The sequence below is a fragment of the Ambystoma mexicanum genome, chromosome 11 (assembly GCF_040938575.1).
Source record: "Ambystoma mexicanum isolate Mex_15411 chromosome 11, UKY_AmexF1_1, whole genome shotgun sequence".
NCBI lineage: Eukaryota > Metazoa > Chordata > Amphibia > Caudata > Ambystomatidae > Ambystoma > Ambystoma mexicanum.
Window position 1 is genome coordinate 563,069,418 of NC_090934.1, and position 288,358 is coordinate 563,357,775.

General features: G+C 45.8%; 1 protein-coding gene across 1 annotated transcript; it reads left to right on the forward strand.

Moving 5' to 3' along the window:
* The first annotated feature begins 5,476 nt into the window (after positions 1 to 5,476).
* LOC138504744 (guanylyl cyclase-activating protein 2-like) lies at positions 5,477 to 167,244 on the forward strand. The gene is made up of 4 exons (XM_069625264.1): positions 5,477 to 5,857; positions 8,193 to 8,342; positions 63,109 to 63,217; positions 166,944 to 167,244. Exons 1-4 carry the CDS (start codon positions 5,663 to 5,665, stop codon positions 167,069 to 167,071), a joined length of 582 nt encoding a protein of 193 aa, XP_069481365.1. The 5' UTR covers positions 5,477 to 5,662; the 3' UTR covers positions 167,072 to 167,244.
* The last annotated feature ends 121,114 nt before the right edge of the window (positions 167,245 to 288,358 follow it).

Genomic DNA, 288,358 nt, shown 5'->3' on the forward strand with positions numbered 1-288,358 from the left:
TGGAAAGTTTACAGGATTAGACAAACAGAGAGGCGCCGGGCCTTCATGAGGGTCCTGGACCTGTAGTCCTCCCAGTGCTTCTGGATGTGTTTCAAGTCACGGGTTGCCACCCCCTCCGCGTTGATGGCAAACACAATGTCTGACCAGGTCCTCTTCCGTCCTTCCTTGTCGGCGCACGGTCATCTGAAGAGGGCATCATAATGCCCCAGGACTTGCTCCACCAGGATGCCAACTTCTGTGGCTGAGAACGAAAGGCCCTTAGCGCATAAGCGCATAAGTGACATGGCACGCGTAGGCGTTGCTATGCGCAGGGGTTGAAGGTCCATGTAGGACGCCATTTTCTTGTACGTGCTTTTTGTGGAGAGCGAGCATGTGATTCTTGTACTTCTTATGGGTTGACATGCGATTACTTCACAATGGTTGCAATGCGTACTCCTTGGTTACTGCGGCAGAGCTCACTTCTTGTTTTGGCACAGGTGTTGCCAACGCGCACACGCGCGTGTTTTTTCTGTTCATTTTCCAGGCAGACGGTGAGTCGCTCACCTATTTTTCCACTGTGCTTGCCCCTGTGTGTCGCGTACCTATTCAGAGGTCATTGTAGCCTGCGTGTACCACGCGTATGCATTTTTTGTGTTTATGGGTGCCACAGCGTACTGTGGGTCCTTCATTCCATGCACGTGGGTTACTGAGGGGTCACGTGCACGTTTGCTTTTGTTTTTTGGGTTGCCTGAGCATTGCGTGACCCATCATTTTTCCCCAGGGGTTGCATACAGCCTTGCAGGAGCACAGGGGTACCTATTCCATCTAGTACCCTGCCCCCTTCACCCCAATTGCCCAATTGCCCAGGACAATTGTTTTCTGCACCTCCCATTCGCACAAGTACATCAGTGCCATGGTTGGGAGGCGACCAAGTGGTAAGGGAGGCAAAGGTGGCCGACCTACAAGACGTGTCTGCGGTAGGGGACGTGGCCAGGATGAGCAGGGTGGCCAAGGTGGCAGAGGTGGGCAATGTGGGCAGGGTATCCCAAGAGGGAAGTGTGTCAAGGACCATTCAGGGACACCTATGCCCCCCCAGAAGGTCAGGGAGATGCAACTGACACCATCTCAGCTCAGGCCCTGCCCCCCCTCTGAGTCACCCAGCCGGGACAGTGTTGGTCCCGGCCCCTCCCACCAAGGCAGTTGTGCCGCTTGGTCCTGGCAACAGCACCCAGCATCCAATGCCTGCAGTGAGACCTTTGGTCATCGTGCCATTGCCTGCTTCCAGTGGCCAGTCCACCTGTGCTTCAGCCCCTACAGACCGGTGCGGCTTAAGCCACTCTGGGTCCGCACCACCTCACATGAGGAAGAAGCGTGCTCTTGCGGAACAGGCTAGGGACCCCAGACACGGCTCGCCCCTCCCGCACGTCAAGGAAGCAGAGTTTCAATAATGTGGAACTAGACGCACTTGTGGGCTACGTGTCGGAACATGGCCGCGAGATGCTGGTGACGGCAGAGTGCAAGACTACGACTGCTCAGCATAGGGCCCACTTGCATTGTATCACGGACCACATTACTTCCTTGGGATTTGTGAAGCGCATAGCTGATGATTGCTCAAAGCGTTGGAATGACCTCAAACGCCGAGCAAAAAACAAGCTGGTTTCTAATTACGCCTCTACTCTGGTGACTGGCAGTGGGTCACCACCAGAGGAGGATGAACTCACAGAACATTAGGCAATCGCTGGTGGGTTCATCGCAGAGGATCAGATTCAATGCGTGGGAATCCTACCAGATCTTGAGACAATGTCCGGTGAGTGCCCATGCGTGTGTGTCCAGACCATGTGTATGTTGCTTGGGTGATGTGTTCTGATTGAGTGCCAGGTCAGGCTGTGTAGTCATAACTGCCATGTATGACCCAGGTAGTGCCTCCAAGTCATCCCCCGCCCTTGGGTTTGGGGTTCACTGTATCCCTACTGACCACTGCAAACACTTTACACATGATGACTGCACTTGCCCTTAAACTGCCATCATGCCACGACATTCTTATTACAGTTTTGTATCTTTATTCTACCTGATTGATGGAATCATTTGCATGAATAACGCAGATTTGTGTGCCTTTCTGCCTGAAAATCACCATACTTCAGACAAGGATTTTCGCCTAGAAAGGCGCACAAATGTGCGCTTTTCACACAAATGATTCCATCAATCAGGCTGATTGACTGCTGCGCACCTACACATGTACTGCACCCGCTCACTTCTGAGCCCTGTTTGAACATTCAACATGACGATTGACTTGTGTCATGTCCAAGTGACCTACCATTGATGTATCCATGTGCCTCCCATCACTGTATTTGAACTCACTGGCGTTGTTGCAGCGTGTGACACGTGTGTGTTTTGTCCCACTCTTTTGCATGCTCTGTCTGATGTTATGCGTTTTGCATGGATGGGGGACAGTAGTGATTAACTCCCATCCGGGTGTCCATGTCAGTTCTGCCATGGCTATGCTGCGTGCCATCTGTGTGCTGGCATGTGTCATGTTTGTGGATGGTCCATGCTACTCACAGGCTTATGTGTGATGCAGGTGCTATGTACCATGAAGCACATGAGTTGCTTTTCCAATTTGGAGTCATCAGTGTCTGCTTTCAGGGTGCCCTTCCACTTCATTGCCATTGCATGCATGGGTAAGTTTGTGTCATGTGTGACATGTCTGATTAATGTATTAGATGTGTACATTGTGATGCCTATGTGTGTCGGCTATGCTGATCATGCGTGCCTTCATGACTTCTCTTTTCATTTTGTGCAGGTGATGAGGCACTAGATGTTGTGGGCTCGCAAGGGTGGCACCTTGTGACAGTAACTTACACAGAGGCATTGGGCTTCCATCAGTTGTGTGGCCGGCCTGCAGTCCAAACTGTGTATACACCCCTAGTGGGTATTAGTGATGATTTCTCCATTGCATGGTTGATTTGTATATTGTATTCAATATTGCTCATTATGCATATTTACATGTAGCATCTTCATGTCTTACCTTGCCTGTCTCCATTGCAGATGCAGTTCATGTTGTATGCAGTACCCTGCCACATTTACCTACCAGCAACACACTGAAGATGGGAGTGCTCGATGTGCTGGCTTTGTCAGGTTGTCACACTTGGACTATTGTGAAAGGTCACTGTCAGACGTTGCCACTGTTGGGTCCTGTATTCATGTTTTGTCATGCTGGTAAGTATATGTTCATGTGTGCAGTTTGTTTTTCATATGTGAGAGGGAATTGTCTGTGGCCTGTTTCCATTAGTGACGGTGCACTTTGTGACAGTTGTGTCATGTGTTGTGCATTCATTTGGTTGCTTTCACATTGCATGCCATGGTGTCTCGGGCGGGTGACATGGGGTTTGGGAGGGATTGGGTGACATACCAGTATTTGTGTGTGCTGTTTTGCAAGGGGCTAGTCCTTTATGCAACATGATTGTGTGCCTTTTACTGAGAGCATTGGCTCTGTTTAAGTAGCTAGGGATGCACACAATGTAGCACTTCCAGGGAAACAATCTCAGGGTAGTATGGTTGTGACAGTTGACTGTACCTTTGTCATCATCGATTGTGACCTGGTATGTACCAGGCCTGTGTGCACTCCGCAGGGGTGGGATTTTAGGTGAAAAATGTTGCCACAAGCTGGGTACGGGCTGCCCCGCCACGTGGCCATACCCCTTCCATGCACAGCGGGCGTGCATGTGGTTGGGGATGTGGGGGCACCACCATGTCCACCGGCACACCGCGCCGGGTTGCAACGTTGTGCAGGACACATGCTGCCACAATGATCCTGCACACTACTTGGGGTGCATATGGCAGCTGGACGCCAGAGCAGTCAAGGGAGCGGAAACGTGACTTCAGCACTCCGAATGTGCGCTCCACTATGCCCCGGGTTGCAATATGGGCTGCGTTGTATCTTACCTCGGGTGGTGTGGTGGGGTTCCGTATTGGCGTCATCATGTAGGTGCTCAGAGGGTAAGCACTGTCCCCTGGGGAGGTGATAATGGTTGTCATTAGTTGGGTTTTGCCATTTCTCTGTGTGTGACATGCATGCATGTGCACAAGCATTTGTACTCACCAATGAGCCATGTGTCGCCATGCCTCCCAGCTTCCAGGTCCCGGTTTAGGGGTGACATTCTGAATATGAAACTATCATGGGTGGACCCCGGATAGTTGGCATATACAGAGGTGATGATTGCCTTGGCATCACATGCAACCTGCACTTTTTTCTGGAATGCCAGTGCTTGCAGTTGCGATAGATGTACTCAGTGGCCCTAGGAGGATGTAGAGCCACATGGGTACAGTCAATGGCACCCAGCACTTTGGGGAAGTGTGCCACCCCGTAGAAGTCCTGGACCATGGACTGCCTTTCTGCAGGTGTTCTGCGCATGTATATGTGCCTGCGGACTGAGGGGCGTGCAGTCATGATCGCCAACACCTGGTGTAGGCAGCGTGACTGCGTGGGCTGTGAGACATCCCCCACTATGGCACTTGTCCGCTGAAATGACCCAGTGGCCAAGAAATGCAGTACAATGAGCACCTTTTCCAAGGGGCTCAGTGCTTGGGAGCACAGGGTGGGTGATGTGAGGTCATCCTCCCACTCAGCGACCAGGTCTAGGATGATATGGGGTGGAATCCTGTACCTGCTAGACCTGGTCATCGGTATCCCAAAAAGGATGGCCCTGGGTAAAAAAATGCAGGGCCTGGCTATCCTCCTCCTCCTGCGGTGTCCCACGACCACGTCCCACGACCACTGCTGAGAGGAACTGTACATTCATCGTAGCGGTATGAGCTTGTATAGTGTTTGCACGCACTTTTATGCTGCGCGGGGGCGCTTATGCCAGCTTACGCCTGGCGTACGTGTTTCCAGATTAGTGCGTCTTTTGTGGCGCCCAGGTTTTCCCTGTTCGATTCCATGAATATGTGTTGATAGGGCGCGTGTGGGCATTGTGAGGATTTGCCAGCGGTACTTCCCCCGTAACGCCCAGATTTTTATGTGTTGTTCCCCATTCCGCGTGTTCCACCCTCTTTTTAGGTGTGTGCGCTGGCCTGTGTGTGCCTTCACTGGCCGTCTCGCGCACAGCCTTCGGGATGTCTCAATGACGTGTGCGCCGCATGCGGATTCAGCGCATATCGCAGATAAGCCACGCGCAGCGCCTTCCACGCAACGACAATCGGTTGTTGCGTGGCTTTCACATGCGTGCGGCGTGATTTTCACGCTTGCGCCCCCGTTTTCAGCATACATTCATTCCATGAATTACAATGATAGACCCTTTGTTGTCCTGAATGGACAGTGTTTTTTTTTACCTGTGGCCATCTTCAAAATTGTGGCATCAAGGAAGAGGCGATAAGAGTTCTTAATTCGAAATAAAAGCATTGGTAATTAGTAGAGTGAAGCTGACAGACAGAAGGATTATCTAAGGGATAAGGTGGAAGACACTGCTCATTTGCGCTGTTACTTGGTGTGTCACGCGTTCAAACACGCTTTGGTAATCGTGCTTCGCCCACGCTGTTCCAGCGCAAGAGCGAGCTGTTCGTCAGGCTTTCCTCAGAAAGGACCTCTCAATACCGGCCACCCAGAGCTACAAGATTAACTCCATATAGACTCCAACCTACAAAGGCGCAGCCACAAACAAAAGACAGGACTAAGTCTTGCCAAGAAATGGGCCAATACCTGGCAACAGCCGCCGAAGAGATAGACGTGGCCGATTTGCAGGAGCTGTATAAGCAGTTTGTGGTGGAGTGCCCCAGCGGAGCTCTACATTTACACGAATTTAAGCACTTCTTTGGGGTATCTGAAAACAATGAGGCCTCCTTCTACGTGGACAGCATGTTTAGGGCATTTGACAAAAATGGGGTAAGACAATAAATTAGATTTGCGCCACTCACTGAGGAGAAAACCTGTTCTAGTGGATCAAGGGTGATTATTTTGTTGGAAAAATACTATGGTACTAAATTAAGCATATCTGGAATTGGATATTACATCTGTAAACATATCAGGTTTAAGACTGTCAGCATGATCAAACTGCTTTCAGTTTCAAGGCATGCGCTCCTGCAAACATTGCTCGCACACGTCCACCATAGTAAGAAGTTTGCTGGTAAAAACCTACTTTGGCATGCATTCTCCGGGTGAAGTTCCTCTCAGAAATTGTCATTAAATATGTTTAACTGCACTTTTTCCGATCCGCCTAATTGTTTCCTTAGTTTGCATGGTGGAGTAGGGCAGCGCCGGGGCGAGTACATGTCCTACTCTGCCATACACGTGTGGGTGCATTAACACCAGCATGGATTTTCATGCTGGTGTTAATGCAATGGATTCCTATGGAATACGACTGAAATGACCACCTGGTAAAAGGCATGTGTATTCCCTAAGAATCCATGTAGATGCTGATCCCATAGCATCATTTGCAGGTGGGGTGATGGAAAAGCGAAAATGAGATTGTGCCTATGTTCTGTTCCTCACTTTTCCACTGCTTAGTGGACATTTCCAATACTTAGGAACATTTCACAGAGGGGACCTTTTGCACAAAAATGCAAGTGGAGGCCGTCCACTCGATGCAAATAAGGTGGTCAACGAACACAACCACCTCTAACATCACAAGCGTAAAAGAATGCGTTGGTGCTGAAATACACTGCAGGAGGAGGAGTGGGGAGGGGGTGGGGGGTAGGCAGGTTTCCATTTTGATAACGTTTTGGTAGGCAGTGAATGCCGGCATGGTGAAGTATGTATTTATATGTGTTTTTTGTACATGTCTCAAATGTTATTATGGATAAATGTCCACTTTTTAAAAATGTTCTTTATCAAATCAAATTAATGGAATTAATGTTCATTCAGTGTTCGCATAATTGAGTTCTGAGATGTAGGTAGTTTGTAGTCCAATGGGGTGGTAGGCCAAATTGCTGAGTATGCGTAACTAACTGATTAATACACGAAGAACTGTGTGTTGTTATGACAGTGGTTATTTTATGCAGTATAATAGTACATTAACATAACTTATCACAATATAACATTTCGCAGTGATGGGCCCTTAAAGGACCTGTGATTGTGAAATGCTAGGAAAAGAAAAAAATAATTTCTATCACTGTTTGAGGGGTAGAAATGCAAGTGAGACATTAGCAGTTCATTATAGGTCAGGATTGCCCATCCCCGCCTGCACCTGTTTTAAACAGGCTCAGGGGAACGGGTTTGATTTCGGTGCATTTCAAAGCGCCTCCTATTCATGAATTCGGGATTTGCCTTGGAATGTGCAGAAACACCTCCTTTGAGGACTGGTGTTGCGCAATAGTTCACAGGGGTGGGGTGAGGGCACCATAGATACGCACATTCTGATGCCCATTGAGAATAGAGATCACAAGTGTTTCGGGCGGAAATGAAGAGGATGCGCGGGGGCATCAGAATCTGGCCCATGCCTTCACTGCATTTTTGCACAAGGTCAAAATTTGCTGAAGTGCAAATACCATTCCATTTTAGCCCTAGGGTACACTTTGCCTTGGAGCAAAAATGCATTGAAGAATGTTTTTTTTTCCAATTTTTGATTCAGTGCTAATGCTGTGCAAATGTGCACACTTTAATGAAGGAAACACATTTAAACCAGTGATACGATTTCAAATTGTAATGTATGACCACTATGTAATTCCCATGAAATATATATTACTGGGAACCCGTTTACTGACTCAGTGGGTTGGGAATTGTGGAGATCCGAGTTCTGCTCCCAACTTCTCTACTCGACCAAAGTCCAAGGCAAACTGCATTCTCCTTCGGTGCCTCAGTTCCTTAACTGTAAACTTGTGAGTGCTTGTATTGCAAACATGCTCACCCATGACTCCTATTTTAACCGCCATAAGAGAACTGGTTATTTAGATTAAGAAGGGGATTGTTTGCCAATGTTTCAATATGCCTATTGACTAAACTATAATCAATTGACCTACCGAGAATTCCTACGCAGGACACAGCACCATGCCCGTTCATGGCAAACCCTACCCTAATATTCTCAGTTTTGGAAAGGTTGGTGTGTCTGCCATTTGATGGCACACCCTATACTTTGAACCCACGTTTTTTATTTGATTAAGTGTATTCCCCTCCCCTCTAGCCATATTCTGTTCCCAGCATCCAGGTTTTTCTGACAGTCCCTAAAGATGTACATGAGTTCTTGCCTGTTAGCAATCTCGAGTAATGTCACCTGTCTTTGCAGGATGCCACAATCGACTTTCTGGAATACGTTGCAGCGTTAAACCTCGTCTTGAGAGGGAAACTGGAACACAAGCTGAAATGGTCCTTCAAGGTCTTCGACAAAGATGGGAATGGCTGTGTAGATAAGAGTGAACTACGGGAAATTATACAGGTACTTTCAGGAAGAGATGTTCATTTGTAAATTTTTACACACAAAATCGAATATTCAGCCTAGCAGTGACTATGCATTTTCTGATACAGCTATTCATTGAACTAAATGCAAGATATTGCCATCTAATTGTCGGTTTATGGCTTAGAAAGTCAGTTGCATAAGAGCTTGACCCTTTCAGCGTTCCACAACACTCTTGTGTTTCAGTTGGGGTGTGAATGAGGTGTCTGTGAACTGCCCTGCAGATCGTGACATTTGGTTCAGCTTGTAGAGGTGGGTGTGATAGGTATTTCTGGTGTCTGTGTCATGTGTATTACATGTGAAATATTTGTGAAAGTTAATTTGAGTCTAACTTGGAGTTTATTGGATGTCGAAAGATGTATATTGCTAGGATATTTATGCCTTGTGGAGAGTATGTTGCATGTTGACTGACATATATGCTTTCGTTACATGTGCATGCTGGAGTGCGTTCCACGTTGAAGGTGGAATGGTTCAACTTGTACAAATTAGGCTGATGTAGTGCATTTCGAATGTCTTTATGAACTCACATGTACGCGTACCTTGTGGAATGGGTCTGATGTTGTGTCACATAAGCCTCTGGTATGTGTGTGTAGCATGTTGCATGTTCACATAACCTGGATATGTGTGCATTTACGAGTCTTTGGAATGTAGAGTGTGGTATATTCAGATCTATGTGAAAATCCGACGCGGAATACAGCGATGTTGAAAACTTTGCATTACTAAATAATTGAATCCCGCATTCCCCCCCACCCACGAGCCCCACTCCCTACTTACCTTTGCTTGGCCCAACTTACCTTCTCTCCCATACGATCCTCCTCTCGCTTGTCCCCTGCAACATATGTCCCCAACCCCTAAAGTGCGTTGGGACTTCAGTCGCAGGGTCCTTTTCTTTTTCAACATTATTAATCCCTGTTGCTGCACTCCTTCTCTTGGAAGCGGGGAACAACCCCGCAGCCCCCGATCCCATGATCATGAACAAAGGGATAGGGGGGCACTCCCACAACCCTTGCTCGGTATCATGGGATTCAAGATTTGTGTTCTTGCTGAATGCGCACAAATCGTGCATTCGGCTTTTTTTGGGGGTTATTTTTGGCCAAAGCAGTATATTCAGATTGTAGAGTTTACCTAATGGGTACTCTGGGTGTGTACGCCATGTGCGACGTGTGTGAATGGATGTTGTGTGTGATTTGTGAAACTGTTGGATGTTGTGTCACTAGTGTGCCTGTTTCCCTTAGTCTGCCATTCCCACAACAAACTGAAACATTGTGCAGTCTACTCGCTCCCCAGGTCTGCCTTTGCTATCACAGTATGCTTTCATTATATATTTTAATCTCTCTATAGTTAAGGTTACAGCACACCTTATATAGGAAAATTAAAACATGTTTTCATCTCTAACCTTAGTTCTCATTCATGAAAATTCACCAGATTTGGCATACAACTGATCTGGTCTAATCCAAACCCCCATGATGCCACATCTGACAATGTTTCGTTAAAGCTTTCATGCACAAAATGATTGCTGGTTAAAACATTTTGTTTGCATTATGATTTCCACAGTGGCTAAAAAGATCAGTCTTTCAATTACTATATCTGGAAATTGTTGGCTTCAATTTCCAAAAATGTTGGCGCACACTTATGTGAAATTGTGCATGCTGATAAACATTTGAGAGAAAGAAGTGCATTGCACTTCAAACACCAGAGACTGCAAGTGACAATTTGAACACCTGCACGAAGACAGAGCCCAAAGGAGACAGGGCCAGTCTAAGGACCATAGTCTTGAGAGGAAGGTTAAGTTGCTGGTTTTCTTCCCCATTAACCCAGTCATTCACAGTCCATTAATTGTTGTCATAATAAAGAACCCTGGAAGTTGTAATCTGTCTATTGATTCCTAGACTTTTGACATATGGTGTCAGGAGTGGGGTCAACATAGCACCAACCAAGGATTCCACAATGCCTCACCTCCTTCAACACTGAAGGTAGTAATGATCTCAAACAAAGCCACTTAACATGACATATACAGTTGGTATGAAGCCATTGATCTCACTGGAGAGAGTATTTGGCTCTCGATGAGTAATACAATCCAACTTCTGACAGTGGGGTCACATGCATGTATTGATCCGAAGTTTAGCTTGTCCGTCAATAATGAGGTTGAAGTTGACACTGTGTTTGTTCACCAGCACTCTAGTGGGGAGGTATTAGACTTGCCAGTAAATCATTTCTCGACTGCAGGGAGTGTCAAACTGAATCAGCCAGGGGGCTGAACCTTTGAATATATGGAAATCAAAAGAATACTAACACAGACACAGGTGGGTGCATATTTAAAGCATTTAGTGCATCTGATTAGTACACGTAAGGCAAGTGAAACAGGATGAAACCACTTAAGAGGGTTCCGAGTGAATTTTGCTCAAGAGAGTTAAAAAAAAATAAGTGATTTAAAAGGATGCATTTTACAACATAAATTTCGGGAGATATTGCAAAAAAGTCATTTAATTTGAAATATTTTGCATGGAAACACATCAATATCCCCTACACGGCTCCCAATAACATTTACATATCGGGGCATGGAGGCGCTGCTCCTCTCATGACCCGGGGTCTCCATGGAAATGAAAGAGAGGCTCTGATTGGAGCATCAGTTCCATTTCCATGGCAGCCATGTTGGGTGAGTTCTTGTTTGAACATGGTTGCTGCAACCGTTTTTTCAAATGATTAAATTGCTATTGACACCCCAGCATTAAAAACCGGGGTGTCAATAACACCTACTCATCAGACTGTACCGCGTAGTAGCGTCCCAGGGACCCTTGTTAAAAGCCCTCAATATGCTCTGCCCTATTAACCCAGTCCCTGGGCCATTATGACATGGTACAGCCCACGGAGCTGGTGATTATTGCTTAATTGCAGATTTTATCTATGTTTCAGATATCTAACATGTATCACGAAGGGCTTACAGCGTGGCTGCAGAAATAAATACGATTGACTTTTGTACAACAGAAAGTAGGTGTCACTGTTTATCTTGCTTTAATACCCCATACTTGTAGTACGCTGTTTTTCTTCCAGTCTGAAGTCACGGCAGGCGATGAGCCTTTACTTTCCTCTCCGCTGATAGAGCACATTGATCTTTGATATGCACTGTCCACCTTGAGGACCTGATGAAGTGGTTTTAGGAGGGTTATGTTTGAAATTCCTGTTCTACCTCATTCCAAGTAGATATAGAGAGGTCGTTAGCAAGTAGTAATTCTTGAGTACCTTGAATGACAGTTTGAATGAAAGCACGATTCTCTTGTTCTGGTACTTATTTTCCAAGACTCCACAAAATGTTGAGTATCAACAAGGTTTGTTAATGCTATCCAGATCTTAGGCATCCATTGGATGGATTCAGGTTAGTTTTATCTTTCATGGACTCAAGAAACAGATTAAAGTCACCAAATACAATCGTTTGAAACACTGCTGATGTTTAGCCTCAGAGCAATCATTATTTCTGGTTTAAACCTGTATAATGGGCACAGAGGATAGTCTGCTAAATACATTTTTTCAGAGAGTTAATAACCTTCAATCAGAGACATATGTATGATATATGAATTTTTGGATTAAGCATTTTAGCTGTAACAAGTGGGGTTCTAAATAAAATAGTAGCTTCAACTCATTAGATAGGATTTATGTTGGCAAGATTCGTGTTTCAAATAGGGGAGGGGGGTGAGGGGCTTCTTCAGTATTCTGCAGTTTTCAGTAGTTTTACATTGCCCAAAAAGATTTACATTCCAGCTTAAATGTTTACATGTCCCAAAATCAATAAGTTAAGAGTCATGTCTGTTTGTAGAGAGCATTACAATAATTGTACAGCACATTGTTCCCCAATATTGTTACGTTCTTAATTGTTCTTTAAATTCTCCATCTTTTCAAAAATGTGTTAAACCAATATCATTAGTGATGCAAACATGTTTAAGCTAGTCAGTGACTTGCATCATATATAGTTTATCCATATTGTATTCCTCTACGCCATCCCCTCCAACGAATCCAACTGCTGAGTTATGCCAGCTGTTCTCCCACCTCCTGACAATAGTTAATGGAAGAACTTCTTTCCTTCATACCTTCTATTTCACCTACAATGCTCAATTGCAGTGTGTCTGCATTGTTCTGCATGATTAATGACTGAGCAGGTAGTTCACCGTCCATCGTATCATATTCAAAATTGTCAACACAATCCTGTACTCTCTTACTTGTTTGCAATATGTTTCGATATTTTTGCAATATCCGTTATTTGGCTAGTTGGATCAGAAGTTGAGCTGCTTCCTAGTTTGAAATCCAGGAGTGGGCTTTAGCATTACTGATAACCTTAATGCAAGCAGTACCCTGTAGAGACACCTAACATCACAGGGTCTCAAATTTACTAAAGAATTATTGAAGTGTTTCTATCTTTAGTAATGATATACATGTTTTTTTGTTTAGACACATTGCTTTCATAATTTGCTCTTTTAGTACAGATTTTCCAATACAGGCAAAAATGCTATGGATTATTCAGCATTGAGTATTTTCTGAAAAGAGACTCTTTCTACCAGTTAGAACTCCTGAACAAGATTACAGTTTCCTGCTCCAGGAATTATATTGTTGATTAATTTAACCACTGCTCCCTTGGGTCTTTACCTTCTGAGTTTTTGGATATTTCCAATAGCTTTAATTTTAGTGTCCATCATCAGTTTTTCAAGAAAGTAGGTCTTTTGTCACAGATATTTGAGTGTTCATGAATTCTTATTTAGTGTTTGTGCTCACTTACATTATGTGATAAAGTGAAACCAACTGAACATTCAAGACACTTGGATTGCAGTTAATCCCCTTTAATTTCATCCACACAGAACAATTTAGGGTTTGATGAATACCTAGCAGACTAGAGTTTTGTAGCTGTAGCTAAAGGTGGACTATGTTCAACCATTCAGGATAGATAACTTATTTGGTGTAGTGACCTATCGAAATGGGGTCTTAGACTTCAGGCCTCATTACAAGTACACCGCGTACTAGAGGTTTTGTCGGTGAGGTGGAGGAAAAACCTCCATCAAAGGGCTTAAAGTAATTTGGCAAAATCGCCAGAATTACTGTTGCCAGGAATTACCGCCAGCTGTAATTCCACCGAAATCCCTATGGGGTCCTATGGACTAACACCACCATACTAGCATTTGTCATCCGGCGGTAATTCCGCCCGACCAAATGGTTGTAATGGTAAATCTATTTGGCATTATATCCACCAGATTTACCACCGGAAATATTGCCAAACCTGTAATGAGGCCCTAAGTCTGAACTTCCCCATTCTAAGGTGCACAGTCCAAGGGATATAGTATCCTACAATCTTCTTGACTTTTCATTTCATGGGATATGGTACACTGCATGCTTTTCCTTGGATTTGAAAAACTGCTTGCCCCATATAGTGTCACAGGCTAGCCATGGGTTGCCTTCCAAAGCTCCAAGGTATAGGTTCTGCATGCACTTACCAACAAGCACCTCTTTCTGTCACCTTGCTGTCAAGAATGTCCCGCCCCTTTCCTGGGAATTGCCATTGAGGTCACCAGCAAGTATATCTTCTACCATGTCAGTGTTGTTGTCAGGCTGACGTTATTGTTACCCACCAGCCAAATGTTGCCCTCTTAGGTTAGTGCCCTCAATAGGTGATTTCTCATTCTGCTTACGTGCTCCTGCCAGAGGATGAGATATAGAGGTCAGTAGGCTAGAGCTGATTTTTCAGAATGTAACACTATGTTTCACTGGGGAATGTGAAGACGCGTATGGATCCCTCACTGAAACCCTGCCTAAGGTCTCCTCCTAGGTGTCCAGAGAAAGCTAGTCTTTTCCTGATCCTGACCTTCGAGGTGGTGTGCTGCGGGAGGATCATCTGGGAGGAGACATGGCCTAGGGTGGTGAGGAGATCCTGTGGAGTGAGAAAGAGTATTTGTCCTCTGAAAGGAAATGCCTTTCTGGGTTGCCGAAACAGGTAATGGCACATTGTCATTATAATGTCACTAACCACCATATGAGATCTGTAATCCAAGTTACAAGTCGTGTTAAAGCTGAGCAAGCCTTATTAACATATCTTATTTCAGGATATTTCAGAATAAACACCTTCCTTAGTCCTAAAGGTATAATGTAAACGGATCTAGAGAAAATGCCTTATCAAATATATTCCCCTGTAACAACTTATTTTGACAATCCCTCTTTTAATGAGTTTAAGGGAAGTAGGGATGTCATTAAAATTAACTCAATTGTTGAAAGAAACACCTTTGTTGAAGGAGGCTGCAAGTCTCAGAAGCCCAGAAGTACTGGGACAAGGAAGAGGGCATGCTGCAGCAGTAGTCAGGCAATGAAGCCTAAAAGCCCACACCTAAAGGAACCTGGGAGGCAAAAGGCCCCCTCAGATGCAGGCAATTAGAAAGAGTGGAAGGAGCTGGAACTGTGACTGGAATGCGAGCTGTAGCAGTACTAGCAGAAGGAAGAGGTCAAGAGGCTGGCAAACAAAGCAGAAGTGGGAGAACAAGAGGGATGCCAGAATGTGGAGACTGCAGATTTCACGTGTTTGTTCTGAAAGGGTTGTGTTCCCACAAATTCCGAAGTGCAGAGGCTACACAGCAGAAGACATGCAGGAGAGCTGTCCTTCCCCAGGTGAGCCTGATTGCCGTGGTTGCAGCGCAGAGGACGCACTGGAGACCGAGGCATAGAGCAGTGGGTCTCAGGAGCAAGAGGCGCTCCATAAACGTGTGACTAGACCAGAGACACCTTTACGGAGGAAGGGTGTGGGTCCCTAACAAGCCAGAAGCCGTAGAAGTTGTGGCAGAAGTCGAGAAAGCAGTGCGACCTGCAGAGCAAGTGTCAAAAAAGCCAGTGAGTGAAGCACAGCATTCTAACACCTTGTGCAAGCATTGCTGGCAACAGTATCGAGTTCCCTGTTAACTCATGTAAGATTTAAAGCAAATAAAAGTTGGTCATTGAAGCTGAAATACCGAACAATCGAAATGTATCTCTCGCATATAATGGTAAAGTCATTTTACTCGCATCGAAAGCTAACGCTTCTTAGATCCATTGTTCCATCTTCAAAAGACTGTTACCACATCAAGGAGAGGTTGCCTGTCACTAACTATGAAGAGTGAATGCTGCGAAGATCATTACCAAATACCTAACCTTGACAATACAAATGTTCAAACCTTTAACTTGCGGAAACTGCATCAAGGAGTGGTCGTGTGCGCCTAATTGTGATTCCCAAAGGAGGACTGACCTCTATCCTCCACTTTGTATGGGAATACAATTTAATACAAATCTTTAAACCTTGAAAACTACATCAAAGAGTGGTTGTATGAGCCTAATTGTGATTCCTAAGAGTCATTTCTATTGAAGAAGAGAACCAGCATTATCCAAACCAAGACTCTCCCCATATTAACAGTGAAACCTGCCTTTCTCAGAGTTAAGAAGCAATCTAACTGTATTGTGAAGCTTATAAGAGTTCACTGGCCTAAGATACAAGTGTACAAGCATTCCCTGAAGCTAAGAGAGTGGCACCAAGGATTCTGGGTAATTACTTGGGCTGATAACTGGCAGAAAGGTGTAGATACATTTGCAAAACAGAAAGGTGATGGCTGTAAGGTTTTGAATGAATCATAACCAGATACATTTGCGGAAGGGAAACTGGCTGCGTGTAAGACTATTATGAAGCTTACACAACCTGTAGTTCCAGAGATTGTGGAAGACAGAGAGACGTGAGCCTTCAAGGCAAACCCAGGTTGTTATTGCGACAGACAGACAAGAGGGGCAAAAAGGCTGCCCCTTTTGAAGAGAGTTTTTCAGAGGAAGAGTACAATGCCTACTTGAAGTTGTTGAAGAAAATGTAAAGTGTATCTTATCGAAACCTGTCTAGAAGTACAAATCACTGAAGCTGTGGTAGTAGATCAAAGTACTGAAGCTGTGGTGGTATATCTGTTTGTCAGTGGATGCAACATTTTAGTAGTTATTGTAGTAGTCTAAACAAAGTGGAGTACTATGAGACATGACTGTTCTCATAGTAAATGAAGTAGGAGTGAAGTTGTTGTAATGGAAGCTACAGCACTGAGAAGTCATCCTGACAAATATACCATTGTGAATTCTAAAACTGTAACCAAGAGAATCCTAACTGTTAACCAAGAGCTGTGTATCACTGACAGTTGTGGATGATGCATTTCTCTTGAACTGTGGCAAGTCATCTTGAAGAGGGGATAAAGCATTGTGGCTGGGATTACCATTGGTGCTATTTGGTGGAAGTGGAAAGTGGCTATTTTACCAAGGAGAAGAGATTTGCTATCATTGGTACTTTGGTTAATAAACCTTTATATGGACGTTGAAACATCAAGAACTGATATAAGACATGTTGTTCTTTGGTTGACACTAAAGGAATTGACCTTGAATCCCGGGGAAGGGAAATCACCTAGGACATTAGAAGGTTATTCAAAGACTGTGAATGGTGCTCATGATATGTTGTATTGCCATATATTTTCTTTGTGTATTTGTTGCTTAGTGTTAGGGGCAGGTATCCTGTGTTAGAGTTGTTTCCCTTAGCTTTGGTTAGGCAGGGAAATCTGCAGCAGAGATGGGAGGATGAGGCATTTTGATTATATTTTCTTTAATAATAAAATGGTATATGTTGATAAATCATCAAACGGTTGTCTGCCTTGCATTACTGACCCCTCACAGGAAGCAGTTGCCTCACAGTGCTTTATATGGGACTCATGTATATAGGAGGACACATAGGGGAGGACCTGTTGTAGGTTAATATAGGAGCTCCACTTTAGTTTTAGAGTTTCCCCTAGTTCCCCATGGCATCTGTCCAACCCAACTCCTAATTAGTACTAAATAGAGATCTGTTGGACTATACTAGTAAACTAGATATAATGTGTATCATTGTCTCAAAATCCCCTCACTGACCTCCCAATTAAGCAAGATGGGTTTTCCGGGTCTCCGGGTTTGTGGCATCCGGGTAGGCAGGCTTTTTAGAAGATTATTGTTGGAAAGGCTCATTGCTTTGTAAGGAGTACCCCCTTCCCCACGGACTGGCCACTGGTACTAAAATATCTGCATGCTCACCAATTTGAGGCCAATGGTTGACTGATAATAAGTTTGTATCTCTTAAAAATCATTTTTCTGGCGGCAATCACATCTGAAAACAGATTGGTCAAAAGAGGGACCCTGTGTCACAACCACTAGGTGGTCGCTATGGCACTGATGGTGGAAGCAACGCTAGCCATCACATTTTTTCACATTTCTCTTAGTGCCGGTCTAGTTGTTGCATCCAAGATGGTGCCACGCACAATTTATATTCATTCTGCAGCAGAGGATCGCTGCGTTGCAATCCGCTCTTTTGGTAAGACGCTGTTTTCCCTTTTTGGCGCTTAGCCTCTCTTCCTTGCCTTCTTTCCTTCTGCCTCCCTTTTTGGTCGTTTCCTCTTACCTTCTGGTTCCGTTCATCCTGCTCTGCTCTACTTACCTCCACCCGGCTCCCCCCTGTTACTTCCACTGGAATTCTCACAGCGTATTTCAACTGTAGTTTTTTTTTAGTTTTAGCCTCTGGGTTTTTTACCTGTTCGGAGGATGCTCCTCCAGTCCGCCAGGGTGTTGTTTCTGAGTTCCTCCAGCAATCACTCTGGCGGCTGGAGAGGAACGTCCTTACCTCTTCAACGAAAAACTGTGAGAATGCATGAAGAAAAAGTAGAAGACTACTGCTAAGACTTCCTGTGAAAAGACCGAACAAGGGTCATCAGGTGAGGAGGAAGGGTTATCAGCTAACAGTCAAGCATTTGAGAGCTTGCAATGCCAAAAGACATTGTACATGGGGCAGTTACAAGAACTCGTGACTGTAGTACAGTCTCTGTCTGCCGAATTACAAATCCTTAAAGCGGAAAAAGCCAATCTTAGACAGATATTTGCTACAAGAGACGCAGTGTTGATGTAACCCCTACCGGCGATTCTACCTGTGCAAAATTTTATGGTACACCTTAAAATCTCAAGGAATTCCTAGATGCATGCACTATGCATTTGCTATTTCATGAAACCACATTAACGACTGACAAGGCCAAGACTGGCTTTATGGTTTCGAACATGTCTGGGGGCGCATTGGCTTTGGCTACCCCTTTGGTGATCAATGCAAGTCCGATGGTCGCGTTTTATCCTGCCTTCATGCAGTTTTACGACTACTTTCAAAAGACAAGAATTTACATACAACGCATATGAATCGTGGTTGCATAACAAATAAGGCAACCAAGATGTTCTCACATATGTTTCGAGATTCAAGAAGTTGGCCTCTGAAGCTGGATGGCCAGAAACTGCTCCTTTCACCATATTTAACAGGGGACTCTCAGATGAGGTTAAGGATGAACTGGCCCGCATTCCCCGGCCACAGTCTTTGGCTGACTTAATATCTCTGGTTCTGCAGATAGAATTCCATCTACAGGAAAGACGCAAAGCGAGGAAGAGACAGAGAGGGGGTCCTTCTATCCCAAGACCACTGACCCACCAGATGCCCAAAGACATCCCGGTAGCTGAAGAACCGATGCAAGTGGGATCAGCCAGAGGCCCACTAACCACAACAGAAAGGCAACAAAGGAGAGACATGGACTTGTGTATGTATTGTGGATCCCATGGACATCTGCTTTGGGATTGCCCATAATTTCCACCTAGGAAGCCAGGAAACTTCAAACCCTGGTCATAGAAGGGATGCTTGACCAGGGTGGTACTAAAGCATCCTGACTGATAGACGCACAAGATCCAGAAGAGACAGAAGATCCGTTGATTGTTCTGAAGGTACAACTACAGGATGAGTCCAGTTTCACCATTGAGACATTGGCTCTGATTGACTGTGGAGCCTCAGGAGTGTTCATGGATATTCAATGGGCAGAGAAACATCATTTCAAGTTGGAAGACAGATCCATAAACCAGCCAGTGGAAGGTGTAGATGGCCGGCCTTTAAGTTCCGGCCCAATAACCAAGAGCACAAGAGAAATCCAGATGCACATAGTTAATCACACAGAAGGAATTGTTTTTGATATCATTCAGGCAGCCCATTTGGTTGCGCTGACATAATCCTAAAATAAATTGGAAAGAAAACCTGGTGACGCCTTCTTCGGGTTTCTGTAAGGACCACTGTTATACTGATAACACTCCCTCCTTCGCCAGGGTGGCACAGACCAAGGGTCCTTCAGAACCAATTTCTACTATCTAGGAAGTGTCACTGGTTCCTACCAGTTACTATGAATATATACAAGTCTTCCAAGAAACCCTACCCAAAGAACTGCCCCCTTATCGACCGGAAGACTTCTCTATTGATATTCTTCTGAATGCAATTATCCCATTCAGACTAATGTACTCTCTCTCTATCCCTGAAAAGAAAGCTTTGCGGCAGTATCTTGATGATAACCTCACCAACCGTCTTATAAGGCAATCCAGGTCTTCAGCAGGTGCTTCGTTGTTTTTCATTCCTAAAAATGACAGCAGCAAATTAAGACCATGTAATGACTATCTAGGTCTAAACAGAGTGACTATAAAAGATCAGTACCCCATGCCCTTGATAAAAGACATCTTGGAAGCTGTCCAGGGAGCTATGCTATTCGCTAAACATGATCTAAGAGGGGCTTAACATCTGCTCCGAGTAAAACAAGGTGACCAGTGGAAGACAGCATTCCATACTCCCTTTGGGCTGTTCGAGTACAAGAAATGCCCTTCGGGTTAGTAAATGCTCCTGCCATATTTCAACTTTTTGTGGATCGTTTGTTCTCCGACGTCTTGTTCTGACATGTGATCATATATCTAGACGATATTCTTGTCTATTCACGCAGTCTGAAGGAACATCAAATCCACCTCTCCGGAGTGTTGCAACGGCTCCAGAGGAACCAGTTGTTGGCTAAACCGGAGAAATGCCTTTTCGAGGTATGTTCGGTGCCCTATCTAAGGTTTATACTGTCCCAGCAAGGTATACAAATGAATTCTCGCAAGGTGCACGCTATTACCTCTTGGCCTACTCCCAAATCGGTCAAAGGCATACAAAGGTTTCTGGGAATGGCCAATTTCTACCACAGATTTATTCCTGATCTTTCTAAATAGGTTCTCCCCATTTTATACCAACTAAAGAAGGCAGTCCCCTTTCTCTGGTCGTAGAACACAAAAGAAGCCTTTCAGACACTAAAAGACAGGTATATTTCTCCACCAGTCCTCACACAACTTGTTCAGACCAGCCCATTCATTGTAGAGACCGACGCCTCACATGGAGCTATCGGTGCAGTACTGAAACAGGAAGGAGACGATCAAGAAGAACATCCAGTAGCTATCTACTTTAACCGCAAGTGAACATAAATATTCAGTTATTGAGAGAAGAGCTATTGGCTATCCGTGTGGCTTGCATAGAGTGGCGACATCTTCATCTTGGTACAGCTTATTCTTTTGAAGTTCGCACAGACCATAAGAACCTCCAAGTCCAGCAACAGCTTGAATGCAGCAATAGCAGACAGGCCTGATGGGCCTATTGTTTCTCCTGATATGACTTTCACGTTACCTATCTACCAGGAAGTCAGGATATTGTAGCTGATGCCCTGTCCCACCATACCATGGCTGGTGAAGAAGACCATCCAGAGAAAAAGGAAAAGATCCTTCAAAACAAGCGAATCATCCAGATTATCCAACCTTGTCTTGACCAGGTCAAGTCTAGGTACGATATATCTTTTCTCTAGAGACTGCTTGGTAGTTCCTTCGACTGAATTGCAAAGAAAGATCTTAGCTCTGGGCCATGATATTCCCCCTGCAGGTCATCGGGGAGTAACGTCTACCTTGGAACTCCTTTCTCGCTCTTTCTGGTGGCCCATGATGAAGACTGATATTCAATCCTATTGTTTGTTCTGTCCAAATTGTGCCAAGAACAAGTACAGTTTCCAAAAACCAGTGGGAAGACTCACTTAGTCACCCATTCCCATCAGCCCATGGACCCATCTCTCTACCAATTTTATAGTGGACTTACCTCCTTCGAAGGACCATACAGCCATCATGCTCACAGTAGACTCGTTTACCAAAATGGTACATTTTTCTCCCTTACCTGGTGTCGCCTCTGCAGATATGTCTATGGTCTTTCTTCGCAACCTCTTTAGGTTTCATGGCTTGCCTCTCCCCGTAATCACAGATAGGGGTTCACAATACACCTCTCATTTCTTGGCAACCCTATGTAAAATACTGGGCATAGAAAGATAATTGTCATCTGGATACCACCCGCAGACCAATGGGCAAACAAGTGGGTCAATCTCACAATGGAACAATATTCACAATGTTACATTACACGCACACATGACAACTGGTCAGACATGCTAGCTTTGGCTGAATTCGCATACAGCAATTCTTTGCATACAGCCACAAAGATTAGTCCTTTTTTTGTTCGTGTGGGGTCCATCCACGAGCGCTACTTACTTCAGTACTCCCATTAACCAATTTACCCTCCCTTAATGTATTGTTGAATCAAATATCTGACAACCACCAGACTGCCAGAACATGTCTCATTACGGCCAAGGAGAGATACAAATGCTATGCTGATAAATTACGAGGAGAAAACCCTGAGTGGAAGATCAGGGATAAGGTCTGGCTATCTACTAAGTACTTGCCACGCTGGATTCGTCCATCCAGGTTATCTCCCCATTATCAGGGGCCTTTCGTCATCTCTTCCCAGATAAATCATGTAGCCTACATATTACAGCTGCCCAAAGCTTGGAGGTGCATACATCCAGTCTTTCCCTCCTCCCTTCTTAAGTCTTATCATCCAGATCCCTACAATCGATTTCAACCAAAAGGCTCTACCCTGCGACCCGAAGAAGAAACTACACTGGAAGAGTATGAATTGGCTTGCTTGTGTGATTCCAGATATTACAGAGGGAATCTACAGTATCTTGTACACTGGAAAGGATACACCTCCCAGAAATGCACTTGGAAACCAGACTCACACATTCATGCTCCAATTCTTCTTCGTCGATTCCATAGAAGCAACCTGTGGAAACCAGGGCCGAAACGGAGGAGAGGGGGTAATACTGTCACAACCAATCAGTGGTCACTATGGCACTGATGGCGGAAGCAACGCTAGCCGTCACATTCTTTTTACGTTTCTCTAAGTGCCGGTCTAGTTGTTGCATCCAAGATGGTGCAGCGCACCATTCATATTCATTCCGCGGCAGAGGATCATTGCGTTGCAACCCTCTTGGACTTGCTCTTTGGGTAAGATGCTGTTTTCCCTTTTTGGCGCTTAGCCTCTCTTCCTTGCCTTCTGCCTCACTTTTGGGTCATTTCCTCTTACCTTCGGGTTTCGTTCATCCTGATCTGCTCTACTTGCCACCTCCATCTGGCTCCCCTGTGACTTCCTCTGGAGATCTCACAGCGTATTTCAAATACAGGTTTTATTTTAGCCTCTGGGCTTTTTCCCTGTTCGGAGAGTGCTCCTCCAGTCCGCTAGGGTGTTGTTTATGAGTCCTCCAACAATAATTCTGGTGGCTGGAGAGAAACGTCCTTACCTCTTCAATGAAAACGGCGAGAACGCAGAAAGAAAAAGAAGAAGACTACTCCTAAGACTTTCTGTGAAAAGACTGACCAAGGGTCATCAGCTGAGGAGGAAGGGTTATCGGCTAACAGTCAAGCATTTGAGACACTGCTCTGTAAGACATCATTCCTCATTATTCACCCAAGACCCTAGTCCTTTACTGTGACCCCTTGTTTCTTTTTAATGTAATCGCAAAATCCCACCCATCACAGGAAATTGCTCCACTTGTGGCAATGATGGCAATGTGAATTGTTATTGTATCTGCATGAGATTTGCAATAATATGTTTGGGGTTGGATGAACGTGTATAGGTACTACGGAAATATTCTACAAATAATAAAGGAACACTCAATTAACTAGTTTTAAGGATTGGAAAAACTTAAAATGTGTTTATACAGAAGCTCCCTGCACCTCAGGGTGATGAGAACATTTACTGTAAAGGCCATTAACCTATTTGTATACGTCTATGTTCCTCCAGGGAAGCTCTAATTTAGAAACCAAAGTGTAGAGGGGATGGTTAGCAGAAAGTCCACACAAACAAAGGCAGGCCTTAATATTATTCATTGTAATTCATTATCATCATTAATTACAACCTAGGTGGCTCTCCAACCGTACTCGCTATGCCCTCCTGAGGTGACTAAACCCTAGGTTGCGCTGGTGTGCACTTATGTAGGGTTAGGAAACCAGAAAAAGAGGCTTGTCCTAACTTATTTGTAGCTCCAGATAAGATTGATCAATTATAATGTTTAAAAACACTTCAATAGGCCCTATGTACTGGGCACCAGAGCGATGGAGGTCATACAGGACAGTATTCATGATTTTCTAATTATCCTGTTTAGCAACCTCACATCGAGTTAAAAGCAGCGGGGAAGGGTGGTTGGTAACTAAAACAAGGCTCAATATTTGAAGAGGTACGTGCACATCATGTTGCCCACCAGTAGAGTGGTCATCTTATAATGGGATATCTTAACCTGCACCCGGCGAGCTGACAAGACAACAACAAGTTAGGCAAGTTTGGACTACTCGAAGAGGCAGAGATGCCCCAAGGGAGCCGAGGATCACTCTGGTTTGGATACTGCGCATTGGATGCAGCAACCAGTCTCAACCCAACACTCGTGTGTGGTGCCTACTACAGCACTAAGGCCCTGTTATACTTGATTACACCACTGAAACCGGTTGGCCATATTTTCTAAATAAGTCCCTAAACATATAGACAAATGTCTGGGAGCCCCTCTACTGAGAATGAAAACAGCCAAATAGCCTGTTCTATGGGTAGGTTCCGACTGAGGAGGGTCTACGACCATGTTTTAGTTCACTGTACCTTTCACAGAGGAGAAATACCCATTTGTATATTAGTCTGGTCCCACCCACCTAGGTAGGCCAGCACCGAAATGCTAGGCAATTCTCCTCTGAACAAGACTACTCCCAGCTAAGTTATCTTCAGAATGCTTTGTCTATCCCATAGCACTTCAGGTTCACACTAGTATCTGATACGTTGTATAACTCTCTACCTTCCCAGCTGATACATTGTATAACTCTCTTCCTTCCAAGCCTGATGTTGGAACACACTTCTTAGACCTTGGAATGACATCTATTTCCACGATGTCAGCTTCTCAGCTCTGGTTTCTTAGTTGATCCCAATTCTGTCAAGTCTCCTTAAAACGTTCTTTTATAGCACCAGACTCTTAGGTCTGTTAATGAATTTTGATTTCTCCCAGGTCTCTCCAAAACCTGAGTTCTCTTATCATCCTCTTATGTGTTTCAACAACCTTTGATTATCTCAGGATTCTTTTACACCGATGCTTTACTGGACAGTTCCCTCCTAGGAATAATCCTGGTTCAGCCTTCTACGGGATCTCTGGTCACCACAAATTCCTTAGGATTGTCAAAACCTCTTGCTCTTTTAGTACAGAAATCCTCTTAGGTCTCTCCATGATCTGTGATACTCTCGGACTTCTCTTAGGTCTCTCCACAACCTTTATTTATCTCAGATTTGTCGTAAGTCTCTCTGTTAGACCATATATGGAATAAAGGCACCATAACCATATACTAAATGACACGCCAGTTGTGAGGTTCATTTCCCAAACAAGTCTGGTTTTATTCAAAGTATCTCGATCGGCCGATCGGGTCTCAACACCTCACGACGTGTGCTCACAAACACTGTGAGAGGAGAGAGAGCGAGCTGTCGATAAAGCAGATATATACATAATACAACATCATTGAACATCATTATTCGGATCACCCATATACATGACATGCAAGCTAGGGTTCAGTAATTGACAGTTAGGCACATAACTTCATTCATTCTAAACATTTGGTATTTCTAGCCGAGGTTTGCAGAGACAGCTTGCTGTTTTGGGGAACGCGGGGCATTGGCACAAGGAAGGATATCATGTTCTAGCAGGGAGACATTCGAACAATGTTATCTGGTTGCTGCGCTTATGAGCTAAGGGTCAGACAGTTCTGAAGGAAAGAAATACCATCCAATTCTCAGTTAACTGCCTTCTACGACAGCGTTTGTAAGACAAGCTGGCACCTGGGCCTCTGATTAGCCGCAGCTCTTATACAGCTTCAAGGCTTCACTGAATAATAAAACAATGTATTTCTGCAGGGTTTCACATTCCTGTCTAAATGGAATTCAGAGTTGATTCAGGGATTCAGAGTTCAAGCTATGGCCACGCACCATGTGTGAGTCTGAAGCACAGAATATAGTTTGCAAAGCATTACAAGGAAAAAAGAAAGGAAATGGCAGACAATTACAAAATGGATCCCACTGGCCAGATTTAGGATTCGTGGTTTGCAGTGTTCATTGCATGATGCAATTTGCTTATGGCCAGCATACATAACGTGACATTCGGGCTGTGCAATTACATTACAGTTTAACAAACCCTCATTTTGGCCTTAAGCCATTACATCATCCTTTCATTGCATCTTCATCAGACCAAGTGTCACTTTCTGAACTACCCAAGTCACTATCATAATCAGTATCATAAACACTAATTGCCATGAATCCTTTCATTACTGCATTCTCTTGCTCAATATTTATTATAGGTTTATTAGGTTTTTGTATTTTGGCACTTAATATCTGTATGCATTCATGTGTAATTATGGAACAGATGGCTGGCAGACATTGTATACAACAACAACAAAGTATGAGGATACTAAGTATCACAATTAGAATAGAGACTACCTTCCATTCCCAGGATTGCAACAGTTCCCAGAACCATGTTCTCAAATTTAAATGTCAGCCACCCGGGGGAACATGGATTTCAGAGCTAAGAACATGTAACCTTTTAATTGCTTCAAATATCGTGGGGGCAGAGTCATTTACGAAAACACAGCATGCTGATCCCACCAATTTGCATACACCGCCATGATCAGCCAAAATAATGTCAAGGACCATTCTATTTTGAAGTGCAACTAGTCTGATTGCTTTCTGTTCTAGTGTCATGTTATACAATATATCAGTGGTTTCATTAATCGTTTTCTCCAACACCCTGGACAACCTTCTAATGTTCCATGAATTTATGGCTTGCCCCCAGAAAGGTATAAAGGATTTGGCTATGTCACCAAAAATCTGTAAGGTAGCATCATCTCTTCAAGGTCGAGATCTAGATATTTTAGATATTTCAGAAGTAGTGGCAAGGAATACACCAGGTAAAAGTATCCCTAGAAAACAGGTATCTTCCCATTCTGTAGGTAACCATGGATAGGCTTGATCCCCACATACAAAATAAACAGGACCTCCTACATATAGTGGTTTATCTTCATGTTCAAGTACAGCAGTATTCATGCATTTGGTAAATGTACCCATCGGATGAGAATCTTTCTTACGCAAACAAAATGGGACAGAATGTGGACTGTGATTAATAGTGTAAGAAGGAGGCATTGCGTCCTTATTACCTACAGGAGCCATCTTAAAAGTTATCAGTGACAGGTATGATCTAGAGAGTCTATCATTGGGGCTAGATGAGACAATGTTCATTTTACTCTTATCTGTAAACACAGAACATCCTAATGGTGTCAGTACTAATCTTTCAAATTCATTTATATTGGTTCCATCAAAGTTTCCGGTGGCACTATCATTCCATCTTCCAAAGAAGAGGCCTCGTAGTGCAGCATAGCAAGCAGTACTCAGGGGCAACCCATCCCTCTTTCTCCATGCTGGGGTAAATGGGGACATACCCAGCAGTTAGATTTATTCAGTATTGCATGGGTCATATTCATAATCAATAAAAGAGTATTGTTATCATAGCCTTTTCGATGCTTAACATCTCGTGCAGGAAGAGTGTAAGAAAGCACATTCGCAGGGATCGTAGTGGGAACAGTAACAGTTGGCAACAGAGTATTCATTTGATATATTTGTTCTAAGTACCAGGTCATTGGAATCAGAGTGAGTAAGATACAAAGGAGTACGATGAATAGCAGGATTTTCACAGACAAAGTCTTTCTCGGAGATGGCTTGATGTCCATATATGCAGTCATAGTTTTATCCGCCTTATCAGTACAAGAGGCAATAGGAGGAGAGGCAGACATTTCTCAGAGAAAGTGATTAGAAACAAATGTTTCTCAGCGTCTGAAGAGAAAGGCCTTGCTGTTAAGCTTTTTTGTTCAATATCTCAGCGAAGTGGCAACACACGTATTAGTCAGTGAAGTTCAGGATGCAAACAGATGCAAACAGGTTCAATTATGCCTGCTTAAGATGATAGCAAGCTGGTGTTTACCACAGAAGCTCCATAATGCAGGAGCAAGTATCAACATCAGATTTCCATAGTGTCGGTACCTTTGCCCCCGCTTGTCCACACAAGGTTGCAAAGCCCTTCACTTTTCAAAGACAGCACTGGGAAACCGCGTGTCAGAGATTCATCCAGTACCGTTGTACAGCTCATGCGCTCCTTTTCCCTAGGCCTCCGTTTCTGGCCCCAATCCGTGGTGGGTCAGAAACAAAGGCTGTTGCAATCACTTTAGATGACGTAGATTGTACCTCGTAGCACCGGGTACAGCGTGATCGATGAAGAGTGCACTGTCGTTGTTTACAGCAGATGCTGAAATAGTGCCAACTGGCGAAGCACAAAACGGTGATGATGAAACAGCAGACGAACAGGGTTGATGTGACACTGATATCTCAGATTTTCTTGCAGTCTCCCCAGGCCCCTTCTTGGGCTCAGGAAGTAGTTTCAGCTGAGTTTCAGTGATGTCTTTATGATCAATTAAAGCTGGCTCACTCTGGAAGTCGGAATCATCAGTTTCTTTTTCATGAGGCAAAGGATGCTGGATTTGTTTTGTGTGTTTTGCATGTATTCAATGTTTGCGAATGCTCACTCGGACGGCAGTCTGCGTGGCCAGGAGAATGTGCTAAGGCCCCTTCCAACGTGGTACAAGCGAAGATTTTCTCTCAAAATTATTGACTAGGCACCAGTCACCAGGCTGCAGCCGGTGACCTGGACCCGTATATCTGGCAGGAAGAGCCTCTTGCACCTGCTGATGAATCAAACGCAAGTTTTGAGTCAACTGTTTACAATAATCAATCAGTAATGGGTATTCAATACTCCTAACATTTTTTGGGTGGGGCACATTCCATACATTGGCAGGTCTCCCCATCACGATCTTGTATGGGGAGAGACCTGTCCTCGATTGCACAACTGTGCGCATTGACAGTAGGGCTATAGGTAGAGCGTCTGGCCATTTCACGTTAATCTGGGCACAGACCTTTGCCAGTTTATTTTTCAAAATTCCGTTTTGGTGTTCTACAAGACCGGCACACATAGGATGTCCAGCTGAATGGAATTGCTTATCAATTTGGAGACCTGCACAAATTTGTAGCATTACAGCAGCTATAAAGTGCAGTCCATTATCGGACCATATAACACATGGCAAACCGAACCTGGGAAAGTATTCCTTTAACATGGATTTTGCCGTGGACATGGCTGAACAGTCTTTGAGGGGATAGACCTCTATCCATTTACTGAATGCACAGACCACTACAAGTACATACTTATAGTTCTGACATCGTTCCATTTCAATGAAGTCAAAGTGAATTACTTCGAACGGCATTGAAGGAGGACCAAAACTTCCTATTGGTGTGGTCGTTCCCTTCCCAATGTTATGTTGTAAACAAGTCATGCAATTTTGAACCAATCTCCTGGCAATTTTTGTAATATTATCATTATACCATACAGCATCAAGCTGTTGAAAAATTTTCTTTGCACAAAAATGTGTTGGACCGTGGCCCAAAGTAACCATTGCCATAACATATGCATTTGGCAACATGCATCTACAGTTTTCTTTGTCCACCCAACAACCCTCAGGATCTAATTCTGCTGGACCCTTGGACCATTGTTTTATCTCCTTGGGAGTGGCCTCTGCTTGTATTTCTTTTACAGTTCCAATTCCAACCTCTATCATACAGGACACTCTTTTTGTTGACTCGACATACATTTTTGTGTGTAAATCAGTGGCAGTTTGTTTTGCAATCCTGTCCGCAAATGTGTTTCCTTTTCCTACGTCACATATTATTTTCTTATGGGCTTTACATTTTATTATCGCTAATTGCTTAGGAAGCACAAGTGCTGACAACAGTCTTACTATTAAAATGCCATGTTGAATTTTGGTTCCATGGGATATCAGAGACCCCCATAATCGGCTAAAGTTGTGGACCACCCCAAAGGCGTACTGACTGTTAGTATATATGTTTACGCTGAGGTTTTCAGAAATTTCACATGCTCTGGATAAGGCTATTATTTCTGAAGCTTGTGCTGAGTTATGTGGAATTCGTTTACTTTGTAAATGATTCTCAATGTGGTAATGGCGTAGGCAGCAGTTGATGTGTCATTTGGTAATTTAAAGCAGGAGCCATCACAAAACAATTCTCCATCTGGATCTTTCAAAGGTGTATCTGTTAGATCAATTCTTCCTTTTGTTTCTTACTCATTTACTATTAAGCAATCATGTAGCAATCTCTCCTCATTTTTCCCTTCACTTGGGAAAGGCAATAATTCAGACGGATTCAAAGAGCAACATCTCTTAATTTGGATATGCGGTGCAAATGGATTCAGTTCATATCTTGTTAATCGGGCAGAAATGAGATGTTGCGTCTGTGTTCTTTTTATTAGAACATCTACTGAATGGGGTACCATCACAGTTAAAGAGTGACCTAAAACCATCCCCTCGGTTTGTTTTACTGATACGGCAGCAGCAGCAACAGCTCACAAACAGCGTGGGAAAGCACATGCAACTGGATCCAACGTGGAAGAAAAATAACTGCACGGTCGATTCTTCCCCCGCCCCCCCCGTGTTCCTAAGTGAAAACAGCCATAGCACATCCATTCCTTTCATGTACGAACAACATAAAACACTTCTCATAATTTGGCGTGCCCAAAACTGGAGCTGAGCATAGTGCAGCTCTGAGCAGGTCAAAAGCTTCTTGACATTCCATGTTCCATGGCAAAGGTAAGGTAACATCCTTCCCTGTCAATGCCACCATGGATTTTACAATCTTTGCAAAATTCGGAATCCACTGTCTACAATATGAAGCCATGCTGGTTAAAGCTTGGGCTTCCTTTTGCATACTTGGACTAGGCATACCAGAGCTGCTTTCTATTCGTTCTGGTGTCAATCTCCTTCCCTCCTTCGATAGGAGGTAGCCCAAATAGGCCACCTCCTCTCGACAATACTGGAATTTCTTCAATGAAGCTTTATGTCCATGTGCCGCCAAATGTGTCAATAACAAGACCATTCCCTCCTTGCAAATATCCTCTGAGTCTGCTGCTATGAGCAGATCATTCATGCATTGCAATAAAATGCAACCTGATGGTAATGCAACCATATCTAGCTGTTCTTTCAATGCTCTACTGTAAATGCTTGGGCTTTCAGTGTAACCTTGTGGAATCCATGTAAACGTGAATGAGCGTCCTCCTAACGTGAACGTAAACAAGTATCTACTGTCAACATTTACAGGAATACTAAAAACGCATTTTTCAAGTCAATCACATTAAAATGTGATGCAGAGGCTGGAATCATGGTCAAAATTGTGGTGACATCGGAAACTAGCGGGAATTGTGGAGCAACAATTTTATTTCTCGCGCGTAAATCAATTATAAAACGGTACAGGATTTCATTACCTCCTTTCTTGTAAACAGGAAGAATCGGGCTATTGCAAACACTTCCCGATATTTCTTCAATCACATTTCTATTAATCAAATCAGATACAATGCTCTTCAGGGTTTGCTCACCTTCGGTCGAGATTTTGTATTGCGGAATACATAGTAATGTAATTCCTTCTTTCAAAACAACTTTTATTGGTTCAATTTTCAGAATGCCTACATCGTTATCATTTACTGCCCATATGCTAGACGGTACTTTACTAAATTCAGTTGGCAAAGGTAAAGACATGAATTGCGATACGGGAGTCTGTTGTGGCGAAATCGTCAAGTACACTCCATCAGGGGAACAATAAATTACTGCATTCACTTTCTTCAACAGATTCAATCCTAACAAATTCCCGCTGCAATTCGTCGTCAAAAAGGAATGGACAAGATTCATTGAATGGACCTAGTGTGATGGGCACTGGCTGTGAAACTGGATTCATTACTGGTGTACCTGAGAACCCCATTGAAACATTGCTATGCCCTGACAGTGGTATATCTGGAACCCGCTGGTGATCATTGAACATTTCTGTTCACCTGTGTCCACTAGAAAAGTATGCTCCCTATTCCCAACTTTCATTTCTACGTAGGGCCCTTTCTGATTAACGGGAATAGGCACTGGTTCCAAACCCTGCTTCAGGCTGTCCTAGGGGAATAGTACATCGTCAGATGGAGATAAAGTCTCCAGAATAGTATGCATTGGAGGGATTATCAAAAACATTTGCACAATTTACTGAATTCTGTTGCTGGTTCTGATTAACCTGATATCTTGAAATTATGCATTGAATTGACTTCGGTTAGGACCCCCTACTCCTGGGCAACCTCTAAACAGTCTTCTTGAAATGGTTCCATTTGATTGCCGTAAATGTGGGCATTGTGCTTGCCAATGGCCTTCTTGTCTGCAATAGGCACATTGACTTATTCCTAACGGACCCCCATGTAAATTGGATGCTATTGCAAATTGGACTCTTGAAGGAGCATTCCCACCCCCTCTATTTCCTCTGGCTACCTGTTGTATCAACACTCTAGTTCTTAAGTCTCCCTTCTTCCTTACTTCCTTATCTTTTTCTGAATTCACTCGGTTTTCATAATATTGAGCCATGTGTAATACTTCAGATTGTGACTTAGCTTGCCATGCACTTTCAGATGTCAATATTAATGTTTGGATCTCCAGTAGCAATCCGTGCACAAATTCATCAACAAACAATCTCTTCCCGGGTTCAGTACTTAAATCCTGACTACTAAAGTCTGCAAATACTTCCTCAAATTGGTTAAAAAATTCTGTCGCAGCTTCCGATTTACCTTGTAAGCAAGCAGTTAATTTATCCCAAACAATTCTTTTTTCGGGCACTAAAGTTTTCAATTTTGATTCTATACGCGAGGGCAGAGTGGAGGCTTCTCTCCAGCCTTTCTCTCACTATCAATTCTAATTAAATTCTCCCATGATTCGCCCAACATCAGCGCATCATTTATACTTCTGATTTGTTTCCATATATCAGAGGAAGAATCACAGGGAACAATAAATCAATATCACTCAATGTAAAAAGAGATGAATTCAAAACAGATTCAATTTCCTTATAGAAACCAGCAGGATTTTTCCTCATATCAGGGACTCTCTGTTTTATAGTATTCACTTCTTGTCTGGAAAAGGGGACATGTACACATTGTGCAATATAATGGCCTTCTATCGTACGCGTTGGAGCCTGTCCTGCGGCAGGTATCTCAACCTTTGGGACAAACGTGGGAGGCACCTCTCTCATGGGTAACTGCAAAGTAGGGGGCTCTGAATCTGAACGTCTTTTGAGTAACAAAGCTAAATCAAGGGACAAAGCAGCAGTTTCTGTCTCACTTAAAAATGCTCTTTTATAAATCATCATCAAATCTTCAGGGCAACAAATTTTCTTTTTCATGCACTCGTCCTGTAAATATTCCACCATAACCTGTAATACTTTTCTCTGCATTTTCGGCGAATATTGACTAAACGTATCATGCACCCGTATCGGAGAAATTGTAGCATCCGTAATTCATCTAAGCGCATCTCGTGTGCAAATATGCATCTCCTCACTAACAGGTTTCACCGGCGGAAGAAATAGTTTCTGAACATATGACATATGCGGTTCACACGTATTCATGATATCTTTATGCAATCGATCAAGTTCTCGTTTAAACACAAATATACGTTCCACATGCTCACGTATTTTTGTTGCACTCGTGAATGGGAAAGGAAAATCAAATCATGCAGCTCTTGTGGTACAACTCGATCAGTTAAATCACTCCATACTTTAACAAGATATTCATCCATATATTCTAATACCTGCTGTTCACCATTACCTCTATGATCACATATGGAGCTTTGTACTGCCACTTCATTGCCATCATCAATATATGTCTCAGCCCACAGTTTCAGTTCTTCTTTTCGCTCTTTGCTAATCTTACTACGAGTCTGTCTAATACTTCCTTTTTCGTGGCCTACTGATGCAGAACTGCTAGCTAAAGCGTATAACTCATTCTTTGATGGAGGCGGAGGAAATGATGTCATTGGTGCAGATGGGACGGTTACTGGAGGTGCAGATGCAAGCGTGGGAATAGCGGCAGGAGGGATACATAGGGAGGCGGTGCAACTGGGTCAGTACCTGGATGTTCATTTCTTCGATCATTCAATGTCTTATTTATCAATTCATCTGATGTATGCAAATCATGTGAAGGGTATATTTTCTGTATATCTAATTGGAAGGCCCTATCCATGCTTCGAATGGCTTCTGTCTGCTTCTGTTGATCATGCACTAGCACTTTCTCTACATTTGACATGTGCCTACGTGCGTGTTTCTCTCTACTTTTCAAGCGTTGATTCGCTTCCTTCCTCCAGTCCCTAAAAGCGTCAAACGCTGCGAGTCTGGCCTTCTTTCGCAGCAATACTGATTCTTAATGCTCAATTCGCGCTAGCCTGAAGCTCCCATTATTCGGCCACTGAAGGTCTGATACACGTCTGGTCTGCCTATGCCAAACCGCATTAAATACAATGGCCCCAATACCATACTTAATGTACATTTCATACGCCGGCGACCCTTCGGGTGGCGTGACCTGGCCAGTTTCCAGAGATTGTCTACCACAGTGGAATAATCTCACTAGACAGGAAGACAATGTCCCAGGCATGGTTAAATCTTACCTCTCTTACCTGGGTGTTTGTACTTGCAAGTGCAACACTCAACCAATATCAGGACATTTAAGAATCAGATCGGGGTACGACTCACCTGATCAATCAATTTGTCTCTCAGGACACAATTCGCCCGTATACTGGCGCAAACAAGAATCGTCTCAACCAGCATGTCTGGCTTAATCTGTCTCGATTCCAGGGCCCTCGCGTTGATGCTCTCTGGCCACTGCTTGTCGATCAGCGATCGGCTGTGTACAGACCTGCGGAGGAGTCTCTAATCACTTCTGCAGGGGCGCCCCTAATACCTTCCGATCCCGGTCCGACAGCTTCGTCCTCAACTCGTCTGCCTTCAACGTATGCGATGGAGCATCACTGGAGGATCCCTATTCGGATGCCATATTTGTTAGACCATATATGGAATAAAGGCACCATAACCATGTAAATGACACGCCAGTCGTGAGGTTCGTTTCCCAAACAAGTCTGGTTTTATTCAGAGTATCTCGATTGGCCGATCGGGTCGCAACACCTCGCGACGTGTGCTCACAAACACTGTGAGAGGAGAGAGAGCGAGCCGTCGATAAAGCAGATATATATATATACACATATATATATATATATATATATATATATATATATATATATATCCAAATATATCCAAATATATATATCCAAAGTCCAAATGCTGATGATTTCCGGGTTAAGCAAAAAGTATTAACAGCAGTGTCTCAGGTTCGCTTAATCAAGATCAAATATTGCAAGTTTTCCTTAGCCCCAATAATAATTTACTATAAGCAAAAGTTTGTCCCTGTTATAACCTATGGAACAGAGGCTTCTCTGGACAAATCATATTATCATTGGACAGTAATTGATGGCTGCTATTGGAAACGAGTTTTAAGCCTACCATTGTCTCAGCCTATATGCATAGTGAGACATGAATTGGGCTTGTTGTCTTTATACGCCATCCACAAGTGGAAAAGTTGCTCATTTTACAGGAAATGTCTAATGGCGATCGATAAATCTGGTCTAATTAACATCATTGCAAAGTATCTTTTATCCTCAATGGATGTATTCCCTCTGACGTGGAGAACAAAAGCACAGGAAATCGTCAGTGAAATAGGGATATCAATATCATTACTATTAGAGAACCCAAACAAAGCCAAGATGCGTTTATGGGAGCATGATTGGATGAAAACAAGAACTGCGTGCAAACAATACCGCACATTTATCGATACTCCCTTTAACATAAAACGTTATGGCACAATTGAAAAATATCTGATGATTTTCCCTAATTCACGATTGCGAGATGATTTTCTGCGATACCGTTTGAATATTTGGCCAACGCATGAAATATTATACAAACGTAAATTAATATCTGTCAATGAGCTGCCATGTAGGTTCTGTAAATCTGCAGTAGAAATGTTGAAACATCTTTGTTCGGATTGTCCGTCACTACTCATGCAGAGAATTGTATACTTTAAACCCCTACTACAGGATCATGTCATAACGACTAGTGGTAGACTGTGGGAGCTGTTGTTTCATTCTAACAGACAGTCAATTAGATATGCCATTTTGAACTTCCTTTATAGTTTGAAACTCCTGATTAAGAGACCAAACCAAAGTAAATTGTGAATAGGCATATCTCTGTATGAACCAAGGGCAGCTGATTATTCTATTCATAATTGCGATCATGAACGAAGAATTCTAATTTGAATTGAATTTTGACCTTATTGTTTAGGAATCATTATTATTGTTTTGAAATTGTTATGTTCTTTATATCTTTTTTTTGTTTTGTAGTTATCAACTATTTGGATATGTTATGTTAATGATTTTTTTTCTTTCTTCTCTTGATAATGGTATAATTTTAAAATTTTATAGATGTTGAAAGAATTTTAAAATTATTTATAATTGTATTTGTTGAAAAATCAGGTTTGCTTGATTAAAACAACTTAAGAATAATAAAATATATATATATATATATATATATATACATATACATAATACAACATCATTGAACAGCATTATTCTGTGTATATGGACCACCCATATACATGACGTCCAAGCTAGGGTTCAGTAATTGACAGGCACGTAACTTCATTCAGTCTAAACATTCAGTATTTCTAGCTGCGGTTTGCAGAGACAGCTTACTGTTTTGGGGAACGTGGGGCATTGGCACAAGGAAGGATATCATGTTCTTGCAGGGAGACATTCCAACAATGTTATCTGGTTGCTGCGCTCATGGGCTAAGGGTCAGACAGTTCTGAAGCAAAGAAATACCATCTTTCATGAAAGAGCACCGCTAGTTGCATATAATTCTCAGTTAACTGCCTTCTATGACAGCGTTTGCCAGACAAGCTGGCACCTAGGCCTCTGATTAGCCGCAGCTCTTGTACAACTACAAGGCTTTACCGAATAATAAAACAATGTATTTCTGCAGGGTTTCACATTCCTGTCTAAACGGGATTCAGAGTTGATTCAGGGATTCGGAGTTCAAGCTATGGCCTCACACCATGTGTGAGTCTGAAGCACAGAATATAGTTTGCAAAGCGTTACAAAGAAAAAAGAAAGGAAATGCCGGACAATTACAAAATGGATCCCACTGGCCACATTTAGGCTTCGTGGTTTGCAGTGTTCATTGCATGATGCAATTTGCTTACGGCCAACATACATAACGTGACATTCGGACTGTGCAATTACATTACAGTTTAACATCTCCATGAGCTGCCATTCTCTCAAGCTTCTCTTAAGCCTCTACATGACCTCTGATTCTCTTAGACATCTCTTAGAGTTCTCCACAACTTCACACAGGCTTCTCTTAGGTCTCAACACAACCCTCTTGACAGTAATGGGTATTCCCCCTGGTGGTGCTCCTGCCTCTAAAGTACAACCTGCACTTCGGCATGCACAATGAAGTGCGCAGTGATCCAGTGGCTCTGCATGCCTTGGACTGATACAATGTTGCATTTACTGCTTAGCACACTTCACTGGACTTCAGAACAGCAAATCCGAAGAAGCATGTACATTCTAAATATGTATTGCTGAATCCTGAATGTCTGGAGTCTATTTATATTGGATTCCTGTACTTTGGATGGGGATTGCGACAACTCAGTCATCCCCACACAATGGTTGTGTACTATTTACAATTGTAGTATTGGTGAGGTTTATGAACCATCTCATATTGGGTAAAAGGGGGAGAAGGATGGAACTTCAGGTGCCTGGACCACGGTATCTGACTTGTAGATATCATGTAGGCAGTGCACACATTGGGAGACACCAAACACACAAGGACATTCTGGGCACTGAGACCACAGAAAGTTTGGAACTCTATGGCGCTCGCATACATATTAACTGCACACTTTCATACGGAATTAAGCATTTAACATACAAATCCATTGATGATTTAAACATGACAAATAGAGATGGAGGATAGGATGTGAAAAACAGACAAGAGACATACATGAAGAGCTAGAAGTGGAGCACAAAGAAAAACCAAATTGTCAAAGAAAGTAAGAAAATAACAGAAAAGGGAATGAAAGGCAACAGGAAGCAAGAGAGGAGCAAACAAATAGGGCACAAGTAATGGCACCAATTGACTTTCTTTCGCACCCATGTACCCCCATTAATGCCATGGCAACAGTGGTCCCAAAGCTTTATTTTTCCTATGCAAGCATCAGGGTGAGAGAAACGAATGACAAATGCAAATGGCAATAGAGGGACATACTATATTCCAAACACTACCTATATATGAGGAAGCAAATGGCTCAGATATAGTTAGTCCTTATGAAAAGACATTAAAAAGATGTATTAAAAGAAAAAGGTTTGAGATCAAAAGGGAATTAATTAAGGCAGAGAGGGCATTACTATGAAAGAAAACAAGGTGCAAACAAGCCTATAAGCGACTGCTTCACAACATTAAGAGAACTTTAAAAACAATGCCAATTTAGAAAACCTTGGGCACAAAGCTGGGAGACTTGGTAGTGGTGATATTGATATTGGTTGTTTATTTGTATAGCGCCTATGCACAATGTGCTTCAAAGCGCTTCAAGGAGGGAGGGAACATGGGAAAATACAGTTACATTCTTACATGTCCTTGAAACAAATCAGAATGTGAAAAATAACTATCAAATCATAACAGATAGTGCAAGTGCAAGGAACAAAGAAAAAGGGAGAGGAGAGGGAAGGAAAAAAAGGAGAACAATACAAGCAGTAACATTACTATGCCTGACGACAATTGTTGCAGTGCAAGAGTGACAAGAGGAGGGGGAGAACGGGAGGGGTGGGATGGGAGAAGACAAGAGGAGAGGAACAAAACAATTGACTATCTTAAAGAGTCAGAGACTGACCAAGATAGTGCTGGGGAGGGAGTGGGAAGAGAAGCCAAGGATGAGAGGGGGGGACAGACAAGGTTTTATCAGAGGTCATTGGACACTGATAAGAGTAAGTGCTAAAATAAAAGAAAGGTGAAAGAGGAGAAAGATGGGGAAAGGCGTGATGGCTGTAGGAGGCAAGCGGCCACGGTTTAATATGCCAGACAGCAATTGGGGTAGTGCCTAACTCACAAGGACAGGAGAGGGAGAGGAAGGAGGGGGAGGGGAAGAGGCAGTGAAAGACAGGCGACTACAGATTACTATGCCTGATGGCAATTGGGGTAGTGCCTAACTTACACAGGACAGGGGAGGGAGAGGAAGGAGGGGAGGGGAAGAGGTTGCAAAAGACAGGCGACTACGATTACTATGCCTGACGGCAATTGGGGTAGTGCCGGAGATTTACAGAAAGGAGGGCAAGGAGGAGAAGGAGAGGAGGAGAGTTTGGGGGAGGAGGAGAGGGGAGAGGGGTAAGGATGCAAAGGCAGGAAAGAGGGATGAGGGGGAAGGGGAACCTCATGGAGGGCAAGGGGAGGGTGGGAGGTGGACTTTGAGAGAAAGTGGGGGCAAGGGGTGAAGAGGGGACTATGAAGAAGGGAAGGGTGGATAGGAGGGCACTCTGAGGGATTCAGTTTTGGGTTGGTAAACAGAGGGACTGGGGGCAAGAGGGGGTACATAGACAGATTCCGGGGCAAGAGGGGGTAAACCGACACATGTAGACACTGGTGGGGGCAGGGGAGACATGGGGACACTGGCGGGGGCAGGGGAGACATGTAGACATTGGCGGGGGGCAGGGGATACATGGGAACACTGGGGGGCCAGGGGAGACATGGGGACACTAGGGGGGCAGGGGAGACATGTAGACACTGTCGGGGACAGGGGGGTGAGAGACAACACTCAAGGACCCAAGAAGGTGTAGCTAGTGGCGTACTGTGGTGGACAGGGGTAGACAGGGCCTCGGGATCGGGCCTTTGGAGGAGGGCCGGCCAAGCCTGCTGGCCTCCTGATTGGCCAACATAAAGGAGGCAAAGGCCAATCCTGGGCCCCATGCACACACCAGCCCTAGTACTCCAGTGCACACAATAAGGGCACAGCCATCTTAGAATAGCGAAAATTGCAGGATCTAATTAGCACACACAAAGGGAAACGAAACAGAGTGTTGGCAGGCTCCAAGGTGCAAAAAGTTAAAAGATGCAGACCATCAAGTCTATTTCCCGAATAATGGACCTTGATTCCATTGCTTTCCCATAATGTGCGCAGCGCACATCTGCCCAAGGGGGGCATGCCTTCTAGGAATGGTGATGCATCTAGTGCACTGCGAGAGCATCAGGTGAAAGAGGTAGAGAAGCAGTAACAGCCGCTCTGGCGGCCATAGCAGGAAAGAAGAAAGCAGAGGGGAGTGCCAATGTGCAAAGATGCAAGAAGAAAATCACTTCAATGCAAGAACCCTACAGTAAAAGAAGTGCTGACTATAGAAGAAAGCATGCTGCATTGACAGAAGGAACAAAGACATACAACAGAGAGAGCAACAATCAAAGTGACTGAAATCAAATGGAGGACTACAGAATGAGATGAGAGAAGTATGAACAATCAAGATGTCGAAAGAAACACATACAAAGACGCAGAAGAATGATTCAGAAGGGAATGCTTCCCGCATGGAACGCACTCGCAGGGGGCGAAGAAGCTATTCATGCCCTGCAATAGGAAATAGGTGCGTCAAGTGCAAGAGAACTGGGCATTAATCGAGAGCGGGTCATAGCACAACAGTGAACCAAACAGAAGCAAGCAACAGAGAGTGGAATGTCTCAAAAAGAGAAAAAGAATAGAATAAAACACACCCGAGCCAGCGCTGAGTGTACACACTCACAAAAAAGCTAAGGGGAAGAGGAAACCATACTGCAAAGTCATGGTCAATGGTACGTTTTCACTCATCATCATTGATTTCTCACATCATTGCGCTCTTTTCTTCACACAAAAACAGTGCTATGATACTGCCGGGACAGAAATACAACACATGAAGTTGCAACAACTTGCTATGTTAGAACTAAGAGAGCTGGTTAAGGTACACTTAAAAAATGAAAACATTCGAACTTAATTTCATGGTCCATGGACAACATTACTAATGATGCAGTCTGTGGATCAGGGTTCCATTGATGTCAGAGGGCTGTGGCCGAATGGAGAATTAGGGAGACTAAAATCAACCCAAGGGAGCGTGGAAGTAAATAAGCATGGCTCAAAGTATAAATAAAACAAATATTCAGTTGAAAGACAACAGAATTAGCTACAAGTTATAGGTTACTGGAAAAGGAGATTTATTACTGGGAAGGCTACACCCAACAAAACTTGACATCAAATTGAAACCAAATCCTGGTCACATCTCTGGAATAATTGATAGAATTGTTTGATAACCAATTGAAGGAATTAATGATTGAAACTGTCATAGAATGGCTAGACCTAGTGGTACTAATAAGAAGGAAATGTACCAGTATGTTAAGAATGGGAAGAGGCTTAAGCGCACCAAACCAGGAAGTAGTATGTGGCAATACTCCCCTGCCCAAGATATTAGAAGGTACTCCCCTGCCCAAGATATTAGAAGTGAGGTTATTTTTGAAAGGAATAAGGGTATTTTCGAAACTGGATATCGCAATTGCACACAACCAGACAAAGCTGCACCCCTTATCAACGCACTGGCAGCGTTTGTGACACCATTCACAGTGTATCTGTCCCAGAATGCCATTCGGACTGTGTTCCACAGTCTCGGTGTCCAAAATGATTATCACTCAGACATTGCAAGGCATAGAGAAAGTAAAGTACCTTCAAGATGATATACTGATCCATGAAGCCACTGTGGAAGAACACCAGGTGATACTAAATGAAGTTATATTATAAGAAACACTGGATTGCACCTAAAAAGAGAAACATTTTGATAAAAGGAAATGAGAGTTTCTGGGGTATACATCTCTGCTGAAGGAATAGAACGCAAGGAAAGCTCAATGCAGGGAATTGAGCAAACTCCGGAACCCCAAGAATAAAGACCAGTAATGTTCCTATATGGGATTAGTGTAATAATATGCCAGATTTGAGGTTTTGATGAAAACAGAGTGCTTAAGAAAATTCCTGAGAAAGGGGGAGACATAAGATTGGCCTGAACAATACAAAGAAGCATTCACGTAAACCAAGAAAGAAATTGCAGAAGCTCCTAACCTCAAGACTTACAACACAGCCTGTGACACCATAATAGCCATAGATGCCAGCAATATTTGAAGTAGAAAAAAATATAGACACAGTTCCATTTGCCTTAAACGCATTAAAAGAAACAGAGCAGCATTACTTGAATGCCTGCATGCATGTGGGCCGTAAACAACTTCAGGATGTACTTGTTGGGAAGAAAATATAGACGGGGTGACCACAAGCCCTTAGTAAACATGCTGGGACCGAGAAACACCAGAAATCAAACGCTCAACTAGCGAGAATAGCATGAAAAAGTACTTCTTCAATACAGAGCATGTCAGGATGGGAAAATCAACAAACTGATTGTTTATCCACAGTGCCATTAGAGATGGAGAAACCTCAAGCCAATTTAAAGGAAGATTGCATGGTGGCAACAGTAACGGATATGGGCAAAGATATAGAGCAAGTAGTCAACTTAGAAGAATGCTAATGTTATGGGGTCTTACACCGCGCACTGTTGCCCCTTTTGTGGTCTCTTGGCACTCTGGCAGATCTGCAATGGAAGGAGGTTTGTTGGGGGTGGGTTGTTAGTGAGGTTGAGAGGGAGAGAAGAAAGAGAGCTTTAATGTGTTGTTTGCAGCTTCAGTTATGAGAAACCGGTCAACCGCTCTCATGTGGTGTTAAGGTATGATTGTGTCCTGTTTGGTTTCATGTTGGTTGTTTTGAAGTGCATGTGGTTTGGTGGTGTGGTAGAGGTATGGCTGTGTTCACTTCAGAGTTTGCGGGTGAGTATGCATAATGATGAGTTTTTTAGTAAAGTTAGTTAGACGCAACACATTTCCTACATCAGCATCCAGTTATGTGCAAGGGTGCACCCATTCACAAGACTTACATTGTGCCAGGACACCCCTAATATTGTGCTCTCTAATTGGGCGCGTCACCAAGCCCCACCTCAATCCTGCCATGCACGGGCCGTCCATGCAACAGACTAGGTTCGTGCTTCCCTCACTGCATAATCCCACTAAGCCTACAAAAAAGTCCTCCCCCACCAGACCAGACCCACTCAACGTATACCCATCATGGCTGAGATCACTAAGCCGAATAAAAAAACAGTGCACCGCCCCCTCCCCTCAAAGGTGCACTCATCAACGCATGATCACTGGTTGCACATGACCTCGACATCTAAAACTTAATCACCTCCAATTGCCTTGACTTCCTCGCCATCACTGAAACCTGGCTGCACCAGGCAGCTGGCCCAACCTTATCTCTGGCTCTCCCACAGGGTTTCACCATCATCAGGTCAGATAGAGAATCAGGCCAAGGTGGAGGTCTTGCCTTCATAGCCAAAACTCATCTTGGCCTCAGAGAAGTATCACCTGTTCTCTTCCAATCAGCAGAACTTTTGTCAGTTAAAGTTCCTATCTCAGCATCCCACACGCTCCTTCTCCACCTAATCTACCGTCCCCCGGGCCCTATCTCCTCCTTCGATGAAGATATCACAGATCTGCTTACACACGACACTAAACCAGGGTCCCAAATCATCTTGCTCGGGGACTTCAACCTAGGACTTAATGACCCACATGACTCCAAAACCACCTTGCTTGAAAACGGCATCTCTCAAATGGGCTTTAAACACTGCATCTCAGGCCGACTCACAACACAGGGAGAACGCTGGATTGGCTGGCAGATCTTCACTGCTCAACCTCCATCCTCCAGAATGAACCCATTGCTTGGTCAGACCATCACTGTATCTCCTTCGCCATTCAACAGACTGGGCCCACCACCCCTAGCCCTACTATCGCCCCTGCAATGCTAGCTAGAAACAACTGCAACATCACTTTACAAAACCTACGACCACTAATCCACGCTATCCTTGACCCACCCAACTACAAGGACTTAGACTCTATCAATTTGGTGGACCTTTATAATGTCACCCTAAAATCCACCATAAACGATGTTGCACCTATCAAACTACAAAAAGCTAAACCAGTAGCTCATCTCAATAAATGGTTCACTGCAGAATTGAAAACCCTCTGTAACACCAAGAAAGCTGCGGAAACTTTGTGGAGGAAATCTCCCACCCTTCTTAATAAGACCAACTTCACCTCGGCTGTCGCCGCTTACAAGCTGGCCATCCTTAACACAAAAAAAGAGACCTATAATAGCAGAGTACTAAACGCCAAATCCTGTACTAAGGAACTCTTCAAGATCCTGGGGGAACTAGAGTCCCCTGCTCCACCAACAGAAGCTTGTGCCAATGATGCAGCATGGTGTGCCATTATTCAGAAGACCCTCTCCGATAAAATCTCCATGCTTCAAGCCAAAATAGAGAGAAAAAAATCTATTCTACTTAACAATTCTAACACAAACACCCCGTTGGACATCCAAACTCCCACCGGCACCCCTTTTTCCTTCTCCCTTGTCACTCCAAAGGAAGTGGAAAACCTTATCCGCCGCTTAAAACCATCTAGGTGTCAGGGTGATATTTGCCCAGCACCAGTGATCGAGGAAGGGGCGAAAGACCTAGCCCCTTTCATTGCCTCTGTGATTAATGCTTCCTTCAACTCCGGCTTAGTCCCCAATAGCCTTAAGGAAGCTTGGGTCATGCCCCTTCTGAAAAAACCTACTCTTGATCCAAACATCCCAACCAATTATAGGCCTATCACTACCGTCCTGTTCCTCCTAAAAATACGGGACAGAGTGGCCTGTATACAAATCCAAAAACACTTGGAGGATAACAACCTTCTCGGCCTCCGTCAATCTCGCTTCAGACCGAGACACGGCACAGAAACGGCCTTGGACTTGAACATCCAAATGGATGAGTCCAAAGATACAGGCAAGCTGGCTATACTCCTGCTGCTAGATCTGTCTGCAGCATTTGACCTTGTTGATCACAAGATCCTAACGGAACACCTAACTACAGCTGCTGTCTTCTCCCCAAAAGCATCAAATTGGAGCCAATCCTTCTTATCAAACTGAACCACTAGAGTCTTCGCACCCTCAGCCTCAGCGGAGCCAGTCCCCATCACGTGTGGAGTACCCCAGGGTTCCTGCGTCCCCCCAACGCTTTATAACATATTCACTAAGCTTCTCTTTGACCCTCTTGATGATTTGGGTGTCGCCTATATAAACTATGCCAATGAAACACAGGTTCTCATTACGCTCACTGGTTGCTATGAGAATGAATCTCACTTGATAAATGAAATCTACCAGGAAATACAGGCCTGGATGGCTTCCCACAGTGTGTGTCTCAATGACGACAAGACAGAACTCTTGATTATTGGGACTCAAGCCCGCCTAAACAAACTTGACCCCTGCTACTCGTCTTTCAACATCGACGGCAACATCATTAAAGTAGCCAAAGAGGTGAAGACCTTGGGAGTCTATCTGGACTCCACTCTATCACTCAAGAGACAAGTGAGTGCCACTGCCTCCACATCTGCTCACACCAATAAGCTCATCAATGCATGCAAATCCTACTTGTCTCCAAACAGTTTCATCACGCTAGCCAGGGCACTAGTCCTAAATAAGCTGGATTACTGCAACTTTCTATTCCTAGGTTCTTCTGAACGCAACCGTAATAGACTGCAGGTCCTTCAGAATAACTTGTTGAGGGCAGCACTAAATATTCCCAGATCTCACCACATATCAAGCATCAGACAGGACACCCACTGGCTCCCGATTCGCGACAGGATCCAGCTGCGCATGCTTGTTATCACGCACAAATGTCTCGCTAACACTGCACCAAAATACCTCTCAGACAAATTCTCCAGAAATCAACCAGCCAGACCTACCAGATCCTTCTATTCACACTGCCTTAGCACCCCAAGGTTCAACCTCAAAACTGCTGGAAGAGCTAGCTTCCCAGTTCAAGCTGCCAAATACTGGAACTCGCTCCCCCTCGCGATCAGAACCAAACAATCTTTCTGGCCTTTCAAAACTAAAGTAAAAAACTGGCTTACAAACAAGGCTCTTTAACTGCCCCTTGCCACTGGCCTGCGTCGCTACTAACTCCCAGCACTTACCTGTACTCACATGTATGTCACCCATATTCACATGTATGCCGCTCAATTTGTAACTCCGAGTCTGCCTTTTCCCTGTACTCTACCAGTATTTAATTTCTGATTGTCTATGTAACCATGTACGCTGCCTAATCTGTAACTCTGAGGCGGCTAGCACTTGTAGTCCTCCTTTATGTCATCCCTGATTGCCTTTGTAACCCTGTATCAAGCCTATGCACCCAGTTACCCGAGGGTTAGGTGCGCTTTACAATTAAATAAACTAAACTAAACTAAACTAAGACCGCCAAAGCCAAGTAAGGCCTGCCTACACCAATACCTGGTTTGCCAAAATCAAGATATGGCCAGCCCCTACGATAATTAGACATCTGTGTTCTTTATGCCCTGTATAGAGAGTAGTACTATGATCCTAGCATGCATTGTTGACAAGCCCCTGGATATGGTATTACATAGTGTACCGGCGCACCCTACTTCAGTGTATGTATGATATAGGGTGTTGCGAATACGTGGGAGGAACATCCAGTTGAAAGAACATTACCACGGGTAAGTAACTTGTTCTTCGAATGGATTGTGTCCTCCCATGTAGTCCTTATCTTTGATAGATTCCCAAAGTAGTTTGTGTTAGGAAGTCGGTGCCAAGAATGTACCTATGTGTTTATATTATGAAGGACAGCTTTGCCAAATGTTGCTTCCTCTCCTGATAAAGAGTCTACATAGTAAAATGTACTGAACATATGAAGGGACGACCAGGTTGCCACTCTGCAAATGTCCCGCACTGTCACACCTCTTTCCAGAGCCGAGGAAGCAGCCACCCCTCTAGTGGAATGCTCCCTCAAACCTTCAGGGGAATCTTTGGCTGCCAATGAGTAGCATTCTGATAAGCACATGACAATCAATCCAGAGATTGTTTTGTGACCACCAAGCCTAATCCTTGACCAGCGTAACCAATGAAGAGCTGGTCATCTTGACAAACACTTGCCGTTCATGTAATGTAGTAGCTTAATACCCTTTTCAGGTCCAGACAATGCAGTCTCTCCTCCTTCTTTGATGGGTGAGGAGGTGGATAAAAGGTTGGTACCACAATACGTTGTGCCGGGTGAAACTCTGACACAATATTTCGTGAGGAAAGATGACTGAACTCTTAGAACCATGCTGTCCTTGGAAAAGGATGTGAAAGATGGTTTGGAAGACAGGGTTTGCAGCTCACTTACCCTACGAGCAGATGTGATAGCTACCAAAAAGGCTGTTTTCATGGTGAGCATCGTTAAAGGACACGAATGCAAGGGCTCAAATGGAGCTCCCGTAAGACATCTTAGTACTAGATTTAAAAAGACATCTTAGTACTAGATTTAAATCCCATGATGGTACGATGAAGGGTGTAGGCGGGAACAAATTTGTTAGGCCCTTAAGAAATTGTACCACAATCAGCACCTTGAAGTACAATCCCTCATCCGGAGATCTCTTGAAGATTGATAATGCCGCTAAGTAGCCCTTCACCGTGGCCAATTGTAACCCAGAATGGGTTAAGTGTAGCAAGAAAGACAAAACATGGGGGCGTTTACATGTGAAAGGATCAAGTTTCTTTTCCCTGCACCAGCTACAGCACTTATTCCAGCAGCATTGGTACAAGGATTGAGTTGCTACTTTCCTAGCTGAAAGCAATACCTCCATTATGTCATCCAGAAGGTCCCAATCCTTATATCTCACCCTTTTAGACACCAGGCGTGAAGATTGAAAGTCCTAATCTCTGGGTGAAGAATTCGACCTCCTCCTTGCGAGAGAAGGTCCACTCTTTGGGGAAGACGAATTGGAGGGCAGATGGCCATTTCCAGAAAGTCCAGGTACCACGTTCTCCTGGCCCAATCGGGAGCAATGAGGATCATGGATTCCCAAACATCCTCAACCTCCTGATCACGTGAGGAATGACAGGGACTGCTGGAAACACATACAGAAGTGGAAACTCCCAGTTCACTACAAACACGTCCCTTAGAGCTCCTCTTTGTGGAAATTCCCTGGAGCAGAACAGCTCACACTTCCGGTTGACACTGGTCACAAACAGATCCACTTGAGGGGTTCCCCAAAGGGAAAAGATCTCCAGAAGGACTTCCTGAGCCAACTCCCACTCATGAGAGAATGTGCTCTGCCTGCTCAGAGCGTCCGCTGCTGTGTTCTTTTCTCTGGCTAGATGAACTTCCTGAAGAGTGATTCCTTCTCTCTCTGCCCAGAACCAGAGCTGGATTGCCTCTCTGCAGAGGGGCAGTGACCCTACACTCCCTATCTTGTTGAGGTAGTGCATGGCCACTGTGTTGTCTGTCATTATCAGGACACTCTTCCCCCGTATTGAGGGCAGGAAGGCCATCAGCGCTAGTCTAATTGCCCTCAGCTCTAACAGGCTGATATGGAGTCTGGACTCTGACTGAGACCAGTGTCCGCTTATTGAAAGGTCTTTCATGTGAGGGTGGCGTCTGTCACAACTGTCATCTCCGGCCATGGTTGGCAAAAAGGTTCTCCTCTCATCACATCCTTTCGGCTGAGCCACCAAAGGAGATCCTGGGCGACCTCTGTCGGGACCTGGAGAAGGTCCGTCATTCTGCCGGAGAATTGAGACCACTGGGATCTGAGAGCCCAATGAAAGGGATCTCATTCTCAGACGGGCTTCTGGTACCAGAAAAATGCAGGATGCCAACCTTAGGAAGTCGTAGGCCGGAAGACGTTGGGCACTCTGGAATGTTTGGACCATCTGCAAGAGATGATGATCCCTTAACTTGGGTGGCAAAGCTTTTCCCGGGGCTGAATCCAGGACTGCTCCAATAAATTGAAGCTTCTGTGAAGGTGTCAAGTGGGACTTCTTGAAGTTCAGGGAGAAACCCAGCTCATGGAGGAAGTGGCAGGTGCGACTGAGATGGCTCTGAGACTGTTCCGGAGAAACAACCCTGATCAACCAGTAGTCCAGGTATGGGTAGATGTGAATCCCCTCCCTCCTTAGGCTTGCCACCACTGCCATAAGCCTGTTGAAAACCATCTGGGCTGATGTGAGCCTGAATGAAAGAACCCGAAACTGTGAATGAGAACGGCCAACTGCGAACCTCAGGTACTTTCTGTGCTTCTGATGGATAGGCACTGGGCTTTAAGTGGATAAGAAATCGAGGGGGGCCCTCATTTGAGGGTGTGACTTGCAGGATGGCCGTGGCCTGAAAGTTACGCAAACAAATATATCAATATATGTAAGCATGTATATATTTGTGTGCGTACCTTATTACGGTTTGTTTACTATGCAAGCCAGCGTTTATTAACATAGAAATATGTTACATATTTATATGTTTATAGAAGATGGCTTGCAAAGTACACAAACCATAGTAAGGTATGCACATAAATATATAAATGCTTACATTTTTCACATAAGTTTTTATAAGCAGTTTTAATCAAAATACAGAAAACCAACAGGCCCCCCCCAACCCCACCCCCCCTCAACCCCTCCCCACCTAACCCTCCCCCAACCAGCAGTATCCAATGCAAATTAGATCAACTTCACAGGTCCGAATAATGGCTGTTCCACACCATTCCCTCACAAGTCTGATTCGTCTTGCGGAGCAATTATGCCAAGGAGCTCCATAGCCTTGGGACACCAAACCCGGCAGGCCCTGCTGTTAGATAGGACAGTAAATTGGACTAGTCCGAAACAAACCTCAAATGGTATCCCTGGATGGAGTAAGTAAGCCATTCCAAGGCGACCAGCGACCAGAGTTGAACCATCCATTCGTGTTCCTGTGGTGGGTCTTTAGATTTCCATTTCCGAGCCAATACCAGGGCCGCCGCCATCATCATCATCACGTAGAGCTTGCAATCTGCCTTCACCGTGAGGGTTGCTAAGACCCCGTTTAAGCCCATCAAATCCAACCCTCTGTTTTGGCCCACCCTGACTCCTAAGACCTGGGTAACCGCCCTTTGAACCTGGACATAGAAATTGTCAATTTTTGGACATTCCCACCAAATATGGGCCCAGGTGCCCTCTGCCCCGCACTCCCTCCAGCACATCTTAGACACATCGGGAAATATTTTATTTAACCTGACTGGGGTCAGGTGCCATTGGAACATCAATTTCAGCCACATTTCCGAATTTGAATTGACCTTGTAAGTTTGGGAATCTGCGACCAGAGATTTGCCCAAGCCGGCTCTGTGATCACCATTCCAGTGTCGCCCTCCCACATCTTCACATAACTTCTAGATGACAGGACTTCTCCTAACTTGATGTGTTTGTAGATCGAAGCCACAATCCCTTTATCCCCCGAGTTCGTGTCTAGGTATTTTTCAAACAGAGTGAGAGGGCGGAACCTGGCGAGTTTAATCGACGGGTGAGATAACCAGTGTCTCAGCTGGAGGTAGGAAAGCCTCTGCCTCTCCCCTATGCCAAAGTCGGTCTTGCACTGCTCAAAGCATTTAACCTCATCGCCGACCAACATATCTCTCACCATTCTACACCCCCCTTGATGCCAGATACTGAAGGCCGATTCACAAGCATATGCTGGTGTAAACTGCGGATTGCCATGCAAGGGAGTATAGAAGGGAGGGGAAGGAAGTGATGTGCGCTCGTTTTATTGCTTGGTCCCAAGCCTGTCCAGTGGTCGTGGTTATAACACTACACTACATTTGAATAGGCCTATCAGGTTTCGGCAACCACAGTATTCCCTCAAGGTTCCCTCCAGCCACAGCCCTATCCATCGGCCTCCACACCTTCTCCCTGTCATCCCTCTGCCAATCCCTAATGACGCGGAGCTGCGCCGCCAAGTAATAAGCCCTGAAGTCCAGCTCGCCCATGCCACCCCTTGTTGGGAGAGCACACATTAGCGAAGCAGCAAGCCTCGGTCTTTTATGGGACCAGATGAACTCCTGGGTCAATTTCTGGAGTGCTTTAAAGAAGGATGTTGGAACCGGAACTGGAAGAACCGAAAAACAATAGATCAAACTGGGTAGAATGGCCATTTTTAATACATTAACCCGACCCAGCCAGGATATAGTCAGGGGACCCCAGTCAACCAACTTTGACTTGAGCTTCCGAAGGAAAATGCTTACATTTCTATATTTGTTTGTGTGCCTTACTATGGCGTGTGTACCATAGTAAGGTATGCACACAAATATATAGCATTTATATATTTGTGTGCGTACCTTATGGTTTGCGAACTTTTCAAGCCATCTATTTTAAACATAGAAATATTTCTGTGTTTATAAAAGATGGCTTGAAAAGCCCACAATTCAATCCATCTTTTATAAAGCTTTGACGACGGACAAAGTCTGAGGCGTCTTTGTCCATCAGCAAAGCTTTATAAAAGATGGCTTGAATTGTGTACTTTTCAAGCCATCTTTTATAAACATACAAATAAGGCATGGAGTCCCAGGCACTATAGAATGGCGCAGGAACCGCTTTCACAAATAGCCCTTTGTGTATCCTGATCAGAAAGCAACAATCAGGGGTTGGGTGGGTGGGAGTGGGGTGGAAAGAGGAGAGTGAAGGGAGTGGGAGGGAAAGAAGGCAATAGGCCCCAGAGAAGGGAAAAAGAAAATTAAAGTCCAAAGATGGGCGATTGAGGGCGGGGGGACACTTACCGCACTTCAAGTGCCTCGGGCATTACAGAATGACGCAAGGACCCGCTTTCACTGACCTGAGGCTGCACACGAGCGGCTTGGGCTTGATGCACAGAGCACTGTGTGTACCCTGGTTGGAAAGCACCAATTAGGGGCTCAATGGGCAGGAGTGGGGTGGGACAAGGACAGTGAAAGGACTGGGAGGTAAAGAAGGCAATGGGACAACAGAGAATGTGAAAGAAAGAAATGAAAGGCCAAAGATGGGAGATGGAGGGCGGGGTGGGGGGACACTTACTGCACTGCAAGTGCCATCAGGCACTATAGAATTTCACTGACCTGAGGCTGCACACAAGCAGCTTGGGCTCGATGCACAGAGCACTGTGTGTATCTTTGTTGGAAAGCACCAATCAGGGGCTGGATGGGCAGGAGTGGGGCGGGAAGAGGACAGGGGAGAGAATGGGAGGGAAAGAAGGCAACAGGACCCGGAGAAGGTGAAAGAAAGAAATTAAAGGTCAAAGATGGGAGATGGAGGGTGGGGGGGGCACTTACTGCACTCCAGGTGTCCCGGGCACTATAGAATGGCACAGGACACACTTTCTGAGACCCGAGGCTGCACGCGAACGGCTTGGGCTGGATCCACCGAGCCCTGTGTGTATCCTGGTTGGATCGCACCAATCAGGGGCTGGATAGATGGGAGAGGGGCGGGAAGAGGACAGGGGAGGGAGTGGAAGGGAAAGAAAGCAATGGAACCCTGGAATAGGGGAAAGAAAGAAAGAAATTAAAGGCCAAAGGTGGGAGATCTGGGGGCAGGGGGCACTTCCTGCACTTCAAGTTTCTTGGGCACTATAGAATGGTGCAGGACCTGCTTTCACAGACCTGAGGCAGCACACGAGCAACTTGGTCTCAATGCACAGATCCCTGTGTGTATCCTGGTTGGAAAGTACCAATTAAGGGCTATATGGGAGGGAGTGGGGCAGGAAAAGAACAGGGGAGGGAGTAGGAGGGAAAGAAGGCAACGGGACACTGGAAAAGGGAAAAGAAAGAAATTAAAGGCCAGTTATGGGGACAGGGTGGACACTTACCACACTCCATGTGCCTGGGCACTATAGAATGGTAGAGGACCAACTTTCAAGGACCTGATGCTGCACACAAGTGGCTTGTGCTCGATGCACAGAGCCCTGTGTGTATTATGGTTGGAAAGCACCATTCAGGGGCTGTATGGGTAGGAAGAGGAAAGGAGGGGGAGTGGGAGGGAAAGAAGGCAATAATACCCCATGAAAGGTAGGCCATACTTGTACTCCTTAAATACATTGGGGTACCCCCGATCACACTAAAACCAGAGTAAATGCACCACTCTAAGGAATTCAGGCCATCGGTCTATCTTGCAAGAGATAACAAACTTAAATCTTTACAAAGATGAGGATTGGGGGAATGGCAGAGGACTCTGTCATTCCGACCAGCATTCTGTCTTCCTTGGCTGGCTCCTGCAGACTAAATGGCAACTAGGCGCCTTTAAATACTCTTCAACTTGGTCACTGGATTCCGGCAGAGCTCATCCAAAACTGTTCTTCTTGCCATACAAGTGATGCTGTAGTCTCCAGTGTTGCATGGCCAGGTTTACATTTAGACCAACCTACTTTAACATACTGCTGCCTCTGCAGGAATACATGGTAGCTCTTACTTAGCATAATTTGTTATGTTATAAACATTCTTCCATAAACACATCTTCCCGCCATTCTCTCAACACTTCATTCAATAAAATTATATTTTATCTGGTCCAGTCATTTCTACAAAAAAAACCTGTTTTCACATAATGTTGCATTGTGTGCATGAACATGTACATTCTCCTATTCATAGTCTGCATGGGCTTTTGATGGACAGGAACAGCTGCCCAGCCACTGTGTGCTCTGCCAGCCTGCCTGTAGTCTACCTTTAGCACAGGCTGCATTTACTGTGTGCTTTTAGCAAAGATGACTACCGTTTAACAGTTTTACAAATATATTCAGCTAAATAATTATTTGTGCCTTATATTTAAATCCTACCTATCTTTATTTAGTGACCCTCCTCCCCCCTAGACCCTTGTAGTGCTTAGAAAACAGTTAACAGAAGTCTTGCCTAATTCTAAATCACTTGGGAAAGTTGGGGATGAAGTAAAAGCAATAGGCTCCTTCCCAACTTTCCACCCTTTCATTACTTCTACAGTAACAAACTCATCCCTACCCGACATATCTATAACCCCAGACATATTAGTATGAGTTTCGCTGTTTATTGTATGGCAAGTTGTTTTAGATCCCCCAATTGATACCATCATCTTTGCACTATTAGGGACTATAGGAACACATCATCGGAGACCCCTTTGGCACATGCAGAAGAGAACCAAGAAGAACACGATCACAGGAACCACTATTTTTACTGCTGTCTCCAGCCTTGACAAGACACCATCAAAGGCAAGCGATAGCCTTCTTTCTTCATTTGAACACCTAGATTGGGCACCGTCTTGATGACGTGGGATAGTGACCCATTCTGAGCATCCTCCGGGGGTAGAAAAGTGCAGCAGCTGCTTGTACCCCAGGAGCCAAAAAAGATAAAAAGAAAGTCTCTGCTGGGCTAAAAAGCTGATACTCGTTAGGTTTCCTCTGAGCAGTGCGTAAGAGTCTTTTGAGACAGTTTGATCTCTTCTTTCTTCCCCGCCGTTGAAATTGTTCTTATTCTGGCAGCATACCAAATTCTTGTGTGATCTGCAAGCTTCTTTCTGGTTTTTTAGGTGCTAGAGTGGCTGTTGGCACCTTGACAGGCCTTTCTTCTCCCTTCAGCTGTTCTTCAGGATTACCAGTAGCACTAAGTGCAGGGTGGCCAGTGAAGACTGGCACCTGCAAGATGGCAGGAGGTGTAGGTAGGCTTGTTGGCCATAAACCCAGTAGTACTCCATCACCGATGCCATACCTTTCATCATATCAGGGATCACAAGAGTGTGGTTGCACTGTGTGTTTGTGCCACCAGGAACTGTTCCTTTATTGAGTCTATGGCTCTATGTACTCGCATGCGCTTCTTCATTTTGCAATCCGTGTCAGCCTTGTGATGTGTTGGGACCATATTTGCGCACACATTATATCTATTTGGGATATTGCTTCTCCACTGTACTCGATCAGCCGATCTGCCAGGCACATCACTGTGGTGCCCTGCCATTTGTTATTGTCATTTGATTAACCTCCCAAGGAGAAATATGGTCCTTGTATACACTGGCAGTATTTTGTGTTGCCATTGTATAATGCTGGGTCTAGATCAATGCTCCTCAACTGCACACTATGTGCCTGGAACGTGCCCTTTATCCCCTATAGTGCAAGATGTCCTGGGCATTATGCCTCTGTAATTGGGAATGGATGTGGAACTAAAACCTTAGGAGCCCCTGATGTGTGCGGGATAAGTGCACACACGTAACAACTTTCATTGACTATATTCCTTCCTGTAATGCGCATATCAGAGTACCAACTATTTAATGTTTCTAAACGCTAGATGTCAGAAATAGTGTCAAACCCCAACCGCTTATATAAATCATATGTCCTTCATACGTCTAAGAAAACTTGTAGGGGTGACCGGCAAAAAGTGAAACATTTTGTGATTGCGTTCTTGTTTCATACATATATTTATACTAGCATTATTTTCCAGGTGTCCACCCCCCACCCCCCCTTTATATGGCCACCCATATAACAAACATGTTGCCGAGAATTTCACACTGTGACTGCGCCACATCTATTGTCGAACTGATTTGAACCACTGAAAAAATGTACTGACTACAATTCCATGTCACATGTCTCTCGTAGGAGTCCCTTTTAATTTTGACATGTGTTTCGGCTCATTCTGAGCCTTTCTCAAAACAGGGCATATATTTTGATCATAAATCACTGTTATTGCCACAATGTAATTACAATTCACGAAATAGGACCGAGATATAGGGAGGGGAGGATTGTTGTGTGAAAAAGTAAAGAAAGAAACGAAAGAAGAAGAAAAAAAACAAAATATCGAGTTAATTGCACGTTCAATCTCACATGCCAATCACATCACAAATATGTAACTAAGGTAAGGTAAGGTAACTTACACCAGGACCAAGAAGGGGGCCAATAAGCTTCTTTGGGCAACTACCTACTGTACATTATTTTAAACAATATACCTATGTATATATTTGTGCAATTAACTTGAGATTTTGTTTTTTTTCTTCTTTTTTCATTTCTTTCTTTAATTTTTCACCCAACAATCCTACCCTCACCCCTCCCTATATCTCTGTCCTATTTTGTGAATTGTAATTACATTGTGGCAATAACAGTGATTTATGATCAAAATATATGCCCTGTTTTGAGAAAGGCTCGGAATGAGCCGAAACACGTGTGTAAATCAAAAGGGCCTCCTATGGGAGACATGTGTCATGGAATTGTAGTCAGTACATTATTTCAGTGGTTCAAATCAGTTCGACAATAGATGTGGCGCAGTCACAGTGTGAAATTCTCAGCAACTTGTCTAAAGCCTCGGAGGAGGGGTAGTGGTTCGTCCAAAAAACACTTTTCACACAGACGCGACACAATCATTGATGATATTACCAGAGGCGCAAGGCCAGAGATGTTGACCTCGACTTTATCTACCCAACCATAGTTTCATATAACAAACATACCTTCATCCACCCCAACAACCATGAACAGTGTCATACAAAACATCATAGTACTAAAAAGAGGCACTACATAATTTCTAAAACGAATGTAATGTATTTTAACTTTATCCCTACATAACAGAGAGGTCGGTCAGCCATCTTTACTTATTCCTGGAGCGGAGAAAAAAGGTTATCAAGAAAGAGAGAGAAAGAGAAAAAGAAAGAGAGAGAGAAAGAGAGAAGGAGAAAAAGAGAGAGAGAAGGAGAGAAAGAGAGAGAAGGAGAGAAAGAGAACAAAAGAGAGGGAGAGAGAGAGGGAGAGATAGAGGGAAAGAGAGAGAGCAAGGGAAAGAAAAAGGGAAAGAGAGGGAGAGAGAGAGAGGGAGAGAGAGAGAGAGGGAAAGAGAGGGAAAGAGAGGAAGAGAGAGAGGGAAAGAGAGAGGGAGAGAGAAGGAGAGGCAAAGAGAGGGACAGAAAGGGAAAGAGGGAAGACCCTTTTTCCACCAGGGCCGACCAGGTCCTGGACCTTCCAAATAAATTGACAAAAGAAAAAAACAAAATACAATGAAAAAAGAAAGAAAAAAGAAAAAGCAGACGTGTGCCAGTGCACACCGCCCTGGCATGGATCATCAAAAATGTCTCTTCTTTGGCTATGCCCTTACTAAACTTTGTCTTGTCTCAGGTGCTCTTAGGACATCCAAGAGATGCACCCAATATCTAACTCCTTCATACAGATGGCTAGGGGAGTACTGAACACCACCTCATTTGGACCTTTAAACCTGGGGCTGATCAGTTCCCCAGATAATAATGGTCCAGTTGTAATATGGGTAAGGATGTGTATGGACCTGTGGTCTTGCTTTCTACAGGGGTGGTCACTATTCCCCCCCCTTTACCGCACGCCACTACCACCCCTGTGTGCTACCGTCCAGTCCCCAGGTCAATTATTTATGACCCATCAACATATAATATGTCTCCTTCCATCAATGGATGATCCGTTCATCAGAGTTGGAAAATAAATGAAACTCCTGTATATTTGATTTGATTTGAGGATATATAATCCGGAGTTGCTAAAACAGGGACCGTGAAAATAGCTTAAGTCCTCAAATTGTGTAGTCATTTTGCCAGTCTATTAAAATGTACTTTTAAGTCCTCTGTCCTTCCCTGAAAATGTTGTAATAGTGGCCTTGTGTAGACTGCGTAGTCTAGAATCCATGCCCTACAATAATTACATAAGCCCAAAAAACTTCTACATTTCCTTCACAGTACTGAGCTTAGGGGTGGTGCGTATTGCCGCCGCCCTATCTGATAATATTTTTCCCTATTACAAAAATGAGTTGTCCCAAGTATAGTCCCTCCTGTTGGCAATATTTTAGCTTCTTTGTATCTGCCTTGTGCCCTTTGGTGAGCAAGCAATTACAATAATGCAACAGAATCCCTCCTGTACTGATGTTTATTTTCACTACATCCCAACCGATCATCCACATACTGGATGATTTGTGCTAAGCACCTTACTTTAATGTAATCTGTTCAGGGATTACCTCTCTCAGTAACCCATACTCATGTGGATTACCAGTTCATAATTATGCTGGCACATATCGCATGCCCTCCTCAAAAAATGCAAACATCTGTGTCACCACTGCCACCAGGGGGCACTGTACCTCCCTATACTGCACCATGATATCATAGGCGATGCAGAATTCCAAAATAATCTCCCCATTTTGTTCACTGTCCTCAAATAACTCTTCATCAGTCATTTTCTTTAAATACACTGTCGGGTCTATACATAATATTGTGCGCCACTCGCACCAAACATGGTCTGTTCCAATTAGGACTGCTCTTTTTCTGACACTACTAGTCCTTGTAAATCTAATGACAATATTGTCCCTGTCACCATCTGGGGTGGGACCATGGATCAGAAAATATAATCTGTAGGTACTTGCCAACACTTTGTCACAATTTGAGGCACTGCATTTACTAATACCTTAATACCATAACAAAAAATATATCTGGGACCACAGGAACCCCATGTACTACTGACTCACTTGCTATTGCATTGATTATTACCATTGCTTGAGTTACACACACCCATGGAGTGGAACACACTACCCCTTGATCTGTGAATAATACAGTTATATTTATTGTACTGAGCAGAACCCTACCCAACAAGTTCACAGGGGAACTCTCTGAATATAACAAGGGGGCACGTACTTTTATACCCAGCTCCTCAGTTAATGGAACTGTAGAAATACCCCCAGAGAATCCCTGCAAGTAAAGAGTTTTACCTGATAATGGAAAGTTCCCCTCCATGATGCATGATTTGGTTTCACCTGAATCTACCATAAATATAAATTGCCTGTTTCCTATTTCCTCCTCCGCCAAGGGCTTCTCTTCAGGGTGTGCGGTTATTAGTAGGACTTGACATGCAAGTGCTTTCTGTGGGCTGTCCTAATCAGAATATTTATTTGTCCTGGGGAATGAAAAAAGGGCAGCCCCTGTCATTGTAACTCCTTGGAATGGGGTGTCTGTTCCCCCTGCCATTCTGTTAAACTGTGTTCCCTCACCCTGCTGTAGTTCTTGCCCACGTTGCCCTTGCCTGTCAGTCCCATAAGAGAACTGATTTTGATCCCCTCACCAAATTGCTGTTCTCTCCTTCCTTGAGGCCCTTGGAATCCCTGGCCTGGAGGTGATGGCCCATATTTAAATCTCACCCCAGGCATGTTCGTACATTCCCTTGAGAAATGCCCCCATTTCTCGCAACACCAGCAGTGTGATGTTCCCAATCCTCCTCCCTGAGGCCCTATCCTCCCAAAGCCTCCTGCTCATTCTCCTCAAAATCCTTTTCCCCTTGGTGCTCCTTCATACTGCCATTGTGGGTTAGGGTACTTCCCCCCACCCCATTGTGTCCCTGTCCTCCTTCACCCAATAGTGCCGTAGTTGTGGCATCTCCAATTTGTTGAGTATCTCCTGTCCTTTCCCCCTGAGCCGGTGCTTTCACTGGTGCTTGAACGACAACCTTATAGTTTCTTTTCCACTAGTTTTGCCTCGTCAATTTGCCGCTTCTGGGCTGTCTCCCTGTCCCGCTCCTTGATTCCCTTACAATTGTGGACTTTTATACTTTGTATCTGCCCACCCTTTGGCTTCAATTCTCACAATTGTATCTAGTGCCTTCTGGACCTCTTCTGGTAGTCCCCTCTTTACAATAAAATAGAAAAATGGTACTGTCTCAACTCGGCACATTTCCTGTAACTTAAGAATAAACCTATCTGGGTCCTCATCATCACCCATTGTGCACTGCATTAAAGAATGTAAGTCAGGGGTATCTGGGTATATCCTTCATAGGGCAGTCCATACCCTTGCCCGTACCTCATCAAAGGCTTCTCCATATGTCCCCAGCCTGGTCCCCAGCTATGGTGACCAGTAAGTCTCCTAGTGCTAAGGCTACCCCTGCTGTTTGTTTTTCAAATTCATAGATCCATTTACTAGCTCCGGCTATAAGCTGGGGGAGAGCTATAGTCAAATAATTTTTGTCCATTTGAGGTCATCCCTACTACTTTATGTATTAGAGACATCTGAATATCTGTTTTGTTTTCTACCCCTTTAGTATTCTTCTGATCTTGAACTACCCTGATTAAATCTGGTCTATATTTTGGTCTGTCCCTCCTCACTGCCTCTTGTGGCAGGGATGAGTTTCTCGCCACCTCCTCTCATTGATCTCCTTCTTGCCTTGCCTCTTCATTATTTCTACTACCTTGATCGTCCCCTCCATTATCCCTTGTTTGCTCTACTTCTTGTCCCAGGACCGCCCATACCCTCTGCCCATCATCTTTTTCAACGCAAATATTTCTTATTGCCCCAGGTTTGAATCTAAACAAAAAATCTCCTGACTTTCAATCCCCTATTTTCTGTACTGGTACACTTATTTCTGGTGATACTTCTTCAGGTTCTTGTAACCTGACCAACCTTTCCTGCAATGCTTTTAACTTGTTGTCTATGTCTACTTGTGGACCCTATGGGTACACCAATGCTACAGGCATATTAGAGCTTGTGGATGGGTTATATGGAGGTGCAAAAGCTCTTGAGTCCCCTCCCTAGTTGCTAATCCTGATAATCCTGTTGACACTCTTTCTACCTCCAGAGGCTTATAGACTGGGTTTTTATACCCTATTGCAGGTTTAGGCATTACAGGGTATATCCCTTTACATTGGATCTCTTTTTCACCTTCCTGATCTTCCATATCCTCAACTAATTGCCAGAGATCTAGAATCTCTTCTCTTTTTTGGGACTTGTTCCCTTCATATTTTGCTGCTACAAAGATGGATGGCCAGGAGCATGACGTCCCCCTTTCCTTTGTTTCTACTATCCATTGTTTATTTATTCTTTAACAACACAGTGGCAGAACCCTATGCATGTGTTATATTGGAGTTTCTTTCTCCATAATGGTGCACGCGTCCCTAATGTTTCATTTAAACCCTAATGCTATGCTTCAGCTTCAAAAATACAGATCAACCCACTTTTTTCCCCACCCCCTTACTTTTTCTCACTTTGATTTCACCCACACACACACACTGCGACTCATCCACCTTCCTTCCTTTTTTACCACACAAGACAGCAAGAGAAAATATGCAAAAAATAACTGACTAACATCCAGGCCCGTTCCTTATACCGAGCCACTACTGTTGTAATACCACTTATTGCTTTTATCGTCATAAGAAGAATAATGTGTGGTACTACCTTCTGAACCTGTTATGGCTGAGGATCCCTTACCTCCCAGTCCTTATAGGTGGGGAATCCCTTTCATCTCAGTCTTTTATATATGCTGATGTTCCCTTTTCATTATAAAAAGTAGAAAAACAGAAATACGTAACAATTTCAATACATGGCCCACTTCTAATCCAATCTACTCCTTTACACATTACCTGAAATCGATTCCAATCTATCCTATCAAATCTTATTCCTTTTCACCAAAAGTCCTATTTTATACTACATCACCAATACTACATCACCAAAAGTCCTATGCCATAATACATCACCAAGTCCTATTCCATCTATTCCATTGACTTTGTACAACATCCACATCACCATAATATCATTCATATCACCATAATACCATTCAGATCACCATAATACCATACATACATGTTCCTATTTTGTTATCGCTTGCAAGACTATACTCAGGTGGGCATTGTTCACTCGAGTTTCCTCCGTTCCGAAGCTGGCCTGTCGTTCTGGAGACATGCCCTGCTTCCTACTAAAGTCGCTCAATATACATGGGGTTTTTGATTAAGGGGAACAATCACTATAGCTGGGTGTGGCTCTTTTCCTGGTGCCTAGGCCTGGGCAAAGTACGGAGGAAGACTGAGGTCACGTCAAGGGGTCACCACTGAAAGGTAGGCCATACTTGTACCCCTTAAATACATTGGGGTACCCCCTGATCACGCTCAAACCAGAGTAAATGCACCCCTCTGGGGAATTAAGACCATGAGTCTATCTTGCAAGAGATAACCAACTTTAATCTTTCCTTTCCAACACCCAGAAAAGGGGAAAGAAGAAAATGAAAGGCCAAAGATGGGAGATGGAGAGCGGGGTGGACACTTACCGCACTTCAAGTGCCTTGGGCACTGTCGGATGATGCAGGACCTCGTATCACAGACCTGAGGATGCACACGAACGTCTTGGGCTCGAAGCACAGAGGCCTGTGTGTATCCTGGTTGGAAAGCACCAATCAGGGGCTGAATGGGTGGGAGTGTGGTGGAAAGAGGACAGAGGAAGGGGTGGGAGGGAAAGAAGGCAACGTGAACCCCTGAAAAGGGAAAGACAAAACTAAAGGCCCAAGATGGGAGATGGAGAGTGTGGCAGTCACTTACCACACTGCAGGTGCCTTGGGCACTATACAATGACGCAGGACCCGCCTTCACAGAACTGAGGATGCACACGAGCGGCATGGGCCTGATGCACAGATCACTGTGTGTATCCTGGTTGGAAAGCACCTAACAGGGGCTGGATGTGCGGTAGTGTTGTGGGAAGAGTACAGGGGAGAGACTGGGAGGGAAAGAAGGCAACGTGAACCCCAAGATGGGGAAGAAAGAAATTAAAGGTCAAAGATGGGAAATGGAGGGGGAGTCATTTACCACATTACAAGTGCCTTGGGCACTATAGCATGGTGCAGAACCCGCTTTCACGGACCGGAGGCTGCACGCGAGCGGCTTGGGTTCAATTCACAGAGCCCTGTGTGTACCCCTGTTGGAAAGCACCAAACGGGGCTGGATGGGTGGGAAGAGGACAGGGAAGGGGATGGGAGGGAAAGAAGCCAACAGGACCCCAGAAAAGGGGAAGAAAAGAAATTAAAGTCCAAATATTGGAGATGGGGTGGGGTAGGGAAGGGGCACTTACCACACTGCAACTGCTTCGGTCACCATAGAAAGGAGCAAGACCCACTTTCACTGACCTTTCATAAATTATGAGGTTCACTCTTTCTAGTCGAGAGCCAAGATCATTGTAGAGAGTTTGTATATTGGGTTGGAATCAACTAAATACTAACTAATGACCACAAACATATATGCACTTCCAAATAGAGAAATCTGCTTTACAAAAATACAATATTGTAATCTAGACAAAAGGATTCTTCGGGTTTCAAATGAATCTAAACGTATTAAATAAATAATGAATACATACATAAACAATTATATAAAAAAGGAACAGCCCAGACATCAATTCACAACACCATTGGGATTACATGTGTTCTCTCATACAATCAGTTCAGCCAGTTTATAAAAATGCAAAAAAGACAATTAACACGTTAAAACAATTTTGTGTAAGGGACATGCTTTTATCCAGATTAGGAGTCTTTAAGCTTCTTATTGCAGTTCGAGTAAAGAATTCCACATAAAAATGATTGTTCTCAGATGTTTTACATGCTTTGACTTCTCATGTTGCATTAATTGTTTTACTTTGCAACCGAGACTTCCTGTGTATCACATTAATTAAATAAACATATCTAATATATGTACAGTTGGGTACATTCCTAGATTATTCCCATTCTTATTGACAGATCATGTATGTTTATTTTCTTGAAGCAATACCATTGATGTATGTGCATTGCCATGACATCGTTTTGTCGTTTTCTGTGGTAGGCTATTTACAATGTGAAGAAAGGATGGCGGAAAGACCTGGATGCCCAGGTGCTCAGTGCGGACGAAGTTTGTGAAAGGATCTTTCAGAGTGTGGATGAAAACGGAGATGGTAATCATTGCATCTAACATGTAATTTGTGTTTGTGTTGATGTACCAATTGAGTAATAGATTTTTGTAACCCTGGGATGTAAAAGACCCCACGGACAAAGGGCAGGGCCTAGCCCCCCTTTTAGGAAAGAACAGAGGAGCCAAGCCCCTCGAAAGGACAACCCCTGCCCCCTCTAGAAAGGAGGCCTTGCCAGTGGTGTTAAATACTACTGAGACCCGAGGAAGTGGAGGTGTCTAAGGGGGGTATTTCGCTCTAAACATGCAGCAGCAACCTCAGAGAGATTAGTATTCTATGGGGCTGCATTGCAGGAGGCCCGGATAGGATGTGTTTGCCTGCCATGGACAATGATTTATGCCCCACAGCCATGAAAGCACAAATGACCAGAGAGATGGAGGTCTATCTACACCTCTAAGTGAGGTAGCACGCTGTTCCTCAAGCAGGCTGCCTATAACTATAGTGACGAGACGTCCGCCACTAATAACCGCTCTGACTCCTAAAGTAGGCCCAAGGGTGTTTAGTGTCGATTTTTACAAATAGTATGGTTAGGTTTTCTCAGGAGGATTAGGGCACATTCAGGATCTTGGTGAAGTTTGGTGCTAGTGCCGTGCCTCTCTCTCTTCACTTCCCTGGTATTTTCCCACCTTCCTAATCCAGGGAGCCCTAATCCCGGTTAGTGATACAGCTTGGTGCCACTTATATGCCTGGTTTTTCCTTTTGCTATTGATGGTTTCCCTAAGACGTTGGCTCTGGGTCCTTCTAGCTGTCCTTCGCCTAGCCCCACTTAGTGTTGTAGGGGAGTCAGAGATGGTGCCTTCTTCCGCCCTGGTGTCAGGCATGCACAGGCATGCACAGTCTTACATGTTCCTCTCCTACACTGGGTGCCACAATGTTCTCCTCCCACCACGCTACTGTCCTTGCAATGTTGCACTCTGATATTACACTCTGCCTTCCTACCTCGACCCTCTCATATTACTTCTCTTCTTATTTCACAACTACCACTTCAAACTACCATTCTGCTACCCCATTGCTATCTTCTCCCTCCTTCCTTCTACTCTGTCTCCTTGCCTCGAATACCTCCCCACTACTATCCTACTACTACAATTATCTCTCCGCTCTTACCAGCACTCATAAACCATTACCACTCCGACTACTACCACCTCTGCCACCGCTAACTTCCTTGCTACTACTATTCCCCATCTACTGCTACTACGACTTCTCTACTACTATTTCTTCCCTTCTCTTTCTATTTTCTGGTGGGCTTGTGGGGTCGTTGCTATGGCCTTCCTGGAGACTCTTTTTTATTAATAATAATTGCTGGTGATTTAGTGGCGGCTTCCCTGAGCATGGGCTCTAGCAGACACTGTCTGCTGGAGCTCTACTTTGCTCCAGACAGTCGTGCTGTTTCCACCGCTGTGCCATGGCCCTCCCAATTCTGGCTCCACTCCCTGATGTTCGGGCTCCAGCAGACTTTCTTCGGTGTAGCTGTGCTACTAATGATATCCCGCCGGTGTTTTGCGGTGCCGGGCTGGCTGGAACAGCCTGGCCTCCCTGGCCTCAGGCATCGTTTGCCCTCTATGGGCGTCCTGTTGTGGCACCACAGCCATCGTTGGCTTCCTGCAGATTCCTCTGGCATATTGCGGCAGTGCCTCTTGTCAGGCATGCCTTTACAGAAGGGGATAAGCCATTACCAAATTACTCTTGGTTCTGCCACCAAGCAGTGCAGTTCTGTCTCAATTGCTAGGCCATGTTCCCTGTGCACTGCATTCAAGCAACTAAAGGCATTTGTAGGCCTTGTGGTCTAGCAGTCTAGCATTTTGGGCAGTGCTGCTCACATAAGTGGCAGGGCCATGGCTGATTTGAAAGCAATGGTATGGAAGGCTTACCAGAGTATACCGGTTGTTATGATTGATTCAGAAACTTGTATCAATCCTTTTGTTAGTTTTGCCTATTAGTTGTAAGACAGAACTCTTGCAGTTGGACACAGACAGGATGGACATAGTATCCGAGGATAAATACCAATATGCTATCAAGTTTGTTTGGTCGTTTACAGCCCAATGACTAGATATCGCTATGTTAATGCCTATGGTATTACCACCAACTACATGTCTCTGGCCGTCAAAACTTACCTTTATGGGAACTCTTCCAGCAAGCTCTCCCACCAAGTAACACCAAACGCTGTGCTGTATAGGGCCTGCCAGTGTTTATATCTAAGCATTCTTTCATGTTAATGACATAATTGCCTTTTTAAATGAGCTCCTTGTGTAATAGAAATCCCTTAATGTGTATCTTCAGCCAGTTGATTTTTATAGGCAATGTGTGTGTCATCGCCTCTGTTCCTTGGACTGGAGTCCTTTCTAAATCAAGCAATCACAAAGCCAACAGTTTTGGCTTGTACAGGTATCAGACAGACATTTGCCAGGCTATGACATCATATGCTCCGGTACTTGCACCATTTTCAAGCTGGTCCCATCTTATGGCAGGTGGTGCCCTTATGACATTGCCTAGCAAATGCCTATCCATGTTTACTCAAAAACCCAAGCTGCTGGCTTTGCCAATATGTGCTGGTTTCAGTTTGTCTCCCTAAGTAAAAGCATTATGCCCAGAATTGGGTGCCTTTCTTTCTATGCTTAGGAATCAAGCTGCAGCTCACTGAGTTGGTCCCCCAAGGTCCTGCCTGAGAATGTCATGGCTGGGATGGCAAATATGGACAAGTTTCGGATCTTCTTCTCATGCATACTTACCAGTATGGTTCTGACCTAAGTAGACTGTATACTTGTCTGTGTGTAAACCTAGCCTGCCCTGCCAGAAGCTTTCATGATTAAAGTTGATAAGTACTGACTTGATAACCTCATACTGTTTGAGTAACTTAACAGAGTTTGCATGCAACAGAATACATCATGTGTATGTGGGTCTTGCTGGGAAAGTATGATGTAAATCCTGTGTACTGGGTGTTTAGACAGATCAGAAAATGGAAATGTTGGGGTAGGGGGAGTTGATGGGAGGATTGCTCCTACCCCCCGAATAAACATTTGCATCTTAGAAGAGTTTACATGAACATCTGGAAAATAATACAAGAAAAGAGTGTTTCATAAAATGTTGTGGGCAAAGTACAAAAGGTGTATATCTTTTAAACCTAAAAAGTAGTGTTTAAATATGTCCCAAGGAGTGCTGTCAGAGGTGGATTTAACATTTGGAAAAGGGATCAATGCCCATTCCTTCCATGCTCTGCCTCTCTCCACTCAAAGGCAAATGGCCAGGGTTGCACAACCTTCCCAGTGAGGTATTTTCTTTTTAATGTGTCTCAGAGGCAGATTACTTACAATAGGAAGTGATTAGGGATTGGAAAAGGTAACTGTCAGTGACTATTGCTGTGGCACTATTTTCTTAAAATGATATACATTTTTAATAAGCTATTTACGTGTGATTGTTGGTGATTAGAAATTAAGGGGATGCAGAACAAGCGTTGTAAAACATTGACCTTGTTATGGATTTCATTCACTTTGTGCCTGTCTGTGTCAAGGTTTGACCAGACGTACTTGCTGGTGCTTGCGATGGGTTATGCGAAGTACAGTGGCAGACACCTATGGTTCCCAAGTTACCCACCAGAAAACTGGGAAGGCGCGTTGGTCACGTAGTGGCTGTCAGATAAGGGAGAAAAAACCCACAAAAGGGAAATAAAACCTCCCTGGAGTCCAGCAGACCAAGGACTGATGCAGTTGGATACAAGGAGAAAGAAATGGATACTGGTGAAAGCAGCCAGGTTGAGAAAAAAGGAACAGAAATGGCTTGGAGGCTAGGCACGGGGGAGTGGCGGAAGAGAAGAAGACAGATGCAAAGGCGGAAAGCAAGGAAAACGGGACAGAGAAACATGCGAACATGCGAGGAAACCTAGGTATTGTGAAACATTCTTACCGAAGTTCTGATCTCTTTTAAGCATCCTTTCCGACAGTGGGCAAGTGGACAACGTCATCTTGTGATGATGTCATGCCATTTCATGCATTATTGCAAGGGGGGCGGACACCATCTTGGGAAGGTCATTGGTGATCCGTTACGGTGGCCATCTTGGAATGGGACCATCTGCAATTTTGGGAGCGCTGGGGTAAGTATACGAAGCGAAGAGTGTTCGGGTACCAGAGAGACCAGCCTCCCCTGCCTGGAGTCATGACAGTGTGAGCATTTTTTGTAAGTTCTCATTAACTTCCATGCTGGAGCTTGTAGGCTTCCATTCAGGATGGGAAAAATAAAGCTACAAACATAGGGGGGTAATTTTCCAAGTCAAGCCGAGTGGAGAAATTGTTGCTTAAACCATTTATTGCTACTTTTTATGTACTGCAAGATTTTGCATGATTTGGAAGCTGAATTTGGATAGCAGATTGGACTTTACCAGTTTGCCTGCTCTTAAAGGGCCCCCTGCCGAATCCGATCCGTTTCGACCAGCATGTATTTTTATGTTGATGGAAAATCAATCAATTCCGGTGAAAACCGCCAGACTTTTACATGTGATAACAGCAAACAGATTCCAAAGGAATCCATTGTAGAGGGCTCCCAAAACTGTTAATTGTAGGAGGGATTTACACTTTTCCAGACATGAAGTGTAAAATTGAAGAGCAAATGTGATTTTTGCCTGTGTTTACTCTTTACTTTTCCAGTACTTGGTGGAAACAATTACAATTGCATGGAGGGACCCTTTCCCAAGAAAGTGCAAACAGGAGTGGTCCCCCCGTGCCCTTTCTCATGAACACATTTCTACAATGATGTATATATATTGTCAGGTTTGTTTATCATGTGAATCGTGCATTTTTCAATCTAATCTGTATATAATTGAGTCTTATTTCAGTTAACCAAACTTCAACACATATCTGTACCAACTTGAGGTGGGAAGGTGTGTGGTCAAGTACTGAAATTTCAGGCTAGGCTCAAATTCTGTCTTTACCACTTAACCAACGTGTGATCCTGGGCAAATTGTGTAATCTCACTGTGCCTTACCTGCCAAAATTAGGTGCCCCTAGAAATTATTCAATTCTCAGTATGAGCTATTCCAAATAAACTCACACATGGTTTAAAAGATGGGCAGCGCAGGGGTCAGGGCCAGCCAAGGACACACACATAACTTCCTTTGAAAATAACAGACCGCATTTATTGTACTAAATTGTGACATTCAATAGCAAATCAAAGTAAACACATCAAACAAAACGTAATTGAGTACAATTGCATATTATAACTAGTATGTAAACAGTATGTACTGGACAATGATGTACAGGGGTGTGACAGAGGACCAAGGGCCCCTCCTTCCTGCCACTCCCCTCAACCTGCACTGTCTTGCCTCCTGATCCTGCTACCCCCACCCTGGCTCTGTTTCCTGTATGCTAGCTCTCCCTCATGCCCTTCACTCATTTCAAATGTGCTACAAAAATGCAACAAAAAATAAAATGTGCTTTCAAATGCCATTTTTTAAGAAACTATGTCCTTGCTTCAGTATTCGGGGAAGGGTGTGGGGTCTGTCAACAAGATGATGGGACCACAAGCACCTCCACAGGGGCCTGCTGGGAGTTGCCACAGTGTTCAGATTGCATTGTTGGACGCACACCATCTGAGAATGAAGAATGACTGGGGGCCTTGTTGCTCAGCCCTCGCAGAGGAGGAGAGGGCATCACCCTCAATTCTCCCCAGCCAGGCCACGAAAGACATGGTGGGGGTAGGTCGCTGTTGAGACAAATGGGAATGGTGGTCAGGGGGAGTTGATGGAAGGTGACTGGGTGGTGAAAGGTGAAGTGGGAATGAATGTAATAGAAAAGGGAGAGCAGATAGTAAGTGAAAATAGGCAGATTGATGGTGCAACACTATTTACCTTTCTTTTCTTTTGCTTTGTGCGGTTTTTATAGAGGGGTGCAAATGTATTGCTCTGGGTCTGGAAACACATATTTTGCTGGATCACAGATCTGGGAAATCCGACTCCACGTCAGTACTTTGTTTGGGGTACTCCTACACCCACACCCAATGGAAATTGCCCACCCTGACCACAAACCTGGCCCACCCAGATGAAAATTCCAGATGGAGGGGGACTGCATAGTGGTGTCTTTCTCGGACCCAACGATGGTTAGCTATTTGGTTAACTCTAATCTATCTAGGGGCTCTAAAACCAAATGGCTACAGCCTCCATAATAGGTTGGTCTCATTGCATTTTTTCTACTCTTGTACAGGGAGGTGGTTGATGGAGGGAATGGTTTGTGCGTATCTACTAGGCGGGGAGAAACTCCGAGTGCTGCCTACGTATGGGGTCTTCGCATCCATCTTTTGGCCTTAGACTCTCTTTGGGTTGGAGGTCCAACCCCAGTTTAGAAAGATTTAACCAAAAGATAGGAGGGATGTCCACTACTGGGGTTAAGCTTGTTAACCAGTATGAGGTCCTAACCTCTTGCAAAGATATGGACTGACACATTGTTGACCGGGCCAGCCCAGTCGACCAGGAGGGCTCTGAGGAGAGGTGGGGGTCCCTGGGTCCTGAGATCAGTGGGGCACAAATGTTATCTAAAGCAGCCCCTATTGGGGCAAGTTTGTTATCATGCAACATAGCCGGAGCCAGGGGGGAAATTCATCAGGGAAAACACAAATGAGTTTTTAAAGACCCACAATGTGGGCCATGGAGACCCGACTGTTATATGACTATACATAATTTGGGTTTCCAGGAAAAAAACATGACAGAGGAAGATGCTATGGCGGTATGGCAATTCTGAGTAAGGCATCCCTTAATTGTATGGTTAGGGTAGGGGAGACTAACATGGACTACCTACAGGTGCTCCACATCTTTCCTTCTATGGGGAACCCGTTAATAATCTTGAACCTCTATAACAACACCTATAAGGCTTAGCGGACAGGTTAGTCACGGTTAGTGTTTATTTATGAGTTATTATTAAACGGAAGGAATTGCTATGAGCAATGCATATGGGGAGGAGATTTTAACCTCAAAATGGGTGTAGGTTTGTCTAAGGATCTATTAGACCCGCTGGAGGACTGGTCACTAAATATCACCTATCCTACGATGAAAGACGGACGGGTGTGTGCAAAGGGTCTTCAAATGTGCCTATGGCTCATAGAATGGGGTTTGCGCTCGGTAAACAGACGCATAGCACCCGATATATTGGGTAACCTTACCTTTAATAATCACCAAGGTTCTTCGACAATTGATTATTTTTCTATCTCCCTAGACCTTTGGGACAGGATTGTGGGCTTTGAGGTGCTGATAGACGTCAGTAGTGATCATCCCCCAATCTGTCTGAAAATGAAGGGCGTGGTAGGGGGGTAGGCCCCCAAGACACCCCTGTGTGCTTGGTAAAAACGAATGTTGCCTTTATTAGGAGAATCAAATGAGAGAAAATACGGGACTCCAATTTAGATATACACACTGTGTCAGAGTACTTATCCCTTATTTATGACATCTTGGACAGCACTGCAACCCCTGGGCTGGTAGTTGAACAGTTTACGAAGCTACAGGGGGCTTTGGCCAAAGGTTTCACAATACATTGTAAGAGGAACGGGAAGCCCCACAAAAGAGGATGGTTTGAGGTTTGATGAGGCCTGTACAAATGCCAATAAAGCACTCCTGAGGGCCCTGAAAGCACCAATTTGCATGAGAAACGAGATTGCTCAGGCCACAGCCAACTATCGTGGGGTGTTAAAGAGAAGGAAAATAGAAATTGAAGGGGAAGCTTGGGAGGGCTTCTTGGATGCCTCAAGGTGTAATGACCAGAAAGCTTTTTGGGAATTTGTGAAAGCGGGTTTAACCCTGTTCACAATGGAGAGATCTAGCGGTATGCATGTAGAAGAAGCAACATGGGTGGGGTATGTTGGTAATCTTCTTTGGTGGAGGGGTTGAAGTGGAAAGCCTTGGGAGAAGTTGCCCATCTCTGACGTTTAGACTAGAGGATGTGTCCCAGGCCATTACTCAACAGGCTCGTAACCGAGCACTGGGCCCTGATGCAATCCCCTCAGACCTTTTTCAGCAACATTTGGTTCTTTGGGCCCCTTGGCTGACTAAGGTGTTCAATGCCTGCATGGAAACGGGCTCTTATCCACCCTTGTGGAAATCGGCTATTATCTTTCCCATCTTTAAGAAAGGGGACCAAGCGAGCCCTATGTCCTACAGCCCTGTGTCCCTATGTCCTACAGACCCATTTCACTGTTAGACACCTCCTTTAAGATCTTCGGAAGGGTTCTGTTGGGGCATGTTGAGTCCTGGTTATTGGAAATGGCGGTCCTCTCTGATATCAAATGGGCTTTCGTCCCCGGTGGGTACTGTGGAACAGAGCCTTCAACTATACCTCCTTGTTTTTTGTAGGGGGGAAGGAGTGTATCTTGCCTTCATGGATCTGAGCACAGCCTTTGACAAAGTATTCGCTCTCCACTCTTGCTTCTCCACTCTTTTTGACTGCTTACTCTCTTTTCTCTCCTCCTTTCCCTTCTCCCTTCTCCTATCTCCTCCCCTTACTTTCTTCTATGCACTTACTCTATCAGAATTGTCCCTGGAACTAATATGATAGCAACCTCGTCTTTTTCCTCCACCCTCCCATTACAGTTTTTTTCCTCCCCACCACGCCTCCAGCACTATCCGAAATGTCGTCAGGCCTAGTATGATAGTCGCTTGTTTTGTTCCTCTCCTCCCTTTCTGCACCCCTCTCCCTCACCTTTTGTTTTTCTCCAGCTCTACCAGAAATGTTGTCAGGCCTAGTACGGTAGTCGCCTGTCTGTTTCCATTTCCTTCCCACTCTCCCCCTCCCTTCCTTATCTATGTCTTAGCTCTTGCACTATCTGAAAAGTCGTCAGGCCTAGCATGATAGTCGCTTGTTTTGTTCCTCCCCTACCTTTCTGCACCCCTCACCCTCTCTGGCTCTACTAGAAATGTCGTCAGGCCTAGTACGGTAGTCGCCTGTCTGTTTCCATTTCCTTCCCACTCTCCCCCTCCCTTCCTTATCTATGTCTTAGCTCTTGCACTATCTGAAATGTCAGGCCGAGTACGATAGTTAATTTCACATCCTTACTGTTCATGGCCTGTAAAAATGTGGTTGTATTTTCCCTTGTTCCCTCCATTGCCTTGAAGCGCTTTGAAACACATTGTGTATAGGCGCTATATAAACAATCATATCATATCATATCAAGTAGATAGATTAAAGTTGTGGGCCGTGCTCGGCTCCATGGGGTGTCCGGGGGCCATTTGGCAGTGTTAGAAGAATTGCATTGGGAGAATGAGGCTTGTGTGTGCAGTGGTTCTGGGAGACACTGGACTGTATGCTTTAAGGTCCGTTGTGAGGTCCGGCAGGGGTGTGTCTTAGTCCTGATTCTTTTCACCCTTTACATTAATGGGCTCCTAAAGGCTTCAGTGGATACAAAGGCAGATTATATGTATCTGGGGGTTGGGGCCTTTCCAATCCTGGCGTACACGGACGATACTGTGCTAATAGCCAGGAACCCAAGGGCCTCCAGATTCTGATCTCCGCCTACGCAGCCTTTATGGAAAATCTGGGGCTGAAAATAAACACCAAAAAATCTGCAGTAATGGGTTGTGTGGGACGAAAGAGGCTGCGAAGATGCACCCAATGCTTTGCAATGGGAGATCATTCCCAGAATCAAGGAATTTGACTATCTTGGGGGTTAGATTCTCAGAGGCATTCATGGGTAATGCCAATATCAAGAAACAATCAGCAAAGCTGAGTCAACAAGTGGGAGGGATTTCTCGTTTTCTGTTCCGTTGCCTGGAACTTTGCTGGATGAAGTCTTAAAAATCTATTCCGCCAGACGAAAGCTGTAACCTTATATGGAGCACCACCATGGGGTTTCCAGAAAGCCTGTGATATCCAGGTGAAGGGGAACATATTTTTCAGAAGGCTATTGGGACTCCTGGGATCCACCCCCTGTATCTCTATTCATCGGGAACCGGGAGTGGAATTCTGGGAGGACCAATGGGCTCTGGCACCAATAATATTCTGGATTCGGGTTTGGGTGAATGAATATGCTACCCTATGCTACTTTTAATCCGGTCATTAATGGCTAGGGATGGTAGGAGAGAAATCCTGTGGCTCGACTATATTGATAAAGCTTTGTCCCATGGAAGCATCCAGGTTCTTTCACCCCTAGATAACCTGTTGACCAAAGGCCAAATGTATCACGGGAGAGGCGATCAAGACGAAAAGGGACTTCATGGAGTTTGCAACTAATTCTGATAAAGTACACACAGTGATCAGCCGGGTGAAGGAGATCCAGCCATACTTAATCTGGGACTGCCAAAGAGAGATCACTGGCTAATCACCCGTGCTAGATTTGACTGTCTGCAGCTGAGGGGAACTACAGCCAAATGGAGTGGCTACCCAGATGTGGCGGGTTGCCCAGAGAGTGGTGTTGCTAGTGAGGGCATGGTTCATTTGTTATTGTTTTGCCCAGACTACAATAGTATCAGACAGTCAACTTTACTACCGGTCCTCAGGTCAGCTAACATCCATTCCTATTGGCCAGCAGTTTTGTTTCTTTTGATTGCTGACTCTGTCGTGACAGCGTGGGCATTATTATCATTCTTGAAAAGAGCCATGCATCAAAGAAAGGGACTGTTAACCCAATCGTTCTGATAAGAATAGGCACTCATTAGAAAAACAGAAGTAGTATTGGCTCTAACGAACAAGGGGTATCTTGTTATTCTCTGTCTCCCTTAGCAATTTCTTCTATGACTGTTTACAATCGATGAACTCGGCAATATGCACTTTACATGAATTAATATGTATGGGATCATATGAATTGTTTGCATTTTGATATTATTTTGTTTCTACTTAAAAAAAACAAAATTAGAGAGCTGTACTAAGATTGGTATTTTTGCTTGGGACATTGGATCTTAAGAACTGTTTGGATTTTGCTACCATCTTTTTCTATTTTTACTGAGAATTGTGCTTTGATTGTTTTTTTTAACATGGGATTTGTAAGAGGGAACAGTAATTTTATCAAGCATTGTGCTTTTGTATGTTGTATGTGTGTGATGGATTATCAGATCCGAATAAACATATTGACTGACTGAAATATAGTCAGGTCTGGACTGGGGCTTCACATGTAAGTACTGGGACAAGTAAGAGAAACGTGGAGGTAATGGTGATGCTGACTTGGCTTGTATGGCTGTGTGTTGTTCTTTTACTAATGTGTGCAGTGTAATTACTTGCTGTTCTCTTATCACAAGACATGCTGTGCCTTTACTAATTATTGTCCTCGGTTTTGATTTTTTTCCGTATGAGGCTGTAAGGTTTCTCTTTGAGTGCCCTGTTTTCTCCCAATGCCAGTGTACGCTGTTATCGAACATTTTCCTCACTATGCGCGTTTTTTTCTATTATCAAATGTCCTGAAACTCAATGCTGTGCAGCTTCTAATCAGGATGACAAAGAATTACCTCGGAGTTCTGCTGATTTCTCAAAGGTGCTCGCTATGACCCCAAGGTGCACATTAACTAGAGTTCTTCTGGGATTAGCTGAGCTGACGCACTGGTATTCTGCAGCAATCATCCACACGAGGACCTGCTGCTCCTTTTTTGGATGCATCAATTGCAAAGCCCCGCCCAACAGGTGCGCAGTCTTTTTCACTGCCATGAAGGCCCTTAAATGGCAACTGAGAATGGGAAGTCTCGCAAGATTCGAGGTTCTTGGTGCCCGTACAATTACAGACCTAAATTTAGTGTTTCTGTTCTGCAATGTGCTTCTACATTTGCTCGCACAAAGTTTCCAAGCTAGCAAAGGAATGCGCCGCTCCAAGATGTGTTTTTTTTTTGTCCTTCCAGAACTTCGCACCCTAATGGCTAACTCATAAACCATTGGTGGGGTGAGTGTGTAGGTGAGCCGGAGGTTGTATTGTGCCTTTTCCCCAAAAATTGTGATCTGTGCGGGTTATACCAAGTACGTTTATGTTGTGTTTGGTGTGGGTGGAAGTCATGGCCCTTGGCCTGTGAGGTGGTTGTGACACTTAAAGACATAAGAATGTATGAGTGATGTCGAGGCAGAGGTCTGTAGCTTTAACGTCCTTAAAAACATGTTGATTTCTTTACTAATGTATCTTGTTGCTAGACAGACCCACGCCCCACTCCAAGAATGTTCATATGGGTGAGTCAGGTTTGCAATCAGGGCGTCTGAATTCCCAATCCGTGCGGGTACAGGCTAGGGGTCTGCAACCTGAGGCTCTCAGAATGTTTGGGCTACAACTCCCATGCTCCCTCACCATTTGCTATGGTGGCTAAGTCTGATGGGAGTTGTATTCCAAAATATCTGGAGAGCCAAAGGTTACAGACCACTGGTGTAGGCAGTGGGGGCTGGTGAATTTTTAAATTGAAGGGCAAGTTCTGGGGGTTCTACCCCTGAGAAAATGTTTTGAATAATGGATTATGATGCTGCATTTTACAGCATACTAGGTGATAAATTAGGTAAAAAGCCAAACAGTTTTCAATTGGTTTTGTAGGGTAACTCATGAAAAAATCCAAGAGGCATGTCATGATGCCTTTGTGCACAATATATGCCAGTATAAAACCTTTTTCACGCAGGCTGTGCCCATACATTTCTATTCTGACTGTACCAATATCTGACAGTATTCCCATACAAGAACATACTCATATTTGCTTTATGCATAATGCCAGTAATGATACTACAAGAAAAACATGTTCATGCTAGTTGTGTCAATATTTTACAGTCTCCCCATGTAAGAACATACTCTTGTTGGATGTGCCCTTAAAAATGCCATGCCACAATATGAAAACAAGTCCAAACTAGCTCAGCTAAAATGCCACTTTAGCCACATAATAACACATCATGCTTGCTTTATCATAGATGCCAGCAAAAAATGGCATGTCACAGTAAGAAACAGCTAGACTGGCTACACCAAAATGGCAGTGTAGACACATAATAACACATCATGCTTGTTTTTATCATAGATGCCCAGTAATAAATGTCTTGCCTAATTAAGAAATAGCTAGGCTGGCTACACCAAAATGCCAATATAGCGACATAACACGTATTTTGCTTGCTTTATCAGATGCCCATTTTAAATCCAATTAATCCTTTATATCTCCATCCAAAGCACCCCCAAAAACAGCAGCCCATCCTGGCACAAACACAGAAGAGCACACCACACACATTCACGCAACATTCACTTGCTCATTCACACACCATTCATTCACACACCCAGCACCAACCCATGGATCATACACTCACGTATTCTTCCACACATGTACGCATTCATAATACATTCTTCTTATCTTCAGCCCTGGTACAGACTCTGCTCACCGCTACGTTCTGGCCTTCCAGGGAACACGGAAGCTCTCTGCCTCCTACACCACACAAACAGGAACCAGGAAGAAAAAGAGCATTTCCTGGTTCCTGCACAAGCGCACAGGAGCCAGAGTGCTCCCAAATCACCACCCCAGGCTGTCTGAATGTGTGGGGAAGCACAAGCGCCCCCTATACACATTCAGAGGTGCAGTTCCTGAACCTGCATCCTCAATGGGCCATGCACGGCCGGAGAAACAAAACGACCAACCCTTTGCGGTCCATTGACCATGTGTGATGGGGAACCGAAACTGTCAGAGTGGAAACAACATACCCTTTGACAGTTTAAGCCAAGCACTCCCTCGACTGTAAAAAACAGCTGAAATAGCGCTCAGTGTTTAGACTGGCCTGTCTTAGGTCCTCCATAATGGCCAAAGTAATGGCGGGGTTGTGCCCCCTCACCTATTATGGATGAAGCGCCAATGGGCATAGGACTAGCCTAAACGCATTGCTGGCATTGGTTCGGATTTTCCCAGATCTGTGATCCATCAAAAAAGAAATTCCTGGATCCAGAAAAAGCCATTTGCACCCTTCAATTGGTTTAGTCTAGTGCTGAAGCCTAGATTCAAACCCAAGTCGATAGGACCATGGGTGAGACACTTACCAATAAGAATACTTGAACGTCTGATCATGAGGCTTGTGAAATAACTTGTCAGGATTGCACTCTACAGGAAATATTTATGTACAAGTGGTTAGGTTTAAAAGGTGTGCACCTTTTGTAATTTGCCAGCAAAATTATAGTACGTTTTTCTCTTGGGTTATTTTTCAGGTGTTCATGATTATTCTACTGAGAGGCAAATATTTAGTGGGGGGGGGGGGCAATCCTCCCACCACCACCGCTCTCACTAGTGGGAGCTTACAGTAAATAATTTCCACTTACAGCACGTGCTAAATAAACATCCAAGAGTTGCATTATATTTTCCAAAGGGTTCTATGAACCATTGCCACATTTTTTCTCCGACCTACTTTTTCACCAACTTTTTTTAATACTGAGTTGAGTACCTTTTTTTGCAGCAAAATGCATGGGAAACCCCCTGCACACTTCCCTTACTACACCTAGTGCCCACCCCCATGTATACCTTAACCGTACATGCCATATGCATTTTTCAGCAAAAAAAGTGTAAATAAAATTGGCAAAAACATATTTGGCAAAAGTGTAGGTCGGCAAATGTGGGCTAGACGTTCTAAGCAAGACCCACAAGCCACATGATGTATTCTGTTTGCATACAGACTATGTTAATAGTTTCTCAAACAGTATGAGGTTATCAAGTCAGTCCTAATCAGTTTGAATCATGAAAGGTTGTGGGCTAGGCTTCCACACAGGCAAATATACATTCTGATTAGGCCAGAACACCACTGACAAGTACTCACAAGATGAAAGGGGGAAATGGATGCTTACTTGCTATTCTCTCCTTGACATTTTCAGGTTGAGACTTGTTGAAACAACTCAGTGAAGCATAGCTTGATTCACGCAAGGCACCCGTGTCTGGGCATATACACTGTCACTTAGGGAGACAAACTGAAACTACTACACATATGCAAATCTTTTGAGTAGGCATAGTATAGGCATTTGCCAGGCACTGCCAAAATGGGGACCACCTGGTCATAAGATGGGAAAAGCTAGAATATGGTGTGAGAAGTGGGTATATTATGTAATTGCCTGGCAAATACCTGTCTAATACCTATACACAAGCCAAAACTGTTGGCTTTGCGATTGCATGTTTTTGGTAGGACTTCAGTGCAAGGAACAGATCTAAGGACACACATTTTAATTATGAATTAACTGGCTGAATACACACCTTGTTAAGAGATTTGTATTATACCAGGAGCTCTCTCACAGAGACAATGAAGTAATTAAACAATGAAAAGAAAGCCTAGACAAAACACTGGCAGGCCCTATGCAGCACAAAGCGTGATGTTGATTTGTGATGGATCTTATAAAGTGAACTTCTCCAGCAAAGAACATCATGACACATGGCTCCAGACTCCATAGTAGACAAGTACATATCTCTATTTACATTAGTTACAGGTTCCAATGGCATTGTATTGTATTGTATTGTTTATGTATATAGCGCCTACACACAGGCAAGTGTTTCAAAGCACTCAAGCAGGGTGGGAACATGGGCAAAAAACAAACAGTGACTCAGAGCCCTTGAAGTTCTGAGACGATAATAGTCTGCACAGGCAGAGTAAGTGTGTAAAAAGTACATTTAACAGTGTGGAGGACAGCAAATACGCCTAACGGTGATTCTGCAGTTTTAGTCAGTGCAATTAAGGAGTGGAGACAAGGGGGACAGACAATGATGTTCGATGCAGTGCATAAGGATCAAGCAAGTGCAAGGAGGGTCACACAGAGGGGGAGGATCAAGTGCACCCGGTCAGTTGAAACTGGTGTAAGAGCCACTCTCTTGGTTTAGTATCTCATGTGCATTGAGTGGGTGGGATGTAGGTCCCTGAGGCAAGTGCAAGGGAGGACTGGTGGGGGTATCCGGGACCAGTGAGACTCTGAGGTACACCCGGTGGCCAGTCAGCATGCTGTACGGAGGAGGGAGAGAGGGGAAAAAAGCAGAGAGCTATGTTAGCAGGGTAGTGGGAGAGAGAAGGAAGAGGAGAAGAGCAAAGAAGTCTTGAGGGCTTTCTGGAATTTAAGGAGATCTGTCTGAAGGCGGAGGGCGGCAGGCAGGCTATTCCAGAGGGAGGCACCTGCTGAGGATAAGGATCTCGCTCCAAATCTCTACTTGGAGAACCGGCTCACTCACAGAAGGTTGGAGGTAGATGAGCGGAGGGCTCGTGAGGGACAGTATTTAGGTAGACAGCGTTGCAGGTATGTCGGTCCCAGACCAATGCAAAGGGTCTTGAATTTGATCTTCTCTGCCACGGGGAGCCAGTGGAGAGATTTCAGTGCCGGAGAGATGCGGTCCCTGGGCTTGAGGCCAAGAGGTAAGTCTTGCGGCTCTGTTCTGGATGAGTTGCAGAGGGCGCAGAGCAGAGGAAGGGAGGTTCAGGAAGAGGCTGTTGCAATAGCCCAGCCTTGAGAGAACCAGGGCTCTGGAGACAGTGAGCCTCTGGCGGAAAGTGAGAAAAGGTAGAGTACCTTTGAGGAGGTGAAGCTGATAGACTTTTTAGAGATGTCTGAGATGTGAGAGGAGGAGAGAGTGGAGTCGAAGATGGCCCCAAGGTTTCTTGCTTCGCAGGCGGATGCAGGCGCAGGGACAAGGGAGGCAGGCCAATTACTCTTGTAAGTTGGTAGCAGGGGCACACTCACCGCCATCCTCAGGTATCTCAGCTCAGGTCTCAACTGACACTTCCAAGAACACTAACATGTTATGATTCATCTAACATTCCTTGAGCTGCCAATCACCCACACACAGAGCATTCCAGCAACAATAGGAATGGTCAGTATGGCATCTTCTCAGTATATATCTCAGTATATATAATACATTGCACACAGACAAGACACAACACACCTCCTTCTCTTTACATATCAGACATTGTACAAAGACAAGTCACAACACACCTCCTTCTCTTTACACAACACACACACACCTCCTTCTCTTTGTACAACACATCAACAATGCACAACACAAGCCATATTCTACATAACTCGTGCCCTCAATGAATATCACCGGCGCAATGAACAGAGAATGGCACTATCACTCTCCTCCTCCATTTAAAACCAAAACCTTGCCACTAAAGACATTAATACCGCCACACCTCAGGCCAAATAAAAAATGTCAAAACAGCAAATGGAGCTATACTCAATTTTCCACAATGCAAACACCAGTTACACATTTCAATAGGTACATTTAACCCTTTCACTAGCAACATTTACATTACTATGTCTACAGTTTTATTCCATCATTTGTCCCTTTCAACTAATCGTTTAACGTCATGTTAACAGACTCTGCAGCAATGACCACTCCAGCCGGTGTGTTATAGTCATTGATAACACGCAAAGCCTAGAAAATCGGCAAACCCTAATCTTCTTCATTGATATAATTTCGTATGACAATGGGCCTCATTCCGGGTATGGAGGTAATCATGACGCTATTTGCGCCATGACTACCTCCCATACCGGTACCGAGTCCGCCCTGGTTCAATGGGGACTTACCGGTCCATGCCGACCTTGGAGGGACCGGTAAGTCCCCATTGAAAAAAACATTCCCCATTCCCAGTTCAGGCCCCATAGGGCTCAATGGGAATGGGGAAGTAGCTTATAACAGTACCGCAATTTGCGGTACTGTTATTCGCTCTCTGGTCCCTTAGCGGCTCCCGCTAAGGGTGCCTGGGAAAACCAGGCACCCATTGCGGGACCCGCTAAGGGACCTGGGAATTGGGCGCAAAGGGATTACCGGCACTGATGTCCTTAACGGTGCCCGGTATCCCTTTGCGCCTACCTCGTAATGAGGCCCAATCACATCAAAACATTACACTTCCAAATATTTGCATTTTCACTGACCTGGCCAAACTTTACATACTGTAATCGTAATGCATGTACTTAATGAAAAATTGCACATAGCAACCCTCCACTTCCAAACCAATAAGCACCCACGTTGGAGTGTTACTCCCTCACACAACTTCAGTCACTCCCTCCTTGGAGCAATTCACAACCAAAACAAATAAAGAAACACCTCTGAATTAAGGCCTTATTCACAGAACTTCCACCTTGGAGTAACCTACTACTAAACACTTCCAGAATATGCCTGTAAACCCAGGCAGCTCTTATTCTCAGCACCCCCTCTTTGGATTAAACTATTAACACACAATGAGTCTCATTACATGGATGGCGCTAAGGGATTACCGGCACCGGTAAGGGCACCGGTGCCGGTAATCCCTTAGCGCCATACTACGAGGTCCCTCAGCGGGTCCCGTCCTTAACGTGTGGCCAGACCACACGTTAAGGAAGGGACCCGCTGAGGGACTTCAGGGCAAATAACGGTACCGCTAAGGAAGGTACCGCTAAGGAAGGTCCTTGGTGAATGGGAAATTACCGCCCCGCCAACCTTGGAATGGGGCTGTAATTCCCCCATTCACCAAGGCGGAATCGGTAAAATACCGGCGGCAACCATGGCGCTAATAGCGCCATGGTTACCGCCGTCTGTGTAATGAGGCCCAATACCTCCACTACAAAGCTTCCTGCTTGGAGCATACAAGACAACGGCCCAACTAATATTTTAAACTCGCATAATGGCATCATATCCACAACAAAACAACATACTAATGCTTTCAGACCATTTCTCTATTTGACGCATTTCAACGTGATTAATATGACATTTGAGCACCTGGGGACCAATTCCGTTGGTGACGGTGCGCGGTACAAATACCTTTAACATAACATAACATACAGTCAACTGAACAAAATTGATGCTCAGTGTGTAATTATCACAACGTTACAATTCTGGGATTTGGGTTGTTTGACTTCGGTAGAATTATTTGCGGCTGAATTGACCGGAGTCAATTTTGCCCCGAATAAGTTTTTACCGCAGCCAAACAAATTCACCTGTACATCCACCCACATCCCCCTACTTACTTTTTCTCTGTCCGCCACCTCTCCTGCACTCCTGCGCCATCAAATTCGTCCCTCTACCGTGGGTCGGATTCGACGCTGCAGGGTTCCTTTTTCTTTTTTCTTTCTTTCTTTTATTTTCTTTCGGTCCCCCGCCTCCAATATTGTGGAAGCGGAGGACACCCCTGAAACCCAAAAATACTGAAATTGAGGAGCTGGGGACACCCCCGAAAGCCCTGCTCTTCATGTTCGGTATTTTTGAAAATCGATCAAATGGTACTGGCTGAAATTGGTCAAAGGTGCCACACCATATCCTCTAGACTATCTGAACTCCATGAGTCTTGATTTAGCTGCAATAATCCTGCAAGACATAACACACCTTGATAGCTTAACATCACACAACTACCGTGACATGACTGCACTCCACTTCAGCGCTTCCTCCTTGAAGCGCTATTGTACCCTCTCCTTGCAGTACAATTGAACGCCTTCCTTGAAATCTGTTTAAATCTCAGGGACGTGCCATTAGTTAACGATGCTCCAACACACTGGGCCTCATTACGACCCAGGCGGACTTCGCGGTGCTAAATGCACCGCGAAGCATGGCGGAAAGCCGCCGATAGCGCCATGGGGGTTGGCGGATTTACCGCCCCATTCCGACCTCGGCGGAGCGGTAAATCCCCAATCCCCATTCTGCCCTTCCCCATTCCCATTTTCGCCCCATAGGGTATAATGGGAGTGGGGAAGGAGTTAATTACGCCACCGTAAAATACGGTGGCGTAATTAACAACGAGGTCCCGTAGCGCCATGGTTTTCTCCGGCTGGTAAAACCAGGCGGAGAAAACCTCCATGGCGCTACGGGAACTCGTAGTATGGCGGAGAGGTACGCCATGCACTACGCTGGCGTAATACCCTCTCCGCCAGGGTCCTAATGAGGCCCACTCTCCTTGGAATGCTTTAACACCACATTACCAGTACTTTTAGTGATCTGCAATACTCCCTCCTTGGAATGCTTTACCACAACGTTAATGACGCTCCTTCACTCCCTTCTTGGAATGCTTTACCTTCAATTACAATTACAATTCAACACCATGACCTTGGCATTAGTTCACACCAGCACTTCCTCCTTGAAGCACTATTTAAATCCTCTCCTTGGAGCAAATTAAAACTCAATATAAATGTAGTGATCTGCAACACGCCCTACTTGGAATGCTTTAACATCACATTACCGACACTCCTCCACTCCCTAATTGGAGTAATACATTAAATAACTAACGGAAAATACCTTTCACCTCGTACTCCCTACTTGGAGAAAAATACATCACAATAGATCTGCGCTGTACTACTGGCACACTTCCACTCCCTACTTGGAGCAAAACACCTTTATAATGTAGTGTGTTATTGTAATGCCACACCTCCACTACCTCCACTACCACCTTGGAGTAACGCACACCTATATGCCGATGCACTGATATGCTGTCACTCCTCTACTCCACGCGTGGAGTAATACCACCACTATGGCTTGTGGATTGATACACCGTTTATCTCCGCCTCTCCCTTCTTGGAGAAGTACACACCAATGTCAAAATGCACTGATATACTGGCATTCACACACTCCCTACTAAAGTAATACACACCACTCTACACCTGTGTCCTAGTTTGAAGTAATGCAAACCACAGTACCATGACTCTGACAACCAAAACTTGTGGATAAAAACCTTATGGTACTGTACCCCTCCACTCCATCCTTGGAGTAATACTCAAAATAAACCAGAGAGGATGTTATAAGTCATAGGGGGTCACTACAGTTTTGCCAGTGCAGCACTTTTATCACACCAGCAAAACACAAGTTTGCCGGTGGGGGCACTGATTTAAGTCCAGCCAAGAGCTGGAGGTAAATCCTGCCCCCATCGGCAAATAAAATGCCAGACTTACCTCCAAAGAGTTCTGTGGACTCCATGGAATGGGGATTTACCAGTGTTTCCACCAGTAGGAATATGCAAGTAACTTCAGCATTCCAAGTGGTGGAAACTGTATTACCGTTATGGTGGCATCCTGCCAGAATGCCACCAAAACTGTAATGATCCCCATAAACTCCAGTAGCTGTCTTTATCCTCCGACAGTGCTTATTCACAAACCCCGTCCTTTGCCTTACACAACCCTTATGCAAAACACCCCCACAGTATGCTTCAGACTTTTGCAACCCCTACAACCAATAACTCTGGGGTATGCTTTTTCACTCATGCAACCTTTATAGTCACACAAATCCAGTGTTTGCCTGAATTACACAACCCTTATACCCACAGTAACTCCAGGGTGTGCTTTTATTTATTTATTTTTTATGTATTTACTCACGCACCCTAATACACAACTCCAGGGTTTGCTTTTGAATTGCACAGCCCTTATACACCACAACTCCAGAGTAAGCTTGTACTTAAGCAACCCCTCTACACAGGTGCACAGGACTCTCTCCCTGTAATACACTACACTACCACCTGTCTCGCTCCATCACGTTCAATTGATGCCTGTGAAACTGCACACTCAAAACATTTCCACTCTGTAAACATTGTGAATAGTACTTTAAATTCACAGTGAGTATACTGTCAACACGTCCTTTACCCTTCAGAACACCACACTCCAGACAAGTCAATGACCCTAGACAATATTCCAAACACAAAGTCTGAACATTATGTGCAACTGAACCTTCCTATTATGATTCCCAAAATACTCTAAACATTTCATTCAACTGTTATTAACACACCCAACACACCGTGACTAAATGCAGGGCTCTCAAAAGGCAAAACCACCAGTAAGAAATTTGCTTTTGTCCGGTGTAAGCAAAAAAGACCTCTAAAAGAGTGCATGTGCTTCTTCCTGGAATAAATCACTTTTGGCATCCCTTTGTTCAACATTTGGCCCCATTAACAGAACTTGCCAACGATAGTCTAAACAGGACTTACTTCTAACGCGACTTCATTTCTCCCGAATTCAGCCCTCATTTCTTCGAGGTCATTGTAACAGAACAACAACACTTCACTAAAATGCGTGCCATTTGTACTTTGATGCAACACTACGACACAGTTGACGCTTCACTGCTGATCCATCCAGCCTTCATTCCATCAGACTCGCACTGCACTGTGAGTTTGCCATCTGACGGCGATAACGTTTTGCACACATCATCATTTCACTGTGAGCTGCCTTGGAGAAAGACTCTCAGAGAGATGTCCTGCTCTCACCAATCACTGACGGAGTAATTGCCAGGTCTGTTCCAGCAAAGCATCCTGTTAACGCTTCCTCTCTACTGCCTCCCATTGAAAGGGCCGCTGGGTCCCGAGGAGCCTTGGCTACTGCGTCCTTGGCATTATCCTCCTGGCGGTTGGTGCTGGGGTCAGCCGATTGAGATATGTGGTGCTGGGGCCCAATACCTGACATTTTGGTGTGCAGCGGCCAGTGCCTGTCCACGGCCTCCCCTGGGAGGATGATGTCCTCGTCCCTTAGAGGCTTGGCAGAGATATCTAGAGGAGACATCTGACTCTGTTGGTGGAAGCTGCTGATTTACGGATAATTTGGCTGGCTTGAGCCAGGAGCTGGTGGAGGTGCCATAGCGTGCCTCCCCTCTTTTCATTATGTGGCTGAAGCTGTGAGGAGTCCTCTGTTGGGTGGCCTCTGGAGGTGTGAGCATCTGGTTCAAGTCAGCACCTGGTGCAACGTGCCCTCGGCTTCTGGGGGCAGTTTGATTGTTGCTGCTACCTGTGGCCCTCTAGGTGGGCTCCTTGATCCTGGGCCTATCTCTCTTCATCTATCCTGGCTGCATCCTGGGTTGGAGGGCCTGCTTGGCAGCTCTGGTGGAAGTTTGGAGCATGGACATCTCTGTCCTGGGCGCACCCTTTTATTGTTTCTGTAACTGTGGCGTTTAATACTGGCTGGTACCTTGACATCATGCAGGCAGTAACCCCGCCATGGTTCTAGAGTGCCTTCCTTACATCTCCCCTTACCCCTTTTCTAATACCTGTGCTCTTTGCGGCCACATTTCGGTGTTCCTTTCTGGATAGCCTGGCTACCGCCCCTCGTTTTGATTAACTCGTGGTCCTCTCATTGTCATTTCTGTGAGCATGGCACAAGGAAGTAAAACACAGAATCAAATATGATTCCCCAGAGAGATGGTGTCCAGCAGATCACCTGCATGGTCTACTGTATCCTCAGCACAGCCCTCTGGTGATGGGTCTGCCCCTGAGTCCAATTCAGCTGTCATTTTGCTGCAGATGAGGTCGGGGTTTGAAGAAGGTCTGAAGTCAGATGATTTGGACTTGAATGGGGCACTCTGCAGGCTTATAGGCGTATCCAGAGAGTGTCTTGGGGTGGCATCTGCTACCCCTGGAATCTGATTGGCCAGCCCATTATTCTAAACTATGATCATTTGTTGTGTGTGCGCTAATACTTCATGCCACCCCTGCATAAGTCACTGCCCCACTTGGGCCTCCCCGTCATGAGAGCCTGGATACGCCACTTTATCAGGCTTGCTTGGATAAGGAGAGTGGAAAGATCACTAAAGCAGACTCTCTCATAAGCACACTAGAGGACTCTGGGAGGAGTGCCCGTAGCCTATTGAAGCATCTGTTCCATGCAGTAAATGATCCAAGCAAATAATGACGATCGAAATAGAGATCAAGAAGGACCAATATTCACATTCTTGACATTCTGGTCACCTCCAGTACTTCCAACATGGAGTCTTTCATTATTGTTATGGTATTTATTCATTAATGTTTTTAATTTGTTTCTCAGCGATGTGCTTCAAAACTCTCCAGTCTCTCCCCAATTCTTGGTGGAGCGGTCCCTCTCTTTAGGCAAGATCATTCAGCGAGCCTTGTCATCACTTGTCTGCTCAACCATCAAGACGGTGGCTTGGTTATGCGCAGGGCCAGGGAGTTTCGGAATCGTCAATGCAAGAACGCTAACATTTCTATATATCCTAGCTCTGTATATCCAGATTCAATGTTATTAGCCCAGATCGCCAGGCAGAACTTTACCTCACTTAAGCAACACCTCAGGAACCATGGCATGAAATACGCTGTGCTCTTTCCAGCCAAGCTACGTGTTATCCGTAATGACAAAACACACCTTTCTACTTCGCTGGAGGAGGTATCTCCAATCCCGGAACACCTGCCACCTTCTTCTGCTCATCACACTGTATCAGCACGCTCTCCTGGCATTCATCTTCCTTTGGTGGCTGACATGGCTCTAACGGGTTCTAAAAGCATTTATTGATTTACTGTGCCATTAGTCTTTAACATCTCATCCGATGTATGTTGCCTTTATATGATTGACTGGCTTTGTGGGTACCCAGTGATTTCATTGCACAATATTTACCGCACACATTGTTCAATAATTATTATTGACGGTCAGGGGTGAGGTTTGTGGTTAATGCCGCACTGTCAGGGGCGGGGGGTTCCCCCTGCATTTTCGTGCAGCTCTGAATTTAAAAACGGAAAATTCAAAAATATTTGGGGATGAAAAAAGTGGTAGTAATGTGGTTATATTGACCACATTTAGTTTAAGCACGGCTTGGTCGAATCGTGTAGGTTACACAAGAGTGGACCAAACTGTGGTTGAAGTAAATGTGGTAGACTAAACCAAATTATACAGGTAAAAACACATGGAGCCGATTAATGTATTAGGAATGTAACTGAATAGCTCATACACCTTTAGGTACTACTTTGCTGACTGACCCTGTAGAGGTGTCGATTTGAGCTCCTTGGTTACTTCTGGAGCCCCCAGCAGTGACCTTGTTGTTTTCTAGATGTTTGTTGGTTCTAAGGGGAGTTCTCTTAGTTGTGGGAAGGTGGTGCATGAGGTGGGGGAGATATACTTGGGTTGTTTTGGTTTTTCTCAGGTTTGAGCTAATTTCTTTTTTTTGAATTTGCTTTAATTAAGAACAATTTTTAGCAAAGAAAAAACAGAGCAAACTCTGTGTTACATCAAAAATGGTCAATATGAATCCATTCCTCATTATCAAAAAGAAGCAACATGGCTAGAAAAAACACACATCTACATTCCAACATGGAAAATATAGGTTCCAAGAATTTAGTCAAGGCGATCATGTGACATCGTTTGTTCCCTGCTATCAACAATGACCACCAAATGTCCTGCGCTCCGCTCTGAAGTTCCAAAAATAACTGTCTGAAATGTTTAATACGACTCTCCACTAAGGCTGAGCTAGAAGTGACCAAATGCTTTATTGATTCTACGGCCAAAGAAACTTTACAGCATCAACATTTATTGGAGACAGATCGCCCACGAATTGCTTGACTTTCATTCGTAGGGTAGAGATTGAAGCGAATATGAATAAATTGGTCTCTCAGTTTTTGGTCCGGTGATTGATTTAGGTATCTACACACTACATTGAGATTCCTTGGTTCTGGTGTAAAATGAGCGGTCAGTTTATATTTTGCAGCAGAATAGAGAGTATAGATCCAGTCTAACTCACGCAACTTACGTTTGATCAACATGGGATTAATAAATTGGACCTTAATTGAGCATCTGGTCTCTTCCAACAGGGCGCATGTTTTCCTTCTCCAGTTCTGCAACACAAGGGTGTCAGAAGCAAAAATCTCCTTGTGCAACATTTCAAGTATTTCCTTAGAAAGGAAAGGTTCTTCCAGTCAACAATTGATTTTAATGGGTACAAGCCCAATTCACGCCGTATTATTTGAATTGATATTGCTGGCGGGAGGCTCAACACCTTTTCCAAAAAAGGCCTTCTAGTTGTGGCCAGACTGTAGATGGAATATTAGGCATGGCTTCAGATCCGTAAGTGATAGTTGGGACAGCCTTAGATTTATAAAAGAAGAGCACTGGGAGGATGGAGAATTGCCCATATATGTGATTTATGGCGCGTGCTTGGCTAGCCAAAGCTTTGGTTTTGGCTCTTAAATGGAACACCATAGGAGCTTCCGCTATTGTGTCACTAAGCCAGATTCCCAAGTACTTAAAGGTGGTTAATTGTTCAATGGGCCAACCCTCAAACAACCACAAGTACTTGTGTCTTCCTTTATTTGAATTGCCCAGACTTAGAACTTTTGCTTAGATCTGTTGATCTCTAAGCCATTAGTTCGGATAAAGTTTGCTAGACCATTCAGTTGCCGTTGAAGCCCTATAGGTGTCTGGTCTATTAGGACTATATCATTGGCGTAGAGTATGCGTGGTAGCAAAACTCCACCGGCGCGCACCAATCGGAAGTACCCAGAAGTACCTCTTTGCCTCAGCACGCTTTTCTTCTGCAACGGGACTAACACGGATTAGCTACAATCACTTTCGATATTGATGAGCAAATTCATCTCTGTGAAGTAAGACATCTTTAAGAAACATCAAGTCATGCCCACTTGTGGGCACAACCCAAAAAAACACCAGCTCACGCGCACCAGCGCACGCACACGAGTGGAAGTGCCCAGATATACCTCATTACCTCGGCATGCTTTTCTTCTGCCACGGGACTCCCAAGGATTTGTTACAAGCACTTTGGACATTGATGGTACCTTGAACTATAGTGCGCTGCATTTACTAATGGATGTCTTAAGTAAGGCAAATTAATAGTTATATGCTTTTCTCTATATTCATTTAGAGCAAATTCATCTCTGTGAAGTAAGACATCTTTAAGAAACATCAAGTCACACCCACTTGTGGGCAGAACCCATGAAAACACCAGCTTGCGCGCACCAGTGCGAGCACACCGAGCGGAAGTACCCAGCAGTACCTCTTTGCCTCTTCGCAAAGTCATTGCAGCGTTGAGGTGTCCTGGTCTTCTGGATAATCCACCGCTGGAGATTATCTGTTCGAGGTCTTCGGGCAGGAACAATGATTCTGCAGACATTGAAATCAGGCATGCCAATTAGAAGCCCGTTACAAAGGGTAAGAGAGTCTCTGGCCGTATGGCAGCGGCCCTCTAGTGATTCATGTTCCACGCCTTGGCGAGGCACTAACATTAATCGAGCGCTAGCGAACTCCGATATTCGGAAGTTCTGTAATGGTATGCTTTCCGCATATAGGGTGAAAAATGCAAGTGAGATGGAAGATAGATCAACTGTTAAAAATGCAGAGATAGTGAGCCTTGACTCCTCAGACATGGGTAAGACCACTCCTCATATTGTACCTGCTGCCATTCATGCGGTGGGAGTTCTTCTCCCAATGCTGTCAAAATTATGTGTCCATATCGGACACAGCAATGTTGAATATTCTGCCCCCTATGGGGAAGATGCCAAACTCAATGATTCCTATGCATGGCAGCCCCAGGGATGAGGGTCATGACCATCAGCCCTGATCCCCACTGGTAAGCCCATTGGCCAGGTGGAATCAGAACTCGGATCACTAATAAGGCCTGGCATCCACTTCTCAGGCCCTCTTGGGGCCAGTCCTGGCGCCTTTGGTGCCAGGCTCATAAACAAGGAAAGACATCTGCTTGAGGAACTACTTTATTTAGGCTTTCAGCCAACATGGAGGCATCCACATAGCTTGATTCCTAGAACCAAGCTATGCGGTATAGTGTTTTGGGTGTGGTGGCCTAGGGACTACTTTACCTGGACTACTTTGCAGTGGCTATTTAAACCACACCCGAACAAGACAACACGCTTCGTGTTACTTTGCTACTAGCAAAGTGATGCTCACTGCGTCCAGCTTTCTCACGAGCCTGGCGAATTCAGGACCTGCAGAAAAAACAAAGAACATCGTTAGCAGCAGAATCTTACCTGTAATCTCCATCCTTCACTGCTCGCAGCTCCTGGGCAGCTCCGTTGGAAGAGTTCGCCGCCCGGATCGAAGGACCTGAGAAAGGGAGAAAGACATCATTAAACGAGGTAGTAGAGATATTACAACCACAAAGCGCTTAGAGACTTACCTGGCTGGTTGATTTTCGACCGGCATAGCTCCGGAACTCCATCCATGCTGGGAGCACACCACGACCTACGAAAAAGAGAAAAGCAGAGGTCAGTGAAGACAAGACATCGCTGTGCTGCGCAAAGCGCCTTCTTACCGTATCATAGCGCTATTGTGCGCCATCGTTTACCGGCAAGAACCAGCCTACCCAGTTCTCCAAGCAGACACTCTGCGCACCTAAGGGAGATAAAAAGAGACATTTTAGAACAGTGAAAGGGATGCAAGAATAACAACGTCATAAACTCGCAATAAGACCTACCTGAAAGACTTTACTAGGGCCGCAGTCAGTGAAGTAACTGGACAGCACGCGCCCACCATAGACAACGCGCCCCTGCCCAGAGAGCAGGACGGAGAGCCCACCAATTCCGACAACCAGGCTGAATCCCATCGACACCGAGAACCACACCAGGGAATCATTGAGAAGGGCACCAGTGACCAGCTGGCTGGGTGGCGTCCCCGTGGATAGTATTGTGGAATCGGTTTCCTCCGATGAGTCCCTCATGCCGATCAAACTCCAAACTAATAATCATAGTACCAATACATCTGTATACATCAAGCACTCTGATAAATTATTGGGAGTGACATTACAAGCAATGAATATTGCAAATCAGACTTTGGGCAATGTCTTTCAAGCTTGTGAACAAAAACTACACATACAAGGAGAAAATCAGCAGAAAATCCTCCTTTGGCAAAGTTCCAAACTCCCTTATGTGGAATTAACACCTACCATGAAACATCCAATTCTCAATGTTGCCACATCATCTGTAGCATGTCAAACAGACATTAATGTGTCTCTTGAACATTCTTTAAAACCTAATGCTCAAGTTAAAGCCCTTAAAGAGATCTCACACGCTTTACCATGCATTGAGGAGATTATTTATGATGTTGTAACAGATATTGATAAAATACCCAATACTAAGACCATAATGCCTCACTTTACTGTCGTTGAAAATAGCTGCAGTGAGAGCTATTAAAATAATTTAAAACATTTCACGATTCTTACTCCAGGGACCCCGGAGAAAAAGATCAAGAAAGTGGACACAATAAAACTATCAAAAAATCAACAAACTTCACAAAACACAGGGAAGGCCTCCTCCAAAAAACTGTTTAAAGCAATTTCGTTACCAAAGAGAAATGTTGTGATGGCCTCTCAAGCTATCAAGCAAAAATACTCACTTCAATCGCAGGCTAGAACAAATGGAAGTGTCACTTTTACCCAGCACAGGCCATGAATTAAGTCACTTTGGATGACTTAATTGATGAACTAACAAATCAAAACACTCTAGATCCCAATCTTCCAAGTGAGGCACCTGCTGCGCTTGGAAAGATTTCTGCCCCATCTAGACATAGAGCGGTGGTAAATGACTCCACGCATAGTGCACATAGAGCAGAAATTTGGAAAGCTGTAGACGCATATGCCGCTGTGTCTCACCTTTCCGGCAAATGACACCCCCCAGCCCGACATAATAAAGCCACGGTGTGAACCTTGCCCCAAACACAAAGAGAAAGATCAGGAGTCAGTAATTGGATAAAGCAGCCTGAGTAAAAATACAGTTGCGCATGAGATACCCCAAGCATTACAGTCTTTGGAGGACACAACCATGTGACATCCTTCGAGCCCCCTGCCTGTGTCCACCAGTATTCAGCTATCCCAGGGCTTGCAGGTGTATCCTAACACCGGTGCAGGTCCTCCTGATATGTCTAGAGCCATTATGCATCTAATTGAGAGCGCGTTGGGCAATCTACAAGGCCAAAATTTACAAAAAAAGCCAAGCAGAATTGAGCAAATCGAAATGTGCCAGCTTGAAGAAAGCAGTGCTACCTGTTAGAAAGCCTCCAGCTGCTCATTCCTTAGTATTGGCGTGTAGGCTCCCGCCGCACACTCAATATGAGCTAAACCGAAGAGCAGTGAAGGCCATCTTCTCTGAGGTACAACAGTTGGAGGACATCGTCTCCACAGATTTAACAGTAGTTGAATTTACTAATAAGGGACATCTGGATGCATTCACAGATTGTCCAGAACTTAATCTGGCAGGCGAAAGATGCTTTATACAAGTTGGGATTTTCACTGACTTTAGAACCACGAATGGGGCCTATCCAACCCTTGGACATTGAACAAGAGGGCCATCCAAAACAGAACCACACGGGAACCATGATGACGAAAATATCTCAACAGAGTAAGATGCTTTGTAATTGTCAGCACAAGACCAACTAGAATTAACTAGATGTGGAGGTAGGTTTAGGCCATCTCTTTTAAGTTGGAATACAAGAGGATTTAAACATTTACTCAATAATGATCAAAGTAACATAAGTAAATGTGATATAGTCCTCCTTCAAGAGACTTGGATCATCATTCCTTCAATCTGGGATAATCACAAAATTAATCTAAATCCTGCCTTTAAACCTGCATTTGGTAGACCGATCTCTGGCCTGTTGACAGCTGTGAAATTGGGGAAGGGCTTGTCTTCCAAATTTTGGGAGGCGCCAAACAAGTTTATGTTGTTGATTAATTTGTTGTGCTTAAAGAAAGAGTACGCCATCCTAAACATATACTGGAATCCGATTGCATTATCAGATGATGTGTTTTTTAGAGATCTGAATGCCCTCTTGGACTTGGTATCAGAAGATCAAAACGTCAGGTTCCTTGTATTAGCCGGAGATTTAAATTTAAACTGTATGGCAAAAATAGATTGTCGCTACAAAGTGAGACACTTGCGATGGAATTCCTTGGTTGACGCCGGAGGCCTGCATGTGTTTAATGGCACCATCGCCTCAGACATTCCACCAGCAGCGACATGGCACAAGGGGGAGAGCACATTGATAATAGATTATATTTAGGTGAATTCTGCATTGTGGTTTCCCATGAAGAAGTTCTGTGTAGTTAAATCTGAAGTGAGTGATCATAACATACTCACTGCTGAGTGTGGGGGGCTAGGGTGGCCAATGAGGCTGACCAAATTGAATCTGAACAAGGTTGCTTTGTGGTGAATGTCGATGGTAACTGGATCTGATGGTCGGAGGAGGATCTGGCGCATTTCAATCGATTGTTAAGTCATGGTGGGTCAAGCAATGACACTCAGCTTGGAAATGTGGGGATGGTATACTGTGATGTAATTCAGGCTTTTCAGCAGGGAAAAGCATACATAAAGCCACAATTGCGCCATTTGCACAAATACGACAATGTAGTCAGAGCAAGAAAATCACAGTATCGTTCTGAACTGAGGCACCTTGTACATTGTCCTGCTTCCATCAGAACCGAGTCAGCAAAATTGATCAAAGCGAGCTACAGAAACTGCATTAAGGGGTATAGAGCATTCATGTATCAACAAGATGGTGCTAACATGCTAAAAATCTTAGCAAATAAAAACATCTCGAAAATGTGGGCTGTAATAAACCACTCAATAGTAGCACCCCAAACAGTTATGCAATCGACCTCAGTGAACACGCATGCATGGGTAACACACTTTACGCAGTTATATGCGCTGGTCAAGGGCAGTAAGACCCTTGTGCAAATAAAGATACCAATTGCCTTTCATCTAGCATTTGAACAATCTGATATTCTGCATCTTATTAGAACATCTAGTAATTCGAAAGCAGCTGGGCCGGATGGCCTATCTAATCATGCCTTAAAAGCGAATCCCGAAATTTGATCATCTATACTGCACAAAATTTTTTCAGCGGTAAATTTGACACAGACTCTATCTAGGACATGGGGCCTCATTACGACCCTGGCGCTAAGTGTTTAACGGCACCGTAAAAGGCTGCAGCGTCGTTAAAAACTTAGCGCCTGATTACGAGGTCCCTTTGCGGAACCCGACCTTAACGGCTGGTTTTACCAGCCGTTAGAGTAGGGACCCGCAAAGGGACCTTGGTGCTAAGTACGGTACCGCAATTTGCGGTACCATACTTAGTGCCCTCCCATTCCCATTGAGCCCTATGGGGCAAAAATGGGAATGGGGAAGGGCCATGGAGGAAGGGGGAATTACCGCCCCGCCAACCTTGTAATGGGGTGGTAATTCCCCCTTTCTCAATGGCGGAGTCGGTAAATTACCGGCATGGACCATGGTGCTATTAGCACCATGGTCCTCCGCCTAGGTCGTAATGAGGCCCATGGACTCAAGCCATCACGGTACCTATTTATAAAAAAGGAGATAGGCAATCTCCAGCTAGTTACCGGCCCATTTCGCTTTTAGATGTTACGGGTAAAATCTTCTGCCGGTTAATACTTAGAGAGCTACAAACATGGGTCACAGTGAAAAAACGAACTGATCCACTACAATCAGGTTTTGTGAAAGGCTTGGGTACAATTCCAAACATATTGGGCCTCATTCCGAGTACGGCGCTAACCAATGGCGCTATTAACGCCTTGGTTGACGCTGTACCCGGACCGGCAGCGCCTTGGTGGATGGCGGAATTACCGCCCCATTCCAAGGGTGGCGGGGCGGTAATTCCCCAATCCCCATTTACCCTTCCCCATTCCCATTTTTGCCCCATAGGGTATAATGGGAGTGGGGAAGGCGTTAATTACGCCACCGTAAATTACGGTGGCGTAATTAACATCAAGGTCCCTTAGCGCCATGGTTTTTAACACCTGCTAAAAGCAGGTGTTAAAACCTCCATGGCGCAAAGGGAACTCGGAGTATGGCGGTAAGGGATTACCGCCACCGCTCTCGTTAGCGGTGGCCGCTATCCCTTACCGCCATACTCGGAATGAGGCCCATTGTCCTTGATGATGATTCAATCACAATATGCAAATAGGAGTCAGCCGTTATATCTGGGCTTTATCGACTTTAGAGCCGCATTCGACTTGGTTGATAGGGTCTTGCTATACAGTAAGCTAAAACACCATAAGTGCCCTCACTCGCTAATATCACTGATAATGTTATTCCATATGAACACAACTATGTGAGTCCAAATCACCCTGGACGGCAAACTATCTCCTATAATCGCTACTCAAAGAGGCTTGAAACAGGGCTGTGCATTAGCCTTGTTTCTGTTCAACTTTTTTATATTACACATGGGTGCTGAGTTCACAAACTGCAATGGTGATCCCCCCAGATTAGGAGACCAAAAAATCCCTTATCTTTTATATGCGGATGATTTGATGCTCCTTTCACAAACTCTGCAGGGTCTTCAACAAATATTGCAGTGATTGGGCTCTTATGTGCATTCAAATAATCTTGACATCAATACAACGAAAACCCAAATTGTCACCTATAGCAATGTGCGTAGTACCAGAAAATGCAAGCACATATGGTATTTACAAGACTGCAAACTACTCACAGTTCCTCAATGTAAATATTTAGGGGTATCAATTCAAAATATAAAATCTCTGCAGAGGATGCCCTGGAATTCAAAAATAGACTTCAGAACCTAATGTTTCAAACCGAACTGCTAATCAAAAAATGTGGGATATTCTCCCTGAAGCAAATTGTTGAGTTTTATAAAAAAAATGAAGGCTATGCCCATTATGCTGTACGGCGCTGAAGGAACCATACCAAAAAAGCAGACATTTTGGATTTTCTTGAGTCAAATTATTGGAAACAAATATTAGATCTACCCAGTAGCATCCTGATAGCCTTGATACGCCATGAATTTGGTCTCTTGTCTATGTATTCGCAGGTGACGCGGAAACAGTGTGCTTTACTTCGTAAATGTTTGTTGGGATTGAGAAGCGCCAGCATTTTAGAGGTAATAGTTCACTACTTGCTCAGGTCCAAAAACAAGTTTCCAGTCACCTGACGTAATCACGTGTTAAACAGCTTATCCGATGCAGATGTCACAATTGAGCTGCTGATGACTAATCCTGATCGGCCAAAAACAAAGATCTATCAACTAGATTGGGCTAATAATGCAACTAATTGTACACACTATAAAGATTTTAACATTCTTTTGTTTGGCACCAAGAGATATGGGCCCTGATTCATGGATTATTTGCCCCCATAAAAATGGAATTTGTGCACATTCTGCCTGCAAATCCCCATTTGTTACACAGGGGTTTGAGGGCAGAATGGCGCACAAATCCCGTATATTTTAGCGCAAATAATCCATGAATCAGCCCCATGGTGTCATGGCGGATTATCTGGTGAAATGTCCTTCTCCCAATTTACGTGCAAAATATTCAAGGTTTAGATCAAACCTATGGAACACGCGAGATGTTATGTGCAAAAGAAAAAAGTTCTTATCTGAACAAAATTATTGTCGATATTGCCTGAATGTAAAGCAAAGTGAAACTCTACAGCATTTAGTATGGAGTGCAATGCATTAATAATGGCTTGAGAGAAGTGTTTCAAGAGGGTCATTACCATGCACAGTTATATGGGGAGTGATGAAATATGGCAATTTTTATTCTCAAATCCGCGTCCAGCGGGACAAATAGCCATAGTGCAATATTTACAAATTATCCTACCTGCTTGCAAAGAATGTTAATATTGGGGGTGGATTCTTGTCATGTAGTGGTCCTGTGTATAAGGACTCTTCAGAAGAAATGTTTGAAAAGCAACGCTGCTGGAAGTCTAAGCATGTTTAGATATAGTGGAAAGCTAAACGCATTTGAATTTTCTTATTGTTCTGTTTTTATCTGTTTTAGGGTTTATGAACCCATATTGTGATCTTGTATAAATGTGATTTGTAATATGTGAATGAAAATGTAAGAAAAATATTTGAAAAGTTGTTAATTCAACTAAACAAATAATAAAATAAAAAAATTTAAAAAACTCTGCCGACAGTCGGTGGAAAAGCTCTTTAGGTCTTGAGTTCTCAACATTGGCCAGAAAAAAGTTGAATAATGCTGCGGCCATTGAGCACCCCTGTTTTATTCATTTGGCAGTTGGAATTTCTGTGGAGAGAAGGGCTGCTTTATTTATTTATTTAGTCGAACTCTTAAGGATGTAGTACAAATGCAATGCTTTTATAGGATCCAATAATGGTTTTGGACAATTCTCTGCCTACAGATTACTCCACAACCTCTGACAGTCGATCTGGTCTAATGCTTGAACCAGATCGACAAAGCCCATAAAGACTTTTGGTTTCCCTTGTTTCACTCAACCATGCGTACCTCCACCTGGACCCTGACCCCCCCTCTGAATCAGTGATGAGGGAATTTACCAGACTGAGTTCTGGACAAAGTCTCTCTGACTGCACCCTCTGTTATTTGTATGGAGGTTGCTAAATCTGACACGGATGCTCAATCGGCTCCCTCAAAGCAACGTAGGGTGCAAAAAAAATCAAAAAGCCAGAAAGAAACAGAACAAAAGTTCCTCATTAAAGTTTCTTTGTTCTTTACCTGATAAGGATCAGGAGAGAAACAGGATTACGGTTGTTCCCCTCTTTAAGGAAAAAGAGATCAGGGTACCAGCCAGTTCTAAATTAACTTCTAACAACAACGTCGGCAAAGTTAAACCAAAAAGAAAAAAAGAAGTCTGGCAATACTGACCCCGTTGATACGCTGAGTGTTGATATATCTTCATGGACTAATTCCTCACTATATACACTAGCTTCAGTTTTGAGTAAAAAGCTAGGCCATAAGAAACAAAATCAGGTCGCACTAGCCCATGTTCCTTATATAGGACATGTTACTCCGTAATTGGGACCATTTTCCTATAAAGGTAATAAAATGCCCCTGTTAAATTGCAAATCAATGCCCGGAATGAATGGATATCAGAATGCATTTGATTCTTCAAGGATTATCCTTTAAGCAATGTTCCAAAGTGACGATCACGTAACACTCAATCGACAAAATGTTTTGATACTTTCTCACGGGATCCCTGCTCTAAGGCTGATTTCATCTAAAGGTATTGCTTTGGTGACTTTTCTGGATCCAGTTTCATTGGCTATAGTAGAGGTAAATGTTCCATCAGCACTTGATTGTGATTTGCTCCTGGCTGCCTCAGATGAACTGAGACTATGAGGTTTCAACCTATGGAATCCGGGTTCACATTGTCCCTTTAGTCAACAAGGCCCAGTTGCGAATAATCAGGGCCAAATTACTTTTCTACCCATGTGAATTAACTGTGAATCAGGGACAGAAGTGGTCCATAAGGTTTCTTTGATCGAAACAGAGAAGAGTGGATCTGATTGGGCATGGTTGCGAATCAGAGAAGAGTGGATCTAATTGGGCATGGTTCCCTGGTCTGTTGGGCAAAGAGAGCTCTAGTTGGTGGCGGGGGGGAGGGCACAAGACCCGATTCCTAGCAGGCCTCCTCATGGGGGAGTAGTCTCTTGAAACTCCTGTGGTTTTAGGCATTTGACTCATAATGCTGGTTTGTGTCATAAGTTTAATGATTGCGAAGTGATACGTTTGCAAGATACTTTTTTGAGGGACAACCTTAAATTTGATGGGTTCTTCTTGTTAACTGAAAACGACATTGGTGGGTCTCTAGGCAGGCCACAGAGGGGTTCATTGGTAGCGGTAAACAGCTTCTGGGCCCAAAAGGTTTCAGTTTTCACAGACTCCATCACAGGTATTTTGGCTGTTCATGTCCTCATGAAAGAAGGAGGGATGAATATTTAAATTTTAAATAAGGCTCCCAGTTTTCCATTTTTACTGATTTTTACACATAAACACAGACGGAAATCAATCTACTTTCTGTCTGTATTTATTCATAAAAATGGAAAAAAAAAACAGGTCTTTCTGTCTGGTTCTCTATGATGTCCCTCGTACATCGCAGGTCAATCACACTACAGATTGGCAGCATGAGAGTGTAAAAGTTGCATAAAAATAGCATTGGAGTTCTTCAAATTGCTTGCATATATTTGAAGGCAGCAGCAGTCACAGGAGCAACCGTTTGTTGTTATGGAAAAAATTGAGCTAGCATTTCTTTTCTATCTGGCTGCATGTGTGCTTTAATGAATGCCTTTTTTATTAGAATGAATACAGAAAAATGCTGCTTGTGAATTATCTTTTTGTATGACAAAAAATAAATGTGGATAAATACAGACAGAAATGGCAGAAAAATAAATATAAAACTGGAAGCCTTAATTATAAATCTGTATTGCGATGACATGATTCTCTCGTTGGGGAATTTTATGAAGCTTGTGGAAATGGTACTTTTTAAATGCAAAGAGACTTTTTCATGTGATGATTTTATTTTGCTGGGAGATTTGAATTCTAATTGCATGTGGGCTCATGAAACCTCGCCTAGAGAGGTTATTTTTCTGTCAATATATCAGTTACAACAGAACCAAAGTGGTAAATGTTGGTCACAGGCCTTAAAAGACTGTAATCTATATCGCTTAAATGGTAACATAGAAGGGGACTTGGAAGGAAATGTACCTGGTAGCAGTGGAAGCAAAAATCTTGCATTGATTTTGTGTTTGTTACATAGAAACTTTTTAAATCGTGCCTTCATTTTGAAACACTTGCTGGTGATCCGAGTGATCACAAGATGTTGTGTGCCACCTTTGAGGGGTAGGGACACTTTAAACCTGCCATGCTGAAAATACAATGATCTGCTCCGTGGGAACATCAAGCGATTAATTAGGAAGATAAACACTTCTATAGAAGCTTTCACCCCAGAAAAATAGATGAAATCCTGTCCCCACTGTACTTTCTGGTCTTAATCCATAGCTGCCTACAGGTTAAGCCACGCTTGTCTATATTTTCTCTGGGTGACCAGGGGGTTTTAATCATGAGATACAACAATGTAAACAAAAATGAAAATGCAGTTAGGGCAACTCTGGAAGTCTAGGGATGCAGTTGGTTCTACTGAAGAGAATGTGAAAAAGATAAAGCAAGTGTTCAAAAATAGGGTGAAACAAATTAAACGTCATATTCATCAATCGAAAGGGGGAACAATGTTAGCTTGTGTCATGAATAAGTCTGATATGAATTATTGGAAACTTATCAATAGACAAGATACCTTTCAACAAAATCCGATGCTAGAGTCTACTTGGGTGGTAAATATTTCCACTATTCTTGTAATGTCCACCTCTGGGAAGGTAGTTGAACCAGGTTCTGGCCTGAGTGTACTGCTCTTTCGCAGGGATGATATAATCACTATTATTAAGAATAGTAACGACTCCCAGGACCTGGGCCCAAATGGTCTATGCAACTGGGTTTTGAAAGATAATCCGGATCTATAGGCATCTTATTTATTTATTTTAAATCCTTGTGGAACAATGGTATCCTAAAATCTAGAATTTCACCCATATTGTCCTTATATTTAAAAAGGGGAATAAACTCAACCTGCTAAACTATCGTCCAATAGCATTATTGGATGCATATGCCAAAATCTTCTCTTCTCTGATTCTAAGAGTCTTAGCTACTGGGCCGAACAGAAAGGAATTTGAAAAAATAATCAAACAGTTTCCAGGAAAGGGGTGAGTACCTCTCTCCCAGGGGCTCTTATGGATCTATTCTGAATCACTGTGGTCAAAAAAGGAGCACCCTCTGTCTATGTGGCAAGCATTGACCTATCATTTGCTTTTGTCACTGTGAACCGTAATATCATGTGGGCAAAACGGAAATAATGGGATATTCTCCCTGCCTCCTTAGTATACCGATTGGCCTTCATAACAACTCTAAGTTAAAAAGCAGACTAAATCTCCAAGGTACACTGTTGTTAACCTATAAGAACTTTTAGAGGTTTGAGACAACAGGGGTGCATTTTGGCACCCAGCCTTTTTAATTTCTACCTAGCAGATTTGGCAGAAACGGGCCGAATCGCACTTGGCTGCAACAGGGGCCGGCGAAGATCATTCCGAAAAGCAGAGAGCTTGGTGTGAGTATAAATAGGTAAACAATCAATTAGGAACCACGCTGCGTGAATGAAGAATCCCACAGCAAATATTTTGGATTGTAGCTACTTTGTTAATCCTTTGGTACCAGAAGGATTAAAAAGGTTCTTCCTTCCACGTTCACTCGGACATCATGCCAATTAAAATACCTTGTAGAAACAGTCTTAATGCATGAATGTACGATTTGGCCCATTTCTGCCAGAACACTGTCCCAGATTCAAAATATGGCTTTCAAGGAACACCCTATGATGCTAAACCTCTCTCCAACCCATCAGAGAAACCTCCAGAGACAGCTAGGCAGAACAGCCTTCTCCTATCAGCCAGCCAGCAGCCTCTCTTTCTCACCAGGAAGCTCCCAGAAAAGACCTCTCCTTCCTCCTTTCTCCATCTTTTAAACCCATCAGTGAAAACCGCCTCTTATCCTATGTCTCCAAACATTTTTCTTTACCATTTTCCCAGCCTCTTCCGTGGTGCCATCTGTCATCTGTCACACCACGTGCCAGAACCTTCCAGCACCCATCCTGCCCCTTCTGATTCCGCTTGTATAATTTTCCAACCCCTGGCTTGAATTACCTTTGGACAGTATTCTGCATAACACAACCTCCCAATAATAATCTTCCTTCCTCTCGTCCTGCTTTGCACAATGGACGCTTATTCTCAAGGCCCATTGCACTGTTACACTGCATGCTCTACCTTGAAAAGCACTGCTGTCCAGCTTTCAATTTGGCATTACTTTCTGAAACTGGCGATGATCAGTAATAGCGTTTGTGTGCTTGCTGCAATATTGGTACACTGAGAGCCTGTGGCCTAACAAATGTAGCCCACTGAATTCACCCCTATACTAAGGGCCTCATCATGCGTTGGGCAGTATCCCACCTGGGATACCGCCCAACTTTATCAGCATTAACCTCCACCTGTCCAGCAGTATTACCACCGGATCACGGGTCGGGCGCTAAATGTTAGTCCCCATTCTAATGGATCCAATGAGGAATTTTGGCACAATTACTGGGCTGCAATACCACGGGCAGTAAGTGCACTGGAAATGGGCATTTTTCTGACATGGTATTTTCAGCTCTGAGCTGGGGGGTAAACATGCCAGACTTGAGATTGGGTGGACCCTTAAATGCAGAGGTAACACCGTTACCCCTGGCATTTAAAGGCTACCGCCCAACTCGTGATCAGGCCCTAAGTGTTAGTGACCAATGTCACCCCCTTTTTCCCCAATACTCAATGTTAGTGACCCATGCACTACACCACACACAGAATATGCTGCCCAAATTCTGGAGCTCATAACCTTCCCTACAAAATGCTTGTTCTGATGATGGTGGTTGCTGCACCACTTCATTAATTAGCTCATGGATGTGGTGAGGTGAAGGTGATTCCCAAGTTTGTGTGCTTGACTTGCATGTTGGGATGGCTTTCCTGAAGAAGGGACGTCATAAAAAAAATGCATCTTTATAGGAAAGGTTAAAGGTTCCTAACTCTATTTCTGCCAGCATGCAGAGAAGGCTGCACTGTCTATGCAGGCAACATACCTGCTCATTTTCCTTCCCCAGCCATGAGTTATTGTGTGCAATGTGTTTTCATTCCCAACCTGGGCTCTGTTCATTTTGATTAACAAGCAGATGTTGCTACTCGTAATTGCTCTCTGTTGTCAAAAGTAAATGAGAAGACTTCAGATCAAATTATTTATGTGTCATGTTAGAACCAGCCTATTTCTAACAGACAGCTATAAGGTGTAGCTCATGTTGCAAATCACAACACATTGATGTGTGTTGATCTGTGCAGCGATCACATCATGCTGTGTTCTATTGTGCCAGTGCATGTATCTAAGTGTGTACATTTGGGAGGTAATATATAGAGCAAACCTAGCTATGAAGTAACAGAGACCTGTACTACAACGGGAACTAGAAATGGGATGCAATAGAATGGATACAACTAGAAGTATCGGCTATTAAGTGTGTGGTTGCAAGGACAAGGAGAGAGACGATACAGAGGGCTTCAGGCAAGAGATTAGGGAGGTAAAGGCAGACCCAATCCTGATTAATTTATTTGTGGATCTGCAACTTTGCTCACATTGATGTTATCGTCCTGTGAATTTCACACAATCTGAACTTCCTTAGACTGCATTAGTCATTCCTTACCTTGACTTCTTCTGCTGTCAGAGAAGAACAACGTATCTTCTTTTTTATTGCCAATAGAAGATGCCAAAGGCAGAAAGTCATCAAACAACTTAGTCCACATGTTCCCATCTTTTTCTCTGCCAAACCCAACCAGATGAGCCAAAACGTGGTGTCACTTAGTAACACTGCCCACATTTCTCCCGCCTTTTTCCATGCTGATATTTACCAGGTTTTGAAGGTAACGCACGCCAGGGTTCCACACTTCTGAATAGAGTTGCTTACTTTGATTTCTGATAGATTTAAGTTGGATATAATCAGGAGAGAACTTCCACCAAACAAAGCATCACTTACTGTGTTAGGGATTCATTATATAAATAAATTGGTGCCCTGCTGTTTTGTTAAAATGGTAAATATCAGCCTCTGAGGGCCGGGTGCGTTGGCATAACACTGAAATAAGTTGATGCAGTGCAGAAAGGGGATGGGCCAAAATGAAGATTTAAAGGGGACCTGTTCAAGCAGCGTTCATCTCTGTTACATGTGAGGGTCAGCACCTCACATATTGGGACAGGCCCACATTTTATGGTCTCTCTATGTAGGAAAACTGTCCTGCTATAGCATCAACAAAGGTTTAGCCATTGCCACCTGGAAAGCAGTGCTTTGAAAATATGTGTTTGCTATAAAGTTGATTCCCAGATATTTGTAAGGACACCTCAGTGTTCGTTAGGGTAAGGGGATGAAAGTCTTATGTTCGTTGCAGAATACATTCACAAAAATCACTAATGGTCCCAGAATAGCAGGACATCGAGGGCAAATTGGCAAACATTGCATAAAGTTGCAAAAATTGCATGGTATAAAACACTTCATCATAGCCCACCATACCAAAGTCCTCCACATTGCATAGGGCATGATGGTCGATGGGTGAGAAGTCCATGTACATATGCACTCTCTCTCTCTCTCTGTCTCCCCCCACCCCCGGTTCTCTCTCTCTGGCCCCCTCCCTGTAGCTCCCGAGTACAGCAGATCCATTGTGCAACAAGGATCTGGGACAGGCAGGTGAAGGCTAACTTCCTAGGTGTTTTGGGAGACATGGACTTTCATTTTGAGAGAAAGGGTTCCCAGGGATATTTGAAGCACAGGCCACCTTTTCTCCTGTCTGTCTGTCAAGGGGACCTGTCAAGGGGAAGCAGCAGTCTGATGCATCACGCAATCTTTCACACGTTCTGCACCGAGTGGGTTGTCCTTGGTCTTAGACGATTAGGATAAAGAATGGTGCTTGCCAGGCAATCAGGCTTGGGGCCTAGTCACTGGTCGTTCGCACCACAAGGGTTTCCCAGTGATTCCTGCAATTTACAAGACTGGTGGTTTGAGCTACCACCATATGTAGCAAGATGGTCTCCTGAAATAATGATATTCCTGACCCCAGCACACCTTTTCACTCCTAAAACCAGTCAATTCCAATATTATAATCAAATATTCTCTTGAATTATTATTCATAGCTGTTAAAGATATTCGTTATGTATTCACTCCATTCAAAATCACTTCATGAGTCGTTTGTGTTGATTTTTGTAAATTCTTTTTAATCATTCAATAGTTATCTTCCTCAATACAGAAAGGCAGGCTCAATGCCTACAATCCCTTCATCGGGAGCAAGACATTATCTGAAACAATTATACAACAAATTCACTACTATTGCCCTTCATCTTTCTATAGAAATACATACATGATAGAAATACATACATGATAGCATTAACACATTATTTGAATTTCTGTTATTCTTAACTTTTACTAATGTATCTTCCAAATCAAACTCAAATAGAACTTAGTCAAATCAATAATCATATATAGATTTCTAAGATAATCAGTAATTTACATTTGTACACAAAAGTGTGTAAATTGTCTTTTCCATCCTCTTGAGTAAAACAGATATATTTGAACAACATAGCTATCAATTTGCTATTAGTAAGAGGTAAATTACATAAACTGACCCAAAAAGTATAATTGCATAGTCAATAATAATTGATGGGGTACCCAGAGTTCAAAGAACATTAATGGTAAAATCGGCTTGATAGAAGAATCCAGTTTGGTACTCCTTATTTGTGGAATAAATTCTGCAAAATGTTGGTCGTTTTCAACTAGCATACCTTTCATTTGCAATCTTGCTGCGTTTTAATTTGATTGAGAATTTCGTTTTATTTATTCATTGCCGTTGCTGCTTTCATGTGAATATCTTTCATTTTCAAATGTTACCGGGTTTACTTTTGATTGCCGCTTTAGTTTAATTCATTCTTTGCTGTTGATTCTTTCGTGTGATTAGCTTTTTATTGTGTATTGTATTGATACTTGGCAGAGCGCGAACAAGACCAATAAATGCATCGAGGCGCTAGAGAGAGGGGGGCAGCCTGGAATACTCAAAACAGGAATGTTTTTGGACGCTAACGGAAGGCAAGAAACTGAAGAATGGCACGAATCTCAGCAGGAAGAGCATTCCACAAGGTGGGAGCGAGAACGGAAAAAGATCTACCTCCAGCATGAGTCCGGACAAATCGTGGAATGCAGAGCAGAGAGAGTTTAGACGAAAGAAAAGTTTGGCAGGGTATATAAAGTACCACTTTAGATTGTAGAACCTCTGCCCCAACCTTGTGAATAGCTCGGTGAACAAGACAGAGGGCATCATTACGAGTCCGGCAGTAACCGAGGCGGTAAAACCACCTGGTTACCGCCAGACTCGTATTACCATTCCGCCTCCGTGATTCCTGGAATTACCGGGGGCATTACAACCCCGGTGACCCGGGAATTCCGGAGGCGGAATGGCATAAATCCCCATTCCCATTGAGTCCCATAGGACTCAATGGGAATGGGGATCATGGAAACACTGCACCATCTCGTGATGGTGCCAGTGTTTCCTCATCCGCCTGCAGGCGGGCAGTGTTATACCTGCCAGGTCAGACCTGGCGGGATGGACGCCTCCGTCTGCAGGAGTGGAGATCACCTGGTTTGGAAACAACGGTGGCGGCGGGTTTACTGCCACCGTTGTTTCCACACCGGGTGAGTTGTAATGAGGCCCAGAGACTCTTTAACTTAATACAGCTTTTTACAGGTTCTGCAGAATCTGCAATTGTTGAAGTAGAAACTCAGGTTGACCGAGGTACATACCATTACGATAGTCAATGGACCCCATAATAGAGGCCATGACAATTTTGGATCTTGAATCAGTCGGAAGAAAAGGGAGAACCTTTTTCAATATTTTGAGTTTTGGCAAACCCTGTCTGACAGATTGCTGACACTTGGACTGATCTGGATCCAGAGGACATCATTTTTATGCCTAGACTTTTAAGAACCGTAGCGGATTCAGGACATGGGCCAAGACAGGAGGGCCAATATTCAGCAGACCAGGAGAAGCTTGAGCAGGCAGAGCCAACCAGTAATACCTCGGTGGTGTCGCTGTTGAGCTTGAGCCAATTATTAGACATCAAGTCAGCAACTGCTGAGAAACAGTTCTTTAGCTTGTGTGGAGACTCGGTAGAAGGGGCATTGAGACGAAACAAAATGTGTGTGTCATCGGCATAAGAATAAATGTGAATGCTGTGACTAGAAATCAGTGTAGCAAGGGGCAACATATATAAATTAAACAGAAGAGGGGAGAGCTGCGCCCTGCGGGACCCCACAATCCAAGGTGTTAGGGGAAGAAGTGAAAGGGGGAAGAGAGACAGTCTGGACCCGGCTCGAAAGAAAGAATGAGAACCATTTCAGAGGGATATCAGAAATGTCTGCTTCATGAAGATCGTGGAGGAGTCTGTGATGGTCAACAGTGTCAAAGCAAGCAGAGAGGTCAAGAAGAATAAGGGCAGTGACCTCTCGGCAGTCCTGAAGTAACGCAATGTCATCAAGAAGAGAAACCAACACAGATTCAGTGCCCATACCAGGGCAAAAGACTGCCTGGAAAGGGTGAAGAAGGTGATTAGTCTAAAGAAAAACAGAGAGTTACGGAGTGGTGATGGCTTGAAGCAGTTTCATACCCACAGGAAGAAGAGAAATAGGTTGATAGTTTTCGACCGCAGCAGGATCAAGATGTGGCTTCTTTAGTAGAGGGGAGACATGGCGTATTTAAGTTTGTCTGGAATATTACCCGTCGAAAAGGAGTGTTGAAGAGCAGAAGTGAAAAGAGGTACACGTCTATGAGAAAGAGTTTGCACAGTACAAAGTGTTATACGATTAGTAGGTGAGGCAGATTTAAGCTTACGAAGAGCAGTGGAAACCATGATGTCTGTCACTGTACTGGACTGAAAGCTATTAGCACTAGAAATGGTTGGAAGAGACAAGGGATCAGAAGGAATTTCAAGAAAAAGTCTGTCAGCACGTATCTTCTCCCGAATTTTACAGATATTATCCTCAAAGAAAAGCGCAATTTGGTTGCAGTGTAGTTGCGTAAGTAGAATAGCAGGGGGGGTGGGGGGGAGTCAGAGTGGTTAGTTCCTTGGCCACCCAAAACAGTTCCCTGGAGGAACAGGCAGCACTCAAAATGCGATCAGCAAAATGTTAGGCATTGGCCTTTTGGTGGCACCTTGATAAGTATTACGTGCCTGAACATAACCAGTTTAGCAGGGGGGTCGAGAGATTGTTGCCATCTCCGTTCGGCTTGTCTACACCTTTGCTTCAATGCTCGTAATACCAAGGAGCAGATTTTTTGGCACAATTGATGGAAAGTTTTAGAGGAGCCAGAGAGTCTGCAGTTAATTGTAAAGCCTTAATCATCGAGTCACAAGTATTAGCATCAGTAAGGCCAGCTTGATGCGAAAAGATTTCAAGAGACATGGCAATGTTTTCAGTCTACACGTAAAGCCATTGGCGTTGAAACCTGACTAAAGGAACTGGTCTGATTCTGGGTGGAACAAAATGAATAGTAAAGGGTACCAGAAGATGATCAGACCAGGGCACTGGCAATGGAGCAAAGGAAAAAAGGTCAGAAATGTCCGAAAAGATGGGATCAAGCTGATTAGCAGCCAGATGAGTAGGGCTTTTATTTTAAGGTGTAAGCCACAGTTCATAAGAGACTAAATAAGTTTGGCAGCTTGTTGATCAGAGGGATTGTTAGGTTGGAGGATGAAATCTCCCAAGACAGTTATTCTAGGATGAGACAGAGAAAGATCAGCCATCAGTGGTGTAAAATTACTGAGGAAGCAATTGGTGGCGTAGCCGAGAGAGCGATGGACTATGAGAAAGTGCAAAGATTGCTCAGGAGAAACTTTAATTCTTGTAAGAAGTAGTTCATAGGTAAGTTTATGATTAAATTCAATAATGGAGCAACTCAGAGTTTTCTTTTAAACACAATGGCAGCACCCCCACCCATTCTAGGAGTAGGGCGGCCTAATAGAAGAATGTTGTATTGGGCAGGCAGCAGTTGGATGACATCAGGCCTAGTAACAGCATTAAACCATGTCTCATTAATGCAAAGCACATCAGGTGCGAGCTCGTCAAGAACAGAAAAAGTATTGCGGTGAGCAACCGCGGATCGTGCATTAACAAGAAGACATCATAAACTGGGGTGATAGATAATAGTAGTCGCTGGTGCAATTGGCGAGGAAGAGACCTTACGAGCCTGATTCATGGAATAAAATTGCAAGGAAAAATCCAAAGCACGCGCAAGCGCCCGTTTGTTGATTCATGGAACACTTTGCGTGTGGCTTACCCGAGACTTGCGCAGAATCCACGCAGGTCAAATACGTCACTGCGACACCACGAATGCCTTGCACGAGATGCCCAGTGAAGGTGCATACTGTCTAGCGCAGTCACCTAAAAAGGGGGTGAAACACGTGGAATGGGGAACAACAAGCGTAAATGTGGCCGTTACGTGGGAAGTACCACAGTAAAATACTTGCAACGTCCACACGCGCGCTAACAACACATATTCATAGAATTGAAAAGGGCTCTCTGGTGCGCGGAAAAAGACACGCTAATCCGGAAACACGTCTGCCACGCGAAAGCTGGCGTAAGCGTCACTGCACACTAAAAACAATGCATAAAAAGTGTGCGCACAAGCCAACGCGCGTATACAGCTACGATGAATGTACCATTTTTCGCAGCTGTGATCGTGGGACACCGCAGGAGGAGGATAGCCAGGGCACGTAATTTTTTATCCAGGACCAGCCTTTTTGGGATGCCTGATGACCAGGTCTATGCCAGGTATAGGTTTCCACCTCATATCATATTAGAACTGGTCACAGAGTGGGAAGATGAACTCACATCACCCACCCTGTGCTCCCAAGCACTGAGCCCCTTGGAGAAGGAAAAACTTAGCTTAAAATAATTTGCCAGCAACAGGGTGTGGTGAGTGTTTTTGTATACAAGTGAAGTTATGCTACATGTACAAGTCTTTGGTCAATGTTGCCTTCTCATGCAGCTAAAGCATAAAATACATCTAAAGCAGAGGTCTTCAAACTGTGGGGCGTGCCCCCCCAGGGGGGCACGGCCGCATCCCAGGTGGGGCGCGAGAGCCCAGCATGAAATGTAAAAAAAATAAATGAATGTACATTTTTTTTTTAGTTTGAAGGGCAGGGGCGGCTCATATGGTCGGACTGGACCATAAAACTGTCTCAGGCACCAATAAAAAAGTGGCCCGAAGTTGCAAATGGATATTCATTCCTTTAGTCACAGACTGTTTGAATAGTACCCACGTTTTTATTTGTTAAAATGTAAGCAAATTGTGATATTTAAAGAATATTTATTCAGCAACAATGGTCAAAACTACTAGCTGCAGAGTGAAGTAACTCATCCAACTGGCCCACATTGGCCAAAAAAGTGACCCATTTTGACTGGCCTACACTAGAATTTTTGCATTTTTGGGACGGGCATTACCCTATAGGCCAGTCCCAGCCTGGCGCCTCATCCATAATGGGTAAGTGGGCGTCTACCCAGTGGCCCCCTCACCCATAATGGAGGAGCCGAGGAGCCAGCCCAGTGAAACACTGAGCACCCCCTCAGCTGCTTTTTCCAGCTGGGGGAGTGCTCCTGGGCTGGCTGAACCCTTTGACAGTTCAGTTCCCCAGCCGCTCATGCTCACTGAGCAATGCAAGGCTGGGGGCGTTTTTTGCTTCGCCAGCCTTGCGTAGCTCATTGGAAATGGTGGCTGGGGCACTGCACGTCTGTATGTGTGAAGGGGAGCTCCTGCGCCTCCTCGCACATATGGACTGAGCAACCTGGAGCGGGGCATTTCAGGACCCACGTGCAGGCCCCTGCAGAAGGTACACCTATGTTCAATTATTTTTTATTTAAATATGTGTATGGATGCTTCTATGCTTGGGTTATGAATGAGTGCATGGTGATGGGTGCTCATATGAATGATAGAGTGAATGCTGTGTGAATGTGTGTGTGTGTGTTTGTTTTGGTCCATTCAGCTGATTTTGGCAAGTGGGAGGTGAGGGGGGAAGGAGGGTTGTACAACAAAGGCATTTTAAACATGCCCTTGTTGCACAATCCCCCTACCCACCTGCCAAAATAAACTCTCCTTCTGAGGCGCTGTGGAGCCCAGTGGACAGGGATGATATTTTTTTTACTGGATATCTATCATAGATGGCCAGTCAAAAATACCATGCTTTCCCCCTTGGCCCCCCAGCACCAATTGCAAACTGTTTGGCTTTTTACTCATTTTTTTTAAATGCAACATTTTAACCCATTATTTTAAAAACTTTACATGGGGATAACCCCCCCCCCAACCCTCCTTGATTGATTCTGGCTCCCTCACTATGCTCAGACGCTATGGCATTTTTGTGGGGAATATTTATGCGCCTCCACTTAAAAAATTCACCTGCTCCCACTGGCCCTTGGACTGTGCTGGGAATGGGGTGGATGGAGCTCAGGGACAAAGATGGGAGCACTGGGATAGTGGTGGGAGCAGGGTGGGGAGAGTCCAGGGTCTGTGATGGGGTGGGGAGAGTCCAGGTACTGTGTTGGAGTGGGACGAGAGAGCCCAGATACTGTGATGGGAGCAGATGGGGGAGTCCAGGGACTATACTAAGAGTAGGGTGCGGTGACAGTGCGCAATAGTTCGTAGCCTTCTGTACATACTGTCACTTTGGCTTTTTGGGGGGGGGCTGGGCTGCCCAAACTTTGTTCAGGGGGGCCCAGGCCAAAAAGGTTTGAAGACCACTGATCTAAAGGGTTGTGTGTTTTCTGCTTCTTCCAGGCACTGGTGGTATCTGTTACTTGGAACTCTTGACAGGTTGGAAGTGTTCACACAGTGTGTGATGGCTTGGTTTTCTTGAACTGAGAGTTAGTGTTTCCTCCATCCGTTGTTTCCTCACATGGGCATTGTTACAAGGTACCACCAAAGAGTGGATCATGCATGGAAAAACAGTTTACGACCTTTATAAATGCTTTGCTAGTACCCTGAGCTCCATACATGAAAGACTGTACAATGCATTTGGGAATAAACGTATATATATGATTTACAGCTCTGAGGAGTTGTTTTAAAAAACAGTACAGCACTGTTTGGTGTTCTTTGCCAAACTCTTCTTCGTATACATGAACTATTCCAAATTGGCTCTCCTTTCAAAACTCTATATTTTCTCACTATTGCCCGATTGTCTATTTGTGCCCAATGTATTGATTTTCTCTACTTAAATCCCTCGAATAAACGTCCTTTTACGGCGTGTTAGATTCTGGCCATGGGCACCAAACCGAGCCGCCACGGCAGACAAATAGGAAGTAGTAGAGAGCACGCGGGGTGAAGCGCATATTTGGAGTTTGCCGGACGCGCTGGCGTGACTCATGATCAGTAGCCATTACTAAATCATGGCATCCACAGCAATGGGCAAGGGATCACAGTGGCAGGGTCATCCAGAAGGCATTCAATGGAATTAATCTGCTGGAATCAACCACTGCCGGGAGGGGGAGGAGGAGAGTTGGGGCTGAAGAAACATCTGATACGTTTTCTATTACAAAACCAAGCACTGGCAAAGCCAATAGGTTTTGGTTCTCATGTATTCACTTTTATAGCATCACCAATGCACTCCCCCATCTACCCTGAAATTGGTTCCACGTTATATCAGAATCCTTTTATTTTCATGCTTTGGCCACCCCAGCTGATGCAGATGAAGTGCCTGTGTATCTATATGTGACCAGTGCAATCCACCCCATGCTGCAGGTGTACAGCCATTCCTGTGCAGAACATGTTGGAGGTGTGTAGAACCAGTAAGCCATACCATTAAAACAATAACAACATTTGGATGCAGAGAAATGTGTCCCAATGCAAACGAAGTCACCTGAGAGCAAATCTACAATATATGCATAGCAATAACACTCACTGCCAGACAGGTCTGTTGCATTGGTTCTTCTGCCTGTGAAGAATGGTTTGGTGGAAGACAGTGGGTGATGTTACTGTGGATTGATTGGACCATCAACCTTGATCTGCATTGCCCTCTATCGGTGGTTATCATTATCCACACATTTGGCCTAAACTAAACTGTAGCCATCCTTGTCTTCCAACTGCATTCAACTTTATCCTCCAACCATTTAATTTAAAATAGCAATGAACTTAACTCTGCATTAGCAATTAGTTTTACTTTCCACCTGGCGCCTTTAATCTCCATATGCATCTATCGTCACCATATATGTCTAAATGAGATAGATTTACTTCCATTTGCTGCAACCATTTCTCTTTCTAGCAAACTCAAATCCTCACCCAAGACTTGCCACTTTAACTCCAAAATGAAGTTATCTGTACCATCCATCTGTGGTCAACTTTAAACCACACCTTCGGTAACCACCAGGAATAAAGCCACTGCAATCTGAAACGATTTATTAACACGCATGTGTATCTAGTGGATCGATATAATTAGTGCATAACACAAGTGTGGTTAGGCCAAGCTGCTGCAGTGTTTGCATGACTGTAGGAGCAATCAGTCCTTCATGCTCTCGCAGGCACAGTCCTAGGCCTAGGAAGGCCTTGTGGTCGATCAATGCCAGGCAACATTGGGGGCCCTGCAGGCAGCATCTGCCTTGGGGTACACTCATGGGGCATTTGCTGGCCTCAAGTGTGGAATGAAGAGAGGAGGACTTTCTTTCTTCCACTAACACCCTGTGAGGCCCTGCTGACCTCCCACCAGCCAGCTCACTGTGAAGGTCTAAAGGCACATTAAATGCCCTTCCAATAACAAAGAAATATGACACTGAAGTGCATCACAGTGGAGTTAAAGTTTACCGGAAGTCAAGTCTGATAAGAACAGCAATGGTACCATTTGCATCCGAATGCCCCACACAGCTCACGTTAACTACCCAAATGTGTGCCGTTTCTCAAGAAAATTAAACTGAGCCTTCACAAAATATATGCCGCTTCTTAAATCACCTACTTGATTTCAATGATTTGCTCTTGTTGTCACACACAAAAAGCTGTTTTTAGAACAACTTCAAATGCTCCTGTTGACAACTGGCATGTCTGTGCTAAAGAGTGGCCGCGTGCATGTAATCCCATCACACTGCTTGCTTTTAGGAGGGTCTAAGTCTTCGAAGCACTGTTACCCAGGAGATTTTTAAGGATTTCATTAATTTTTCCATCCTGACAGGAATAGTAAAAGTATTTGTATATGTGTCGGCTTTTTTAGTAAGTGTTCTGTATACTTTTCAAGTCACATCTGTAAAGCTAAGTACTTAAAAGACAAACATTAATGGGTATGTGAACCAACCTCACTTACCAGAGATGAGAATTCATGTTGTCATGTGCCAAATTGGCAAACAAGCTTCAAGCTTCAAACCATGGCTTCACTAACTGCAGAAATGTCCAAATCACTTTCGACTTCAGTCTCCTCCCCTTCCTCCTCACCTGAAGATAATATCCTGGAGGGCTTCTTTCCTCTTTCCTTGATTAACGATTTCTTTTTTAGTAGGTATGGTCTGCCACGGAATTGCGCCACCCTGGTTGCGGAAGTGTTCCGGGAATCAAGGGCCCCAGGACCGTGACAGCCAAAAAAGGGGAAAAAGCCACTCGGGCAAAAAAACCCGAATCCTCCGGCCGCAGAGGGATCCTCGGAACGGACACTGAAGATCCAGATGGAGAAACGATCGGAGTGGAGTATCCTGGAAGGTATCTGACGAGGCTCCGAACAAGTAAAGAAGCCAAAGGAGAACCCGGAGAAGAGAGGTAGGAGAACCAGGGATCAAAGATACGGGCAGGAGGCAGAGCGAGGGTGTCCCGTAGACCAGGAAACGGGAAGGAGGCAGATCGAGAGAGACCAGCAGCGAGGTGGCGGGAAGGGAGAGCGAGTCACAAGAAAGCAGGGAGGAAAGGAGAAAGGCAACGGAAGAAAGCAGGGCTTAGCAAAGCCAAGGGAAATAACAGGAGCGTAGCAACAAAGGGAGAGAGCAAAACTCACAGTTGAAACGCGAGGAGCCGGCGGCTACTGTGCACAGATAAACCGTGGGCGGCCATGTTGGAAAAAGACTAGACCACTGCTTCCGAGCGTATCAAACGTGACAGAACGGATAATGGCGGCTCATTTTCCATCTGTCCCAATGTCTGATGAAAAGGGGCGCATGACAGCATGCCCCCCTCCCAAGCGGGAGCACCCCGGCTTACCCGGATGGGCCCGAAAAAACAGTTTGATCAAACGTGAAGCATGCACATTAGAACAAGGTTCCCAGGAGTCTTCGGACGGTGAGTAGTTTTTCCATGAGACCAAAAACTCCAATCGTCCTCAGTGATAACGAGAATCCTTGATCTTGGCCACTTCATATTCATCCACAACTGGATCTTGGTCTTCCACAAAAGGACCCAGTGGGGCAGTGGGAATGTCAGTCAAAGCTGGTCGCAGCAGGGAAGAATGAAACACCGGATGAATTATTTTCATGCGAGTAGGCAGTTGCAGTCTGAAGGCCACCGGATTGATCCGAGAGGTCACAGTATAGGGACCCACAAATCTGGGTGACAACTTCGATGGACGAATCCATCTTGGGAGAAATCTAGTGGACAACCAGACTCTCGATCCGACCTTAATACCGGGAAGGTCAGATCGTCCTTGATCCGCTGAGAGTTTGTACCGGTTGCGAGCCTGAACCAGAGCAGCCTTGGCTGTTTTATGCGCTGCCGTAATCCGTTGCAAGCGGTCTTCAATGGTAGGACGTACTGCATCTGATTCCAAAACCGGTAAGATACTTCGTGGATGAAGGCCAAAGGTTGAGAAATAAGGACTTAGTCCTGTAGCAGAATGGACACTGTTGTTATAAGCAAATTCCGCGGTAGGTAGTAGATCGTACCAGTTGTCTTGAGCATCATTAATGTAGCACCGCAGGTATTGTTCCAGAGTTCCATTCAGACGCTCGGTCTGACTGTTAGTCTGGGGGTGGAACCCCGAGGACAACGCCCGTTCAATGCCCAATCTCCGACAAAGAGCAGCCCAGAATTTCGAGGTATATTGGCTTCCTCGATCCGAAATGGCCTTAGTTGGCAATCCGTGAAGGCGGAATATATCTCGTATGAATACCTCGGCCATCAGAGGGGCCGAAGGAATCCCTGGCAAAGGAGAAAAGTGAGCCAGTTTGGTGAGGGTATCGACGGTAACCATGATACAAGTATGACCTCGAGACTCCGGTAGATCGACCACGAAATCCATAGAAATCTGTTCCCAAGGGGTCCGAGGTAGAGGGATTTGTTCCAAGAGTCCTATGGGTTTTCGAGAACAATTCTTGTTCCGGTGACATTGCGCACACGCCTGGACATACTTCTTAATGTCCGAAGACATCTTCTGCCAGAAGAAAGATCTCTGAACAAGAGCTTCAGTGTTCTTTATACCCCTATGCCCTGCAGTAGGGTGATCGTGACACCAGGAGATAACCTTCTGCTGCAAACTGACCAGGGGCACAAACAATCGTTTATCAATAAAGCATAAGCCGTCTCTAAGGTCCACCTGGACACGGGGTGAAGAACCGAATGGCAATGAGTTCTTGGACGTAGCAGACCTTACTTGAGAAAGGAACGATGAGACGGAACCAATAAACACTCGATTGGGAAACAGACTTTCCTTGTAGCTCTGTGATGTATCTTCTGTGGTATCTCTATGGGAAAGAGCATCTGCAATCACATTTTGGGTTCCAGGCACATAAGTGATTTCAAAGTCGAAATGAGCAAAAAAATGCGCCCATCGGGCTTGGCGTGTATTGACACATTCCAGGTTTTGTAATGATCGAAGATTCTTGTGGTCGGTCCTGATGAGAAAGGGCTGACCTCCTCCTTGTAACAGATGCCTCCACTCTTCACATGCCAATTTTATGGCTAGAAGCTCCCGTTCTATAACTGAGTAATTGCGTTGGCTGGAGGTGAGTGTCTTGGAAAGGTATGCAATGGGGTGTTCTTCTCCCTCCATTTCCTGTAGAAGGACTGCTCCCACTGTATTGGCGGAAGCATCAGCTTCTACAACAAACCTCTTGGATTGATCGGGTTGGACTAAGATGGGAGCAGAACTAAACTTACTTTTGAGAGTCAAGAAAGCTTCCTCGGCTGCCGAGGACCAAGTAAAAGGTTGGTTTTCTTTTTTTGACAGAGCGGTAATGGGAGCTACTGTAGCAGAGAAATTCTGAATGAATTTTCTGTAGAAGTTGGTGAACCCTAGAAATCTTTGTACCTCTTTTATGGTCTTGGGAGATGACCAATCCAGAATGGCAAATACCTTCTTATTGTCCATCCTTATTTCTTCTTTAGAAAGTATGAATCCTAAATAATGGACAGAGGACACCAGGAATTCGCATTTGCTGGGTTTAACCAAAAGATGATTTTCTTGAAGGCGTCGAAAAACATGGTGGAGATGGCTGATGTGTTCTTGATGGGTCTTGGAAAACACGAGGATATCATCCAGATAGACGATCACCGAATGAAATAGCAAATCAGAGAATGTACGATCCATAAAACGTTTAAAAATTGCGGGTGCATTAACCAACCCGAAAGGAATGACCTTATATTCATACAGACCATAAGGTGTCCGAAAATGCTGTTTTCCACTCATCGCCGTTTCTAATGCGCAAAAGATTATAAGCATTTCTTAAGTCAAGTTTGGAAAAAACGGTGGCCCCTCTCACGGCCTCTATTATATCAGCAATCAGAGGCATAGGGTACCGATCCTGAATGGTTACAGCATTGAGACCTCTATAATCAATACAGGGTCTCAGCTCGGTGGAATCTCTTTTGGCGATAAAAAACAACGGAGCACCTGCAGGAGAATTGGAAGGCTGAATGAGACCGTTGATCAGGTTAGCGTCCAAATATTTCCAGAGTACTTCCTTTTCTTTCAGAGAAAGTGAAAACATTCTGCCAAAGGGCACTAAGGCCTCTGGCATCAGATTGATGGCACAATCTTCTGGACGATGTGGTGGAAGATCGTGATCAGCCTTTTCTAGGAAGACTTGACCATATTCTTGGAACTGAGGAGGTATCAGATGTATGGCTCGTGGTTGGGTGTCTACTGACTGAAGGATCGCTGGAAGCTAACTCGCAGATTGCAGACAGGACTGTTGACAATGAGTAGACAGAAAACTGAGAGTGTTCTTTGACCAGTCAATGGTGGGGTTGTGTAAGCGCAGCCAAGCGATTCCCAAAATGATGTGAAAATGTGCTGTTCGAATAATCTTAAAAGATATGTCCTGTTTATGCTGTTGGATGGTAAGGTTGATGGTTTTCGTAGAATGTGTAATGGGACCTGAGCAAAGGGGAGTACCATCAACTCCCTCCACCTTGAGATTCTCCTGATTGAGAATGCGACGGATTCCCATCTTTTCCGCCCACAGGGTGTCAGCAAAATTGCCCGCTGCTCCACAATCAATGAGAGCGAGGGTTTCTACTGATTTGTCTCTCCAATCCAATTGTATGGTTACTACCATCAAGCGAGAATCCTCCGACTGCAAAGATGGTGTGATGGATAATGAGACATAGGGACTTTCGGCACTACCTCGAACCATTGTCCCCTTTAGGTTCGAGGTGTCCCGTTTCCCGACCGCCTTGGAGGCACATCGGGACAATTTCTGAGCAGATGTGAAGAGGCTCCGCAATACATACAAAGACCGGAATCTCTGCGTCTCTTCCGTTCCTCTTGCGTTAGTGGGGCTCTCATGGATCCAACTTGCATTGGTTCTTCCTTATTCAAGGTACTTGGAGAAGGTGAGTGAGGAGGAATAGGGGCAGGATAGCTTGTTGTTCCCTTCCCTCTCTTTCTTTCATGTCTGCGCTCGTTCATTCTATGTTCAATTTGAAGTACCACTGAAAGAGGTTCTGAGAACGAGGCAGGTCGTGGTACTCTGGCCAGCTCATCTTTAAGTTCCTCTTTGAGACCTCTGCGAAAAATAGTAAATTGTGCTTGTTCTGACCAAGTAGATTTGACAGCTAGTCGTTTAAATTTCGTGATGTAAGACAAAAGATCCATCTGACCCTGGTGCACTTTCAGAAATTCCTTGCAGGCCAAATATGTAACCTCCGGTCTCTCGAATGTTTGCCGCAATTTGGTAAGAAATGCATTCCAATCTTGCATTACCGGATCATTCCCAGTGACCAAAGGATTAGCCCAGGCCAGAGCGTTTCCAGTCATATTAGAGACTGCAAATCCCACCTTGTTCAGATCTGTAGAATAGGCCGTGGGTCAAAAGGCAAAGTATACATTACAGGCTTCTATGAATTCCTTGAGTAGCTTGGGTGTGCCATCGAATCTCCCCACAGACAGGGGAAGCGAAGGGAGATCAGAGCGTGTCTCTCGATTGGACACCAATTGCCTGAGTACATTATTCTCAGTTTTAAGGTTCTGCATCTCTTGATTGAGATTTCGGACCTCCACATTCAAGGTTTTAACTGCAGAAACCAATTCTTGCAGTTGTTCCGGTGTGGCCATCTTGGTTGGTGTTGGGTGTTTCAAACTGTCACAAATTGCTGGTTTGTCAGAAATGTCCAAATCACTTTCGACTTCAGTCTCCTCCCCTTCCTCCTCACCTGAAGATAATATCCTGGAGGGCTTCTTTCTTCTTTCCTTGATTAACGATTTCTTTTTTAGTAGGTATGGTCTGCCACGGAATGACGCCACCCTGGTTGCGGAAGTGTTCCGGAAACCAAGGGCCCCAGGACCGTGACAGCCAAAAAAGGGGAAAAAGCCACTCGGGCAAAAAACCCTGAATCCTCCGGCCGCGGAGGGATCCTCGGAACGGACACTGAAGATCCAGATGGAGAGACGATCAGAGCGGAGTATCCTGGAAGGTATCCGACGAGGCTCTGAACAAGTAAAGAAGCCAAAGGAGAACCAGGAGAAGAGAGGTAGGAGAACCAGGGATCAAGGATATGGGCAGGAGGCAGAGCAAGGGTGTCCCGTAGACCAGGAAACGGGAAGGAGGCAGAGCGAGAGAGACCAGCAGCGAGGTGGCGGGAAGGGAGAGCGAGTCACAAGAAAGCAGGGAGGAAAGGAGAAAGGCAACGGAAGAAAGCAGGGCTTAGCAAAGCCAAGGGAAATAACAGGTGTGTAGCAACAAAGGGAGAGAGCAAAACTCACAGTTGAAACGCGAGGAGCCGGCGGCTACTGTGCACAGATAAACAGTGGGCGGCCATGTTGGAAAAAGACTAGACCGCTGCTTCCAAGCGTATCAAACGTGACGGAACGGGTAATGGCGGCTCATTTTCCATCTGTCCCAATGTCTGATGAAAAAGGGGCGCATGACAGTTTGCTGCTGGACAACTCATGCTATTGCCTTATCTGCCAAAATAGGGAGGCTCTAAAAGTTAATCATTTTCAAAGTGTACACTGTCTACAAAATCTCAATGATGATGAAACAGACAGTAGGGCGGCTGCCTCTATAATAACAGCAATTAGTCAGATATTGCACATCACAAAGGAATTTGACTTTTGGCCTAATCCTGGCAACTTCTTATCATTGACGTCCCACAATGTCCTCGAGCATAAATTGATACAAATGTATGCGGTCACTCTCTATCATGTGCCTACATGTGCAAATTGGAGGAGGTGCATGCATTTCCTTTCTGCCTGTGTCCTCGCAAATCCTAGCAGCTCCAGATCTCTACGGGAAAGTGAAGGAAAGACAGAGTGTGAAATAAAGGAGGAGCAAGAATGAGAGAAGGAAAAGAGAGATGGAGAATCAAAAACAGAATGAGAAGGAAAAAAGATGGGGAGGGGGAAAGAGAAGGGAAGCAAAAGAAGAAAAGAAAGTTGTAGAGAAGAAAAGAAAGTGAGAGGGAAAGAAAGGTTGAGGTAAAAGGAAAGAAGGTGGGAGAGGGGGTAGATGGAGAAAGAAAGGAACAGAAATAAATAAAGAGTGAGAGTGCAGAGAGAAGAAAGAAAAAGAAAGAAAGAAAGAAAGAAAGAAAGAAAGAAAGAAAGAAAGAAAGAAAGAAAGAAAGAAAGAAAGAAAGAAAGGAAGAAAGAAAAGCGCAATCCAGGCGGTGCACTGTCGTGCACTACGAGGACACCCAAACCCACTTGAGAATACTGGTGGAGCCTGGGCATCCTCATTTGGCGCAGTGACGCGTGCTCTTTAGCACATTCACTGCGCCAAGTTCTGAATCGGACCCTGTGAAGGAAAGAAATAGAATTGATAGAAAGAGCAAGAAAAATAAAGAGGGGATAGGCGAAAGAAAGAGAAGGAAAGAAATGGAGTTGATGGAAAGATAAAGAGGGGAGTGTCGGTAGAAAGAGCAAGAGAAGGAAATTCATTGAATTGATAGAGCAAGAAAGATAAAGAGGGGAGAGATGATAGAAAGAGCAAGAGAACGAAAGTGAGACAAAGAAAGAGAAAGGGAAATAGAAAGGAAAAGGAAGAGAAAGGAGGAAAGAGACAGGGAGAAGAAAAAAGAAGGAATGAAAGAGAAAGAGAAGGAAAAAGAGACCGCGAGAGAGAGAGGGAAATACATAGTGGAGAGAGAAAGTCAAGGAAACAGAGGGAGAAGGAAAGAAAAAGCGAGAGAGAGCAGGAAGAAAAAGAGACAGGAAGAGAGAGGAGGAAAGGGACAGAAAACCAGAAAAACAGAGGCAGGGAAAGAGCGAGAAAGGAAAAGAGAGATAATGCACATGTGTGCACTTGTTGACATGCCAGTGAATTCTGGGCATTTATTATTATTATTTTTTAATTAGTCTTAACTTCATGTCCCAGAATTCCATTAAAAACAGGAGTTTATGACTTTCTTATGCATGATATGGGAAAACTTGAGAGTTCTGTGCTCGTCTATTTGTCAGTGCCCTTCAATGTATGTGTGTGTCTTGTTTGAGTGCTTATGTGCCTTTGTGAATCTCTACATGTGTTGTATTGGAAAAACGTTATTAGTTCAAGATATGCAATAGTCCCAGAAGCAAGATGCTTGCAGAAGCTGTGGAATATTCAATGATAATAATTCACATCCCTTTCAAGGCCGTCAATCTATCTGCCTTCTACGCAATATCACAGTGTGCAAAGTTGTTATCGGAAGCGAGCTGTGTACTCGATTTTGTTCAAAGTTTAGGGCGTTCAATATAGATAAGGCAATCGTGGCAACGTCACAGAGAGCGTAGAATGCAAACACAAGTTGATAACTCACGAAGACTAACCAATATACTCTATTGGCATAAGGATGTTGAGCTTTTATTTTTTAAGAGAGGAGTAGAGCACTATGCCGTGCACGCATTCAAAAAGAGGGAGGCCAGACCTACTAGTCCCTAGGGCAGCTCTCAGTGACTGCCTGTCTCTCGTTTTGATACGTTGCCCTGGGAAACCATACTGCTTGCAGGGATGTTGACTTTCATCTCTACAGAAACAGAAGACGGACAATAAAACACAAATATCATGACTGTGTTTAAAAAAAAAAGCTAATGTACTTTTCTAACCATGGAAGAGAAGGGAAAACAAAAATGATACGTGTTTTATTGGAATAATGTTCAGTTCTCAAACTTGAATACATGCATCAATAGATTATACGTGATTAATTCGAGCACAATTACTTAAACCAGTGTTTGGTAGTGTAAAGGGGAACTCTCTGCACCTCATCAGCTTTGGACATCTGTGGACTCTGGCACTGGGACATAAATAAAGGAACTGATGTCCGGGTACAAGTTCACAGTCATCTTTAATACAGGTTCAAAAAGACATACTGGAAGGCACCCATAGCTCCAACAATCAGCTGCCCCCCTCTTTATCCATAGATATCTATTGTCGAGCAAAAACTTGTCAGGTATCCTCAAAGTTTTATCATTAAATCCCTTCCCAAAATATTAGTTGGTGTCTATTGCAAATATACCAAAGGATCAGTCATGTCACACTCTCCCGCAGAGACTGGTAATTCATCAACAAAAGGAACTCAACCCGTAGCTCAAAAAAAAAACATATCACCCAATTCCCACCATTGGACACCTTTCCTCCTTCGTTCATGGATGTGCAATCCCAGTGTCTACTAATAAAGCAAAGGCTTTGCCTCCTACCGTCACATTAACCCTTGGTTTCTTTTGGAGGTCTAAATATTACATACAATTCTGAACACATCAAGTTGTCCTGTGAGCTGTCCTATTGTGGGTGCATCCATACCCCTGTTCCTGCGAAAGGATTTCCTCCTACCACATTGGCACCTCCTATTCTGGGTGTCAATACCTGTTCTGTATTTACATATTGCTAAATCTGCATGGGGGCTAGTTACAACTGCCCCTGCAGTGAATTCATTTGCTGTTACTCTAGCTGCTGTACCTGTTGCACTCTCTGCGCTTGTGTCTGATACAATGTCTGATCCTGGGCGAACCCTTCCCTAGCTTGTGAGCTATATGCTGGAGGATAAGCTACCCCCCCTTGGGAATTGTCAATTTTGGACATATTGTTGGCTCCCGCATGTGCACTCAATGTGCCCTGTCATCCCACATATCCAATACACAGGAGGACCCAGTCAACTAGTCCCCCCTGGTTAAACCCTCCTTGCATATTCTGACTCTCATTCTGTACATTCTGAAAACCGCTTTGATTATTTTGAAATCCACCACTTCCTCTATAGCCCAACCCTCTGCCTTGTGGCACAAATACATTCCCTCCTTGGCCCATCTGGTGCTGATTATTGGCCTGTGATGCACCCACTGCTTGCTGTATTCCCAGTCCTTCTCCACTTGTCAATACCGTCCCTTTTATGGCATATTTTGACAATTTGTTCTGAACTAACTTGGCTGCCTCAATTTTCCTAGAATCGTTTTTCTTTTTATCCTTCTCCTGCAACAGCCAACAGTAATTTAATATTGTCAACTGTATCTCAGGTTACGGTTCTGCTTCCATTCCTACTTGCTTCTTAAGCACCTCTGTACCTGCCCAGACAATCCCTGACATAAAATACGATAACATACTGCCACTGTTTTTCACTTCTGCTCGCTCCTGAATATAAGCAAGCAGATCCTCATCCTCTTAAAAATAAAGAAAATCTAACTTCTTTTACATCATATTTTTAGCAAAACATAACATCCCTAACTGGTGTTCTCAATATAAAGTGAAAGCATCCTGTATGTATGTGTGTGTGTTCTTATTGCACTATTGATTTCCTTCTTCTGACTACCTGTGTGTGTTTTGTGTGCATTGAGCCTGAAATCCATTGATTGCCTGTAGTTCCACAAGATCATGTGTGTGTGTGCGTGTGTGCATGTGTGTGTGCGGATGTGTGTGTGCATGTGTGTGCATGTGTCCATGTGTGTGTGTATTCATGTGTATATGTATGTGTGTGCATGTGTGTTTATGTGCGTGTGTGCATGCATGTGTGTGTGCATGTGTGTATGCATGTGTGTGGTTGTGCATGCATGTGTGTCTGTGTACCGTTGCCAGTCCCCCTCTCCTTATAAGCATATCATAACAGAGATTCTAACCTTAATCATCTCTTATTTTTCCCAAATTAATCAATTAATCACATATAATACTAATCTATGTCGTGCTTCAATAATTGTGCCAAGCCTCCCTCATTCTTCTTGTCAGTGTTCAGCCTGTTTGTGCTTATCCATAAATACATTGTCATTTAAAAAACCCTGCAAAACCCCTAAATAATGGACTCCTTATCCTTAGAAGTCAGGCCAATCAGGGTGTGTGCTTCTATAAAAAATACTTCTTTGACCTAATGTTTTCTCAGTACAACTGTTTAAATATATCATGGCCCTTGTCCATATTATGTGTGACCTTAGTCCCAGAGCGCCTTGTGAGCACTTCCCCTCATTACCCACTGCTTCCTTGTTTTAAATACACATTTTTGCATCAATACATGATTTTCTAATATTTTTCTCAAAAAGGTGTTTTTATCTTGCTATCCCCCATAAATATTCACTGTGCTTAGCTTAATGTCATTCATTTTTGCATTAATATACTTTTTACTCTAATTTGCACTCATGATTACATTTCTATTCTCTGAAACACACTTTCACAATTGTGTGATTCGAGTCATATTTTTTCCATTTCTTTTCCATATGTAGTTTATATTGTATAGTAGGGGAAACACTGTCCCCCCTCCTGAAGCCTTTCCAATCTGCTCTAGCCCTGATGCACATGCTGAAGTGTACATGTGCAACATCTTTATGACTCTGCATTATTTATGGTGCATCTCCCATGCCTCTTCTATGTCCCCAATTTACCAATATTCTCATCATGCTGGTCACCCACAGCACTCTCCTGTGCTTTCATTTGCAATCTGTCTTTCTTTTTATAGCGCACTGAAAACTCTTAATGAAAACACCTTTCCTCTCTTTTTCTTATCTGCGCAATTGGCCCATAAATGCCTTATGATCTATACTCTTTCAAAAATGTCTCATCAATCACCAACAAAAAACATCTACTTGCCCAACATAAAATCAGCAAATCAGGGGTGATCCGGTGTGTGCCCAACAGAGAAACATCCAACACCAACCCCAAGAAATGACCAACCAACCCCCTAAAAATGGGAAGTGGCCTGTGTGACCCTAAAGAGTGACTTAATGGGGCCTCCACCCAGCTCACACACATAAAATAACTGGGAGTAGCCTCACATTCAAAAACAGTACATTCAAAAATAAAGTTCAACCACATATAATCTTCCTGTCAAAAATCAACAATTTCTTCAAAATATACACCCTCGCTTGACTAAACAACCAGGGGTTTAATTACCCCACGATATATTAATCCAAACCAGTGCTCTTCTCAGCATCTAGTTTCAATAACCACACACTAATGCCATTAAAAAATGCTGTGTTTTTCAAAACATACTCATTTGTCAATTACTCAGCGAGTGTCAATCATATCAATCCCTAATTGAGTGGCCCTATTCCAGAACACATACATCACATATATGTATCATAAAACCACCAAAAAAGAACATTTTTTATTATTTGGTTGGCTGATAAAATCAACCATTCAAATACATGAAAGAAAAATTACAACGTTCCATGACAACAATATACTAAAAGCTGTTCAAATAAAAGAAACTTGTCATTAACTAATTATTTTAACAAGCTATTTTAAATTTTTACAACTCAATAATACCATTTTAAAAATAAGAACGATAAGAAAACAAAATGTTTATCTTCTAACCTTTCCGATGGTGTTCATGTATAACACATTTTATCCATTAGTTATAAAAAAACATGATCCTGAGTTCGACTGATGTGCACTGTTGCTATGTCTGGAATTTTACATCTGATCCGCTATTTTGTCTTGGTATTTACAAACTTTAGAATAGATTCAAGGAAATGTACCACTGCAATTATAACCGCAAGTTTTGTACTAGAGATAATTATTTGCCATATCTCATTGGAATCTGTGAATCTGTATAGACAAAGTAATTTAAGGAGTCCGGTTCAACTCTATATTTCCATAAGAGTCAGTGTCAGCCCTGACTCACTTTCAGCTAAGTACCAAAAAAAACGCATTTTTCAAAACTGCACAAATCAACCATTAAAACATATTCCTTGCATATTTGAACACATATTAGCTTCAGCCCTACTAATTTTGATCACATTTCCTTAAATCTTCATTCATTTTTCTGTTTTATTTTTGTCCTTTTTTTCAATGTGAATGCACATACAAATGTTTTCCTAATTCTCCCACAGCTTTGCTTTAGCGTTTTATAAAACTGTTGTCAACAGCATATTCCAGCTTCTTCTGTGTAAGCTGTTTCAGCTACATTAGCTCACAGGACTATCCGTGTTTCTAACTGTAAAACAGCTCTGTTTTGTCCTGCAACCATTAATCATTCCTTTTGGCTCTGCCGACTGTTACCTCTAGCCTTGAAGAGAAGTCCTGGCTTCTTCAAACAGCGTGGATTTAAACATACATTTTCATTGAGTACTGTCAATTCCAGCTTTTTTCCTGCTTCGCACCACGCAACCCGTACAAGATTGCTTATATCTCAGTGTTATTTCACTTTCAAAGCACGTGATGTATCACATTCCCTTCTCTTGTTTAAGCAAGAAAGGAATCTAGTGTCGGTTTTAGTGTCAACTTAATTTAAACCCCCTTTTTTCGTAACTGCATATTTCCTTTTCTGAAACAAAACTAATTTCTCTTACATGTCATGCCTTATCTTTTCTTCGTTGGTATTATGCACTTGGCGGTTTTCTATCATTCAAAGCTTTTTGGCTTTATAAGGCTGTCATCTATGTAGGTATATAAAAATTAACCCTCTAGCTACCGTCACCCGCCTGCGCCAAGGGTGCAAAGCAGTCACATTTTTAATTCATTTTTATTATTTCTTCTGCTTTTTTTTCTACATCACATCTTAGACAACAAAATGTGAGTGCACTCTATCAGTGGTTTTCTCAAACCTCTGCCTTTTTCACTATTCTCTGTCTATCTCTGGGTTGGTGCAAATCACCTGGCCTAAATAAATAATGTAATTTCTTGACTTTATCTCAGCTTTGTGCAACTCATTGTCGCTCTTCGACACCTTAATTTGAAACAGACACATAAACAGGCAGACAGACTATTTGACTCTTCATATTAATCCTCAGTGCTCTTCGCTTTATCTCTGCCCCTAAAAATCTAAAAATACTCTGACTGGAGTTTAAGTCATTACCTATCATAAACCTGTTTATGTGCTGCCTATTATACCCCGGTTTGGGTTTGAAATGATTTGTTCTAAACCTGCCTTTAGTTTGGAAACCGGTCTCTCAAAAATGCTCTTTGTTTTACCTTAAACGCTCTTTGTTTTTTCTAAACAACCCCTGTTACCTTTATACACCCATTACTTATCTAAACTACCAGAATTAATAGATATATATATATAACATGTTTGTTTTTTTTTCTTCCTTTGCCTCTGTCCCCCACAATACATACCATAATCCACAGATGTCAAAGTGCGCCATCATCATGCTGACAGCCATGGGAAGATCTCCTCTGGCAAAATGAGGGCACACTGCATATTCATTTATTTACCCTATCACCTTCCCCGGCCATCTCCCCATCTCTGTCAGCATGTCAGCATAAGTCTGGGTTCTTGTCCCTGAAAGATCTTTAGGGTCCCTTTGTATGGTCGCCATGTGTAAAGGGGGACCCTCTGCAATGCCTTAGCTTTGGACATCTGTGGACTCTGGCATTGGGACAGGAATAAAGGAACGGAGGCCCAGGTACAAGTTGACAGTCATCTTTAATACAGGTTCAAAAATACATACTGGAAGGCACCCAGAGCTTTTACAATCATCTTGCTTGTATAGGCCTTTTTCAGTACTCAATACCTTCATGCAATTTCAGAATGTATCTCTAATTGGTTCTTTTACCCAGAATAAAAGCCCACCTTATCCTTAATTGGTTGGCTTATCTGTCACTCACAAAGCCAGCATTAGCTAATTTTGGCAAGCAGCAGCTGATTGACACATAGGACCTGATCACGACTTTGGCAGTAACGCCGGCGGTATTACCGCTGGCGTTACTGCCAAAGTCGTGGCAGTTCGGCGGTAGGGTATTAGCCCTACCGCCGAACTCCCCGGCGCTAATAGCGCCAGATCACGAGTTCGGCAGCAATGTAATTCCGCATTCCCCATTGAGCCCATTCGGGAATGCCCCATTCCCCATTGGGCTCAATGGGGAAAATGTGCGCTCTTACTGCCTGCGGATTTCCCGCCAGCGGTAATAGCGTGAATTTTCGGCGGATTTCCCCCAGCCAAGAGCTGGGGTGAAATCTGCTGAAGTCCTGATTTGGCGGACCCTTAAATCCGGCGGTAATAGCGCGACCGCTGGATTTAAGGGTTACCGCCAAAGTCGTGATGAGGCCCATAGACTGAAAAGCTTATTTTAGGCCCAGCCAGACATAATTATACATCCTTTAACTCCTGCCAAGAACCAATCATTGTCTGCTTTTCAAGGTACTGGCAAGTTTAATAAGTTTAATTGGCAGCTCATACTGTGAAAACCTTCATGAGCTCCTTTTAATTGTTGTCAAGTAAGCAGCTGGTCTGTCTAATTGGTAGCTTTCCCATGCCTTTATCTGATTTACTATCACTCATGTCTGTTTTTGTTGCCAACATTCTAAATCTTTATTGATTTATCTATGTATTTATTTATTTTGTTTGAACATTTATATAGCGTGCAAAACCCAGTGGTATCCAGATGCTTAAAATTTAAGGGATTGGTTATAGGCATGGAATTCAGCTTAATCAGTGAAAAGGTTACAAAGCACGGTAAAATGCGAACGTGTGGGAGATCCACAAAACTAGCATTCTTGATATACGGTATACATTGTTGATGGGGTTTGCATTATTTACAGGATTAACATGGTTTAGACATCTTTCTTGTGTACACATGTTTCTTCTTTTAGATCAGCATGCATCTTGTTTGAAAAACAGAGTTTTTAGATTTTTACGGAAGGACCATAGGGACGTGTCCATTCTTGGTGATGGAGGCAGGGTGTTCCAAATTTGGGCAGCAACCAGTGGGAAGCTAGATCCGCTGGCTTTCTGTCACCTGAATCTCGGTGTGGAGATAAGGCTGGTACAGGAGGAGCAGGTAGGTCTGTTGGATTGGGTTTTTGCAATTTCATTGCAAAGGTATGCTGGGGCATTGTTTGACAGGTATTTATGGGTCAGTGAGAGGACTTTGGAATTAATTCTGTCTCTTACTGGGAGCCAATGAATGTTGCGTCTGGTTGATGAGATGTGTTCGTGCTTGGGTATGTCTAGTGCAGCTCTGATTTCATTATTTTACATAACGTGCAGTTTGCTAATGTTTCTGGCATTGGAGCCTGCAACGAGTGAGTTGCAATAGTCTATCCTCGAGAAGATGAGTGCTCTCGCCAAGGTGATGCAGTTGTCAGATGAGAGGAAAGGTCTGCTAGCTCAAATTAGTTTGGAAGTATATGCTGATGAAGAGACAATGGCATTGACCTGTCTTGTTAAGGACAGTGTTGAGTCAATGTAGATACCTAACATTTTTATTTCTTTGGCAACGTTAATAGTATTGCCTTCAATGTTGAAGGATTTATATTGTTGTGGTAGGTTGTTTAGTTTTGACTTGCTACCTATGATGAGTAATTCAGTCTTATCATTCAGACATAGTTCGTTTTGTTCCATCCACGCTTGGATAATGAGGTAGATTTTGTTGATGGTGTCTGAGTCAGTGTCATAGAAAGCTATCATAGGGAGGAGTATTTCTGTGTCGTCATCATAATTTGTATATGTGACACCCATTTTGTCCAGTTTGTCGAAGAGAAGTTTGGTAAAGGCATTATACAGTGTGGGTGATACACATGAGCCTTATGGTACACCACACAAGACTAGGGTTGGGTAGCAGCTGAGGATGCTGAGAAAACCCTCATGGTGTGGTTGGAAAGAAATTATTCGATCCAATTTATGGCTTCCGGGGAGAAATGTGCAGCCATTTCAAGATGATGGCAAAGGATTTTGTGGTTGACCAAATCGAATGCTGTGGACAGGTCAAGCAGGAGGAGGATGTATAGGTCAACTTTGTCCCTAATCTGATCCATTTGTGTTTTTAGATCCAGAAGTGCTGATTCCATTCCGTGACCTGGGCGCAAGCCAGATTGTCTAAGGACTAAGAGATTGTTTGATTCAAGAAACTTTTGAATCTGTAGATAAGCTTTGAGAAGGAATGGTACCGTGGTGATGTTAGTTGGGAACCAACATAAGTTTTCTTAGCAACGGTAATACCCAAGCTTCTTTTAGGTCATCCATTACTTTGCATTAGGCAAAAGACGTATTGATGAGTGAGGTAATGAAGGGGGCCAGTTCGTTAGCACACTCTTTAATGAATGTGGGAGGGCAAATGCCCCTTTGCAGCTTGAGGGTTTGAGTTCTTTCATAATTTTGATGGTTTCTGAACATGAATTTCTGAGTATTTTGCTGTCTCATGGCAGGGGCGTCTTCAGGAGTGTGGTCCTGGTTAAGTATTGCTTTTTTGGTTTCAATTTTATTTTGAACGACAGTTATCTTCTTCACCAGGGCATTTTGGACATTCGAGCACCATTTCTGGTCCTTAATGTAGTGGTCAGGGGTAGGGACAGGCGATTCGAGCTCACGAAGTATGGCAAACAGTTCTCTGGAGCTAGATTGGGCATTCTGGACTCTTAAATTATAGGAGTCTCCTTTGGCTTTAATGGTGGCTGTTTTGTATTCCTTAGTTAGGGCAAGGAAGTGGGCCATATTTGCCGGTGATGGTGTTTTCCCCCAATTGCATTTAGCTGACCATTTGTAGGTCTGCTGTGAACCAGGAGTTAGCATGTGCAATTGGTTTCACTTTCCAGACACTTAACAGGGCTACTTTGTCAACAGCTGCTGAAAAAGTGGTGTTGAATAGAGTGACTAGTGATCTAGGGTCCAGTTGGGGGTGAGGAGTGTTAGCTAATGGGAGTAAGAGGGGAAGCATGTTATCTCTATTGATGTTTTTCTGACTTCTTGACGGTAGTGATGACGTAAGTATAGTGGGTTTAGCCAATTTAGTGGTTATAGCTGTCGTGAAGAGGATGGTGTTGTTGTCAGACCACGGACATGGGGTATTGGCAAGGATGTCAGTGACACAGTTGTAGTCCGCCAGCCAGCCAGTCTAATGGGCTTCCTTTTTCATGGGTTGGTTGGGCAATACGATGTGTGAACCCTTGGGCTGTCTTTGAATTGGCCAGGCAATGTGCTTGTGAGTCAAGGGGGTCATGGTCAATCAGACCAAGGTTAAAGTCATCCATAATGATGATCTTCGATAAGGGTTTTGTGTTGGAGGCTAATAGTGCAGTAATATTATTAGTAGAATGTTGGGCCTGGGGGTCTGTACACTATGTGGAGAGTGAGGGGGCAAGTGTGGGTGAGGGCCATTTTCAGAGTAATTATTTCCCCTGATGGGAATGAGTGTTCTGCCAAGATTCTAAAATCAAAGGAGTTTTTTGCAAGCAGAGCTACTTCTCCTCCGTTAGCTGTGTTTCTATCCTTCCTGTAGATAGTGTAGCCTTCTGGGATGGCTAGGGAAATGGACGTAACTGAGACTGCATGGAGCTAGGTTTCTAAGATAGCAAGGATGTCTAAGTTATTAGCTGTAACAAGGTCTGCAATGTCAAGAGCGTGGGCTGGGAGCGATTTAGCATTGATAAGGGCTCCGTTCAAGTGTACCAGGGAATCTATGCAATTTGTATCCTCGTTGTTAGATGTGAGAGTCTTCAATTCTTTTTGTTTGTGTTTTAAGTGGGAGGGTTGGGCTGGTGGTGTTTTTGTGACCTGAGCAGTTTTATCATAGTTAACTTGTTGGTGGGTTGATGAGGACGGTGTCTGTGCAAGAGTGCATGCTTACTAACTCTAATAGGTAAGCTGCATAGAGGGGTCACTTTGGAGTGCAGATAAGTATGCAATGACAGTTGTTTGTTCCTCAGCAAGGAAGCGCAAGGGGCTAGGTAGGGTGTAGGCTGATTGCAGTGAAATTTGAAGGTGGGTCCCTCTGAGTTCAAGGGCAAAAAAGAGAGGTATTTTACGTAGAAAGTGAGTTGGAGGGATGTTGAATGGGTTGGGAAGTACAGTGGTCATTTGCAAACTATGGAGGCTGTTGTAGGCTGGGCTACCTAACTGGGTTGTAGTCATCTTGAGCAGGAGTGCTGTGTGTAAGGTCTCACACCTAGGTTCAGTTAGTATTCTTAAAATTGATTTGTTAATTTAGCTCAGGGCAAGGGTCGCATGGGACAAGGAGGCACAGAATCTATCCTGCCTAGATCACAAAGGGCACAATTTCTGGGTATGTGGATCGGGCAGATGCACAATGTCAATGTGTGTGACTCAAATAAGGGCACACTGGCAGGGTACATAGATCTGTCTGGGCCTACTGCCTGGCTGCATAGAGGAATTAGAGCACCATTTTTAGATGTATAACTCAGGCAGAAGATCAAGCAATAACACAATATCAAGGTGCAAAGAGCAAGCGATACAATATCAACGTGCAAAGAGGTGCAAAGAGCAAGCAATAACACAATATCAAGGTGCAAAGAGCAAGCAATAACACAATATCAAGGTACAAAGAGCAAGCAATACAATATCAACGTGCAAAGAGCCAGCAATAACACAATATCAAGGTGCAAAGAGCAATCAATAACACAATATCAAGGTGCAGAGAGCAAGCAATAACACAATATCAAGGTACAAAGATCAAGCAAAAAAATATACCATCCCAGATGTGCTTATCTACAGTGAACTTCTGCCAAAGAATATCTGCTATCTGCATGTGTAAGGGCTTTGCACACCTGGTCTCACAACACCATTGTGTATTTGGCATCCATATTAGGATCTACCTCAGCCTGTTCAGCCTCGCTTCCAAACGGTAAGTTAGTTTACTTTTGAGCATAACTCATTGTTTATCCAGTTTCCAGAATATATCTTTGCTTATTCGTGATGTGCGTGTAATACCAGAGGCATCCTTCACTTCCTGAGTCATTCTGACCCCAAAAATATATGTTGCCCCACATGCACCCTTTTATCTTCAAAAAACATTGCAATACTAGAACCATTGATCAACCTATCATATTATCTGTGCTCAGTTTGAGGGGCTGTGGGGGCTGGTACCCTCATACAGTAGAATCTTGCAGGTCACATGATTTGTTTGTTATGTGGAGTTTCCCACATACCCACCTTACACCTGCCCTGCAGCCCACACTCACCCCTCCAACCCCATAGGCCCATTAAACATACACACATCCACACACATATATATGTGTTTGTGTATGTCATGCAACCTACAAGATTTGACTAAAGAGGGGTTGAGGTAACAGTTGTCAAAAGTAACCATATAATACAGAATCAAAAATCCTCAGTGACAGAATAGTTAATTTAGTTGTTTCAGCTGCTTGGGATGTCATTAACAACTTGAAAACCTCAAACAAACTTTGACAAAATACCTACAACAGAGCCAAACTGGGTGTGCTGGATTTTGCATTCTTACATTTTCAAGCAATTTGGAAGCAGGTCATGTTTTTGGAGACTTATGGCTATTTTGCTAGTGTAAGACGGAAAGTCGAGATTTTATTAAGGGCATGCAAGAAAGTATTACAGCGTCAAGAACTCATTATTTTCTGACAGCAGCAAGCAGAACATTGCAATTTCAAGAATAAACTTAATACAACCCAAGATTAAAATTCTCACAATTTCACCAACTATGGAATCTTATTGTATTACCGTCATAAAAGGTTCAGGTACCAACAAGATGTCCTTTTTTCTTGAGTCCTATCCAGTCCAGTTCAGTGATCCGATCGTCTGCGAAACAAGGTCTCATGATCAAAACAAGGAAGATCTGCTTTGTGAACCCAAAGCTCAAATGAGATTGAGAAATTGTAAGGGTGGGGAAAGTAGAACCTAAAATATGCAACATCCCATGGTGGGATAATTCTCTCCTCCATGCCCTTAATAAAATCTCGAAGTTGCCATGTATACTATAGAAATAGCCATTTAATGGAAGGGCACAGAGGCTTCGTATTATCCACGTTTAAAACTTAGAGAGGATAGCAGAAGAAACATGTTCAACAGGTTTGCAGTAGAAGGTGCTAAATACTGTTTCGTAAGACTAGTCACCTCCCATGAGGAGGTTTTCCAAAAAATAAATAGTATGCTTACGATGCCAGGGTCCTATCAATTAAGTGTGCACCATAGGAAGAAAGGTCCATCCCTGCCTGGACCATGACCCATCTAGCCAAAATAAGAGAGGAGGAGGAGGAGACCAGTCAATGAGGCTCTCTAGTTTCTGGCATAGTATTTCAGACATTGGACCACACATACATTAGAGAAATCTGAAAAGAATGGTTCTCTAGTCCTCTGAGTTAAAACCCCACCTTCACCCTGGAAGAAAAGAGCCTCTCATGTCCGATACCATTTTGAAGGAGCTCTAACACAACAAAGTCTCACATTTAGCAGACATGACCTGTAGAGAAAGGCATTTGTTGGGTGGCCAACCACTCAAACACATTCAACACCAGGTTAACAACCCACAGAACTGGATTATCCAGCACTTGTCGGTGTTTTAATTTAAAACCCTGTAGTGACCTATGCACCAACTTAAGCTGACCCACTGGCAAACCACCCTCCATATAATGCTGTGCTGGAATGCAGATCTGTAAACATTCATAGATTGATAGGAGTAAGAGTCAACTCACCAAGAAAGTTTGCCACCTGCACTGCAGGGGATTTATTTATTTATTCCATTTGATATAGCAACCAAACCCAAGGGTATCACAGAGCTTTTACAAGTAAATGATTACAGACAGAAACAGGTATTGAGCATAGTACAAACCAGTTATACATATTTTTTTAAATAACCACATGTTTTAAGAGTTTTTAAAGACAAGGAAAGATGGTTCATTCTGGATGTGAACGTGGAGGGAGTTCCACAAGGTGGGAGCAGTGATACTGAAGCTTGAGCCCCCCCCCCCCCCACTCGCTTCAGGTTGAATGAGGTATATGTAGGGCAATTTTGGAGGAGGAGCGGAGGGAGAGTGTTTCTGGCTTTGCTGGAATATGTGGAATGAGGTAAGAGGGGCATTTGTGTGCAGACATGGGTGAGGGATGGTCAATGTTTTAAATTTAATTCCTGCTTTTATGGGAAGCCAGTGAGCCTGCTTTCTTGATCTTGAAATGTGAGCTGAGAGTTTTAGACCCAGGGCTTATCTTAGGGCTTTATTTAGCATGAGCTGCAATTTTGCTATGTTTTTGGCAGAGGTGCCGAAAAACAAAATGATCCAATAATCAAGCTTACTGCCAATAATAGCTTGTGTTAGTGTCTGGGCATTTTAGTGGTGTGATGGATTCCCTGCTCAGGGAAATGAGTTTGGCAGTGTAGGCAGTGGCAGAGGCTCGAGCACTGAAGTGGTGGGACATATTTAGCTCCGTATCGAGGTAAACCCACAGAGTCTTCATGTGTTTGGAGACCTGGATGGTGATTCCATCGATAGGGAGGGAGGAAAAAGAAGGGTCCAAAGTGCTTAGGCAACGATACGATCCTACGATACGGAGCTTGTATTTCTTGTCTTAAAGGCATACATTGTGGGTGGCCATCCAGTTCTGGATGATACTGTAGGTCTGGTTGATTGTTTCCACGTCATGAGTGTAGTTCCCAGATATTGGGAGTAGAACTTGTGTGCCATAAGCAAAGTTAGTTTATAGAATGATCAGTGCATCAAGGTGGTTTAAAAGCGGCTTTGCCTTGTGCAGAGCAGGCGAGATGCAAGGTCTCTGGGGAACACCGCAGGGAACCAGGATGGGGTCAGTGGTAAAGTTGTTATGATATGATATGATAGGTTATTTATAATGCGCTTAAAACCCAGAGGTTTCTAAGCTCGGATCCGGGGATCGAACCTGTGTTGCTCCGTGTCATCTTGCTTCCAAGGCGAGCAGATTGCCCCTGAGCTATCCTCCTGAGACGTTGGATGTAATGGGATCCACATTCCTTAAAGACATCAGAAAACCCAACACTTCCAGTTATAACCATGCATTTTGGTATACATGGAGCACATGCTTCCCGAAGGAAGACTGCAGCCTCTGCTGAAAGGCCCTGGTGAGATCCAAATTGCCTAAATCTGCCACACCATTAATACCAAAGTTTAGTTCAGGATCAATCGGTGAGGCCCCCCTCTCTGGACTGAACAACTGAGGTAGCCTTGAAATGGTAACTGGGACATGAATGAACAACTCCAGGAACATTGGGCACCATCACCAACACTGCCAAAGAGGTGTCATGAAGATTAGAGATGCCTGCTGGGCGTGCACCTGAAGAAGTACCCTTGTAATAAGAGATTTGGATGGAATGCACACAGCAAGTGGTGGCCCCAATCCTGAAAAAAAGTCAACCTTTTCCCCAGAGACCGGTTCTGGCCCCCAGCTAAACAAGCATTGGCAAAGGCAACAGTTTTGGCTTGTGTGTATATTTTAGGCATTTGCCAGGCACTGCTATTAGATGCCCAGTTACTCACACCAGTTTGCACCTGCTACCATAGCCAGTTAATACCACTACATCAGTGCCTGACAAGTGCCTTTCCCATGCCTACACAAAATTGTTAGTTTTGCAGTTGGGCAACAGTCCGGCCCATATCATTTTCACCCAAGTCTATTGAGGCCAAGGATTATCTGATTTTCTATGCATGATGTAGCTGTATCGCAGTGCTTCCAGCCTGCCACCCCCTTTCTATAGCACAGGAGTCCCCTCTGACTAGACGTGTATGAGAGCGGCGTGACTCCTACCTGCATGCGACACGACTTTCCATTATAACGTAGGGTGGCCCTGTCCCACAGAGACTTAGAAACCACACTCATCACCTATGCATTCATAATTGTCGAGATAAGTCTAGCTTGTCCATGTATGATGAGCAGGGGAAGTGATCATTTACAACAGAGTGGCTTTATCTAGTTTGTGTAAAAAATAAAATATACCTTCCATCAAAAACTTCATGGTTCAGTGGCATTGGTTTTAACGAAGAAATTAGAGGTCAATCTTCTGCATTGAGAACCATATTGGCATGTATGTGTGACCAATCATAAATCTTAAAGCTTCATCATCTTTTATTTGAAGAACATTTTTTTGTTGCTTTACTTAACAAAGGTTTTTTTAAAACCTGACTGTTTTTTTTACTGGAATTGGTTTTAAAAATTCTTCAGCTGAAACATCAGAGTAATCTTTTTAGGCATAATTGTAATTTGTGGAAAGTGTTCCGTCGTTCGGTCCGTGAACAATATCATTTTGCTGGCGTGGTTTTTCTTCCACCTCCTTTCCAAGAGGAGGTGTCTTCTATAAACACCCGCTCCATAGCAGAGCGTTTGCGGCGTGTGGAGAGTGTTCCATGTTCCTGTGGCTCCTGTGACATCTGAGAATCTCTACACGGTCACAGAAGCTGCCTTCCTCTACTAACTGCGGTAAGCCAACACCATTCTATTCATGTTTAGAACACTCGAAATGGGAAAGCCTCATTAAACATCATCTAACGACTTTGCCAATCTCATAACTGACTAGTTCGGCGGTGATCTCCTTGAGCCTGAGGTAGCCGCACTTACGCACAAGTCTCTTGCATGTACCCTACAGGAGTCTTCAGACAAAGTGAAGGTGACTGTGGGTAATATCTTTTCAACAGTACACTTCCCTGTATCAATACAGAAACCACATAATAACATCTACCCTCTGTGCCCATCCAAGTGTCGGTGATATTGACGTTGCATGTTTCTATCGTCCTGAGAGAGCGTAGGGCGTGTCTTGGTTTCGCATGATTTACTGGCGATCATAAACTGTGAGAGAGACAGTGACTGCAGGGAACACCTTTTGAGCCGTCTACCTCTCTTTTAAAGTGAACAGGTTAAGCGTTTATCTATGGCCATTTCGCATTACTCAGTGGATACTACATTCTACGAGTGAGACGGTGACTGCAGGTATTACTCTTTGAACCGTCTATCTCTCTACTGAAGTGAACCAGTGAAACGCTTAGCACTTTTTGTATTATAGAGCTGGAAACCATTTGCAACCGATTGCTTACTCACCTTGAATTGCCTTAATGGACTCTTTACGGTGTTGGGAGTCTAGTTTGGTGAAGTTCCTTGTGAAGTGCGGAATTACTCCATATCCATTACTGTATGATTGATCTGTTAGCAATCACAAACTAGAGCTTGTGAAAGAAACAAATGTCGCACACCTACTTGCTAAAAACAAATATGCCCCGTCTGACAAATTACAGGATCCTATTGATCTGCAAGAAAATCAAAAAACAACCCTGCTACGGAGCAAGAGGAGTAACGTTTCCAGCTGGTAGACTGAAAGACATCAGACAATTCCTATCCTTAAATAAAATGTTGACACAAGCTAAGCAACAAATGAGCGAAATCGCATTGGTCCAAGAAACACAAACTCAAGACCTGACCAACCAACTCGGTTGCCCAATCGATACAAGGGAGCAACAAATAAAGCCAATTCCTTGGGACCAAGAATTACAGTCCCAAGTCCAATATATCTGCCCGGTTGCTCAAATGATAACGGTTGCTGATATTTCAGACTCTGCCCTGCTGAAAATTACAACTAATGGAGGAAGTCTGAATTATAAGTCTAGGATTTTAGCAGACAACTCACCACATGGACATGTTGTATCCCACCTATCATAACTATATTACACAATCAGAAACATAACCCTTTGCTATGTTCTCAAGCTGAAAACATAACAACTGCACCAATTGAAAACTATGAAGATAGAAAGTTGGACGCATCATTTCCTTTACAGATGGAGACAAGTGAATTGCTTTATGAGCAAGATGAATACTCAATTCCGGATCAGCAGGAGCTCCACAGAAAACGACCCATTATTAATGTATTGAACCAGAACTTGTCAGCTTCCCTGATATCAGGACGGAATTCTCCAAACTCCTCTAGTATGTCTTCCTCATCATCGGTATCATATATACATCCTACCCCGAGACACTCGTTTGTCTATCTAATCCTACTCCATCTTCACTGGAAAACACACTTGCAGCCATGAACACATCCTTGATCTCACTTTTAGAACTATATCAGGTAGTAAGCAACAAAATTAAACAACAAAGAAATGTATTTGACTGCGTTAATATTTTTATTTATTTTATTTGTATAGCACACTACAGCCCAGAGGCATCGAGGCGCTGTTACATGAAATTTGTAGGAAACTTGATTAAGTGGTTACAGGAGACCAAGGTGGTCTCTTGATTACAGGTGCATTAGTAAATGACTTCATAGGTGACAGGTGAGGTTCATAGTTACATACATCAGTAAGTTTTACATAACAGTCATTATTACATCAGTCATCATTAACAGTATAGCGTGCGGCTTTACTCAATCGTCTCACATCAGCCCAACAATCTGGCGAGATGTAGAGCGTGCCACATTCAGACAAAAAGCTTAGTTTTGATTGCTTTGCAGAATGCTTGGTGGGACTCGATCATTCTTAGGTGAGTGGGAAGGACATTCCAGTGGGAGGCGGCCATCGTGGGAAAACGAGTGCCCCCAGCGCGGACTTTTCATGTCTTGGGAGTGATAATCATGTTAGAGTAGCCCTTTTCGAAGGTCTTGTGGCAGTGTGTTTGGCAATTTTTTGGACAAGATAGGGGGGTGCAAGATCATGGAGGCATTTATGCGTGAGGGAGAGGGTTTTAAAGATGATTCTCTCTTTGACAGGGAACGAGTGAGCCTGCGTCCTCACTTCAGAAATGTGGTCTTTCCTCAAACTTCCTGTGGCCGCCCTAAGGGTGTTATTCTGAACCAGTTGGAGTTCAGCCAAGTTTTTGCAAGAAGTCCCTACGAGGAGGGCATTGCAATAATCAAGCCTTGATCCAATTATTGCCCTAGCAATGGTGAGGCAGTTCTGGCAGGATAAGAAGGGTCTACCTGCGTTAAGAACTTTGCAGTAGTAGGCCAAAGTCTAGGAAGCAATAGCATTAACCTGTCTATCCATAGTCAGATCCGAGTCTAGGTAGACTCCAAGTGTCTTGACGTTATGGGATACCTTGATGGGTATAGTGAAGGACATGTACTGCTGATCAAGATTACCTAGGGTGGTGGGTGACCCGATCAACAGAAGTTCTGTTTTCTCACTATTGAGGCATAGCCAAATGTCCGCCATCCAGGATTGGATCGTGGAGTATATGGTAGTGAGAGTGTTCCTATCTGCATCGTAGTCGCCAGTGAGTGGGATAAGCAGCTGTGTGTCATCCGCATAGTTGGTGTGTGAGATGCACCGGTAGTTGAGGATGCTGAAGAGAGGCCTCGTAAAAAGGTTATAGAGAGGGGCGTGATGCAAGAGCCTTGTGGGACCCCACATTTGATGTGGCTCGGCGTGGCACAGGCTGAGTCGGAGAAGACTTTCATGGACCCCTCTTGCAGAAAGGATGTGATCTAGGCACATGCTTTGGGGAAGAAGTTGGCAGCCATAGCGAGATGGAGGCAGAGAGTGTTGTGATCCACCAAGTCGAATGCTGCAGATAAGTCGAGGAGCAGAAAGGAACGCAGGTTTGCCTTTCTCTCTGAGATTGTCCATTTGGTTTTTTTAAGTCTAGGAGAGCTGTTTCAGTGACATGTTGTGGGCCGAAGCCAGACTGCCGCAAGCCATGGAGACGGTTAACTTCTAGGAATTTCTGGACTTGCAGGTACGTTGCTTTGTCTAAAAGTTTTAGTAGGAATGGGGCGGTGGTGATGGGCCTGTAGTTACCTGGAACCGTCGGGTCAAGGGATGGTTTTTTAAGGAGCGGGCGTACCCAGGCTTCCTTAAGTCCAGGTGGGACATGGCCAGACTGGAAGGATAACTTAATGAAGGCAGTTAGGAATGGGGCGAGGAGAAAGCAGGCAGTAATCAGGGATTACAAAGTGAAGTATAAAAAACTAAAAATAACATGTTCTTGTAACAACAAGCAAACCACACGTCAAGTTGAACTCCCAGAATCCAAAGAAATAAATGAGAAACTAGAAGACTGGTCTTGGCTAGCTTGTGCATTAGTAACATCTACAAACAACATCTAGCCAATAATCAAAGACAACTGTTTACAGATAGAAATAGGGAGCTGGAACACTAGAGGCCATAAACATCTGTTTCAAGAGGTGGGTAATCTATTAAAAGGCTTAGACATGTTTTGCCTACAAGAGACTTGGCTGTTAGACTTTCCCACAATCGATGGGTACACATGCAACATTCTTCTGGTGTTCAAAGGGGCAAAAGGGTGCCCAATGGCCGGACTATTAACTGAATGTAAAAAAAGACAGGATCTAGAATTGACCCCCTGGAAGGCTCCAAATGATTTTGCCCAGTTGTCAAAATTATCATGGATAACAAATATAACCCAAGTAAATAATAACCAAGCGGAAAACTCTGTGGGTGTAATAAATCTACAGTGGAAGCCTTTGAGAATCTCCACAACAAGATTCCTGAAAGACATAATGGACCTTATGGACATATGTATTATTGATCCAGATGTCAAAATTATACTGGGCGATCTAAACATTTCTGAAATAGAAGGGACAGATAATGATTCCTCTTCAAGGAAAAGTAATTGGCGAGATCGGATGGATTCAAGAGGGTTGATAGCTCTTAATGGCTCTTTACCCAGAGATATACCAGCAGCTCTGACCTGGTCACGTGGATGCCAGCAGTCTGCTCTTGACTATATCTATGCTTCACAAGATATATACTGGTGGGCCGAAGACATGGCTAGTTCTTACCAAATAAATAGTGACCAACACCTACTCACCTCAAAATGGAGTTTCCCTATAAGAGCTAGACTAAATACATATTATGATCAAACTATTAATATATCAGCATGAGGCAATTGACTTTATTGCACAACAGCATCTTTTAATCTAGTTGACGCCCGTTTAAAAAGTTCCCCAACAGATACAGAAACATACCCAATAATACTGTGTCAGCGCATGCCCCAGAAGAATATCCAAGGTACAACCAAAGAAAACCACAAAATAATTTAGATATTGAAATCAGAGACAAAAAGAGAGAATCCAGATGAGAAATCAGGAAATTAAAACAAAATAATGAACCCAGTAACAGTTTAGAAATTAAGTATAATAAGCAAGAATTAAGAAATGGTCTGAAAAGTCATAGGGCACTGATGTGTTTTTGCCTCACTGGGTTCTCGAGGCACGGCCATTCCAAGATGGCGTTTTCTTTTCTTTCTTTGTTGGGCACCGGAGTGCCTTCCATCCTGCTGCTGGTGGCCTGGGATTGGCCCTGGCCCACTACATCTGGGCCAATGAGGAGGCCGGCAGGCTTGGCCGGCCCTCCTCACAAGACCCACTCCTAAGGCCCTGTCTACCGCTGTCCACCGCGGTACGCCGGATCGCCGGCCCCATGTGAGTGTTTGTCTACCCCCTGTGAGTATCTGTGTGCCCCCCCTGCCCCCGTGAGTATCTGTGTGCCCCCCTGCCCCCTGTGAGTATCTTTTGTGCCCCCCTGCCCCCCGTGACTATCTGTGTGCCCCCCCTGCCCCCCATGGCTATCTGTGTGCCCCCCTGCCCCCCCTGCCCCCCGTGACTATCTGTGTGCCCCCCTGCCCCCCGTGACTATCTGTGTGCCCCCCTGCCCCCTATGAGTATCTGTGTGCCCCCCCTGCCCCACCTGCCCCCCGTGACTATCTGTGTGCCCCCCTGCCCCCCGTGAGTATCTGTGCCCCCCCTGCCCCCGTGACTATCTGTGTGCCCCCCTGCCCCCTATGAGTATCTGTGTGCCCCCCATGCCCCCCGTGACTATCTGTGTGCCCCCCCGCCCCCCGTGACTATCTGTGTGCCCCCCTGCCCCCGTGACTAACTGTGTGCCCCCCTGCCCCCGTGAGTATCTGTGTGCCCCCCCTGCCCCCCGTGACTATCTGTGTGCCCCCCTGCCCCCCGTGAGTATCTGTGTGCCCCCCTGCCCCCTATGAGTATCTGTGTGCCCCCCCTGCCCCACCTGCCCCCCGTGACTATCTGTGTGCCCCCCTGCCCCCCGTGAGTATCTGTGCCCCCCCTGCCCCCGTGACTATCTGTGTGCCCCCCTGCCCCCGTGACTAACTGTGTGCCCCCCTGCCCCCGTGAGTATCTGTGTGCCCCCCCTGCCCCCCGTGACTATCTGTGTGCCCCCCTGCCCCCCGTGAGTATCTGTGTGCCCCCCTGCCCCCTATGAGTATCTGTGTGCCCCCCCTGCCCCACCTGCCCCCCGTGACTATCTGTGTGCCCCCCTGCCCCCCGTGAGTATCTGTGCCCCCCTGCCCCCGTGACTATCTGTGTGCCCCCCTGCCCCCTATGAGTATCTGTGTGCCCCCCATGCCCCCCGTGACTATCTGTGTGCCCCCCCGCCCCCCGTGACTATCTGTGTGCCCCCCTGCCCCCGTGACTAACTGTGTGCCCCCCTGCCCCCGTGAGTATCTGTGTGCCCCCCCTGCCCCCCGTGACTATCTGTGTGCCCCCCTGCCCCCTATGAGTATCTGTGCGCCCCCCCTGCCCCCCGTGAGTATCTGTGTGCCCCCCCTTCCCCCCGTGACTATCTGTGTGCCCCCCTGCCCCCCTTTGTATCTGTGTGCCCCCCTGCCCCCCGTGACTGTGTGCCCCCCTGCCCCCCGTAACTATCTGTGTTCCCCCCTGCCCCCCGTGAGTATCTGTTCCCCCCCTGCCCCCCGTGACTATCTGTGTGCCCCCCTGCCCCCCGTGAGTATCTGTGTGCCCCCCCTGCCCCCCCTGCCCCCTGTGAGTATCTGTGTGCCCCCCTGCCCCCCGTGACTATCTGTGTGCCCCCCTGCCCCCTATGAGTATCTGTGTGCCCCCCCTGCCCCCGTGACTATCTGTGTGCCCCCCTGCCCCCTGTGAGTATCTGTTGTGCCCCCCCTCCCCCCCCTGCCCCCTGTGAGTATCTGTGTGCCCCCCTGCCCCCGTGACTATCTGTGTGCCCCCCTGCCCCCGTTACTATCTGTGTGTCCCCTGCCCCCCTGCCCCCTGTGAGTATCTGTGTGCTCCCCCTGCCCCCCCTGCCCCCCGTGAGTATCTGTGTGCCCCCCGTGAGTATCTGTGTGCCCCCCCTGCCCCCCCTGCCCCCTGTGAGTATCTGTGTGCCCCCCTGCCCCCCGTGACTATCTGTGTGCCCCCCTGTTAGTATCTGTGTCCCCCCCTGTCCCCCCTGCCCCCTGTGAGTATCTGTGCACACCCCCTCTGCCCCCCCTGCCCCCCGTGAGTTTCTGTGTGCCCCCCTCTGCCCCCCGTGAGTGTCTGTTTGCCCCCCCTGAGATTCTGTTTGCCCCCCCGTGAGTATCTGTGTGCCCTCACCCTGCTTGCCCCCCCTCTTGCTCTGCGCTCCACCCCCCCTCCTCTTTTCCATCCTCTTCAACCTCCCTCCTACTCCCCCCTCCTTTTCTCCCCCCTCTTAGACTTCCGCCTCCTAGCACTTACTCCTATCATCTGTTCCGTGACTCTTGATAGCAGCTTGTCTGTCTCCCCCCCTTTTGTTCTCCCCTCCCCCTCCCCTACTTTTCAATTTGTCACTGACTTTTTGCTCAGTAGCGTGTCTTGTTCTCCTTCCCCCCTCCGTCCACTTGCCCCCCTCCCACCCCGCCTCTTGTTACCACCTGCACTGCGTAAATTGTCGTCAGACTTAGTAATGTTACTGCTTGCTCTGTTTTCCTTCCTTTCCATCACCTCTTGCCTTACTTGTTCTATGCACTTGCACTATCAGAAATGTCGACAGGCCTATTATGATAGTTATTTTTCACATTCTGTATTGTTTCAAGGACTTTTGCTGAATGTAACTGTATTTTTCCTATGTCCCCTCCCTCCTTGAAGCGTTTTGAAACACATTGTGTATAGGCGCTATATAAATAAACTATCATATCATATCATATGCTACAAAAACAAGAAGAACAGATGCCAGCTGCATTGATTCTGAAAAATAGTACTGCAACTTTGGTGTATTTAAAACAAGCATGCAAATTTGTACAAATCGCCTACCAGATCATTCCGATAGCAGAAGATCTATGGATCTCACATTTTGAAAATTTATTTTCAAAAACAAATGGCAAAAGTAATTGTAGGAAACACCCTGCTGTTGCTTCCTGGAACTTAAATTTTGATCTCAAAGAACTTGAAATGATAATTTGTTGCCTCTCATATTCGCGTGCACCAGGTCCCGATGGAATAACTAATAAAATGTTAAAGAACCATGTAAAAGAATGGAGCAAAATCATGTTTACAATATTTAGCCATTGTTTACAAATTAAAAGAATACCTAAATCATGTAAAGAGTCGATTATTATCCCGATCTTCAAAAATGGTGATCGTCGAAACCCAAAGAATTTCCGACCAATAGCTCTTCTCAATGTGATGGGAAAAGTGTTTGCAAGATTAATATTGAGAGACCTGCCGATCAGTTAAAAGAAAAAGAGGTTTATGATGTACTTCAATCTGGATTTAGAAAAGGCTTAGGAACTATTCCTGATTTAGTAGCACTATCAGTAATTACAGAAACCGCAATGAACACTGCCCAACCTATTCCTATTTTTTTAGCTTTCATTGATTTTATATTTGCTTTTGACCCTATTAATCGGAGTATGCTGAGGGCAAAAATAACATCATGGGGATGCCCGGGCCATTTGCTAGAAATGATCAAATCCTCTACTCAGAAACATCTATGCAAATTTGTTTGAACCAACAGGGCTTACTAACGCATCCCATAGCTACTATACGAGGTCTAAGGCAATGTTGCATACTGGAGGCAACACTTTTTAATCTATTTATTAAAGACATGAGCTTACATTTAGCCAATACACAGGCTTTTCCACCAAAAATAGCAAATGTTGTATGCCAATGGCTACTTTACGCGGATGATCTCGTCCTCATGGACCACATTCTTATTGGGCTGCAGAGACAATTCAATGCACTTTACAATTATTGCCAAAAAACAAACTGATAATAAATGGAAACAATTCCAATATTATGATCTTTTCTCCAAGCAAATGAAGGAAATTAGAGAAGTTAACATGGCAAATTGACAAAAAGGTATTAAAATTAACAAGCAAATACAAATTCCTTGGAATCTTAATAATGCTGTGCTATCAGAAAACCCTAACGAGGATGGCCTAAAGACAAAAAAGAGAACAGCTACATCACAAGCCTTATTAATTCAAAAGAAATATGGAACTTTCTCATGCCTACATGTCATACTTTATTATAAACAAAAAGTTACGCCCACCCTCACCTTTTGGAATTGAAGCTAAAATCTTTAGAACAAAGATCAACTGGAATCTGATTGAAGGCATTATCTGGAAATAAATATGTGGTGTACCAAAAGTACGCCCATCCAGATTCTAAGGTAAGAATTAATTACGCTTATTGTCTCTACAGGCCACTGCAAAATGGAAAGCGTTAGCATTTCTAAGAAGGTTCATTGCTAGCCCGCAGGATTCGGTTTTGTGCTATGGGGCATCTGCTCTCAAAAATAATTCATCAGTAGTTCTGATTGGATGATAGTGGAACCTCCTGGGAATGTCTACTCAATAGACCAGACTCAGTAAAGCTAAAAGTATGTAGAGCTATTTATGTAACACAATCGAAGAATGCAATAAATACCAAATGTTTACAAGTGGCCTGTTTGAACTAAAAGTGATGAAAGTGATCACACAATATTTACAGTATTTCCCTATCAACATAGTTGAACAAACTTTTTAAGATTGCGGCTGAATCTGTGGAAAACAAGAGAAGTTACTGCAATAAGAGATAACGGAAACCTGTTGTTTAAATCCTGTCGGTTTTGTAATAAAGAAACTGAATCCCTTAGACACTTGATATTAGGATCTACTAACCACAGTGAGAAACACATTTTTAAAGATTATTCTAACGTCACAATGGACATAGCTTGGACGATGATTTTTAGAGGAACATACACAAGTTTAATTTTAGATACATTGACATTTTTAGAGTTCTTGAAAATGTAATCTTAACTGGTGGTTATAGTTTTTGATGATTTTTTTATTTATATTGATTAAGATATGGAGAGATGTGTTTTGAAATATATTGATTTATGCATTTTTGTTGTGTTGTGTAAAGGTTTTGCAATATTCCCAAATACACAGAAATTAAAAAAAATAATTATTTGAGTGGCAAATGTGATGAATTAGGTGTAAAAAGCACATAAAGATCTAGAGTTGGCTACCTGATGGTTTTTGCTCTGTGCCACATAAATGAACCACATACTCTTTTGGATACGATTGATGCTGGTGCCAGAGAATCAAAGCTGTAATTGGTGTGCCCGTCAGAGTCAAAATGTGAGGGCCAGATGGGTGGCTTGGCGTACTCTCAGCTGCACTGCTGAGATTTGATAGGCTATTTGGCGCGGACTAATGTCACGTAATGGACAAAGGCATGTGCGACACTCCAAGATTGGAAGATGTTGGCCAGGCCCAAAACGACCTCGATTCAACTGTGATGTGGAGCAGAGTCTGTCAGTCTCGACTGTAGATCAACGCTGTTTTCCTGTGTTTGAAGGCTCACCATCATTGTCATATTTGCCAAGATCACTGCTCATGATGGAACCGAAAAGATGGTGTCTGTGCTAGTTTAAAAGCAGTTTATAACTGAACAATGAGCGCCGGTAATCACACCTGGCAGTCTGCATTTGTTGCACTCCCAGTACCCCCTATTTGCATTGCTTTTGATGTCATTTTGAGGCTCTGCTGGAAACAATAAAGCAGCAAATTGTAGCTCTGAACAAAATTTGAAATGGCACATGCTGACACCTGGGCAGCATTATAATACTGCAGAGGGAGGCAAGAAATGGTCTCAACTCCCGCTTTTGGAGCACAGAATTTTCAGGTGTCTGCAAACAAGCAGGCCTATGTGTGTATTGGATTATAAACAGACCGGATTTACTTTGTAGTGCCCCATCGATTGTCCTTTCAAATACGAGAGTAAATGAACACATGCATTCTCTATGTATCATACCATGGGTGGGCTGCTGCTCTCTATTTACGGTATTAATACATTACATACATATCGCAAGTGCCACTGTGCCTCTAACAGTGACCCGGATACCTGGAAAGATCAGCAACCAGATTGACAAGGATTAATACATTCCTGCCGTCCTGCCGCACTACACTGAGCAGCTATGGCGAGCCATACGAAAATGCTCCCTGCAGATATTGAAATCTGTAAGAGAGGCTCTGGTGGCAATTCATGAATATGTCACGTCCATAAAAGTAGTTATATTCATGAAATTATTATTCATGTGAATCATGACTTTGCTCTGTTGTCATTGTTTACTACTGCACGAGCTACTAATTCTTCCATTGTTTCCCTGTTTCACTAAATTGCAGCGATTCACTGGTTATTGTTACGAAGTGAAGCCCGCATGCGCGGACCGGAACGAGGCTGCACATGCGCTGTAGAATAACGGGAGCCTCTGCCGTCAGTTGCGGCTGTAGCATGCAGACCTGTCACTGTGTGTTGTTACAAGGTACAGGGGGTGGGGGGCATAGCTACGGAGGAGACCTGGCCTCATTATACTGTTTAACGCTGGCGACGAAGACGTGCCTGAGTGGGGAGGGAATTTCGGGATCGAGCGATCTATTCCGGAGCCTTATTGTCAGTGCTCACTAGTCATGTCACTGCGCGGTGCACGTGCGGCTGCCATTTTGTGGACTACTACAGTAGGGGCCCCTCACGGGTTGCTCGTGCACCGTACTGGCAATTTTTGGAACACTCACAGTTATTTTCTACTAATGGCTGTGTCTATATTCATGATTATGGACATTTGTGAACAATTGTGAAGATTTGGTCTACTTGTGCAGCTATCTTCAGGAACATCCTGCTGTGGGGTAGACATTTTGGATGTTTGAGCATTTTTGGAACACTCACAGCTCTGATCTGCTAATGACTGTGCTTCTATGAACGTTTTGCACCATTTTGGCCGATTGTGGAGCGTTGGGCCAGTTGGGGCGCATATTTTCAAGGACGTTCTGTTGCTGGGTGGGGATTTTGGATGTTGCTGTTTTCCTGGTATTCCTCTGGGCTTAAACTGTGTTCCCATCCTTGCCCACTTCTGCTGGAGATCTGCATGAGCACTTGTGTGGGTTCACTGGCCTCATCTGGGGTAAATTTTTCTGGCGCCATGGCCCTGGGACATCCGGTTGAAGGGTACACACGCCTCGCACGGGACCTGTGCGGACAACTACGGTGCTGGTGCTGACTGCAGCCTCTGTCAAGTGGGAGGCAACTGTGCGGTCAGCAACCATGGGCGACAACGATGATGTCAAGGGGTGGTGGCACCACCTGTTCTTGGGGCGCTGCCCCTGTCAGACCTGTGCCTCGACAACAGGGCACGCTGGAACCCATGCCAGAATTTGACATGTCTGGCCCTCCTTCTAAGCTGGGACCCAAGTGGCTGCTGTGGGTTAAGAAGCTCAAGATGTACTCCCCGGCTAGGCTGGCTAAGTTTGTGGAGGGTTGCACAGGGACATGTTCAAAATGTGGCGCCCCCGATGCTAGAGCGTACCATATGTACTGGTCATGCCCTGTTATTGCAGACTTTTGGCGAGAAGTGGCTGAGCTCCTTGAGGAGATAACGGCGATCCCAGCCGCGCTGTCCCCCCTGAAACACCTGTTTGGTGACATTGGAAAGGTGAAGGAAACCACAAGAAGGTTTTTTAATATCTCATGTGTTATTGCCAAACGCTGCATCCTTAAATGTTGGTAATCCGCCACAGGGCCTACCCGATCCAACTTCCTGAAAGACTTATGTATGGTGAATGACGATGAGGAACTTTTTTATGGTCGCTGTTACATCTGTACCTGTGTGATCTGTTGTCTGATGCTGATGTAACACCTACTCAGTCACCTTAGGTGACGATGCCTGCCTCATTGCCATAGATATATGTCATTGTCGAAATGATTCTCATACTATGTCGCACTGCTTATGAGAATTGTCTTGCTGTGAACCGTTCCCTTAATAAACAAAGTTTAAAAAAAAATTCAAAAAAAAGAAGCTCAAGATGTACTTTAGGGCCACCGGTGAGACAGAGGATGATGCAAAGGTAGCTATCCTACTGTATGCTGCTAGTTCCGAGGTCCATCGGATATACGAATCACTGAACCCTCCAGCAGCCACGTACCAAGCTGCCAAAGATGCCCTCAAGGAATACTTTCTTCCTTTGGCCAACCGGGACTTTGACCGCTTTGTGATGTACGGGAAGAAGCAACAGGAGGATGACTCACTGGACAGTTTCTGCGGGAGGCTGAGACACCTGGCAAGCACGTGCCAGTGGGAGAATGAGGAAAGCATGGTGAGAAATCAGCTCATTCAAGGTTGCAGTTCAGGCACACTGCGTCGCTAAGTGCTCTGTGAGCCACGGCTCACTATGACGCAGATTCTGGACATGGCGATAGCATATGAGCTGGTGGACAGTCGTGCCTTGAGAATGGCCGCCGCAGTTAAGACTGGTAGAAGTGAGGAGGTGTACACTGTTGGGCGCAAAGCAAACTCTGCGCCACAGCAGGCAAGATGGACTCAAAGGAAAGATGAGCCACCGCAGAAGGGCGAGGTCCCCCAACAATGTCAGAAGTGTGGGTATGACCTGCCACACTCCGGTGAATGCCCTGCAAAGACAAGGGTGTGCGGAAGTTGTAGCACTGCTGTCCATTTTGCCAGAATGTGCTGGGCGGCCAACCCTGTGGCTGTCTCAAGGGGCCAAAGCAGGGCGAACAGCGGGGGACCGCGCAAGCAGAAGAGCGTGGCTGCTGTTGAGCAAGACCTCAAAGAGCTGAACATTGCGGAGGAGGAAGAAGATGACGTATTCTTAATCTCGAACATTGATGTCATTGCGAAGAAGTGCCGACAGCCCATGTGTGAGGTCGACATTTGGGAAACTCTGGCCCCAGTCCTCATTGACACGGGAGCATCAGTTTGTGTGATGGCCTTGCGACACTACGAGGCACTACCAGGACAGCTAGCATTGGCTGAGTTCAAAGACAAGATATACTCATATGGGGGAAATAACTCCCTCTCCAAGTTGTTTTCACAACGTCAGTGAGGCATGCCAACAGATCCATCAAGGCCAAGTGATTCGTGACCGATGTAAGGCCACACTCGCTGCTGAGCTGCGCAGCGTCTGAAGCTCTGAATATAGTGCACTTTGCGCTATCTGTGTACCAGACAGACATCCATGGCCTTACTGAGCGGTTCACAGGACTTTTTGAGGGTGTAGGCAAGCTCAAAGGAGAACCGATATACCTGCACATTGATAAATCCATGAGGCCGACAGCGCTCAAACACCAACGCATTCCCTTTCATCTAAGGGTGCAGCTGGAACAAGAGCTTCAGAATCTCACTGACCTAGACATCATTGAGAGGGTGAAGGGCCCTACCCTGTGGGTGTCTCCTATTGTTGTGGCAGCGAAGCCCAAACAGCCTGTGGCGGTGTCCATCTGCATGGACATGAGGTTGCCCAACATGGCCATCAAAAGGGAGTGACACCTGACACCAATGTTAGACAATGTGGTGGGGGAGCTGCAGGGTGCCAAGTTCTTCTCAAATCTAGACCGGCGTTCAGGTTACCACCAGCTTGAACTAAATCCAGACTCCCGGTATATTACCATCTTTACCACTCACAACGGTCTGTATCAATACAAGAGGCTGAGTTTTGGAATATCCACAGCCGCAGAAGTATTCCAAAATGTGATCGGGTGCATTGGCCGGTTTGGCCGGGGTCATCAATCTGAGTGATGACATTTTGGTGTATGCCTCCACGGAAAGAGAACATTTGGCCAGGCTGGAGAAGGCGCTGGACAGGATTTGTGACCTTGGCCTAACCTTACATCGTGAGAAATGCGAATTCTTGAAAAACAGTATTGAACTCTTTGGGTTTATCTTTCACGCTGGAGGGATCTCACAGACCCCCAAAAGGTTAAGGACATTCAAGCGGCCAGAGAACTAGACAATCCGTCCGAGGTGCGCAGTTTTCTGAGGATGGTTAACTACTGCGGGAGGTTAAGAACCTGGCCTTCCTCTCTGAACCTCTCCGTGCCCTCACCAAAAAGGATGCTGCATGGACATGGTCAGCGGTTGAGCAGGAGGCATTCGACACCATCAAGGCGGCGCTCACCGGGGAGGAGACAATGGCGTTCTTTGACCCCAAGAAGGAATCAGAACTGGTTGTGGATGCCAGCCCGGTGGGACTGGGGCGGTACTTTTTCAGCTGGACCCTGAAGAGAAGATGTGGCCTATAGCTTATGCCAGCAAGGCTCTCACCGATACTGAGCAACGCCATTCCCAGATAGAGAGGGAAGCACTGGCCATTGTGTGGGGCTGCAAACACTTTAGGCTGTACATACTGGGAAAGCTTGTGTCGGTTGTCACAGACCATAAGCCCCTGATTCCCATCATGACAGGGGCATCATCCAAGCCACCCCCGAGGATTGAGACGTGGATGCTGCCCCTCATGGAATATGGGGTGAAGCTGCAGTACAGGCCTGGCACAAACAACCCAGCAGACTATCTGTCCCGCCATCCCAGGACCCGTGATGTACAGACAGGTCAGTCAGGAGGGGACTGTGCGGATGCGGTTCGGCAGGTATTCGAGGCAGCCATGCCCATCGCACTGACACTGCAGGAAGTGGCGGAAGCCTTGCGAGCAGATAAGTGTTTCCAGCTGGCTCGGTCCGACATGGGCCGTGGGGACTGGAAGAGACTCCTCGCGGACCTGTCCCGAAGAGGGACGGAGGCACAGCATGACTTGTAGGCGCTGTGGCGAGTGCGTCACTAACTATCGGCATGCGAAGAGGTGCTCCTGCTGAGGGGAAGGCAGAACGTAGTGCTGCGGGTGTAGTTGGACCATGAAGTAGAGCTCGCTCATAGCGGCCACCAGGGGACTGCCAAGACCAAAGCACCCTTAAGAGCCAAAGTCTGGTTCCCGGACCTAGAAAGAAGGGTGGATGAGCACATACAACAGTGTGTCTCGTGTCAAGCAGCTGCGCCAGTGTCTCCGGAGCCCTGCATCGAGTCGATGGACAGGAGCGACCATCCTTGGGGGACAGCGCACAGGGACTTTGGATCCACCGGACGGGGTATGGACTTCCTGGTCATCATGGATCAGTGGTCCCGCTACCTGGAGGTGGAACTGGTCGAATCCACAAATCCACCACACAGTAGAAATTGAGCCAAAGAGTGCAAATGTAGGTGTGGCTGGAAGGAAAATGGGTGGGAATGGGAGGAAATGCCCATACATTTCACTTAGCAAAGGGCGTTAAATGGGTGGGACACATAGTCAAACTACCATGTATCCATCCTCATATGCCAACCTGCATTGAAAAGCATTACAACAAACCTGCACCAAAAGCCCCTGTTTCAAGTTCTCATGTTAAAGCTCTTATTTTAATGACAATAGTTTCAGCTTTATAGGTAGCGCTTTCAGCGCCACCTAACAACCAAAACTAAAAATGGGAAAATACAGTGTTCAGCTAAAATGCAAAGAGGTGTGCACTCACTCGACATTTAAAGACACCAACGATCTTGGAAAACCAGGAGACAATGGTGCCAATTGTTGAAATCTATTATGTACCTGGAACATCAGTCTGCCACAGAATTGTCTGTGCCTGGTAAACATTCTGCATGAACTATAATATTCAGAAGAAGTAATAATTCCCAAAATGTTTTGTCAGATCCATAAGGGATTTAGATCATATTCCTCCTAACTTGTTTATTTATTGCACTGCTGATACATTGCCCATTCCCAAAACTAGCAAGCAAAGAACCACGTCCTTTGTGTAACACCTGATTAAAAAGAGGCTGCCAAGCAATTCAAAACAGTTTCAGTTTATGTGAGCTGTTGAATCCTTGGGAGACTATGACACCCCATTCCCTGTTTACTGTTTAGCCACACCTGTTCCAAGCCCACCAGGTTGGCTTCTGATTCCAAAAATCGACTTCGAAGAAACCAAATATAGCTCTTCCATTTGACACCTTTACATATGGGGCCACAAACAGATTTCCCCTTTTGCCTCTTGGTCTAAGGGACTCCAAATTTCATAAGTACTGAACTGACAAAGTTTGTTTATCTTCATCCTCTGAAGACCTCTGTAGTACATGGAAAAACCACCTGAAAAGAGTAGAACAGAACACCTATTATGTGGGCTAAGTGTTGGTGGGAATGTAGAGGACGAATTAGGGTAAAGAGTAAAGTTTATGGCCAGTACTTTGGTATTTGAAAGATGAACAGGACACTATTGGAATTTTGCATAAATTGAAAAAGGTCATCTGCTGAGAAGGGCTGGTATTTGACTTGCCCGAGTGATAAAGTAGGATAAACTATATGGCACAACAACTAAACAGCAACTCATTAATTTCTTGGGAAATAACCGGTAGCCCCCACTGGGAAAATTGCATTTTTCTTTGGGTTTTTGCTTGTAAGAGAGGAGGTATGAACTCTATGTGTAATCCCTCCAGAAGAAACCATGTATCCCCATTGATATTGGCCCAATTGGCTAAAAGGTATTGAATGTTCCCCCATAACTTTGGTTGGAAAAAACGGAGAAGGGTATGCACCATTAAACTGTCATGAAACATTCCTTCTCCTGGTAGTCCCTCTATAGACCAATTTGGAGAAAGAAGAGCTGTTGATTGGGGGAGGTCCAGAAAATCCACTTCTTCTGAAAATACTTGAGGAGTCTTGGAATCCAAATGAATGGCCGGACAAGCAGCTCCTGACATTCCTGTCCCGAGATATCATTCTATCTGGTTAAATAATCTTCAAGTAGACTGAGCCTGACCTTCAGAATCAAATGTTGTGACTTACTTGCCCACTTCTTTAGCATAATAGGGAACGAGTGCATAGGGGGGGATGAGTGCGTAGTGGGGACGAGTGCGTAGTAGGGGACGAGTGCCTAGAAGGGACGAGTACGTAGAAGGGACGAGTACGTAGAAGGGATGTGTGCGTAGAGGGGGTGAGTGCGTAGAGGGGGTGAGTGCCTCGTGGGGTCAGTGCATCGTGGGGGTGAGTGCGTTGTGGGGATGAGTGCGTCGTGGGGATGAGTGCATCGTGGGGTGAGTGCGTCGTGGGGTGAGTGAGTAGAGGGGGTGAGTGCTTAGAGGGGGGGCATAAAACTAATGAATGCTTAGAGGAGGAGAGTGCATAGAGAAGCGTGTGACGAATATAGTATGACTTAGATTGCAGAGAATGTCTGAAAGGGCATATAACTCATCTTATCTCACCATCACGCTTACTCTCTCCTTGCATCACCACTCAACTAGAACACAGAGATACTATGACACCATTCGGTATAACTGTTCTCATACCAACACTCGCCGCTCACTCCACATCATTCTAAGTAATCACTGCTGGTTCCACCCCCCCCTCCCAGCCAGGCGTTCTCCTCAGGCCTAACGGAGCCACATCCAATCTGGATAAATCCTACCAGAACGAACACATATTCCTGACCTCTCCACCGGCACACCTATCGCTAGAAAGCAGCTATCACACGGATCCTGCACGAGCTGCACACATACCCGGTGCTCACACGCACCCTTTTTTGACTATCTCTACTCCCTCTACTGATATGAACTTCGGTTCCCAAGGGCGCTCAACCTACCAGCACCTTCAGACCATACCAATGGTATATAAGGCGCTATATAAATGCAAAATAACAATAACAATAATGCTCCCCACACAGCAGTCCCTCAGAAGTCAGAGAGAGGGTGTCAGACTTGGAAAGCTCTCAAGATTCCTGTTGTCATGTGTGAGAAGGCCATTCAGTCCTGTTTTTGCTTGGAATTCAAGGACTTGTAGTTTTTCTAAATTTTAAACGGGAAAGAAAAAACAACAAGTCCCAGATTCCAAATGTATAAAAAAAAGAAACAGAACTGGATGGGCATCTCACGCACGGCCACAGGAAACTTGAGACCTTTGGACTTGGCCTCCAGTTTAGGACTGATCTTTAGTAGGAGGTCTTTGTATCATTCCGTTGTTAGGGAAGTGTTAGCACTGCCGAAAAAGCAGATAGCTCGCTGGGCCCAGCATCTTGAAACCTCTGGGTCAATATTAATAACCTCATGCTTATCCATTTCTGCTATATCGAGAGTTTTTACAAAGGGGACAAAGGTATCAAATAACTTGTACTTGCATGAGAACCAGGCATGATCCATTTCAGTGGTGGGGTCCTTAGAATATTTTCCTAAAATTGTCTGTGGGGGTGAATAGAGACTTGCCAGGTATAAGAGTTGTTACTTAAGTAAGTAGTGTTACTCATAAAGGATACTCTGATGGACCGCAGGTATTCCTGAAGTTACTTTAATCAGCTTGCAAGTACAATCAAGTACAACAGCTACATCAGGTACATCAAGGAGATGAGGAAATACAGAGGGGAGCCCACTGGCTACCACCACCCAGGCTACATCTTCCAACTGCCCTGGGTGGAATCACCACAACATTCCAGTCACTCTCCTAACATTCCATTCATGACATCATACCTAGCATTCACACTTCATGCATTCAGGAAACAGGGACCAAGCCGGAAAGTCAGTCACAACATAAACTCCTTCCGTTAGACCACAGACAAGCACACTTCGCAACCAGACAGCACCACACACACACCATGCACCTGCACATCTGACACAAGCACATCCGCTTCGCCGGCAGGGGGATGACTGACCAAACAGGTGTAACTAACTCACGGGTAGCGGCACCACACCAACATTGCATCCAACCACAACCATCACAACAATTACGTAGACACCTTCCACCCACTGTTGTCATTGGCATGTCACCAGCCTGTCCACACTGGAGCACTACCTGCCCCACATTGGGCCAACAAACTTACCGTCCGAACCATCATGAAGAAACACTATCACTTCCCGTCCACCACTGCCACTGGCGAACCTCAAGACTGCCACCAAGAAGCACAAACTGCTCCTATATGGGCTGGCACGTGGCCCACTACATCACTACGAGAAACAGGACTAACCATCATAACAGACCATTCCAACCAGATGTCTCATGAGCCAGATGCATACTTCACCACAACACCCATGACAACATTCTCTCCTGACACATGCTCGTCACACACACACACCAGCAACTGACCTGCACGGCAAAAATCAATTCGATCAACAAACTCCCAATCAAACTAAAACCCCAAAGTGTAGGCCAGACAACCTGAGCCTCAATGCCAAACTCCAACTGAGGAAGCTGCCCAAAACTAGACCAGCTGCCAGCAGCTTTTGCCTACAACAATAGGCCTAATGGTCTCAGCTCTTAGCCCATACATTCTCCAGATCAAACATTTTTCAAATGGCGCTTTCCCACATTTGATGTGGCACCTCTCTTAGGTCCAGGCACCTTGACCTGTCACATCACTGTTGGGTCTCTGTTTGCCCCAAATATGCCAGTCACGTTGGCAGTGTTTTTTCCACAGAGGTTACCCAGGAGTTTACCATCCTTCACCCAACAGCTGCAAAGAGCTTCCTGGCAACTTTGCTGTGACCTCTTTTCTTTTTTCTTGGTGCTAAGGAACATCAGAGCGCACTGTGCGGAGTCTCTTAAGCAACACTGCAATTACAAGCCTGCTGGCATAGGGTCTATGCTTATCTTACACTCCCTGGGTGGTGGGACAGCATGAATGGGTTGCAGTGGACCCCCTCCCCTTTCTCCTTCCATCTGTTTCTTCCTCCTACACCCCCTGCAGCAGTTTCATCACTCCTCTCTTTCAGTCACACTGGTACCTGTCTTCTGTGTTCATCCCATCGTCGTCGCCAGTTGTTATACTTAAGTAAGTAGGGTTACTCTTAAAGGATACTCTGGTAGGCCGCAGGTAATCTTGAATTTACTTTAATTAGCTTGCAGTTACAATCAAGTACATCAGGTACATCAAGGAGATGGGGAAGTACAGAGGGGAGCATACTGGCTCCCACCACCCAGGCTACATCTTCCAACTGTCCTGGGTGGAATAACCTTCACACTCAACATTCCAGTCACTCTCCTAGCATTCCATTCATGACATCATACCTAGCAGTCACACCCCAGGAACCAAGTAGGAAAGTCAGTCACAACATACCTCCCTCAGTTGCACCACTGACAAGCACACTTAACAACCAGACAGCACCGCACACACACAGTCACAACATTTATGATGGGGGATTCTGACTGCATCCTTCCCCGGGAAACCTTTTAATTTCTGGTTTCATCATTCAAATGTACATACTGTGCCACATGGGGAACAAGGCTCCCTTCCTTTCAGCTAGGGTGTAAAATGGAGCCTGTATTCCACTACTGTCTGATTCCTCGGAATCCCTCATAATAGGGTCTTCACCTATTACAACAACCACCTCTAAGGGGGCCAAAATTGTGAAGAGCACCTTGAGCTTCCATGCCCTGAGATAACACAAGAGCATGCTGAACATAGGCTCTCTCAACCAGTGAAATAACCTGCAGGCTACTAGTAACTTTGCGATTATCACCCCTTATTTTCCCAGGGTGAGAAAATGCCCATCCCAGGCGCATATCAGATGTTTCTTCTTCTTGCTAGGACACCTGGATCAGCACCTTTTATTGCCAACAGAAAGTGTAGGGTGCCTGACAATAGAGGACAGAACAGCTGAAAAGGGAGCCCGAGCCTTTGTCGCTGCGCTGGAAATAGATTTGAATTCGTAAACCAAGATGATTGCAAATGTGTATAAATAAGCGTCCTTTCATAATGTGCTTGTAGTTTGTTTATCATTCTTCAGTCTAGTGAGAATGTGTCTCTCGTTATCGGCACTGTCAATCAAGGAGGGTTTCATCCACTTCATCCAACTACAAAATATTCTTCCTCTAAGGAAGCACCTAACAGACCCTCCTTTCTGCTGCTACAGAGCTGCTGCCTCTAATAAGTCGAGCTGTCCCTTTAAAGAAAAAAGGCCTCATCCTGAGTTTGATGCTAATTCATCACTAATTATGCTGAAATATCACCAAAATCGGTTACTGTTATCACCACTTGTTTTACCACAAGGTTACAATTGGTGGTAAGTCGGTGTTAGTCCCCATTTTAGAAGTCCATAGGACACCATGGGGTTTTTGGCAGAATTACACCATAAGACTTCCCTGATGACTGCATCAAAGGCAGACGAAATATCCAATGTTGTGGCATAAATGGGGCCTGTTTTGGCAGTTTGTGCCATCGCCAATACATGGGCCAACACCACAGCATTGAACGAGGTGCTCATATTTTTTCTGAATCTAATTTGATATCTCGAATAAATATAATTTTCAATAATGTGAGTTTCAAGATGTTTGAGTAACAGAATAGAAAATATCTTTGCAGCAGCATCCATTAGGGCAATCGGACGATAATTTATAGGATCATGGGGATTTCCTTCTTGTAAATCGGGATGATAATAGCACTACACCATGATGCAGGAATTTTCGTAGATCAAAGGATGTAATCAAATTTGGTAAAGAGTATGGCCGCCCAGAATTTAGGATCAGATTTTATGATACATTGTGGTTTACAATCGGGGCCGGCGGACTTTGATGTCTGCTATCGAGAATGAGAGGTTCGGTAAAGGTAGGTTAAATTTAGTTGAAATGTATTGTTTCCAAACATCTGTGGAAATACTAGAGCGTAAATTTATAAGGTCTGAAGTACAAGTGCCTCTTAGAATAGACGAAATGTTACGGATATCACGTTTACAAAGCAGTAAGAGAAGCCTCTGATTGTCTGCACAATGCCTTTGGTGTTTGATGACTTTTAAGTGATTCTTGTAATCTTGTTTAATAACATGTTTCCATCGATACTATTCATCTTGCGATATGCATGCCCTGGTTAGAGCTTTTAGGGCAGTGTTCTTTTGTCTTTTATGTTCAGCAAGCGCTGCACTAAAGGGATTCTTGTGCACCAGAGCATTGTTCTTAGTTGCCTGGACCAATTCATGAAAATGTAATTTAATTATAAATGAGTTCCATTCCTCCCTTTCTTGGGGAGGCAGCAAGTCGTTTATTGTTGTAAACACGCCATATGTCACAGTTGACTAAATAAGATGCCTACATAATTTGGGCGACCAGTAGACAGAATGCATTCTGTGATCTACAGATCTGGTTTAGACGCGAGAAGTAACAGCAGTGTGTTAACAGTAAGTGTAATAGGCTGATGATCGCTATACCAAGTAATTCCAAACTGAACCGGATTGACCAAATCCAGTAAGTTAGCTGAAATGAAAAAATAATCATACAAGATGAGGCAAGTCCTCTATTCAGGTGACCATGGGATTGAAATTAGCCAAATGTATTGGAGCCAGGCTTCCCCTCTGTGGAGTGAGTCCGAGCTAATACCTACCCCCACCTGATTGGAATTATGGGTCTGTGTTGTGTTTCAAGAAGCATTGAAATCCCCACCCAAGATGATATAATAATTGGAATTTCTGATAAGTACCTCTTCAAGTACAAGATCCAATGCATCAAAACAATTCTGAAGAGTGTCTTTTAATGGATTGTAATAGGTGCATATAATCATAAAGACCCAGGTAGGAGAACTCATCTGCTGGTATTCTATAGCCAAGATGATGTGCTATGCACAAAACACCTTGGCTTTAGCATTGGCCTTGTTATTTACTAATATAGCGAGTCCACCCGAAGGTCATCCCGCCAATCCGGCCTTTTCATGATACGAAAAGGTGGTAAAGCCATCTACACCAAGCGAGTAAGAGCACATGGTTTCCTAAATAAGATAAATTGCAGGGAGGTCATCATAAGGTAGAGATTCAAGCCATGATTTTAAATTCACATAACCACAACAATTCCAAGAGATAATATTAAGGAACTCAAGTCTATCCTTAGCCATTTTCGAAATTTCAGATATGGTAGCCAACAGTGGCCCCAACCATGCCAGGTTGGCCGCATTGGGTACTGGGGCATCTAGAAAGTCATTTGCCTCTTCTACTGAATTAAATATAGGAGGTATTAAGCCTTGAATCTTAAAGTCCTCCCTTTGGGACCAAATTAGAAGCAAAATATTCTGTGAGTAAGTAGCACAATTCATACGATGATTGTTTTCATTTGGCAAGCAAATCCACTCGATATCTTCGGAAATCAAGGTCCTCAATTGGGGGCTGTTCTTAAAGGTATTGAAGAGAAAAAAACGATTGATTCTTTGTTGCCCATTCTTGGTCCTATCACTTGTCCATCCCAATATGTTGGGCATCTCAATGGCAAAATCGTTTTCGTCAATCACCTCCTCCGAGGGCCCCCTGCAAGATGGCACACATAAAGGCATAGCGGAACCATCCTTCACTAAGTCTGGTAGAGGATTATGAAGAGGTGAAGCAGCTGGAGCATTCCCTCCAAGTATAGATTTATTGGAGTTCAATGGCTCCTTTACGATTTGAGTTAGAGGCAAAGAGCCATCTAATAAAGGAGCCTCATGGGCCGCTGGCATTACTGGCATTAGGGAGCCTGGTTTAGATAATATTGCAGCCCTAGACTGAATTTTATTAACAGAGCCAGTTCTTTTTATATGTGTAATAGGGTAAAACTGCATCAATTTACTTTAACTAGTCCTTGACATTCCAATATCAAGAGAAGATAGCAATGGATTATGCATTTCTACAGGATTAATGCTAGAAGTTAGCATACCCACGACCAGAGAAAGTAAGGCATGGTTTGTGTTATTGTTTTCTGAAGTTACAGGATTATTTTTTTTTTGGGATTTTTTTAATTTCCATTCAGCATCGTGTTTGCCCAGGTTTAGAAGTAATTTAGATTCGTCATTTAGTTGTTCCAAATCAATAATTGGATCATCGTTACAAGACATGGGCAATGTATTTGTTTCCAATTCTTTCTGTTCAGGTTTCAAGTCCGGCACATTTTTTTTTTTTTTTGTTTGGGGCATTTCTGCAAGATTATTGTTACCCTTTGATGTATTATTGCGCTTAAGCGCTCTTACATGAGCACGCCTAATCTTACGGGAATATAGTCACATGTCAGGTTTCGATACGGCCACTAGCGCAGAGGATTATATGCGGTATGGGTACTGAGGAATTCTGTTTGTCCATCTCTTCCATAGCCTCAATAAGCCGCGAAGGGCTATTTTGTTCTAAAGAGGAGTGTGGTAAGGAGTTAGAATTGGCAGCAAGATTAGTGCCGGTATCCATTAGAGATCCCTGAACCAAATTCCTTTCAGTAGTCAGGAATCTAAAGACATCATCTAATTTTAAAGAGTTAAGCTTTATGGCGTCAAGTAAAGGAACAACGCTAGCAGTTAGTTGTGTGTCCTCCTTAACGGGCCCCACCGATACCGCTTGAGCGTAGGTTCCTGCAGCAGTATTCAGAAGTGAGCCATTTTCTACAGTTTGAGTTGAAATGGAGTTGGCACTTGATAAAGGTGACGTTTGAGCTTTTGCTATTAGTGAATCTAAAGTGAGCATTTTCTCAGCTTGGAAATTCGCTTGTGTGAACATGTAACCCTCCAATTTACTAATCTTCCCAGCTAAGTCACCAATAATATGTTTGATATAATCCAAGTCCCCATTTGTTTTTTCATGGCCTTTATCCAAGAGATTCAATATCTGCGAAATCACTGGATAGTCAGAAGCATCCTCTTGGATAAATGGGTCATCAGTCTGAAAGTTACCTTCGTCAGCAAGATTATATTGTTCATAATTGGGTAAGGATGAAAATATGCACTCCAGTCCCTTATTACCAAAATCAATATTTTAAGGTGAAGTATGATGAACAGAAGTAGGAGAACTTGTAGAATGAAAATGTAATTTTACAGCATTAGGCTCTCATGAAGCCGGCTTTTTTGATAATTATTAACTTCTTGCATATTATGGAGATGAACGTCTTCCAACTCAGAAGGAAGCACGGACATGGGGGGAAAACGTCCCAAAGAAATACGACAGTGCTTACTCCATTCAGGTTGGACAGTGGGAGATAGAATCGAAACATCGGAAATATAAGTCCTATGTGAAATGCCGCTTTGATAGTGTGATTTGCCTTTGCTCAAGGCTGATGTAGCTGTTGAGCCAAGTGTGGAAGCCAAAGGTGTTTTATCACCAAATTGGGCCCGGACATTGAGATCTTTATCTCCCACTTGTGGTGGTTTCACTAATGACACTAACATCATACTGTCGTTAGGTTCTACAGCCAAGAATTGTAAGCTGTATGGAGCAGTTTCAGAATCCCTAACCCTTTCACCATGCAAAGTGTAATCAACTCGAGGGATATAGCTTAACTCTTCTTCATCCTTCTCATGTGATGCATGAAATTGGATGGGGACAGTCAAATTAAGACTAGAATTCAAACGCTTTTCACTCAAACATTTGCCACTGCGAAGGCTACCAACCATGTTGACAAGAATACTGAAAATCAATTGCAGCTATTTTGATGAAATTAATCGATCAGAAACTAATACTAGTTTGATCATAAAACCAGATTGTACATAATTCAGTCAGTGTTTACATTCACAGTGTAGCAAATGATATAATAGTGAATGATATATAGGTGTTTTAGTTAGCACAAAATAGTAAAAGGAAAGAAGAGGCAAAAAGAAAAAATGTATTGCAATTAAGTAAATACTCATAAGCCACACCAAGAACATCAACGGCACGGTGTGCAATTGTGAGAGTCACTCGACTGAAGCGTATTAGAAACCCAGTATAATGAGTGAAACACAGTGGAGTACAATTTCGTCACAATTTGATTGACACACAAGTATATGTCTCACGTCACTCCTGCTAAGTTCAGCATATAATGTCTGACATCATGTGAAAAGCAGTTTAGAATATAAAGAGTATATGTAGGTCCAGATTTAGAAGCCCCCCAACTACCCACTGCACCACCGAGCAGCCAAACAGTTAAACACTTCCTATGGCACTTCCGGATGCGCGCGCGAGATGCGCGGGCACCAGAGTATTTGAAGGGTTGACTGTGATGCGGTGGGCGTGATCAGGGAGGCGGAGCTGCAAAAGAAATAAGCAGATTTGAGCGCATAATTCAAAATAGGACGCACTACTAAACGTACCTGACACAATGACGAGCGCTAGCACCTAAAGTCCAATGAGTCCATTGAGGCATGCAAATTGGTATAGTCAGTATTTACTTGGCTGTTTCCATGAAGGTGGCGCTTCCTCTTGTCGACTGCTCCAACAAACGGCACGAAGCAAAGAGGAAAGCGGGTCCAGTAAAGCAGTTACAAAACCGCGTCCCACAGCGACATTCAGCCAAACAGTTAAACACTTCCTATGGCACTTCCGGATGCTCTATGACTGGATTCAAACTCTGGAAACTGCCAATTCCTATCAATCTGTAGCACTTTACCAACCGAAGTTTGCAAATTGAACTCTGTTTGCGCCTATTTGGCGAAATTCTCAGGCAAAAGGGCCAGAGACCATTTCACGAGGGCCCGATTGAATCTTCATTTAACAAGCGAGATCCAGGCTATAAGAAGCGGGTCAAAAGATAACCACTGCTGCTACTTCAAAATTCCCTCTGAAATTGAATCCCTAAACCTGGTGTGTACAGCTTTGAAAGATCTTCGTACAACACATTTTAGACCACTCTTTTCAGACTTTGCAATTTCGGATTCTTCAATTTGGTGGAACTTGTTAATGCAGGGCCATAGCATAAATAATATAATTGCACTTGTCCGATTCCTTGAAGATGTTGGTGTGGAGACAGGTCCTGTCCCAGGAATCTGATTTCCTAATTCTCGAATTGCTTTTAGGATTACTCTTTTCTTTTGCTTTTGTTTGTTTTTGCTTTTGTTATTTTTCTTCTGCTTTTGCAAAAAAATTGTTGATCAATTTTAATGCAATAAATAAAAAAATAAAACATATATGACATATATGACCATTACCTTGCATTCTGTATACATTCGTATTGCATAATCTAAAAATGAGAGCCGCTGGGTAAACATTTGCTCAAAGAATCCCTCGGGTGTCACATCATATGAACTGGCTAAGACTCTGGAATTGAGCCATGGATTCATGGAAATGTACCAGCAAGTTTTATACGTAGGCTGGTGATACTGGTCGTCTTTTGGTTGGAGCTTTTCAGAAGGGTCTAGGTCATTCCCAATGTTAACCTTTAAACAAGCATTGGCAATGCCAACAGTTTGGGCTTTTGCGTAGGCATGGCAAAGGCCCTCGCCAGGCACCTCTGTAGTGGTACTAACTGGCCATTGATGGTAGCAGGTGCAGAAAGGTGTGAGTACCTCGGCATCTGGCAAATACCTAATACTCATCCACAAGCCAAAACTGTTGGCTTTGCCAATGCTTATTTTTAACAGAACTTCAGTGAAGGACATGCCGAGTGTTTATAAATCGAGTGGCTGAAGGCAGACCTAGTAAGACATTAGCAGATTTACAACTCCAGTAAAGTCAATAACTCTCAGAAGACTGCTTTTAAAAAAAACTTGCAGGCACTTGTGCGCAAAGTGTGATAGTAAGGCTTGATTAAAGTGAGCTCAAAGAGTTTGCATGAAGACTGTTTTGGGCAGGGAGTGGCAAGAACTGTGGGGGATTATTATGGCCATGGGCAGTCACATATCCCAAACAACACCTACAGTTAGCGTGTCCCTCCTCATATGCCATTCCTCCCTCTATGTACTCTAATGCAATAGTTTCGGTTTATAGGTGTCGCAAGCGATACCTAGTAGCCCAAACAAAAAATCAGGCATAAGCATATTATCATTCCCATAAGTGCTATAATCTCCAACAGCTCATAAGGAGCTACTAAGGGCCTGATTCACAGAACGTTTTCCAATGGGACTGCACCACTATAAAATGCTTCTGTGGGTCAGGCCCTCGGTCTCCTCTCCTGTTTAACCACGGTTATTGGCGGCAGCACACCACTATCTGGAGGAGGAAAAATGGGCTCATACCAGAGAGCGAATGGGTGGATGTCTCATGCCAGACTAATGCATCAGCCATGCCAGAACGAGCAGTAGAAGGAAGGCTAGGCCTTTATTCATGAATCAGAATGTGTGGGGATGATAATCTACTTGCATTTAACATACGTAACACAATTGAATAAATGCAAAGAGAAAAACCAGCGACAAATATATAAAAGGGAGGATATAAAGTGAGTCTTGCTGTTACAGTATCAACCCCACTATCGTGCCATATGTTGCTACTATGATTTCGGTATTCCGAAAGTGATCGTTTCGTGCGGCTGCAAAATTGACTCATTGTTTCTGAATACAGGCTATATACATGTACACTTCCTGAAGTAACCACTTCTATTTGTCTTTTCATTCAGGGCAGCTTTCCCTGCATGAGTTCGTAAAGGGAGCACAGAAGGACAGCTGGGTTTTAAAGATGCTTCAACTGGACACCAACCCATGTGGATGGGTGATGGAGCAGAGGAGAAAGAGCGCCCTGTTTTAGAACTTATTTTAGGAAGTTTAAAGTTTGAAACCTGCATGTGTCTATAGTTTACGTTCAGAATTATCGGTTGCATTTTCAGAATTCTATCACTGTTTTTTAAAATGTACAATTGAATTGTTTTAGACTTGAAAGCTTGGATTGTGGAAATAAAGTATACCTTTTTTGTGAGCCTATTTTTTTTTAGCTTCTCTGAAATTCAAACCTCATATAGTTTTAATATTTTCAATTTTATTTTGGTATTCACATTTAAGGAATATGTATCTAAACCTAAAATCGACATTTCAATTCCAGATTACAAAGTTTGGACATCTAAATTCGAATTTTATTGCGTATACAGGTGATTTGTTTCCCAAGGCAGGGGATTTTGTGTGCAGATTTTCATCCACACTGGCGTAGTTTGGATAAAATAAACTTCTACAAGAAATTGAAGTACTCACAATAGATTTAGTGTAGATTTCTGCTGAACAAAAGTGTCATTAGAGACCTTTTTGAAGGGGGTTAATTTGACATTTTGTGCATATTACAATACTTTTTCCACCTGTATATTGAGGGCTCGCTCGACTCATGATGCTTTTTTCAAGAGTAACTACGAGTCACGCTTGGAAACAATAGTGACTCATGAATGTGAATGCTACACATACATCACTAAAGAGTTCATTACTTTGGTGTACATTACACACGGTTGCATGATATATGCATGTACCTTTACAGCAGCGACAGTGTGCATTCCCAGGGGAATTGAGGGGGTTGGGGGGGTGTGTGTGTGTGTGTGTGTGTGAGAGAGAGAGAGAGAGAGAGAGAGAGAGAGAGAGAGAGAGAGAGAGAGAGAGAGAGAGAGAGAGAGAGAGAGAGAGAGAGAGAGAGAGAGAGAGAGAGAGAGAGAGAGAGAGAGAGAGAGAGAGAGAGAGAGAGAGAGAGAATTGGCTAGAGGTACACGCCCCGAATAAAGTATTACCTTTCATTTCTTCAAAACCTTTGTAAACACCCTTACACTCCCCCTGGATGTCTAGGTTTACGTGTTGGAGGGGTGATGTAAGCAGGGATGTAAGGCAGACACATCATTTATTTGAGGCGAGAGAAAAACAAGTACATCAAGTACTGTTTACTGTCCGGGAACCTGCTTTTTGGATCGCGCTCCTGTCATCTGTTTCAGCGCTCTGCTTTGAACGTGGGACTTGCTCCTTGCTCTGTGTAGTGTTGCTGATTGTCCACAAGGAGGACGTCTTTTACAGCAACACCAGTCTGCCTGGAGGCCAGAAATAGAAAAAGGCGCCAAACACGCTGACTCCTCCTTCTGGAGTGCTCGCCTCGTTCTGACGCTATAAAAACATAGACTCCAGCGCACCCGCGCTGCGCACCAAGTACATCAAGTACTGTTTACTGTCCGGGAACCTGCTTTTTGGATCGCGCTCCTGTCATCTGTTTCAGCGCTCTGCTTTGAACGTGGGACTTGCTCCTTGCTCTGTGTAGTGTTGCTGATTGTCCACAAGGAGGACGTCTTTTACAGCAACACCAGTCTGCCTGGAGGCCAGAAATAGAAAAAGGTGACTGAATTGAGCTCGTTGTACGAGCTGTGCACGTTGTGCACAACTCATAACTTATACCGCAATTGTACTTCATATTAGCTCCGTGTTGAAACATGTCCCAACTTTGATTTTTTTTTTTCTCTCTTTTCTTTTCCTTCTACTGTTTCTGTTAAAGGCGCCAAACATGCTGACTCCTCCTTCTGGAGTGCTCGCCTCGTTCTGACGCTATAAAAACATAGACTCCAGCGCACCCGCGCTGCGCACCAAGTACATCAAGTACTGTTTACTGTCCGGGAACCTGCTTTTTGGATCGCGCTCCTGTCATCTGTTTCAGCGCTCTGCTTTGAACGTGGGACTTGCTCCTTGCTATGTGTAGTGTTGCTGATTGTCCACAAGGAGGACGTCTTTTACAGCAACACCAGTCTGCCTGGAGGCCAGAAATAGAAAAAGGTGACTGAATTGAGCTCGTTGTACGAGCTGTGCACGTTGTGCACAACTCATAACTTATATCGCAATTGTACTTCATATTAGCTCCGTGTTGAAACATGTCCCAACTTTGATTTTTTTTTTTCTCTCTTTTCTTTTCCTTCTACTGTTTCTGTTAAAGGCGCCAAACACGCTGACTCCTCCTTCTGGAGTGCTCGCCTCGGTCTGACGCTATAAAAACATAGACTCCAGCGCACCCGCGCTGCGCACCAAGTACATCAAGTACTGCTTACTGTTCACGGTGCATGGCGTGGGGCATGGAGTGAGCAAAGCAATTGTTTGTTTCAACTGGAAGCAGTACGGCAACGGTACTTAAGTGTAACTGTCCTAATTTTTCCTATGTTGTGCATATTTTGAGAGCATTGTTCTATAACAGCTATAATATAATTTGCTTGACAAGTGGCTGGGTGGGAGGTGTCCGTAGAAAATTGAGCATTTTAGACTTTGCTTGGTGAAGTGTCGGCGGTACTATATTAACGTATACGATCATTGTTGTGTTAGAGTTGCAGCATGGTTAAAAAGTTGAGAAATGGGAAAAGGTGCCTAAACGGGTCGCCCGCCACCTTAAGCGAGGGAAATGTTTCAGATGAAGAAGTTGTTCATGAAATGTTCAATCAGACAAAAAAAAAGGGTAAATGTGTCAATAAAAGTGCTAGCGAATTTGTTGATCCCATAGTAGTCTCGAGGAAAATAGAATCTGCAATTAATCTGAGTAATATGAAGACTGTATCAGAAAACAACAAACTAGATACCCTAGCCCAAACCCACAGTGAGGCAAACGTGGAACTTACTTATCCTTTGAACCCTATAACCAATGTACCAATCACTGATAGCTCACTGTTGGGGGCGTTGGCTGAGGGATGCAGTACATCGATAATAGACATCTCATTGGTTGCACCAGTGGTTCTTGCTGAACTTCATAGTAGAACTCGTCTATCAAATGGCCCATCGACACCAGCAGCGTGCTCACGTGGACTTAGAGAACAAGTCCACTTTCATGCTGCAATCGCAGACAATTTGAATCAGCTAGCAGAAACAAGGTTGAACGATATTGGTTGGGTATCAAAAGGGAAAATACAAAATGCGAGATCACCTACGAATGAGTTGAAGGGAACCCTAACAGACATAACTTACTCACACTCTCCGGTCATTGGCCCTGACATATTTATCCCTAAATTGACCTCAGATGAATCTCGTCAACCAAATTCCTCACTTCCTCTATTTCCTCTGGAAGACACATTAGTGGATCTTAATCAACAAGAACTACAGAATTTTCCAGTTCTGGCAAGAATTCTGAACTTGCTGGACAAAGGTCATGAATTTACACATGGAGCAATTGGTGCCCTGACTCCAGCCATTTCAGAAATCAACGCCAAACTGAGCAGAATAGAGGGATTTCTGATGGCGCAAGAAAAATGCCATTCTTTTTGGGCTGATCAAGTGCTTAAGGAAAAAACAAAACAAGACAATATGCTGGTGGAACCCAAGCCAGAGGCAAAAGTGGGGAGGGTGACTTTGTTAAAGTCCCAATCCACGCAAACGATCTCTTGGGATGAAACTGACATTACTGATATTGACATAAGGGCGAATGCCATGGAACGGAGCACGAGACAGCTGCCCCCATATGCTGAAATAGCCAAATTACAACATGAAAGGATATTAGTACTAGAAAAGATTCTGCTGGCTGCAAATCTAGTGCCAACTGAATTTATGGGGGAGAAAATCGCTGTCCATGATGAAATTAAATCACCTACATCAAAAATCACTCCGGATAGTCCTACACCCCTTACAGATTTTATTGACCTCAATGAATGCTGTAATATAGAGCAAAATGTGTCTATTGAAGCCCTGGTAGATAATGGTAATGAAAAAACCTCTACCTTTTTCATGTCTCGCAAAGCCAAAAAGCTTCATGCGAGAGCTATGAAAAGGAAGACTCACGCTGGCATACAAAATGTTAATTCACAGACAGAACTCATCATAACAAATACCAAAAATAAAAAGAATAATTAAAAAAATAATATTTTGCCCTTGACAGGCAACATATATAAAAAAATTTCCGATATAAAAACAGAGGTTGAAACTGTCATTGATCTAACTCAATTAAATACAGAAAGCCAGGTGCTATTGGGGATGAAAAAAAACAAAGAAAAGGAGGATATATCCGTAGTGTTACAGAAATCTCCAGACAAGAAACTAGCTCAGGGGAGTGGCGTACCAGATGTACAACTCAAAGAGATTGAGGCATTATCAACTCCGCTTCTTATTCAGACGCAGCTACAACGGTTCTTCGAAAAAATGGATAAGAAAATAACATCATTATCCCAATTTTCTCAAGGCTCGGGGCATAACATTGATGGTAGTGATCTTATTACTAAGACTCGGTGCGTCAGTGAGCAATGTGAAGTAAGTAACGTGGATAAAGATAATGTCCCCTATCAGGTTCCTGGGGATGTTAATTTACAGGCTACTCCCAGCGTTTCAGAGGCATATGTAAAAGCACACCTGCTTAGTGATAGTAAAACCATAGAAAAACGGGGAGAGGGGAGAATCTCAAATGATAAAGAAATATCCCAAGTAATGAAATTGGTAATGGGGTGGATGGTAGATCCGACAAAGGTCGATAAACCCAACCTAAACCGTGCTTCTCTAATGAAAGTGTTTCACCAAATTCCTGCATTACGAAATTTAGTATCGAACGACATTGATTGGGTTAGACTCCCTTACGTGCCTAATAGCAGGATGCTTTGCAAATTTCAATCTGTAATAATTGCCTCCCTGATATGGAAACATGAAAAAGATCTCTTAACACTGGGCTATGGTTTGTCTTTGTACTCCTCGATGGAAGATGCTACTTGCTTTGTTGAACACCAACCGGCACTAACTCAAAGTGAATTTAGCCCGGATGTACGTGATAATCAGTTGGCTAGTCTGCATGAAAAGATCAGACTTCAATCTGAATCAGTGGCACAAATTGCGACAAGCCTTGCGCGGCTAGAGCCGCTAATGAAAACCCTAACAGGGGGGTCGCAAGACAAAGTGAATCTATAAGATAATGTATTAGTAATAAATTCCTGGAATTGCTGTGGATTTAGAAACTTAGTTGCATGGTTCCAAAATTGCCACCAGGGGGATTTACCCGCGATAATAATAGCCCAAGAAACAATGGCTCTACATGATATCTACTTAGAAGGCTATATGGCTTATAACTCACATGCTGTGAGAGGCCAACTTGGACGTCCTTCTGGCGGCCAGGCGATATTCATAAAACACGCATATTGCGTTGAAACCTGTCAAGTTTTTACATCCACAGATATCCTAGCTATTAAATTGTCATCAAGTACGCAAACATTTTCAGATATTCTTCTTATTGCACTTTATTGGAATCCTATTTTAATGTCTGTTGATAACATAATTGAAAAATTGAATCATGTGATGTCTGATGCTGTAGCAGTCACTACTAATATGCAAATCATTATAGGTGGTGATTTCAATTCTAATCTTTGTGTAAGGAGTGTGTCCACTGAGAGCACAATTAATCAATATGCGATATCATCATATGAAAGGGGGCAATTGTGGACAACTTACTTCGAACTATGGGACATGCAAGTCATGCCATTTATGGATCAAGATCCATTATATACTTGGGCCCGTGGCACAAAGATTTCGACTATTGATTATATTGTAATCTCAGGGGCCTTAGCAAACACATCATCAATGTGTAACATCATACCTACCCACCTAAGTGATCACTGCATTTTGGAGTGTAGGCTGGATTGTAATCTTCCAGTATACAATTCTGTACCTGCATTGTCATTATTGGAATTAGATCGTAAAGCCATCTCTATTAGATGGAATTCAGGTTTATATAGGCACTTAAACTATCTGGTAAATAGGGACATAGTTAAAACGAACACTCGAATGATGTCCAAAAAAGAATTGAACTCATGCGAAAAGAAGAACGAACTCATGATACACAGTCACATGGAATCATTAGCAGCCCGAAGAAAAAACGAAAAACATATAAACTCTGCGAGTGCTTACAATGTAGCAATCGCTGCAAGGAAAAAACAGAAAAACTTTGATTTACGTAAACTATCTGAAAACTATAAATCCATAAAGTCCTATGCCAATGAAAAAAAGGCAATCTTGATCAGTTACAAAAACGATCTTAAACAACTTAAGATTAATAAATATATCAAATCAAATCAGAAAATGATCCAAGACTTGATTAAGAAAAATTCAAGGGACGTGTGGAGGGCATTAAAAGATCCATTGTTGAAGGGTACCTCGTTGTTATGTTCAGCGGTGAGTGGAGAGGTCTGGATTGAACTATATCGGAAGAAATATGCCATGCCCCTAAAATTCAGCAAAATTCAATGTCCAGACTTCATGATAGATCTCCCCGGCCTCTGCCCTTGGAGCATAGGTGATATCGAACAGGTAATAAGGAAGCTGAAATCTTCCAAAGCTGCTGGTCCGGATGGGATCCCTCCCTGCGTTATAAAAGATGACCCGAGGCTTTGGTCAGAAATTATATTATGGCGATTGGAATGCGTATTCCAAACTAAAACTGTACCAGAATCATGGCTATCGGCAATTGTGATACCCGTACATAAAAAAGGAGTGTTGAATGATCCCAACAATTTTAGGCCGATAGCACTCATAGATGTCACAGCGAAGATCTTTGCGGCCTTAATTCTGAAGGATTTAAATGCATTCATTGAAAAACATAAGATCCTGTCTCGATGCCAAACAGGTTTCCGGAAGGGAATGGGCACTCACCTCAATGCTATCATGATGACGCATTTACTGAAGCTCTCTAGGCAGAAAAATCAAGGCCCGATCTATATGGCTCTGCTGGATATATCTGGGGCATTTGACTCTGTAATAAGAGAAATACTGTGGCAAAAAATGGGAGAGTTACACATACCATCTGAACTTATAGCTATGATAGCACTTTTATATACTAATACCTCTTATAGGATAAAGATCGACAATACCAGTCTACTAACTCCTCCGATTGCCACACACATAGGAGTGAAACAAGGATGCAACCTTGCTGCCACGCTCTTTAACTTATATCTTACTGAGATTGATAATATATGGGCCACTTGTAATTCATTTGCGGTTAAACTGGGCGATTTACGTCTTGAATGGCTGGCTTTTGCGGATGATCTGATTTTGTTCGATATAACCCCTTTTGGTCTCCACAATAAACTGGAATCTCTAGTCAAATTCTGTGATACCCACAATTTGATCTTAAATTCAAAGAAATCTAATATTCTGATCTTTACGAACAAGAGAAAGATCATTAGGTATCAATGGAGTATTAAAGGGCTGCTCATACCCCGTGCTTTGGGTATGCTATATTTAGGGTACAATCTAAATAACTCAGATTCAATTGCTAAATGGCAGGGCGAAATTGCCGTTAAATCAGCCCCACTAATCGCACAGATGAAACTAATATATTTAAAGATCTGTCAATTTTCTCTACTTCCATTGATTGAGTTCTATACACTTAAAGTCGAAGCAATAATCATCTATGGCTTAGACCTATGTTCATTAGAAATTGGGAATATCCTGAATAAAACTCAAGGTAAAATTTGGAAAGAAGTTTTGCATCTACCGCCATCTCTTCCAAATGTAATAATTATCCATGAACTTGGACTTAAGTCTCTTGCATATAGGCATCTATGGCGAAAACTTGATAGTTATGCTAAAATGTTGGACCCTGTGTCAAACTCTTTATATGAAGATCTAGGAAAAATGCTCAAGCATGGCACGCCGAAATCTGTCTATGCTGCTGGTCAATATTGTCAAGAAAATCTGATAGCGATAGCAATGGATACAGAGGACTTAATTAAACGGCCCCAAATTGTGAAGTGCAAACTATTTCAGCATGATTGGGCAATGACAGCCGATAAAATCGGCAATTATCCAGCATACAAGGAATATGCGAATTTTCGCCATAAGCAGAAACCGCTAATCCCTTATATCAGGCAGGCTCCATGCCAAAAGATACGAACAACATACATGCGTTTCAGATTTAATCTGTTCCTAACAAAAGAACGAATAAATTGCTGGCGGAACATCGAATTATCACATGTAGATGCTTGTAGATTCTGTAAGGTTCAATCGATTGAAACTTTGAAGCATCTTGTGATTTATTGCTCCTATTTTGCAAAGGAGCGCCTAAGATACTTAGGTAATTATGTGGATACATCATTAAATCATAAATCTGAACTACTGTGGTTACAATGTATGTGGGGGTACAGGCAGCAACTGATTATCGACCTATATTTTTTTTTGTCGGTGATAGAGCAGAAGTTGACAAATATCAAAGTTACGTATGAATGAAGATCTAAGTTTTGATAACAAATTGCTGATACCAATTGCTAATTGTAATATCACTCTGGAAGGCTCAGGGCTGATCAGATATATTTCAGTTATATGACCTAATGGCTGAATCGAAATTATTCCTATCAAGTTCTTAGTATACTGCTATCTTTATTGTCTTGTATTTTGCATTATATTCTTTTACTTTTTGCTTGTTATGTTTGAACTTGACTTTTATATGACAGAATAAGATTTTAAACCGATGTTGTAAAGATTTTGATATCGAAAAACAACAAGAAATAAAAACAAAAAAAAAAAAAAACAAGTTCCTCAAGGTAAAATGTCCATCACACTACAAATGAACCCTTCATTCACACTACATCAGTACTTCGTATGGTCCACTTTAACCTTTTTAAGTGAGCCTGGTGAAATAGTGAGGAATTGTGAGCTAAGGTTTAATTTGTAGAGTGATGGACTTTGATTTAGGTAAATAATGAATTTGTTCTGAGTGTTTTTACCTTAATGTTGATATTCCCAACATTTGTAAACTTAACCTTTTTAGGAGTAGTATCGTCATGACTTTTAAAACAAGTGTACTTTTACAAAGACGTCCTCTTCTTTTGTGTATGGTAATTGCTCTAAATTGTATTACGCACATGTTATTTTGAGCTTAGTAGAAGCAGTTTGTTGTAAGTCATAGTGTGAGCTTGTATGCTCTACCTTTTGTGTATGGCTATTGTGATTAATTGTATTAGGCGTGTGTTATTCCGAGCTAATGATTCCTTGTTGAGATTCATGGTGTGGGCGTGTATGCAATGTTTCTAATGTATAGCTATTGTGTTAATTTGTATTGCGTGTGTGTAATTCCGAGCGTGCAATTCTGAGTGATTATTCATTGGCCACAATATGGGCTTGTATGCAATGCTTTGTTATTCAATACATATTATTATGAATGCTTTTATCTTGGTCAATTTTCTCTCGTGGTGTGGTAATCTATGCGGTGCAGGTTCTCTGTGGGTTGTCTTAAGTCTAGGAGATGGACCAGATGGCATTTTGGGTATAGTAGATCTTTATTTGAACAATAACAAAACCTACACTATCCCTGTGTTTCCTGGATCCCATTTTTAAAGGAAAGAAAGACGTCAGAAAGAGTGCTCCTCATGATGTCCTACAAAATATTCCAAGTCCGCCGTCTAGAACCCTACCATATCCTGATTCCTGTCCCCTACCCCTGGAAAATAAAAAAAAACTGAAACAAAGGTACCATCAGCGTCTTCAACCCAATTGGTAGAATGGTGGCTAGTTTCTGACCCTACCATAATTTCTCTGTATGACAAGGGGGCTTCTCGCCCATTGCACAGTTCAACTAAAGGTACCAGCAAATTTCTCTCGAAATGACTGCAGAGTGTTGCAGTCTGCAGTCGTTGTGGTCGAGTGGAGGAGTTGGAGCTCTTCAGCAGCCCAGGCTCACTGTCTTTCAATACCAAGGTTTAAACTTCAGAAAGCAGGTGGGGCCAGTTTCCCAGTTCTCGCTACCAAACTGTGGAACTCGCTACCTAATCCTCTCAGATCCGAACATTCCTTTCATTCTTTCAAGAGCAAAGCTAAAATGTGGCTCAGAGCGCAGGGCTGTTCAAACTTCCACGTGCCTCGTAGACCCTGATCAACTCACGCTGCCTGTCTGATGCTCTGCTTTTCTAAGCCTTAACGTTCTGACTAACTCAGTTGTAAACATCTTGTAAATATCTTGTAAATATCCTGTAAGTACTTTTGAATGCTATGTTGATGTCTGTTGCACACAATGTCACTGTATCATCTATCTTCCTCTCTACGTTTGGTGTTCCCCAGAATCTAACCTCTCACCCTGGCTTTTCAACATATACTTGGCAACTCTCGCCCACTGCATTGCCATTCTCTGTTCAAATTTCCAGTGCTACGCTGACGAAACTCAACTTATCTTCAGGCTACCCTCGGCCACCTCCTCTCCTTCTCTCATCTCTGATTGCCTTACTGCCATTCAAGATTGGTGTTCCACCAACAATCTATGTCTGAACGCCAGCAATACTGAAATCCTCCTCATCGGGACACCTTCTCCATCCTTTCCCCTCACTCTCTGGCCGGCCTCCACTGGCCCTCCTCCTACCGCCACCTGCGAGGGTAAGAACCTCAGGGTCATCTTTGATTCTACACTTTCCATCTCTGCCCACATCTCTGAGGTCTCTAAAAAGTCAAACTTCCTACTGCACCTCCTCAGAGGTACTCTACCTTTCCTCTCTTCCCCCAGAAGCTCACAGTCTCCCAAGCTCTGTTTCTCTCTAGGTTGGATTATTGTAACAGCCTCTTTCTAAATCTACCTGCCTTTTCTCTCCTCCCTCTGCAACTAATCCAGAACTGGACTGCAAGACTTGTCCTTGGCCTCAAGCCCTGGGATCGTATCTCTCCAGCTCTGAAATCTCTCCACTGGCTCCCAGTGGATGCAAGGATTACAGTTAAAACCCTCTGCATTGTCCACAAGGCTTTCTGGGGCCTGGGTCCAAAATATCTTCAGCTATCCCTCCGTAAATACCTCCCCTCTCGAGCACTTCGCTCCTCCTCCTCCTCTGGAACATTCTCCCTACCACTCTAAAACTTGAGGAAAACCATCTCAGGTTCCAGAAGCACCTCAAGACCTTCCTCTTTGCTTCTGCCTTCGCCCCACCTCTCCCCTGCTGATCTGCTCTCTTGGCACCTTGCATAAGGACACCCTCTGTCTCTGGTCCCAGGTTCCTGCTCACCCTGCCACCCTACTGCACTGCCTCTGGGCCACCCCTTGCACTGGGGTTTGTATCTGTACCCCTACAGCCCCCCTTTTTTTCCCTCCATGCACTTATCAGACCCACCTGATCTGCTGCCTCAAACCTAGCACTTGCCACTTGGCTGCACTACCACTTTGTGCTGATTTTATTATTTATTTATTTTTATTATTATTTATCCTGTTTCTCATTTGCTCTGCACTTTCCACTTTCTCCCTCCCCTCCATGCACTTATCCCCTCCGACTCTCCCATGCTCTTGCACGTTCTCAATGTCACTGGGCCTAGTAAGATCGTTGTTTCGTTCTCCCCTGTTCCCCTCCCTTGCCTTGTCGCTCTATGAAACACCTGTATATGAGCGCGATATAAATAAAATATCATATCATATCATAACCTCAAGTAATGCGCCCAGATGCCTTTGGGTCAGGCGCGCTATACAAATAAATAAAATACAAATACACCTTCACACTGGGTTTGAAAGTCTAACTGGAAAGTCTCTATGATTCCCTTGAAATCACTTTGTTGTCCCGCAGTAGTCGTGGAATCTGTTATATGACGAGATAAATGACTCATTGATTCTCATTGTTTCTTTCGCAGGCACTGTTTACGTTGGGTGTTTCTAGCCACAACATTTTCCATATGACGATCACCCGGTGTTTGGGGGCCACCCACCCGCTCCCTCAGAAGCTGAAATGGAGAGCCCTCTAACATGCCAAGATGACTGGAAGCTTCAGTAGCACCATGCCCTTTATGCTTAACGGAGGCAGAACACATGTCAGCAGATCTCAAAGTGGGTTTAGCTGTTCCTGCACTAGTGACAGGCATTCTAGTGAAAAGTGATTGGGTATGAGGAAAAGGGAAGAGCGATGGTGGGTAAAGTCCCCTGTGCACCAGAAATAGGTTATGGGTAGTTGTGTGAAACAAATGGCGTCAGGCTTAACATTGCATGTGAGGCGTTAAGAATCCCAGCATACTGATCTGGCATTCTTTACTGGGCATACCAAGTAAAAAATGCCATGCCTGCCCCCTGGCCCCCAGTGCCTCACACGCACACAATGAATGTGATATTGTGTATGCGATGCACGCGGGGCCCACGGCTCAAGCATGTTTTTTTTTTACTGGAGATCTATCATATACGCCCAGTAAAAAAAATGACATGGCTGTCTCCTGTGTCCTGAGCTCCTCACACTCGCACACAATAAATGTGTTTGTGTGTATGCTAGGCACTGGGGGTCCCGGGGGCGTGCATGGTATTTTTTACTGGACATCTATCATAGATGTCCAGTAAAAAAATACCATGCCTGCCCCCTGGGCCCCACAGCACCAAACACACGCACACAATGAACGTGATTATGTGTGTATGCAAGGCGATGGGGGTCCAGAGGGGCAGGTATGGTATTTTCTGTAAGACATCTTATCCAGTCAAATAAATACCATGCCTGTCCGCTGGGCTCCATAGCGCCTAATACACACACACAATCAACGTGATTATGTGTGTTTGCAAGGTGCTGGGGTGCCCAGGGGGCAGGCATGGTATTTTTGACTAGACATCTGTGATGGATGTCCAGTAAAAAATGCCATCCTTGTCCCCTGGGCCCCACAGCACCAAACACACACACACACACAATCAAAGCGATTATGTGTGTATGCAAGGCGTTAGGATCCAGGGGGGCAGGTAAGGTAATTTTTTCTAGACATCTATCATAGATGTCCAGTAGAAAAATATCATGTCTGTCCCCTGGGATCCACATCACCTCACACATGCACACAATCAGAGTGAACATGTGTGTATGCGAGGTGCTGGGGTGCCCAGGGGGCAGGCATGGTATTTTTGACTAGACATCTATGATAGATGTCCAGTAGAAAAATGCCATCCCTGTCCACTGGGCCCCGCAGCACCAAACACATGCACACAATCAAAGTGATTATGTTTGTGTTCAAGGTGCTGGGGGCCCAGGGGAGCGAGTATGGTGTTTTTTACTAGACATCTATCATAGATGTCCAGTAAAAAAATACCATTCCTGTCTCATGGGCCCCACAGCACCTCAGAAGGAGAGAGGTGGGCAGGGGGGTTGTGCAACGAAGGCATGCCTTTGTTGTACAAATCTCCCACTTTCCCAAATCTGCTCAGACTAGCGCAAACACACACACACACACACACATTTACTTACACAGCAAGCACGCTCTGTCTCATTCACACGAGCACCCATCATGCACTCACTCATAACACAAGCATACACGTATCCATACACATATTTAAATATTAAATAAATGAACATACAAACACACACATTTACACAACGTACACACAGCAAGTGCTCTCTTTCTTTCACACAAGCATCCATCATGCACTCACTCATATCACAAGCATACACACATCCATGCACATATTTAAACAATAAATAAATGAATATACAAACACACACATTTACACAACATACACACAGCAAGTGGTCTCTTTCATTCACACAAGCATCCATTATGCACTCACTCATAACACAAGCATACATGCATCCATACACATATTTAAAGAATACATTTACTTACAAACACAGACATTTACATAACATACAAACAGCACGCACTCTCTGTTTCATCCACGCAAACATCCATCATGCACTCACTCATAGGCCTTCGGGCGAGTTGGTGCGTTATAAAAATTAAAATAAATATAAAAAAATAAACACAAGCATGCACGCATCCATACACATATTTAAATAATAAATAAATGCACATACAAACACTCACATTTACACAACATACACACAGCAAGCACGCTCTCATTCACACCAGCATCCATCATCATACATTCACGTAACAACACAAGCATGCATCCATACACATAAGTTAAATAAAAAAATACATGAACATAAACTACCTTACCTTCTGACGTGGGTCTGTCCTTTCCAGCGCTCCAGCCCCTGTTAGTATGAACAGGAATCAGGAAGCTTCCGTAATGGGAGAGAGGGGGCCATATCCAAAAGGAACATTTTGTGATTAGATTCCTCTTTCATGAGCTCCATGCCAAAAGCATAGGATGTACCTATGCCATGCTGCATCAGTATTCTGATCTGCAGCACCTGGTCTACCAGTGGCAAAGAGCAGGTTCAGTGTCACAGGTGCCCATTGGACATCTTCAGTGACAGATAAGTTTTTGCAGTGCAGGGGTTTCATTTAAGACATACATCCCTGTACCAAAACTCTATAATTATGAGTTTGCTGTCCTGGTGGCAGATACATCTTTAAATATAAGCAATACCTGAGGTATAGTATGGTGGGTGGTATTTCCCATAATTATTACAGCCACAGCACTTTGTTATCACACATGTGTAGTCCGTTGAGCCCAACTCAGCTGTGGAGGGAGTATCTGTATTCTCCCGAGACAGGCTGCCCTGCTACTGCTGGCAGGTCTGTGGCTTTGTGGGTGGCTTCTCTTTGTTCCTTTGTGAGGGCAAGTTACACCCTCTCCAGAGAGACAGCCACTCCACAGGAAGCTGCCCTGGGAACACAAATCAAAGGGCACACCCATTCACAAAAGGCTTAACCTCACACCAGGGTGCTGCACATCAAAAGGGCCTTTGATCCTATTGAGAAGAGAATGGGGCATAGTTAGTGTATACCAAAGGAGCTCTTTACAGCTAGAGGAAGGTTCCACAATCTTGTTTCTCTCCTCAACTTCCTTTAGCACAAAGCACTTTGGGTGTGATGTCAGAGGGAAATGTCCATTTGCTCTAAGAACAGGGATTCAACACCTAAATCAGGCTAGTTTAGGCCAATCACCGGTGGGGTTTTGCCCTTATTAGAAGGTTCTCCCACTCCTTAGATTCACTCTTGAATAAGATCATGAGGAGGAATGTATTGAACTGCTGTTGGGAGAGTTGTTTTCTCCAAAGTCCTCTGCCATTGAGGTGAAAACTGAGAGCCCAAGGCAGAGGCAAGCTCTGTCCCCTAACCATCCCCAAGGACCATTGGGGCTTAACTGCTTTTGGGACAAGATCTGTTTCTCTGCCAGCCACAATAGTACCAAGGACATCAACATGTTGAGGGACACCTGCAGTTGTGGGCCAGCCCCCCACCCTTGGGTGTGGGAGCATGAGAACAAGGACTGAAACTTATCCTTGAATCCCTTGTATTGAGATTCATAGCAACTGAGAGTCAAGGCATCCAGTATTCCTGTGTTTTCGCCATTGAACCAGCTTGAACTGTGATTCGAGCCTCTTCGACTGCATCAAACCATCAGGGCCTTCCGGTGCTGCCTTTGGTACTCACCCACTCTTTGAATCGCTGAAACGCATGTTCGTACCTTTTCGCCACAGCACATCTTTGCCCTGGTTTGAACTTGAAAGTCTTCAGAGTGCCCGCTGCCTTATAACTGCCTCTTCAAACCAGCATCTCTGTTGCCAATCTTCCTCGACAGTCCACCAGACCCTGAGGGATCCTTCAAACTGCAACCTTCCAACACTGCACCAGTTCCGACTCAAACTGTGCATCCAGTCACCAGCCTCTTCACCATCGAGCCAAACCTGGTGGTCCTCACAATCCGCACTTCTTGGAGCATCGCCTTCAAACCACACAAGCTGTTCAACCTCTGCTCGACATCCAATCCCCGTCTAGAGCAAGGCGACTGCTGTACCCGAACTGCTGAACTGCATGTTCAAATCTGTTCACAGCTGCACCATACTAGCTGAGTGTGTCATTGCCTCAGCTCGAACTACAAGATCTTTATTGTACCTGCCACCTTCAAACCACTGCTCAACCCGCCAGTATCTTCACTGCAGATTTTCATTGCCAGTTGACCCGACCCTGGTGGACCATCAAGCCCCGACTTTCGAACGCTGCATGAAACCATTTGACCCGGACTGTGCATCCAGTCTCCCGCCCCTTTGTCGTAGATTCAGTCATCAAACGGAGCCTGTTGGCCCCTACGATCTGCAGCCCCTCAAATGCTTAATCGAACAAAACCACTAAGAACAGTGCATCCAGTTGCTAGCATCTTCACAGTCAAAGCAACTGTCTAACTAACTCTGTTGGCGCTCAAGATCCACATTTGTTCAAACATTGCCTTCGAAACTGCAACAAGCCTGTTCAGCCGGGGGGCGTGGCTAGGACAGCCATGGAATAGGCTGTGAGCTCCGTGTGCTCCGTGATCCAACATCCTGATCTGTTCAACAAACGCATGTATTTCACTTGAATCTGAAAGCAAAACACACACAAGCGTGTGGGAAGGTGCCGGGAAGAACGTGAGTGGATGAGCGGCTTGCGGGAGACTGAAGAACAGCCGAACAGACACATAGTATCCTGGGAAGAGGCCACGGACGAAAACACCAAAATGGCGGTGCTCCCAGAGAACAAAGGGATCTAGCAGGACGTGGCAGCGAAACAAAACTGCCGGCCCTCTGATGCAGTCACTGTATCAGGTGACGGCCACGGATTGGAGTAAAGATATTTGCAGCCGTGCCCGGCAGCTGACATGGCTGAGACATGCGATTGTGTAACACACTATTACCAGGACATACCCCGGTCTGGCACAACCTACATGTGACTAGACCATTGCAAAGGAGGTGAGCCGCTGTTCAGTTCTGTGTGGCACCTCGATGTACGTTGATGGCGCATGGATGATTGTGTGCAGCAGAATACATGGGAGAAGAAAGCCCATTTGGATACGTTGCCGCGCTCCACAGCACAACGCAACCCGCTGCACCTAGCGCCCTGGCGTTTGAGGGACCAGAGCACGACACATCAGCATCGCAGTGTGGAGACCAGATACGATTGAGAATCGCGAGATGTCTGTGAAAGGACTGAGAGCCAAATCCAAACAATCCACAATGGAGGTCTTTGCGAAAACGCAGGAAACCCCCACGGCAGCGGCGCAAAGCGTGGGCACGGCCTCCACTGATGGTGCCACAGAAGGAGATAACCGTCAGGTCCTGGCAGCCATAACGGATTTGAGCACCAAATGGGGCACAGCGATGGCAGACTTGCGGACGGCCCTGGAAAATAAAATTGACGCTGTGGGAATCGAAGTTACCCTGCTGCGTCAAGATGTCCGTGCGTTGGCGGACAGAACAAGTGGCCTGGAAAGCACAGTGAAAGTCAACACGAAGGTCAGCACGAGCAATGCAAAGGAGGTCCATGTGCTCAAACAGCAGGTCGCCAACCTTGAAAACCGAGTGGAGGAGGCGGAAGGAAGAACGAGGAGGAACAACATACGTGTGGTCGGCCTGCCCGAGGGGGAGGAAGGCCTGGACCCCTCGGACTATGTAGAAAACATGATCCTCCAGGGGATAGGAGCAGAAAAACTCTCACAGGGGTTTACTGTTGAGCGGGCCCATCGGGCCTTGATGAGGAGGCCACGACCTGGAGCTCCGCCGAGGCCAATAATCGCAAGGATCCTGAATTACAAAGACAGGGAGAAGATCCTGGAATATTTCCGTAAGGGCGGGACAATTAAGAGAGGATCCACCAACATCACGGCGTACCCAGATTATACGATGCTGGTGCAGAGGCAAAGGTATAGTTACGTGGCCGTCAAGAGGAGGCTATGTGCTGCGGGCATCAAATATATGCTTCTGTACCCGGTGAGGCTAAAGGTGCTGCATAAGAGCAAGGCGCTTTTTTTCGACACCCGGAGATGGCAGCGTCATGGCTGGACCTGCAGAGCTGCCCGGAACAGGAGGCTGACTGAGATCGCCTCGAGCGTGACAAGTGAGGAGTCGGTGCCATGGACATTAAGGGGATAAGTGGGAAGGTGGACTTGTTTCAGGAACACGGGAGTTTTAAGTGAATTTGTAGCCCTTGGACCTTGTGCTCTGGCTGGACTGGAATATAGAGTATCAACTGCATGCTGGAACTGAATAGCATTAACATCATGCGTGATAGTGTGGGTAGTAGGAGCGACGGAAAGGTAGCAACCTACCCCCGAGATTTGGTAGTTAAGTAGCCATTAGGGCGACTTTACCCTGCTGAGCCCTGAGTATAGACTCACTAAGCAGGGCTAGATGTGGGGGTGCCCGAGATCCAGGGATGGAGCTGGGCAATGGTTGGCGAGGGTGCTGTTGGGTGTGGGTGGGTTGTGGGTGGGGGGGAGGAGGGGAAGGTTGTGGTGTATATAGTTTTAGGGAGTTTTAGTTTGAGTTTGTGTGTGAGCCTACAGGGAAATGACGAACAAATCAATGGCATCGGGAAATCTCAAGAATTGTGACCTGGAATGTGCGGGGCCTTAATAGCTATCTGAAACGTAACAAGGTGATGATGTACCTAAAGAGGATGCGGATTGACATAGCTCTGCTACAAGAAACCCACCTCACCAAAGAGAAGTTGGAGGTGATCAGGAAGAAATGGAGGGGTACGGTCATGGGGGCCACATATTCGGCATATGCAAGAGGGGCGATTACATGGGTGGGACCGCATGTACCATTTCAGCTGCTTAGCTCGACAATAGACCCGGAAGGTAGAATGGTGGGGGTGGCGGGACTCCTGGAGAACAGAGAAGTGAATATCATAAATTTGTATGCCCCTAATCATGATACAGCGGTATATATTAGATCTGTATATGGTAAAATCGGCCCCCTGGCGGGTGCCGCGTTGGTGTGTGGAGGGGACTTTAATTGCACTCTGAACCCCAGGATAGATAGGTCAGATTACAAGTTAGAAAAGCCGGCGCCAGCAGCTAGGGCGCTGAGGAAACTGTTGATGGACCTCGGCCTAGAGGATGTGTGGAGAAGGCTACACCCAACGGATAGGCAATTCTCGCACTATGCAGCGTCACACGACCTGCACACAAGGCTAGATTACGTGTTTGCATCTGCCGAGATAGTGGGAGAAATGGTGGGAGCGGAATACAAAGCCCGGGTACTCTCTGACCATTCGCCTTTGGTCATAGAGTGGCGACATCAACCCCCCAGGGCACGGAACCCGACGTGGAGGCTCAGGACTGAGGCTCTACAGGATGCGGGCTTCTGAGAGGATTTGAGGGAGGCCATCGTGGAATACTTTGAAATTAATACGGGCAGTGTAAGTTTGGTGGGAACAGTATGGGAAGCATTCAAGGTGGTGGTGCGGGGAGTAGCGATATCTAAATCCAAAGGGCTCCAAGGGGTTATTGAGCGGGAACTGCAAGAGACAGAAAGAGAGCTTGAGGACCTGATACGAAATGAGGGGACCACCCGTGCTAACAGGGCTAAAATAAAGAACTTACAGCTAGCTTGTAGTGAACTCTGGGACAGATTATGCAAACTGAACTATAAGAAATACACAGAGAGGCTGCATGCTGGAGGTGATAAACCGGGTAGGTTATTGGCTTGGTTGTACAAGAATGAGACCCCCCGCTCGGTGATCAGAGAGATCAGGGACGCGGAGGGTCAAATCCATAATACCCAGGAAGGGGTATATGAGGTGTTCCTCAAGTATTACGATTATACGAGGACACGGGAGAGGACATGAGTCAAGATATACTAGATATGATAGAGGACATAGGGCTGCCCACCTTGGATGACCTAGAGCGAGCGGACCTGGACGCCCCCATCACCGTGGACGAACTGGAGGCGGTGATCCAACACCTGCCCACAAGTAAAGCGCCTGGGGAGGATGGGTTACCCACTGAGTTTTATAAAACGTACAAGCAGGAGCTACTTCAGCCGCTGCTGGCCATGTTTAATGAAGCATTTGAGCGGGGGAACTGCCGGTGTCCCTCTGCGAGGCGGTGATCATTCCGCTCCTGAAACCAGGCAAACCTGACGCGGAATGCTGATCCTACAGGCCCTTGTCTATGCTCAATCAGGACAGTAAGATACTCACGGCAGTGCTAGCCAATAGGTTGAAGAGGGTAATTGGTAAATTGATGCACCCAGATCAAACGGGCTATGTCCCCGGTAGAAATATTACAGATAACCACAGGAGGCTACACCATATTATTGACCAAACTGAGGGAGACTCGAGCGAGCTGGCTACCCCAGGATAGATAGGTCAGATTACAAGTTAGAAAAGCCGGCGCCAGCAGCTAGGGCGCTGAGGAAACTGTTGATGGACCTCGGCCTAGAGGATGTGTGGAGAAGGCTACACCCAACGGATAGGCAATTCTCGCACTATGCAGCGTCACACGACCTGCACACAAGGCTAGATTACGTGTTCGCATCTGCCGAGATAGTGGGAGAAATGGTGGGAGCGGAATACAAAGCCCGGGTACTCTCTGACCATTCGCCTTTGGTCATAGAGTGGCGACATCAACCCCCCAGGGCACGGAACCCGACGTGGAGGCTCAGGACTGAGGCTCTACAGGATGCGGGCTTCTGAGAGGATTTGAGGGAGGCCATTGTGGAATACTTTGAAATTAATACGGGCAGTGTAAGTTTGGTGGGAACAGTATGGGAAGCATTCAAGGTGGTGGTGCGGGGAGTAGCGATATCTAAATCCAAAGGGCTCCAAGGGGTTATTGAGCGGGAACTGCAAGAGACAGAAAGAGAGCTTGAGGACCTGATACGAAATGAGGGGACCACCCGTGCTAACAGGGCTAAAATAAAGAACTTACAGCTAGCTTGTAGTGAACTCTGGGACAGATTATGCAAACTGAACTATAAGAAATACACAGAGAGGCTGCATGCTGGAGGTGATAAACCGGGTAGGTTATTGGCTTGGTTGTACAAGAATGAGACCCCCCGCTCGGTGATCAGAGAGATCAGGGACGCGGAGGGTCAAATCCATAATACCCAGGAAGGGGTATATGAGGTGTTCCTCAAGTATTACGATTATACGAGGACACGGGAGAGGACATGAGTCAAGATATACTAGATATGATAGAGGACATAGGGCTGCCCACCTTGGATGACCTAGAGCGAGCGGACCTGGACGCCCCCATCACCGTGGACGAACTGGAGGCGGTGATCCAACACCTGCCCACAAGTAAAGCGCCTGGGGAGGATGGGTTACCCACTGAGTTTTATAAAACGTACAAGCAGGAGCTACTCCAGCCGCTGCTGGCCATGTTTAATGAAGCATTTGAGCGGGGGGAACTGCCGGTGTCCCTCTGCGAGGCGGTGATCATTCCGCTCCTGAAACCAGGCAAACCTGACGCGGAATGCTGATCCTACAGGCCCTTGTCTATGCTCAATCAGGACAGTAAGATACTCACGGCAGTGCTAGCCAATAGGTTGAAGAGGGTAATTGGTAAATTGATGCACCCAGATCAAACGGGCTATGTCCCCGGTAGAAATATTACAGATAACCACAGGAGGCTACACCATATTATTGACCAAACTGAGGGAGACTCGAGCGAGCTGGCTATCGTGTCGCTGGACGCAGTGAAAGCTTTTGATTCAGTGCTGTGGCTGTGGTTGAAAGCGACCCTGAAAGGATACGGGATGGGACCAGGATATGTTAGATGGGTCCAGATGTTGTACAGTACCCCAACAGCGAGAGTTAAAACCGGAACCACAATCTCAGATAAATTGCAACTTAGCAGGGGTACCAGACAGGGATGCCACTGGTCACCCATGTTATACATCCTGGCATTAGAGCCGCTGGCAATATGCCTGCGGCAACAATACGGGGAGGTGGGGATTTGCACGACAGGGAGCACACACCTGATATCATTGTATGCAGATGATGTGCTTCTCTACTTGCGCAACCCGGAGGAGAACCTGCAATATGTGTTGGAGGTGATGGGTCGTTACGCCACCCTCTCGGGCATATTGGTGAACCCCGGGAAGTCCAGTTTGTTCTCTCTGGGAAGGTACAAGAGCACCCCGTTGGAGAGGCTGCCCGTCTTGCATATACCCTGGTAGACCGTGACATTCAGGTATCTGGGCGTAAATATCTACCACAATATAGAGACAGAGCACAAACATAACACAGAGAAGGTGATGGAGGGAGTTAAGAATAGCATGGTGTTCTGGTCTAAATTACCCCTAGCCATGATGGGGAGAGCAGCTCTACTCAAAATGGTGGTCTTTCCCAGACTCTTGCACTTTTTTGCGAATGTCCCGTACCTAATCCCCAAAAGCTTTTTGTGAAACTTCATGGCATGTGCAGGGGCTTCATATGGGGCAACTCCAGAAATAGGGTGGCCCTGTGGAAACTACAGAACACATGTGATAAGGGCGGCATAAACCTACCGAATTTTGAGCTGTATTATATGGCATGACAGTTGTTGTATGTGGCTAGGTGGTTGTCTGTAGAAGACTCGGCAGAAGCTAGGCTTTTGCAAGATGAATTGGCTCCTTACTTTTTGAGGGAGACAGTATGGCTGCACAAAACTAAAATGGCAAAGATAGGGAGATTATTGAAGCTGGGCTGGGAAGTATGGCGCAGGACATGGAGAACGGTGGGTGACCCAGATCCCCTTTCCCAGCAGGCCCCGCTGGCGGTGCTATGCGGGGACGACTCCCAATTGTTCGAAGCGGTCCGTAGGTACTGGGAACCAGTGGGATTGGCCACCGTTGGAGACATATGGCAGGAAGGGGAGGCGTTGGGATTCCAGAAGCTGCAGGAAGAGACAGGGGTGCATAGAGGCCAATTTATTACTTATACCAGGCTCATGAAGAAGGTGAGAGAGAGGTGGCCTGAGACTGTGCTGGAGGAAGAACCCAATGCCTCCCTAGAAACGATGTATGACGTCTCGGAGGGTGGGCACGAAATATCTAGGATATATGAGCTCCCGAGGGCGAAGACGGGGAAGGTGCTGCTCCAATTGAGGCATGACTGGGAGGAGGAGGTGGGGGAACCCATGACAGAGGGACAGTGGGACAGAGCCCAAAGGTACCATAAAAAGATGTCCCGGAATGTGAGACTCCAGCAGATCCAGCTGTACGTCACTCATAGAGCTTAACTGACCCCCAGTAGAATAGCTAGGTTTGGAGGCTCGGCTGTACAAAAATGCCCCAGGTTCAGGGAGGAGGAGGCAGGACTACTACACATGTTCTGGGCCTGCCCTGAGGTGCACAGATTCTGGGAGGAAATAAAGATGAAAATGGCGGGTGGGGGAGTGTGACTGGACGTAGGATCTGCTTGGGCTTGCATGCTCGGGAATTTCCCCAGGCCACATCATTCGAAGCATATCAGTAAAATGAAGGACCTGGCCTATATTTTGGCTAAACGCAGAATTGCAATGGGCTGGAAAGCGGCCCACAGACCCAGAGTGGAGATATGGTGGGCGGACCTCTTGAAATGGGCGGAAGCAGAAACTGTGGTATGGTTTGAAGCTGTCACCAAAGGGGGGGGGGAAGCAGACCCCCTGATAGCCTGGAGGCAGCTGGTGACCTCAATGGTAAGCCCCCACCAGGTCAATCATGATACAGAAGACTCAGATGAGTCAACGAACACAGAGATTCCCGAAAATGCACATGTAGATGATGAGGCTGTGATGGCTCGAGTTTGTGAGGAGGGAGGGGGGAGGACGGGAAGCGACAATGCATAATGTGATGTTTTGATATCGATTATGTATGTCCTAAAAGTTACCATGGTTGACTTGTTTGTTATAAAATAATAAAAATTGTTTAAAAAAAAAAGCCTGTTCAGCCCCTGCTCCACACTGTTCCCTTTCTAGAACAACGTGACCACTGCTCTCAAACCTCGTCAAACTGAACAAACAGCACCAAGAAGCGTGGTTTGATGCTGTTGAATCATCAAGGCCTGCAGAAGGTATTATTGACTGCTAACTGCCCTCTTGGTCCACCTTTGGGCCCTAGAGGCTAATTAGGTCACCTTTAATCCATGTCTGCACCAGAACATAGCCTTTTACAAACACTGTGGTTTTTACTTTCCTTACACCTCTGATTAATGTCCCAGAAAGCTACATCTCTCTATCTGTACCTATTCTGTGTTATTTCCCCGGGTCTGGGTTGTGTGTAGTCTTTTTCTATTTAGTTATTTTTGCAGAAAGTGTGTTCAATTAAAGTGTATCTATTTTTATTGAACCTTGATTGGACATTCCCATAATTTTGGTCGGCTGTACTATTGCTGTTTGGGTTGCTATTGGGTTGCTACTGAACTACATTCACACCACTCTTGAGAGTATAGCCTTCCTTTGGCCCACATTACCACAAGATTTGAAGGAGGTATCTCTCGCCTGTTTTACCTTTATGATTGGGATGACTTGTGGTTTGTAGCAGTTTGAGGGAAAAGTGGGGCTTTAGCCACTACTCACTCTTTTACTACTGCAACGTAGAAGTGATAGAATTACTGCCACTTGTACCACATTGCCAAACTACAAGTTTGACTTTGAAGTGGTGGATTCTCCTCTAGCATCATGATACAGGTAAATCCGCCACTTTAAGGCCAAATATCAGTGGAATTTCCATGACGGAATTACCACTCACAGTAATTCTGCTGAAATCCCCATGATGTCCTATGGACTCCAACAATAAGGATTATCACTGCCCTACCACCTATTTTAATCTTGTGGTAAACCCACAGGACCAAGTGGCGGGAAACAGTAAATACGTTTGCTAGTAATTCAGCAAATTAGCTGCCTATGGGCATCAGGGGGGAAATACCTCCTGATCCCTCCTGAGTAGTTCCCAGATAGATCCATTTGCTTGCTTGCTTGCACTAACCACTTTATAAATCCACCAGCCACCACTGTGTATATACTTTTAATTTTCAATTATTCAATTGTGCGGACACTGAGAGGTGCTTTGGACTCACCAAACCCGTCCCTTGTCTGATTGAGTTTGACCCCCCTGTCCTAGACTGCACCAATACATTGGTCCATAATTGCTTATTTGCTAACAAACTTCAAAGTGATGCACATCCGAAGGCTCTGAGTATGTAACGATATAATGTGCCTCTAAGACATAGACCTTCATTCCAGTTTTGCTGGTATCCTGACAGTAATTCTGGCGGGATACCGGCAAGACTGCTTTACCGTTTCTGCCGCCTGATATCCCAGTATTACCGGAGACGCTGGTAAGGTCCCATTCCATGGAGTCCCTTGCATGGGATTGCTAGAATTACCGCACTGGTAGTACCAGTGCCGGTGATTCCGGCATTTTTTTGCCGTTAGGGGCCTGATCTCACAGACTGCCCCAACCGGCAAACTTACTTGTGTTTCCCCTGTATGGAAAAATGCTGGTGCCAGTATTACCTGTAATTTTACCGCCATTTTGTGTGTGTGTTTTTTTGTTTTGCACGTGTTTCGCGTGCACTTTCAGGCTCCAAAGATACGATGTACATTTGTCTGTTCTGGGAATACTATTGCGGTCTTTGTCTTTATTTTAACACTTAGAAATGGTAGAAATCCAGCATGAGGCGCTATGTAAATACCAGATATTATATCTAGAAGGCTGAAGTTTGTTTAGTGGTATGGGAGATGATTTATGAGCAGGAGAGTGTAGTGTTTTATACTCTTTCTCATATTTAAGCATTCTCTTTGAGCCAACTTCTTCTGCTTTCCTCCCATTAGTAAGGCTGATCATGTTCAGGAGCTTCTGGGTACTCCCCCTGCTGGCAACACTACTGCTAGTGTTTGGGCCTCTACCCATGTGCTACTTTCTCACTGCCATGACTCCAGCAGCATGATAGTTTCCTTGCCTGCTTTCTGAGTTTGCCCTCCCTTAAGAATATGAGAAAAATACTCTTATTTCCAAAAAATGGTGTGCATATAAATGGGGTCATTTTAAGACCAGTGGTGGTGTTAGTTTGGTCTTTTAACACATTTAGCATTTTTGACCATTTACTGATGTGGCTGTTCACTGGGATTTAAGACCCCAGAAAATGTCCTTTTCACCTACAAACGTCTTGATTACATATAAGACTGGTGGTTATGTTAATTTTGACTTTCCCAATATGGCCATTAAATATGGCCTCTTATCTCTATGACCACTTACCTCTATGCTCATTGTCTATTTCCTGGAACTCCTAACACCTCTTCCCCTACACCTCTGCCTGTAGTGCTCCCTCTCCCCGCCCCCCAGTGACCAGTCCAAAGGCCACTCTTTACTCTCTGCACCTCCTCCATAAGCAAAATCATCTCATCCGTTCCATACCACCTCTTTGCAGACGACACCCAAATAATGTCCTTTCCCTCCTTTAAACCCACTATCTCTGAACGCATTAACAGCTTCCTCGCAGCAATCTGTCACTGGATGGCCTTGGGCTAATTCTTCCAAGACTGAGGTCATATTTCTCTCTGTCTCCAATGTAATCCCCCATCTCCTTCCCTCCTGACCTCCTCACTCCTTCACCAAGGGTTCCCAACGCTGGGGTCCTCTTTGACAGCAACCTAATTCCTCATAACTATTGCCACTGTTGGCAGGATTACACTACTCAATGTAAGGACAATTTATACCACCTCAAACATAATTTGCCCAAATAACTGATCCCAACCCTTCAGCTCAGAAAACTGGGCTCTTGCTTGGGCCTACTCCTCAATGACCCCCTCTTCGTCTCTCCTCTAAGCAAAGTTATCAGATTTGCTACACACGCACTCTCAAACTTACCTAGCTCTTTTTCCACCTCAATGCTCCACCACCGTGCTGCAAACAAATTGTTCTTTTTTCAAGTTTCTTCTCCTTTTATACAATCCATCCATGGTTTTCCAACTCTAGCTTGTTGACTGCATCCGTCTCCACTCTCTTGGTCAAACGCTGTGTTCCACCTCTCTTCACAACCATTCCGTCCCCCATTCCCTGTGAGACTCCTCGTACTCCATCTATCAACTTGCCTCTCTCCACTGGAATACCCGTCCCCATGATAATTATAGCTAACCCTTCAGTGGAATTATTTAGACCAGATGTAAACTCCACAGGTTAGCCAGAAAAGGAGCACCTACCACTCGCACCACTGCCCACTAACTGACCCCAGTCTATCCCTGATACTGCCTGATTTGTTTGGACATCTTGTATATATGTATATCACTTAAATACTCTGGCTCTAGGCTCTAAATGTTATGTATACATTTCTAAGAGGTGGTTAGGAGCTCAGTGATACTATCAATTCTACAACCACTACTGGCTCAATATGCTGACTAGTTTCTTAAGCATAACACTTACTAAATTATATCTTTCGGGCAGAATAGTAAAGAAATGGTTAGAATCATACATTGGATGAGATTTGAGATATCTAGCAATACTATGTTTAGACATTGAATTGCTAGACCAAATGATCCCTCAACCAGAATTAATTAATCTTTTATTAGGTGCTTAATACCAGTCTCTAATGTGTTGCTTTGCGTGGTCTTGCTATAATATCTGATATGTATCATTAGAACCCACCCCAAGAAGCATGCAGAGAATTGATTAATTTGTGCACAGAAATGGCACTCCAAGAAATCCTTTTTTGTTTTGATAATAAAGATTGCCCATGCGACTAGCGCAGGAAGTTTTGATTCTATTAAAGACACAGAGGCAAGCATTATGCTTAACTTCTTTAATTACTGCTAACCACAGCTTTTTAAATCTTTCTTTTGTTTCAATGCATATATATATTTTTTTTTTATAACTCGTATAAACAACAGAACAAATGAAACATCATAGCCTTAACGCGACTAAACTACATCCCCCATGAGGCTCCTCAATATGGTAGTCCAATAGCCTCTCTCTCACTGTCCAATCAGGCAATCCCTTCTACTATAAGTCACTGCCTCTCTGGGTCCCTTCCTCTTCTTTTGCAGCTCGCTTTACTGAACGAATGTCTATAATCCAACTGCCTCTCGTATAATCCAACTGAGTCTGTCCTTTCTATTCTTGGTAGGATCTCAGTATTCTAACTCCGCAGCTCTGCTGCTCTCGTACACTCTAATCTCTGTGATTCTTTTGCTCCTCTCCTATGCAAAAAGAGAAATGTGCACGTTAGGGAGGGGAATACGATTTATCACATGTTATAATCAAGCATTTACATAGATTTGCTGCGACATGTCTTACAGTTCATATCATGCCCCTTACAGCCGTATTCCCTTAGGGTGGGATAATGCTCGCCTCTGTGTCTTTAATAGAATCAAGACTTCCTGCCCTAGTCGCATGGGCAATCTTTATTCTATGACAAGACCGGAGGCGAGCATTATGCTTGTTCAAAGCTTTCAACAACAGCAGCTGCTATATTAGATACTGGTTTGAAGTAAAATGTCTTAAATACTGAATCGCTCGACCAGTCTGCTGCTTTCATGATCACCTGCAGCGGAACTCCGACTGCAAAAGCTCGTGAAGCCATGGCACCCCTGGTAGAGTGCGCTCCAAATTTAGACGTGTCTATACCTGCCAACTCCATCACTTCCTTCACCCATCTAGCAATAGTAGCTGACGTAACTGCTTTCTATGGTTTAATATGCGCTATAAGCAACTGGGTAACCCCCTTCGGTCTAACCGCTGCTGTCGCTGCTTCATAACACTTTATACAATTCGCCACACACAATTTCTCGTTATTCGGCCAGCATGGGTATGAGATCACTTTAGAATTGGTCTTTGTATGCTGCGCTATGGTAAAGGCTATCCCTTCCCGTTAATACTTCTTCCTGTCTATCTCTAGGGCTTTAACGTCTGAAACTCTTCTACAGGACACTAAGCAAAGGAGTCTAGCTAGCTTGCCTGAAAGCTGTTTATCTGACAGAGAGTTGTTACTCGGTCATTGCTCGAACAGGTGTATGACGTTTTGGACATCCCATAACGATGAGTACTTGGCCGTAGGAGGTTTACTCATGTTTACACCCTTTAGCAATCGGGATACCGCTGGGTGTTCCCCTACTGGTGCTCCGTCCACTAGCTCGTGTCCAGCAGAGATCGCTGACCTATATACTCCTACAGTCCTGAACGCCCTCCCTGTAGACGGGAGGCTGGCTAGGAAATTCACCACTTGGACTACAGGTGCTGAAATGGGAGATATACTCCTCCCCCTGCACCATAAGTCCCAGGCTTGCCACGCAGAATTATAGCTCCTGATCGTAGATGGAGCCCATGATAGATTGATAAGTCTTGTAGCGTCTTCTGAAAGGCCTGGCAAGCGCCATCTATGCCTGAAATTCTGCACGCTATCAGTGTTAAGGACTGATCCTCTATCAGAAGGTGAGGGGCTCCTGCTGGATCGGTCAGCAGGTCTTGTCTGTATGCAATCTTCTGTGGAAAATCCATAGAAAGTTCCATCAGAACTGGAAACCAGGCTTGCGACTTCCACTCTGGCGTCACTATCACTATCTGAGCTTCGTCTCTGCGCACTTTTGCTAGTACCCTCGCCAGCATCGCAAAGGGGGAAAAGGCATAGTGTCTCTGCGACCCCCAATGATGCATGAATGCATCCGTCCCCTGGGCTCCCGGGTCCAGCTTCCAGCTGAAGTAATCCGGCAGCTGTTCGTTTAGCCTCGAGGCGAACAGGTCCATGTGCAATGGCCCCCATCTTGCTTCCAACTTCTTGAATATGTCTCTGTGTAGTTTCCAGTCGCTGTAATCTACTAAGTGTCGGGAGTTCCAGTCCGCCACTGAGTTCAGGGCCCCTGGGAGATACTCTGCTTTGACTGTAATCTTCTTCTGTAGGCAGTCGTGCCAGAAATCCTTTGCCAATTCCGCTATCATCCTGGACCTGGTACCTCCCAGCTTGCTTATATACCTTACTGCAGATATATTGTCCATCTTGAGAAGGATGCTGCAGTGCGCTTTGTCTCTGGTAAACGCTTTTACTGCGAAAGACCCCGCTAGTAATTCTAGGCAATTGATGTGTAGATCCAATTCTTCTTTTGACCATTTCCCGCCTGTTTCTATGTCGCCGCATCGCGCTCCCCAGCCGGACCTGCTGGCGTCTGACTCTATAACTAACCCTGGTACGTCTCCGAAGATGGCGCGGCCGTTCCAGGCTTCCATATTGTGGAGCCACCAGGTGAGTTCTGATCTGCTTTCTTCGTCTAGGGGAACTAGTCGATGGTATCTCCAGCCTTTCCTTAGGTACTTGATCTTCAGCCACTGAAGAGCTCGATAATGTAACGGGCCGGGAAATATTGCTTGTATGGATGCTGCTAACAGACCTACTATCCTGGCTAGATAACGAAGAGAGATCAGCGGTTTCTTGAGTGCCGCTCTCAGATCTTTCTTGATAGCTCTCATTTTCTGAGTTGGTAACTCCAAGGTAGCTTTCTTTGTGTCTATAGTGAAACCCAAGAACTCTAGCCGCTTGGTCGGCGTACGCTCTGATTTGTCTTTGTTCACTAGGAAACCTAGGCTGGAAATTAGCTCTATCGCCCATTGAATCTGCTTCTGTAAGCGATCTTTGTTTTCAGCCATAAATAGGATGTCGTCCAGGTAGACGATCATCCGACACCCTTGTTCCCAAAGTGCTGTTGCGATGGGCCTCATAAGCTTGGTGAACGCCCATGGTGCTGACGCTAGACCGAACGGTAGGCATTTGAATTGCCAGAGTTCGTCTCTCCACCTGAAGCTTAGAAAAGGTCGACAGTGGGGTGCTATGGGAACTGTGAGGTAAGCGTCTTTCAGATCTAGGCGCGCGAGCCAGTCCCCCTTTCTGAGTAAGTCTCCTAGCAGATGGATTCCCTCCATCTTGAAGTGCTTGTACACTAACCAGCTGTTCAGTTCTTTCAGATTGATTACTGGACGAACTTTGTCCTTGCGACAGAATAGGAACATATTGCTCAGGAAGGATTGGCCGCTCCCTGTAGCCCTCTCTATCGCGTTTTTCTGCGCCAGATCCTGGATCTCTGCGTCTAATAAATCTTCTTCGGCCCGTGTCATTTGAATTCTGTGCGGGGGCGATTTTGCACCGGATGACCTAGGAACTCTAGAATGAAGCCCTGTACGGTCTGAATAACCCATGCATCTGACGATAGATCGCGCCAGTTGTGCAAAAAAAGCATTGTCCTGCCCCCCACAGGAGGATAGGTCGCTGCGCGTTCTCTCACCTGAGTTATTGTTCTGTTGACGGTAATATCCGCGTCCCCGACGTCCCCGAGAACCTTGTCCTCTGTTCGGGAAAAAGGCGTCTTATTGTCGGGTCTCCCAATACCGGGCTCTGGGGCCTTGTGCTCTCCTGTTATTGAATCGGCCGGTCGAGCGGCCTCTATATGGACCTGCCCCTGAAAGAACTCTCCCCGGGAATACCTTCCTAATGGAGGCTTGCGCTTTCTCCAGCGCTGTGTATGTTCCGACGAATCTGTTAAATTCTTTCACAAATGTGTCACCGAACAGGAGCCCTTGGGCGCTTTCCCCGGCTTCGTAAGACGCCAGGTCTCCTAGTTTGTTATCAATCTTCAGTAAAGCTGATCTGCGTCGCTCTGAAGATATTGCGCAGTTTGCGTTACCCAGCATGCAGACTGCTCTCTGCACCCATCCTGCTAATATAAGTGGGTCGACGGGCTCCCCAGTGTCTTTAGCTCTCTCGGCTAAATCCATTATCTTTGCTATGGGTCCAGCTAAGTCTAACAGTTTATCCTGGCATGTCTTCCATGCCCTATCCATGCCTTTTCTGGTGTCCTTCCCTGCTTTAGTTATGAAGGTTAGCATATTTGCGTCGAGCTCGGGAGTCTCTGCTACTTTCCCTGTCAGCTCTGGCCTCGGACACTCAGCTTTAAGTCTGAATCTAATATCTTTCTCCATAGGTTTTCTCATTTTCTGGGACTTATACAGGGCTACTCTTGGTGATGGGGTCCAGTCCATTGATCTGGGGTGCCTTATTGTGTCAGGTTCAAACATGTCTGACATGTCTTCTTCATCCAGAGGGGCCTCCACACCGCTGGCTTTAGGCTCGCTTGTGCTCTTCTGCGAGACTACGCTCACTTTGCTTATGCTCTGATCATCCTCCTCTCCCCTTTCCTGATCCGAATGCTCTGAGGATGATAAGGTATCCCCTATATTTGTCGCCCCTGGAGTAGGGGGTACGAGGTTGGGCAAGGCTGTCTTTGTAAGAAAGGCGCTTTTCGGCCTATTGAAAGCATCAGCCACCTCTAGGGACTTATCCTTCCCTGTATCTGAGCCCTGGGGAGTAGAAGAGTGTTTCCTCTTCCGGGCCACTTTCTTCCCCTTCTCACTTTGTTTCAGAGGCTCTTGTGTGGAGGTTCCCTCACCGGGGTCATAGAGCGTGCCAGCTTTCTTGCCCAGTATTTCTTCCAGGACCAATAACCTGTCTTGTAGAGGCTTGACTCCTAGTGCTATGGCTTGAACCAATGAGTTGCCAAGCACTTTCTTGAAGCTGTAGGAGAGGTCTATATCTTCTCCTATGTATTCCACCTCTTGCTCTGGTTCTCTGTCGCTCCCTTCACTCCAAGCCTCGTTATCCATGCTGTACGCCATGGTATTATGTGTGCCTCGCAGAGGATGTACTATCAGGTTGGGAACTGTAGCTCCTCTTTTGCTGCTGGCAACAGAAAAATATATTTTCTTTTTTTTTTTTTTGAAAATGTTCTCTTTGCCTTGAATGTCTCTGATGTGCGCAGGCGACCCGCTAGCAAATTAACGAGTTTTGCGCATTCGGGAGCGAAGAACAGGAGCGTAGAATTGCCGTTGGCTTTCTCCGTGCGAGAACAAAACTCTGTGAGAGGAATACAGTAATGCGCATGTGCGCGCTTCCCTTGTTTCTAGAGGGAGTGGGGTTTACCGCGTACTACGCGTTGCCTGTGATACTCTTCATCTCCGTCGGTGTTCTTTCGCGGCTGACTGGCCGAGCCCTAATGCGAGTGAGATCACTCGCTGGCTCGGCAGTCAGCCGTCCTGAAAACCCAACTTGTCTGCGAAAAGAACGCGTGCGTTTTGAACTCGAATGTTAATACGTTTGCGCTAATGGTACGCGCGCGCTTTACAATATATAAATTTAGCGTTTCGACAATTAAGTATTATAAAAACGCAGCATAGCAAGGTACTGCTAGAATTGATGTCACTTATCTGTGGTGCAGCAAAAAAGAAGAGGAAGGGACCCAGAGAGGCAGTGACTTATAGTAGAATGGATTGCCTGATTGGACAGTGAGAGAGAGTCTATTGGACTACCATGTTGAGGAGCCTCATGGGGATGTAGTTTAGCCGCGTTGAGGCTATGAAGTTTCATTTTTTTCTGTTGTTTATACGAGTTATAAAAAAAAAATATATATATACATTGAAACAAAAGAAAGATTTTAAAAGCTGTAGTTAGCAGTAATTAAAGAAGTTAAGCATAATGCTTGTCTTGTCATAGAATCAACTCTGTCACCAAGTAGAAGGCATAGGTATGTGTCTCCCATAACTCCAAGAGTGGTCAAACTGACTGGTGCGCCATTGGACATCTTGTGCCCTATACATGTAAGCATATATGCATGAAATATAACAGATGTGATTTCACATAAGGACCCTAATCACTGGCAACTCATGGCTAGATGGAGCACTGCAGTGTCAGAGGAGGTGCCTATTTTACAACCTTCTTTACCTCACCACAGCCCACTATTAATTCTGGCTGCAGCCAGGCCTTAGCAGTAGAGAGTCAGTGCCATGTTTGCAGCAGTAACAGTGCACAGGAACTTGGCATTCTCCCCACCAGCTGCCCATGACCTAGGCTTCCAGGAAAATACCAGTGGGTAATTCCCCCACTATTTTCTGTCTTTCTTAGCTGGGATGCTGTGCAGTGCCTTCATACGGAATCTAACAGACCATCTTTTCCTTTTCTCAAAGAAATGCACCACAGTACATTCACCATTTTCCATTACTATCTTAATCACTCAATGTTATCCTGTCCTATATATATATTGTAGTTATGGTTAAGTTGCTCAACTCATAGGAAGAGCACTTTGTGGGTGGCTTATAATTTCGCCCCCCCCCCAGATGAATTCTCACAAAACTTTGCAAAAGAAGTATATGGCCCCATCAGATTGATTCTGTGAAGTGTGGTGAGGTTTCGCCCAGGGGAGGGGCAAGTTATAGGGAGGCGTCCCAAAATGTGTGGTTTTTCCCATAGACGCAATGGAAAATAAAATGTGCTCACGCCTACAGCCTAAGCCACTGGACTGATTATCACCAAATTTGCGGCAGGCACAGCATCTTGTTCCCAAAAGCGTGCTTTCGTAAATTTGATGTAAATCCGCCCAGTCGTTTTTTTTAAACGGGCAAAAAGTAGGTTAAAAAATAGTGATATCTGGGTTCAGTCCACGGATTCACTCCCTTGTTCAGTCGACGGACATCAGATGCCATCCGCTGATTGGATGGTGAAAAGTGTGAGGTGCATCATATTATTGGGAAACGCCTGCCATGTTCGATTCGCGGACAGTGCCCGTTGTCCGTGAACATCACGATAAAAACCTATTAAAATAAAAAACATTGCACTTGTTAAACTAATTTAAAAATCTCCTGGGAGGTGTAGATGATGAGTATGGGATATGGCCATAAGAAGCCAAAAAACAAGTGTTTTTTCATCCTCGAAGTCCGCAAACAGTCCAGATGTTCGGGTACAGTCCTGTGATGTTCGTGAACATCTCAGCTCTCCGGGGGCCTCGATGCCTATTTCTGAATTACAGAGTTGGTGAAAAGCAGTTTTTGGATGGCTTATAACTTTGGCGCCACTAAATGACACTGCATGGAAATTTGCAGTATCATTCCAGACCTGACCCTGAATGGTTCTGCAAAGTCTAGTGCTGTTTTGCAAAGTGGGAGCAAAAGTAGATGTGGGTTCCAAAATAATTTGAAACGCTTATAAATTTGGTGCCATTTGACAAATGTACATAAAGGTTTGCAAAAAAATTGTAGACCCAGGATTGATTGGATATGCAAAGTTTGGTGGGATTTTGTCAAGAGGGGGCAAAATTAGAGGGGGGTCTCAACATTTTTAGATGGGTTATAACTTTGTTTCCATTTGACGAATGTGCAAGCACGTTTGCAGGAAGATTAAAGACCGAACCTTGAATGTGTGTGCAAAATCTGAATGGATTTTATCAAGTGGGGGCTAACTTATATGACCATTATATGTACGTACATTTTGACACTTTTCAAAAAATAAAACATACACGGATTTGCAGCAAACCTGTGCAAGGGGCATTGGCAAGAAACTGAAAACATGGTTTTGCAAATGTGTCCGTGTTTTATTTTTTGAAAAGTGTCATAATGTAGGTACAGTAAATAGTGATATACCTTTGGTGACTGAGGTACAGCCTGTGGCCATGGGCAGTGGCCAGATTGTCCGGGTCATGGCCAAAGGCCATGAGCCGGTCAATCTGGCTACTGGCCATGACCACAAGGGACCGGCAATGAAGTTAAAGTGGGCATGGCCACCAGGGACTGGCTATGTGGTCATGTTTTTCAAAATAAGTATAGGTTTGAATGGGGAAAAGAATTCTGCTCGTGGCTGCAGCCCGAAGTGCTGGACAGGATTGACACAAACTTTCGCGAGGGGCATCAGCAAGGACCTTAAAGCATGGTTTTGCAAATCTGTCCTGTGTTTTATATTTTCTAAAGGGTCAAAATGTAAGTTAAAAAATGGTGATATAACTTTGTTGCCTGGGCAATAGTCCTGGCCCTTAGTGAGGACAAAAGTGTAATCTGATTTGCTTATTGGGGCAAGCAGCATGGCCGAAGCCCTAGGTTTGAATGGAGAAAAAATGTTTGCTTGCGGCTGCAGCCAAAAGTGCTATAGAGGATTGCAGCAAACTTGCGCAAGGAGCATCTGCAAGGATCTGAACGCATGCTTTTGCAAATCTGTCATGTGTTTTACTTTTTTAAGAGTGTCAAAAATTAAGTACCAAAAATAGTGATTTAAATTTGCTGCCTGGGCAGTGGGCCTGGTCCTCAGCAAGGAAAAATGTCTATTCTGATTTGCATATTGGGGAATGTGGCATGACTGAAGCCCATTCCCCATGGATTGTGGAAACTGGTCATGGCTGCAAGGCTCATGCGCAAGACAATTCAACCATGACTTGCATCCCCAGTATGCGCTGCTGATAACGACACACATCAGTATTGTATAAAGAGGTTTACAGTTCTTTTATGTATATTAAAAGAGTCATTATTAAGAACTTATATACAGTGATGTAATATCATGAAACATTTTCACTCATAATAACCTATGAAATTCACAGAAAAAACTTTGTTAAAGGGACATTATGGTTAAGCTGCACTAATAAAAACCTATGAAATTCAGTGAAAAAACTTTGCTAAATGGATGGTATGGTTAAGTTGCACTAATAAAAACCTATGAAATTCAGTGTAAAAACATTGTTAAAGGGGCGTTATGGTTACAAGTAAAACCAAAAACCCCCAGAAATTCACCAGTTATGGTAAGCTAAGCAACCATAACTCATGCCACCACTATGCACTGCTAAGACTAACACCCAGGACATCAGAAATGACATCACAAATGTCTGGCCACAGACTGGAAAGAGCAACTGACCAACACATGTCCAACCAGAAGACAATCCGAGGCTCTACCACTTCATGTTCTTACACTTGGACAATACGTGCAGGGATTTTCTTGTCCATAGTGCACTTTGAACCATTGCACAGAAACCCACTCCCGCCAGTCACCCAGAGCCTGAATATCCCCCAACCATTTTCCCCACCGGCACCCCAGCATCCACTGCCAGTAGCTAAGGGCACTCCATCAACAGCTTTACATGTCTGGCACCCACTCCCACCCTCCTACACCTTACATCTCTGATGCCTTGCTCCAACACATTCATGTTTGCACAGTGCCACCCTCCAGCAACTTAAGTCTCCAGCATTCTCCAACACCATCAACGTCTAGAAAACAAGCAACTTAAGTCTCAATTATCTTCCTCAAACATTTTATATCTTGAGCTCTCTTACAACACATTACGTCTCAAACACTCTCTCCATACATCTGTAAGTCACTAGTACATCTTAGGTCTCCAGTGCCAGCCTTCATAACACTGAGCCTCAAGCACAAACCTCAAACCCAGAGCTGTGCCAGTGGTTATGAATGATTTGAAATCTTCCAGCCATCACCTTTCTGTTTTGCTTATTTGGTAAGTAACCCACCGTTTTTTTGTTATATGAGAGATGTGTTGGGAAGGGTGTGTTGCAGGTCACAGTAATTGTAGTTTTTTTTTATTTTAAAATGTGAACAGCAGTTCTATGACATAAACCCCTAGAAAAGGCTCATTTATTATTTTCTTTGGTCCTTTATATCTTGCTTAATGCCAGGCTCCTCCAGCTTCTAAGCACTGGAACAGGAACTGAACCCATGTTGCGCTGCATCCTCTTGCTCCCAAAGAAAGTGCGTTGCCCCTGGGCAATCCTTCCAAATATATATATTTTTTTGCTTGATGAAGCGATAGATGGCTTACTTCAAAGGTGGAGGGCAACTTCATGTAAAGTGTGCCTGTGATGCAGGTCTGGCAGATCTGGGTCAGGTCACACAGTGCCCTGGGAGGATTGGTGGCAGAAGCCACTGGGGAACAACCCTCTCATCACATGCCCAGTGGCTCACTGGATGTGCAAAGCAGACGAGGAACACTGATGAGATGTGCGTTCATGCGGTGCTGTTACTCAGTACTGCCGGTTGCTCTTACCCATTCCCAGCTAGCTAGACCCTGCCCAATACCCTTTATGTTACTACAGTACTGGGTATGAGCTGCACAGACAGCCCCACCTCTGAAACCAACCATTCAGGAATTCTTCACTAATGGACTGCCAACCTGTTAGTGATGGCGGCTTCACGGCTTTTCCTGCATCCCTGCTATTTCCCCAGCTAACGAGATCTAGATTCCAGGTGAAAAAAGCTGTGGCACATTTAGCCGCATTTACAACCGCCTTTTTCAGGTGCAACACAGATATCTGCTCTTGGCACTGCCTCTTTGTCCAGTGGCCTAGGGTTAGCACGGGCAAGTCTAGGGGTAGCAGAGGGGGAGCCAGGAGTAGCAGCTGCTAGCTACCCTTGGCATCCCCCAAATGACGTCCCTGTTCTTGGTAAGCAAGCATGCCAGGTAGCGTTTACACAATTTGCATGGCGGAGTGAAAAAGTGCAGGGCAAAAGGTGGCGTACACAAATGTGTATGCCGTCTTTTTCCCAGCACTTTTCCACTGTGCCGTGCAAATGACAAAAATCTGGCGGCAGGGAGCTGCCTACGTGTATGTCAACACGTAACAGCTCCCCGGTGCCACATTTCTATTGAGCAAAATGAGCTTCACATCGAGAAGGCTAGAGCTGCGTATTACACGCCATGGCCAGCAAGTTTAAAACAAATATTATGTGCACGTCTCACAGACAGATCACATCTGAGAAAAAAACGTCTGCCTTCCAAAGCATGTCTCTCTGACACACACACATCATTTTCAGGCCAACCAAACTGACTCTTCGTGGCCCAGAACTCCTACTCTCAATCCTTTGCGCGCAGAAGTCTGGGGCTCAGCCGCAGGGTGGTCGGGGAAGCATGCCAGGCAAACACGTCACAAGGACTAATTCAGCAGGTGTGGTAATTACAGCCGTCTGCTTGTTATTCTATGGAATACTGAAGTCAACACAGTATGATGAAAGACACTGCTGTAGAAAACAGCCCTGATAGCATTAGCCTATTAGCCTTAAGCTGCTTTTAAGAAAGGCTTTAAAAGCAGTTTTCGTCCCCCAATGCTTGGAGGACACAGATGGGTTGGCAAAGAAATGTGTTTTTGTTATGCATCGAAAAGGCCTCCTGACGCACAGAATGGAAACACATGCGTCATGTCGCAGAGCGATGCGCGCAATAGCTGTGCAAGGATTGTGTTCCAGTGCCACGCTGTCCTGGGACTCTGCGCAGAAGAGTGTATATACTGGAAAAGTCCCTTATGGCCGATTTCTCATCTCAATTTCGTGCTTGATTTTCACTCAAAATGTCCAAAAAAAAACATGGATTAGCAGAGTGTGTCCCCACACCCACTCCCAAGGTCAGCCCCTCTGCCCTGCATCCCTCACAGGCTATTGGGGTGCGAGCACCTCTGTTCAGGGTATTTGGTCGCCTATTCTTCCTCTTTGCATAAATGCCAACGTTTTAGTGTGGCCTCACTACCATGACCACCCTCTAAAAATGTGCATAATCACACTCACCACCTAAAAGGATATGCTATGACCCCACCGCGTTGAGGGAAAATTGCATTAGATTCGGGAGCAAGCACAGGTGTTTTAATAGTGGACATGAGTGTATTTACACCAATAGAGATGCCCAATCCTTAGTTGACTGCGTTTTGCCATTAGTTTGGCATGCCAGCACTTCATCTTGTTTGCATGATTCTTTGGAAGTGTGTACTGCATTGCACGTTTCAGTTACCCTTTAATCAGGGTTGGGAAGTGGTAGGATTGCCCTGGGGTGCCTTGTGATCTTGAGCAAAACTGTTCTGGGCTCTTGTGTTCACTATCAGTGTTTTTCTTGTCATACGGAAACCACATTAATATACTGGTGCAAATACAATTGTCTGTCTGATTCAACTGTGCATTTGGTTCCCTAGTACATGTTTAATTTATTATATTCAGAAAATAGCTTTATTTTTAACTGGGCCCTACCAATAATTTGTGAAAATGACCCGAGTACACTTTAACTGCTTGTTTCTGTAAACAGACCAACCGTTTTGGCCGATATGGTACAATAAGAGAAAATGATTTGACCAAGATCACATACTTTAAGTGGAGAAGCTGACACTTGAGCCCAGTCTGCAATGTAGGGCCCTGGCTGACCACATAGCTTCTCAGCTCTGGTTGTTACACATATTTACTAAACCAACCTGACAAATATATACATTCTTATAGAAATGCATTAAGCATAAAGAGAATGACTATAGCATTATTTCCCCATTCCGAGTGGAGGTGTACAAGTAACAGAATGCTAACATTAGCCTCTTGGTCCTGCAACTTAATGTGAAGCCTTAGGTCAACGTGCAGCTAGTAATGAAGCACAATATCAAGACAATGAAAAGTTCCAAAGAAAAAGAAAAGAAAACCCTTTTTGTCCATGGCACCATGGAAATAAACGAGGCAGTTTAAAATGCCCCCAGGGGTCATTTTGTGATTCCATGTAAGTGCCTGTAGGAAGATGCCGTTTTCCATAGTTAACTGTTTAAGCAGCATGGGGGATTTGAAATGCAAAAGCCCCCATCGGCTCCTATCAACCAAGCGTTCATTCTAAATTAGAGGACTTGCTGCCCTTTCGAATGAGCAGAAAGGTTAAGTGATTCGTAAGCCCCCAATGCCAGGTATGAGGTGGTGACATTAGTTAGACGTGTTGAATCCAATAAACCAGACTAGAAGCCGAGTATAAACCCTCCCTGCCTCCCTGTGTATCCAGGCTTGTTATGTAAAGCACTTTGTTGCCTCCTGGGGCTAGGTCCCCCCTTCAAACAACCCACAAATACAAGTAATGACATGCATCATGCCTGCACGCGTGTCTAGTGCTGCACCGCCTGCCTCTGCATTCTGTGTCCAGGTTTTTCCAAGGTAGACCTAATTTGTGGCTATTTTTGACATACCCGGGAGCAGATTACTGGCCAAAGGTGTGGCAAATTGTGCATTATAAAACTCATTGGTTGGTAATGTTCGGTCCTTCATCGCGTCGGGCGTTGCCAGCCTCATGTAAGGACCATCAGCACGCACACCAGCACACCCCCATACATACATGACTCATGATCAGTGGTCGAAGTGTAGGAAAAAAAAGCAGCGGAACTATGTTCCCTGCTGGCCTGCACCCACTCCCCACAAAACCCATCAACACGCGTCGCCCCCTCCCACGCGAAAACCAAACCCCCAAAGAGACACACCTGCTATTTAAAGGAATGTTCAGGGTATTGCCCTGAAGTGCAAGCTTCAACTTCATCCAACACTTTTATTTTAAAAGGAAACCATTCCGGAATGGTTTCTTTTTAAAATAAAAGTACAGGAACAGTCAAACTTTAAAAAAAGAAGGAGAGTACCGCTCCCGCCCAATAGTACCACTGGTCATGATAACCGGACATCATGGGCCTCATTACGAGTCACCCGGTATGGAAATAACGGTGGCGGTAAACCCGCCTCCACCGTTGTTTCCATACTGCGTGATCTCGAGTCCTGCAGGCGAAGGTGTCATTCCCGCCAGGTCTGACCTGGCGGGTTTAACACCACCCGCCTGCAGGCAGGCATTGAAACACCGGCACCATCACAAGATGGTGCCAGGGATTCATGGTTCCCATACCCATTGAGTCCTATGGGACTCAATGGGAATGGGGATTTACCGAATTCCGCCTCCGGAATTCCTGGGTCACCGGGGTTGTAATGCCCCGGTAATTCCGGGAATCACGGAGGCGCAATGGTAATACGAGTCCGGAGGTAACCGAGCCGGAAAAACCGGCAGGTTACTGCCAGACTCGTAATGGGGCCCCATAACTCAATATAGTGCTTGCCACTGTATTTCTGTGGAGAGGACCCCCTCCTGGCAGATACCACAAACTCGGCCTCCTGCTTCTCTTGCCTCTGCCCCCCGTGTAGCTGCACACTAATACAAGAGAGTGGAACCTTAGGAGCACAGCAATTGGGGACGAGGATTTCGGAGTCGTGCCTCCCCATCCTACCCTGTATGGTGACTTCCGCATTGGGCCTTGAAACATGACACATCACACACCCTGATCACTGCTGAAAGGCACCCTTTTCACACTCATGTTGTGACATTGTGAACACCACATCTGAAGGTCGCCTAGCTCGCACTCATCACATCCAACCTGAGTAAGGGAGCCTTTCCGGGCGGTGCTAATGCAGGGCCTGCCATGAGCATGAGCAGGGCTTTAAGTGGACTGGGGAAAGCCAGAGCCAAGCCCCGGCAGTCTCCAGATAGGGCTCCCGAGCCGGGGCCCTGCCGGGGCCCACCCCAACTACCCCCAGCTATGCCGGCACCTCATGCAGCAATGTAGCCCGAAGTGACACACATTTACACGGACTGCCTGCTGGTGTCAGCACTTGGGAAGTACTGACATCTGCAGGCAGCGAGTGTAACCATGGCTTCGGCTACACGGCTGAGAACTACAAGCATGGTGTCTCACAGAAATAACATCAATTAAAAAAAGGGCCTTAGGTAGACATAAGCAATCAGGACAGAAAGTTCTACAAAATTCACATATTTTATTTTTGTAACAACATCCTAATTATCATAAAAAAAAACGTTATTCTCACTTGGTTAAACATAAAAACGTAGATACGTAAAAACATTCAATCACATGGACACAACAAATTGTATAGTGGAAAATAGGCAATTCAAGCTCCACTAAACAGGGAGTCAAAAGCATGGGTACTACATAGACCCCTCTCCACGCCGTACACACCATAAAGTGCTCGAAATAATGTCTAAATACTTACAGTACTTTGTCATATAGATAAAAAAATATATATCATTGTTATATCTACAAACATTTGACAAAGATATACAACACAGTCATCTGTCCACTAGAGGCGCTCCCAACATTTTATTTGTGTTCCACTTTGCCTAGACCTTCAAGTGAAGGTCTACAAACCGGCATCCAGAGCTACGATGGCGCTGATGCCTGTCTTCCTCAAGACCTGACTGCTATTAACAAATTGAGGATGAAATCTTCTAAAACCGCCACCACATGAGGTTCTTACTTGATCTATAAAAACATACGGAAAAACGTTAAGAACAGGTTTCTGCAGAACTGACTATCCACAAATAGTCCATATCTGTCAATAGCTCCTATACATAATTAATGAGCAAATAACATACCAATCGCTCATACATGGGAGCCCAATTAGGTCGCTCTCCACTCTCTTTAGGGGTAACTGCAGCTTATTCCTTCTGCAAAAAGACCAAGCAGAAGGAAGTCAATCAAAATCAATTTGTTGTTTCCATGTGAATTCATGTTTTTAAGTATATATGTTTTTATGTTTAACCAAGTGAGAATACTGTTTTAATGATAATTATGATGATGTGTCAATTTTGTAGAACTTTCTGTCCTGATTGTCTATCTCTACCTAAGGCCCTTTTTTGAGTTGATGATATTTCTGTGAGACACCATGCTTGCAGTTCTCTTAATGATTATTCCCCAGGTGTCTGCGAAGGAAACTTGAACCCACACATAGTTGAAATTCGGCTACACGGCTGCCAGGTGACACTGAAACCAGAAACAGGAGGAGGGCTCTCCTTTTGTTTCCCAGTAAAGAGTCATCATGCAGTTCAATGCCTTTTAAACGAGGCTTCATGATGCCTGATGACTCTTTACTCAAAAACAAAAGGAGAGACAGGGCTCTCCAGCCCTCCTCCTGCTTCGTAGTACAGAGTATCATGCAGCAGGCCATCTTTCATTCAAAGAGCCTGTGGTTTTTAACCATGCGGTACCTTGAATGAAAGGGCTGCCTGCTGCTTGTGAGAGATGGGGCACACTGGTGTCACATCTTTGGCGCGCCCAGCCCCAAGGGTCTGGGCGCACCAAAGGTAATGCCAGTTCACCCCAGCTCCCCTGCTTTCACCAGCCTCCCTCCACCCCATTGGCAAGGGGGCCTCTCGTTAGGGTGCGAAGCATAAATACACACATAGGCCATGCCTGACCCCTCTCTCTCCTTCACTCCTCACATCTTGGACCTTGCCAAGAAGGCCCACTTTCAACTTCACCTGCTTAGAAGCACTCTCCCTTTTCTCACCTTCTCCCAGAAGCTCAATGTCACAAAAGCTCTGGTCCTCTCCAGGATGGACTACTCCAACAGCCTCTTTCTCAACCTACCTCTTTCTTCCCTCCACCCTCTTCAACTAATCCAGAATAGGGCTCTTAGACTTATCCATGGCCTCAAGCCCAGGGACCATATCTCTTCAGCTCTAAAATCTCTCCACTGGCTCACGGTTTCTGCAAGGATCAAATTCAAGACGCTTTCCATCATCCATAAGGCTGTCTGGGGCCTGGGACCATGTTGCGTACAACTCTCTCTCACTAAGTACTCACCCTCCAGATCCCTTTGGTCTTCTGGCTCCAATTCTCTGCTGGTCAAACGTTTCTCCAAGCAGAGTTCTGGGGGCAGATCTCTCTCTTCGGCTGGTTCACTCTTCTGGAACAGTCTCCCTCGCCTTCTCTGTCTTGAACCGGATCCCTTCAAGTTCTGCAATCAACTCAAACAAGACCCTTCTCTTTTCCTCCTGCTTCTCTCTCTCTCCCTCCTGTGCTAACCATCCCCTCAGCCGCAGAGATTGGTGGCCAGGACCCTCAATAGGGTCCTGTTTATTTACCCAATAGCCCCCAGTTTCTACCCCCCCTGCAGTACCCTCTGAGCCTAGACCTACCAGTTGGGTGGTTTGTCTCAGCCCAGCACTTACCTGATGGACGTTAGTCCTCCTTCTTGACTTGGATACCTCCGCGCATGCACTTGTTGCCTTGCCAACAGTCACCCTGGCACTCCCCCCAACACCCATCAGGGGCCCTTAGCACATACTCCATGTCCCCCCTTTTTCTCTCTGCAATTGCACAATCTGAATGTCACAAGGCATAGTATGGCCGCTGTCTGTTGTTTGTCTTTCATTCATTGTCACTTCCATTGTTTTATTTGCTCCCTTGTTCCCTTCCCATTTGCCGTGTGGCGCTTTGAAACACTGTCTTGTTGTATGAGCACACCACAAATAACCAATAAATAATTAAATAAATCAATAATGAGGAAACCCCCCCCCCCCTCGATTTAGCATCCCACTGAGCACGATGCCCTACAACAGTAGCCTTCCACCCCTGCCATCGTTCGCCATGATTAAAGATGCATCATCACAAGGTCTCAGGTGGATGTGATGGCTAAACAGGGTGAACAATTACTTCAAATCCACGGGAGTCACAGGTCTCAGGGTAATGCATTCCACCCTGCTTCACCTAGTTGGCGATTCAGCTCACTCCGTAACATTGGTCCTGACGACTATGCTGCTGTGAAGGCTGGTCCAACAAACCATGTTCAACCTCAAATGAATTGTAACAGATAAAGGTGTTGCTATCAGAGGGTGAGGAAACCAAGGCCTATTATTCAAAGCCTATTGTGGTCACCCCTTATTAATCAAAAAAATATCAAATCTGAAATGCTGAGATGCCAAAAAGGAAATACGCAGAAGGCCAAATGGGTGAAATCAATTGTGATTTATCCTAGTAACTAGATGTTCAACATGTTGTAGCAATTTAGGCAGGAACATTTCAAGCAATCATGACTTAGTGAGAAAACCGATGTGAAGCAAAGCACAATCTCAAATGATTTAAAAATTTGAGAATACTGAATATGAAGTGACAGTGATTCAACAAAGAACAAGAAACACATTAATTTTTCCACTTAGAAATAAATAAATAAATAAATAAGAAAAAAGAAGAAACAAATAATACCACCAGGAAAAAAAAATTTACATTTTGTAGTCATTGGTACTGTAACAACCAGCTTTTTCTTCAAGCTGATTCAAAACAAATAATAGCACCTATGCAAACATTTACAGTATGTAGCCAGTGGTACTATATCAACCAGCTATTTCTTCAAGCTGATTCAATTTGAGCCTTGTCCATAAATCAAGGATTCTGTACACTAAATCAAGAGCAAGTTCATGAATCAGAGAAAAGAGACTGCCTGAAGGTTCTTCAAGCGAATAGAGTTCATGCCTGACTCATAAATTGAAGGCATCTGGCATTTAAGCCAAAAAAGAAGAATGCCTGGAAGTTCTTCAAGCAGATCAAGTTTATGCCTGACTAGTGAATTCAAAGGCACCTAGAGTTAGAAGCAGCAGGGGGCCAAAATAGTCAGTTGCTTGATTCTGTCTTGGAGCACCCGCTAGGGCAGACAGAACTGGTATATGCCCCCTTGACGCAGCAGGGGGCCAAAATAGTCAGTTGCGTGATCCTGGTTTGATGCGCCCGCTAGGGCAGACAGAACTGGTATATGCCCCCTTAATGCAGCAGGGGGCCAAAATAGTCAGATTTGTGATCCTGTCTTGATGCGCCAGCTAGGGCAGACTTAACTGGTATATGCCTACCTGGCACTATTGCGTTACGGCGACAGATCAGTGAAAATGCAAGATGGCCACCTTCTTCAGGGCTGGAATAGCAGACCCGTGGGAACAAGACGGCTTGCCACGGGAGCCGGAATACCCCTTTTCCATTCACACTCAAGTCTCGGGATCACTGTGATCGCTGCAAATGCCCTCCTATAATGTATGAATCTCAGGGAGAAATCTCCAGATCCACACGAGCACCCGGTGGAACACTACTGAAGAGGGATGGTGTTCAGCATGACCTGTAATCTCAGTTGGAGTGCTGTAGCATATAGCGAGTTGTAGGCCAAGTACGACCAATGGCCTTAAAACTCCTCATCTTGACGTGCATGTCCCAGAGCCGGCAGCTGGTGCATCGAGCTCTCCACGTTGCACTGGACTGGACGTTGTGTCGTCCTGCACGGAAAAAAGCCTAGGAAGCCGCCAGCCGAATGGAGCGAGTGTCTCGTCCTGTGTGCAGGTTCCCGGGGAGACCGCGGTTTCTAACTTCAAATATCCATGCTTCCAAGAGATTCAACCTGCGCCAGTTCAAACAACACCTTTTTGAGTCTCTCAACGTATTCCGACGACATTTTTGCCACTTTGCTCAATCGTGTGAACTAGTCAACGGCAACTGCGAATTTCACACCAAAGTAACACAAGACTGTGCATGTGTGAAATTCCACCGTAATATATTACAAACCTTTCTACAGAGAATTCCAGAAAAGATGAAAAATTATATCTTGGCTAACACAAAATCGTATGACATGGACAAAGCATTTGAAAAGCTAATGCCTGAGAGAGTACATGCAGCTTGAAAAGCACAAGCAGTCAGACGGCACACTTTGCTGACAAGTGTCGCCTTGCCCATCGCACAAGTCCAAGACGTGATGGGCACATAAATAAAATTATCCCAACTCCAAACAGTCCTGCTCCCACTATGGTGGAGACAGAGCCGGCAGAAGGCAGTCTGGCGGCACGCCATCCTGGGCGCTCCGCAGCAACCCCCTGTGACGCACTTCTAGAGACAAATACTTCACGCCCACCTTCTCAGCAGCCCATCAGACCCGTGGGTACTCATAAGTAGTGCTTATCAATGGTCCAGTTAAGAACCTTTGTTTTGGACAAGTTGAAAAGGGGTATTTTATCCTGAAAGCACATACAGAAAAACTAGTTTCTGCACAAATTTGTCTTCTTTAAAGACAATTAAAATATGTTAAGAAATAAAAGTTGCGCCCTATCTCAACAGTATTCATATGTCTGCATTTGGCGTTTTAAATACTTTTTTGGAAGAGAATCTCGCATTCCACTCGCATCATATATAAAGCATGCCTTTGTCAAACGATACAAAAGGTTCCCATTTCACATTATATGTTGTTGTGATTAAGTCTTGAAAGACAGCCTACAAGCCATTTTTTATAATTTTGTGGAATTGCATTCTGGTATTTGTAGTCTTCAAGAGGGGGGAAATAACGCAAAATGTTTACTCTTTTTGTTTAACATATTTCTAAAAGGATTCCTATATTGCTGCAGTACTTTAATTATGATGTGTGCACATTTCAAGTCCAATTTATAAAACAGAGTCTTGTTGGAAGCAAAACGTCGTGTTGAGGAGGGGAAAGGATCAGAGGGCAAATTTGTTGTGAGGATTTACCAGGTCCATGGAGGTGAGAAGAGAGGTTGCTGGACTGAAGATGTTCTACCTGGCCCTGTGCAGATTTTCAGGCTACAAAATGAGATTACATGTGGGTTGATAGCGTCCACCCACATGTAATATGTGCTATGTACTTTTTTCCACAGTGTCTGACTCCATGCCACATGGGTATCTTTGAGGCCAGCATGCAAAAAAGCTTCTTTGCTCAGTTTTTCGACCACCAGGATTTGAACCTGCTCACCCACAAAACCTCATGAAAGCATCTTCAAAGCACACGTCTTGTATTGGAATTTGGCTTTCCATAGAACATTTCAATGTAGGTTTTTGGGTTAAAAGGGTGCACACTTGTTATATTCTACCAACAGAGCTCTACGAAAATCTCCTCTAGCTATTATTTTTTAGGGGTATTGATGATTCATTTTGCGAAAAGACAATGCTCATTTCTATTTTGAATGTTCTTCATATCAGTTGAATTAAATTTGCGTATTTCACTTTAAGATGCATTCAGTGCCTGCGCGTATGTTAATGGTCCCACACTTTTTTCTGAACTTGAGCCATATTGATGACATTTGAAGACCTGCAGAATTGCTTAGGTCGACTGCCTCAGTACCTTGCCCTGTCTGGCCCAGGACCAATCCCTTTCCTTACATCCTTGAAACATGCTTTCACATTAGCCATGTTTGATTACTTACCTGTGAACTTTATTACTCTGTCCTGTTTCTCATCACAGTCCTTTCTTTTGAGGTACCCATCTCTACAAATGATTAAGCTGACTCAGTTGGATACTCCAAAATAAACCTCACTCCTGATATTGCTACAACTGTAATATTAACCGTTAAAATTCAGATATTGAACGTCATTTCGTTGATCCCATGGATATTAATGACTCATTTTGTGACATCATTTTCTGCGATGCAAATAAAGGGACCCCACCAGGGACATAATTTTACCAAAATGCCAGGGCTAATAGAGGTGACATCACATGACCCTTGGCCTCTGATGACATACCAGGAAGTGATGTCATTTGACCCTGTCCTAAGTGATATCACGGGAAGTGATGGCAGATGACCTTTCATCCCTTGACAAAACAGGAAGTGGCATCACATAGCATTGTTCCTCAGTACACTAAGAAAAGTATGGTTACGATATCCCTGTAATATGATATACATTTCATACAAGAATGGATCACTATCTGTAGTGTTAATATGAGTGTGTATATGCCCATATTACTAAATTTCTGTGAATGTAAGCATGCATCCAACACAACAGCCTGGACTATTGCACATCACTCGGGCTAAACTGTAAACAGACAGAGCATCTCCAAGAAAACTAATCTGTCCTCATCTTACTCGATCTCTCTTCTGCCTTTGACTTGGTCAACCATGCCATCCTGCTCAATCATCTCCGTGACAACCTGGGTATCACTGATCAGGTCCTGGCCTGGCTGACCTTATTCCTCACTGATCGACACTCCCAGGTCCAACCTGGGTCCTTCCTTTACTCTACCACACTCTCTACCCGTGGTGTTCCCCAGGGGTCTAAACTCTCTCAGAGGACATTGACTACTTGTACCACATTATTCTGAACAACTTGCAGTCAGTTAAGCTCTCCCTTACCTATGCCCTGCAGAAGGCTGGAACAATAGTCAAGGCAAGAGCATATTATGGCACAAGCCCATGTTGCACTATCTGCAGCTGTCCAAAAATTGCCTGATTTGCGCCAATAACTAGGATGAACAGAACACAAGATTGCTAATATGTGCTCTCATTGTAAGCTGCTGATCCATTATCACATCCAAGGTTTTTATTTGGGTAGTGTTGCCAGCTCACACTTTGCAAATTGATAGGCGCAATAAGCAGGGTCCATTTTAAGAAGCTTTGGGGCTGTCCCTACCATCATAATTTCAGTCTTTGCATTGTTGAGGACTAGACCATTTAGCATCATCCACCTCTGAATTAAATTGTAGATATTATTTACAGTTGCCAAGTCAAGCACATGATTACCAGTAAGAGGAATAAGGCACTGGGTGTCATCCGCATATGCATACAGAATGCCTTCTGAATCTAGTAAATAAAAGTGGGGAAGAGAAAAGATATTGAACAGTGTTGGGGACAACAGGATTCCTGTGGTACCCCACATGCTAACTCATATCCTTCTTCCATGATATCCTCATGGAAAACTCTTGCAGTTCGATTAGATACACATGAGAGAACCTAGCTAGAAGCCTCTCTGGAAAAATAGGCATAGTCTTGCAGTGTGGCAGGCAGGATGGTGTAATCCACAAGATCAAATGCTCTGTGAGATCAATCAACATCAGGATGGCAGTTTTGCCCTTATCAAAATGCTAAAGGATGGTTGTTTTTAGATTCATGACGGTGGATTCAGTGCTGTGATAGCTTCTGAAATCCGATTGTTTACGACCAAAGTTGTTATGCAGCCCTAGAAAGTGTTGAATTTGGTGGTGCACCACCTTGTCCAAGATCTTCAAAAGAAATGGTGAGTTCCTTAGAGAATGTTAGTTACCTGGCATATTAGGGTTGAGTGAAGGCTTTTCAAGAGGGGTGAGACCCATGCCTGTTTGATAACTGTTGCCAACAAATTCTCCCTGAAAGAAAGGTTAACGAATTGAGTGATCAGTCGCGTAAGTAGGGCCGCTCAGCACTTCACAATGGTCGCAGGGCAGCTATCTCTTTTACAAATCGTGGGCTTGATTTTTAACAGAAGGTCAAGCATATCAGGTTCTGCTGTCTCTGAGAACTGAAAAAGGGGCAGAGAGACAACTGATTTGTCAATTTTACATTACCTTGAAGGGGGAAACCCTCTAAGGGGCACCTATTGTTAACCAGGTCCTCCTTGATCCGCTCAATCTTTTTCCTCATAAAATTCTAGATGTTCGTACGCCAGTCAATGTCCTTCACAACTGAGGAGACGGGGAGCAGTGTTGAAAAGTTTCTTAGAACTCAACAACTCCCCTTTAATTTTTTTCCTATGTGATCATTTCTTGGCCTTACAGATGGCATTTTTATGTGCCCTGACTGCAGCCAAATAGATAATTTAGTCTTCTGGAGATAGCGACTTCCTCAATCTCTTAAATGCTTGATTTTCCCTGCATTTGAGGATCTGAATTTCTGGAGTATACCATATTTTAGATGGTTGGGACTTCACTAGTCTTTGTTTTAATGGTACAAGAGTATGGACAGCCCCAGTCATCAAGTCTTCATAGCCCCTCGCCAACTTGGTAGATGAATTGTAGCTGTAGATTATTAAGTATTCGGGCAAAAAAGGGGACATGGCATCAGGAGTGAGTTTGCGCAAATAGCAGCAGAACACCTTAGTTGGAGGGTCTCTGACGTTTTTATTTGGCATTGACCGGGGTAAGAAGAATTGTACACAAGAATGGTGTGACCAGGGACAAGGACTGACCTCCACACTGTCCAGTACTAATCCATGTGTAACCACCCAGTCCAGTGTTCTACCTCTATTATGGGCAGCTTGAATAATATATTGCTGGAACCCCAGGCCCTGAATACATTCAAAGTATACGAAAAGAAGCAGTGGAACTAAATTCCCTACTGGCCTTCCCCCACTTCCCAGAAACACTTGTGTATTGGCGCGTTATAAATGCCATATCATATCATATCACCATGCCCCTCCCTCGCACAATGCAAACCCCCAAACACATGCTCCTGCTGTTTAAGGGAATGTTCAGTACAGTGCACTGAAAGTGCAACTTTCAACTTCTTCCTACACTTGTATTTTAAAACGAAACCATTCCGGAACGGTTTCTTTTTCAAAAATAAAAGTATAAAAAGAGTAACACTTAAGCTAATAACTGTAAGCCAGTGAAACTCCATGCGCACACATCAGTACAACCTCTCTGCTTGCGCCATCATTTAATATATTTTCACATGCAAGCAAAAGTGGAGGAAGAATTTAATTTGGTAATAAGGTCTGAGCCGGCAGACCATTACCCCCTAAGGTAATGCCCCAGAGTCCATAGTTATAGGCCCCGGGGGCATTACCATGAGGCGGTAATGGCCCGCCCGCGACGGGCTTATTTCCATTAGTATTCCGGGGTTTAAAGCATTTGTATGTGCCATTGGAAAGGCGGCCGCCGCAGTACGCATCAGTTCTGGAAAGACTACAGCACGCATACTGTTTCATTACTATGGATCAACAGGGTGCCATTTTAGGCCAAGTCAATCCGTAGTAATGAATTGGAAGATAGCATTCTACGGATGAGATACTGGTGGGCAAACAGCCTGACAATGTTTATTACTGAAGGCGAAAGGACTGGATGACATTCGGGAGTGAGTGCAGGCAATTGGGGAAGCTCCAGCGCGCTGGCCTGGGCTCACAGGTTATACAGTTCTTTTTAGGAAATGGCAGTGGATGACAGCGAGTGAGCAAGGTAGGAGACCTGGCGCGAGATGCACGCCGATGCGTAAAAGGGATTACTCTTTGGTAAGGCTTGCAATTGAGTCAATCCACATTCAGTGTTTCCCGTAGCATCGGTGTGCCGGGTACTAATAGACAAGAAGCAATGAGCATCATCCTGACTGTCTCTGGTCCCACCCCCTGGGCCTCACCCATTGTCATGAACAAAGAAAGCTAAACAACAAGGCCAAGTACGCATCTGCCTTTTCCTGAGCCTCCCTAATAAAAGGATAAAGCAACAAATGCATAGCACCCCTATGATTGATGACAGTAGCAGACCTCCTAGGCTCTAGACTATTCTCCAAGCCAGACCTGAAATCTGCGTACCACCCGCTCAAGCTCAACAATATAAGATATATGACATATATGGAGATATACAACTTATGGCGGATGTTCCAGGTGGACAGGCCATGGATGCAGAGCTTGTGGGGGGTGAAAGAGGAGGGCACAGACCCATGCGCGCCACCTCCTGCTCCACCCAGCGTCACCTCTGACAACATAGAGGAGAAGGAGGAGGAGGGCTTCTACCTGTTACAGGATCTAGAAGAGGTGAAGGAGCCACAGGAATTAAAAGCAGCGGAAAGGATACTCAAATTCCACATATAAGCCACACCCATATGCCCCAAAGGCGTATGCTCTGAACATCCCACAGCAAGGGAAGGGGGAAGAGGTGGGCAGCCCAGGACCCAATGAGGAGGGGTTGCTGCACGCTAAGAAGGAACTTGCAGGGATAGGCCTAGACGAGTGGGTGGTGGCACAGGTGCTGTTGATGTTGCAAGGGGTCACCACAGGGGAGGCAGAAGGAGCAGCAAGGGCAGTAGAGTAGCTAAAATTGGGACAGGGGTGTAGGAGGAAGTCAACGCATGCAGTAAGTAAAGAGCAGCAGCGGGAAGATGTGGGGAAGAAGTTGGAAGAGGAAAGGGGAGAGAAAAGGAAACAATAATAAGGGGATTAGAATCACAGGAACAAAAATGGAAGGGGCGGTCGGCACTAATGGAAAGGGAATGAGAAGAGACAGCTGGGAGGGAAACCAAGAGAATAATGCAGATTGCAGAAATGGAGGAGGTGGAGAAGGAAATAGAGAGAAAAGGAAGAGGGGACGCATAGAGGGGGATGGCGTTATGGAGGGAAAATGTATTATTGCAACAAACACGTAAGTATGAAGACGCAAAATTAAAAGAATTGAAGTTGGCACGAATAATAAGCGAGCATAACGAGAGTGACAAGGAGGAGCGGGCGCTCAAAAGGGTTAGAAAGGCAATCAAGTAGGAGTTAGATAGGAAGAAACACAATGAAAAGTGGCAGGAAGAGCAACTGGACAGGCAGGTCCCTCATGGGGACAGAGTGGGTGGTACGGGTACGTCCAAGGTACACTTGGTAGGCAGCGAGAGAGTGCACTCGCAGGTATGGGAGGAGAATACATGCAGGTCCACCAATGTTGATCTTAAAACAGTGAATGTACGTTATCCACCTGCATGCAAATTGATGTTCTTTGATGGATTTTGTAGCGATGAGGAAGACGAGAGCAGAGACGACAACCTAACTGACGAGGAAAGATGAGGGCCTAGTAAACTCTATATAACACAAACAGGCACAGGAATGTTATGGAAATGTAAAACACAAGAAGAGAGAGAGGGAAAAGCTTGTAGACAGGACAACTCAAGACACAACTGAGGGGGCGGCCCCGCAGATGCCTTATACAAGCAGGCTCCAGGACATCCCAGGGCGTAAAAGGGGTGGGGCGACAGTGACACAAACGAGGGTGCACTCATGCTTGAGGGGCGGGCTCACTGGAACATGAAACACCTTGCGCCAGTCGCATACAATACAGGTGGCGGACATAGGAGCAGAAGCAGACGATGAGAGGGGGCCCATCCAGATACGGCAGTATAGACTCACACCAGAAGAGAGGGCTGCATACTTGCAGATGCCCCTATTAGAGAGGGGTGGGACAAGGCCCCAGTATATACCATGGAAGCACACAGATAAGGAAAATATCAAATTGAGGCTACCCTCCTTAAGTGGAGGGGTGGGGAAATGGATATATGAAATGGAGAAGCTAACGGCGGGACACAGGATGGCTGTGGGTGATGTCAAAGGCTTATTGGTCTCCATATTAGGGCATGCCACGGATGACATTTGGAAGAGGGCAGGGTTCCCGGGGGTGACCACTCACAACACCACACACGATGGAGCACCGTTTTCAGACATGCAGTAAGGCAAGCATTGTGAACACAATATCCTGACCCATCAGACATTGGTGCAATCACGTCACGCAAGATGCGTGACGACGAAGATCCCGTTAGCTACATTCAGGAGATTCAAGAGCTTTGGCGCCTCGAAACTCAAGGGTCTTGGGATAAAACGATAGCTATCTTTTATCACATCTTGATACATTGGTTACCAGAGCTGGTACAAAGACAACTGAAGAAATTGGTGGGAATGGAGGCTAAGGCATGGTCGGAAATACAGCTCACAATAGTACACCATTGCAGACTATGGCAAGACAAGATGAAGCAAAAGGCAGAGGACAGGAAGGCAGATGAAGCAAAACTAGTTCAAAAGAAACTATCCAGATACGCCTAAGAGGGAACGCTCATAACTAGCCCCGCCCCGCAACAGCAGATAGCAGTGTCGCAGTCGCAGCCCAAGCCTCAACCACAGCAGCAGTACAATGCCACACAGCAATTCATACCCCAAATGGGAGGAGGGTACATGGGAATGGGTGGTTACCAAGGTTGCTATAGAGGATGGAGAGGGTTCTAGAGAGGGCGTCCAGATGGAGGGTTCAGAGGTTACCCACAGGGACAGGGGGAAGGAGGAGTGGGGTTTCCATGGCAAGCGTGAGAAACACAACAGTGCTGGACCTGTGGGCAACTAGAGCATATCTCCCGCACATGTCGAGGCAGGGGGATGCAACCAGGGTTGGGCGAGCTAGGGCAGCAGAGTTACCAGAATGGGCAGAATGGGCATTGTATGCAAGATGTCCAACAGACAGGACTGTCACAGAGCATGCCACAACAAGGCGTACCTCAGCCCCAGGTGCAGCAACAGACAATGGCAGTAAACCAGCATGTACTTGCACCACAAACACAACAGCCACAACCACAATACATGGAAGCACCACAGCCCCAAAATGCACAGCCGGTGCAGCAATTGACACAAATAAAGGATGACTCCCCACAGCCTATGGACACAACGGGAACGGTACCGTAACAAGGATGGGTGGGGTGACACTGGTAGGACATAACCCCTACACTGGAAATGGACAGTCATTGTACCCACAATAGGATAGCCCACAGACAAACTTATTGTGTTCCATCCTATCAGTCACACCTAATCCTGCAGAGGAACCTCGCATACGGTTGGCTATAGGTGACAGAAAATGTTCCTTTCTGGTTGACACTGAGGCGACTAGGTCATGCATACGGGAGGGAAAATATAAATTGTCAGGCGATGCCATGAACACTCAAGGATTCTCTGGGGCTCGAGAAGTGGTTCCTTTTACTGATAACATCTTCTATCGATAGGAGATCACGACTTGTCACTACCCCTATTTTACTCCAAGCAGGCACCTGTTAATATATTGGGACATGATACAATGAGCAGACTGAACATGATCATCTCTTTCAAAGACCAGGATATAATTTGCTCCACACCAGGCATTCACATGCTCACGGCTAGGCAGATGCTCCAGGCATATTGTGTGCAACGTGTACAGAGGGGGGAACCTGTTGACCTAGAGGTCTTCCATTACGGGACAGATACGGCCCTTGCATGGCTGCCCGGGATTGCAAGGAAGGTATGGAGGAGGCCCAGTGACACCAGCTGATGAAAATTAAGGCACCTTCATATCAATTGATATCGAGGGGATTGTGGCATGAGATGATTGGGTCGCTGTACACACACTTGATGACGAAGGGAAGGCATGGAGGGGAATAATCGCCAAACAAGATCTTAAACTCTTCTCCGCTCCTATACAATGCACAGGATGCAAGGTTTTACACCTCAAAATGACCCATACTCACAATGACTGCATTAATCTGAGTCATTTATAGGTCCCCGTCATTGACCTCTGACTTTAATGATGAACTGACCAATATGTTGAATAATCTGAAAGCACCAAACAGAGGAACAATACTCCTTGGAGATATAAACAGATGGAGGGGCAATGTCAAAGACCCCGAAGCCATAAGTCTAGAGGAAGAATTACTAAATGTTTCTTTCACAGTAATAAATAAAGACCCAATTGCTGTCACTGGCAATCAGCTAGATTGGATAATCAAAAATAATGCTGACATAACAGTGCTGGAAACATACCCATGCATATGGTCAGATCATTATAAAATTGAAACCAAGCTAACACTAAAACAAAAAACGGAGAAACCAAACAACTCCCCGAAAATGGTTCTAGACAGAAACCTAAAAAAAATTGCAACTACCATCCTATCGGAAGGTATTAATCAAATTATGCTTAAAACCAAAGATGACGTTTCATGTGAAGAAATTGTATCCACATACAACAAACACATGAGTGAATTACTCAACCTGTACGCTCCTCTGAAAAATAAACAAGTACGGCCCAATATAAACCGTCAAAAATTGTTAAATTCGGAAGCCACTAAACTAAAAAAGGAGAAACGGAAACTAGAAAGGAAATGGTCAAAAGACCCCACAGAAAGCAATAAAATGAACTGGAAGAATGCAGCCATTACATACAGGACTAAACTAACCGAACTAAAAAATAAAACACTATAACAAACAAATCGTTTCTGCATCTAACTCCACTGGAAAACTCTTCCAGATTCTTAAAGCTATAGAAAAACGGATAGCTCTATCCCCGGCATTCCAACCAATAGAAAAAGATTGTGAAGCAGTCCAAACAGCCTTTCACAACAAAATTATTAAGGCAAGAGAAGCAATCAAAAACTGTAAGACAATCAACCTTCCTATCCCAGACCAAATGCGTGAAAATTAGTTTGCATCGCAATGTCCCAAATTTCAATTCAAACCAATAACAATGGAAGTTGTGAAAAAAACTCTCTCAAGTATTAGATGTACCTCCTGCACTGAAAATGTGCTGTCACCGAAATTAATACTTGATAATGCCGAAATCTTTGCTCCGTTCCTCAAAAGAATGGTAAATGCTTCTTTCAGGGACTGTATTGTCTAATTGTAATTTCCTACTAAAAATACTAGACAAGACTGCCACCGAACACTCCAGGAATGTGTAGACAATAACACCTGCTCCACCCACAACAATCGGGTTTCAGGACAGCTCACAGTACAGAATCTGCGCTACTAGACTTACAGACAGAAATGCTGAGCATCCTTGACAAAGGCAAGACAGGCTTGGTAATTTTACTAGACCTCTCGGCAGCCTTCGATCTGCTAGATCACCAAAGGCTCCGAGAGGCCCTGGATCAATCTGGGAACTGCTCAGAAGAGGTGATAGACTAGGTGTCTTCCTTTTTGCAGGACAGACAATCCAAGATTATCTGGGGCGAACACTCCTCGCAACCTAAACCAATGGACAGTGAAGTACCACAAGGTGCTAGTTTCTCCCTTCTATTGTTCAACCTATACATGCGTTGCCTATGCACACTGTTGACCCAACTCGGTATATTTTTTACCAACTTTGCCGATGACACCCAATTGGTGTTTGAGCTAAGTGGAGACTATGAACAGGATAGCGAAAAAACTCTCAACAATATACAACACCATCGAAAGCTGGATGAAGACAAATTGGATGTGCCTTAATGCCACCAAAACAGAGCTTATGATCTTCGGATCACCCTATGCCAGAATAAAACTAAGCCCATTATACACCACATTCAATATCAAAGAGAAACTGATTAAAATATCTGAAAAAGTCAAAACGCTAGGCATATATCTACAGGCATCTTTGGGAGCAGAAGCCCATACAGCCTACCTTAAAAGGAACTGCCAATACCACCAGAAATTACTGAAAAAAATCAGACCTCTGCTATGTCAACAAAATAGTACAACAATAGCCAGAGCCACAATCCTCTCCCGGTTATATTATGGTAACTCCTTAATACTGGACACCAGCAGCAAATGCTTAAAACAATGCCAAGTGATCCAGAACAACGCCATAAGAACCATCACCGGCAAACCCAAAAGAGAGCATATCACAAATGACAGAAAAGACCTACACTGGCTAGCTATTGAGGAACGCATCGTTTTTAAAACTATTACTCTGGTACATCAATGATTATTCGGTAAATCGCCGGTATACCGAAAAAAACAATTCAAGTGGCACGAACCAAGCCCCAACCTAAGATCAAATAACCCAGGCCTCCTCCAAGTGATACCAGCAAAAAAAGCAAAGGGAGTAGGCAGGGCGTTCACGACAAAAGCAGTCCTAAAATGGAATGAATTGCCCCCCGTACTGAAACTGGAGACTAACTACCTATGCTTCAGGAAAAAACTCAAGACACTCCTGTTCAAATAAGATACTATCATCTAGATACACCAGGAATCCCACTGCACCCTTTGTAAACTGATATGTTGTGTGTGGCTCATGCCAATGTCCTGTTGTCTGAATTACTGTGTCTGTCAACATGTAATGCGCTCTGATGCCGCGGGCTGCAGCGCTATATAAAAACATAAAAAACACATACAAAAAAATAATAGCACCGATGAAAGGGTGTAGGCTAACACAAGTGTCATATGAGGAATTATTCACACAAACAAAGGGGAACAGTGAAATGCTGTTGGGAATGAGTGTGTATGTCTGGCTACGCATAACTTACAGGGAGGTGGCACAGAAAATGGCAATGGCCTCAGAGGCCCCAACTTCCTTCTGCAAGGAGGATCTAGCAAAGGTACCCGAGACACTATGGACCACCAGTCCGTATGACTACGGGTGTAATACAAAGCATAGGGGGAGTGAAGATAAAACTGAAACCAGGAGCAATCCTACCAAGGGCCTGACAATAACCCCTGACGAAAGAACCAGATGATTCATCTATGAGACAATCAGTGCCCTTATAGACAGGGACATTCTGGTACCATCAGAGTCTCCATGCAACACTGAGGTGTACCCCGTTCGCAAGGCAATTGGGGGTCATGGCATTTCATACACGATTTAAGGCCTCTTAACATCATCGTAGAAGCAGAATACCCAGTAGCAGCTATCACTGCAACAATCCTATGTGGCATTCCGGCCAAAGCTACATGCTTCAGGGTGATCGACCTCAAAAACCCATTTTTCTCAATACCCCTAGACCCAGACTCACAAGATTTAACAAGCTTCATGTACCACAACCAGAAATGGAAACACAGCAAGCTACCACAAGGGTATTGTGAATCACCTTCCATTTTAACAGAATAATACAGATGGACTTGGCCAATGTACAAACAAAAGGCACGGTACTGCAGTACGTGGACGGTATCCTCATCTGCAGTATCACTGAGGAAGAATGTAGGGAAGACTCAATACACATGCTTACTCTATTGGTGGAAAAGGGATACAAGGTGGACAAAGCCAAGCTACAGTACTGCCAGAAGGATGTGCTGTACCTCGGCCAGGTGATTTTACGAAGTTGCAAACACATAGCGCCTAGCAGAACACAAACAATACTTGACACACCCCAGCTGAAAATAGTAAGAGAAGTGCAGCAATTCCTCGGGTTATATAACTATTGTAGGGCATGGGTTTTCGATTACAGCACATATAAATGTCCTCTCCTCACAGCATTAAAAGTGGCGCAGAGGAACCACAAACAGTTGTGTTGAACACAGGAAATGACAGAGGCATTCAGCGAGCTCAAAGAAGCAATTTCCACAGCTCCCATTTTAGGGACATCAGACTATAAAAAATAATGTTTCTTGTTCTCACACACAGATGGGTGTGTCATGAAAGCAGTGAGCCATAGACCAATAGCATACTGCAGCTGACAATTAGTTGCAGTAATGCTGGGACATTTCCTGTGCAAACAGCATTTGGCTGCTGCAGCATTCGCAGTAGAAAAGCTTCACCAATAACTATGTGGTGCTCCACAGCACTTTATGTGGAACACTCCCTATTTGTAATACTGCATAAGCCAAAAAGTACACTAACCACACAAAGAGCAACAGGGTATGAGATTATATTTTCACGACCTGAACTAAAAATAGTACGGTGCAAAAATGTGAACCCAACGCAATTACTGGAAGAAGAGTGCGAAGAGGGCGAACGCAGCCATGATTGTATGCAGGCTATTGAGATATATACAGAAAAACAAAAGGGGAGGAAGAGCCGCTTGAGGTGGGAGAGGTGCTGTACATTGATGGATCATCAACAATTGATCAGGGTGATGGTATCAGGAGAATAGGTGTGACAGTGGTCAGGCTGAGGGAAGACTGGACCAGTGAGGTGGTGAGGAATGTTCGACTACCCCTGCATTACTCAGAACAGGCAGCAGAATTAATGGCTCTCATATTGGCGCTCAGGGAATGCGAAGGCAAAATAGTTACCATCTACTCTGATGCGCTTACGTTATATCAACAGTGCACTCTGGGCTGGCAAGATGGTGGAGACGAGGGTTCAGGAGGGCAGATGGGACCCCTGTACAGCATGCACTTCTCGTAGGAGAATTGATGAAGGCCATCACATACCCAGTGGAATTAGCATTAGTCAAGTGCCAGGCTCACACTCATGGGGATGACCCAATCTCAAAGGGAAATGAGGCAGCAGACTCCCATGCAAAGCAGTCATCATATTTTGGAGAGATGTGGACATACCAGAAAACAAAAAGAGAGGGGAGGGGTGAGAAAAATGTTAATGAAGGATGGGTACAACCACTTACCTGAAACTCAAATCATGGAACTACAGGCAGACGCACCAATGGATGAAAAAAACTCTGGGTAAAAAGAGGGTGTTCAATGTCTCCAACTGATGCCTTATGGCGGCAAAACAACACCGGGAAAGTAGTGATGCCTCATGTGCTACTGAAAATAGCTCTCGTACAGTTGCACCATCCCACGCACAATGGGAAAGAGGTCCTTGCAGCATGCCTTGGAGAATCTTGGTTTTGCCCCGATTTAAATGTACGTTTCCAATTTTATCAGTAACTGCGTGACATGCCAACAGTTCACGGCTGGACATACCTTGAGGGTAATAACAGGAGTAATTTCCCGTCCTGAAGGCCCCTTTTTGCACCTCCACGTTGATTACATGGATATGATCAATGTATGCCAAGGCTATCGGTACATGATAGTAATGGTCGGCCATTCACGAGGTGGATCGAGGCAGGGCCATGCTCCCATGCTGAGATGCTCAGAGCAGCTAAATTCCTGGTCTGGGAAGAGTTCCCTAGATGGGGGGGTCTGTGAGGTCTTACGGTCTGATAATCGCCCCCATTTTGCCAATGAAATGTTCCAGCAGATAACCACCCTGTTAGGGATTAAACACAAGTTTGTGTGTGCATACCATCCCCAAGCCAAAGGAATGTTTGAATGGCTCTACAGATTGTTGAAGGAAAGCATAGCTAAAATCCAGTAGAGCACGATGAGAAACTGGCTGCACTGCTTACCCTTGGCCCGATTGGAATTGAGAAACAAGTCCGGCTCTGATCACCACCTCACATCCCACGAGGTGGTGACGGGACACCGTATGCGCCTCCCACTGGCCCCACCCACAAGAGCAGTAAAGGATTGCGAGGGGGCTGCAGATTTTTTGGCAAAGAGATGGTTGACTATATGAATTCACTTGTTTATAGCGCCTTTTTTATCTCTCGACAGATCCAACAGAGACAAGGGAGAGCAGAGGATGGCCCACAAGACGATGACAGCATCCAGGATTCAACAAAAGAGTCACCTATTAAAGTGGGGATCGAGTCCTTCTCAAGAATTTTGTAAGGTGCTGGAACACGCCCGCTTCATGGGACCCCACACCGTGGAAGCAGTTACAGAAAGGGCAGTGAAACTCGAAGGTCGGTTAGTCTGGATCACTTGCAGGATGTAAAATCCTACAAGAAATCGAACCCGCCCCAAAATGCTTCCAGAGAAACTGATACTGCCAATGCCACAGGAATAGACAGCGCCCCATACAAATGTGATGCCCCCACCTTAAGCATCATATATACTGATGACTCCCTAACTGTAGACAACCCAGTACATGCTGGCCATCCAATGATCAGACGCTCACATGCCCCTGATATCCCCACTGCCGTGTTAGTCCAAATTGATGATTAAACGAACATTGTTCCCAGTACCGACAAATCACGAATCAAGAAATGTACATCTTTCCATTGGTGTGGAGAGCCCTTGATGGAAGTCATCCAATGCTAAAGTAGAACTGACCATACAGCATGCACAATCTCATTAGGAATACACTGTGTTAACACCTTTTCAATGTGTTCTCTCTCTCTTCTCTCTTTTCTCTCGCACATGCAGGTAGTTGCAACTGTGATTGTTGATGTATAAGTAGTCCAGGATATGGTTACAGGATATTAGATGTTGTCTCATATTGACTACCCTGAAGCATTGTCTCATCAATATATTCATGCTATACAGAGGGCTGCCCACAATAGGCCATGGCCACCCCAAATTTATTATTACGCATTCATTGAGTATCTAGCACAAACATGCCCACAACTTCACTATATTATACCAACCCTTAGACACTGATCAATACGGAAAATATGGGAGGAGCTTTTTGCATGGGCATTAAATGACTACCTAGTGCTCTGAGCTTAAGGCTCTAAAAAGAATTAACCCAATAACACATTTTATCACGATTTTCAGGCGGGCAGCTTTATCATCTCATCAGCTACAAGATAAGTGAAAGGACAGGTAAATTGGTTACGTTAATAAAAATTGTTATCAAAGCTGTGTGTTTATTATTGTCAGTGGGTGTTTTAGCTGCTGTGCTTTGGAATACACACATGGCTTTGCATGTCTCCGCTGCATCAAATACTAATATTTTCCCAACCCAAGCGGCAAGGACAAGTGTGTCAGGTGGTACCAGTGAAGCAACCCATAAGGTAAGAAGAGGTAAGCCTAGTGTGGGAACAGATGTAAGTATAGTAGACACATATCTCACTGGCACCGCACACATAGCTAACAACATGTGGTACAAACACATGTCTAAAATTGGGAAGGATACAACAAGGAAGAGCTGCTATGTCTGCTCTTTAATCCTGTATGCCATGGGTGCCTCCAGGACCTACGTAGCAATGGAAGTGCCAGCTGCGTCAGTGCAATGCCTCTTGTACCTCGCAATGTTCCAGACGCGGGTAAGATTCCAAGGAAAGACAGCAACATTAAGATGGAGATCCAAGGAAACGTTTCCCTGTGAGGACAACTTCATCAAGACTCTACCGATGATGGACAATTACTGACAGCAGGCAGAGGCACTACGTTATATCACTGACAGACCAGAGAAAGGAGAAACAAAGGAAGTGACACTGCAGTACTTACCATGCAAATGGGGTGCAAAGGAGATTGGCAGAGGGCCAGGCTGCTGGGAACAACCGCAAGTGCTGGTGTATGGGAAGGAATACACAAAGGATGGATGAGAGGATGGAGTAGTAGGGAGCAAGGCATTGACGTTGACAAGAGCCGCCGTAACCAAGGTCCAAGAAGAAAATGTCAAGTGCCTCAAAGAATGGGCCAAGAGCGCAAGCTTGCTGACATGGGTGGATAACGAAGATAGGTCACTCACAATAATCCTGCTGACCACACCTACCTTATGCTATCAGCACGATGGCACTGATGAAGTGGGACAGAATGAAGGGTATAGTAGAATAGAGAAGATCCCACAAATGGGAACGGGAATGGCAGTGCTGATGGGTCACTGTTGGGCCTGTGGTTCTAAGGCATATGAAAAACTCCTTCGAACTGGGAGGGATATGTTCCTTGGCGCATGTCAACATACCCTCACTAGTAGTACCCAAAACACACGTGAACCTAAACAATTTCCCCAAAATGGACAAAGGCAACAGCAGGAAGAAGAGATTGCTGCCATTCACACGAGACACAAAGGACAGCACCACAAGCAAAAAGGCACCACTCAGGAGTGTAAAGAGGGGAAACTATTTCTGGGGATGGTCTGAGGTGGCACTCGACGAGATACCGCCTGCACACAGGCAATTTAGCAGAACCGCAATGTTCTTCTCAGCGCTGATACACCCAGAATTTCAGAGGTATGCCAATTCAAAATGGCTCCAAATAACCAGTTGAGAACTCATGATGACTATAAATTCAACTGTGAACGGTTTCAACGCAAAAAAAGGAGGAGCTCAGAGCGATACGGTTGGTGGCATTACAAAATACTCTTTACAGCTGTAGAAGGAGGGGTTTGCACCAAAATTGGAAGTTCCTGCTGCACGTTCACACCAGTAAATGACAAAGACAATGGAATTCTATCTGAGGCCGTAGCGCAGCTGCCACGAATGCATGCCAAGACGGAAGAAGAATCAAGGGGAACGAAGACAGATAAGAACTGGTTTTCGTACATCTGGTCCTGGATGCCTTCCTGGTTATCTGATGGCCTCAAGCTACTAGCAGGAGGATAAGTGATGGGAGTGGCATCTCTATTTGGCATGAGGCTTTAAATGGGGAAGTGTAAAAAGGAAGCTGAGGAGGCGCTGGGGATGAAATTACTAATAGCCATGGATAACAACCAACACATGGACGGAGTAATGAAAGGAAGAGAATGGCTGAGACAACAAATTACAGAGGCAGACGTGCATCCCCCTACAATGAAACTAGAAAATCTACGCAACGCAAGGAAGTATGTAGGGAAGTGGGTTTACTGCAAGCCTAGTTGTGGCTGTGTCTACATGTACTGGTCATTTGAAGATCACATCAACCACAACGGACAATTGGGCAGAATAACAAACGTATGGCGGTTGATGGACGACAGAAGGTACCATAATTTTGTAGTCGACAAGTCGACCAGAGGGGGGACTGAAGAGGGAAAATCCACGCAGATCCTCAGTCCTGGATGACCCCCTAACTGGAAGAAGCACCAGCAACAACATGGTCGCCAATCTTATGAACTTACGCCGGTCCCCACTGCCCCAGCCATGGACAACTACCACGAAAGGTACCCTGCCGGTCAACCATATGTTCCTGCTACAACGCAAACTCTGCATAAAATGGATGAAGAAACACAGGACAGAGTTGGGGAGAACCGCATGGAACGACTTGACTAAAACATTGAACTACAGCCGAAACGATGCAGGTCGTCAAAGACACCCCAACAACATAGCTCCGTTAGACACAAAGCACACGCGCATTCTGCGCAGCTCACACACACACCAATCTATACAAAGAACACATACAGCTCGTGAGGTAGAGGACTGTGACATATACACTATCAGCATGTTTATTATTTTGTCATTAGGATCGCTATAGCCCTGTTGAAACGCAAGAAGCAAGAAGAGCATGTGTATACACTTGCAGATGCTTACATGCAACTAACCCTATGAAAGGACAGGAGCACCCACGGGACCTGACCAACCGTAAAGCTTTAACTAACCTATGGACATTATGACAACTCCATACTGGAAGCCAGAGCAGGACTCAGGATAATACAGTAGGCTTCAATGATCTCAGAGAAATCCCAAACCACAAGGTGCTGTGCTAGCAGAATAACCCCTGGCGTGAGCAGCAGACTGCCAAGGACACCATGTTACGAAGCTGCATTCCACATCCCGTGCCAAGTTGACTTTGGCTGCAGTAGGGAATATTCTACACAAACACGTTAATTCAAAGCAATTAAACCTGCAAGAGTGGTCTCCGACCACGTGGCTCGGCCAAGCTGTGAACAGGCCAAGATGCGGAGGCTGGTGTCAGGATTAGGGGCTGGGGCAGACGTGGGGTGCTGCAGTTTGCTCGGTAAAGTGATTGCGAGCTATGGGAGGTTGGAACTACAATTCCCAGCAGCTTTTGAGTACGAAATGTAGTTCTCAGATTACGCACACATTGCCAACTGACCGTGATTTGAGACATCTTATCAGCCGGTAACAGCGCAGTGCAGGGGCAGATTATTTTGTGTGCTATGTGATGGTCAGTTGGAAGAAGACGGAGTTCCCTGCACGCTGCCCGATACAGCTCATCGACGGACTTCAGGTAAGAGAACCACGGGCCTTCTGGCGGCGATTCCGCCGGGTCTACCATTCTGCACAGCATTCTTCATCTGGGTAGTCCCGTGGGGCTCCCGGACTAAAGATAAGTACGGGGGGGGCCTGACATACATGACGGAAAGTACTAGTGCTGAAGCATTATGGTGCCTTCTGTGAAAGAACCGTGTTGTGATTTATGGGGTTTTCACTGTGCATGTGGGTTACCATGTGTTTGCTACGTGCTTCCTCGAACATTTGCCGTTGGGGGTGTATGCCATTTTCGCTGACTAAGAGGGAGAGTGTGTTTGGGAATTCAAGTACAGACTTTAAGGTGCTAAGAGCAAAAGAGCCTTAATGCGAGGAAAGACAAGTAATCCTCGATCATGGGGGCCATGTGTGCTGAAAGAACATGTGTCATTTGTTTAAAACAAACTAGTGCTAAGAATAGTGCTGTTTATTTTCATACATGTTTGCTTATGCCTGCCCAAGGGGCCATACGTTTTGTCATCTCATTTTGGGAAGATTCCCATTTGTCTGTTCCATTCCGCTTACTGCAATTTGTTCTCCATGTATTCATATTTATATTGTACATGTATTAAGTTGTGCTTGACTATACATGACCAGTAGACAGGTATATTAGTGTGACTTCATTTCATTTTGGGTGCGTGCAGCCATGCAGGTATTGAGTTGTATGAGCATGTATGAATATACTCAGGCAGGTCAGGTTTTACCCTGTGCTCACCATTCCTGACAAATCTAGGTGTTCCCTTACCCTCTTTCCGGTGTTCCTAACTTCCCCACCCTATCCACAATCTCTCCCTAATCCCTCTTCTCCCATTGGCTGCCACGTGGTGACCTGTGTGGTATAATCAGGTGCCTGTGCCAACCACGGTGGGAGGGTCGAATTCATTCGGCTTCTGAACTCTCTTCCCTTACAAGAGCATCAAACTCTCTTCCCTTACAAGTAGTGATTGTGATAGCTGGGAACGAGCAACCACCCCACAGCTGGACAGCAACTTGCAACATAATTGTTACCTCCAGACACCTTTCAAGATGGGAATGGAGCGCTCTCATGGCAATAGTCGTCTTCACACTATTGTATTGCGCAGACACATAGTTGCAAGTGGTTGGGACACAGTAGATATGTACTGAGAACAGGTGTCTTGCGGGCTGGGAACAGAGTTTGTCCCAGACTTGGGGGCCCGCAGCCTGACCAATCAGGGCACTGGGGTTTGGCGGTAGATGGCGTGAGTTGCCAACCAATCACTGGGCTTTCTCACTGTAACTTTTCAAAAGTTGCAATTTTCGGGGATGATCCAAGTATGCCATCTGACCCAGTACCGTCCAATTACAATCCTCTTGTATAGGGTCCTATACGGGATATACCAGTCAGGGGCCAATCCTGGGTCTCGATAGATTTAGGAGGGAGCTTTCTGAGTGATGCAGGTTATTATGTCACGGGTGTATAAAACTGGCCCGCGAGCCAGACTGCGGCGATATGTGCCTGAATGTCGTTCACGCACATGACCCCTGTGTGTTTCGTATAATAAACAACAGTTATCCTTGCTCCTTGTGTGGACCTCGACTTTTTGGGACCAGGGAAGGATTTAGGGCCTTCCGCAAGTTGGGAGTCTGCGGACCCTTGGCACGGCTCTGCCGGCCACAGAAATTACCCTAAGAATAACATAACATAGCCTATGCTGCCTGGTAGCGGTACTCGCAGAGGCAGGCCTGAAAGGATATTGCTGCACCGAGGCATAGACTAGCAAAGCCCTCATCCCACAGAAAAGCGTTACTCTCAGATTGTGAAAGAAGTGATTGTGGTGCTGTGGAGCATGAAGCATTTCCTCCTATACACTTAAAGTCATCACGGATGACAGATCCCTTGTACCCATCTCGCAAGGATCAACGTCAAGACCGACTCCCGGAACCAGAGATGGCTACTCCAAATCCAAACATATGATCTCACTCTACAATTCCAGTCACAATCAGACAGCCCAGCCAACTCTGTGCCACCCGAGAAAAGCCACGGCATAAGAAGCTCGAGAAGCACTCGAACTGAAGAGCATCTTCGAATGATAGTTGAACTCGCAACCCCAAAGGCCATCCAACTACCTGGTCAGCACCACAGAAAAGGACACAGGTTTCCAAGCTGTTCTGAAAGCTGCAGTGCTTGGAAGATGGAAAACTATCCTTCATGCGCATGTCCATCAGACACCAGCGTTCACACGGCGCCTAAAACCATCGCGATGATGAGCTGTGGAACATCAAGTATAGCCCTCATCACTCATTTATCAGCCAGGCAGTAATTATCACACATGTTTTAAATGGGGTGATTGGGCTAACTTGTCGAATTCCCAGAGTTCTGTGGCTTCTACTGTGCCTGCAATACGATAACCGTGGTGCATGATGGGATGGCCTGCAAGTGATGAAACTTTGTAAACTGTATGCGGAACAGAGCTACCATCACACAAGGGTTTTCATGGAATTGTTGGACACGTAGTTCTGTCCTATAAGTTATGCAGGAGGAGTATACATCAGCGTTTATGGAAGCATGATTAAAAGCGCCCCGATGCAAACATTAAATAACTACACTACCCCAGCAAGGGTTCGGCGTGAATCTGCAATCACGTATATGCCTTTGACTTCTTAACAACCAGGTTTGAACCCTGACCTCAACCAGACTTATAGTCATCATCCTTGAGAGCTTTGTGAAAAGAGTTGGGCGCATATGTTTCTGGCCAGTTAACTGACAGGACGGGGCATAAAATGGGTCTGAAAAGCGCAACCCTACCCAGTCCAATTATTTGCTGTAGGCATTCATCCAGCAAGAAAAGCCCTCCTGGTAAGAATCCTTGCGATTGAAATGGATGCAACAGCTTGCCCCCTTCGACCTGTGACTCAGACGAAGAAAGCTTCCCTGGTGGCTGTCTTTTTGGCTTACTGCACAAAAACCCAGACTCATTTAAAAGTGGAAAAGGTCGCTTTAATGTAACAGGCCCAAGCTTACAATTAATGCTCACCTGGCTCCATGGCCTTACAGACTAATGAAATATTTAAACCACCAATTAACTAATTACACATTTTCATTTCCCCAACAATTAAATAATTAAATAAAGCCATTTCCTCCCTAAATGTCCCTTGCACCCTACCATCTCCTTATCCCTTTCCCAGGCGTCCCGCTTTCTCCATGGGGCCATGCCCCCCCAGGCTCAATACCTGTTCCCCCGGGGTGGCCCGCTTGTGCAAACAGCACCACCCCCTCCTTTCCCGTGTCATTCCCCCATTGTGCTTCCCTCCCCCCACATCAAAAGGGGCCATGCCCCCGGAGCCCAGACCCACTTCAATCCCCTTTGTACTCCCCTCTACACCAATCTCCCCCTTCCTATGACCTGCAGCCAGACTGAGCTGCCACATCAGCAACATAAATTTTACATCACAACTTCTCAACTGCCCCGACCTGTCACACAAAACTACCAGCCAGCCGCCCCTTAACCTACCAAAAAACTCCCTCACCAACCGCCCTGGGACGTAGAAAACCCCAACCAACCAACCTCCCATGGTCCTCCCCCGACCTTTAATAAACCAAACCCCAAACCTAAACCAAAATGAAGTGGTGGGAGGGCGGGACAATCGCCAAGTCCAACCGTCACCGTCGCCTGCCTCCCGAACCTTCCCTGCCCCCTTAAATACCCCAGAGGGGCGTTCTGCCCCCCACGGCCACTCGCTGGCCGTGTGCAGCGCCAAAAATTTCCCCGGGGGAAACGCTTCGCGTTCCCCCCGCGGCCCCCCTTTTGGCTTACTGCACAAAAACCCAGACTCATTTAAAAGTGTAAAAGGTCGCTTCAATGTGACAGGCCCAAGCTTACAATTAATGCTCACCTGGCTCCATGGCCTTACAGACTAACAAAATATTTAAACCACCAATTAACTAATTACACATTTTCATTTCCCCAACAATTAAATAATTAAATAAAGCCATTTCCTCCCTAAATGTCCCTTGGACCCAACCATCTCCTTACCCCTTTCCGAGGCGTCCCGCTTTCTCCATGGGGCCATGCCCCTCCAGGCTCAATACCTGTTCCCCGGGGGTGGCCTGCTTGTGCAAACAGCACCACCCCCTCCTTTCCCGTGTCATTCCCCCATTGTGCTTCCCTCCCCCCACATCAAAAGGGGCCATGCCCCCGGCACCAGAAAAACCCTCCCCAGAGGTGTTCGTTCTTTCTGCCCCACCCCCCCCAACCCTTTTCCTTTATTTCCAACTCTTCACCCAATCTCCCAGCCCACAGCACAAGTCTGCCAAATAGTGATTGTTCCCATAAACCGACAAATGCACCCCATCCTCCCTAAAAATCATAAAGCCCTCATACACTATTTCCTTATGATCCATCACCTGTACTGCCACTGAGGCACAAAACTTCACCATCTCTCTGTTGATCCCCTTTCTAGCCCGCTCTATAGCACCCTCGCTCCTTGCTCCCCTCCATACCCTACGCGGCAACAACTTAGTCCACAACACCTCCGCTTGCGGCCACATTTCCCGCACCCAGACCAAATCCCTTTTCATTTTCCTTAGCAGGGCCACCCCAGTATACCTCACCAAGTCATTCTCCCCAGCGTGAATGATCAACACCTCCTTATGTCCAAACCCAATTCTGTAATGTGCACATCCTCCCATTGCAGACCCACAGATCCCCCTTTTCCCCCCACCAGCTCCGAAACCCGAAAGGCCCTGAAAAATAGCCTCGTAAAACATGTCGCAAACAACTCCCCCTCCCATACCGACCAGCAAATTCCCCCTACTGCCTTAACCAACCTTTGCAGCAATTCCGCCGATATCGGCCTCCTCCTGTCCTTGTCCCTCTTACTTTCCCTTGCCCATCCTTCCAACATCCTACTCGCCATTTCCCCCCCGCTCGGCTGGAAACCCCAAAACCACTTCCCGTAAAAAGCAATTCCTGCTAACTTCCCCGCTATAGTCGCTCTTGACCATCCCCTGTCCATACACCTCAGGAGGAAATTCACGACATCGTCCCTCCTCTCTTCCGCATCCCATGTTCCTTTCCAACTACGCGCTCCCCCCCAATAAAATCCTCCCATGCCCTCATGTACGCCTCCTTAGACGCCCCGCCCAATGAACCCTCCACCAAAGCCAGCGCTCTCATCTTCCTATCCTCCACAGCTCTTCGGGAATCCGCTGCCCCTCCTGATCCGCCTCTGGAGCCAATCCATGGAATCTCTGCCATTGAAAACGAGATAATGCATCAGCGATGCCATTATCCTTCCCCGGCACATGTGTTGCCTTAAACACCACATTCAGTTCCATGCATCTCAGCACAAACTCCCTCATAAATCTCGCCACCCTCTGATCCTTTGCTGACTGCCTGTTTACCACGTGGACCACACATTCATTGTCCACATTAAAATTCACTTTCCTATCCCACAAATCCTTCCCCCACAGCTCCAATGCCACCAATAGTGGGAAAAACTCCAGGAATGCTATACTCCTACCCTCCTTCAGCCACAGTTCAGGCCATTTCTCCACACACCATTTTCCCCCCCAAAACACTCTGAAACCCCCCGCTCCTGCCGTGTCCGAAAATATCTGTACCTCCCATGTCACCGGGTCCCCCTGCAACCACATTGACACCCCATTGAACTTCTCCAAAAAACGCAGCCAAATTCTGCAGTCCTCCTGCACTGACCCCGATACTCTTATCCGGTGATGTGGGCACTTTTCTCCCGCCATAGCCCTCGCCATGTTCCTACAAAACGTCCTCCCTGGGGAAACCACTTTACATGCAAAATTCAGATGCCCTACCAATCTCTGCATGTCAACCAGCGTCATTTTCTTGGCCCCCACTGCCTTTTCCAGCAACACTACCAGTTTGCTCACCTTGTCGTGCGGCAAGCGTGAGGTCATAGCCACTGAGTCCAGTTCAATTCCCAAAAATGTCAATACCACTGCAGGCCCTTCTGTTTTGTCGTCCGCTAATGGCACACCCAACTCCTCCATTAGCTCCTGGAACAACTTGAGCATCCCTCTGCACTCATCCTCTCTATCTGCCCCGCTAATGAACAGAAAATCGTCCAGATAGTGCAGCACACTCTCCCAACCCGAGTTAAATGAAAAAACCCACTGTAGAAATGAGCTGAATCTTTCAAACAGCGCACAGGAAATTGCGCACCCCATTGGCAAGGCTTTGTCTATGTATATGCGATCCTCAAACTGCAAACCTAGCAACCAAAAATCCTCCGGGTGCACCGGCAGTAACCTGAACGCCGCTTTGATGTCACACTTGGCTATGAAGGCCCCCCGCCCTTCCTTCCTTACCAGCTCCACTGCCTGGTCAACACTTGCATATACCACCCCACATTCTTCGGGGGCAATGAAGTCATTCACCGACATGCCCTCCGGCCACGACAAATGGTGTATTAACCGAAACTCCCCCAGGGCTTTCTTGGGCACCACCCCCAATGGGGATATCACTATGTCACCCGGCAGATTATCAAATGGCCCCACGATCCTTCCCGCCGCTATTTCTTTGCTCAATTTTTTCCCTACCACTTCCATATTTTCTTTGGCTGACTTCAGATTTTCAGCCCACCGGCGCACCCTTGGGCCCCGATACCCTAGTCTGAAACCCTGACTGAACCCCTCACTCAAAATCTTTGCCCCCTCCCTATCCGGATAAAATTGCAATCATTTTTGCAGCGCTCCCACCTTAATTGGCGTAAAAGCCTTTCCCCACAACCCCTCTGCCCGAACCTCTCCCCCTCCCCCTGTCTCCCTGTTGGAAGCACTGAGTAAGCGGGTGTTTTCCACCACACTTGCTACACTCATGCCTAAATCTACACAGGGACCTATTGCAGCCGTCCTTGTTGAACGCCCAACATGCCGCTGGGGACTGCCCTCTGCCCCCTCCCCCGCCCCTTCATGGGCGGGGCGACCAAGAAAGGGCCGGAAGGGCACCGGCAGCCCGCTTGCTGTGTGCAATGTCGGGGCAGGCCTCGTTGGAGCCATCCATTGCAGCCAAAGGTCCATGTCTATCTCTCCCCAGACCGCTTGACTGTCCTCCGCCATTCTCGCTCTGAATTCCTCGTCATACCTCACCCATGCAGAACCCCCAAAACTCGTGAAAGCCTTCCTAATTACGTCCATATATTTAAGTAGGGCCACACAACGCTCAGGAAATTTTTCACAATAAACACTGGCATAAATAATAAATGCCGACGTCCAATTTCCAATGGTCACCGGTACCCTAGGTCGCGCAGCCAGTTCCCTCTCCTCTTCTTTAGACCCCTCCTTAGCTCTCACTTCCCTTTGGAGCAATTTAAAAACGTCTACAAATTCCCCCGCCTGAATTTTCTCCCTGGTCGCCGCCATCAAGTGCGCCCCCAACGGTTTAGTTATCCCCATGTATGGCAATTTCTTTTCTTTTCCTTTCACCTCCTTTTCTTTTCCCCCTTGCACCTCGAGCCCCAGTGGCTCCACCACTTTGTCCGTCTGAATTTCCACTGAGCAAATACTCTTTTCAACCCCCAAGGCTCCAATGGCCTGTACCCCAACTTCTTTCCTCATCCCTTGCAAACCCGACCCCTCTTTTCCCGTCCCCCCCCTGGGACCCCTCTCTGCCATGCAGATGACCATTCCCTTTCCCGCTCACCTCTTTCTGCACCCGCCGTCTGCTGCCTTGCATCCACACCAATGCTCCTCATCTCCTTCCTCAAAGGGCTCCTACTGTGGGGACAAAACATGTCAGCAGACTCACCCAGCCAACCTTTCCTCCTCCCGCTTGCCCCCCTCCCCTGCACCTGGCTTTCCATATCCCAAGCCCAACTTCTTCTCTCCTCCCCCCTTTCACCCACCGGCCTATCGCCATCCACCTCCCACTGCCCCACATAATCCTCCAAACCCATTTCATCACTCATCAAATACCATTGCGGCTGCGAGCTCGTGCCCCAGTCGAGTTGCTCATCCTCTTGCGAGCCCGGGGTGTCCACCCCGCCACTCCTTCGACGTCTTCTCGGCGGGGCCGTGGAAACCCCTACCTGGTCCTCTTCTCTCGGGCGAGGCGCTCCGACTTCCACCCTGAGGTCCTCATTGCTAGGGGCCATGCTGCACCCTCTAGGCTCTCCGTACGCTGACCGAGTAGGGGCCGCTCTCAAATCCTCTACTTCCATTTGACCAGCGGGGGCTGCGCAGCGCCCTCCGCCCTCACTCACCCTACCCGGGGGGGCCGTTCCGCACCCTATCCACCTCAATTGAGGGGGACCTCCCTCTTCGTCTCCCACCCGCACTCTTCCGTAAGTATTTCCCCCCTCTTCCCCTCTGCCCTTGCACCCCCTTCTGCACCTCCACCATAGTCCCTCCGTGGTTCCTTTGAGCCACCTCCCTTTGCGCACTCGCTGCTCCCTTAGTGCTATCCCTCATTCCCTCCCCACGTGGCTGTCCACCTGTAAAGACCGGTAGGGGGTATCTGTACCTCTGCTCCCTATATGGTAGAAGGGAGGCACAGAAGACCCCAGCCAAGATTCTCTATTACGGTAGCAATGGACGAGCAATCAAGGCCTAGCTTCTCAGGAGGTGATGCAGGCTGGTTCTTAAGTACAGTGTATCCCCAAGCCCCCACAAAGGAATGTCCACACACTGTATTACTGAAAACACAGTCTTTATATAATTAATATTCAAGGGTTATGTACACTTATCACAATAACGCACTTTGTGCTCAGGAAAATCAATAATGGTAAATATCTACAATTCTAAAGTGGTACCACTAATATTAGACCTCATTAAAGTGCATTCACAATACTGTAGAAATGGCACACAGATCAATAAGAAGGAAACCAGCAATAGAGAGAGGAGAGATAAAAGATGGTTGAAACAATAGGCAGAATACTGGCCCTAGCTACTGGACACAGTTCTGTGTGGAGATCCCCCCACCTGGGCAACCTGTAAAATAAAGAGATATAACACAAGCCCAGTCCATATATTGTTCAATAGTCTTATTCTCTCCTGCAATGTTTTTACCCCCCCAATGTACCTGGTGGAGTCGAGTTCTTCGAAGAGGCGTCGACAGATCCTTCTTGAATGACCCCCCTTTCAAGCGGGAGTCACGGATCGTCGAGAGGCGTCGAGAAACGTCGAAGACCTCGGGGTTCGGCGACGGGGAATCGACAGCCCTTCTTGAATGCCTTCCCTTTCAAGCGGGAGGCACGGGGCGTCGAACGTCCGTCGACAAACGAGGTAGAACGATGTCAAAGAGGCGGCAGCTTCGTCCGAGCGGTGCTCGTCGGCGTCGGGGCGTCGGCGTCCTGCAAGGCGGAGGTGTGCGGGGCACCTCGATGACAATAGTTCTGGACCGCAAAGATTGTAGAGACGGAAGCCCAGCAAGGGCGTCGGGTCGTCCGAGTCTTTGAGGTCGTTGGGTGGCGGGAAACCCACCGGCAGGTTTCTCCTCGGCGCGTTGGTCGTCCTCGACTTTCTCCGGCAGGATAAGCGGTCGACGATGCGGTCGAGGGAGTCCTTCGATTGAAATGTTCTTAGGCAAGGAGCGGACGGCTCCGGTCGTCGGCGGCACGGCCTCAAGTGGTTCCCACGGCTGGGCAACACAACTTCGACGGGCCTCCAGCGGTTACACAGACCTGCGAACCCTGGTCGACGGCAATGGACTTCGACAGCGTCGATGTCCGGGTGCTTCACTTCGATCTCCTCGGCGGTCCCGTCTCGGGTCGGCAGCCTTTCGAGGGTCTGACTTCCAGGGCGCTTCGGCGAAGATTCAGCGGTGCTCGATGGTCCCTCGGAGCACGGGAAGAGGGCGCCTAGCCAGGTCCTCTCTCGGGTCAGTCCTCGACGATTTCGACAACCTTCAGTTTCTGTCGAAGCAAATGCCACAGCAAGTCTTCTTCTTCCAGCTGGACGTCGAGGATCAGCAAATCCAGTTACTCTTGAGTGGAGACTCAGCTTCTGAATGCTTCTGAACAATTTCCAGTGGTGAGAGGTCCCCAGATATACTATTCTGTCTCTCATCCACACTGCTGGCACACACACAGCAGCCAATCACACAGAAGGGCATTCATGCAGTCAGTCAGCCAATCAGGCACACAGTGCATTCAGGCCACACTCCTCCCTTTCAGACACTCACAACAAGGAATGTGGATTGGGACAAGTACCCAGCCATTCAACACTACACACTGCATTCAGGCCAGTTTCGGGCAGGGCTGTCTCAGTCTTTGTCTCACATGCCAGAAACCAGACAACCACAACAAGAAGTGTATATTGGTCACACACTCCATTCACCCAGGTCCCACCCACAGGAGGTACCCACAACATACAGTCAAAGGGAAGGCTCCAGTCAGTCTAGCTGGGCCTTCACAACAACACCATATATGGAACTTCCACCCAACAGCCAGTCAGGGGGAAGGTACAGAGTCAGGGCTTCCCAGGACTTTGGGAAAAACAAGACAACAGGCCATAGAAAGCAAGAGGCCACAGGGGCCATCTTGTTTTCTATCAGGAATCAACTGATCCCAATGGCAGGGCCTGGGTATCCCAAAATGGAGGACACCCAGAGCACCTGTCCAATTCAGCATGGAGCTGCCACCAGCCCATACCCTGCTCTGTGGGCCACCCACAGGTGCCCAAAAACATACACTAGGGGCACAGGGTTGTACCCCTACCCAGGGGTGCCATAAGGGTATCCCATGGGTCTGTTCACCAAACCAAAAGAGAGAGCTGCACTGCCAGGAGTCGCAAATGGACTCCTGGGCAGAAAACATAACAGAACACACGATAAAAGGCAGAAAAGGACAAGGATTCAGAGGCCCTGTCCCTCTGATGCATTTCCAGCATCACAGTCGCCCCCCCCAGACTGAGGTGGAGGGTGTCTAATCTCCCACGGGATAGACACCCTCATCCAGACGGTCAGCATACCTTCTGGAAAGGCCATCTGCATTATCGTGACTCTTCCCTGGTCTGTGCTCTATGGTGAAGTCTAGCCCTTGCAGGCTAATGGACCACCTGAGCAATTTCGGATTCTCACCCTTCATCTGCATAAGCCACTTCAGGGGCTTATGATCTGTTTGGACCTTGAAGGTAGACCCTGTAAGGTAGGGCCTAAAACGCCTAAGGCTCCAAACTATGCTAAAACACTCCTTTTCAACAGTAGCCCACCTAAGTTCTCTACCCTTGAGTTGTCTACTGATGAATATGATAGGATGTTCTCTCCCTTTGTCATCTAACTGGGACAAGACAGCTCCAATTCCGGTGTCGCAGGCATCCGTCTGGACGATAAAGGGTCGGCTGTAGTCAGGCGCACACAACACAGGTGCCCTACACAGACTTTCTTTCAAGCCATCAAAGGCCCTCTGACAGTCTTCGGTCCAATTAACCTTCCGAGGCTGTTTGGGTGAAGTTAGAGCTGTCAGGGGTGCAGCTATGGTTCCATAGTCTGCCATGAAATTGCGATAGTACCCAGTGAGGCCCAAAAAGGCTCTCACCTGGGTTTGAGTAGTGGGAGTCTCCCAGTTCTGTACATCCTGTACTTTACTGGAGAGAGGTTGGATTTGACCCCCTCCTACCTCATGACCAAGATAGGTAACTTTCCCCTGAGCTATCTGGCACTTGGTGGCCTTGATAGTGAGGTTAGCCCTTTTCAAGGCCTGCAACACCTTATCCAGATGTGTCAAATGCTCTTCCCAGGTGGAACTGTAGACGGCAATGTCGTCTAAGTAAGCCACACAAAAGGCTTCCAGCCCACTGAGCGCATGGTTGACCAATCTCTGGAAGGTGGCAGGGGCATTCTTCAACCCAAAAGGCATGACCCTAAACTGGTAGAGTCCCTCAGGTGTTGAGAAAGCCGTCTTTTCCTTGGCATGGTCCGTCAGAGCTATTTGCCAATAGCCTGAGGTAAGGTCAAAGGTGCTCACAAACTTGGCAGCACCTATGGTGTCCACGAGCTCATCAGCCCTGGGCAATGGGTGCGCGTCGGTTTTGGTGACGGCATTGACTCCTCGGTAGTCCACACAGAACCTCCAATCCTTGGTACCCGCCTGGGAACTTGCCTTGGGGACAAGGACCACTGGACTGGACCAGGGACTGGTTGAGGGTTCAATAACACCCAGATCCAACATCTTGGCGACCTCAGCCTGGATGTGGTTCTTGACGGTATCTGACATACGGTAGCACCTGCTTTTGACAGGCACACTGTCACCAGTGTCAATTTCGTGCTTACACCACGGTGTAAGGCCCGGTGTCAGTGAAAACAGAGAGGCATACTGCTGGAGCAAAGCCCTGCAGGCCCTCTGCTGCTCTGTTGTCAAATCTGGAGAGAGTTGTACTCCCTCCACTGAGCCATCCTGAGGGTTGCTATGCAGCAAATCAGGAAGGGGCTCACTCTCATCCTCCTCTTGCCCTGAAGCTAGCAAGAGACATGAGACCTCTGCTCGCCTGTGGAAAGGCTTGAGCCTGTTGACATGGAATACCTGGGGGGCTACCCCAGAGGCTCCCATGTCAACCAGATAATTGACTTCGCCCATCTTGGAGATGATCCTGAAGGGTCCAGTCCACTTGTCTGCCAAAGCTCTAGGCTTGGTAGGCTCCATCACAAGGATTTCCTGTCCCGGAGTCCAATCCACTTGCGAAGCTTTCAGGTCATGCCAGTACTTATTCAATTCCTGGCTGGCCTTGAGATTTGCTGTTGCCTGACCCATCATTTGTGTCATCCTCCGCCTGAGGCCTAACACATAGTCCCCCACTTGCTTGGCGGGACCTGGAGGGGTGGCTTCCAAGCCTTCTCGGATCAAGGCGAGGGGCCCCCTCACGGGATGTCCAAAGAGTAACTCAAAGGGGCTGAAACCAACACCCTCTTGAGGTACCTCTCTGTAAGCAAACAGCAGGCATGGCAGGAGGAGATCCCATTTCCTCCTTAGGGGTTCTTCCAAAGCCCCTAGCATGCCCTTGAGAGTTTTATTAAATCTCTCAACCAGACCATTGGTCTGGGGGTGGTAAGAGGTGGAGAACTTGTAGGTTACCCCGCACTCTTTCCACATGGTTTTCATGTAACTAGACATGAAGTTGGACCCTCTGTCAGAGACAACCTCCTTGGGGAATCCAACACGGGTGAAAATGCCCAGGAGAGCCCTGGCAACCACCTTGGCAGTAACAGTCCGAAGGGGTATTGCCTCAGGGTACCTGGTGGCATGATCTACCAAGACCAGGATGAACCGATGTCCACCTGAAGTGGGAGGGTCAAGGGGACCGACGATGTCGATGCCCACCCCCTCAAATGGTGTGCCAACCACTGGTAATGGCTGCAGTGGGGCAATGACCCTGCCTCCAGTCTTGCCAGACAACTGACAAGTGGGGCAGGTCCTGCAGTGGGACTCCACCTCTACTCCCATCCGTGGCCAGTAGAAATGGGCAGAGAGCCTCTGCTTAGTCTTCTTAGTCCCAAGATGACCAGCCAAGGGCACCTCATGCGCCAACTGCAGTAGGAAGGGCCTGTAAACCTGGGGTACCACCAACCTCTTGCGGGCACCAGGTTCAGGCTTAGTGGGCTCACTAACAAGGAGCTCACCCTCCCAATAAATCCGGAATGTCTTAGGCACTTCTCCTTGTGCCTGGGACAGGGCCTGTTTCCTCAGTCCCTCGAGAGAGTGGCACTCTCTCTGTCCCTTACAGAAGTCTGCCCGGGAGGGTCCCCCTTCAGCTAACAAGCATTGAAGGTCGGGATGATCCTCCGGGTTGAGAACCTCTCCCACAGGAGAGTCTTCTGTATCTTCTCCCACAGGAGTTGAGTTTGGGTTTTCCACTGGACCCAGCCCGTCCGGAGCATGGATCCCAATGGGTGCTGTCGGAACAGCAGGAAGAGATGGTGTTCCCTCCACAGAGGTGGCCTTCTTGGTCTTCCTTCTTCTTGCCTTAGGCCTCGCCTTTGGCTCGGGTACCGGACTCACAGCCAGACCCGGTGTCACCTGTGACCTAGTGACTGCAGCAGCAGTCATGGGAAGACCATCCGAGATCAACCCCAACTCTACTAGATCATTTCCTAACAGAATGTTAGCAGGGACATTGTCCTGAACCAGGACAGGAAGCTTTGCTGTCTTGTCTCCAATCATGAGTGTGACTAGGGCTACAGGCGATAATTTGGGAGGCCCACCAGCTAACCTGGTGGTTCTCAGAGGAGCACCTACATAGTCCTCTGGCTTGAGCAGGGTCCTGTCCACCCTGTCATGCTTGCCCCAGTGTCTCTCAAACCAGTAGAAGGCTGGCCATTCAAGAGGACACTTCTCAAAAACCTACGGGTGTTCTGTGGGATAGTCGCCAGTACTTCTGCGTACTGGTCCCAGGCCCCAAGGGACACTAAGGAAATCTCTACCGGAGCACCAAAGGTGATTCCGGTAGAGGAGGGGAGGACAGTGGCCTCCACCTCAGACACGGGGTAAGGGTAGGTCAGGCTGACAGCCTGTACTCCAAGTGCCTTACCTTTACACTTGGGGTCACCCCTTTTGTGATCCAGAGCCCCACAATCCCAACAAGTGCCAGGAGTGCGGGGTACGGTACTGGAACCACTGGGAACCTGCTTTGCAGCAGGTGGACCACTACTCTTATTCCCACCCACAGAGGACTTATCCCCACTAGATTTTTGGGTCTTAGGAGAGGAAGGTTTTGGTTTACCCGACTGTGACTGCTTTTGGGACTCCTCAGCTTTCTGAGAGGCCCCCTTTTCTTTGTCCTTGTCCTTCCCACTGGAGTCCTTAGGGGACACCCGGTGGGAGACCCACTTGTCAGCCAACCTAGCCAGCTTAAAGGGGTCCAAAATGTTCTGGTCAGCCACATACTGACGCAGCTCTGGTGAACAGGCTTCAGAAAAATGCTCAAAAAACAAGAGGTGGGACAACTCAACAAAAGTTTTCACCTTGTATCCATCAATCCACCCCATCATGTTCATGTGCGCAGTACTCACCCAGTCAACCCAAGACACATTCTCTCTTTTCTTAAATTCCCTGAACCTTTTAAGGTATTGGGTAGGTGTCTTGCCAAACTTGGCAATCAAAGCAGACTTCATACACTCATACTGACCCCTTTCTTCCACACCCAGCTTCAGAATACAGTCATATCCAGTTTGAGGCACTCTGCTTAACAAACACTTAGCCCAATCTCTTTTATCTACATCATGAATTGCACAAGCCATTTCAAACGCTTCAATCCATTGGAGGATATCTGAACCCTCCACAAACACACCAACCAAATCTTTCATAAACTTGGTGGCTGGGGACCTGACACTCTCACTGGATCTAGCTGAAGTCTCCACTCTAGCTTTCTCTAGCTGGATTCTCTGACATTCAGTGTCCTGGCTTTTGAGTTCAAGGTCCTTATTTCTGAGTTCAAGATCCCTATTCTTGAGTTCCACTTGCTGTGCCAGCTCCTCTTTCTTAAGCTCAGCTTCTATTTCCAACTTGCGATATTCAAAGGCTAACTTCATCCTCAATAACTCAAGTTCCATGGAATTGCTGGGGTTTGGAACAGAGGCAGCAGGAATGGTGGCATTCCCAGAAACAGATTCAGCGACAACCCCAGGGGCAGAGTCCTCACTGGTTGCATCCCCCCCTTCCTCAAGAGTTTCACCATCAGTCTGGTAATCCACCAGGGCAGCTATCAGCTCAGCCCTAGACTTATCCACAAAGTCTAACTCCCTGGCTTCACAAGCACTCTGGAGAGCCTCTAAGCTCATCCGAGTCAATTTACCATTTGCAATGGACTCCATTGCTTGTAATGCAGTTATTTGGAACACACCCGAACCTTAATCTAACAAAAGTGCGGATATTTTGTAAGTGGCACGGTTATACACTGAGTCTTAAAACCATAAGCATCCCACCGCTGCCACCAGCTTGTAAAGACCGGTAGGGGGTATCTGTACCTCTGCTCCCTATATGGTAGAAGGGAGGCACAGAAGACCCCAGCCAAGATTCTCTATTACGGTAGCAATGGACGAGCAATCAAGGCCTAGCTTCTCAGGAGGTGATGCAGGCTGGTTCTTAAGTACAGTGTATCCCCAAGCCCCCACAAAGGAATGTCCACACACTGTATTACTGAAAACACAGTCTTTATATAATTAATATTCAAGGGTTATGTACACTTATCACAATAACGCACTTTGTGCTCAGGAAAATCAATAATGGTAAATATCTACAATTCTAAAGTGGTACCACTAATATTAGACCTCATTAAAGTGCATTCACAATACTGTAGAAATGGCACACAGATCAATAAGAAGGAAACCAGCAATAGAGAGAGGAGAGATAAAAGATGGTTGAAACAATAGGCAGAATACTGGCCCTAGCTACTGGACACAGTTCTGTGTGGAGATCCCCCCACCTGGGCAACCTGTAAAATAAAGAGATATAACACAAGCCCAGTCCATATATTGTTCAATAGTCTTATTCTCTCCTGCAATGTTTTTACCCCCCCAATGTACCTGGTGGAGTCGAGTTCTTCGAAGAGGCGTCGACAGATCCTTCTTGAATGACCCCCCTTTCAAGCGGGAGTCACGGATCGTCGAGAGGCGTCGAGAAACGTCGAAGACCTCGGGGTTCGGCGACGGGGAATCGACGGCCCTTCTTGAATGCCTTCCCTTTCAAGCGGGAGGCACGGGGCGTCGAACGTCCGTCGACAAACGAGGTAGAACGATGTCAAAGAGGCGGCAGCTTCGTCCGAGCGGTGCTCGTCGGCGTCGGGGCGTCGGCGTCCTGCAAGGCGGAGGTGTGCGGGGCACCTCGATGACAATAGTTCTGGACCGCAAAGATTGTAGAGACGGAAGCCCAGCAAGGGCGTCGGGTCGTCCGAGTCTTTGAGGTCGTTGGGTGGCGGGAAACCCACCGGCAGGTTTCTTCTCGGCGCGTTGGTCGTCCTCGACTTTCTCCGGCAGGATAAGCGGTCGACGATGCGGTCGAGGGAGTCCTTCGATTGAAATGTTCTTAGGCAAGGAGCGGACGGCTCCGGTCGTCGGCGGCACGGCGTCAAGTGGTTCCCACGGCTGGGCAACACAACTTCGACGGGCCTCCAGCGGTTACACAGACCTGCGAACCCTGGTCGACGGCAATGGACTCCGACAGCGTCGATGTCCGGGTGCTTCACTTCGATCTCCTCGGCGGTCCCGTCTCGGGTCGGCAGCCTTTCGAGGGTCTGACTTCCAGGGCGCTTCGGCGAAGATTCAGCGGTGCTCGATGGTCCCTCGGAGCACGGGAAGAGGGCGCCTAGCCAGGTCCTCTCTCGGGTCAGTCCTCGACGATTTCGACAACCTTCAGTTTCTGTCGAAGCAAATGCCACAGCAAGTCTTCTTCTTCCAGCTGGACGTCGAGGATCAGCAAATCCAGTTACTCTTGAGTGGAGACTCAGCTTCTGAATGCTTCTGAACAATTTCCAGTGGTGAGAGGTCCCCAGATATACTATTCTGTCTCTCATCCACACTGCTGGCACACACACAGCAGCCAATCACACAGAAGGGCATTCATGCAGTCAGTCAGCCAATCAGGCACACAGTGCATTCAGGCCACACTCCTCCCTTTCAGACACTCACAACAAGGAATGTGGATTGGGACAAGTACCCAGCCATTCAACACTACACACTGCATTCAGGCCAGTTTCGGGCAGGGCTGTCTCAGTCTTTGTCTCACATGCCAGAAACCAGACAACCACAACAAGAAGTGTATATTGGTCACACACTCCATTCACCCAGGTCCCACCCACAGGAGGTACCCACAACATACAGTCAAAGGGAAGGCTCCAGTCAGTCTAGCTGGGCCTTCACAACAACACCATATATGGAACTTCCACCCAACAGCCAGTCAGGGGGAAGGTACAGAGTCAGGGCTTCCCAGGACTTTGGGAAAAACAAGACAACAGGCCATAGAAAGCAAGAGGCCACAGGGGCCATCTTGTTTTCTATCAGGAATCAACTGATCCCAATGGCAGGGCCTGGGTATCCCAAAATGGAGGACACCCAGAGCACCTGTCCAATTCAGCATGGAGCTGCCACCAGCCCATACCCTGCTCTGTGGGCCACCCACAGGTGCCCAAAAACATACACTAGGGGCACAGGGTTGTACCCCTACCCAGGGGTGCCATAAGGGTATCCCATGGGTCTGTTCACCAAACCAAAAGAGAGAGCTGCACTGCGAGGAGTCGCAAATGGACTCCTGGGCAGAAAACATAACAGAACACACGATAAAAGGCAGAAAAGGACAAGGATTCAGAGGCCCTGTCCCTCTGATGCATTTCCAGCATCACACCACCCGAAATCCTTTCTTCCCCGGACGCCCTCCTGTCTATCTCCCTCCACATCTTTCTGCCCCTGGATTCCCAAACCTCCCCTCTCCCCGCTGCGGGGGCGCAAGCCACCACTGCCGCGAGAGCCCCATCGGCTGCCGCTCTCTGCTGCGGCCTCACCCCACTTGTCTCCCCTTCACCCGTGACCTCCCCCACCGCCCCCTCCAGCTGGGCCTTAGTTGCCCTGCTAATTATAGCCAGGGCCTCCCTAAGCGCCCTCGCATCCACCAACCCCTCCCTGCTTGCACCTCGCCCCACCATCGCGCACCCCCCTTTCTGGCACCCCAACTATGCCCCTTGCCGCACCCCGCTACCTAAGCCCCCGTGCCGGGGCCTACCCAAGGACAGAAAAAACCCCTAGCGCGGAGAAACCCCCCCAAACAAAACGCTCTAACCCCTAAATACAACAGGGGATAAAATAACCCCCGCTCCCAAAACAACCTATTTATCTTACCAAAAATGTTTTGTTTTTTTTAAATTCCCCCCTCCCACCTGGCCAAACACCCCCCCCCCCGGGCCTGGAGGGAAACCCCCCTACTAGCTCTCTTGCTAACCTGCTAGATGACCCCCCACAGGGTCCCCCCCACTCACCCCTGGAGCTGGGATCCCCCCAGAAAACCCCCTACTATCTCTCCTGTTCCCTTTATGTTATCGTTATGTATCGATTTACTTTTATTTTATTTTATTTTATTTATTTTTTTATTTTGGGCCCCCCTGTGCCCCTTCCTAACCCTGCAGTCTGCCCCCTGTTGGCCCAACCGACGGACCGCAGTGCACTGCCGCTCCCAGAGAGAAAACGGAGCGGTTCCTTTAAGAGGACCGCTCCGCCCTCTACAGGCCAAAGCACGTCACCGCGCGCTAGGCCTGGAGAGCCCGATAACAACGGGCTCCGACAAACGGCCACCCACGGCCTCAGCACTGCGCCAGGCCAGCGCACCCGCGACAAAGCCCGGAACGAAGAAGGGCCAGCCGGGTCCTCCAACACTCCCGGGCCCCCCCCTTCTACCTCCCTGATGACGGGTGTCCCTCTTCGTCCACCCCGCGCGGCGCCCCGGCTCCTGCCCAGGAAACCCAGGCCCGGGAAGAGACACCGCGGCCCCCGCTGCACAAGCTGCCCGCCCTGATCAACCCCCACCTGGCCCCGGCGGCACCGGTAAGAGAGGGGGGGGTAGCTTATGTACGCTACCCCCAAAATGGCACTACTATTTTACTTTTATTTTTTTTATATATTTTATTTTTATATATATACTAACGCCGCCGACCCTCCTCCCCCTATTGCTATACCCAAACCCCCAACTGTAGACCCTAACCAATCCCCTACCTCACTTCTCCCCGACACCCTAGGCCCAGCTACAGGGAAGGCTCGGGAGCAGGCGACAGGACTTCACAATCGCCAAGTCCAACCGTCGCCTGCCTCCCGAACCTTCCCTGCCCCCTTAAATACCCCAGAGGGGCGCTCTGCCCCCCACGGCCACTCGCTGGCCGTGTGCAGCGCCAAAAATTTCCCCAGGGGGAAACGCTTTGCGTTCCCCCCACAACCCCTCTTCTTTGTTCTGTTATACAAAGGGGCCAATACACCAGTCATGTGATAATCTGCAGCCTCTAATCCTCTCCCTCCAAAGCTATATCATGTCATATCTAGAATGTTGCCACAGAATGAAGCCCTGGGTGGAGCTGATGTTTTACATATGTTCCCTGAGGCATCAGTGATCACACTTTAGAGGCTGTGTACATTTAAATGTGCATTTCCTGGCCAAACACAGACCTCTCTGAAAGGAGTTATATCATCATAGACATGTTTTACCCTGCTTTCAATTATATGGTGTGGGGAGAAGAGTATGGTTGGAGATTGTTGTGAAGAATTCTCATAAATGTGCTAACTCCCTTCACCTTAGAGACCCCCAGCAACTTTGCTGGATTTTGAGGACTTGATTTTTGTACCTGGAAAGAGTGTGAGCCTTTTTTCCCCACTCTTTCATGTATTTTGATGTGTGTTTTACTCTTGTGTTCTTTGATTATGGAGTTTTAGATAACTCCATAGGCATCACCTTTTCATGTGTGTTACGCAGCACCCTCTTTACAGTGACACAGGGAAGCTTTTCAGGCTGTCCGAAAGGTTTAAATACCTTCTATGGGATAAACTACTGGTTTCCAGAGAATGTAAATTTAAATTGACTTTACTAGCCTTTTTTTAATTCCTAGACCCAGCGCACACTATTTTCCAATAGAGTGCTGGAGGTGTTACCTAGTATCCCCTGTGTCTAAAATCTTATGTAGCAGTCAAATGCTACCCTTTCCTATAAAAATGGCTGGTGGCAGTGGTTTTACAACAAACTACCATGATTTATTTTGACCGCGAACACCGGTAGCAAAAAAATCGCAGGAGCCTTGTTTTTCAAGATGGCGCCTAAAGCCCCCTTGTTTCCCTGTTTCTTTTTGGAAAGGTCCTTCTAGAGTTTGTCTATGCGCGCCAAACCAGGTTTGGTCCCTTTGTTCCTAAGCCTTTGGCGGGCTTCAGGACTGAAGACCACCTCTGGTGCCTGAGTGCTGGGTGGGGAAGAAGTGATGGAGGTGCCTGAAACTCCCTGTGCTTAGTCTCCTAGGAGACCCAAATGCATTCTGTCCAGCAAGGACAGCCACCCTGCTCGGTGAGTGGCAGCTAGGCTGGAATGAATGGGAGAAAACTGTTTAAAAGGCGAGTCTCTTGGCTTGGAAGGAAGAGTCAAACACTGGAATGAAAGAACCAAAGACAAGCTGGAAGAGGACGGCTGCTGCAACTACTGGACCATTGGTTTGCCCGGTGGAGCCCTGCTGCAGGTCCGAATCGCCAAGTTCATCTCGACAGAGAAGCCCCTTCAAGGATGACTTCGTCCTTTGAGTTGGTGGGACCAATCAACTCGTAAGCCACCTGGATACCATTCTCGGAGCTGGTTAGGATCAACCTGGGGGAAGGAAACCAGCTTGTGTGCTTGAAGAAACAGCAACCAGAATCAAAGAATGTCCCATTTGCCAGCTTTCTGACCAGTCCCCATGCAGTGCAGGAGTCCCCTGATGTCCTCCCTCTTGCCCCCACGACTGAGGCTCAGGAACAGGGAGATCTGCAGCAAGAACTGCCAGGAACAGAAGTCTTAAGCTGCATGTTTTTCTTCAATATGAGGTATCGTGAAAACCCGACCGAGAGAATTTACCTCTCACTGCGAAAGGGCGTGCAACTTTGGCAACTTGCAGGCCTAGTCAGCTTGTGACCCGACATACGAACCTTTCTTCCGTGAACTACTTCTAAGAACTGTGTCAAAGACTTTTCCGTTTTAAATACCAGAACCATTTTTACCAATACAAGACATTAGTCCATTGACTTTGACCTACCTATTGCATTGAATCAACACCTCTGGTGAATTCAAATTATTTGCACTGTTTTAGAGTAACTGTAAAATTCGTTTTATTAATGTATGCCTTTTTGCTCCTACTTCAATGCTATTTTGCTCCTACTTCAAGGGAGCTCAACTGCTTAGTATTCAGTATTGTAGTAAAACATTTGTTTAGAGAACTAAATTAGAGAAAGAATCTAAAAAGTAATGGGTGCTTCAGAAATGTTGAGATGAGATGAAGAGGCGAAGCAAAGCCAGACAAAGGATTGGTAATGGTGTAATAAATCATTTGCAGCAAACAGAATAATGAAAAATGAGAATAACCAGGTCGAGGAGAAGCAATAAGTTATGGAACGCTACACTCTGCTATGAAAAATGCACCGTAAAGACTCATTTCTGAAGCACCCTAGAGATAGATAGGGGAGGAATTTTGTGTATAATTTTGTTTTTTTGTACAAACTAAATGAAAAAGAAAAAAAAAAAAGTAGTAAAACATTTGTGTGATATTGGTTGCCTCATTTAGTGAGTGCTTTATAAATGATTGTGTAATAAATTAAGAAGTGTTTTTACCAAGAAACCTTGAGTTTAAGGGCCTCATCACGACTTCGGCGGTAACGCCGGCGGTATTAGCGCGGGGGCTATTAGCGTGACCGCCATAGCCCCCGGCGCTAATAGCGCGGGATCACGAGTTGGGCGGACTTGGAAGTCCCCATTCCCCATTGAGCCCATTCGGGAATGCCCCATTCCCCATTGGGCACAATGGGGAAATTTCGCGCTCATACCGCCGGCGGATTTCCCGCCGGCGGTATGAGCGCGAATTCTCGGCGGATTTCACACCAGCTCAGAGCTGGGTTGAAATCCGCCGAGGCCCTGATTCGGCGGACTCTTAAATCCGGCGGTAATAGCGCTACCACCGGATTTAAGGGTTACCGCCGAGGTCGTGATGAGTCCCTAAGTGTCTATCTGAATACTTGTCATTGAAGACCTTTGTGTAACACCTTTACAAGCTCACATTGCCTCTTGAGATAAGCCTGGCTGCTCAGCTCGCTACCAAAAACTGTGTGGTACAGACTTATACCAAAGGTTGGTTTTGTTTACACATGTAGTCATAGTTGTGTGTAGTGGTCCCAGAGGGTACTGCATGCAAACTGGATTTTTTTATAAGGGATTATACGGTCCAGTAATGTATGCACCACTTTGCTGTGTCCCCAACTGAAACCCTTTACATATGTTGAATCCATGCTTCCCATTCTGTACATTATACTGGTTGTGTAATCAGGTATGTGGTAATGGGATAAAAAAAACTGCACCAACTCAAACTACTTGTTTAAATCTCTCTGCATCATCCAGAAGGCTGTCTGGGGCCAGGGACCAATCTATCTACAACTTGTTCTCAGGAAATACTTTCCTTCCAGATGCTTACGCTCCTCTGGCTCCAACTCTCTGCATGTCAGGCACATTTCTAAGCAGCCAACTGGTGAAAGATCCGTCTCCTCGGCTGGCTCCCTCTGCTGGAACAGCCTTCCCCTCCTCTCTGTCTTGAGCCGGATCTCCTCAAATTCTGGAAGCTACTCAAGACTTTCCTCTTCACCTCTTCCTTCCCCCTCTCACTCCTGTGCTAATACTCCACAGTCGCTGAGATTGGTGACCTGGGACCTTATGTGTCCTTCTGGGTACCAGCCTACCGCCCAATCGTCTTCAGCCTTCCGCGCCATCCCAGCACTTGCTTTCAGGCACCTACTGGAGAGTGTTTTCACAGGCTTGTGCTTATTAATGGCAGGTGATCACTCTGTACCAAGCAATCTCTGCCAGGCACTTCCTTTTGCACAAAACTGACTCCTTATCACTTCCCTCTGTGGGACTCCTAGCACTCACCCCTTCCCTGTCCCTCTCGCTCTCTCGCTGCACTTGCATGCTCTGAATGCTCACAAGGCCTAGTATGATCGCCCCTTTTCCCCGATCATCTGTTTATTCTTTTTATCTTTGCCCTGTGGGCGCTTTGAAACATAATTTCCTGATATATAAGCGCCTTACAAATACACAATAGAAGAAAAGAAAAGAAACGCCTATTTACCATTTTCCACAAACCTTTTGCATTTGAAAACCTTATACCTCCACAGCTCAAGGCATTTTTGTTATTAACGAATGCAGGTGGCTTTTCCCACCAATAGGCAAGGGAGCCCCCAAACATCATTTTGAAAAGGGCCTTCGGCTCACCTTGCATAGCAGCATGGCCATCACCAGACCAATCGAGACAGCCCCTTACCCCAGGTTTTACACCATGACCTCTGATTCCAGGGGAACACATCCAGTGAAAACTGCTTTCTTCTTGCACCATTCTTTCAAGAAGTGATGTGTTCTGTCACGCGGCCATCTAGTCCTCGTGTACCCCATTATATAAATGAGAGATTCGTGATCTTCCTCCTTCTAGGACCTTCCCTAGAAGGAGGGGAATTGTATACCTTTACAATTAACTGTTTCCGCAGCCCACCTATAGTTCTCTCCAGATGCGGCCTACCGAGCGGAACGTAGTACTCCAGATGTAACCATTACTGGACACAATACTGCAGGTGTGACCTGAGCGAGCTCCAGTTACTGCAGCATCCGCAACTATGGAGTCTTTTGCAATGCTCTTTGCGCTATGCTTGTGAAACGTTATTTATATGTTTGGAGCGCACTCTGCTGGAAAAATATAGCACTGCGGTTTACAAATTCTACTCCGATGGGCAGATTTGCGGCAGAGCCACAAGTGTCCAAATATCAGTGGCGTCTCTAAAAATCAATAATGGGGGCTGGAGGGACAAACCAGGGGGCACAAATAGAAGGGGTGTAGATTGGTGCAACATCGAATAAGGGTCCGCAGGACCAACGTGTTTAAGTAAATATATATTTTAAGCTGGTTCAAGAAAAGTGACATTACGCAATTCATAGTGGGTTTATGTTATTTTTTAATTTTATTGTTTAACGTGCAGATCTAGCTCGAGAGCAGCAGAGCGCTGTCCAGGGTGTGTGTGGGTAGCCAGCGTATGAGTTGGCATGTTATAGCAGTAGTGCAGTACTGTGAGTTACAGTCTGTGAGTAGGTCTGTACATCAAACAGTGGTCTTCAAACTGGGCAGTAGAATTTTCGAAAAGGGATTAAGATGACTGTTTTTTTATATAAACAAGGATTAAGGTGACTGTTTTTAATAGAAAGTATAAACTGTAGAAAATCAGCTTATATTTTAAGGAGCATGCCCGCTCCCTATCTCCTCCTTCCACCTCCAGATCCTTTGGGCCCTCTAGGGGGACAAACCCCTAGATGGGGAGGTCTGGAGACCATATTTTTACTCAAGAGGGCGATTGGTATGAAAAAGTTTACATACCACAGGTTAAAGACAATAACAGTCGTGAATCACGTTCATATACCACCCAGAAAGTTAACTCATATTCATCAGTTGCAATAAGGCCCACAAAAAATGTCTGCAGGCCTTTAGAGTTACAAATGCTTTACTTAGGGTTTTCATTGAACACAAATTTGTTCCTCTAATTTGAAAACGATTAATGAAAAAATGACATGACAAAAATATTGAACAGTCTGAAAATACACTCCACTCTTCCCTTTTAAGATGTACCGTCAACGTCCAACCCGCAGCATCCTGAATGGCACCCCAGACAAACTTACATATCACAACTGCAACAGGACAGTTCAGCTATCTTCTTTAAAGTGCCCACTCAGTGTTTTAAACAAATCATAACAAATAATCCACAACAATGTTCCATTCAATCCTTTTCCATTATTTCTACTTTAACAATAGAAATGATATAGGGCCTCATTACGAGTTGCCCGGTAAAACCGGGTTCATTACCGGCATGCCGGAATGAGCGGGTCCATGCACGTATGAACCCGCTAATAGCGGGTCATTACGAGTGCGCGAGCACGCGTGTTCCCCCATGTCGGTAGTGGCAATACTGCCATGCCGGTAAAGGGCGTCCAAGCCCCCTATACCGGCATCACGGGGCCCGCCTATTGCGCTACCGCCTCACACTAACCCGTAAATACCGGCACGGTAATACCGGCATGTTATTACCGTGTTCGCAAAAAACGGACCCGGAAATTACATCATCGCGCAGGAATGGGAAATGGGCCGGCGGCCATCTTTAAAAACACAATCCATTGCCTCCTCCATTACTACCACTACACCCGTGTTGTTGAGTGCCAAAACACAACCAGGATGTCAAAGGCCACCGGAAAAAGCTCACAAAGGAAGAGGAAGCAGCGCTTTTCAGATGCTGAATTGACAATGCTAGCGGACACGCTACAACAGCATGCTGACATAATCCGAAGCACGGACCTGAAGCATGCGGCCCAAACGTGTAAAAAACAGGTGTGGCAGGAGGTTGCGCAGAGGGTAACACCAGTGGGGAGCACCCCAAGGAGTGTCCGGGAAAGCAGAAAGGGCTGGGACGACCTCCGCCTCCGTGTCCGGAAGATCCTTGCGGAGAACCGGAGAGCCGCAATGGCGACAGACGGTGGCACACACTCCTCTGTTCACCACATGGGAGGAGATTGCAAGTGGATTCATCGACCCAGAATCCATAGAGGGGATCGGAGAGCAGGAGTTCGGGGCAGCTACTACAACAGAGGAAGGTGAGTGAACCATCACATCCACCAATAACAAAACATGATGTGACACAAGTGAGGTGGTAGTCCGATTAGGCAAGGCAATTCCTTTACCCAAGGCAACATCAACTCACCAACAGAATACTGATTGCCACCCCCTGCACCACACGCATGCTGCGTGAAATATGTAAACCCAACAGAGGTGCAACATGACCCATCCATGCCCATGCCCCCCCCCCACACCTAGACAATCCATTGCCACCAGCCATGCAATCATTGCCAACATGTCCCCTCAGTACACCAAATGCCACACAGCAGAAATGAAATTATGCCTGAATGTATCAAGATATTACACTGCAACAAATCACAGCTGCCATTTGGCAATCTCACTGATGACCTGCATCTCTTCTATCCCCCAGGCACTGATGAGGAAGGTGGAGCCCAGGACAGGGGGGCAAGCACATCCAGTGCAGGCAAAGGGACCAGGGCCACCGCAACCCCTCCTCCAAAAAATTGCCTGCGACCACTCCCAGTGTGCCACACAAGGCATCATCTCTGCAGGGTGCACCTGCTGCGATAGTGCCAGCTGTACCACCGGCCACCACGGACGTCGTGTCCACAGAGGTGGTCGAAGAGGCCGAAGAATCTTTGGGATCGCTAAGCCCAACACCCATTGGCACCCCCTCCCCCCCTGTGGAGACAGAGAGCCTGGATGACCCATGTCTCCATGACTCCGACCTAGGAGATTCAGACATCGGCATTCTCACGGACGACAGTGCCCAGGACAAGGGCCCCACACAGGTGCCTGCCACCACCCAGCCTTCCACCACCCTGCCTTCCACCACCCTGCCTTCCACCACCCTGCCTTCCACCACCCCACCAGCCACCGGTACACCTGCGACAGAAACCCCCTTTGAGGTCCGTCTGTCAAGGGTGGAGGCGCGCCAAGACGAGATGCTGCAGTTTATGCGGCAACAGGTCATTGCCGGTAATGAGGCCATGAAGGCCATAGCCACGGCCATTGCTGCAAATACAGCTGCCATGGAGGCGTCCACGTCTGCATTCAGGCAGTGCATGGGGTCAATGACCGAGGCCCTACTAGCCAACATCAGGCAAGTGCAGCAGCCACACCATGGGTCTGCAAGGGGATTGACAATTGACACATCCACCACATCAACACCTTCCACCACTGTTCAATCAAGCCCTGTGCGCTAAACACGCAGGAGCGCACAGCGCATGGCCATGGAACCCCCAGACCCAAAAGTCGCCAAAAAGTGACTTTCTGAAAAATGGAAAAAATGTGAGGAGTACCATTGGTGAAGGCAACACTGTTTGTTGTGCACATGGGGACATTTGGGATCTGTGGGGTGGGTGAGGGAGTTTGTTGGGGGATTGTGGGAGGGGGGAGTGGGCACAGTTTTGCACTTTCATATAATACACAAGTTTTCTGGAGAACAATCCCTGGCTGGACATTGTTATTTTTGGTGTGCATCCATTTAATGTGTTACGGTGTTCAGTGTCCAAATTACAACATTCCCTGTGTGCATGTTCACATTGGCCCAGTGTCTGACTGGCAAAAGTCATTCATGGTCCCTGTGTCTTAAAAGTATTCGTCAATTAGTGCTTGGCGTACAGCATGGCCGTCCCGTGCATCACATACTGGCAGGGGGGCTCCTTCGCCTCCATCCCCTTCATCCTCACCTGGGCCATGCATGTCAATGTCAGGTGGCAGTGGTACATTCCTTCGGGCGCACATGTTGTGCAGCATGACACAGGCCATGGTGATCTTTGCCACCTTCTCAGGCCTATATAGGAGTGCCCCACCAGACCTGCTTAGGCAGCGGAACCGCGCCTTCAACAGGCCAAAGGTCTGCTCAATCACAAAACGGGTACGAGTGTGCACACGATTGTACTCCTCTTCATGGCTGTTCTGCGGGTTCCGTACAGGGGTACGTAGCCACGGCCTCAAGGGATATCCTCCATCACCTGCAAGCAGATACAAATAGGTGTGTGTCACTCTGAACTGACACCTTCAGGGAGCACGGTCATGGCAGCAGCTATTAGGTGTGAGCATGCACATGTCCCTGTACGTGTACCAAATAGTCACCTATATGGAATGTATACTGTAAAGAGGTGTGGAACACTGGATGGGGTTGAATAGATGATGCAGGGTGTAAGCATGCATGCTGAGGCAGATGTGCTGTGGCAGTGCGAAAATGTTTAGCCTCCAATTCATGCTGTATACTCTTTGCTATGCATGGTCACACTGGCCGCATTGGCAGTTGCCATCCTATTCAGTCATGCATTGCTTGCCATCACCATGGTGCCCTAGTTGTGCCTCTTACTTGTTGTCATCCATTTGCATTATTTGTGGTATTTGGCCTAGTGATGTGTCATTTTCAGTTTGGCTGTGTCAGGTGAGGAGTGTTTAGCTCTGCATTCATTCTCCACTCACTGGCTATTGCCACCCAGGTGCACTTTTAACCCCCCCTTTCCCACCCTGGTAAACTATACCCCCCCTTTTCCACCCTGGTAAACTATCCCCACCCATTTCCCAACCTGGTAAACTATCCCCCCCCTTCTGCATCCGCACACATGAGTACCCCACAGCATGGCCATGGGCCTGTTGTGCAACTCACCGAGCAGCCAGGCACGTGGTCCAGCATGTCGCTCCATGTGACGGGGTAGCGTGGAGTTGCGCAGTACCATGGCATCATGTGTGGATCCAGGAAATCGGGCGTAGCAATGGGTGATGATCTTGCTCGAGTCACATACCATTTGCACATTGATGGAGCGGTATTGCTTGCGATTGCGGTACACCGCCTCTATGGCATGGGGGACTACCAATTCTACATGGGTGTAGTCGATGGCACCGACACAATTGGGCATGCCTGCCAGTGCATGGAAGCCTACTTTGGTTTCGGCTATCTCCTGGCCAGTCCGTGGTAGGGATATGTGGGTGCTTGCGTGCTTCAGGAGGGCATCCAGCACTTGGTTCAGCATGCGTGAGAATAGTGGTTGTAAAATGCCATGCAGCTGGCCCACTGTGTGTTGGTAGCTGCCTGTGGCCAGGAAGTGTAGCACAGACACCACCTTCAGTAGTGGGGGGAAGGCAGTGCGTATTTGTATGTGACTGGCAATGTCGTTCTGTATCATGTCCACTATGGTGGTGATGGTGTCACGGGCCAACCGGTACAGGGTGTGGATCTGCTCAGGGGTTAGGTTGAATGGGCTGGGTCTGGTGCGAGGGATTGGTGGCTGCCTACGAGGCGCTGGTGGCTGCGCTGGTGCTAATTGCTGGACCTGTCTCACCCTCCTTCTCCTCCTGCGTCTCCTCTGTGCTGCCTGTTCTTGCTGCTGTTGTTGTTGTTGTTGTTGTTGTTGTTGTTGCTGTTGTTGCTGTAGTTGTAGCAGTATAGGCGTGTCCTCCTGCGCCATGATTGCAAATGCTAGTGGTAGCATTTTGGTGTAGGAAGGGGTGTGGTGTGTAGGTGTGCTCCTTTTGTACTGGCCCACTCTGCATTGGCTACACTTGTGGGGGCGGGGGGGGGTTTTGGTGTGTCGGTGTGCTCAGTCCATACTGGCACAGCCTCCTTTGACTCCACCTGTGGGGATTGTGTGCACCTGTGGCAGCTGCCTTGTATCTTGGTTGCTGTTTGCGGGTGGTCCGCGAGGCCTGTTTTTCCGGCATCATGCAGCCCGTTGTGACTGTGTTCGCGATGCCGGTATGTGCATGTTTGCGTGGGTTGTGATTGCCCCCAGTACCGGCATGCCGGCATTTACTACCTGAAGAGGCGTGTGTACGCGCCTATCCCGCTATTAGCGGCACCGTAAATAACGGTGCCGTTCATACCGGGTTTGCGGGTCAGAATGCTACGAAACGTTAAATGATGCCGGTATTTACATACCGGCATCATTTTTCCCTTACCGGCATAACTCGTAATGAGGCCCATAATGTTTTATCTAGTGTTCATGGAAGATGCATCGTCTAAGTACTGTAATACGTGTTATTACCCAAATGAATGGTAATGTCATATAATGTAAAGTGGTCTTCTGCAGCAGATCTTTGAAATTCGTAGTGGCAGTGTGATTTATAAGGGATAGGCAGGTACTAAACATATGGCAATGATGATCATGGGCCCGAAGTTCCAGACGCCTGAGTGCTAGTTTGGCTCTATGTGGTTTGTGGCCTTGACACTTGGGTATGTGTTCTACCTAGAAGGAAAAGCTCTAGATCTATTTGATGGCAGTGCTGGGACACTGGAAGTGCCCCTGACAGAGCACAGTATGTGATAGAGCTAAGGATGTAGCAGGCCTTGTGACACGCTGTTTCCCCACAACGTTAAGGTGGTTGTGGTGGTGCTAACAGGCATACATCCTCCATGTGTGTTGTATTCCCTTGTGTGTGGTTTAAAGGTGCTAGTAGATTGAATGGCTGAGGAAGGGGAAGATGATTTGGGGCTCTTGAGGAGTCCTTTTAGAATTTTAGTGTTATACTCAGTCAGTAGAGTTCAAGCTGTGTTGTTATCCACGTGGATGAGGTGCTGTTACTGTTCTTGGTTGTTAGTGTCGTATGTGTCATGGAGTAGAACGTTTGGGGAAACTGACCCCGGTTCTGACCTCCAAGCTGTTCTTGATTTAAGTGTCAGTGAGGTTTTATTTATTTATTTTATTTTTAGCATTTGTGTAATGTCCAGACCCGGAGTGTTTTGTACAGATATGGTAGTGAGCAAGCAGAGGCAAATGGTATAATATGTGACATTAATCATATTTGTTGAAGAGCCAAGTTTTCACAAGTCTTTTGAGCGTTCCTTTCTGATGTTAGCCAGTAGGGAGTTCCATAGGGAAGGAATTATGACACAGAAGCTTATACCTCCAGCTCTGGATTTCTTGTAACGCAGAGTGATCAAAGAGATGCGGTCCGCTGAGCGCAGGGAACGAATACGATGTTTCTTGGCAATGCTGTTGATAAGGTAGACAGGGCCCTTCTTTGTGGATGCAGCGGTGTGCGAAGGTCAGTGTTTTGAAACTGATGTAGGCTTTGACAGGGATCCAGTGGACCTCACGCCTGGTTGAGGAAATGTGATCTGAGTGACGTAGGCCCAGGGCTGCACACAGGGCTTTATTTTGGAAGAGTATGAGCTTGGCTTTGTTGAAAGTCGAGGTGCACCAAAGGAGAATGTAGCAAAAGTCCAGTTTGCTGAGGATAATGGCTCTGGCAAGCGTGAGGTAGTTATCCGTAGAGAGAAATTGCCTGCTTAGGGATATGAGTTTGGAGGTATATGCTGTGGATGAGGCCACACCGTTAATGTGTTTTGTCATAGACATCTCATCATCATGGTAAACCCCCAGGGTTTTGACCTGTTTTATGACTGGAATGGCGGTATCTGCTTTGCACCCTGCGGTATCTGCCCTGCACCCTGCACTCTGCTCTGGCAAGGATGAGGCAGTTATCCGAAGAGAGAAATTGCTTACGGAGATGAGTTTGGAAGAATATGCTGTATTGGGAAAGGTAAACCCCTAGGGTTTTGACCTGTTTTAGGACTAGAATGGCGGTATCTGCTCTACGCCCTGGCTGTATCTGCTCTGCACCCTGCACTCTGCACTGTGCTCTGGCAAGGGTGTGGCAGTTATCCGTAGAGAGAAATTGTCTGCTTAGGGAGATGAGTTTGTAGGTATATGCTGTGGATGAGGCCAGGGTGTTAATGTGTTTTGTCATAGACATCTCACCATCATGGTGAACCCCCAGGGTTTTGACCTGTTTTACGACTAGAATGGCAGTATCTGCTCTGCACCCTGCGGTATCTGCCTACACTCTGCTATGTCAAGGGTGAGGAAGTTATCCGAAGAGAGAAATGGTCTGCTTAGGGAGATGAGTTTGGAAGTATATGCTGTATTAGTAAAGGTAAACCCCTAGGGTTTTGAGCTGTTTTAGGACTGGAATGGCGGTATCTACTCTACACCCTGGCGGTATCTGCTCTGCACCCTGCACTCTGCACCGTGCTCTGGCAAGGGTGAGGTAGTTATCCATAGAGAGAAATTGTCTGCTTAGGGAGATGAGTTTGTGGTATATGTTGTGGATGAGGCCAGGGTGTTAATGTGCGTTGCCTTAGACAGCTCATCATCAAGGTAAACCCCTAGGGTTTTGACCTGTTTTAGGACTGCAATGGCGTTATCTTTGATGTGGAATGAGTTGAAGGATGCGTCAAGGTTTTTGAGGCAGTAGGAGGAACCAATAATGAGTATGTCTGTTTTTTTCATCATTGAGGCAGAGATTGTGGGTTGCCATCCAATTTTAAATTATACTGTAGATCCTATTGATGGCGACAGTAACATGGGAGTGGTAGCCCATGATAGGAATGAGAATTTGGGTGTCGTCGGCGAAGTTGGTGTAGGTGATGCCAAGGGAGTCCAGGACGTCAAAGAGGGGTTAGGTGTAGATATTGTAAAGGGTGGGGGAAACTATAGGGGCAGAGATGGGGTCGGCTGATGAGTTAACAATGTATACGCTCAATGAGCAATCGCTTAGAAAAGATTTGATCCAGGAGGAAGCTTCTGCGGAAAAGTGAAAATGAGCGCTGAGGTGTTTGCATAGTATGCCATAGTCCACTAGATCGAACGCTGCTGAAAGTGCAGGAGGAGGAAAATGAGTAGGTTGCCTGAGTCTCGAATGCTGTCAAATAGAATTGTGTGGTCAAGCAGGGCTGATTCAGTACTATGTTTTGGGCGGAAGCCAGATTGTCTTCCACCTAGGAGGTGGTGGGACTCAGGATATTGTTGGACTTCGGTGTACGCAATACGGTCCAGTATTTCAAGTAGAAAAGGGACAGTTGTGGTGGGCGGTAGTTGGAGGGGAGAGAAGGGCCGAGCATGGATTTTTTGAGGAGTGGAGTGACCCAGGCTGATTTGATACAGGTGGGGACCACATTAGACATGAAGGAGACGTTGATGAAGTCAGTGATTGTAGGTGCCAGAGTTGTGGCACAGAGTTTCATGATCTGCGCTCGGCAGGCATGTCCTTTGCAGCTCAAGGGCTTCAAGGATTGGATGGTTTCCAGGACCGACTTTTGGGAAACTGGGGTGAAACTAAAGTCAGGCAGCATCATGTCTTTGGGAGAGCTGGGAGCCTTGGAATTTCAGGGGTAGAGGATTAGATGGCCAGTGTGATTTTTTTTGCAAGGATTTTGTTTCATAGTAGGTACATTTTGTTTGCCACAGCAGTCTGGATAGTGGAGCGCCACTCTTTGTCAGATCTTTTCTGGGTTAGTGGAGGAATTTTCTAACTCTTAAAATAGCAGAGAGTTCTTTGGCATTGGAAGTAGGGTTTAATATTCTGAAGTTGTACGAATGTGCTTTCTGCAGGATTATAGCCCTCTTGTAGGATGACACATTAGAGAGGTGGAGGCCGTTGATGGGTGTGGACATGGTATACTTCCTGTAGAGGTGTGGTATACTTCCTGTAGAGGTGTTCAAGGGCTTTCTTACGTCTGTGGATTGTGACCAGCCCATCAGAACACCAGATGTTGGAGGGCTTATGAAGTTTAGGTAATTTAGTTTTTAGTGGAGCATGATGATCCATGGTTAGCGGAAGGCTCTGCTGATAGAGATTTGCTATGTGATCAGGATTTTTGTTTGTTGGAGGCATGGCAGAGAGTCACATTTGTAGAGTGGGTTTGATTCGTGCATAAGGTTGCATGTACTGCAGATCTGAATAGGGTTGTGGTGGTGGAGTGGGAGGTGAGGGTTTTGAGTAAGAGGGAACAAAGAATGAGGGAGTGATCGGACCATGGTACAGGAGTTTTGGCAGAGATGTTGTTAATGGTATTGGAGGAAAGGATCCAGCCAGGATACATTCTTTGGTATGCATGGGGGATGAGACTAGCTGGACAAAGTTCTTGTCATGAAGAGAATGCGCAAGTGTGGCTCCTTTAGCATTGGTGGGATCATTCAAAGCCTTGCTTGAAGTCGCTGAGAATGTTGAATTTAGTAGCTGGCATGATACGTGGTGTGATCAGCAGAAGGGGGATGTCAGACTCAGAAGTGCTGAGAGAGTCTGGTTGGTGGTAGTGGAGGTTGTAGGTTGACTGTGGACTGATAGTGAATTTAAGGTGCGCTAATTCGTAGCCAGGCATGGGCAGCGTATGGGATGGTTCAGATAAGCAGGGAGGATTTGGCAATAAGGGTGAGGCCACCTCCTGGAGAATGTAGGCGATCTGCTCTCTAGATGGGATAGTTGGGAGGGATGGCTAGCGAGAGCAGTGGGCCATAGGTGCAGTGATGCTAAGATTCTGTGATGGCAGTCAATGATAGGGAGATGGATGTCGACAGCATGTGCTCCAAGGGACCGAATGAGTGGTCAGCCTTGAGCATCTAAACTCACCTACAGTGGGGGTGAGGAAGCCTGACACCGGTTGGGTGGCACTTGTACTGGAGCAAAGTTTATGTAGGCAATGCGGACGAAGGCAGGGGCGGGTGAGGCTGACCTAAATGAGACAGTCTCTATTTCATTCTGTTTGCAAGGGTGGTGCTCTGATCAGCCTTTGTGCGAAGTTTGTTGATGACTTTTATATTGTTAAAATCCTAGTGGTCCATGCCTTGGGATTTTCAGGACCATGCTGGTACATCTGCATGGTTCTGGTGAGTCTTGCAGTCGCACCCTGGCATAGATAGAGGTTGAATATTCTGCCCGGTCCGGCCTGTAGAGAGTGTCATGCTAGTTTAAATGTTACTATCTAGTGAACAGCCAAGTTTTGAGAGATTTTCTGAAGACTAGGTGATTGTCATCTGTGCAGAATCACTTTTCATTGAGTTCCACAGTGTGGTTCATAGAAAAGAGAAGGAGGATCTTGAAGATACTCAATTTATCAACTTCTGAAGGATGAAGGGCCAAGGGGACTGACAGAATTCAAACGTGTGATTGTAGGTCCTACATAGATGTTGGAGACGACACTTAATTTGTCTGAAATCATGCAGCCTGATAGCCATGATTTTTTTATTATTATTAGTATATGTATTGAGCACAGTCATAGCTTCAAAAGCAACAGAGCATTGTACAAGTAATTTGAGGAATAAATCGGAAGGGAAGCATATAACATGAGAATACAAGGGACCAGGGAGCTAACAACGGGTGAGTGAGAGGGTGGGCAACTTGGCAGCAAGGGGTCTACAAGAAACCAGGGGAGGAAACAGGGCGGAGCCGATCGCCAAGTCTCAGGTTAGGTGAGAGTGGAGGAAGCCATTCCTTGAAGACGAGGGTCTTAAGCTCCTTCCTTGTTTGAATGATTCTGCTCACATACCCCTTTGTTGCAATCCCTATACTGGCTCCCAATAAACAGTGAAGGGTCAGTTTTCACACTTTGTGCTCGACTAACTCACAGGGATTATGAAGGTCTACCGTGGAAAGAAACATTACTCTGGCATTAATCAAGCATGAACATTTACAAGGTTAGGTTTTGGATGCAGGTGGGTTAGCTGCATGGAAAAAAAGTTACCAACTATAGAGGTGGGTAAGGTGATTGAGGTCATCGGCAGTAGAGGGGGATAGAAAGGGTGAAAGGTATAGGTTTAGGTGTACCTTGCAATGTCTGTACCTCTTCTGAGAGAAGCTTTCACTTCTACTGCCTGCGCACTCATTTGCCCTGTGCTGCGGGTACGGGCTGGATGGTACGTGTAATAATCCTGCCTGTGAAACAATGTACATTATCTTGTGTCAGTCGTTCCCTTCTACCACCAGACTACCCTTAAGGGTGTGCAATTGTGTTTCAGCAGGGGGCTTCGGTCGACTAGAGTGACCACATAACTCGATGTCACTGAGACACGTTTTATACAGCCCCTGTTTAGTCCTGGAAATATCTTAACAGTCTGGAGGAATGGCTACAGGGGCACAGGGCTAGCAGACTGCGGCTTCTTCATACAATGTATACTATGCAGAAAGAAAACTCTTGAGTTGTCACATTAAGGGCTCCTACTTTGTGGTACTTGCTTTCAGTACACTTCATTCTGAATTCTTGACCAGCAATACTACTTAAAACAATAAGCCCCCGTTTGGGGGGCTTCACTGGTTGGTAATGGCCCGGGGCCAGGTTTTAAATCTGAAAACGACAGTGGGAAGGAATCAGGTAAATGGGGCTGGGGTGGGGTGGGAAGTGATCGGACACTCGAAGGGAAGGGAGAGGAGGGTGGGGTCAAGATGGCGGGGCGGGGGAAGCAACCAACTGGCTGCTCGGAACACGGGCTGAGATTGTGGGATTCAGCCTGCGGTTTGAGCAACCTGATTAGTTGCTTTTTCCGCTCCGGGTGCTAATTTTAGTTTCAGACTACAAAGCCAGGTATATAAGTAACAACATTCAAAGAGGTGATGAGAACTGGTTTAGCATCTCACACCTAACACACACGAATTTGAGATGTCTTTTATCTTCTCACTGGTTTAGACATTTGATAGTCACATGCTCTTAGCTGTTGTTTGTTGAAGGCCTGCAGCCTGTTGTTATGCATTATGCATACCTTGAATGAGAGTGCATCACTCATAGTTCAACCACCTAATAGCATGCATTCACCCGATTTCCTGCAGTAGATGTATTTTGCCCTTTATCTGCCAATCACCTTTCTCTCAAGTACCGTGCACCTTTACTGCCTGCTGCGTGTGCAGGTAGTACTGCTCGCCTTGCTATCGCATACCTGATGCACCTGAACCCCTGCTCACGAGTTCTATGTCTGTATCGTACTAGCGTGCCGCGGCAAACTAGACCTTCCATCCACCGCTACATTCACTGCCAGCTGTACTACTCAGTTCCCTGGTGTGCCCCCTCCCCCTATGCCCATTTGATGCAATCTGCTGCTCTAAATGTTCAAGATAACGTGTTGAGTTAATTACCGTATTACTCCCTTTACACAACTGTACGTTCTTTGTGTGATCTGATAGCTTCACGCGTAGACTTGACTCGCATCTCGTTTTCATTACTACTGCAACTGTGTTGATGAAGATAAGGTTTGGAGATTACCACTGTACTACTCCTTTTCACAACTATATGCTCTTTGATCTGATATCATACTACTGGAGACCTGACTCTCCTGCTGTTTTAATTATTATTGTAACTGTGCTCATATGCTAACGTTTTTTTACATGTACGAGTGAACCGGCCGACCTATTGATTGCTTAGGTCTGTAGCAGAGACTCACTTCCTGTATCCTGACCACTAACTAACCGGTGTCCCACCTGATCCTTGGAAGGCCAACCATAGTTTACCTGTGACAGTTTAAAATATACTATGTTTGCTATATAGTCTCACATTGCTAGTAACTGGCTTCTAATAACTCTGAGCCACCTTTTGACGATATGTATCTACCCTCTTCAGCCAGATTCGATACACCTTAGTCAAAATATGAATCTATCCTCGTCCTTCGAGATTAAACCCACAAAATTTCTACTGCCTCTGAAAAATAGTTTAAGCAAGCCTTACATTAAACCAACTCTATTCTTCCAGAATTTAAAATTAAGCTCTAGGAGCATCCACATCAACCAAACTATGCCAATCAATTCATCAGATATTCCTACCCGCGCCAATGGATTAAGCTATTCGCAACCAAACCTACAGCGAATCAACCTTGCAGTGGGGACCTCAGGAATAAGAGACTAGGGTCCAAACTTTACAAACCATCATTGGCAGTGGTGTCACATCAAGAGAAACTTGGTATACTACCTCGCCATAATAAAGCTACTCCTAACTCTGCATTGCCTCTACAAACTCCTCGCTCCGCATCTACTCTACCTCTGAGTAAAAAACCCAACACGAACTCAGAGAAGAAACCTACAAGTCCATCCCAGGCTACAAATTCCGACATCAAAGGAGCACTAATAAACGCTAGATCCTTTATCGTGCATGCCACTGACATAGCGGATGTGATTAACAAGGGAGAACTAGACTTCTTATCCATCTTGGAGACCTGGCTCCATGCTGCTGCACGCCCATCCCTCATCCTGGCTATCCCTGACTCTTACACTAGTGTAAGAGCGGATAGAGAAACAACTAAAGGTGGTGGGGTTGCCCTCATCTCTATGGCAAGCCTAGCGATGAGAGTAACCACCGCCCTGCTGGTCAAGTCCTGCGAATTTATCACAGTTAAATTAGCCACCTCTAAAGCTAGTACCTTGACTATCCACCTAATATACAGAACTTTTGGCCCCATTGCTTCCTTCGATGAGGATATTATCACTTTAGTATCAAACAATACTAAACCCACCTCACAAATATTATTGTTAGGTGACTTTAATTTAGGATTCCTAGACCATAATGACCACTCAGCTAAACTAATTGCTGACTCACTAACTGAACTAGGCTTCACACAAAAAATCACCCAACCCACCCATGAGAAAGGCAGAACATTAAACTGGGTGGCAGTCCACAACTACGAAACTTCCATCACAGCCATCGAACCAAAATCATTGACCGTTCACTCGTTAATCTCCTTTACCATCTGCGCCAATCGCCGCAGCCAATAACCCTACAATCATTTCCCCACCCCTCCTCACCAGAAACAAAAGAAACATAACGACCGATAAACTGATGCCTATCGTGCTCCCTACCTTAAACTCATCTAAATCACAAGACCCAGCAGATCTTGTCAACCTATATAACAGCACTATGACCCAAGCCTTAGACTCTATCGCACCACTCAAACTTCGTAACAGTAAACCTAAAGCGCACCTTAACACATGGTTCACCCCACATCTGAAAGCCCTTAGACTAGAAAAGAGGAAAATGGAAGCCAACTGGAAAATCCTACCTTCTAAAGACAACAAAGATAAGGTGAACGAACTATCTTCTAACTAGAAAGCTGAGATCATCAGGACCAAACAAGAAACTTATAACAATAGGATTCAGTAGGCCAGTTCTAATACTAAGGAACTATTTGTTATCCTGAGGGAATTAGAATCACCCACAGTCCCTGACGACTCATGCCCTAAAACCAAAGAATGGTGTACAGACATCCAAAATGCTCTCGCCAACAAAATTGTCACCCTCCAAAATAAAATAGCAGCCAAAAGGATTAACCTTTCTAATTCAGATGTCTCCCAGAGACCCCAAAAAAACCCTGCCCTCAACAAGCTCCAAGAATTCAAATTTGCCCAAGTTACTATTGTAGAGGTCGAAAAGATCACTGCCTCCCTTAACCCCTTAAGTGCCAAGGGCGAGGTATCACGTCCTTGGGATTACCTCCCTGTTGCCAAGGACGAAATACCTCGTCCTTTTACCCACTCTGTTTTGTGCGATCCCTGCAAAGCAGGGATCAAACAAAACTGTAATCCAATCCCCGGGTTATGTGAGGGGGAGGTCCCTACTCACTGCCGGGGGGCTGGATTACCTTCAGTTTCACATCGCTGTGCGTAATGCACGCCGAAGTGAAACTGAAAGCATTTTCACAGCGGCAGCCATTTTCGGCTGGCGCAGTGAACACACAAGGTGAGTGTCCACCTTGCTCTGCCTCGATCTCTGGCTGTATTTGAAGCCGGAGATCAAGGCAGGTGTTGTTGGAAAGGGGAGATTCTGCCCTTTCCAACGACACCTTTTGTGACAGCATTGCTGGTCACAGAGCGGGCGCAGAGCGCTCGATCCGTGGCCAGCAATACACTGGACCACCAGGGATTTGTTTTCAAAGCGGGGCGAGGGGGTCTGCTTACTAGGTGCGGCCCCCTCCCCATCCCTGAGGACCCAAAGCATGGGCCCACAGATATGGAGACCCCTGGGGGCAGATGGGTGATCATCTGCCCCGGGGGAGGGAAAAAAAGAAAAAAAAAGGAAAATGCACGCAGCAAATGGGGTGGGGTCCACTAGCCACCACAGATTTATTTTGGAAAAGATAGGGTGGTGTCATGATTCCTGCCCCTCGGGGGGCGTGGCCAGCACGCATGCCGTGAGGACAGACTTCCACGGAGCTCCGTCCGTGATCCTTAGTTAAACGAATTGCTTTCGCTTAACCCACGTCCGCAACGTAATATAACACTAAAATCCCGCAGGGGAACCGATTGCCCGCACTCGACAGCAAGTTCAGGCGGAATCGGTGAGCAGACGCCGGAAAACGGGAAGCCTGAGCCCGAGCCCCCTGCGCCTTCAAGATGGCGGCGCCCACTGCGGAGTGCAACTGATCCGGCCTCGTCCGCCCAAACCATCCGGTGGACCGCTGCGGCTGAGGGCGCCAAGACGGCGGAGCTTGCTGCCTGCGCCGCCGGCGGGCACTGGAGACTGGAAAACCGGCGCTGAGATCTGCCGCAGCCGCGGAGGACAGAGGTCGAAGGAGCTGGTGCGTGGGCGCGACCCGGGAGAAGAATCACCCACCGAAGACCCAGGATCGTGGGACTCGGAATCGCTCCCGAGACGCTGACCCACCCGCAGGAAGGTGAGACCGGGTGGGCTTCCGGCTGGGCGGCGGCGCGGGGAGCGCAGCCGCAGGCGGAGGGCCCTTGAACAACGCTGAAAGAGGGACTGGGCCCCCTTCGCAGCACGCTCTAGCGTCTGAACTTGCCTCGATTTCCCAGCTGCTCGAGGGTGCACTGAACGACCGACCCTGGGGCCCTGCATTAACTCCTGTGAAGGGGCCTGGTCCAGCCCAGTAGGGCCCCTGCCGCCCCTAGAGGCCGCCCATGGTGCAAAAATAAGCCCACGCAAGTAGACCCCCAAAAAGTGGGAATCCACCCACAGCGCTAAAGCCCAGGGGGGAAGGGCGAACACTATAGAGACTGGAGTCCCCAAGAAGCCCTGTCCATGGGCGGTGGGACGACATCTCCCCGCCGGCGGCACACTGGGGGCACACCCAGGAATCAGAACACACCCGAATACAGACTGTGGTCCTGGACCGATCTGCACCACAACGTCTGCAAGATCGAGGCCTTCCAAAAACCCGCGCCCACAAGCTTCTGAAAACTGGTCTCGGAAACGCGAGCTGCTCGAGACAGCGGAAGAGCTGGGGTTGGGTCCCTAGGAAAATCAGCAAACAGGGGCCGGAGCCGGACCTGCACTCCGCAGGGGACTGCATTCACAGCCTCCAAGGCAAGAAATGTCTCCCCCCAAGGTCAAACCGAAACTAGTCACGATGGACTCCTTTACAACAATCAGATCTCAAAGACAGTCAGCACAACAAGACCGAGAGTCCCCCGAAAACCCGCCTCAACAGGAAGAGGACCTTAAACACACGCAAGTCCTCCAAGCAATAGCTGCCCTCCGCACATCACGCGAGGGACGGCTGGAAGAGGTGAAGTCAGATATACAACTCATGCGCCAGGATGCCCGCAACCTAACGGAACGAGTCACAGTGGCAGAGACCGCCCTGCATGAAAATGTTGAAGACACCCGAGATCTAAAGAAGACGGTTAGAGATTTGGAACAAAAGGTGACAAGACTGGAGGCCCGCTCTGAGGATGCCGAAGGTCGTGCGCGCCCTAACAACATCCGCATACTAGGGGTCCCCGAGGATCTAGAAGGCTCAGACCCGACGACCTTCATTGAGACGCTCCTGCAACAAGAGATAGGGGCGGGAAACCTCTCCCAGGGGTTCTCTTTTGAAAGAGCCCACAGGTCTCTCCAGAAGCGTCCCCCGCCCGGATCTCATCCCCGGCCAATCATAGCTAAGATCTTAAATTTCAGAGACCGCGAAACCATACTACGGTTCTCCAGAGAAGGCGGGGAGATAAAAAGAAAAGACTCAACAATAGTTATATACCCGGACTACACCCCGGCAGTGCAGCAGGCCAGAAACTCCTACATTCCAATAAAAGCCCGGCTGAGAAAGCTCAACTTGAAATACATGCTGCTATATCCGTCACGTCTCAAGATTTTATATAACGGAAAGGCGACGTTCCTGGAGACCCCAGCCGCAGCCAACCTGTGGCTCGAGCATAATAATCTGGCGGACGACAAGGAAGCACCACTGAACCCAGATCGGAGATGACCGCTCACCCCCCGGCGTAAGCAGGCAAAGGGCAGTCCCACCCAAAATAAAAGTACAGGCAACAAAATGAACGGAAAACGAACTGCAGACAAACGAATCATCACGAAAGTCCAGCTGTAAAGCACGCAACATTGGACGAGAGCTCGGAAGAACACACGAGTGGCAGACAAGCAACCCACCCCACCAAAAAAGGTGTAAGCACTTTGCTCACACACAACCTGATCCGGAAGGCCAGGAGTGGCCTGGAAGGCTCAGGAACCCCTGAGCGCTGCAAGTTAAAAGAAACTGCTAGGGACAGTTTGAAAAGTTTTGTCTAGTTTTTCCCCATTTAACACGATGGGAGTTCCACAAGTTCAAAAATCTCCAACCTGCGAAAAGATTGAAGCCGGGACGAGGGGCCAGGTGGAGAGGAGGCCGGGACATGGCGAAAAAGTGAAAAAAGGAGGTCGGCAGGGGCCAGACAACCGTAAGTGTAACTCAACTGCCCCGAAATGACGTCTAATGCAAACATAAAGATATTGACCTGGAATGTGAGGGGCCTGGGCTCTTACCTACGCCGGAATAGAATCAAATCCTATTTGACCAGAAAGAAAGTGCAGATAGCGCTACTACAAGAGACACACTGCACGGCGGAATCCCTGGCGAGGTTGAGAGAACACTGGGGAGGTCAAGGGGTTGGAACCTCGTACTCCAAATATGCAAGAGGAGTATATACCTGGATTCACCCACAACTCCCTTTCCATTTAATTAAGTCGGAGGCAGACCCAGAGGGAAGGTTCGTAATACTATGGGGCAGACTAGAACAAATAGAGATTTGCATAGTGAACTCTTACCTCCCTAATACCAACATCCCAACCCACCTAAACTCCATGTACGCCAAGATTGCGCCATACAGACATGGAATCCTTTTCTGGGGAGGAGACTTCAACTGTGTCCACGATGCGAAACTTGACAGGTCCCTCCCACACCCAAAGGGGCCCTCAGCTGCTACAACAGCCCTCTCCCTATTAACGCACAGGTTACACCTAGCAGACACCTGGAGAGAGTGCCATCCTAGCGCCCGGTGTTACTCATATTTCTCCTCCCCACACGGTCTCCACACGAGGCTAGACTATGTCTTCATAAGCAATGAACATTTGTCACAAATAGTAGAGGCCCAATACCTGGGCAGAACCATATCCGACCACTCGCCACTCCTGGTAGATTGGAACCACACGGGCCCCAAGACTCCCATTCCAATGTGGAGAATGCCGATAGATGCCCTTGATGATCCAGTATTCAGGGAAGACCTACACAAATTTATAGAGAGCTTCATTGAAAGTAACACCGGAAGTGTGGACCAATTAAGCACGATGTGGGACGCCCTAAAAGTAGTGACAAGGGGGGAAATCATAGCAAGGGCAGGGGGCATTAGGAAACAACTTAGGGGCGAGCTGAATCACTGGGAGCAGCAGATTGAACAACTGGAAAGTGCCCCGGTTGCCACAGAGCAGAGAGAGGTCAACCTCAAAGAACTTAGAAATAACACTGCCTTAGCATGGGATAGGCTCGCCAAATTCGACTATGCCACCAAAACCGACAGGATACACACCGAGGCAGATAAACCTGGTAGAATGTTAGCTTGGCTCTGCAAGAAAGAGCACCCCAGGCACACAATCACGGAGGTACAGACTGAAGACGTAGGGGTAGTACAGACACAGCAAGCCATAAACGAAACCTTTAAGGGCTTTTATGAACACCTTTACTCTCATAAGGATCAGGTACCCCTAGAGCAAATCATGGACACTCTGGAAGAGATAGGACTCCCCAGGATACCCCCGGAACAATCTGAGGCCCTAGATGCAGACATTACATCTGAGGATATCTCTGAGGCAATTAGATCACTAGCCACCCGCAAGACTCCCGGGAGCGACGGCCTGCCCACTGAGTTTTACAAGGCGTACGAGTCCACCCTAACGCCCCTCCTACATGAGGTTTTTCGGGAAGCACATGAAATGGGGATTCTACCTGACAGCATGAGGGAGACCCTCCTGATCCCGATCATTAAGCCTAATAAGCCCCCTGATAGATGCGACTCTTACCGTCCGATAGCAATCCTTAACTGCGATGTGAAAATCCTGACGACAGTGTTAGCAAACAGACTAGCCAGAATCATAGGGGATGTGGTACATGAAGATCAGTGCGGCTTCATACCAGCCCGAAATACTACCATGAATTTGCGCAGAGTGCAACACGTTATTGCCCAAACTGAAGATTGCACACTTCCGTACGCCCTGTTGTCTCTTGACGCCATCAAGGCGTTCGATTCGATTTTTTGGGAATGGCTAATGGCAGTTTTGGAAGGGTTTGGCTTCGGCCCAGGGTTCATTAGGTGGATCAAGATCAATATATTATACACAAAGCCTAGAGCCAGGGTAAAAACCGGGAAACATATATCAGAGGTCTGGAACATATGCAGGGGAACCAGACAGGGTTGTCCTCTCTCCCCTATTCTCTATGTGCTGGGACTAGAACCCATTGCTATCTACTTCCGAAAACAATTTTTCGATGCTGGAATCCGGCTGGGCAACTCGGACCACATTATCTCCCTCTATGCGGACGATGTTTTATTATTTGTCAAGGACCCATACAACAATGTGCCCACGATGTTGGACGTCCTAGACAACTTTGCGAAGTTTTCTGGTATAAAATTCAGCCGGGCAAAATCCTGTCTTTTCCCCCTGGCAAACCTTAAGGGAAAGGAAACTTCACAACTTCCCCTGGTGGGAATAAAATGGGAGCACACCTCGTTCAAATACTTAGGGATACACATAATGCACTCCCCGGAACAAATGCATGAACACAATACTAAGGCTGCTCTTCCTGCCTTGAGGAAATCTATGGCCTTCTGGGCGAAACTCCCCCTATCCATGATGGGCAGGGCCTCCATAATTAAAATGATCGTCCTCCCCAGATTCTTGTATGGGTTTCAAAACGTACACTTCTATATCAAAGCGCCCTTTTTTCGCCTAATGGAAAGGATGCTGAGAGACTTCCTGTGGGGGAAGGGAAGACGTAAGATAGCACTTACCACTTTGTCATTACCGTACACCCAGGGGGGAATCCAACTTCCAAACTTTGAAAAATACTATCTGGCAGCACAGCTTGGCTTTATCACCAAGTGGCTAGCTGACGATGCCACATCGGAGACGCCATTCTTGCAGCCACTGATCTCCCCGTTGTATATGAAAGAACTTCCCTGGGCCCCCACCCACCTGATAGTAAATGCTCCCATGTTGGTCACTCTTGGCCGCAGAGTCTGGCGTAGGACTAAATCTCTTGCCCATGCCAAACATCAATACTCCCCGAACATACCGCTGATCTCGGACCTATGCAAATCCCCCGAGGACTTACAGCACCTCAGACACTGGGAACAAAAAGGGATATACTCATGGGGGGACCTGTACACAGAGGGGGAGTTCAAAAAATTCGAAACCCTCCAAGAAGAAAACGATGTTCACACAGGCCAGTTTCTGTGGTACCAAAAGTTAAGATTCACGGCAAGAACCAACTGGCCGACATGGCCAGAGGAACCAGAAACAAACCCCCTGATCACACTACTATACGAATTGGGTGAGGGAGGGAGACCGGTGTCTCAGATCTATAGCCACCTAAGCGACACCCCCAATCCACGCAGCGCTGGTCTGAAATCCAGATGGGAAGCAGATATAGGCCGAGAATTAACAGATGGTGAATGGGAGAGGGCCCTGACATTTCCTAAAACAGTGTCCAGGAACCATAGATTTAGACAAATACAACTGAACCTCTTGCACCGGACATACTTAACCCCATCCAGGCTGGCCAAACTTCACAAAACTCAGAGTTCCAAATGCACATGGTGCGAAATGGACAATGCAGATCTGCTTCACACATTCTGGCAGTGTGCCAAGACACAGTCCCTGTGGTTCTTTATACAACAAACTAGTGAGAAACTGGGGCTGACCAGATACGAATGGTCTCCGGCGTTATGCCTATTGGGCACATATCCCAGACCAGCAAAGCTAAAGCACCTCGCCAAATTAATGGATATCATGTGCATCCTGGCTAAGAGGACAATCGCGATGTCCTGGAAGAAACCATCGGGGCCTCAACAGAAAATCTGGCACAAAGAACTGAAACGCTGGGTGCTAGCAGAAACAAAAGCCTGGGAGGAAAGTGTGGCCAGATCCGCAGATGCCTCGAGCATGACCTTGGATGCTTGGAAAGGACTCACAGACCCCTTGTTCTACCCCTCTGACGATAAGCCCCCATGAGCCGGCACGAACCCACTATAAGAAGATCCATAGACTAAATTGGAGCCCCGGAAGCAGTCCACTCATGGCTGCCTGTAGTCCCATCCAGAAGACCCCCCGAAGGGCTTAGCCCCCCTTTACATCCCCATTTGGCACCGGCTTCTCAGGAAACAAAATTGGAGATAGTTAAAGTTCTAATGTTAAGTTGCTATTGTTATTGTTCTGAGATGTAATGCAATTCATCCTCTAATGGCAGTTGAGGTAACTGCCCTATGGTTGTACTTAATAACAAATGCCAATAAACAAATTTAAAAATAAATGATTCCTGCCCCTCATGTCCCCAGCCCTCCAAGATGTCAGGCTGGAGCCAGGCCACGATCACCTACATGGGCCTCTCCATCCCTCCAAAGAACCACTTGGAGTCAGACTAGGCGCTTGTGGCACCAGACTCACTCACTCCCATAGGATAACATTGAGGATTGGACTTGTAGTGCATTGATGGGGACAAGATGGATGCCCCCACATATTTCTGTTCCCAGAACTGCATGTGCGGTCTAGTCTTTTGGTGTGGTTCAGCCCAAAGACTATTTAAGCCACACCCAGGCTGAGAAACATGCTTTGAGTTTTCTGCACCTGCAGCGTGACACTCACTGTGTTCGGACTGGTCTCCAATAGGCCTGCCTCTTTCTTCTGCGCTCAGCTCCTGCAAGAACAAGAACACTGTTAGGAACAGCCTTACCTTGCGGCGCTTCTGCCCATCATTCATCGCTCCTTCTGCTCTAAGGGCATCTTCGGCGGTGTCACTCCCATCCCGTCACGCTGCTTCCTAAGGAAAAGGGAAAAGAACAGAAAAAAGGCATTAGTAAGCATTCTGCAAATCTTAGCTTATTTTTAAATACTGTACGAGCTTCAAACGCTTACCTGAATCCCAGCCGCTCTGGGGGAACTCTGCCTCCGGAACTTCTCATCCATCTGCAAGAGGGAAAAGACACTCCAGGTTAGCGTGGAAACATCTAGAGGCGCTGCATACCGCGCTTACCGACCGCATTTTATCTTCATAACCGGCATCCACGCTGAAAACATCGCGGCACCTAAAAGACACAGAAAAAGAACTCAGTTCAATGCAAAAACGAAATGGGGTGCATCGTGCATCGCGCTCTCACTCACCTTCAGCGCTACTCATCTCAGCAGAACGCCGCCATCCCCGGACGCGGTCCATCATCTAAGGAAGGAAAGGAACGAAGTTAGAGAACTGTTCAAAAGACTCATTATACTTACCTGTCGGACTCTTGCCAGTGAAGTAACTAGGCAGCAACGAGCCCGCATCAATCAACGCGCCCCGGCGCTGAAAGCAGGACGGAGAGAACACTATCCAAGAAAACAAGGTGAGCTGAGGATCAAAGGGAAGGGTTGGACCCCGGGTAAGAAGGGGTTCAAGCACACAGACGATAGGGAGTTAAACTCTACCATCCTGTGTTTCAGGCCCAGTCTCCAATCGAATAGCCTCCAGGGAAGGGTTCGAGGTCGTAAGAGGTCGGAACAGGCTGAGTGACGTCCCCGTGGATACCAGGTGAGCGTTACAGAACGCAAAGACTCACATCAAAATCCACCTGGGTGTCATGGAAACGTCAGAAACCGACCAGTTAGCCCACATGTTGGGGCAACTACGTTCCGAAGTACATGCAGCCAGGCAGGAGACCAACACCCTGAGGAGAGAGCTGATAGTAGCCAAAGAACGCACTGTTGATTTAAGCCGGCAACTTCTCCAGTCACAAGCAGGGCATGCACCATTGCCGGGAAGCGTGTCCTCGATGCCAGCGCCATCAGCCAATCCCATTCAGATAACCCTTCCTGGGGCAGTTCCCTTGGCCCCGTCTGAACGATTTACGGGAGATCCCAAGAGGTTTGCAACGTTCATGAACCAGCGCCGCCTGCACTTCCTTTGTAGGCCAGGGGCCTTTCCGAATGACCAATCACGGGTCGCTTTTGTGCTATCCTTCCTGAGTGATAGCGCCGCGGACTGGTCTGTACCCTTTGTGGCACAAGACGATCCTTTGCTGCATGACTTCAGGTGCTTTCAGCAGGAGATGGAAAAGCTGTTCGCCCGTCGTACTCATGTGCAGGCATTAGACAACGAACTTCTGTCCCTACGCCAAGGGAATCAAGACCTATTAACATACATAGCCACGTTCAATAGACTCGTAGTTGAAGCAGAATGGCCAGTGGAGAAGAGTACCACGTTATTTCATCGGGGGTTGCGGGGGGAGCTCAAGGATGTTCTCGCACAAGTAGTGAACCCCCCGAAAGACTGCTCAGAATTCATTGACCTTGTTGTTCAACTGGATCATAGGTTGCAGGACTGAAGAGCAGATCGAACCAGACTGGACCCTCGCACTATGTATGTGCGTTCAAAGGACAATACTGCCCGAACAACGGAAGGTTCAGGAGAACCAATGCAAATCGGGGGGGGTTAGATCCCCCTTGACTAAAGCGGAAAGGGATAAAAGGAGACAGCAGCAGTTATGTCTGTACTGTGGAAGGTCAGGTTATTTCCTTAAAGAGTGCCCTGTGAAGCCACCGAGGAGGACGGTAGGGGCCACGGACAAGGAAGATACCATCAAGGAATCGGAAAACTCCCCAGCCCGGCAAGTGTAGGGGTCCACTTGTCGAGCAAAGAAAGTGAACTACAGACCTCCCATTTTGCAATATCTGTGGTCTTGATCAATCACCAACAACCATCTCGGATGCACGCAGTAAGAGCGTACATAGACAGTGGAGCCGTTGGGAATTACATTGACCAGGATCTTGCCGCAAAGATGGGGCTTCCGTTACACCCTAAATCAACCACTGACACTGTTACCACTGTCGACGGCACGGAAATAGCTTCTGGTCCAGTATCCCAATGCACTGCAGCTTTAACCCTTCTGTGCGAGGATGGACACCAAGAATCTATCGTTTTCGACCTCATTAAGGCACCACAGTTCCGGTTGATTTTGGGAATGCCATGGTTGGTAGCTCACAATCCTCGAATCGATTGGCGAGCAAAAGAATTGGCCTTTCCCGAGACGTGCGCCCACACATGTTATCGCCAAGAGAAACAACCAATAGACACCAGAACCTCCACGCTTGCGACTGTGGCAATTGGCACCCTACCAAGTGAATACCAGGACTTTCAAGATGTCTTTCAGAAAGAACAGGCTAATACCCTGCCACAGCATAGACCATACGATTGCCAAATCGACCTGATACCCGGCGCACAAATCCCTTGTGGGCGAATTTACGCACTCACGGAACCAGAAAACCAGCACCTGAAGGCCTATCTTGACCAATACCTGGCCAACGGGTTCATCCGTCCCTCGAAGTCTCCAGCAGCCAGTCCTCTATTCTTCGTACCAAAAATGAGGGGGACTTGAGAACGTGCATCGACTATCGCGCACTGAACCAGATTACCGTAAAAAATCTCTACCCCCTGCCACTGATCCCTGAATTGTTTGATCAAGTGTGATCAAGTCAAAGATGCCCAAATCTACACAAAACTAGACCTGAGGGGGGCATATCACCTTTTTCACGTAAAACAGGGGGACGAATGGAAAACCACTTTTCGCACCAAATACGGCTTGTACGAATATCAAGTAATGCCCTTTGGCCTTTGCAACACGCCTGCTGCATTTCAATACTTCATGAACGATGTCCTACGGGAATTGATTGATGACTGTGCTCTAGTGTACATCGACGATATCCTAGTATATTCCGCATCAAAGCAGGACCACGTTAAACATGTCCGATCCGTATTGGAGAAACTCCGTCAACACCAGCTCTATGCCAAGCTCGAAAAGGGCTCATTCCACGTCTCCGAGGTGGAATTCCTGGGCTTTATTCTCAGCCCAAATGGAATCCAAATGGATGTACACAAGGTAGATGCTATCCTGAATTGGCCATCCCCAAATTCATTCAAGGGGGTTCAAAGTATGCTGGGTTTTGCAAACTTCTACCGCCGGTTCATCCCAGGATTTTCGCAAATCGTGTATCCCATCACATCATTACTAAGGAAAAGCAACAAAAAGTTCCAGTGGACAACAGAAGCCGAGGAGGATTTCCAGGAACTCAAAGCAAGATTCACATCTGCCCCAATCTTACGCCACCCTCGCCCTGATCTCCCATACCTGGTGGAAACGGACACCTCAAGCATGGCTATGGGAGCCGTCCTCTCACAAAAGGACCCGAAACGGGCCAGTTACACCCTGTTGCCTTCTGGTCGCGTAAATTCACACCCCCTTAATTCAATGACGCTATCACAGACAAAGAACTCTTGGCCATTAAGTCAGCCTTTAAGGCATGGCGGCACTACCTCTTGGGCGCCAGACACACAATCACCGTAATAACTGACCACAGGAACCTCCAGTACCTAAAAACGGCAAAGGCCCAATCCTCACAACAACTACGTTGGGCTCTTTTTTTTGCTGAATATGACTACATGATTACATTTCGACCAGGGGTGAAAAACGGGAAGGCCGATGCCCTTTCCCGTATGGGGGTGGAAGAGCAAGGGTATCAGACCTCTGACCCAATAGCAATCATGCCGAGTGACAAGCTCCTAGGAATCAGAGCAACCATAACTCAGAACGAATTACATGAAGAAATCCAAAACCTGATGAGAGCGGAGCAATTACAAGCGTGGAGTGCACAAGGCGATCATTACATGATAAAAGATCAGTTGCCCTACTTCAGGAATCGTTTATTCTTACCAAACCAAGAACTACGAGAATAAGTCATGTCCGGTTATCATGATTCCTTGATCGAGGACCACCCCAGAATCGCTAAAACCCTAGCCAAGGTAAAACGAAATTATTGGTGGCCCACATGGCGTAAAGACATTATCCAATTCATCCTATCTTGTGGAGTGTGTGCTCAAAACAAGTCATCCAAGCAGAAACCGGCTGGGCTATTACAACCATTGGAAATCCCACTAGCACCCTGGTACCCGTTGTCCCTCGATTTTATTACTGACTTACCACCCAGTCAAGGGTTTAACACTATTCTTGTGGTCGTGGACCTATTTTCAAAAATGGCACATTTCATTCCTCTTAAAGGGCTTCCAAATGCTTCCACTCTGGTAAAGGTATTTCTTGAAGGCATCGTACGATTCCATGGGTTTCCATCAGTTTTGGTCTCAGACCGAGGTACTCAGTTTGTGTCTAACTTCTGGAGAAAATTCTGCTCTATGGCCCAGATCGACATCTGGCTATCCACCAGTCACCATCACCAAACGGATGGTCAAACGGAGAGGACAAATCAGACGCTCGAGCAGTATCTGCGTTGCATGTTGCACCAAGCTGAAGGAAGCTGGTTCGACCTATTATGGATAGCTGAATATGCTTATAATAATTCCCTACACACCAGCACTGGGCAGACACCCTTTTATACCATGTATGGCAGGCACCCATGTACTTTTGAGTTGGACGTTCCTACAACCCTGGAAATGCCAGCAGTCAAAACCTTGCACACGACCATTTCTCAAACCTTTAAAAGGGCAGCTGAACACCTACTTCAAGCTAAGAATCGCCAAAAGAAGTTTGCTGATCAACACCGAGCAAAGGCCCCCAACTACCAAGTGGGAGACAAAGTCTGGCTGGCGTCTAAACACGTGTACATTAAAGGAGCCCGAACATTCTGTCCAAGATACCTCGGTCCATTCACCGTCACCTCCGTGATAAATCCTGTGGCGCTCAGACTAGCGTTGCCGTCAAACATGCAGATTCATCCTGTCTTCCACGTGTCTCTCCTGAAACCTGTTCAACCTGGGACCCGGGTAGCAACGCCACCGCAGGCAGTAGTAGTCGCCGGGGAGCCAGAATTCGAAGTCAAGGACATCCTAGATTCAAAGTACGTCAGATCCAAATTATACTACTTAGTAGACTGGAAGGGGTATGGTCTACAAGACAGGACATGGGAGCCTTGTGAGTACATCCATGCACCTCGCTTGCTTAGACGATTTCATCAAAACCATCCAACCAAACCAGGACCAGACAGAAGAGCCACCTTGAGAGGGGCCTTGGGGGGGAGTGCTGTCATGATTCCTGCCCCTCATGTACCCAGCCCTCCAAGATGTCAGGCTGGAGCCAGGCCACGATCACCTACATGGGCCTCTCCATCCCTCCAAAGACCCACTTGGACTCAGACTTGGCGCTTGTGGCACCAGACTCACTCACTCCCATAGGATAACATTGAGGATTGGACTTGTAGTGCATTGATGGGGACAAGATGGATTCCCCCACATATTTCGGTTCCCAGAACTGCATGTGCGGTCTAGTCTTTTGGGTATGGTTCAGCCCAGAGACACCTGGGATATCCAGAGACTATTTAAGCCATACCCAGGCTGAGAAACATGCTTTGCGTTTTCTGCACCTGCAGCATGACACTCACCGTGTTCAGATCGGTCTCCAATAGGCCTGCATCTTTCTTCTGCGCTCAGCTCCTGCAAGAACAAGAACACTGTTAGGAACAGCCTTACCTTGCGGCGCTTCTGCCCATCATTCATCGTTCCTTCTTTTCTGCGGGCATCTTCGGCGGTGTCACTCCCATACCAGCACGCCGCTTCCTAAGGAAAAGGGAAAAGAACAGAAAAAAGGCATTAGTAAGCATTCTGCAAATCTTCGCTTATTTTTAAATACTGTACGAGCTTCAAACGCATACCTGAATCCCAGCCGCTCTGGGGGAACTCTGCCTCCGGAACTTCTCATCCATCTGCAAGAGGGAAAAGACACTCCAGGTTAGCGTGGAAACATCTAGAGGCGCTGCATGCCGCGCTTACCCATCGCATTTTTTCTTCATAACCGGCATCCACGCTGAAAACATCGCGGCACCTAAAAGACACAGAAAAAGAACTCAGTTTAATGCAAATACGAAAGGGGTGCATCGCGCTCTCACTCACCTTCAGCGCTACTCATCTCAGCAGCACGCCGCCATCCCCGGACGCCGTCCATCATCTAAGGAAGGAAAGGAACGAAGTTAGAGAACTGTTCAAAAGACTCATTATACTTACCTGTCGGACTCTTGCCAGTGAAGTAACTAGGCAGCAACGAGCCCGCATCAATCAACACGACCCTGCGCTGAAAGCAGGACGGAAAGCACACTATCCAAGAAAACAAGGTGAGCTGAGGATCAAAGGAAAGGCTTGGACCCCGGGGAAGAAGGGGTTCAAACACACAGAGACGATAGGGAGTTAAACTCTACCAATCCTGTGTTTCAGGCCCAGTCCCCAGTCGAATAGCCTCCAGGGAAGAGTTTGAGGTCGTAAGAGGTCAGAACAGGCTGAGTGACGTCCCCGTGGATACCAGGTGAGCGTTACAGGTGGTGGCCCTCTCCTCCCACCTCAAGTGGAAAGGGGGCACCCCGTGTAGCCCTCTCAGGGGGCACATTTCTGCCCCCAGAGAGAAGTACATGAGGTGGCCCCCCATCCAATTAGGGGGGTGAGGGCCACCAGGAAAGTGTGGGCAGGCCCCCCCAGGATGGGGCCTGAACATTAGGGTCCCCCTGTGGCAGATGGGTGCCCATCTTCCCCAATCTGCTCCTAGAGAATGGGGCCAAGGGTAGAAAAAAAGGAAAACTGCATGGATGGATTTGGTGGGAGTGCCCCCCCCCCACTAGACCATCGGGGAATTGTTTTTATGGAAAGGGGGTGTCCCTTCCCCCCCACCTAAAATCGACTGGGGACATGTTATGCAGCCCTCCCTGGGGCAGTTATCTGCTCCTCGGAAGGGACACCTGACTACAGGGAGGATTGCATGACATCCCCCCTTATTTGCCCCCAGGGAGGGCTGCATGAGATGCCCCCCTCTTATACATCCCAAGGGAGGGCTGATTGAGATGGCCCCCCTTGCATTTGGTGTGGGGGGGAGAGTGTCACCCCCCTTTACATTGGAAAATTCCCCGGAGGTTTAGGGTGCCTCTCAGCCCCACCCCTAAAGTGTAATGTACCATTTTCAATGTTTTTCTTTGTTTACCAAACTTACCTTGGCACAGATGGGCACATTAGTGTGCCAATCTGCCCCCAGGGGGCCCAAACCTTACTGCCCCACCCACTGGGGGTCCTGTCCCACGTTCTTTGGTGGCCATCTCCTCCCCACCCCCCAATGGAGGGGGGGCACCTCACGCAGCCGTTCGTAGGAGCCCCAGGGAGGCCTGCATGAGCTGCCCCCTCCATCCGTTTGGGGCGGGGGGTGAGAGGACCACCACAAAATGTCACACAGGCTCCCCAATGGGTGGGGCAGTAGGTTTTGGGCACCCTGGGGGCAGAATGGCACACTATTGTGCCCATCTGCGCCAAGGGGAGTTGGGTAAACAAAGCAAAAAAGTGAAAATGGTACACAGCATTTTAGGGGGGCTTTGGGGCACCCCAAACCACCGGGGAATTTTGTAATGGGAAGGAGTGGTGGCCCCCACCCACAATGGAGTGGGGCCATGTCATGCAGCCCTCCCTGGGGGCAGATATGTACTCCTAGGAAGGGACACCTGACCCCAGGGAGGGGTGCATGACAGCCCCCCCTTATCTGCCCCAGTGAGGGCTACATGAGATGCCCCGCCCCTCCATTTGGGGGAGGGTGGAGAGGTGCACCCCCCTTTCCATTACAAAATTCCACGGCAGTTTATGGTGCCCATCAGC

Coding starts and splice junctions, on each gene's coding strand:
- LOC138504744 (XM_069625264.1), top strand. CDS start 5,663: ATGGGCCAATACCTGGCAACAGCCGCCGAAGAGATAGACGTGGCCGAT. Junction 8,343..63,108: donor AACTACGGGAAATTATACAG/GTACTTTCAGGA, acceptor TTTCTGTGGTAG/GCTATTTACAATGTGAAGAA. Junction 63,218..166,943: donor TGTGGATGAAAACGGAGATG/GTAATCATTGCA, acceptor CTTTTCATTCAG/GGCAGCTTTCCCTGCATGAG.